The 225380-nt window shown below is 39.2% G+C and overlaps 7 protein-coding genes and 2 long non-coding RNA genes across 25 annotated transcripts; 5 read left to right on the forward strand and 4 right to left on the reverse strand.

The window, feature by feature from the left end:
• The first annotated feature begins 788 nt into the window (after positions 1–788).
• On the forward strand, positions 789–39791 carry SLC28A3 (solute carrier family 28 member 3). The gene is given in 18 exon segments (XM_059873180.1): positions 789–969; positions 8537–8641; positions 12575–12657; positions 15173–15264; positions 16657–16846; positions 18670–18814; positions 20135–20248; positions 21634–21711; positions 27324–27404; positions 28219–28299; positions 29291–29416; positions 29732–29862; positions 30635–30803; positions 32421–32618; positions 35203–35284; positions 36097–36195; positions 37983–38106; positions 39601–39791. Coding segments are annotated over 18 exon segments (2058 nt in total). The 5' UTR covers positions 789–912; the 3' UTR covers positions 39704–39791.
• Positions 39792–80612: 40821 nt separating this feature from the next.
• Positions 80613–89210, reverse strand: LOC132322280 (uncharacterized). Its single transcript, XR_009485073.1, has 2 exons — positions 89066–89210; positions 80613–88456 (listed from the first exon to the last, which is right to left on the reverse strand). It is a non-coding gene; the product is annotated as an uncharacterized LOC132322280 (long non-coding RNA).
• A 9507-nt stretch (positions 89211–98717) lies between these two features.
• RMI1 (RecQ mediated genome instability 1) lies at positions 98718–101554 on the reverse strand. Its single transcript, XM_059836411.1, has one exon. The coding sequence runs from the start codon at positions 101532–101534 to the stop codon at positions 99645–99647; it is 1890 nt and encodes a 629-aa protein (XP_059692394.1). The 5' UTR covers positions 101535–101554; the 3' UTR covers positions 98718–99644.
• Positions 101555–104113: 2559 nt separating this feature from the next.
• HNRNPK (heterogeneous nuclear ribonucleoprotein K) lies at positions 104114–124935 on the forward strand. 7 transcript variants are annotated; one of them, XM_059836413.1, is made up of 16 exons: positions 104114–104253; positions 106661–106738; positions 106844–106922; positions 107792–107902; positions 109211–109267; positions 110773–110816; positions 111701–111773; positions 112255–112383; positions 113420–113548; positions 114006–114313; positions 114663–114717; positions 118456–118506; positions 122263–122284; positions 122362–122444; positions 122896–123065; positions 123825–124935. In XM_059836413.1, exons 3-16 carry the CDS (start codon positions 106875–106877, stop codon positions 123856–123858), a joined length of 1314 nt encoding a protein of 437 aa, XP_059692396.1. In that variant the 5' UTR covers positions 104114–104253; positions 106661–106738; positions 106844–106874; the 3' UTR covers positions 123859–124935. The 7 variants fall into 7 exon arrangements, with proteins under 7 accessions (XP_059692396.1, XP_059692398.1, XP_059692400.1 ...); XM_059836415.1 differs by lacking the exon at positions 104114–104253 and adding an exon at positions 104389–104526 and having other exon boundaries at positions 106844–106923; positions 107805–107902; XM_059836417.1 differs by lacking the exon at positions 104114–104253 and adding an exon at positions 104389–104526 and having other exon boundaries at positions 106844–106923; positions 107805–107902; positions 112270–112383.
• Positions 124936–125691: 756 nt separating this feature from the next.
• QNG1 (Q-nucleotide N-glycosylase 1) lies at positions 125692–132966 on the forward strand. Its single transcript, XM_059836420.1, has 4 exons — positions 125692–126145; positions 127143–127402; positions 130798–130993; positions 132253–132966. Exons 1-4 carry the CDS (start codon positions 125809–125811, stop codon positions 132483–132485), a joined length of 1026 nt encoding a protein of 341 aa, XP_059692403.1. The 5' UTR covers positions 125692–125808; the 3' UTR covers positions 132486–132966.
• Positions 132967–133738: 772 nt separating this feature from the next.
• Positions 133739–172301, forward strand: KIF27 (kinesin family member 27). Of its 8 annotated transcripts, none has more exons than XM_059873935.1 (17): positions 133739–133856; positions 135301–135694; positions 137671–137871; positions 139298–140226; positions 147621–147764; positions 150738–150944; positions 151485–151660; positions 152057–152190; positions 153409–153564; positions 156228–156433; positions 157281–157478; positions 157827–157940; positions 158970–159146; positions 159770–159982; positions 160988–161194; positions 163554–163752; positions 164188–166167. In XM_059873935.1, exons 2-17 carry the CDS (start codon positions 135397–135399, stop codon positions 164331–164333), a joined length of 3705 nt encoding a protein of 1234 aa, XP_059729918.1. In that variant the 5' UTR covers positions 133739–133856; positions 135301–135396; the 3' UTR covers positions 164334–166167. The 8 variants fall into 8 exon arrangements, with proteins under 8 accessions (XP_059729918.1, XP_059729920.1, XP_059729919.1 ...); XM_059873937.1 differs by adding an exon at positions 171997–172301 and having other exon boundaries at positions 133745–135694; positions 164188–164352; XM_059873936.1 differs by having other exon boundaries at positions 133745–135694; positions 164188–164352; positions 164938–166167.
• On the reverse strand, positions 164896–173747 carry LOC132341846 (uncharacterized). The gene is made up of 3 exons (XR_009490333.1): positions 173611–173747; positions 167607–167717; positions 164896–164963 (listed from the first exon to the last, which is right to left on the reverse strand). It is a non-coding gene; the product is annotated as an uncharacterized LOC132341846 (long non-coding RNA).
• Positions 173748–173816: 69 nt separating this feature from the next.
• Positions 173817–200134, forward strand: UBQLN1 (ubiquilin 1). 4 transcript variants are annotated; one of them, XM_059873392.1, is made up of 11 exons: positions 173818–174043; positions 185980–186131; positions 189881–189996; positions 191385–191647; positions 192350–192508; positions 193114–193357; positions 193853–193995; positions 194904–194987; positions 197440–197555; positions 197873–198041; positions 198825–200134. In XM_059873392.1, exons 1-11 carry the CDS (start codon positions 173888–173890, stop codon positions 198978–198980), a joined length of 1758 nt encoding a protein of 585 aa, XP_059729375.1. In that variant the 5' UTR covers positions 173818–173887; the 3' UTR covers positions 198981–200134. The 4 variants fall into 4 exon arrangements, with proteins under 4 accessions (XP_059729378.1, XP_059729375.1, XP_059729376.1 ...); XM_059873393.1 differs by having other exon boundaries at positions 198828–200134; XM_059873395.1 differs by lacking the exon at positions 194904–194987 and having other exon boundaries at positions 173817–174043; positions 198828–200134.
• A 5229-nt stretch (positions 200135–205363) lies between these two features.
• On the reverse strand, positions 205364–214027 carry IDNK (IDNK gluconokinase). Its single transcript, XM_059874122.1, has 5 exons — positions 213893–214027; positions 213724–213754; positions 213280–213366; positions 210096–210139; positions 205364–208107 (listed from the first exon to the last, which is right to left on the reverse strand). Exons 1-5 carry the CDS (start codon positions 213931–213933, stop codon positions 207747–207749), a joined length of 564 nt encoding a protein of 187 aa, XP_059730105.1. The 5' UTR covers positions 213934–214027; the 3' UTR covers positions 205364–207746.
• Positions 214028–225380: the final 11353 nt, after the last annotated feature.

Genomic DNA, 225380 nt, shown 5'->3' on the forward strand with positions numbered 1-225380 from the left:
GCATGTAAAAAGTTATGAATGTAGGCAGCTAATGAATTCATAAATATACTTTGCTGTATTTCCAAGAAACAGAACACTGTCATTTTTGTGGTTTTTAATGGCAAAATTTTTATTCACACAAATCCTGTCTGACATCGGTGTCTGTAATAGTGCTTGTGTTTTCAGGACTTACACAGAACAAGCCTTATAGATAAAGTCCATAGTCAACAAAAAACATGGGTAAGAGGTCCAATTGACAGTTTTAAGAACATCTATTTTCATATTTTCAATACTGCAAATAGCAACCCTGAAAAGTATCATAAATACTCATCAGTTAAAAGTGAGTAATCTGCGGACAGATAACCAAAAGACTCGGTGCCATGAAATACAGGATGCCAACTGAAAGTGGCTTTACCAGCACTTGTCAGAGTTTTGAGCGTTGTTCACATTCTCGTTTTTTCTCCTGCTTGGTGAAGCCCCCAGCTACTATGAAAATAAAGCCACTATAATATCACAAAAAATGAAAAATAATGACTTGAGAATACTTGTAAAAAAGGACAAAAAAATTTGTTGGCCTCTCAAAATCTGGACGTGGAAGTTTTCATCTCACAAAAGTGAGGAAAGACAGAAGTCATATACACACATTTGCCTTTAGGACTAGCCAGAGATATACTGTGTAAACTATGTATCTTGGGCCTGCAGGTATCCTCCATTCTTGTCTCTGAAGACCGTTTTCCATGCTGGCCAAAAGGGGCTGCGCTAGTGGAGCGAGAAGGTGGAGCTAAGTGGGAGTAAGGGTAACCTGAGAAGGCCTCCAGCTAACTTGACTTCAAGTGATGCCAGTGCTGTGGATGGATTAACCAGATCCTGGCTGGTTCTGCCCTGTGCTGCAAGTAGCTTCCAAAACACACCCAAAAATTCCATACCAGGCACATGGAGCTGACGGAGACCAATAGAGATCACTCAGGAGTGCACAATTTGGCCTTCCAGGTAAGCGTGGTTTCCTTTGCTTTCTGGGGAAGAGGAAGGAGTTAAAAACATTGAACAATGTTGAATTCAGACCCCGAACAAAGAAAAAGCCTTTTCTGCGCTCTGCTTGCAGGTATTTTACAACATTCTACGTGCTGATACCCTGCCAAAGTACACGGCTCTTGTGAAAAAAAAAAAAAAGCTGAGCACAATTGACTTATTCAGGAGTATGCTCTCCTCAGTGGTATACAGCTAGCTTTGAAAAGTGTCTTGACTTGGTAATATTTCATGGGCTGGTGGATCTTACAACTGGCTCCCAACTGCTGTATCGGTTGCTGTTTTTTTCCTGAGGATAGGTCATTTACAGTTGTGTTAAAGAGAAGGTCAGCGTTATGCAGCAGACACACAACTCATCAAAGCAATGTATTTCAATAATATGGGAAAAAATATAAAGTAATAATGTAATCATAGTGGGGCATAGCATTCTTCCATGCATAAAGTATGCGCAGTTGTCTTCTGCTCTCGAGAAGAGCGCGAAGAGAAGATAAGGAGCCAACCGACAAGATTTTGCATTTTCTAGGCATGAAGTGATATTAACAGCCATTTAAAAAACGCAGATTTCCTAAGCGGAAGTACAAACCCCGGCAAACAAACAAACACCACAAAAAAAAATTTAAAAAACCAAAAGTATTTATTTATTGTTTCCCAGTACCCAGCATCCCTGCGCTTTCACTGGAATTAGAGCAGACACAAACAGAAACTTGCGAACCCGCAGCCTGGCTGGCTCACTGTACTTGTGGCTGAATGTAGAATGAGTGGCTGTGAAATACTCTGAAGAGGGCTATATTAACAAAGCAGCTCCTTGCTCTACTTTGCACTCTCCGATCCTTACGCTGCTCCTGATTTCAGCTAGCAGGAAATGAGTAGCTGATGTGGGTACCTGCCGACACTAAACAAACAACACAGAAAGGTCTTTGTAGATGCTAAGCATGTGGACTATTACATAACATCACCGACATTAAACTGCTCTGTATATTTATTCATTGCGCTATACGGATGGAGAAGCCCGTCAGGGAATATTTACGGAATGTAGGCAAGAGAGTTAACTCTTAAAACATGATAGCCCAGAGGTTAATGCTTTCTCCTGAGTAATCAGAGCACCCTCAGCTCATCTCTGCTTCGGAGCAGATAGATAAGCAATTTGAACTTGAGTCTCCGTCTGTTCAAGTGAGAGAGATAAGAGGTTTCATCCTGTGTTTTCACACAATATATGTGTCTAAACTAGTGCCGTCCGCTTCCTAAATCTGTGCTTACAAACTCAAAAAGGAGAGGAGTCCTAGCTGCAAAAGCTCGGTGCTGAACTCTCTTAAATGGTATAAGCTGAAAATCACCTTTTTCCTCAGAGATCTGTGTAGCACAGTATAGTAACCCGGGTTAACCCTCTGCCTTACGCAACTATCTTACCCGGGCCATTTTTTATTTACTTTTACACTGTCTTATCTCTGTTTCAATATTTAAGTCACTCCCTAGAAAAAAATAAGACACAGAAGGAAATAGGTAAAATTCTGTACATAAACAAATCACAGTAAAAGCCACTGAAAAGTAAACAGTCTCATCATGTCCCGCTATTTCTTGTGTTTAAAGTTTTTCTTGCACAAAGAGTGAACACTTTAATTTCTCCGAAATAAATGTGTTTTAATGTATTAAGCAATGGGTATCTTGCCTAAAACACAAAATAAAAAAGTGTTCCGGAAAAGGCGTCTTTTAAACCATTTTAAGTATCCGTGTAGGTACCATTTTAAGTATCCATAGGTACCTTCAGATGCACCTGAACCACTTAATGATTAATGCACATAGGGATAAAGAAAGAGACGGACAACGTAAATCCGAGTTAGGCAATTTGTAAAGTAAGTAAAGTTAGTACTAAGTTAGTAAAACAGCTCTCAATGTAATACAAAGCAGCTCAAAGCTAACAAGTGATCGATTAAGGATCATATATTAGACCTTTATTAAGTCAAGAATGAGAAGCACTGTACTTTCTGTTGCAAAGGGACCCTAACGGGATGAAGAAGTTGTAATATATAGTCTGGTTTTTGATTTGTCTCACAAATTGTCAAAGGGCGATAACTATCAGCTCTTCTCAAATTCTCGGTTGCTATTGATATGTAAACACATACATCCATTTGTAGTGTGGTAGGATTTTCACTGCATCACCATTTTCAATGGTAGTACACCCTCATTGAACAAATGTTAACTTTCAGATAGGATTGCATCCATGCTTCACGAAGTTATATTAATACCATTAACTGCATTTTAAAAATTCCTGGTTCTGTAAATATCAGCTACTTCTTTTGTGCACTATGCAGTTTCCACTTGAGCATAGCATGTAAATTGCAGGTCCTGCATTATTAGCTTGTGATAATGCCAGCACCTGGGAGACTCGGAAGCAACTTTCCCCCTTATTAACAGCTCAAAATGGTCTCAAAAGACAAGAGACGATAAACCCCAGATGTACACCTCTGCTGTTTCTCTCCTTGTCTCTTTATTTTTGATACTAGGAATATCTCAATTACTCACAGCAATTTGGCTGTAATACAATGAGTGAGCTTTGTATATAGGTTTTAAAAAGCCACATAGCTTACTTTACCCATACCGCCAGTCTTCCCTACCGCGTTCCTACCCTTCAGTAATAAAGTATTTAACTTAATAAAAGCAAGTGCAGTTATTAAGACCTACATGCTAAAGTCACCTGCTTTGGATGCTGCCTCATAGGTAGAATCAACAGATTGCTGCACTGTTTATAATGAGACATTCAGATTGTCAATTTTTTTTCATCTTAAAAATGTCACGTAATTTAAGGAACTTAGATCATTATCCTCAATTCAGAAAATTGTTCCTGCTAAGTGTCTATGTACCAGCGTAGCCGATCGTGTATCTATAGCTACAATAACGTCATACATAATGTGTGGAAATGCTACAGCGTCTCTTGACTTCAAGGTGTTTCATTCAAACCTCTCATACACTGGGTGGCTGGAGGACGACTACATTTGCCCACAGTTTCCTGCTCAGAAAATCTCTATCACTAACAATAACCCCTAAAACTGAGATCGGATTTACCTAGCTTGTCTTTAGCCCTTATTAAAGATGCAAAATTTTTATCAAATCAGTTCTGATGATTCAGATCTCTGATAACATTAAACATCAAGTCACACTTACTCCATAAGGAATGATAAAAGCTGCATCTTAAAAAGGAACAGTAGGTGGGATGAATAAACTGCCCTACAGTTAAAAGCAACACAGAGGCAAACATAAATACAGCGCAAAGGGAAGATAACATCTAATAAATATTTATTGTTCACTGGCCTCCTATTCCTAGTGTTATGATGCATTAAACAACCTGTACCTTCTTCTCTAGCAGAGCACAGCACGATCTTAAGTTGACTTGAGGAAGGATCCCCTTTAAAATTCTGCCCTTTGCTCATAGTGCATAGGACATTTTTATTTCCATAACGCATGCATCCATTTCATTCAAACAAGCTTAAAACATATCCTAAAAAATGTAATTTCTGTTTACTGTCATTTTTCACAGCTTCCTAAATACTCTTGTCTGGTTGGTTAATTAAGACTATAGATGTTATTTAGAATTTATATTTCATGAGCATCACTGTTATGTTTACCCTTGGAAATTGAGGTGGTGTTGCATTGCATTATTTAACCAGGTCCAGACAGAAAATTATGTAATCCTTTTCCACATTTTCAAAGCTTGCTTTCCAAAGCCATACTTGGGGTCTATTTTTTTTTAATTAAAACCCCCTACATTTCAGGATAATAGCCAACTATCCTACCCTGACAACCTAAATTTTTTTTAGAAAACAACAATGTACTCAGAGGTGGGGAGTCTTATTTACAGTCCTTTTCAAAACAGCCCAAGAAGATGCAGACTGCTAAATTTATATCTGGCAGAACCTTTTTCTTATCTGTTGTTTATTCAACTCATTTGCTGTAGTTTAGTACATGGATAATGAACATTCATCCTTCCTGCCTTGTAGATTGAGTTTTATAATTCAACAGGTATTTATGAATACTGCGATTATTCATTTAAATAAATTCTTCCTCAATATTTAAAATGCATTTAAACTCCAGAATCATGGCACTGGCTAACAAAATATAGTACATTAGGGAAAACCTAGATGAATGGTGTCCAGGGTCGCTGAATATTTAAAAAAAAGCAAGTTTTGAACTGTAAACTATATGGCTTCACTTCTGCTGGGCAAATACAATTAAAAATCTCTTCAGATGCAACAGAATCCAACATTATAACTTGAACTATTTTCTTTTGAAGCATCTGCTTTCTAGTCAGTTCCTTGAGTATCCTGATTCTAATCTCCAGCATAATGTAAGGACCCACCCTTAAACCATAAACAGTTTAGGCAGCTGCCTCAATGCAATGTTGGCCATGTTATTTTCCTCCCTAACTAGCATGAGCGTTAACACCATCTACTCAAGAGTGTCTGCTATTGTTAAAAGCACAGTAGAAGTTATTAGCCCTTTGCAAAATCCATCCTCCTTCAAAATCAAGGAGGAGATGACAGGGAAGATCAATGAATGTAGTCGTGCAACAATACTAGGTGAATTAACAGCTCGTCAAGAGGCAACTAAACAGATATTGAAAGAGCATACACAGTTGAGACAGCTATGCCCTTGTCATTTGATCAAGTATTTTAAAAGAGGGGAATTCCAAACTCTTAAAGTAAAGCAGTTTGTGAAAGCAGAAACACAGCTTCAAAACAGCTTTCATATTACAAGCATTCAAAATAGATGGGCCAATTCTGTAATCCTTTAACTGTGCACTAAAGCAAAAAAGAATTTTCCCATCAAAGCTTCTCTGTGAACTTCCATTTTTCTCATGTCACCTGGAGGTCGAGTAGGTTCAGATGTGACTTCACAGGCTGCCGTACTGGCCTGTGCTTATAACAGAGTTGTGCTAACTGTAATTCCTTGAACTCCCATTTTCCCTTGCGCTGTTTTGTTCTCCAGACATTTACAGGGAGCTGAAAAGGATACTGAGTAAATGAGGTAGAAGTTTTCTGCCTGTGCTGTGTTGCTTACATGTAGCAGTCAGCAACAGCAGGTGATAAGCAGAGACCCCAACATTTTGTTGGGATGTTCCTTCAGTACCTCAGACACTAAGTAAGGAGGAAAAGGGAATAGGCAGTTTTATTTGTCACTTTCTGTGACAAATTTCTGTTTGTTAGAACAGAAATTTCTGTTCTTATTAGAAATGAAAAATAGATTTTTTTTTTTCTTCAACTAGTAGGGTTAAAGAATGTGTTTTCACCATCAAAACAAACAAAAAATATAAAGGGGAGAATGAAGACACAGTTCTTAAAGAATCAGCTGTGAAATAAGAAAATTACTCAGCTTCATGGCACTCATTCAAAGACCATTCTAGTCAACAGAAATCTTAAAAAGAGTAAAATTGTTATGAATAGTAATTAGCCAGTTTCTACTGAATCGGTAATAATCCAGAAAAGCAATATGATTAGTTGAAATAGCAACTTTTTAAATTTACAGAGGACACAAATACATCAATCTACAGCATGGGCTGCCGAGTTCCAGCAATTGTGCAATACTCTTACTGTTTTCTTACATTACTTATACACTCATATATTTTAATTATTCTATAAATGAAACTTCTTATGTAATTATTGCGCAGTGGGTTCACCAAAATGACTTCTAGAGGTGTCTTCCATTATAGATTATTCTTAATTTGTGTACTTCATGAACAGCAACTTGCATATTTATTGCTCTTCACACATTTACTGAAAAAAGTATATGAAATCTCTGCTTTTTCTTCCTCAGCAGCAAGTATAGAAATTTCTAAAACACCATTCTCAGGAGCATGTGGGTGTGTGTGTATGTGAATTACAGAACTATAGCACTTTGACTTTGCTATGCTGTTCTCTGTAGTATTTTTAATATATCTCAATGCTACAGTTAATCTCTGCTTCTTGTGATTTTTTTTTTTTTTTAATTATACGGAGTGTTCAGCAGTTGTGTTTGTTGCTGGTTGCAGGGGCAGCTACAGCAAACCCCTATGATAGTATGGTTAGAAGGCAAACGAGTGTCAAGTGTTTCTGAAACAGAAATACCTTTCTTAAGGGAAGGAAAAGATAGTCTTCGCCTAGAAGGGAGAAAACTGATGTACCAAGGCCACAGCTCTTGAATAAACAGCCTCTTGTGACTTTCTCTTCTCCAAGACACAAAAAGTTACATAAACATTTTGACTGAAACTGATTTTTTGTGAAGTTTAGAGGCAAAGTATCTTTAAGGAAAAGTGTTAATAAGCATTGTTCTAGCTGCTTCTAAGGCCATGTTTCTGCCAAAAGGCAAAATTTAAATTATTTATAGTAGTACTGCTTATTCCTGTCTTTGAAAATTTTTATGAATTTACTATGATTCAGGTTATTTTGTATTGTTCATGTGGAAGTGATTGTTTTCATTGTAAATACTAATTTACTGAGTTTATTACCATGAAATAATGAGACACTTCATGCAGTAAAACCCAGTGAAATTACAGTACTGTAACTGCGGCCATAAGAAACCACTGAAATATAAAACATTCACAACAATTGCAGATGTAAGTTATCTGAAATTTTGTTTAAGCAGCTTTCTTACAGATATTCTAGGACCATTAAAAAGAGATAACTTATCCTTCAAAACATTAAGAAACATGAAAATTGAGATTCAGGATTTATTAAAAATATTAGAATTAATTGAGTTGGTTATGGCTGTCTTCATCTCTCTGATAAAAGGTATACCTCAGAGGATTAATGTGGTAAAGCTAACTCCTCTCTGTAAAGAAATCCTGAGTGTTTTATTCTTTGAGCAATACAAGTACGTGTTCACATTTACTCCATGTGTGTAAGGAGCATAAATACTGGAGCAAAGGTACTAACAAATGGGGAAGGCCTCAGATGGTCCATTTTACCCTTGGTGAGGAGAAGGCCTGGATTTTTATAAACTTGTTGAACCAGTCCTGAGACAATGAACAGCACAATTCACCATGGGAGACACATGAGTTTCGTCAAGAAAACAGCAGATTTACGTTATTAAAGCGCCAATCATGACCAACGCACCTTTGTGCAGTAGTGCAGGGGCTTGAACAGCCAAGCTTTGCACACCAAGTTTTGGGCTCCCTGTTGTGGTAAAGTAGCACAGAGAATTGTAGAATCATTTAGATATTAAAAGACCCGTAAGATCATTGAGTTCAACCATTAATCTAGCACCACCATGTTCACCAACAAACCATGTCCCCAAAGTGCCACATCTACAGGTTTTTGGAATGTTTGAAGCATGAATTTATCACTTCCCAGGGCAGCCTATTGCAATGCCTGACCACCCTTTCAGCAAAGAAATTTTTCTCAATATCTAATCTAAATCTCTCATGGTGCAACTTAAAGCCATTTCCCGTCGCCCATTCACTTGCTCCCGTGGTAGCCCAGGCATCAGATTATAAATCAGTTCTTACTGTACATGAGAAAGGCTTTCAGCTTCTGATTTAAACCAATGTAATTTCTGGTCCTAGAATGACAGTGATGATGGTGTGGATGATACAAATCTGAAAGGCCTTGGGGACAATTCACAGAGAATCAAGAATTCACAAAATAAGGAAACAGTGCATATTAATCAGGTATGTTTTTTCTTTTTTTTCTTTCCTCCAAATAACCTTATGAAAATTAGTAAATCTCAAAATTAATGTCAGCAAGGTATTAGTATTTCCAAGACAGATATTCTAACAAAATCTGAATATAATTTAAAATGTATAAATGGATGGGGAAGTTCTATTCTCAAAAAATACATTAAAGAAAAAGAAATTGCATTTGTAGGGTTCAGAAAAAATGTACATTGTCATAATGGCTTTACATGAGATACAAAAGACGCATCAGAAATGATAATCAAAGGGGAGACAGGACAAGGAATTGCTCTAGAATTGCCCCATTTTCTCATAAGAAGGTAAAAAAAGAATCTGTAATCATTTGTTTTAGAGATACAATCTTTCAGTCAAACAAATAATTCATATTACTTAATATCTAATAATAAATTGATATTGAATTATTAAATAAACATCCTTAATAAGGAAAATTTCAGCTAAACACAAACTTGAGGCAACAGATCCTGTGTAAAACTGACCAGAGAAAAAGAGAGCACAATGCAGATTATTGTAATAATAAACACATTAATTTTGACTTCTTTTGACTGTATGTTTGTTTAAGCCCACATATTGAGTATCCCACTATGAAAACATGAGAGTCAGGTTAAAAAAAAAATAGGTATTTCACCATTGTTAGGTACTAATATTTTCATGTCCTCACTCCAGAAATAACTTGCTTCTCTAAAAATTTTATTATGTTGTAATCATATCTACTTGCCAAGCTTGGTACTGGTACTCAAAGCAGCATATAAGAAATACTTGATGCAGTGGGTACTCATTTCTATCTTCTATTGTTTTCTTGAATATGATCCAGAGGCAACGAAGGCATGGTGCAAAGTAATGTCTCTGCTCTCAGAGTTGTATTAATTTCAGATATACAGTGAGGGAAAGGATCACTTAGACTGGTCTGATAAGCACTCCTGGAAACCCGATTGGAATCTGAGATCCTAGGAGAGAAAGGTGGTAGATGGTGTCTATACCTTAATCTTCAAAAAAGCTGGCAAAAAGGAAATTGTTAAAACAAACAAAAAAATCAAACTCAAAAAGGATTTTCAGAACTGATTGAAACTGTAGAATATTGGAGAAAAATACTGACATCTATAAAAGCTTTATTTTTATCAGAGAAACCAATTTCCCACTGAAAAAACTTATCTGAAAACATTCTGCCACTACTTGGTGCAAGAGTATCAGAGATGTGTATATTCACATCAATAATTTCCCTGGTACACTGTGACAGAGGCATAAGAATTTGAGGGTCTTTACAGTATGGACTTAGCAGTCTCTTCCTTTGCCTGCAGGAGTCCACATGCTCCACACTGCCCTTAGGTAACTCTCAGCAAGGGCCAACACTCTTCATGAGCCAGACCTGGTATCATGTTTGGCCATGAAAAAATATAAAAAGGGTTTTCATCCATTCTCCAGTTTCCTTTTGTATCTACACACTTTCACACAAACTTGTCCTTAATTTGAGATTTTCTCATATTTTAATGTCATTTTAGGAAAGCATTTGTGGCAAGAGTGACATAGTAATATTCTAAGCATATTAAATACATTGTGAACAATGTGAAAATATGTGGATTAATGCTTTTGTAATGAAATACTCTAAAGAAAAAATAGCTTATATTCTCAAAGCAAACCATATACTTCAGAAATTCAGAGAGCCAGAATTCAAGCTGTGGGCGATCCAGGCACAGGAAGTATGTTGTGGCACGGGGAAAAGAGATAGGAGAAGAAGTGGTGGCAGTGGGAATGATGGTGGGGATGAAAGCGGTATCTGTAGGACATGAGCTAAAACTGTGACCAGGAGAGTTGACACAGTGCCAAAGGGAGTGTAGCTACCTGCGAATATTAAAGCATGGCACTTCCACCCAGAGGGCTGGGGCTCTCCTAATTTTATAATGTAGGTTAAAAAAAATATCTGTGACAAGCACTGGTATGAGATATATTCCAATCTATTCTCAGGAATAAATGATATTTGCACATTATCACCACTCAGTGTCCCTCAGATAAGAAGCCTACCTTGTACATCCATTGACAAAGGTACTGCCAGTTACCAAAAGTAATAGTAACTTCGTAGGCATTTTCCAGGTTTGCTTTATTTCAGAGTCAAGACCAAAGAGACAAAGAAATTGAGTTTAGTGAAGATGCAGTCATATGTTGCAGTGCAGCTCCACAGTGCTGCACAGCACCCTGCTCCAAAAACTGCAGTCAAGAGGACCAACAGAGTCCTGCTGGTCTTATGCTGAGCTTTCCCTAGAGAGTAAACAGCAGCTTCCATGTACATACACTCCTGGTCTCACCATGTGTTAGTTTTGCCTTTGAGATAATTAAAGCCTGAAGATATTTGACAGGCTGAGACAAATGTGGCTGTTCAGCTGGGAGAACAGAAGCTCCAGGACCCCACTGTGGTCTTTCAGCACTTTAAGGGGGCTTACAAAAAAACAAGAAAAAGGAACTTTTTATTGGGAGCATGTAGTCATAGAACATGGGGGACTGGATTTAAATGGAAAAAGGGTAGGTCTACATGAGATACCAGGAAGAAATTTTTACTGTGAGGGTGATGAGACCCTGGAATAATTTGCCCAGAGAAGTTGTGGATGCCCCTGAAGGTGTTCAAAGTCAAACTGGTTGGGGCTTTGAGAAACCTGGTGTAGTGTGGAGTGTCCCTGCAGATGGCAGGGGTTTGGAACTCTGATCTTTAATGAACTTTAAGGTCCCTTCTAACCCAGGTCATTCCATGACTCTGTGGTTCAAGTCTCCCTGGCAACTAACTGAGAACTTTCCAGGGCTCCTGGCAGCACCTGCAGCAGGACAGACAGACAGAATGCAGGGGCCAGGGCAAGGTCTGTAGTGGGCCTTGCTTTCCACAGTAGACTGGGGAATTGACTTACCATAAAGAAAAGTGACAGAATAACAAAAGGTAAACTCACCTGCAGATTGTCACTGCTCCAAAAGTGGCTGAGCACTGTGGGCCGCTCTTGGGAAGAGGGTAGGACACATCTGCCAGGCCAGGCCCAGACTGTCTGTCATCGCCCTGGTCATGGCCAGACACTCCAGGCCGCACAGCCGGTCACAGTGCTCAAAGGGAGAGGCGTGGGTGCCACATGCAGGTACCCCGCTGTCTTTGAACAAAATGGTCTCCTGCCCTGGGCCCTGGCCACTCTGCAGGCCCCACCATGAGCATGGAGGTAAGCAGCCACGGGACAAGCTCCGTCCCTGTGCCTCACCGGAGTGCGACGGGGGAAGAGGTGAGGCGTGGGCAGGACAGCCTCCACGGGTGTGCTGAGCAGCTTCGGGGGGCTGTGCCCCTCCCGGCCGCCTCAAGGCAGTCCTCAGACAGGGTGCAGGGCAGCCTGTGGCTGTACAAAAGCTTTAACAGCGCCATGCTTATGTGGACTCAAGAAAAAATTTTTCTTAAGAATAAAATACTTGGCTTAGTAAAGTTTCTAAAATACTGAGCCTCGCCCGGTTTAACCAGTCGTCATGTATAAAAGTTCCATCATATTAAAGTTCTTCAAAGACACAAGCAACAAAACCCGGGGGTGTCTATAGGAGGTGCTGGGCAAGCTGACTAAGTCACAGCTTGCCCTTTTCAACTGTGTGAAGTACAGCGCCTCCAGCTATGAGGCCCTGCCCTCTTCAGCTCTGAGTAACGCTGGTATTTTTCCCCCCTTTATTTCCCTTTTGAAAATGGTGTGGATGGCTTGGGAAACTCCTCACCTGGTCTAAACACTGATCACAGATTTGGTGGCAGATGGAGAGCTGAAGCCATGAATACAGTGGAGACAGGAGATTCTAGAGGCTTCTTCAGCCAGCTACCAGTGGGGATGCTGGCTGAAGAAGACGCTTTTTTGGACCTTACCTAAGGAGCATAAACCCCTCTGACAACCTCGGCACTGATCTGCTTTCCAGGGGGATGAATACATCAATATTGAGAGTGATCTGCATGAAAACAAACGTGCCTCCGTAGATGATGAGCAACCACGCTTGAAAGGGTAATGTGTTTTTACATGAGTAAATCTTCCACTCCAACCTGGACTAAGCAAAAAACTGCCAGTTTCTATGCTTCTGGAGTGACAGCTCTTAATTTCACTGCCGTATCCCTATGCTACACAGACCCTTGTATTGCCTAACAATTTTTGTAATACAGAAATACAACTTGTTTAAAATTATTATACCTTACAAATGACATCTGTGATTGTGGAACTAACCTTTTAAAGCCTTGCAAATTAAAGGAAAAAAATTTTTTTTTCTTGTACAGTAACTTCTTTTCCAATATTACTAGGGCAGTGTTTTTTACGCAGAGGTCTTAAAGAGTGGTCACTTTCAGGAAGTTGAAGATTTACTAGTGTCCTTCAGTTTGCATAGCCATTTGCTCCAGCACAAAGTAAGAACAGAATAGCTGTGAAAAAAGCCATTTTAATGCAACAAAAGTTTTGCTTTGTGTTTGCTCTACTTCCAAGTGATCACAGAGTGAAAGCATACATCCACATTTTACTGGAGGACTAGGTACTTTTGTGAAAACTGCAAACCCTGTTTAAGACATTAAAAAAATAAAGACACAATACTTAAAATCATATTAAATGTTCATGTGTGTCACTGATTTCTTTCAACAGATAGTACTGAATAGCCTGCAGTCTTAAGACTAAGACTTTTGAAAGATCAGTCTGTTGATAACACAGATTCACTGGAAGTGCAAGGTTTTAACATTCACTTCTTAAATTGCATGCACAACAGAAAATTGATTTCTGAGTTACAAAATGCATGCAAGAATAGTTTTGATGTATATAAATATTTTGCATTAATGTGCTAAAGTGATCTGTTTTTTTAACATCTTCAGTTATATTTCAAGCCTATATGATCAGCTTTTAGAAAGTAATGTTTCCTTAGTAAATCAACCAAGTTTCATAAGGAACATATTTTTTCTGCCACCTTTCAGAACAGAGCTGCATATTTATGATTTTTGTGCTTAAATATTTCAAAACATTGTGGTACCAAAGTCATAATAGCCTAAATTAATAAAATAAAAAGGAGAGAGAGAGAGAGATGTTAAATAAAAGAAGAAATTACAAAAAATTGTAATCTGAAAGTAAGAATTTTTAATCCCAAAGGGCTCATAAGTAGCAGTAACAGTATTTTTTTCCTTTTCTTGGGTGATGGATGAACCATAAATTTGATAAAGTAACTGCCTTTTTAATCTATTTGTCTCTCATTTCTCCTTTTTTCTTTTCCTGTTGTAACTAATCTTTCTGCTGAGATTGGGTAGATAACTTAATGTTCTTACAAGTTAGGAAAAAAAGTGCTATGATTTGTGAAGCTACAAGAATTCCCAGAACTGAAATTGAAGTATCAAAAGCAATCATGATTTCTCTGAGAAGCTATTACTCTCTGTACTTGTGAAGGAGTGTGCTCCTGCTCTGTTCTTCAGTGTACTGATATAATTTGAATTAATATTTCTTGTTTCTCTCAAATTTATTTTAAATTAATTGATTTTTTTTTTTGAGTGCAGAAAATAAGGTTATTTATGTTGGATTTCAGTGTGCATCTAACTCCAGCTGCATTTAGTTTCCAAACAAGTACAGTCTGGGTAATTAGCATCTCTAAATATAACATTGCCTTTATGGACTGGGGATGCAAGGGACCGCTTCAGAGATGTGCCTCTCTAAAGCAGTGCCTCTGAGATGAAAGAGACATAGCTGTAATTTCTTTTCCAGCTTGCACAATATGAAGGTGGTTTTTTTAGCCACTGCTTCTGTAATTGATATATATGATCACGTCACCAGCATATTTAAGATTGGAAACCTCTGTTGAATTAACTCCCTTAACTGCTATTTCCCTAAATTTCAACCTCCCTCATGAAATCATGCTGTTACCTTTAGTGAGGAAAACAAAGGAAATGAAATATTTTATAATTGGAAGAACTGATACTAGAGCATGACATTCAAATATAACAAACCATTTTAACTTCCATGAGACGGTGCGATGGAAAGTTAGTGTAATAACAACCAAATTTGAAAAAGTCCAGAAACATCTATGCATGCTGTAATAAGGTTTTAGATGGCTATTGGTTATTTTACGCACACACAAATGCAGCCTTAGGCCTTCACAATTACAACAGTTCTTCTATTCCACATCATAATTCTGGTCTGGCTGTATTAACAGATTTTGTGGGTCTAGTAATGAACACTGAATCTTTGAACTACCTACTCAGTTTGCACCAACCCTGTTAACAGATCTCTTCACAGAAGAGCTGCACTTCAGAGAACTGGCCTGCTGACTTTGGTCCATTATGTAGATGACAGATTGTCCCATTAGATATCTGCCATATTTTCTTTTTCACCTGTCCAACATCAACCCAAAGAAGTCCCTCTCAAAAGGAACTTTATATTTGGCACCTTGAGATCCAAATATAATCCTCTCCAAATTCAATGGAGAAATTTTGACCAATTTAACACAATTTGCTTCTGCAAAAGCTTACATTTCTATTATTTTGTTATTTTCTTTTCCTAGGCATTTAGAAAAAAGGTATGATGAAGTCTGTGAATTTTGCAAGAAACATAAAACCAGAATTCATTATGTGGTCTATGGAATTTTAATAACAGGTACAGTATATTACACCCAGGATTGCTGAAGTCTTATTTATTTACCTGTGTGAGATTACAGGTTGCATTGTCTTTGTCTGGCATAAAAACTTTTGACTCTCTTTAAGAATGTATTTCAAAGTAGTTAAGAATTTAGTCCCAGAGAAAATTCCAGATTGCAAAGTCTCCACTCATTCCCAAACATAACAAAAGCACAAATCTTGCTAAACTGCTTCTCCAGCATGTTTAAAGTCTGACTAGCAATTACACTTGTGATAACAGCATAGTTCAGACTTTGTGTCTACTCCATTACCAGCTGACTCCAAAATTACACTTTCAGTAACTCGTTCAAGACCATGAAATCACTTTAAAAACTGTCAGGCACCAAATAGGACTGAACTTAAATCATCAGGCTGTAAATGAAAGCTTTTTTTGCTGACCCATATCGCTCCATATTCACTGCAAATTTTTTCTGGACTAAATGTACTTATGACAGTATGCACTGCAAAATCATTCAGACATTCTTCTTTCTCCCTTTCCTAATTAGCCAGTAGGTTGGTTTGTTTCCTTCTACTTCACAAGTTTGTTTTTGAGATCTTCCTACTTGAACACTGGGAACACAGAGACTTGAAATATGTCTGAGACAGTACACCAGGAGCTGGTTATAAAAGTGTTGCTTGCATGCTGAGTATCCTGCCCTCATAATTCATCTTGTCCTGCTTTATCATAGTACAGACATATTCTGGCTCAAGAAAGGGAGTGAGTTCTAAAATATGTCAGGATTTCATACATTAATTCCATAAAAACCAACTTGTATTACAAAAATCAGTAGTCCTTCTTTATTTGCCACAGACAAAATCCAATCATTCTTTGCAATAACTGATTTTTTTTTTGGCCAGCTTTTATCTGTAGAGAACCTGTCAAATAAATAATTTCATAGCTACGTTATGGAATGATTTACTTTTAAGCTTCATACTTACTTCAGATCATCAAATCAGTCAAATGGCATATGTTTATAAGTGCTTGTTTCTAGTTTTATTGGACAAACTCATCCTCTTTTGAAAAAAGGAGCATGACTCATGCTCTTAATTCATAACTTTTACACAGGAAAAAGAAGTTCTTGTAGATGGGTTTCATTTTTCTGAGTGATTAACATGTTTCATATGAATTTACCTTGGCAAAAGCATATAATCTGCTTTGACAGAATGAAAGCCACCTTTCACATCAATGAACATATCATAAGTAACAAAACTATCAAAAAAAGCAAGATTTTTCAGCATTTAGGCTAAGTCAGAAAAGCACCTAAAAGATAAACAGAGGCCTGACTTTGATCACATCTTAATAAACTTAAAATTTGATCCTGTTTTAAAAAGACCAACCTAACTGACATATATATTCTTGTTTCTGTGACAGCATACTTGGCAATAGTTATTGCAGCCTGCACTTTGAATTTTCAGAGAGCTTTGCCCCTCTTTGTCATCACTGTCCTAGCCATCTTCTTCATCTGCTGGGAATTTTTTATAGCTAAGTATGAAGACAGAATTGCTGCATTCTTTTCCCCTGGAGACTGATATCTGAAAAAACAGTGGTTTTGGCTGAAATGGTAAATATGAATTACTTTCTATTTATGTTGAAGGACAATGCACTCGTCAAGTTACCCCTATGATTTTATTTCAGCTTACTTCCCCACAAGAACCGGGAAATGGGTCAATCACACATATCTCATTAAAATCATAGAATAATTTAGTCTTGGCAAAAAGCATAGGAAAAATACCACAAACTGAGGTGGGAAAAGTTTTTGGTTGAAAGAGAATATGTTCACAAAAATTCATGTGTGTTGCAGCCTTTTGAATTCATTCTGAAAACCAGAAAGTTCTTCACTGTTCACAGAGCTGTTAGGTTCATAAGAACCTTAACTCTAACATTTGCAAACTGCTAAAGACTGGAGTATATTATCTAGACATTGTTTTTTCTAGACACTTATCCCCCTAGCAATTTTTACTTGACCTTCAGGAATCACAACATGCCAGCCACATTTAATGTCATAATAAGATTGCATGACCTTACACATCCTTTGGCATAGTAGACATTCATCTGGTAGATAAATGGTAGATAATTAGACTTGTCAGACACTTATTTCAAGTATTCCTGAGCAGTGATCGGGGATCTTGAAGTTATCCCTGGCAAAATGAGGAGAAAAAGGAGTCTTGTAGACCAAAGGAAAAACAAATGAAATATCATTAAAAAGAAAAACTAAATTGGCCAGCTACCATCTATTTCAGCTAGGTCACCTCCTAGCTGAGAAAGAAAGAGTTTTAAGGAGGAGTGATTCTCAGCTCAGGATAATGTCCTAGATTATTCTTAAGATTTAGAAATGGCTTTCCTAAGAAAGGTGTTTCAAAGATTGTGATCCTTCTGCTCAGCAGCCATATTAGAGAGCAGTCACACAGAGGCATTTCCATTAGATGATCTGGCAGCCTCTCTGGGAGAAAGAGCAAAAGGAACAGGAGAGCCCTGAGGAACAGATGGAAGAAATGGGGGCAGTAAGTGCTATATTACCTGGGCTACAATCTTTAAATTGTACATATCACAGGTTAGGTGCTTAACTGTTTTTTTCCAATAGAGAGAAAGTCTCTCAGGTGTAGAAAGGGTTACCCAGCATTGCAATGGCCAAGGCATTTTGTGGGATTTTCCTGAAATGTTTTTAATCTCCTTCTACATGTTGAATTAATGTATGTAGGAATCACTGAAATCAGTGAAACCTTATTGCTAGACAAAACTAGCATTAAAGACTTGGGACTATGTGTCCTCTCTGTATATGGGGTGATGTATTGCGCTGCCTTCCAGGCTGTTGCTACAATAATTACCTTCAATAAATAAGCTTTACACGGTTCTGCTAGTGGGAACCATAGAAACACTGAAACACAGAAATACATGTCCTTGTTTCTGAGCTAGCTTAACAGACTACAAATGGTTACAAAGAAATGAGCTGTTTATAGCTTGCTCTTCAGTGGAGCGTGCTTCACAGACCCACCAGCTAAACATAAAATACCACAGCCTCTCTTGCCCAGAACTAAAGATTCAATAAAGGAAAGGAAGGGAAAGAAAAGAAGGATGAAGTGAGAAAGAAAGATATCATGTTTCAATTAATAGAAATAGCACCCAGACAAGAGTCACTTATGCTTTTTTTGGGTTTCCTCCCATACTCTGTCTTGGAGGACATTTTTTCCAGATGCCACCAAGGGTTGTTGACAGAGGTACTTCAGCAAAGGCAGGTTCCTGCTTGTGCAGAGCTACGGGTTTCAGTGCAACACATTGTGCAAAGAGTTTATTCACAAACAGAGATGTAATTGTTTTGGGTATGGCAAGGGAAATGAGTATCCCAAACATCTTTTTCAGGACATCTTGATGCTTTTTATTCCCTAGGGTGTTGTGTGCAGCTCTTATCATAATGATCATCTGCTGGCTCATCTTTGACACAACTAAACGAGGATCCCGTCAGCTAATCTCTTTTGGTGGGCTTGTGATGTATGTTGTCCTGATGCTGATCTTTTCCAAATATCCAACCCAAGTGAGTATTTATTCCATGATGCACCTTTTGGGACTTTTTTTTTATTCTGTGTCTAAAAAAGCTATTCCCCTACCCTAGCACCAAGTCTAGTAAGAGTAAGAAAATGTGGGAAAGAATATAGCCCTGCCTGAGACCAAGCACTGGGTTTAATTTCTGAGGAAAGCAATTTTGCTGTTGGGGATCATGTATGGAGCTGTACCAACCAACTGTCTCACTATTTGGAAAGCTGCTGCCCACCTTCTGTTCCACCCCTGATACATACAAACTAAGATAGGCCTTCTCCATGCTTTCACCCACAGGATTCACCACAGTCCTCAGCACACCACAGTCACTTATTTGAGGACATTCTCATCCCATCAGTACAAATTATCTGAAACCAGGGATATAATAGACTTATATAGTACTTAACCCCTCACAAGTTTGTTTTCCACTGCAAATTCAGCACCTGGGGCTGAGCTGATGTCCTCACTTTTTGCTCACCCACTCCCCTAGGCTCACAAATGCCATTTTAATTTTCCATGAGAAATGTCCACTCTGTTTTGCTGTGGTATTACAAAGGCCACCACAATTCAGCCACCACAATTACCACTTCAGCTTTTACTCCTGTTTGCATGTCTCATATACCTCTGCATTCTTTCATTAATCATATGTACATTGTCCAGGTCATCAAGTTTTCCCAATACTTTTTCATTACTTCCATCAGTGCTGAGACTTTCTTAACAGGTGAAGTCCTCTCAGCAAGGACTAACGAACTTGCCATAACTTTTCCAACTGCTGCTGTCTCCAACTGAGGTGAAAACTCATACTTCAAATGCTTTGTGGTCTCCCATGAGCCCTCATTACACCTAATTGATTTGTGTTATTCAAATATGATCTGATTAAATTAGAGAATGCCATCGTAGCTCTTTGTTTTGTAAGTGATTTGATGCAATTTTCACAAAACAAAAATGTTTTCTGACGCAGCAAAACAGGAATCATCAGTGTAGTGAAGAGAACTCATCATAAGCAGCCGCAGCTCCTCCTATGACTGCCTTTAAATGATGAATAACAATATAAAACTGAGCAGTTCTCCAGTATCAAAAGTCTCTAAAGCTAGGAGACATAAACAGTTGAAATTACCCAAGGACAAACCCTGTAGCAAAATCTCCTTATGCTCTGTGCAGATACGTGAAGATCCAAGTCCCCTGCAACCTGTTTCAGCAGCTGCTCCCATTCTGCAGTGTAGTCAGACAATCCCCTTACATTATTTAAACAAACTTCCAAAGTAAACTATTATTTATGAAAATAACAAGCAGTTTTTTTATTTTTCTGTCTATCTAGGTTGCTTGGAGACCAGTGTTTTCAGGAATAGGAATGCAGTTTATTCTTGGGATTCTTATTTTGAGGACCAAAGTGGGTTTTGATGTATTTAACTGGCTAGGCATTCAGATCCAGGTAGGCTATTGAGCAAAAATCCTTGCTTTTTTAATATAATTTTCTGTCTTGAGAGTCTTACATTATACAAACAGGCTGTTCAAGGATCCATTTGTCCCTTGATTTTTTTCTTCTCTTGCGAAAAACTGGATTCTTAGAAAAGTAATTGACTTCCTGAGTTCAACGTTCTTCTTTTTTTTTTTTTTTTTTTTCACTTAATACAATAGTCAAAGTAATACCATTTATTAATGGCTTTACCATCATTGGACTGAAGTTATAAATTGGCATTCTTGAAACACAAATTACTGTTGTGTCAAGGCACTCATAGGAGCTCTTAGAAATGGCTCAACTCCAAATCATCTTTGCAATAAACACAATATGCTGAAAAGCCTTGGCATTTAGGGCACAGCCCTAGTTGTCTTCAGAGCAGCAACATTCTTGGCATCAGAGACATTTCACAGTCCTCATGACATATAAGAAAATTATTTCAGCTATATATAGGGGGCAAAATCCAAATCTGCATGCTGGAAGGGATCTCTAGAAGTGGACAGGATCTATCCGCAGGTAGCCCTGCAGACACAAAGTTTTTTAAAAAGTCGGCTACTGTAAAGTAATGAATAAGCAATATCCAAAATATACATCAGAGAATACCCACTGAAGGACATTCAGACTTTTCACCTCAGGGATGCTTTCTCACAGCTGTTCTTCACAAGTAATTAAGGACATGTAAAACCAGACAGAGCAGAATGTACTGTCTTTGTGCAGGAGCAAAGGCACAGATCTGATGTCTCTCTAATCTGCAGGCAGTGGGAATCATCTGGGTTTTGTCACCACATTCTCAGTCTCTGAGTGAAGCAGGTCTGGTGTCCCCTTTTGCTAGCTTCATGTTTTCAAGTCTTACAGTCTATCCTGTCAGAACTAATTACTGTAGCTATTATAAACTGTATTTTAATTCAATTTTAAACAGTATCAGTAATGCATATATGTGCATCAGAAGTATAAAAATTTACTGGATCAGAATTTAAACTAGAAGATTCCCTCAGGCTTGCTCTTAGCTACACCTTTCAAAACTCATTACTTCAGCTGTCAAATCTCCATTTTAAACTGTATAATTCATTGTACTTATTCATCAGATGGAGCATAGAAGTGCACCACAGAATTGGATTAAAAAGTAAATTTTTTTTTCAGTGTAGCTTATGGCTTCTATTGTGTCGAGTACTCAACAGAGCAGAGCGGATACCCTCAGTTCAGCCAAACACAGTCAGCCAGGCTTGGACCCCTACAAATCCGAGCCCAAGCTTCTTGAACTTCACCATATTTCTGCAAGACAACTAGCAGTATTTTGTATGGTTTTGGCAGGTACACAGAGCTTATGTCTGCTAATTTACTTTGCTTTCTATCCCCAGACTTTTCTGGAGTACTCTGATGCAGGTGCCAAGTTTGTATTTGGTGACAAATACACGGATCATTTCTTTGCTTTTAAGGTAAGATGGTTGTTATACACTGTATGTGGCAGATAAACAATGGTAAGAGGAACAGTATAGCTGGGAAATAAATTGTGTGGCTTGTGATACCTATGTAGTCATCAGAGAAATCAACAGGTAAACTATTCCCTATTATGTGATATTCTGAATAGAAAATTTGGGAACACTTTTATTCACTGCCAAACACTGAGTTAGATTGCACTTATTTAGTCCAATTATAACAACATATATTGCATGTAGACAGAACTTTGGAATATTTTTCTACAAGGAATGGGTTAAAAGGCTTGTACCTTGCCACTGACATAGATATAACATCCTGCCTAGCTTCCCCACCTCTCCATGACTGTCTTGGTTTGGAAAGACAGGTGCCTGCTAAAGAAGGCAGGAGCCTCTCCTGAAATGGAGAGTGCAAATCCTCCCCACCCCTCCAAATTGTCATGAATTTTAAATTAAGGGGCTCTCAGGCAAAAAATATGGGAGCAGGAAATAACAGTTCTTTAATAGGGGAGGGGGAAAAAAAATAAAAGGATAAAATAAAACAATGCAATACACTAAAACAACACTGACAGAGTCAGAACTCAACCTGACACCCTGTTGGTCAGGGTGTTGGTAGCAGTCCAATTGGAAATGTGGCTGCAGTCCTCCTGAAGTGTCAGGTGTGAGCAGGGGGTCCTGTAGAAAAAAAGGGATAGTCTTCCTCCACAGATCCGTGGAAGCAGAAGCAGCTTCTGTTTCTCTGGGGAATCCAGTGGGAAGCTGTGCTGGTGTTTCAGAAGCTCCAGATTATATCTGGGTATGAATGCTTGGCTCCCCCCTCTGGGAGGAGCGTCTCACAATGGGATGTTATAATTCTTATTAGTCATGCAGTGACATTCAATAGCCTGTTATCAGCAAATGGGATTATGATCACTCAGAGAGAGAGAGATAAGGAGAATTGCCCCTTGACACCAGACAACTGCCATACAGATGGCAATAGAATACATCTTGCCTTGCAATCTGGAACAATGACTAAAAGTGCTCTGCCATGCCATGCTGTTGTACCCTTAAGTGCTGTGCAGACCGCTGCTTCACAGACTTCCCTTGAAGAAGTGGAGAGTCTAGATGTGTATTTATTCATGCCTGGGGGAAGAGCTAGAAGCTGCATAAGCAGGAAGAATTACATGATATTGCATTAGTAAGATCACAGAGGGATTTCCCATCTCTCTCTTAAGAAACCTTTTTGGGAAATAGCTAGAATACAGCTTATCTCCTCTGTGCTCTATAATCAGCGCCATCATCCTTCCTGGTTTCATGTTGAGAAGCAGTTCATACCACAATGCTTGCTTAGGCTGGAATCAAGAACAAACAAAGCAAAAGAAACCCCAAACCAACCCGAATGACAAATAAATAAACCTCAAACAAATATGAGAAATGTATTAGGAATTACTTGGAGATTATTCTTTTGATTTTCAGATATCTGACCATGGGCTTACAAACTTAGCTCTTTTATTGCTTGAGAGAGAAGGTGCCATCTATAAAATAACCTGCTACTAAGAACAGTCAGAACATCTTAGAAAGGAAAAAAAAAATTAGGCGTTTCATCAATAAACATATTTTAAAATCACTGCTTTTGTACCCTCTGTTTCACTTTCCAGGCTCCTCCTACCTTTACTTTGGGAGGTATTTACTTATTTGCGCACTCAAATTACATGTTTTAGGGATGAAATTAATTAATTCCCCCTCCCCCCCCCGTAATTTTTCTCTTGATTATTGGCAATGCTTTATGAATATGATTCTTTCAAGGCGGTTCTGAGTCCTCACTGACAATGCAAAATACTTTGCTTACTAGGACTAGACAGCCAAAAGTTTGCTTCAGTGTAGGCAAATATACATCAGTCTTATCCTGTGGTTCAAGCCAGTAAAACTGTGGAATTTCTAGACCTTGTTTCTATTACAGGTTTAAGTAGATTATTCTCATATTGAAAGACAAGAAAACCAATTGGTTTTCAGAGCTGCATATATAGAAGAATAAATACATATAAACATGGTAAATGGAATTGCAGGTAAGTGTACAGCAATATCAAAACATGCTCCATCCGCCCCTCTAGACTGGGAATTCCCTCTTCCAACAACAGTGAGTGACAGCCAGCCCATTCTCTCTTGAAACACTTGTTATTTATTTAGACATTAGGTTGGTCCAAAGCGCTTTTTTGTGTCTTTCAGATATTTTATGGGGTTTGAGTGTTGTGATGAGCTCTTCGAATCTTGCCCCAAGATATTTCAAAGCATCATCCAAAAGACAATGCTTAGCTCCTCAGAGATTAGACAAGGGACAGGATGTATCCATACTGCATCCTCAGCAACATGCAGGGACACATGAATTTTCTGCCAGGTGAAGTGGACACATCACCTGAGCAGATACATCCAAGCTGTGCATATGCACTCTTTTATATTCTGACCCATTCTGACCCATTCCATCAGTCCCACAGTGTCTTGGAGCACATGGTTCTGGAAGCACTAGTTAGTCAAAAATGCACATATTTGGATGCATGGGTTTATTTTAAATATGTATTTGTGCAGGCAGATGCAGAGTTTCAGAGTTCTGAAAAAATACATAAATAAGTATGTATTGCCCACATAAATAAGCACTTCCAAGTACTTAAGTAGATGGAAAAGACCTTTTAGTATTAAGTTTTCTATCCTGTTGATTACAAAAGACAAAGTTTGCTTTGAGCAAGGAAGAAATTAGACTTCTGTTAAATCTTAAGCTTCTTTTTTACACCAGAAGAACTATGGTTCCCTGAGAAAAGCTTTGCTTTCAAGGTCAAACTTTAGGAGTGTATGAAAAAGCAGGATGTTTCTTAAACATCAATAGCAACTTCTTTAAAGGAAATGAGGGAAAAAGTTAAACATCAAGCCACAAACAGGAGGGAAGTTGAGAGCAGCCAACAATTTTAACTTCCTCCTCTGTATGGTAATAACAAAAGAAAAGGAAAGGGAGAAAGATACTAATTTTACTAAACTAAACTGTCTGCTGCTACTGCATGCCAAACTGTCCCTGCAGAATTGCAAAAAGGTTCAAGGAACCAAGCTAGAGAAAGCAGCATTATATTAGCTTGCTGAACAGCACAACAATATTGGTTAATTGCACTCTGTCCTTTCAGTGAAAGGTTCTGATCATCAAAATTGAGTTTCTAAATGTTTATCAAAATTGTTTATAGTACCAGCTCTCCTCTAGAAAGGCATAGAGTCTACGTACTGAAAAGATCTGAGCTAACAAAGTGGTTTGTTGTGGTTGTTTATCATTCTGTTACTTGATTTTATTTATAATGCATTATGTCATTAGTGAACACACATGAAAGCTTCCTAGTCTTCACAGTTGTGGGAAAATGATTGTGGGCCTTGTGGACTGGTAACTGGTGATACACTTAGAGGAAACTTAAAGGTTATATTCACATTTTAACAGGAGTTATAATGCAGGGTAAATCACAATTGCTGCTTTTGGGATGGTGGGTGCATGACTTGAAACCCTTCCAGAATGATTTCCCATCAGCTGTTAAGGGGGATGCAACGGAGTGGAGGCACCACGGCCAGACTCTGTGGAAATCCTTGCAGCGAAGGGAACTCGGTGGTACTTAGTAGCTGATAAACCGCATACCAGCTGATAAACAGCATACCAGGGAAAGAGGGGAAGATGTCTCACTGATGAGCCAGCAACTGTGGCAAAATCCCTCTCCTTAGAAAAACTTGCTTCATTAAAGCCTAATAATAATATTAATGTACACCCCCATGCCAAAGTTACCTGCTCCTGATGTACAAACACCCCTCACAGGAATGCACTCTACATTCTTTTTGACTATATCTTTAAAAGCAAAGGGAGAGAATTTTACGTTAAGCAGTAACAAAGTAATTTTACGTTAAGCATTATGTCATTAGTGAACACACATGAAAGCTTCCTAGTCTTCACAGTTGTGGGAAAATGATTGTGGGCCTTGTGGACTGGTAACTGGTGATACACTTAGAGGAAACTTAAAGGTTATATTCACATTTTAACAGGAGTTATAATGCAGGGTAAATCACAATTGCTGCTTTTGGGATGGTGGGTGCATGACTTGAAACCCTTCCAGAATGATTTCCCATCAGCTGTTAAGGGGGATGCAACGGAGTGGAGGCACCACGGCCAGACTCTGTGGAAATCCTTGCAGCGAAGGGAACTCGGTGGTACTTAGTAGCTGATAAACCGCATACCAGCTGATAAACAGCATACCAGGGAAAGAGGGGAAGATGTCTCACTGATGAGCCAGCAACTGTGGCAAAATCCCTCTCCTTAGAAAAACTTGCTTCATTAAAGCCTAATAATAATATTAATGTACACCCCCATGCCAAAGTTACCTGCTCCTGATGTACAAACACCCCTCACAGGAATGCACTCTACATTCTTTTTGACTATATCTTTAAAAGCAAAGGGAGAGAATTTTACGTTAAGCAGTAACAAAGGTATGGATGACTAGAGTCACTCGAACTCCACATAAACATAAATAGTATATAAGTAAGTTGAGAACAAGGGAAAGTTCGGGAAAACTCCTTAACTGCTGAGATCAGTCAAGGGACTGAACCTGTCTTATTCCCCGTAGGGATGCCTGTAAACTAGTAAGAACCAGGCTCTATGTGCCCTGAATACTTTTGCTTGGAATTAGAGCCTATCTGTGTATTGCTTCAAGTCTATTTTTGCAGTCAGATTCAATCAGCAACAATTTTCTAACCTTAACATGTCGCAATCTTATATTAATAACAGTATTATTTCTGAAATTATTAGCGTGAATCCTTTATGGGTGTAGTTGGTAGCAGCTGGTAGCAGGTAACACTCTAGCAAAGGGCAAGTCCTGCTGAGAGAACTCCCTTATGCTGGTGGTGTGTCTCTCTAAGATAGTCAAACCACTCTCCAATCCAGCAGGACTGTTCAGTTAAAGGTCTCCCTAATGGGATGCTGAAAGACTAGACAGCTACAAGGTTCTTGGCTTTCCTGGAACACTGACAGACAAATTAAATGCTAAGGGCCAAATAAGTCTCTCCATACTAAGGGTCTAAGGAGCTTCCCCTTAACACATCACAGTGGTACTGTTTTAGCTATAAATAATCTGTCTCACTAATTTTGGACCTTTGGGGGCAAATTTTTCTTTCTCTTGTATACTAGCATAGAAATGGTGGTGTCCTGTGTATTTCACATACTTGAGAATCAAGCTTTATTCTATTTATATTAGTTTTATTCAGGGTGAAACTCAGAGAGTGGTTTTAATAGCCCATCAGAGAGTGGGTTAGGCATTCATACAATTCTTTTAAATTATGTTGAAAGAAAGTATTTTTCAGTATCCACTGTGAGAGATATATTCATTTTTTCTAATTAGTAAGTATATACCTTTAAATAGATTCTTTTTAAAGGACGTGAATGTTTGAATTGACTTAACATGTCTATAAACTTATGCATATTATGCTAAGCTAAAAAGTTTCTTAACAATTGCAGTTGTGTTAGAAAACTATGTAGATAAATAAAAATTATTTAATTACAGCACAAATAGGAAGGTCAGGAAGGAAACCACTGTAGAAGTTTTAATGATCTTCTGTCTTCAAATCAGGTATTGCCAATTGTGGTTTTCTTCAGTACAGTTATGTCTATGCTTTACCACGTTGGATTCATGCAGTGGCTTGTTGGAAAGGTATGCGTTTTTGCCAATTAAATGCTCATTTGGCTAGTGTGGGAAATGTTTTGAATAAGTGCAGAGGAGCCATAGTCTGGAAATAGTTCCAAATGGTACCATTGCAAAATTTTGATTGGCATCTCTCAGTCTGGTTTCATTGCTTATGTAATATTAATTGTTAGATTTGCCTGGTTAGCTTTAGCTCACAGACACCCAGAAAAGACCAAAGCAGGCTCCTCGCCTCACTCTCTAAGTGTTCATTTCTGTCAGCATCTATGTCTAGTGCTACTGTCTACTAATATGAGATCAAGGCCACTTTCTGTCATCTCTGTCCAATAAACCTGTCATATGAGGGAAAAGATCTTCCTCTATGGTGGTAGTTAATTTGAAGATATTCTAAAATTTAAAGTTCTATGCCCTTTACATTCACAGGATTGTTATATAGGCACCATGAACTTCACCTAGCTGACATTAGTGTGCTAAAATTGCAAGAGGCATTTTTAGCCTGAATCTAAATTTCACATGTTTTCCCTTCATATGATCCAAGTATTTTTTGACAAGAATATAAGTAATATGAACACATCAAAATATCTGCTTTGTTTAATTTAGTTTAATATTTTTATGCCCAGAAAGAGCCTGGAGTACTTTCAGTTCTATTAAATTACTTCTCCTCTGTCTTATTTTAGCAGTATCAATTACATGAATATTCTATACCTTTAAGCCGAAATCATGCACTCAGGAAGTATTGTAGCATGTCTCCGAACTCTTAGATTGATATGGTTAACTTGGGAAAGACAACAAATTTTTGTTTCTCTTTTAAAAATCATTTTAGGTTGGTTGGATAATGCATGTCTTCATGGGAACAACTCCTGTTGAGTCTCTGGTAGCTGCGGGTAACATATTTGTGGGACAGGTGAGCTGGAGCACACAAAAACATGCTGACATGTAACAATATTACAGAATTTAGGGAAATAATGCCGCTCATTGAACAGTTGTGTATTAAAAAAATAATCTCTTTCAAAGCTAGGACTCCACTACATCAAGACTGATGATAGGTTTCCAAAATTGCAGTTATGTTCATATATTGGCAGTGGTGCACAGTGGAAAGGATTTTAGAAGCTATATGTTTTCCCCACAGAAGTTCAAGGGTAAATGGAGATGATAATCTCCCTGCTAGACTACTCCAAGACTATGAAGAAATAGCAATTTCAGGGCTTTTTTTCAGTTGAAAAGGCAAGTGGTATGAAAAGATGGCACACAAAGCAGTCAAGGGCAGGAGAGAGAGACAATGAAGAAAACTAAAATCCAGGGCTAGCAGTATAAGGCCTTATTCACAAAAGAGTGGACAGCGTCTAACAGACCACTTTAATGGGAAATGTATTAAACCCACATTTACAATAATGTCTGTCCCAAGCTTAGAAGAAATGTAGAAATCTCAACAATTCACATCCAAGCCCAAATGCACTAGTAGCATGATATTTAGCAGTGTGCATCATCACATCACATTGCTTCAAGATTTAGAGTGATACCATTGCATGTGATGCACTGCCTCCAGGATGTGCTCACACTCATGCCAGAGGGGCGTGTTTCACCTGACTGACAGCCTTATCTGTGGCTCAGACCTGTGGCTGTCCTTAAGTCACTCAGAATTGGAATAGAATTTCTCAGCAGTTTCATTGTGCTTTTCAGGGAGACAGCAAACCAGCCAGAATTGTCTTCAGACATACTCTTTCTTGGGATAAAAAAGGCCCAATCTATTGAAATTTGAGCACTTGCTAGCACAACAATTAACTAGTCAAAGATATCTAAGAGTGATGCAGACACTCATTTTCTGCCATTAATAAAAGAAATAGTTGGGCTTTTATTAGGGATTTCTTAATTTGGTGCTTGTTTTTCACTTGCAGACAGAGTCTCCTCTCCTGGTACGGCCCTACTTACCATATATCACTAAATCTGAACTCCATGCAGTCATGACAGCAGGATTCTCAACTATTGCTGGAAGTGTCTTAGGAGCATATATTTCTTTTGGGGTAAGCCAGGGGAAAAGAACTAGAAAATATATGGTTTATCTGAAATCTTTTAAGTATTTCACCCAGCTATAATGCTTTGAAAGTATCCCTCAGTCATTCCCACTGTTTGGGTTTTATTTGTCTCTGAAGGCATTAGCCACAAACATCCCAGGTCTTCTGACAGCTCATTCTCTTCATTTCCTTATGAGCAATATGAACTTTTAATGACCTCCTGTAGAAAAATCATACAAACAACCAAAAAAATTAATTGCATTTCTACATGTTTTGTGCGTAATGTTGTTATTGAGGAGCACTTTCTGTCACCTGGAATTCTAGGTTTCCTCCTCCCACCTACTGACTGCTTCCATCATGTCAGCGCCAGCATCACTAGCTGCCTCCAAATTATTCTGGCCTGAAACTGAAAAGCCTCTGGTAACTCTGAGGAGTGGCATACAAATGGCAAAAAGGTAAGCTGATCTAGGTACTAGTTGATATTACTGCAAATATGAACTCTGGAAAAATAACTGCTCACACATAAATGTTAGGGGGATTACAGGGTAGGTTTGCAAGCAATAAATTAATTACAGACTAAATACAACAAATGGTTGATTTATTAATTCAGGTGAGTGTGCCCTCTTACAATCTAACATATGCCAAGGACTGGGCCAAAATGTAAATTCTCCAAAGAAAGAGGGAAATGCCAGCCTGAGATGACTTGCCAGGCAGGTAATTCCCTTTTGTAATGTTACTGTCTTTTTTCTGTAAGGAATCTGCAAATGCTAACATGTAAAAAGCAAAGGCAAAACAATCATTTCACAACAGCAACAAATTTGTTGCCCATCCGCAGGGACACTTTTCTTGAGAAGGACAGGCAAAGTGAAAAGGCTTCTAAGGATCTCCTTCTGAATGGCCCAAGCATTTCTGCAAGGGCTGTGTGGGAGAAGAGCAGTGACCACTCCAAGCAGTGCTACAGTTTTGAGATCTGATCCATATCTTGCTCAACCCTGAATATACCAGAATTCATCCTCATGGCACCACAAGCATATGCTTCAAGTGTCTGCCATGAGGATTGACAGGAAAAGCCTACTTCATCTCATCATTCCTCTTCATTATTTTCTCTATGAGTGTGCAGACAGCTTCAGTACTAGAATTCTAATCAAGTGTATGTACGTTTTAGCTCTGTTATTTTTTCTTGAATTTAAAGATATTCACACTCTGTTTTTCTCTTCGTTGATAAAGCGAATCAAATAATCTGCTAGAAGCAGCCAGCCAGGGTGCCTCTACCTCCATCGGGCTGGTCGCAAACATCGCCGTGAATGTGATCTCCTTCCTTGCCCTGCTGAGCTTCCTTGACTCAGCCCTTTCTTGGGTGGGCAACTTGTTTGACTATCCACAGCTGACCTTTGAGGTATGATGTCCAGGTTCCTCATGCAGCTGACATACATGCCTAATTAGTCTTTCTCAAATTTAAATGTGGTTTGCTAGTTTTTTGTTCTCATTTTGTGTTTTAACATGATCTAAACCCATATTTTATTTGCATGTTCTGAACAATTTCTAAACAGGTAAAGTAAAACTTTTGCCATTTAAGTATTTCTGTATCTATTAGTCTGCATATTGCTTCCCTCTGTGGTGTTCTTGCTAACTCTCAGGGTATGTTTATACAGAGTAGGCTAGCGCCTGCCTCCTCTGACTTAGCAGCGCAGCACATCTGTCAGTTACATGCTTGCCAAGACATTAACATCTCCTTCAGCTAAACATGAAAGTGGCTTTATCCTCAAAAGGTCCCATCAAACCCTTAATACTCACTGTTCACTTAGATGGGGACACTGGGGAAAGGCTGGACTTGCCTGAAACCAGACTTACTCAATATCAGTTAGTTCTCAATACAATTACAAAGTAAAACTGTCCCCAAATCACTCAACAGAGCAAATGGGTTTCAAACAGGATTTCTGTTTGAAGCCAGATCGAAAGACCTATTTGTCATCTTTGACTCAAAGCAGTCACCTAGTTTCAGTGGTTTGGGCCTTGTTTTGCAAGACCCTAATAAAAGCCCTGCGAGAAACATGGATATAACCTGTGTTAAAGGTACTGCCAAAGTGAATAGCCACTCATAAGAGATATGGCTTCAGCAACACTAAGTTATTACCCTGCCAAGCTTTCACAGATATCTCACTGCATCCCAGACACCCATAGCTGAGAAGAGGCACAAGTATCATGCAGGGGCTGGTATTTTCATAACTGCTGGAGATGTAAGATTTAGGCAGGTAGATAGTCCACAAGAAATTGAGACATACAGACATGGTGCACGCAGTCAATCTTCCCTTGGGAGAGACACTAATGTGTAACCTTCTGTGAGCAGAGAAACCAGCCAGAAATAGTAACTGCTTAAAGACCTCCATTACATTCCCTAAGCACAATCTGACCAAAGCCTTTCACAGCTGGAACTATTTTCTCTCATATAGAAATAAGCTATATCGTGATATGGGATTTCTTTTCCAATTTGCATAAATCTTGTACTGCCAGGAAAAATAGGTACAGCTTTAATTATGTCAAATGCACAGCTTTTATGCAGAGACAACTCTTTTGTTTACTCCAGTTGGAGTCCAATAACCTGATAATTAAGCGTGTTCATTAACACATTTGATTTAATCTAGCAGAAGAATTAGAATCCTCAATTCTCCTATCAGCTCTTTTAGTTCAATCTTCCTTCTTTTTGCCAAACACTGTGTCCAATTTGAAGCCATTATTGAGAGAAAAGAAGGCACAGAAACCTTTGTTTTATTTTGCATATAAAATTAGAGATATATAAATTTTTTGTTATATCTCGAGTCTGGATTAATGTTTTAAAAGGTACTCAAGCATGCCTGACAATTAAAAACTCTTCCAGAGTTTATGGCAGCAAAAATTGAAGGCAAATTTTCCTCTGCTAAAATAAAACCATCCTTATTTTAGCTTTAGAAAACTTACTCTCTGCTATTGTCTTTTGACATGTATTTTGACCTGCTTTTTCTTATATATTCTGCAGAACATTTGTGCTTATGTCTTCATGCCATTATCTTTCATGATGGGAGTAGACTGGGAAGACAGTTTTATTGTTGGTGGACTACTAGGTTACAAAACTTTCTTCAATGAATTTTTGGCTTATGAGCGCCTTTCAAAACTGATACAAAACAGAGAAAAGGGTGGAAGCATGTACATTAATGGTGTGAAACAGTATATGACAGTAAGTAACATTTTCTGTTCTAAAGATTTATTTGATCGAATACTTCAATGTTGAAACTCGACTTATTTTTTAATATGGGCATAAAATGGTTGCATATTACTCCAAGATGTGTCTTTAAACAACAGAGTTCAGTAATGAAAGTGCAGCATTGCTTTGTGCAGTTGCTGTGACACTCATTGCCCCAGCTGCCTTGAACAAGCATAGAAACAAAAGGTCGTGGATTTGGGGAACATGCAGTGTCCCACCGGACACCACACTTAAAACAGAGGCTGTCTTCAAGGCAAGCCTAATTCTCAGTTCTTCTCTATGAGCTACTCTCCCAGGAAAACCCTGAGGAAGATCTCGAGGATCCTCCTGCATTCAGAAGTTTGTCCAAGCATTAAACTTGAAGAGAGGCATCTAGCAAGCTCTAGCAGGTGGCATTACTTGCACACCTTTGCTGTAGGCTATTGTTCCTTCTACAGAGGGCAGTAATAAAAGACATGTAGTACATGCCATACACCTCCCTTGCCACACTGAGTCTAACCAGTCTGTCTCGATCAAGCTGTCCAGCCTTGTCCCACCTCTCATTCACAGTTAACCCAACAGATATATAGCTCCTACTACAGTGCCCTGAGAAAGGCAATGGTAAGGGATCTTGCATGTGTCATTCAGTGATCAAAGGTCATTCAGTGATCAAAGCTGACCTTTGTGGACATGACTGCTCCACTATCTGGCATTCACACACACTAAACATGCTGAATTTATCCTGAGCACAGGCAACAAAAACCATGAATTCCCACCTTATGCCTCCATTGATCCTTCTTTCTTAAATTGAGACAGATTGTCACTGTAGAGGAACCCTAAATTAGAAAGTATTTTGTACAGCTCTTACTTGCTTGTTTAAATCAGATGGGATGCTGTGGATACCTCTTATATCAAAAACCAAAAACAAATTCCTGACCACTTGTATTTTTGATTGCCAGAACATATTTCACATGTGGAGATAGAAAGCCAGGCGGTCTGATGAAACATTCACACCCTTCTCTGAGCATCCATTATCAGTGTTCATGAAATTCTGGGCAATAGAACCCTGGGCTAGAATGATCTCTGATGTGCCCTACTATAGCTGTTCTTCCTTCTACTACATGAAAATGACACTGAATTCCTGCATGAGTGAATAAGGGTATATTTTTTTAGTATGGAATACAGCTTAAAAACACTGATCCTAGGAACTCTATTTAACGTGGGTTTTTTTCCCCTCAAAAGATGTCATGTAGAACTTTCACATTCACTTCTAATACTTATAAGGAGCTGTGTTAATTTCCATGGTGAAAAGCTCTGAGAAACATTAACAATCTTAACTCATAATGCTGGTAAAAATTGGCTGATAACTATTATAATTAGTGTACAACAGTTCAGGTGAGGATGTGCTTGGCTTCCATTTTTAATTTCTCTTCAGTTTCAGGGCTCTCTAATTCATCCACACACAGATATTCTCTCAGACTGAGCAAACAAGTGTCTTCACCTGAGTCATTAATTACATGGCTTCCTGTTTTCAGAGCTAGGAGAGTGCAAATGAAAGCAGGGTACACAGAGCTTTTTCTAGGAAAAGCTGGTAGAGTGGGTACTTGAAAAACATTTTCCTGCATTTGTACAGATTGATTGAAAGTACCTACAAATTGATGTTCATAAAAGAGGAATTAAACCAGAGGAACTTCTAATAAACAGGAAACCTGCTAGAACACTCACTCATTTTCAGCCTGAACCTAAACCACAGTAAATAGGAATTTGGTGCTGCCAGGGGGACAAAAATCCATTTGCAGAGATATGTTGCCTCCTTTCTCAAAATGTTTGAATTACATTTATCAGAAGGCTTGCAAGGTTTGTCGACTGATTTCACCCAAAGGACCATTTTGTGTCCTGTGAGAGGCCATCCCTCCCTGGAGGCAAAGGCCAACCCTGTGTCTACTCTGAGGTCCAGGCTTAGCTGGTGTTACGCAAGGGGAGAAAGGTGGCAGAAGTCAGTACAGAAAAAAGCTGTTAATGGGGATTCCAAAATCTCAATGTACCTCTCTGCCTGTCAACACACACTTCCTAGGAGACCAATTTGTCTTCTTTGTGCAGGGTGGACCATGCACAAAGTAGATTTGTATATAGAGCCCTCTGCTTCTTCAGAGTCAAAAAATTCAGAGATGCATACCAAAACTTGAGGTTTCAAAAGAGTTTTATAGAGGCATCCAGCTGTGAAAAACAAGTTGAGCTATAGCTATCTGACTCATAGTTTCAGAAAACAGCAGGTAAATTGCCACTATTAAGATAAGATATTTTTTTTTGTCTTTAATTACTACTACTCACTTCAAAAAGGCACAACAATAGAAAGATAAAATCATTGCAAAGTTTGTCAGTCCTCACATGGGCAGCGGGTTTAAAAGCCTGTGGCTTTCAACAAGGGAACAAGTCTACCTTTCTGAAAGCCACACCTTGGGCAGCAACCAAGCATAACAGTTATTTTTGTACTCAGAGCCACACAGCCATGTTTTCAGACCTTTAAATCACAATGAGCTGTTTCAAACCACTCAGAGGGTGTGTCTTTGCTTTTCAGGTTCGCTCTGAAGTCATCGCCACCTATGCTCTCTGTGGATTTGCCAACTTTGGCTCCCTGGGACTGGTAATAGGAGGCCTGAGTAAGAACCATTCTCACAGACAGTTTGTGTGTCATGAAATCCCAAAGAAAGCACCAAAAGGAGCAGGCTGGGGGTGAAGCGTAGCAGCATTAGGGGCTGAGCAGCTGCTCTGCCACAGCCTAGCACTCAGTTGTGAATGGAAGGGCACCCAGAGGGGTACAGGCTTTGATGTGGAAGTACTGGGAGAGATGCTGAAGACGAGGGGAAGGAACCAAGACCTTCTGATAGCCTTCCCTCTTTAGACCTCAAACATGAACCTGAGCTACTACTGCCCATGAACTTCAGGAGGAATAGGTCAACTCCATAGCATGCTGGTTTGAGAGATGAATTTTGTTATTTCCTGTAAAAATATCACATAGATGCAGTAGGCTTACAGAAAAGAATTTTTGAAAAGGGTTTTCAGATCTAAGTGGAAAAATTGAAAAACCATTTGAGTTTGTTACTAGGCAGCCAGAATTGCTGGCAGTCATCTTTACCCTGAAGCCACAGTGGGCTCAGCAGTGGGGCAGCATAGAGGAGCAAAACCCAGCCATGGGGCCAGACTCTTCTGAAGGGCACAGTCATCCAGCACAGATGTGCAAACTGCCAAAGAAAACAAAAGCTACTATTTTAAATATAAGCAACCCTCTTAATATAGAGAGCCAACAGTGGCACTTGGCCTTCAAGTAACCCATTAAAAATGTCCCTTTTTCCTCCATGTTTCCCTTAGTTTAAACTGCAGGATGGGAAATTACTCCTGTGGGGGCAAAAGCTGGCAGATTCACCTTCCTTATATGTATTTCTGTTTGATGTACACTTTGTGTTTCTTCTAGCAAGCCTTGCTCCCTCAAAAAAGAAGGAAATAGCTGATGGTGCATTCCGAGCGATGATTGCGGGAACGGTGGCCTGTTTCATGACAGCCTGTGTCGCAGGTACAGTGCTCGGGTTTGGTGTCCCCTACAGTCAGTGGCCACCATGGGGCAGTGCACCAGCACCATACTACATCTACCTAGGCTGCCCCCTGTGTCACTCAAACACAAGTATTTTTGTGCTTGGCAGGATTAAAAGTTGATATGAGACAAAAGGTTCTTGGAAACTAGAATTTGAGAAGATGTAAATATTTCAGTTGTTACATTATGTCTTGTGTTTTTAGGAGAGGGGTGTGGTGTTTTAATGGGGGAGGGGGTTTTTTTGGGGTTTTTTTCTGGTTTTTTTGTTTGTTTGTTTGTTTGTTTGTTTGTGCAGAGCATGTGACTCATAAACAAAGCAATATATAGATGAATTGCAATCCCTCCTCCACACCACTAGATACAGGAATATAGAACTAATTTTGGAAAAGAAACAGAAAAATTGAATATAAGGTTGTAAAAGGGTGTAAAAGTGAGGGAGAATCTGAACAACGCTTTGTCATAATGTTAAGTCAATATTTTGAGGGGATAATATTTCCACAGAGTGCTTAGACTTGTGAAATGGTCCTAAAATGGACTCCACAGCTGATCCTTATTTTCAAAACTTCAGCTTCAATTTAAATGAAAAATCACAATGCAACAGCCATTTTAGGGAGTAAATTAAAAAGAACAAATTAATTATTCAAAAGATTAATTAATTTATATGTTTCAGTAGGTTATAAATTTATTCTCAGTATTTCACAATCCCTTTTCCAACCCTCTTTCCTGAGCATGTGGTATACAAAATTGGTATGACGTGGTATGACGGAAGTTAAAGCCCTCGTATTTCAACAGTGAAGAAAGATTTTGGTGCTTCATGTAGCTAAAACCACTATGTCCACTTCTACCACGACTTCTTGGTTGTTGATGCTAGCAACAGAAACATATACATTTTAAAGATAAGCCCACACTATTTTCTGAAGGCTACAGAACTAGCACACTTGAAATAACATTAGTCTCTCAGCCATCAATAATATTTTAATGCATGACACTACTCTGCATAACTGAGGAACCAGGAAGTCCTACTAAAATGTGTCATTTCACAATACTGATTTTAAGAATAATATTGTGAACAGCCACTGAGAAAATCTCTCCAAAATAATAGAATCTGCTTTGGAAAGAAAATTGCATTCCACCCACTCCTGCCATGGTAAATGCTTTCCTTATGCTCAGGAGAAAGCAGAAAAGCCAAGCAGTTTCTATTACCTCATTTAAGAAAAGAACATATTAAAAATGTGTTCAATTTCTACAACATTACATACAGAAAGAGCTATCCCTTTCATACTTTTGTGTCTCCATTACTCCAGTGAATGATGACATTAGTATTTGTAGGAAATTTTAAAGAATATGTAGCAAAGCAAACTCAATTTAAAACAAAATAAGAGGTTCTGTATTTACTTGCACTTCTATAAATGCAGCATAGCTTCATCTTAGTTTATGAAAACACACTGACCCAGAAGTGAGAAAGGATTACTACACAATATTAAAAGAGGCAGAAAACCAAAATTATCCAAGTGTAAGATATTGCTGTAGTTTAATTCTTACATATAAAAAGTAGATAAATTGTTGTGGTTGCTACTTAAATCAGTTTTAAAAATGATTCAGATTAGAAGTCCCACAGTTCAAAGGTTTTGACCTTGTATCTTTACATAACCACCTCAAATGGTGATTTTGCGTCAGACAGAATGGTTTGTTTGATCATGGCTTCATGACTCACATTCTCAAAACTTCCTCTTCATTATTCATTAAGAAAATTGTAACTTACTTCACAGGAATGCTGACTGTCCCTAGTGTGGAAGTTCCTTGCCACATCTTATTGGGAAATGCTTCCCACTTCACAAATTTCCCTGCCAACAGCACAGAGCTAGTTGAATGCTGCCAGCAACTCTTTACCAGGTATTGAGAACCCTTTATGCTTTGGGAGTAAAATTTAGGGAACTCATATCTTCTCTGAAAACCTAATGTTATTTTTATTTTTTGTATTTGGCTTTTTTTCTTCGGCATCTGCTTCTAGTGAGCTAGTGTCTTTTAGAGGAATGGCTATTTTCGTGCTGTTGAATTGATTTCCTCTTCTTGGGGCATTTTTCCATTGCATGACAAACACCTACAGAACCAACAGACAATTCAAAATATCTTTGTTGTAACCTCCTCGTGAGAGGAGGGTCAAGCACTGATCTTGCCTCTATGGTGACCAGTGACAGGACCTGAGGTAATGGTCTGAAGCTGTGTCAGGGGAGGTTTAGGCTGGCTATTAGAAAGAGGTTCTTCCCCCAGAGGGTGTTTGGGCACTGGAATGGGATCCTCAGGGAAGTGGCCACAGCCTAACAGAGCTCAAGAAGCATTTGGACAATGCTCTCAGGTACATGGTGTGACTCTTGGGGATGGTGCTGTGCAGGGCCAGGAGTTGGCCCTCTATGATTCTTGGTTTATCTCAAATACTAACAAGAAAATAAATAAAATATTTGAACTAATATAAAGTTAACCTAGTATTTGAGGTTAGCAATAGCTGAAAAAAAGTGAGGAGCCTTTCCGTCTGTTCCCTCTTCTGTCTACAATGTGACAAAATATAATAATAATCAGGCTGTTTACGTTGAAAACTTTGCATGCATTTAAAGTAGAAAAATATTTCAAGATAAATTGTATTTCACTGTGTCCAAGACAAAGAAGAAAGAAATACTGATATTAAAAAAGGAATATATTTAGATATACTTAACACTATCTTACAAAAGAACCAAAGGTCAATATATTTAAGTTATGGCAAAACCCTTTCAAATTTGTCCTAATGTGCTTCCTTTTTTTTTTTTCCCTTTTTTCTATTTTCAAAACTAATTACTTTAGAAAGAAATACTCTTAATCAATCCTTTTTTCTTGCTATTGAAAATAGAAGAACTTACACAGCAAAAATAATCTCTGGGTACATTCAATCATTGTTATTTCTTCATTACTCCAACTTTTCCTCATCCCACTAATTTCAGCTCTACCACGTTGCTATAAAGACAAGAACCCACCTTATTTTTAGCAGAATCAATGTTAAGCAGATGCTTTGAAAATGTAAAAATATTGAATAGGGAAATAAAGGCCTCAATAATTTCAGTTATCTAGGGGGATGTACCAGAGGCATGAGGAATTGTTACATAAAACCAGAAGTTATCCTGATAAAAAGAGAGAACATCTGGATGTGCACTTGGCTGGAGTGGGGAAAGTCTTCTCTCTGTTTTGTTTCTCATGGAAATTTAAACGCATCTGAAGTTGCTTTGGAGAAAGCGTGTGTTGCCATGTACATGTGTGTGTGTAAATATACATATACTGCAGAGAGAGATTCCCATGACAAAATTCTGTGATTCTGTGAAAAGGAGTTTTATCTGATTTCTGCTTTATTTCCTCCCCCAGTGCAAACCATTCTGAGGAGATCTTTCCCAGAGGAAACTACAGTCTGAATTCCTGGCAAGTGTGTTGCCAAATACTGGGTCAACCTCCTTTTCATTGCGCTTAGGTTAAGTTTGAATTTTTTTGACAGGATTGATCATAAATAAGAACTGTGTTCTTTGGAAGAATGGAAATAAAGAATTGCTTTGCTACAATGAGTGTGAATTTCCCCCATGCAATCTTTATATTTCACCTCTTACCAACCCAATTCCTCTGACTTGCTTGGAATTATTTATAAATTAAACTGGCATAAATAGAAGACACCTCTTGCTGCAGAACCCTTCTCCCACTACAAAACAGAATAGAAGAACATTTCTAAGCCTGATTCTCCTGCTTTTATTTCTACCCTGAGACTAACTAATTTGCCAGATTAAACTGCTATAAGCATGAAGAAAATCAGATTCAGAAGATTTGGCTGCAACTTACAGATAGGTATGAACTAGAAATAATATTCAGAGTTACCATCAATTTCTAATACTATTTCTGCCCTTTTTGATGACAAAGAAGTCTTTACTGCATGAAGAGAAATGACTTTTCTGCAAAAGAAAATGCAGAGAAATTACTTTTCTGCGGAGAAATCTGCATTTGCTGCAAAGATAATTATATACATACACATATATAGATATATACATATATATATTCCTACCAATACCTAGGTTGCTGTAGCTGCCCATGAACTGAGCTGCAAACCTGTTCTACCTCATCAGCTTGGCCACTGAAGCACCCAAACGGGGGGCTAGCAACTCTGCCACAGTCCTCCTTCTGCCCACAGGAGAGTGCAAGAAGTTGCACTCTTAACAGTTAACTCATATGAATGAAAATGTCCAGCCTCCAAGTAAAAGTTTCCTGTGTTAATTCTTCTAAATCTATGTTTTTAACCATTGTAAAAATTGATCATGAAGTCACCAACAAGGAATTTTTATACACATTTGACCGCTATCAAATGCAGGAAAAATCAGATCCCTACCACAACTATTCCCTGTCAAGCAAGCTTAATGTAGGAGACCTCCATGGGATCCCCTTGAAGAAGAAAGTATGTTAAGATTTTAAGCTTCAGAACTTTTTGAAAACTGGTAAGTTCTGTGCAGACATAGGAAGAGAGAGTGATTACTAGCCTATGGCATTGTTAATGATAAAGGCTTTGGAAAAAAGGTCAGAACTAAAATACAGGAACATTGGAAAATTCTGACACATTCTGCAAATAAAAATTGTGCAGATGGTCTATTCAGGAAAAGCAATTACTAATTTTTCAAGCTTCCATTAATTACTGCAGAATCTTTTCCAGGAAATCCAAGTTCATTAACATAGACAGCTGCCAGTACACTTATTTCCAAGGGGTATTTTGCTGAACTTACTGTGAAAGTGCTAGTTTCCTGTAAAGCTCAGTTTCTTAACTTAATCCCCAGAAAAGTTATAAATGTCAGTATTGCTACTACTTGTGATTTTTTTTATCTCTGGTTTTATATTGTTAGGTATTTTTCTTTGGCCTCATCCACCTAGGTAAGTCAGCCTCAATTTTCAGTGGTTTTAAAGGATGGTGATAATGCTGATTAGGACAGATATATGCTCATATATTTAATGTAAATCCATCCTAAAGAAAATGCAAATCCATCCTAAAGAAAATGCATGGATTTGATCCAGCATGCTGGTTATCCAGCATGCTGGTTATAGCAGGGTTTGGATTTCAAGTAAATTTGGAGTCTGAAATAGAGTAATATATTATTTCAAGGAAAATTAATCAGAAACATCAGTTCTTGCTGTCAAGAAGAGCGCACTCCATGTGCTCTGTTAACAAATTATCACTGGCACTCTCCTTCTTTGCTACTCCCTCCCATGCTCTATTTAATATCAGTCTTTTGAAATGGATGCTCTTTCCATTCCATGATTGTATGCTGGGTAAATGGGCTGCTTGAGCTAGTATATACAATCACGCATAAACTGCTAAAAAAGCCGTTCCTATAGCTGAAGGTAGCAGCCTTCCTCTCACAGAAGAGATGTGGTGTTTTTCTTTTCCTTTTTAAGACTCTATAGTTGGATTAGATGGAAGGCAATTTTTGCAGAGTATATATGATATTTCTCTACACCTGCTCAAAGAGACTGTCCACCTGCTTTGATGATGGCTCAATCTAAAGACAATGTATGTGGGACATTACATCTTAAATAGAGCAAAAACAGTGAAAGCAGGAGGGGATTGCTACCAAGTACCATCATGTGCTCTGGTGACTATTTTCCCTCTATCCTTGTGATGGTGCTAGGAGTCCAGTGTAGAACTCTTGTGTTTCTCTCAACACTAAAGTGGAACCTGACAGCTTGGACCCTGAACTATGAGTGCCCAGGAACACACTTCTGACAATACCAGCAGCAACAAATCTGCATCACAGACCTCAAAAGAAATTTGATTTAATTAAATGTGTGCTAGCACATGTGATGGGTTGACCTTATGGTAAGATGGATGCCAGGTGCCACCAAAGTTGCTCTATCCTTCTCTTCTGCTGTACGGGAGAGAGATGATCCAATGAAAGGTTTATGGCTTAAGATAAGGACAGGGAGAGATCACTTACCAACTACCATCACAGGCAAAACTAACCCAACTTGAGGAAGATTAATTTAAGTTCAGGGTAGGATTCATAGAAACAAAGCCAAATCTTAAAAACCCTCTCCCTGACCTCCCTCTGTGCCATGTGATCAGTTTTACTTGTGATTTTCTCTACCTCCATCCCCAACACCCAGCAGCCCAGAGCGACGAAGCATTGGGGTTGTGGTCAGTTCATCACATATTGTCTTTACCCCTCCTTCTTCCTCAGGAAGAGGAATCCTCACAGTCCTCCCCTGTTCCACTGTGGCATCCCTGTTATAGCAGACAGTCCACCACAAAATTCTCCAATGTGAGTCCTTTGAGTCCTTCCATGGGCTGCAGTTTTTCTCTAACTCCAGCATGTGTCCCTCCCATGGGGTGCAGTCCTTCAGGAACAGGCTCTTTCAGTGTTAGTCCCCAACAGGATCACAAGTACTGCCAGCAAACCCGCTCCAGTGTGGGCTCCTCTCTCCACAGGCCTACCAGGACCCTGCTCCATCACCAATTCCTCTTTCCATGGGGCCATGGGTCTTGCTAGGAGCCCTCCAATGTGAGCTTCCCACAGGATCACAGCTTCCTTTGAGCATCCTCTTGGTCTTTGGTGGGTCTTTTCTGCATGCTGTAGGTGGATCTCTGCATCCACATGGACATCCCTGGGCTGCAGGGGCACAGCTGCATCACCGTGGGCTGCACCATGGGCTGCAGGGGAATCTCAGCTCTCTACCTGGACCAGCTCCTGGTCCTTCTTCTCCACTGACCTGGGACACTTTTTCTCTCATTTTCTCACTCTTCTCTTTTGGCTGCTCCTTCTGCAGCACATTTTTTCCCATTCCTTAAATGGTTATCATAGAGGCACTACCACTGTCATTGATGGGCTCAGCTTTGGCCAGTGGCAAGTCCACCTTAGAGCCATCTGGCATTGTCTCCACTGGACAAGAACGAAGCTTCCAGTACCTTCTCAAAGAAGCCATCCTGTAGCATACTTCCCTCTCCCCCTCTACCACCAAAACCTGGCCTCATAAATCCAGTACACACTCTACACCTATAGGCTCAAAGATGTAAATGAACATTTTGTCAATTCATAAATAACAGATGAAGTCTATGTGGAGGCAGCTCTGTTTCAAAGGTCTTGCAGAAAGGAGAGTTTAACTTTCTTCAAAGTTAGCAGAATGGCAGTTCATAATAGGTTGGAACTAATGAAGGTGACAAGTGAATGAAGCATTAGTGGCATGACTCAATTTCTCACCCTCACAAGCTACCCACTGGATGTCAGTACATACCTAATAGCTTTGTGCTGTAGCTTTCACAGGATGTTAGTCACTAAAAGTCACTGGTAATAATTCCAGGAAAACTTTTACACATTTTTGTGTGCATCAGTTCCAGGAAATCCACTGTATAGCCTTTATCATGCTCAGAACATGTACTATCAATGAAAATTACCCTTAAAGTAAGACAGAGTTGTCTCTCGACCCAATTTAGAAAAGTACTGAAATATGTAAATTAGGGATGTCTGGCAGGTAACAGGAATATTTCTATTTTAATTGGCTAAGATAAGGGGCAGATAGAAAAAACAAGGACATTTTAGAAGCAACCTTTTTCCAATTCTACATATCACAGCAGCCATTGCAACCTATATATCTTTGTGAACAAGCGAGTAGTTGACTACATGTTGTGATTTAACTGGCAGGCAGCGAAACACTACCCAGTCACCTGTTCATTCCCTGCTGCTACCTGGGACAAGGAAGAGAATTCAAAGCAGAAAAAAAAGTAAAATTTATAAGTTGAGGTAAAGACAGTTTTAGGCACTAATAATAACTGTCATCATCATCATCATCATCATAAATAGAGAAGAAATAACACATAAGGCAATTGTTTTCTATCCACTGACTACTGGCTACTCAGTCCCTAGGCTGTAGCTCCCAGCCAGCCTTCCCCCAATTTATAAACAGCATGACACCATATGACATGGAATATCCCTTCGAACAGCTTGAGTCAGCTGTTCTGGCTCTGTGTGTGTCGTGGTTTAGGAATGGTACTGCCCAATGTAGTGCTCTCACTGAGACCCTCCAAACCACACAAATCGCTCATTTCCCCTCCCTTCCCCCTGTGAGTGGCTGGAGAGAACTGGGGACACAAAAGGTGAAGATCACACTTGAGATAAGAGCAACTTACTGGAAGCAGCAATGAGATGAGAAAATAAACAGTAAGAGCAGCAATATGAAGAGCAAAAATGTACAAAAGAGAGGGAGTGATTCCCTTGCAAAAATGTCATCACTACAGAGCACAACCTGCCTGCAGGTACACCAATCCAACTGCTCTGTCAATGTCAGAAGCAGAACCAACCAACTTTTCCCTCTGTGTGGAAATGAGCATTACCCTACTGCTCCTCATTTACTCCCACACTTATTCAACACCTCAGCAGAGACTCCCTGCCTCTGTCCCTCAGCAATGATGTGGGGTGGTATAAAATAATGAGGTGGTACAGAATAATAAATTGGTATAGAGTAATCACCGGGTCCTGGACACACCCTCTCCTGGTGGCAGCAAAAATGAGCCCTCTTCTGTCTGGAACCAGGACTGTTTTCTCCCAAATTCTTGTGCTTCCTCCCAGCCTATTCCCTGTTGGGGTGGTATGAGAAGCTAAAGTCCATCAATACCATTTTCATCCTAAATCAAAAATATAGCATTTTACCATCTATTAGGAAGAGAAATAACCCTATCCCAGCCAAAACAAGGATGCAGTCAAAAGAGACTTGTCATACACAGCAAGTTATGGAGAAAAATCAGTGTTCTCCAAAATAATTACCACCTGTTTCTTACAAAAGTCATGAACAGAGTGAGGCAAGATGCCAAGGATATAGAATATTAATCCCAATTCTTCTACAGGCTGAAACTGGTTTTGCTATGCAGTGGTCAGTCTACTTCTCACTATACAGTGCCATAAATTCATGGTTCCTAAAAGTTGTGAGTCTGTGGATCACCGACAGACTTCCAAATTTTGACTAGAAATAGCTTGCATTAAATGCTTAGCAGTGCCATAGAGGTGTGAAGGTGTCTCTTAACCTGAGCCCCACCACCTGTTGTAGAAGACATATGTGTGTCAAGGGCATTGGTGCAGGGCAAGGGAAGCTCCCTGTCCTTGTAAGGTACATGGCATGGGGAGCACAGCCCTGCTTTGCAGTCACTAGCACAGCTGGATTTGCACTGGGAGCAGCCAGTGTGGGACAATTGTGGCCACAGTTCATCCATGTGGAACCATCTCGATTCTGCAGGCAGACCCACAAAATATTTAGGTCTGCTGCAACCCTATGCTGTTTTCTGGTATCAACATAAAAACAAGCATCAGGTCACAAAACTTTCATATATGAGAGGCTGAATCAAATTCTCTTCTCATTTGCATCAGTCTAAATTTGGTGGATCTTCACTGAAGCTGGAGCTATCATACACTTATGACAATGTAAATCAGACAGGAGTTGTTTCCTCAATGAAAGTACTTCATAAAATATTGTGTATTGTATGTGTACCGCTGTTCATATACTTCTGCTTTGCTTGGAGAAGCTATGCATCTGAAACATGAGAATACAAAGCTAGAAAACTAACTGGTGAAAACCAGTTCACTCTTTAGGTCTTTAGGTTTTCTAGGGGGGGGGGGGGGGATCAAAGCATTTTCTTGTTGCTATGGTATTCTGCAGCATAGGGATTCGCTGTAGCAACCAGTGCATCACGTCACAAGACACTGATCAGAATGCATATGTTGCCATGGTTGCTACAGTGAATATTTTATTTTTGCTATATTGATTGATGCCTTTGATGTCAGGTGGCTAGAAATATGAGGGAGATGGGAGCACCCTACATGACAATCTGCTTGTTCCCTGACAGCAAATATAGATGACAGCTAAGGATCACATTTGTCTAGATGAAATGAGAAAATTTTGAATTTTTATATGCAAAGTCTTGCTTGTTACCAGAATTAAACATAGGTGAGAAATATCAAATTTGAGTTTTCTTGTTTACTTTTTTTTCCACTTGCTAGGGAAGTGTTCCTACCTCAGCACCAATTGCATTGCAATGTTTGGAGTCCCCATGCTAGGGAGAATAGCCCTATACATAATATAATAAATCTGAATTTGTGTCCACTTGTGAGTTTTGTACCCCAGGTTCACTTGAGAAAGTTTCTCATCTCTGTTCCTGATCTGTAAAATGAAGCAGTAACCTGGGTGTATTGCTGGAAGTTGTATTAAAACAAAAGTTGTTAGCAGAAACGAGTGGAATTTTGCAGATGTGGGATTATACACCTGGGAAATCCATCTGTCTGATTCTGTGCTGGAAAACAATGAGAAACTTTACATTGCATGCTTAGTTTCTGTCTCTTATACATGGATTGGAACAGATATAATTTCACCAGCATGGTACTTTGCCTGAGCTAACGACCCTGGTTTCTGGTTCAGAAACAAGACCATGGATAGATTCTTACCAGTGTTCTTTCCTCTCTCTGAAGAAAAACTCTCACACTGCTGCAGCATCTCAGTTCAAGCAACAGCAGGGACACAAATTTGGTGTACATACCAAACAATCACACAATCTCACCTGTCTTCCATATTGTTCATAGCTCTAAATAATCCAAGTTTCATTAACTGCTCACTGAAATTGTCTTACAAAACTGTCATTTGACTCTAGCTGGCTATGTGGCCATATTACAATAATTATTACATAAGGAAAGTCTCTGAAGTCTCTTGTCTCTTTATTTGGCATACTTTCTTTGTAAAGGAACTTCCCCAAGGAGCCACTAAAAAAAGGCTTTCTCTATTTTCAGTTCAGGAATACCACATAGAAGACGTTCATCCTCCACAGTTTTTTGAATAATCATGCTCAGGCATTTCAAAAAAGGATCTGATCCTTGCAGCTATGTGCTATTCTTGCAGACTGCTCAGCTGAAGTCAGCTAAGGTACCCTCTGCACTATGCATATTTTCCATTCATTAGTGATTATGGGACCTGGCTTCACCTGAAACCAGTGGTAGGGAAAATAAGAGATCTCCCCATAACAATCACTTTGCCCCCTATGCTACTTAACTGCCATAACAGAGCTGCAGCAGAGCCCAGACTGAGACTTCATTTCCCAGGTAACTTGAATTCCCAAGCATCTTTCTTCCCTCTCTTCATCCTTTTTTACTCTGATCATTCCATGACTTTACAGAAGCACACTTCCCATCTTGCTTTCTGTAGCTGTTAATTTTGATCACCTTTATTTAGATTCCACACACCACCACAGGAATGCTGGAATTTTTTCCTTTGTTGGTTCACTAGATGGCAGGAGAGACTCAGCAAAAACTCTTCCCCAGAAAATAGGTGGGGATACAAGTATGTAGCCTTTTTACTTATTGTGTGGTCCACTTGGGGATTTTGTTGATCAAAATTTAGCATTAAATACTTTTTTTACCCTGTTTTCAGGATTTTTTTTTTCATATAAAAAGTGTGATATTCTTTGCCTCAGGTGGTTTGCTTTTAAGGCCCACTCTGGGCACCTTACAGCTCCACTTCCTGGAGTGCCTCCCAGGCATTCCTGAAGATCGTCTTTTCGTAAAATGATGTGTGCTGATTGCCCTACATTTCTAATCAGGCTTATAGGTTCTGGTGAAGGGTGTTAGTGCCTGTCTGAAGCAACATTAGAGAAAGTAGTAGAATGAATTATGGAATATCTGAAATTTAGATGCTGAAAGAACTTGCAGAAGATGGAGGTGTGAAGAGGGCAGTTGTGTACCCTGCTACAAAATGCTCATTCTCTTTACCTGCAGGTAATATGGGGCTAAAAGTTTCTAAAAAGTATGCATGGCCTAGAATAGCAACAGCAATAATTGTTCCAAAGTCTATTTTATTGTAACCCCCACCACCAGGGCACCTCTTAGCTTGTCCTCTGCCTTCAGGATTGCTGGACACAATGAGTCTTTTTGCAAGGAGTTATGATGCCTAGAGATTTTTGCATTTTGCGTATATCTGTAGTTTTACAGATTTAAATGTATATCTGTGTAGTTTCTAACTCTTTGTCACTTTAACACAGTAGCTGCACTTTCCAAGATATTATGGAATTCTTCTTGGAATTCTGCTTAGCCTCGCTTTTTAGACTAGCAAGGACACTTTGTTTTCCACTAAAACTTAAAAGACATAACAAGAAAACCCCTGGAATAACTCCATTGGGGCAGAACACAGGGGGAAATTACCTAATCAACTGTTCTTCTAACTGGACAATATTTGATAGGTATACAAATCAACTAATCCTAAAAAAATTGCAGAAACACTGTGTGCATACCGCCATATTGTGCACCTTGAAAAACTTTCAGTTAAGGATTTGCTTATATATAATCATTTTAATGCTGTTTGGAAAAGATAGGTGTTTTATTTCAGGTAACAACAAAGTTTTCCTTTGTTTCTTTATAGAGGTAAGGTGAAAGAGAGGTTTCATACAAACATACTAGTAAAGACATACCCTTGAGTAGAAGTCCTAGAAAATGGCACCCTTGGAAAGGAGTGGGAAAGTCATTGTGGAGAAAACAATGACAAGACATCCTTATGAGGTGTACTCATTTACTCAAGTAAATGGTTTGTTTCTGGAGTATTGATTGTTGCAGTGTCTGGCAAACTCTTTATTTACAAGGAAGAGGGAAGAACAATGAGCCTTCCTTGCTTTCCAGAGGTACTAGAGCTTAAATGAGCTTAAATGCTTACTTCTAAATACAGCAAAGTAATCCACTTTTCAGAGCAGTAACCTGTTCACAGTGAGTTGCAAGAGCTACAACAGAATTTAAAAGGCTCCTTAAAAGAGATTGGATGGGTATAGTATTCTCAATTCCTAAATAAGAAGGTCTCACCATTACTTTCACTCCAACTGTGAAAGGTTTCATCTAACAACATGAGACAGCAGCTACTGACTTTGGACTGTTGCTCATCTGTCAGATCTATGACTGTTAATGGGAACTTCAGGAAAGGCATATAGAAGATAAGAGCATGTATTCCTCAGGAACCATCCAAAAAACACTCTCAAAAATTTTGAAGGGCTCCAAGTCCTTCAACAACAATGTACTGTTGAGAGCATAGATAGATTTGGCTTTCTTGCATTAGCCTTTCTTCATATTTCCTTATGTCATTCTATAAAGCCTGGTGCGTATGTCAACAGAATGAACTGAAGCCCTTGGGAGCAGTACAGGATGGGTGGTAAATTTGCTCTTACTAGTGATGCCTTGAGAGGCTGACCTGGAACAAAGCTTGGACAGAGCTAAATAATATAGTAGGTATTTATTTATTAAAAGGCCTCAATGGATACACCTCAGGCAGTACAAGAGCCTGCCCAGAGCTATAACCATGACGGACCCAAAATGGTCACAAAATGGATGACTGGGCATGGGGTCTCACACTTTTATAAGTTTTGGTCCATAACATATTGGGGTTAATTGTCCAATTACAGCTTCAGGTTATGAAGTCCCATCCTCTTTGTTTGATCTCTTCAACTCGCTGTTGCGTATGCTTTTCGGGCCTGAGGCTTGTAGCAGTTGTCCTTGGTCTCAAGCTGGAAAAGGATTGTTTTGTCTACCGACCCTGTGAAGAGAACCTCCTAACACTTAATATGAAGTTCAGAGTTACATGCCAGGGCAGCAGAGAATCTGAAAAATTTGAAAGATAAAACTTAAGATATCACTAGCACTACCCAGCTTTGATCCATTTTTTTTCCTGGTCACCTCAACTTGACTGCTTCCAAAGACTTTGCCAAATAATGGTCAAAAGGAAAAAACTAAAATGTTGATATTATCCAAAATAGCATTTTCTCTGTTTTTTTTTTTTTTTTAACAGGGAAATTCTAGACTTTAAAAAGAAGTAGAATTACTTTCCATAAAGCTTGCTCCCTAAAGTTCCTTCAAAGTATTAATGCCAAGGGGAAGAACTTTCTTTTCCACATCTGAGTATATTGCAATAACTATAAAAATAAAATTTTTTATCTAACCATTGCTATTCTGATCTATAAAGACCTTGTCCTTTAAGGTCTTTAAGGATTCAACAGGATGCTACAAATGTACCAATTTTGTTTCTGCATTAGAAGTTATCTTCACCCCCTCCTTATTCTTTAAATAATCCCTAAAATAGCAATAGGTGCTTTCAGCTGCATCTAGATTTATTTCTTCTACGAGGCAAGATCTTTGGTCTGTGCAAACATCTCCCAAAATCCTACAAAACAGAAATCAGGCAAAAATGGCTTCTGCACTAGGCTCACTGGCATGTGCTTAGGCAAAAAAAGTATTTTTCAATGTCTTTGACTCCCAACCAGAGCTGCATTAGGTGGCTGCAGATGGTGAACTGCATTCTTTTCATGCTTCATGCTTTCCCAGTTACATTTGTTATAGTTCTACACAAACCCAGTCAGGTAGTTTACTCATTAGCCATCAAAGAGAGAGATAGCCTAATACCTGAGAACTATTTGACTTAGCTGCTCTAGTAGTCAATTAAAAAAAAAAACAACAAAAAACCAAAAACCCCACATTATCTGACAACCATGAATTTACCTAAGAAATCTTCCATTGAACCAAACTTGATAATGCTGTCCAAAGCAAAGGAGAATGTTAATTTTTCTCCTGTTTTATTTTGGTAGGGGAGATGGAAGAAACCAGTTTTCAAAATACAAAAAATCTTCCACTTGCAGATTATCTCTGCAAATATAGACATTTCAGAGATAGAAAGTTGAATCCTAAGGTGCTGATACAAGTGACTGAGGAACTATTATTGTGACACTGGGAACTCTTACTGTTGTCTCTGTAAAAGTGATGTCATTTAGAATCCTTGGAAGATCCTCTTATGCTTGCATGCCTGACATGGTTTCAGCTATGGTAGAGCTAATTTGTTCTCAGCAGCTCTTACAGTGCTGTGTTTTGGATTCAGAATAAGAGTGGTGTAGATAACACACTGATGTTTTGGTTTCTGCTAAGTCATGCTTATCCTGAGTCAAGGACTTTTTGTTTCTTGTCTCTTGTGCTCTGCCAGTCAGGATACACACAAAAGAAACTGGGAGGGAGCACAGCTAGTACAGGTGGTCTGAACTCACCGAAGGGATATTGCACACCACAGAACATCATGCCCAGTGTATAAACTGGGGGAATCACCAGGAAGAGCAGTTGACCTGGATGTGGGAACAGGGTCTGGCATCTATCATAGGGAGAGATTTTAGGCGTTGAGCAAGCAAGTGGGTCTGTGGTGCCTTATTTCCATCTGAGCTCAAACTATAATAATGACACAGAAAAAAAGGAAAAAACAAAAATCAAAACACCAAAACACCTGCTACTGAATAAGACTATGTTGATGGTACTTGTTCTGTCTGATGGCACTGTTTCTGGCAAAACACGTTCTAAAACACAATAGGTATAATTCTGAGTATATTACTTTATCAGGGACAATAAACAGGCACTAACCTCCTTTTTAGTCTACATTATGGAAAGAAAAAGACCAAACTACAGAGAGCTTTTGATCCAATTTTTATGGAGCAAACAGAAGAACATGAGTAGGGCTGAAGGCAACAACTGGTGTATGCAATGGTAATAGTAGAAGCACTACCATAAAGTCAGTACACATTAAGAAGCCAGTAATGATACAATACAGAGCACAATACAAATATGACCAGGCTTCTTTTCCTAAGCACAAGTATGAGTTATATTTGTATATTATTTGTGCAGGGTAGTCCTCAACTGCTGGTAAAACCATATGCTACAACCAGATAATCTCCTGCTTTTGACAACATCTAGTGGCCCACTGCTAGGTCTGTATCAGTCAGATCCATTGCTGGCAATGCATATGATAGAGAGGTCTCTTTTATTATCAGAGATGGGCTCATGGGGCTTTGCTCACACCACAGAAAAACACTGCCTCTCAATGGGTTAAAACTTGAGTTTTATATACTTATGTCTTCTGAAGAGACTCATATATAGCTGTAGAATCAGTAAGATTATTCAGGGTGGTATTTTGTTTTAAACAGTCTTAGCCCTGGTCACTTCACCACAAGTCTAGGTAGACCAAGATTGAGTACATATGTCTCCCATGGTGCTGCTGGCAGCATCTGTGAGGCCTAAAGACTGTCAATGAAGACAAACTTTTCATAAGTGTTTGTAAAGGGAGAAGACAGAGGCAATTTTGTTTTGAGGTTTTGTTTGCTGAATTTATAACTAGTCAGCTTGATAATGATCAAAAGTGAAAGAATATAATGATTTTGCACTATCTTGTTCAGATCTGTGCTACATTGGTTCTAGGACTGGCCAATGAGGCGTAGATGGCTCTGTGCTAGATCTCCACTGTAAACCAATATAGGTGTTGCCATTAGAGGTCTTCTGAAATCAGTGTCAGAAGTTATGGAGCTGTTCTTGTTGGAGCACTTCAGCACACAAGCACAAAGGAATATATTCTTTTTTATGTGGCAAGGTTTTGGTAGTGAGGGGCTGCATGTTTGACCTTTGTGAGAAAAGACAAGGGCTGTCCACATCTCAGACACACAAGCTCCAAAATGGACCCACCACTGAAGTCCACATATTTTGTATATGAAAATACCTCCACAGATTCCATGTGCATCTATGGAAAATATTCAGGTTATGAAATTGGTCTGAATGCCCCAGCAGACTGGACATGAAAAAGAAAACAGTAAACAAATTCCAAGTGCTCTCTATTAGTAAAGAGTTAGAAATAACAAAAACAAAACTAATGTAAATATTACACTATATGCTATCCTTCTGTCTCACTAGAAATATGGAACAATCCAGTTTAACAATATTATTTAACAAAAAAGGGGCTGCATTAACCAGTCTAACCCTTCTAATTAGTGTGATCAAAATCTATGCTATTTTTTTTCTTTTTTTTCATATAAACTCTAAGGGTCTTTAAGGATAAAGTTCTTTTTTTTTTTTTTTTTTTTTTCATTTTAGCTACTTGAGTTGCAATGTGTTCTTGAATAGCTAAAACCTGCCTGGTAAAGGCTAAAGAAGGAAAAGGACATCTGCAGAGGCAGGCTTTGTTTCTCTTCCTGTACGCATTTCTACAGAGCTCACAAGATCACAGAATTGTTAGAAGTGGAAGGGACCTCTGAAGAGCACCCACTCCAACACTCCTGCCTAGGCATTTCAGTCATGCTGGCACCAGGGCTACCCTGTGGTTCCACTCCCAAGAAGTCTGGGTGCAACCACAATAGAAGTGACCAAGCTCAGAGCTGCCATGTTGCTGTGAACATGTTAGGAGAGTTTGGGGACAGCTTTTCAAGCATGTCTAACTTACAGGCGACTTTTACGTGCTCATCATCAAGCACTTTGCAGCCCGGCCAGAACGGCCAGAGAGGTCAGAATCCAGAGTCTTGTACAACTGATGCTGAAGTGGGATTTGCACCCCTCCCAAACTGTGTACCAACAGTGTTCCCTGGGTAAGCTTGTCAGAAGACTTTCCATGGGGTTTAGGCTTGTGAGCAGTGGTGCTCTCTGTTATCAGCCAAGATTCTTTTTTTCAAATGTACCTCCGTCATCAGCATTTTTCTACTTAAAAATGGCTTTAAGGTTGCTTCAGTCTGGCAGAGCATTGGAATCCTATGATTCTTCCACAAACATATGTCAGGAAAGAAAATAATTTTAGAAAACAGCAAACAACAAGCAATGATGGCATGGGGCATGCAGGACTGAATGAGAAACGTTCCCTGGGTTGAGAAGTCCATGTGACAGTTTTGTACGGCTCATCCATCAGTAATAAAGTATCCTGAAGTATGCCTACGACTCTAGGTAGAGAGTACTGCCTATTCCTCCGGATTTCAGCTCTAGTCAAGGAAAAAGCAGCAATTCAGAGGATTTGTGGAAGAAATGTAAAGCTTTATGCCATGGAGTTTATTGTAATTATATGCTCTCAATAGATGAACGCTACAATTGAAAAGAAGTTTGAAATCTTCAGACTGAAGGATCCTAACCACCAACTCATCATATGTATGCTTTTAAGCCATTTCCAGTCATCATTTACTACTCAGATTTGAAAAATCCCCTCCATGCTGTTTACACTGTGAGACTGTAATGAGCCATATGGCATTAGTGACATATTGACATATGTTGTAGCATATGTTGTGAAAGCTTCTGAGCATCAATCTTCTCCTGAGGAGTAAGAAGCTGGGGAGGCAGGAAAGAATGTGCATCTCCAAGCAGAGAAGGCATAGATGCCTCCTCCTACTTTAGTGTTTGTGATTTTGGCAGATATTTCTTTAAGTCTGTGTCATCTTTTCAAGGATTTCAAACCTCTTTTCTGTCCTTCATGTCTGCTCTGACCCTTTTGTGAAGGAGCTTTCCAAAGGTCAGTGGACTCGCTCATCTCCCCAGCATCCATGGAATGGGGACTTCCCTGCTCCTCTCTCCATTCTTCCTCTGACACTTTTCTGTTTCTTTTCTCTTCTCACCTCTGTGGTGCCCTGTGTTTCCTGGTCTCTCTTTTCAGAGGCCAGAGTGTGTTGCTGCCTCCCAGATGACTGCTTTCCCTCTGGGGGACAAGAAGGAGGGCAAGGGGTGCCACAAGGAGGAAGGGGTGTGGGGAAAGGAGCTGTGGGACACATGGTGGGGGGCAGGATGGGAGTGAGGGCTTTGACTGCATGAGGAGCACCCAATTTCAAAGCTGTCTTTGCAAAACAAGAACCAAAACTCTGCTCACGAGCTGAGGACTGTCGTACTCCAATAGGATTTTCAGTACTGTGTCCTCTGGAAATATGCAGAAATACCTAAAATTTCTCACCAGCCCAAAGGTAAAAGATGACAGCAGTTAAGAAACCTTGGAAAGTGGGCCTGAAATACAAAATTCAAAATAGTAGGAAATTAAAACCTCCCTACGTTTTCCATGCAACTGGTTTTTTCCGAGACAGATTTTTCAGAACACACTTTGGTTTTCCATGTGATGGCTGAGACCATCACTCATTTTTGTTAGTGTTCTGTGTTTGAACCTCCCAACATGCCAAAATTATTATGTGTTACACAACTGACATGTGATAGGTTCATTGCTGCTATTCAACCAATTTGTTTAAAGCTGTATTTTTTCTGACACAGACAGAGTGCAAAGGCTTAAATTTAAAATTAGATTTCAGACAACATTTTAACAATGTGCATGTCCAGAAAAATGTGGAATAACTCCCATCAATGTTGAAAATTTGACTCCTCTATCTCTCATTTGTGAATCTCATTGTGAATGTATATATTTAATTTTGTTATCTGATATTTTCCGCAGTTCTTGTGTCATCTGGTTTCCAAAAAAATTTTAAATTTTAAATAATTAAAAACAGAGGGGTGACTGGAAATGTTTTTCGGAGCTGGAATTAATTTTTACTTTGTCAACTTCTTTACTTCCTGGATGGGTGTTTTTCTGTTTGTCTGTTTGTTTTGTCTACCACAACATCTCTTCACACAGCTAGAGTGTATTTACTGTGATGAGAAACACTCTAGTAAGAAAGGCTTGAAACTGGCTTGTATCTATGGGCCAACCACTTTGTGTGAATGACTGATCTCACTTTGAGCTTCCTGTTATGCAACAGTAAGTTTTCTGACCTCAGGTTTGCAAAGCCTCAGAGAAGTGACAAGCACAAGACTTGAGAGAAGATGGTAGAATAGTAAGTGCACTCACTTTTCATCAAGTGAGTTGTCTGCAGTAATCATTCTTGAGCACAAAGAGACGTATCACTTAAAACATCCATCTCTGGAAAACTCGAAGCTTCAATGAGAAAATGGAATATTCCAACACTTCAAATTTTGTGTATACTTTCACAGAGGCATGTTTGCTCTTTTGTCACTTCATCATCCCTGGCTGACTGAAAATTCATCTCTAACATCTTCATGCTCTGAGAATAATGGGAATTTCATCTACTTTAGAAACTTCTGCCACCTTCTAAAATTTTCTCTTTTTTAAACTATTGCTTCCTTGCTTCTTTTCGCTGGTTTTAAGCTGGCTTAGCTCCACTCATGTCCTATTGACTCAGCTGTGTGCTGTTTCTGTAGTTCTCCACTTTCAAAAATACTTTTCTGAGCCCATCAGCTACACCACATTCTATTTTTTAGTCCCTTCTCACAAACCTGTTGAACAGTTCAGCCTTTCTGACAATTAAGCATATTAGGACCATCCAGTTACAGTCATTCCTAGGTTCTTGGCTTCCCTCACTCACTGCTGGATTTCATTCTTCTCCTGTTTTTCTAGTCTATTTTTGAATAGGGAACAGCTGTAAATATATGTAATTAAATGTCCATGTAACTAATATCTGACCATAAAAGGGGGAGAAGGCCATGCCAAGCATTAGGGAGAAGGCCATGCCAAGCATTAGGAAGTTTTCCATCTACTGCTCTGTGAGAGAGTCACAGTAGTGTAGGGCTTATTTCAAATGCAAGCAGAGTCAGAGGAAGTCACAATAATTTCAGAGAACTTTTGAGTTTGACAGTAGCTGAGGTGTGATGCATTATTGTAAAATGATGAAGTAATAGATCTGTATATGTAAAACATTGATTAAGTTATCTGTCATTTTATAACCTGAAGCACATGAATGGAAAAAACATAATGTATGTGAGTTCTTGAGATGCCACTGTCAGGGGAAACTGATGGGAAGGAGATTGCATGTAACAGATACTGTGTAGGCATAGATGTTTGACACAGTCTTTTCAAGGTCACTCTGAAGTGAGACTGAAAATATCCACAGTAAAAATGTGTTTAAACAGGACTAACAACTAACATGTTCTCTTATATGATTTACATCTGAATTAATGAATAAAACCCACGGGTTTTGCCTCTTTTTCCCTGAAAAAACTTGAATGACATCAATATCTGAACAATGAAGCTTTTAAAACTTAAGTAAAGAGATGCCTATCTAAGGATTTTCAAATGGATTTTTTTCAAAGCATAAAAGTATGTTTTATTGAAAGAGAAAAATCATTTCTGGGAGCTGTAGTAATGTAAAATTATACTGAGGAGTTGATTACATAGCAATCATAAGTGACTCTCAAGTGGCTTGCCACATTGGAACCCTGAGGAGCTGAATGCTTGTTACTACCCTCAGTGGCAGAGCAGTTCATGGATTGATGGGTTTTGTCATCCTTTAAAAACAAATACTTTTCTGTTTTGGTTTCAGCTGGGATAGAGTTAATTTCTTCTCAGCAGCTGTTACAATGCTGTGTTTTGGATTCAGAATGAGACTGGTGTAGATAACACACTGATGTTTTGGTTTTCTACTGAGTTAGGTTCATCCTGATTCAAGGACTTATTCAGTATCTCATGCTCCGATAGTGAGTAGGAGCACAAAAGAAACTGGGAGGGAGCACAGCTGTAACAGGTGACTTAAACTGGCAAAAGGGATATTCCACACCATAGAACATCATGGTCAGTGTATTAACTGGGGGGAGTTACCAAGAAGAGCAGCTGATCTGGGTGTGGGAACAGGGTCTGGCATCCTGCAGTGGTCAGTGAGCAATTGCATTGTGCATCACATCTTTTATTTTCCTTTTTACTACTATTACTATTAACTATTATTACTGTATTTTATTTGTTAAATTTCTATTTAATAAATAAATATTTATTAATTTATTAAATTTCTATTTATTAAATTTCTATTCCATTATTTAACTGCTTTTATCTCAACCTACAAAGCTTACCTGGATTCTCCTCTCCATTTTACAGGGGGAGAGTGAGGAGGAGAGAGTGGTGGTTGAGCAAGTGCCTGTGTGATTCTTAATTTTCCGCTGGGCCTAAAACCACATGTCCCCTCTTCCCTCTAATATGAGAATGTGAGCTGTAGATATAATTTCCACAGGTCGATTCATTTATCTTACTGTAATTTGTTCTTGCTTCCATTTTTAATTCTTCTTGCCAAAGAAACTGAACAGTCTGCTGTCATTTGGGCCGAGATTAGAAAGAAAGGGGTCAAAGGAAGAAACAAAGTGGATGGAGTGAAGGAAAGGTTGCAGAATTGAGTAGGAGCATTAAATTTATAGGACCAGGATGATGAAGCAGAAATAAAAATCAGAGAAGACCCTATTAGGACATTAAATAATTCAAAAGCCCAGGAAAACATGCAAATGCAAGCCACAATTACAGGTACCAATTTTTTCCCTATGCATTAAACCTCTTTCTATGGTATATCTACCTGTGAAGAAAAAAAAAGACAAAAGGATAGCAGATGATCCAGATTAAGAAAATATTGGGCCAGTTCTGGCCTACACAAAGTGGATGAAAACCTTCAGTTCTTTGCTATGAGCAATCCATAGATCTGCGAAGTAAGAATGCCAGAAGGAGTTGCTTGTCTCAGAGTAACAGGAGTATCTTTCTAAACTATTAACTGGGAAATACAGGGAAAGTCTTGATGCCCTGCCCTTCAACTTGGGGACATATTGATTAAGGTCCATTAAAGTATTTCTTTGGCACACTTAAAACAGTCTATTAAAATTGCCACTATAACTAGTATTTTGCACACTCAAGAAAAAGACTCAATTTTGCATCTTGAAGAGACTTTTCTGGTACTTCTGAAACTTCTCCAAACATTTTTTGAGCTCAAGAATTTGTTGAAATTATTGTTTCCTCAAAACCATTTTTTTTTTGTTTGAGAAATTTGCATTTTATGGGAAGAAAAGGATGCTTTGGATGCTTTGATTAATTCCAGGCTCTATATACTAAGGAACAAAAACTCATTTGAAAAATCTAGTGCAATTTGCTAACATGGATGTAGAACCCATTTACTGCTGTTTCAAAGTTAAGACTTTGCAACCAAATACATTATAGACTTCATGAGTAATGATTGTTGTTACTCACTTTGATTAATACAGGAAAGCCATAAATATGTTCATTATTAAACAAATAATGTCTGTTACAAAAGTTTATCTACTTGTGGTTGTCAGTGATGCAGAAATACAGATTTAAGTCCTCTGGAAATGCCTTTGCAGATAGATGACAGGATGTTGGATATGTACAGTCTCAACGAGGATCGTGCCAAATGTCTTGGCTTGTCACCACGTTCAGGACCATGGCAAATGTTGCACAGTAAATGGAACTCAGAGTTTCTTTAAGTATTTTATAGAATTTATATGGAAAAACATCCAATCCAGCTGTTTTCCTATAATTCAGTGAATTAATGGTCTCCTCTACTAATGCTTTTTCTACGTCGGCCCTTTGTGTATATAGGCATGTGGGGCACTTGGAGGCTGCTAAGCAATGCATTAATTTTATTTTTATGTGCATCAGAGTAGTGATTTTTCAAGTATATATCATCAGAGACCTGCCTAAAGGTTTTATCTTTTTGATTACTTAAAGTTATTTCCTTTTATCTTGAATTTAAATGGACCTTGCTTTATTATTGTTGCTTTGTTTTCTAAGTGCTGCCCTTTTAAATGCTAATGTACAGCATATTCTACATTGGGTCTGGAGACAATTTTTTCTTTACAAGCTGTAAAATGGGAGATTTGTCCCTCCACTTAATAATGTGTCCTTGGGTTTTACATTTCACAAATCACAATTTGAGACGGATCAAAAATTGTTGGCATTTCTATAACAACCTACATTTCAGGAACTTAAAGCACTTAAAAAACCCCCATGACCAGGGGCCTGAGAATGCCCTGAAAATGTTAGTAATACTGTGGTGTGTTATTTTCTCCCACATGCAGGGCTACATTAACATCCTTGAAAACTGAAAGCAGCACAAGCAACTCTTCGTACTTTGGGTGCAATACTAGGACTGGATCAGAAAATGCAGATGTGGCTGTCCACAGTCCCTGAACAGCCCCTAAAGAGATTCATTTGTGGGATTCAAGGGGAGAAGGCATTCACCTGAGTCAGATGGAGAGCTGAGGTTTTTGGATCAGGTTTATTATATAACAGTTGCAGGGTAAGGACAAGCAGTTATAAGAAAAAAAAGCTTGTTATTTGTTTGAACAATACTATTGTAGTATTGCAATAGTAGTAGTATTATATAGTACTAATACTACTTTGATTAGACCTTTCTCATTATATCTAGAGTATACCAATGCAATATGTATGTTATTTCCTAAGGCTCATCTCCTTTCACTATTTTTTTAGATGCAGCTTCAAGTTACTTGGCATTTCTATTTACTTATTTAAGCTCCAAAAGTTTAATTGGGATCTTTCAAATGAAAGCTGATCCAATGACAAGAAAAATGATATGACTGGAAAAAATCCCAAAACCAAAAATGAAAATGAAACGTAGAGGGAGGAAAATGTTTTCTTTTTTTTTAGTTTAAATCCTTGATTTGAAAACAGCTGCTGAAAATATGAGTAATAGGGTCCAGAGACCCCAAAACCAAAAACTTTTTGAAGTCTGAAAGACTTGGAAAATCCAGCTGGAATAATTTATTTCATGGTCATATTTCTTTACTTTGAATGATTTAATATATCTGGAATAGAAAGCAGTTGATGAGAAATGTCGGCCCTGGATATGGCAAATAAAAGAAATGAGGGATGTTTGCTAAACTGAACTTAGTGATTATGTTCAGGAAATTCACACTTTTGCACCCAAATATATTTGCTTCACCCTAATACAAACTATCCTCTAATATCTGTTGTTGAGGTTTCTAGGGCAATAATTTCTGCAACCCATCTGCTGAACTGAGTTTTCCCAGGAGAATTTACTTGCTTTTGGTACTTGTGCTCCTGCAACTTTGCTGCAGGATGTAAATCAAACAGAACAAAGAGCAAATCTCCAAGTATTTCTTGTGTGTCCAGTGTTTATACACTCCCTGATTTTCTTTTTCAAATACTACTCTAAGCTGCATCCAATACTAACACTGACATTGTTCATTCCCTCTTATGAGAACTGTAAGACTGAAAGCTTATCCTTTGTATATTTGTTTGTTTGTCAAACAGGGGGATCATTCTCTCTGAAATATAAGTATTTTATAACAACCATGGTGCAGGTGCAGCTCTATTTTGTGAACTTGCAAACTGAGGAGAGACTGAGAAATAGATTATTAAACAAACAGTCCCTTACAAAAATAAAAGGGAAAAAAGGGAGGAAATTACCACTTTCAAATACTCCACTTCCCAGGAAAATTCCAGTTTTTGATGACTCTTTGTCCAGTAAAATCCATTTACTAAGCTGAGAAAGACTCTCTCTGCATGCTGTGGCTGTGTATTACAAATGGCTGACTGCCAGCAGTTTTGTTGGGAGTGGGAGCCATCTGATATTACAGCACAGAGAAAGAGAGCGAGTGCATCAGCAGGACATGGGGATCAGAGAACCAAATGGCATTCAGAGCACAGCCTGTGTTTTCTGTGCAGTTTGAGGGACAGCACAAGTTGAACAAAAGCATGATTTTGTTGGTAACCATCTTTTATCCAATGGGCTATTTTTAAGCTCTAAAAATGTAAAATATGTGCTTGTTAGTTACAGCCTGTTAAATAAGGCTTGAACAGCTCTAGTCTCAGTCAAACAGTCCTTCAACACAAGAGTGAAAGAGGAATCACAGAACTAACTAGGTTGGAAAATCACTGTGTCCAACAAACCAACACCACCTTGCCACCTAGACTGTAGCACTAAGTGCCACATCCAGTCTTTCCTTAAATATCTCCAGGGATGGTGACTCCACGATCTCCCTAGGCAGCCCATTCCAATGCCCAGTCACCCTCTCTGTGAAGAACTTTTTCGTAATATCCAACCTAAAGTTCTCCTGATGCAGCTTAAGACTGTGTCCTCTTGTCCTGTAAGTGATTCCCAGGAGGAGAGACCAACCTTGACCTGGCTGTACCCTCCTTTCAGGCAGCTGTAAAGAGACTTACACATCTTTCTGATGAGGGCCTGTGACACTGCGTGTTAGCCCCATGTCGCACTTCCCTCAGAGCCAGACCTCAGGACAATGTGCTCACAACACTTCACATTTTCTGACCTAGATGTACTTTCCAAGTCCACTTGTCTCTTTCTGAACAGTAGCATAAAAGCTAGCAGAAACTTCAGCCCTACAAACATCCCCCCAGTGGAATAGGGGAGGAGCAAAGGAAGTGAATTGGCAAAAAACATTTCAGATCCAGGTAAAAACTATCCAGTAAGAGAAGGAGTGGAAGAAGAAAGGAATACATTGAAACAAAACAAGCAGTGCAAAACCACTCACTGCCTCTCACAGGCAGACTGAAGCAAAACATGGCCAACAACTCAAAACCCTCTCCTCTTTGTTTCATTGCTGCCTGTGGCATGACACACTGTAGAATATCTTCTTGGTAACCCAGCTCATCTGCCTTGTTGTGTCCCATCTCAACATCCTGCCCACCCCCTGTCCCCTCAGTGGGGTGGCAGAGGGAGAAACAGAGAAGCCCTGGATGCTGGGAAAACACTGTTCACCAATACAGCTGTGTTATCAGTATTGTATTGGCCACAAACCCAGAACACAGCACTGTGCAAGCTGCTACAAGACCATTAACTATATCCCAACCAGACTCAGTACTCTTGGTTTTTTTGCATTATCTCCACTGCAAATTTCCTTGACAGATTTTCCATAGCTGAAAAGGTAGACACCATCACGCGTTCTGTGACTAAGGGAATTGCAGTACAAACTGCTTTGGTCCCTCTAGAAGAATGGCACAAGTCCTACAATAGCCACAAGACCAAGCCCATGAACAATAAAACCAATGTCATACTCAGAGCTACCAACAGTTCCACAGAGGTGAGGGATTGGAGTACAGTGAATAAACCTGCACCCAATCAGCTCAAAAAAAAATTAAAGTGAAATGTGTTTTGTGCTGATAATAGCTCCTACAGATTCAGAAAGCACCATATCATTCCCTGGAGGAGGCAGGCTCTGACATAAGGCAGACATTGCTGAACAGTCTCTAACAGGCAGTAAGCACATCTACTTTCTGTTTTCTGTATCTTTTCTGACATCACCCCAAGCTGCCAATGTCTGCACAATTTATCAGTGTAATCCCCACGGCTGTTCTCCAAACAAGACAAAACACAGAAGAGAGCATAGTTGCTTACTGGAGGTCCTCCACAGGGTGGAAATGTGTTTAAACATGAGAGCTGTTTCCCATGAGGACCAATGGGTAAGCATCCTTGCAAGAAGGGCCTCAGTAACGTGGACCATTAAGGTCTTGTGTAAGGGCATTCAAGGATAGAAAATTATGTGCCAAAGTACCAGCTGGTATCCTCACTGTAGTGTTGGTCTAATTTTCTTTTCTTTTATATATTTGGTATGAATTTGCATTAATTTTAGTGAGACATGATCATTTAGGAAGTTTTTTGGAATGAAAGCTAAAATTACATATAATGAGATGGCACTAATAAATGAAAGCTGACCTGTCACTGAAGCAAGGTAATGCAGGAGTATTCAGGCTCTAGAAATATGTGCTCAGGTAACAAATAATAATACTACTAATAATTACAGTTCGAGAACTTTTGTCCACATTGATCTTAAGTTTTATTTATGTGTCTGTGTGAGTTAATAGGACATAAATCAGTAAAAGTGGCATAATTCTCTCCTCAAATTATTGAATTTGTGTACATATATTGTGCTGAAAGAGACAGAGACAACAAACTTTAAAAAAAATTGAGCTGGCTTAAATATTGCTTTCAAATTCACTCAAATAATGCCTAGGCATCAATTATTTTATGTGACTGCCAGGTAGGTGCTTGTAGGCAGCTTTGGATTTGGTTTCTTTTCTTCATCAATGAAAAAACATATTAAACACAGAAGAAAGAAAATTTCAATCTTTCCATTGAAACATTGAAAAACCTAGACCTAAAAACTAGCAATGGCTGACAAGAGAAAAAAAATGGGAATCTGATTTCTTAAGTACATCTAAATGAACACAAATCACTTAAGATTGGGCCATCAAACACCTTATCAAGTGTCCATACTTTATACTTTATTAACACTATTTCTTGTTAGTATGATACAAGGCAGGTTTTACTAAAGCTGAGCAGTAGGATATTAAGGTTGGGGGTTTTTTTAAGGTTTTTCTATTTTGCAAAATTGCCAGCATCAACTATTCAAAATGTACAAGTCACTTCATCCTTTCAAAATAATAGTGAGATTTGTGACTTCAAAATGACAGATGGATTTATAAACATAAATTCTACCAATTTCAAACATGGCAAAATGGTTAAGTGCTTTGGTTAACTCTAGGAAACATTTAGTGTTTCTTAAATCTAAGCCCAATACTAATTAGTATCTGATCTTGGTTTTGTTTTTCTTGCAGATGTTCAAACTGACAAGGAAAGGCAGTTAGTGCCTAACCTTCTGGTCAGTTATGTTGCTTATCCCCAGTTGCCTTTTCCTATTTATGCTAAAAACCTAAATCCTAATAATAGTTTTTGAAGCATTATTATATTCCTATGAGCCAAAGTGAGGTCTGTTTGAGTTTACTTTGTACGAACATTTTTATTTGAGAGCACGTGTACATGCTGCATAATTGTGAAACACAGCTACTGACAGAAAGATCATCAGCCTGGGGTCTAAAAAGTCTGCTTTGTCCAAGTTAGCAACATGTGTTGTATTTTCATCTTCATTTGCATATATTAAAAGCTACACATGCAAAACAAATTCCCCTTTGTGGAGAATGAACTATGTAAATGCAATTTATATCTTTAATTTGGACTTGAAAATTTAATACATTCAAACATAAAAAGGTTTTCATGCACTGAATATTCCTGGTTTAAAATGCTTAAAATAAATATTGAGCAGATGACAGAAAAACTTGTCCTCCAGATCACAAAAGCTGTTTTAAAACAATAATTTAAGTGCCTAATTAATATTGACTACTCTGGGGTTCTAAACTATTAATTGTGCAATCTATATAGGTGGCAGGCATGGACAGAAATAGAATGCAAATGGGCAAGGCAAAGGTACGTTATAAATTTTGCTGTATTAAGAAGTACTTGCCATGAAACAAAAGAAATTGATACCAAAGAGAGTTTGTTCCAGGTATTCACCTCCCAAGTTTCCTGAAGGCAAAGGCTGTGTAATTTGCTCCAAAAACCTTTTGTTTGAAAGGATTGTCTCAGTCATAGATGATCGAATGCTTGTTCTCCAAGAGACAAACACACTGTGAGGTTGCCACCCTATAGCTGTTTGGGATTGTATCTTTCTTTTGACCATTAGCTGCTTCAGCTTCCAAGCAGACCCATACATCAGAACTTGCTCAACTTTACCAGAGGGAACTAACCTGTCTCTATATTTTTTAAAGTCCAAAAAAAAGCTGGACTGGGTGAAATAAGGTAAACCTCTCAAACAAAATGTACAAAATGTACACCAATTTGTTTTCTAGATAAATGAGGCAGAGAGAAGGAAAAAACCTCATATCTCTGTAATTACATGTTCTCTATGATTTTCTGAAGTGCACTTCAGTGCATCCCAGGGATTATAACATGCTCTTATACAATTGTTCATCTTGCCTTGCTTTGGCCAATAGTCCTTATCTTCAGTAATGGATTAGTTTTCATCTAGACTACAATCAAAACCCTCATGTTATTTTTCTGAGCACTATACTTACTAAAAAATTGTGGTTTGCAACTTCTGCTTAATGCAAAGCTAGTAGCTGCATAATGTTTAACCTTATTATGTGTCCATCCAACTGAATGTGAGTCCGAGGAAATCAAGACCAGAAACGTGAGATCCAGGCTTAATGAAATTTAACCAAGCCATTTGTGGGGTAACTTTTGTAACCTAATGATGATGCTTCCCAGACTGAAGGTGCTGGGTCTGCTCATAAAGGAAATTAATTTATTTGAACCGAGGGTTCTGCCATGACCACTGAAAAGATTAAAATATAAGAGATAGCGTATGGGTAGAAGGTCTGTTAGGTGTCTGACCACCTGGCATTAGAATGTAATGATGTCAGGGCTCGAAGAAGAGGAAACAATGCTTAGGAAACTGCTTCTGACCTGAACAAGTGGTCCCCAGGGACATGGTGTATCAGCATCAGTCTGTCTGTACTTATGTACATAATTGGTGTTTCAAGCCAGGCTGAGTGTGGCATGCATTAGCAAGAGCTAAGAGCCAAGAGAGTTTTCACACTCTCAAGGTATTGATTATTGATTAGTATTGATTGGCCTGACAGTCAGGCTACTATTAAAAACAGAAATATGTTGAAGGCAATCAGTGATTTTTAAGTAAATACCTTAGTAATTATCTACATACAGTATATACAGTATGTTCACCCATGTGTGAATTAATCTAAATTTTTTATTGCACATTCTAATCACAGCAGGTGCATGTGATCCGAAGGTGCAATCATTCATAAACTCTTAATCTCTCTTATTTATAATGGAAGACAAAAATTACCTGCAGAGGTACTTGTACATTGGCAGCATGTTCTGATCATTTTCATGCACTATTGCCAGGAGGCATAATGTTCTTGTTTCCATATTATGAAGTCTAGATTTGTTTCATATTTCTTGTAGACATAGAAGTTTTATAAGTAAACTGCAATGACAAACTACTTAATAGCTGTTTAGCCTTTAACACATTCAAGTCAAATCCTGGATTTTATGTAATCTGCGATAAAGGAGAGAAGAAAAATATTTTCTTCTAAAATGTTTAAAATTTTAAGCAGAAGGCTGTTCCTCATGGCTCACTGAAATAGTTTAAGGCTTACTAAATTACTCTTCTGGTAAAACTAAAGCAGAACATGATTTCTCAAATCATATAGAGTTTGGATAGGAGCTATAACAGCTTTTGAAAGAGCCTTTTAGTGCTCCAGCAGTGAATTAATTAATTGATTAATTAATAATTTTGGAATAGGGACTCTGCATCTTGCTGGATTTTTTTCTGAATCACTGCTGGCTATCTTTTAAGTGGGATTCTTGTTGTATGGGTCACAGTATTTAGGAATGTTCTGAAAATTCTAGCAAAGAGCACTTTCAAAGACTTTGTAAGTTTACTAACTCTCAATATTTTTAACTACTCTAATGTTATGGTAACCATGTACTTCCTCTGTACAATCTGCAGCAGGACTGTAACACAGGAAAAAGGAGGGAGATTAATTCTAGCAAAGCAGTTTTGTATGCAGCCTACCTTATTTCACTGGTGCAAAAAGAAATAATAATAATACAATGGCAACCAAGTGCAATGAAGCACAACTCAACAAATGTTACCAGCTGGCTCTTGAAAGAGTTTCTAGGGTATACATTTCTACATGTTTTCTCTTTCTGTCTCTGACCTCAAAGCCAGTTTTTACAAAGGGGGTTATATGGTGTAGCTCAGCAACCTTTGGGAGCTCAGACCCTCTCTTCTCCAAAGAGCCTGGGAAGGCTTTTGCTGATAATCAAGAAGACTCTGGTAACCCCTTGTGGCTCTTTTGGTTAAGCACAGGAATAACTGATAGTGGCTTTAAAAATGCCTGGGACTGAGCCTTTTAAGATAATAACTATGAGGAGATACCATGTGATTCTTTATAAAAATGATCCAGAGTGACACTACAGAAGGCATCACATGGAGAGAAAGCTGGAGAGCTGTCCTCAGTGACGACCTCTAATCCTGCTGGGCCATTTCTTTTGGGGTGAGACAAAGAAGGGCAGAGACCACACAAGTCTGTAGCAATCAGGGTCATCATCAGGAGCTCTGGGTAACAGAAGAGCAGGATGCAGGGTTGGGATGCCAAAGAGCAAGAGCTCATCTCTGAGTTACAGCCTGTCATGGGAGAAGAGGAAACTGAAGGTAGGATGAAGGATGAAAACCAGCACAATCACGGCAATTAAGTGGAGACTGGGAGACTATTCAAGGATGAGAGCTCACTCTTTACCCCAGGGAGGGGGGCATGCTCACAGAAAGAGTGTGTGAAGGGAGAAAGAAGAAGGGAGAAACATGTCATCATGTTTCTTTTTACTATTACAAATACTACAGTTTTACTTGTGCAAGAAGGAAACAGATTCTTTCAGAGAACTGGACCACTAAGAATTAAGAGGAGTGTGAGAGATCAGACAGCTACAGAAGCTGAGCTGGGTAGTGCCGCAGACTTCCTGGCCCTGCTAAAGTAGAAACTGTGGGAGAGATAAGCTCAAGGCAAGAACAAGAAATGAAAACATCATGTCTGGTCACTCTGACTGCTCTGACAAGAGAAGACGTACGAAGGACATTGATGGCACAAAAGAATGTAAGAGCAACTCAATAACCAAAAAGACTGTGTTGCTAAGGGAACAGGGGCAAAGGGATCCAAGAGGAAAATTTTGTACAGAAGTTAGAGAACTATAAATACTAGTGATTAGTGTAATAAAGTGATTTTGCTTGCATAGCATGGTCCTTGTACCTCAATCACTGCAGAGATGCAAGAAAAATTCTGACATGTCAGTTCTGCCACAGACCACGTATTTCTTGCCCAAAAACCTGTCAGGAAATCTAGTATTATTCTAGTGAACTATCCTAACCACTCCTCTGTGGCATGAGTGACCTAGTAAATTTGCTGTGCCCAGCAGAGAGGGGCCTCATGCCAGTTTAAAGTGGCTCCTGTGAAGTGGCTGAAAAACGAGGCCACACAGTACCTCACTGTATTATATCTGTGAAATTTATATTCTTCCTCTCATCCCTACTCTTCACAAGGACCCTTAACCTTCTTTAGAGGTTATAGAGGAAGCCAGCCTTCTCCATCCCTACCTTCACTCATAGGACATGCCTATAGTGTCCTGGAAAATCACCCTTAGTATAGGGACTATTGGGCCTGTCAGGATTACAGTTCACAGCCTAAAAAAACCACCAAAACCTCAAAGCCTTCAGAAATCCAAAGTTGCAGCACTATATTTCAGCTATAACTAACTATATATAATTTTGACATTTACTGTTCCCAGATATTTTTTTGTATAAAAGATTGATTTGGAAGATGACTAACACATCTTCTCTCCTTTAGCAGCAGGATTTGTAATTTAATTACAAAATTCTCATTCACTTACTATTAGTGTGTCTCTCAGAATTAAAAATTATTGTTGTCTTTTTCATAGTATGTAAATTTTTCCTGCAATATAATAAGAACTCTCTTTTACTCTCACAAATTCAAGCACAAAATTCCCAGCCAGCTTGATTTTCATTTATTTTAGCAATAATATATTGCCCCAAATATATTACAAATATATTACCTGTAAGACAGATTAAAATTTGAAAGTCAACACAGTGGTCTTTCAGCATAAATCATTATTAGAAATTAATTAGAGTTTACCAGAAGTAGAAAAGTCACATATTTATTGCTGACAGTGCTTAGCAATTACATCTTCGTTATTTACAACAACAACAACCCCCTTTTTCTGCTTTGGGACATGACATTGTGCTTCAGAGTGTCTAACAGTGTTGTGGTATAGCTTTGGAATAAAAAATTAAGAATTTTTCTGTCATATCAGTAATCACTTACCCACAGGGAGAGCTTGATAACAGCATGATAGACAGAATCCATAATGCAGCTAAATAATTTTATCATTATTCCCAGAATTTTTTACTTGTAAGGAAGTTATACATGACTGTGACTGACAGAAAAGGAGAGGTTCTCCCTGTGGATAGGATCTGCTCTAGCCATGGCAAGACCCACAGGACCCTGCCTGATACTGCACAAACATGGGGTGCCCACCACCCGAGGGAATGTAGGGTGCTTCTCACTACCTATAATCCTCTTCTTATACCATCTTAGCAAAGCAGATGCCTTATTATGTTGGGTTTTTCTCACTGAGATTTAGAAATATCCGTTCACTGGCTCACTCTCACCTCACTCCACTTTCCACCCCTGTGCAAAACAAATCCTTGAGTAGCAGGCCAATATCTCTAGAGAAGATGGCATACTACTTCTAAAAGGTGTATTTGTCATTAGAACTTCAAATAAGACTGCCTCAGTTTTTCCATTAGACAGCCAACCACAAGCTCAGCTCCAGACAGGCTGTACCAGATCCAGCACATGTATGGAGGGCAGCAGATCTACATCCCATCACAGAGAGTTTAATCTATCCACTTCCTTTGCACATAAACATTTGTGAGTGTAACAAATCACCTTGCTGTCAAAGTTGCCAGATGTGCTATATCCTCACTGTGCTGGATGCTTCAAGGGGATAGAAATTGTACAAATAGGAGTGTCCAATATTTTTGAGGGCAGTGATATTTTGGGAGCAGTCTTTGGCTCAGTAAATCTGTATGCATTCAAATGCCAGCAGAAATAGATCTTCATGTTTAGCAGCATGTTTAAATGCTGAATATTGTTAATATTTAAAAGAGCACATCCTCAGAAAAGGAGACCCAAAATGAATTTTGTCTTCTACATTTTCATGTAGGAAATGTAGAAGACAAAATTGCTTGCTTTCCTGGCTTTTATTTAAGTAATTTATTTGTACGGTGCCACGGTATGGCACAGTGGAAACCAGCTCAGGAGCCATTTCTAGTTTGGGCACTTCAGATGGCTAAGTACTGGCTTTTCTGAACTGAGCTCTGTTGCGCTGAAATACTTGAGTGACCACATGAATAATGCTTTTCTTTAGAAGCTTAGCATGTATGCAAGAAATTATGAAATTCCCACCCCAAAGATGGTGAAAAAAAGCTTGCCTTGCATAGTATCTGTTGTGGTGCTATTTTGAAGCTAGAAGCCAGAAAGCAGTTTATATTGTTATTTTCAGATTGTTCTTCAGCTGGCATGATTTCGGCATTATAGAATGGGTGAAAGACATCAAAACAAAGGTAAATATGAGTGTGTTTGACTCTGTCTTCAAAAAAATAAAAAATATTTCCTGTAAGGTTAAGAGTCTTTTTGTCAGGTCCATGGGGCCACAGCAAATGAGCACACTAAGAACACAACAGTCTTGCTGACACAACTTCCAAGATTCGTGCTTGAGCTGGGAAATCCACTTTAGTTTGAAATTTGAAGGCACAGATCACCAGCTATTATCTTATATATCAGCATATGATTTGCTAATTTTACAGGAACCAAAATCTGCCAATAAAATACAATAAAATATTTATGTTGGAAGAGACCTACAGCTATGATCTAGTCCCCTTGCCTGACCACTTCAGGGCTGACCAAAAGTTAAAACACATTTTTAAGGACATTGCCCAAATGCCTCCTAAACACTGAGAGTTTTGGGATGTCAACCAACTCTTTATGAGTCTGTTTCTACCTTCCTGGTAAATAAACACTTTTTTTATGTCCAGACTAACTACTCTGAACCTGAACATACCCTGACATGGCTTCTCATGCGACACCAGATCCCAGGGAGAAGAAGTCAGCATCTCCCTCTCCACATCCCCTCATTAGGAGGCTGTACTGATCAATGAGACTACCCCTCAGCCTCCTTCTATCCAAACTCAGAGTTCTCAGCTGCTCCTCACAGGACATGCCTTCCATCCCTTTTTTGGCTGGCTGGTCTGTGCTGTGTCTGCTGCACCCCAGGATGGGGTTTGCCCTCCTGGCTGCCCGGGCACACACTGCTGGCTCACCCTGAGCTGCTGCCAGCCAGCACCCCCAGATCCCTTTTGCAGGGCTGCTCTACACACACTCCTCTCCCAACTTATACCTGTGCCCAAATTAACTGCATCCCAGAATCTGGATTTGTTCTTGTTTAATTTCATGCCATTGATAATTACCCAGTGCTCCAATGTCTTCAGATCCCTCTCTGAAAGTCATGCTAGGTACTTCAGCCTGGTGGTCCCAAGGAGGCCACATACTGCCATCAACAGAGGATCTGGTCTGCAAACAGGTATTTCAATTCCATACCACAAGGCATCTCCAATACCATATCTTCCTGTTGTTTCTTCTTGCATTGGTCTTAGTGCAAGTCATGTTATATATCTTTAATAATCACAGCATAGCTGGGTGGCTCTCAGGCAGCTCAGCAGACTGTGCAGTCTAACCCCCCGCTGAAAGAGGAGAGCTGGACTGCTAGAGCAGATTACTCAACAATTCTGTCCAGCTGAGATTTGAATGAGGCTAGGGATGCAAATGCTACAACATTTCTCAAAACCTCTTCTAGTGTTGACCACCCTTACTGTAAAAAAAGGCAGCATTTTCTTTTGCTCAAAAGGAACTTTCTGTATTTAAATACCTGCCCATTGTCCTTTTGCTGGGTGCCACTGAGAAGACTGCTCCATAATCTTCTTTGCTCCTCCCTTGCCCATGGAGCTAGTCATTTTGGTTTAGAAGGTTATCAGGCTGGTCACACATGATTCCCCTTCACAAGTCAGCATGGTCACTTCAAGTCACCTTCTTGTCCTTCACATACATAGAAGTTATTTCCAGGATTATGTTCTCCATCAGGTTTCCAGGGACTGAGGTGAGGCTGAGAGTCCTCTAGTGCCGTGGGTCCTCCGTTCTGCCCTTTCTGAAGACAGGAATGACACTTTCTCTTTTCCAGTCTCCAGCAACCTCTCCCACTTGCCACACCCTCTAAAAGGGAACTAAGTGTGGTCTCATAATGACATCTGCCAGCTCTCACCACACTTGTGGGTGCAACCCACCAGGCCTCATGGATTTGCATGTGTCTGCTCTGCTCAAACACTCCGCAAGATGATCCTCTGCACCAAAGGTAAGTCTTCCTTGCTTCCAATTAATTTTCCCACAGGTCTCAGGGCCTGGCATTCCTGAAGATGAGTTCTACCAGTAAACACCAAAGCCAAGGAACAGGTGGGTTTTGGCTATCCTAATTTAATTCCTGCACATTTGGGCAGTTTCTTTATCCTCTTGAATTGAATTCTTCCCTTATGTCCAAGTTCTGTTAATGAGTTCTTTGTTCATCTTCGTAGGTATCCTGCCATCTATGCTTTAATTCCTCCTGTATGTTCTTGAGGTAATCCATGGGCATCAGCCAATATAGCTGTTGTAGTTACCTTGCATATTGTTAGTCTTTGTTACAGACATTAGGGTTTTTTCATTTTAAATAAAGGAAAAAAGAGAAAATTGTCATGGCATTTGAACACCAGCAAAATTGTTATCCATATCATTATTAAAACACCAAAAAAAAGGTCTGCATTTCAGAGGTGGGGTTTTTTTTGTTGTTGTTGGGGGTTTTTTTGTATTTTTTTAATTTGATGCAGTCTTGATTGTTCTTGGTAAACTTTTTTACATTTTTTAAAAATTTAATTTATTATATTTAAAAATTTAGTATTTTTCAAAATTTTAATTTTTAAAATTGAAAGATTGTAAGGTTTCACCTTTTAAGTTTGTGCAGTATTTTGAACCTTGTAAAGTTGCCATTTACTAACAAAATACATTAAACAAGCAGTAAATAAATAAAAAGTTTCCTTCCTGCTCCCAGTTTTCCCCAAGACTCAGCCTTGGGCCAACCCTGTTCAATATCTTCATCAACAACGTGGGCGAGAGGATTGAGTGTACCCTCAGCAAGTTTTCAGGTGACACCAAGCTGGGTAGGAGTGTTGATCTGCTGGAGGGCAGGAAGGCTCTGCAGAGGGACCGGGACAGGCTGGATCGACGGGCTGAGGTCAGTTGTTTGAGGTTCTACAAGGCGAGGTGTGGGGTCCTGCCCCTGGGTCGGGTCACACAGCCCCGGCAGGGCTACAGGCTTGGGGCAGAGTGGCTGGACAGTGCCCAGTGGAAAAGGACCCAGAGCTGCTGATCAGCAGTGGCTGAACATGATCCAGTGTGTGTGCCCAGGTGGCCAAGAACGCCTGTAGCCTCTCTCCTGCGGCCACGGGGCCTGTACGGGAGCCCGGCTGGGTGTCCCCGGCCCGGCCGAAGATGGCCACACCATGCTGCCACTCCCGCATTCCCTCCGGAACCCTGGGTAGTGGTTACCGTCTGCGGCGTGGGTGGCGCAGGCGGGATCTTGGCTACGAGGTATTGAAGCAAAGGAAGGAGGAGGCACGCCCGTATAAACACCAAGGATCTTTAAATCCTCCCCGGAGGTGCCAGGGACAGGTGACAAAGAGGAAGTCTCGGGGCTGCACTGATAAAGGGAGTGGGTGTGATGGGAGGAGACACAAAGCTAACCAATAACGAGGACCCAGGGAGGAGCGTGGGTTACAGCTAAGCCACTGAGGATCACACAGGGGAGGGGAAAAACCTCGGGGGCAAATCATACATCGAATAAGGGATGGTTGACACAGGGAATTCTCGAGATAAGGGGAGGAGGGGGGGGTGGTTACCATGACAGGCGGAGGGGGCGCGCGGCAGCTCCAAAAGGGAGGAAATAGGGAGAAACCATTGTGAGGGAAGTAGATGGGGGGAACCGAGGACCAAACCGTTATTGAATTACAAAAGAAATAATCGATTCTAAAAACACACAATGCCACAAAGGCCAATGTCATCTTGGCTGGTAACAGCAACAGTGTGGCCAGCAAGAGCAGAGAAGGGGCTTTCTCCCCGTACTTGGCACTGGTGAGGCCACACTTCAAGTGCTCTGGGCCCATCACTTCGGGAAGGTGTTTGAGAAGCTGGAGTGAACCCACAGAAGGGCAGCAAGGCTAGTGAAGGGTCTGGAACACAAATCCTGTGAGGAAGAACAGCTGGGGTTGCTGGGCTTGTTTTAGCCTGGAGAAAGGAGTTTCAGGGGAAAACTTATCATTCCAACTCAGAATGTTCTGTGATCTGAAAAGAAATTAAATGTTTCAATTCTCTACAACTGCCTGAGAGGAGGGTGTAGTCAGGTGGGGGTTACTATCTTCTGCCAGAACAAAAGGAAATTACCTCAAGTTGCACCAATGGAGGTTTAGAATGAGTATTGAAAATATGTTGTCAAGCATTGGAGCAGACTGCTCAAGGAAGTGTTGAGTTACCATACTTGGAAATGTTTAAAAGCTGTGTGGATATTGCATTTGAAGACATAGATTAGCAGTGAACATGGTGGTGTTGCTGAGTTGACAGTGGAACTTAATGATCTTAGAGGTCTTTTCCAACTTTAACAAATCAATGATTCATGGTGCAGTACCAAATAAAAGAACAAGAAATTAAGGTTTTTATGAGGTTTTTATGTCCCTCCTAATTGAATTTAAATGCTAAGAAACTGTGATGTTAAAACGTAAACAGGGAAAGACAATATGTGGAATCTTTGATTTAAACCAATACTTAATGATGTAAGTTTATTTTTGAGGTATCTTAAAGTATCTTTTTTTTTTTTTTTTTTTTTTTTTTTTTTTTACTGTAAGTACAACTCACACATTGAATTGATATTATTATCTCTGGAAGTATCACTTTGAAGAACATTTGAGGAGCAACAAAATCTTTAAGATAAACTTACATTTTGCATAAAGAAACAAATTATTTGCAATTAGGATTAGGATTTGCTAACCTGTCTGCTTCCATGAGCTCAGAAATGCCACAGAAAAATCTGCTGTTGCATAAAGGTATTACTCATTCTGGCCACCTGCTTTAAAGATCCTTTGCCAAATCTCTTTATGGTCAGTTTTGAGCCTTGAAATGAGCAAGAATTAAGAAGCATCACTTCTTCAACAGATTTTCATTAAGAGGGTGGGGAAAACAGTGTTTGCAACTTCATCTCTTGACTTTCACTGTTTAATAGCACTTAGTACTTGCAGCTCTTTTGTCAGTTCATTCATAAAATACCTCCACATATTTAGAACTTCTTAAACCCAGGCCATCTTTACTTTTACAGAAGGGAAAAGAGTCCAACTATTTGAGCACTCCCTAGACATCCAGACTTGAAGTCACTGACCACACTAAAATGATTGAAAAGTTTTTAATGTTATGATGGCAATACCTTGCCCAAATGGTTTATCTGAAGGTTTCACTTTTTTTCCAGACAGGAAAAAAAGCTGTGTTTCATGATGCAGAGAAGTATAGCTCTAAAAATTTTTGGAAAAGAAAAAAAAAAAAAAAGAGTTTTTGAGTATTTACTCATTTATGCCTAATCTCTGTGCATATGACAACAAGATAGATCCATTTTCAGTGCTTGCACACCACTTCTATCAGCTGGGTTTCTGCTCCTATGATGAGAATAGAAAGGTTATAGAGTTACAATCTACTGTTCTGCTCAGCAAAAGAAACTGCAATGCTACCAGTTCCTCTCTCGTGAAAGTCAGAATTGTTTTATCGGGAGCTGAAGTGAAGCAGTACTTTGCCCCTTGCAAAGAAAAATGCTGCAAGGCAAGAAAGAAATCTAATAATGGAAAAGACCCAAAGAGCCAACACATAATGATCAAATTTTCAATTACTTAATCAGCTATACAATATATCATATGGGGATTCCCCTGCCCTTTCCAGTACAGTGCATTAATAAATAGCAAACTTCAAACAAACACAACTAAGATGCACTCCAAGTGCACTCCAGGACTAAGTGAATCTTGTTAATGGAAGATTATATATATATAAGTATAGCATATGCTTGAGGAGATTCTCTTTGCTTCTTAACAGTGGTTGTCTGGTTAACCTGTATATGTATATATTTTAAATGTCATTGTCAAAAAAAAAAAATTTAAATGTAGTGCAATAGTAAACCGGAGGCCGCATCACATAGGTCTACAGTAAAACAACAGATGGCACAGGTTAAATCTATTTATTAGCAGTCACTTGGCAAGGAGACTGGAAAAGAGAAACAAAAGAGACAAACAGATGCTAGGTGTTATATAATAACACTTGATATAACAGTTCCACTAAAACATGTTTAATTTTCTTGTCTCTCTTAGCCTCTCACCAGCAATTCTACTGTTTCTAAACAGGAATCTTTAAAAATATGCACAATTACTCTAGGATATGCTGAATAGCTGGTTTTCTACTGCTGAAAAACAGGAACATTTTTATTACTTTAGTGGAAAATCAAGGACAAGGAGCAGTGCAAAGTCATCAAACAGTGATGGACAGCTAGTTTGCCATGGCAAAGCTGGATAGCTTAACTGATTTTCTTTCTGCTGTGTTCGCACTAAACTCCCTCCCCTCTTTGATTATTAACACTGCACTGTAGTTCCTTCAGAATGAAGATTCCATTTTTCACAGACATTATTCTAGTTTTCACTGTGAAGTTCCTGAAGGGATTAAAAAACGGTTTTAGTGTTTTAACTTTGGTTTTAACCTTGAAGTCCTAGTGAGCAATACAGTGTGTTCTGAAGAAAATTATGCTGTTATTGTTCCCTTTAAAGATAACTGAAATGCCAGTGCATTTTTTTTTTCAGGCAATAAAACTGTTAACTGGGGTGTTGACAATATGGTGGCCATCTCACTGTTTTTTCCCTCCTCTTCTTTCAAAGGTTTGGAGTTCATGCAAAACAAGCTAGCTTGGTTACTGTTAAATCAAACTCACCTCGTATCTTTTTGTAAGTGTAACTTTAATTCTGAGTGATAATGATGGTAGTAACCCTATCCCAGCCATTGTCAAAATGAATTTCTATTTAATGCGGTATCATACTCTGTTATTGCTGCCAGGTAATGTGGCCTCTCTTTCACATGGCAGCCTTTTCAGACAGCTCCTTGTTAGTACAAAACAAGAACTGAAAAAACCTACAAAAGTCTCAGATGGCTTCTTTTGCATTGTAAAAAAGATATGTGGAATAATAAATCCATTAGGATGTGTTACTATCCATTATTCAGTTCTGCAGTTATTGAACATCTGGCATGGGGAAGATGAGATGCTTATTTACTTACCATCTGTATTAATATTGATTTCCAGCAGGCAACACGAGCACAACACTTTCATCTGTTAAAAGGAGGCAAATGTGAAACAAAAATAATTTAACTAATATTAAGATACAGATTTAAATGTTATCTTTAAAGATTGTGTATTACACACCTTTTCTTAAAGTATCATTTACACAACATTTCTTTATGGACTTGAAACAAGACTAACAAGGATTGTGAAAGGTCAGTTTATCTCAAGTTTACAGAATAACAAGAGGTATAACACTGCAGGTGAATATAGCCAGATAAAAATAATTTTGTTTTGTCTAGCTGATATTATCCAGTAGAGCTGAATCATGGTGATTTTCAAATATAGTTAGAAAAAAACCCAAAAAACAAAAAACAAAAGCAGCCTGTTCTGTAAATTGCAGTTATGAATGGCTGATAATGTTTGACCTCTGTTGGCTGTTGATTTGTTCTGTGTCTTTGGCCTCCAGATTTTAATGTGCAGGCTAGAGATTTGAAAGAAGCAGATGGACATGTCATGTTTGGAAATCACCAGTAACTTATAAAGAAATGAAATGTTGAACAGAATTAAGAGGAATAGATTATGCTAAGAACAGCCATAAGAACTTCCATAAATTCACATCTAAGACTGCAAATGAAACAAGTGGAACAGATGAAAATACTAATTAGTGAAGATTAGTTAGACTACAATTCATGAAATAAAGGAAGATTATTCACAAATTCATGGATTAATGTGTGCAGGAGTGTGTTTTTCTCAGCATTTAATGAACTTCTGGATGGTTTACTAAAACCAATGAAACCTTTACATACCAAGTAGTATATTTATCAAGGACTTTGAACTTTTGACCCATTTATGTCAAGGTAACCCGTAATGCTTTTCAAAAAGGAATAAGCAGAGAAGGAAACTAAAAGAAATTCTTATTAGAAGCTACCAAGGAAGAAAAAAGAAAGACATCTAAAGGAGTATGTTTTAAATACAAATAAAATGAAGAAATCATCCTTGCTCTGTATCACATGACAGAGAGGGATTAAAATATAACTGGGTAGGGAATTTGGCTGTAAAAGTACCTCATGAGATGCTTGTGTGCCCAAGAGTTGGGCTGCTGAAGAACGTTGCAACAACGGATGGGTGGATTGAACTGCCAAGATTAGAACTTCAGGAGGAGCTGTACTGGCAACAAAATTATCTCTGACTTGGTGTATATTTATATAAATGGATGTGCATGTAGCTGGAAGGCGTAGGATTCTGACATGATGTAAATGGTACAGAATACAGGGTGGATAATGTCGTAGTCCCAGCCACGACAGAGTTAATTTTTGCTGTAGCCATGAGGGAGTGGAGCCCTGTTGTAAGCAGAAGGTTGTTCTGTGCCACCTCACATCATTGCTGGGAGTGGGGCTAGGGGGCCCTCCAGCTTCTGGAAAGAGGGGCATGGTTTCGAAATGGAGAAAAACAGATGTTTCATTGGCAGATGTTTCATTGTCTTGGACTTTGTGAGCATTTTATGTGTAAATCATCCTCTTTTTGTACATTTTCCCATTAATATTGTTGCTCTTACTGCTCATTTTTTTGTCTCATTGCTCCTTCCAGTAAATTGTTCCTAATCTCAACCCATGATCTCTGAGTTTTGGGCACTTTGTTGGGATGTAGGGAGGGGAAGTGAGTGGTGGTGTGGTTTTAGCACAGTCACTAAACTGGGGAGCACCATTCCTAAACCACAACAGTCTTATTGTCCTGCATCCCAGTTCCTGTGTTCCTAGCCCCATGTTCCTAGCCTTATTAAGTTTTATTTGCACAGAAAAATCACATGATCACATTCTGGTCACCTTAGTTTTCCATTCCCAGTAGACAAACCTCTACTTTTTGTAAGTCATCACAATATTCAGTCTGAAGCCCAGTGCCTGGGACCATGTTGCTTTCCTCAGTTTTCATCCTTTCACTTCAATTTCTCACCCTACCTCACATAAGCCAGTGACAGCTGTGATTGCTCCTTTACTTTCTACTGGGTTCATATCGGTAAGAAAAAAGACCTTGAAGGACTAACAAATATAATCAGAATCTGAGTTCTTTGTCACAGATCTGCCAGAGACTTCTGCTGCCTGACCATAAGCTGAATTTTTTATCCTTTTTAAGGTATAAGACTAGCGCACAGGGAATTGCAGACCTTTTTTCAGAAAAGTCTGTTGACTTCATTATTTGGAGCAATAATTTCCTGAAGGCAGGATTTACCAATTTGTTCCTCCTCTGCTCTTCTGTGTGAGAGACTGGAAAATACAGTCCTTTTTGATTCCTACTTTTTCAGGAATCCATAGGAAGATATATATCTGACAAAGATTGTTGTAATTCTGCCTGTGAGACCAGTGAAGAAGACTAGAAATGTATGGCTGCAGTTCAAACATCAGCTTGAATCTCCAGCAAGCCCTAGTTAGTTTTGGGGCTTGGGAAACAGATAAGGAGACACAGAATCACATTTGCAGTCACTTCTGAGTGGAAGCTACATGGGCTGTAGCTTGGGCTCAGGGACAGTATATTGAAGTTCATGGAAAAAAACCTGTTGATTCTGTTTACAAGGGGGTATTAACTTGGGGTTGTGGCTGCAGTCTTTAAGAAACAAAATATGTCACACTTTTCAGAGTCATATATCAATAAACAGGAAAATAACTCAGTTCCACGCCTCTCCTGGTTTTCTGCAAAAATGAAAAAAAAGTACATATCTGTATTCATATGAAAATCTCTACATCTATATACCTTCATGTTTTCATCTACAGAAACCAACATTTTCATGATTGTCTTGGTTTGAAAGCCAGATGTCTGCTAAGGAAGGCAGGAGCCTCCCTTGGAATGGAAAATATAAACCCCCTCCCACTTGTTATAAATGATCAAATCGGCAGCCAAATTTATAATAAAATTTAACAAAGATTTATTCGATCAATAACAAAAACAGAATTTTGAAAAACCACCACAGCCAAGGCAGCGTCATCCCCAGAAGTCGGCACTGGGTGAACCTGGATCAGACTGACAGAGTGCCAGCGTCTCCTCAGAGGTTCACCCCGACTGCTTCATGCCGCTAGCTTATATCCCATTTATTCTTCTGGAGGCAGAAATGACAGAAGGTTCGTGTCCCTTCACATGTAGAACCGGGACCATACAGACGCAGAAATATACAAAAGCCAGTCCAGATGTCTGGATGGTTGTCTGAACTTTTCGGAAGAGCCTGCATTCACATGTAGCAGAGTGGTGCTGGTGCTCGAGTTTGGTAGATGCTATCTTCCCAGGTGCAACTCCTTGTGAGTGGCTTAGACATTCCAGGGAAATCAGCAATCATGGCCCAAGAAGGTTTCATTCATACGTTAACAGACTTCATGTTATCTTAACATTGTCCAGGAACTAATTGAATAGAAATAAGACTCTGTTCCCAACCAGGGTGGTCAAAGACATAGTTTGGATTTTATACACATATATAGCATGAATTATCTCTACCATATACTACACACTGAATTATTATAATTTTGAAATGAAGGGGCTCTCGGGCAAAGAGATGAGGGTAGGAGTAGCATTTCTTTACTGCATGTATGACACAGCAAACAAACCCGCACGGCCGGGCGCTGACCCCAGACAGAGCCCGGGGCCCAGGCCCGGCCTTCTCGGCCGCGGGCCCTTTCCCTCTGCTGCAGTTCCGGGCACGGCCAGCGGGGGCGCTGCTGGCTCCCGGGGGGCGGGGCAGGCGCGGTGACTCCCCCGCGGCTGCAGGGGGCGCTGTGGCGCGGGGAGCGCGCGGCGATGGCGGCTCGGCCCGGACGGGAAGGGATGGCGGAGAGGCTTCGCCTTGAAAACTCTGGGGCAGCCGATCCCGCTGTCCCAGCAGGAGTCTGAGGAGCACCAAGCCGGGATGGCAGGAGTCTCGGCAGGCAGGGGTGCGGGGCTGCAGTTCTGTAGGTAAAAACGAATAAAAGAAAAGAAACCTGACCCCAAGAATGATGATAAGCATAGTGGCCTCTAAGATAAGTCTACAGCTCTATATAACAGGAGGCTTCAAAAGATCTAGCAATGTCCTTCAAAATGCCTGTAATGCTGGAGCAAAGCTCTAATTTCTTATACCTACATACCTGCCTTTCTTGAGCTAGATTATAATAAGTAGGTCCAAGATAATTAGATCTACACTAATGCCAATAATGGCATTTGCACCTTATTGTTTGCATTGTAAGTTCTGTTTCTGTTCCAACCAACCCTTTATCTGCACTCAGAAGCACCACATTTTTCCAAATATTTCTGAAAAATCTCTTCCCATACTTACAAGCAGTACAGTAGCCTATCTGGAACTGCGTGTACACTCATTAAACGACAGTAAATGGTATTTCTCATCTGCTCTTTGAAACCCAAATTCAGAGGCTATGTGATATAATAACCAAGCACCATGAGAAAATTTTTTTGAAATACAGCCTGCATCCCTCCTCCCAGTGTTCTGAAGAACCAGACAGACACATTTGCTGAACACAGCAAATCTTTGAGAATCCTGTTGAGCACTAGTAATAATAGTTTTATCAGTATTAGATATTAGGACCCCAGAGATAAGAGTTTATTTTCTGGCTTTCCAAGCCAGCTTTCACTGGCTGTGAAGGTAATTTTGGAAGCATGTAGAAATTCCTGCTGTTGTTCTAGGACACCTTCACCTAAAAAGTATAACTCACCATAAAGTAACATTCTAATTAAAAATTTGACCCAGAAAATTTCCAGCACAAACTTTGATAGGGTTGAAGAGACTTCTAGTCTATCTTTTAGCCTTAAAAATTCAACCTGGAATTTATGAGTTTGAACAGTTTTTTTCCTGTACTTGCATGCTGTTGGCCAATTAAACCATGTGAATTTTCGTTTGCACATAGCCATTTAAGAGTCAGAATACACTGAAATGAGAATTTTGGATGCACATATCCATCTGTGAGTCAGAATTGAACCTGCTCACTTCTCAGTTCTCTGGTGCCACGTGCCATATTAGGCAGTGGGCATTAGAGTTTCACACGCGCTGTACAGAATGATTGCACTGGTTCACTTAAACAGTTAGAGAAGACTTTTTGCTATCTTAATAAATTTTCAAGTATCATTATTATGTACCAATAGGAACATTACGACATTCTGAATATGATTTATTTGTGGCGCCACTACTTTCAGCAAAACTAAAAATGGATATGGAAGTCAAATTTGAATAACCTTAGATCATAGTTTCTGTGTACAGGTACATCACAAGTAAGATCAAATTGATCAGAAAATACTTAAATCAGTAAATCTGGTTGCAGCATTTTCAAAAAACACATTTTTGAGACAATATCTTGATTGTCCAAGCTGACGTGTATATAAGACATTGTCAGCTCTACGGAGTTTTTGTTAGAAAGGTTTTAAACATCCTAAGTTGGGCAGTTATTTCCATTGAGAGAAGATGAAACTGAAAATCTGAATAATTTTTTCAGAAAATGCTATTACAATGCAATTTTTCTTGTGAAAATTCTTTAAAAGTTTTGATTTTACTCCAGCACAGAAGAGAAACAAACTTCAGAAGTTTGACTGTTATAATGACATGGAATTCTAGCTTTTTACCCGCTGTAATAATATAATTGTTTTCCAGAGGATTACAAAACTGGACTCAAAATATTTATTCAGACAACAGTACTCTTTAGAACCCCCTCTGCCAGGGCATCTCAAGAGCAACTAATTAAGCCTTGCAATAGTCCAGCCATGAATAATATCACACCTGTATACTACAGAAAATACAGAGATTTAATAATTTCCTGACAAAGTAGTAGCCTATCATCATATCTCCTAACTGTTCTTTAACCTGAACACAATGAATATTATATTCTAGGAGCTAATAACTATCATTAAGCTGACAAAACACTACTGTTCACAAAAGAAATCTCTGTAATTCTCAGAGGAATATAAGCCAGAAAGAACCCTTATTTAGTTAAGCAACTTGCTATCTGTAGGTCAGAAAGTTCAAAATAATTTAGTATCTTTAAGAAAATAAGACATTTCAGTGTTGAATCATCACCTTGGATGATTGGTTCAAGGATCAGGAACACAGGTAGTGTTTTTCTTGGTCATTTCAGCAGCAAGAAAGAATAACAAAAGGAATAGGCAGACTGATCAGTCCAATACATGCATACGAGTCTGATGTAACTGGAAAAATGAGCATTTTGACTGTGGGATGGTGTTTTTAACACCATCTGGTCTACCGTCATCTGATGGGATGCACCTTTCTCAGAGAGGGAAAAGGGTCTAACACAGGAGCTAGCAGCAGATAGATCGTTAAACAAGTTTTTAAGTAGGTAAGGGACAAAACCAGGCTTGCCGGTGGTAAGGAATGGGATGGCATGCCAAAACTTGAGGAGCTGAGTGCTAGAGGCATCCTCAGTCTGCTCTAGGAGGTGTTAGCTACAATGAATCATACTTGAAATGTTTCTACACAAACATATGCAACTTAAAGAGTGAGCAAAAGGAGCTCAAAGCCTTGGTCCAGTCCCAGAGACATGACATCACTGGCATAAGTGAATCCCAGTGGGAGTGTTGTGCCATATTGGATGGTTACAGGAACTTTAAGAGGGATAGGTGGTGAAGGTGGGTGACATTGTATGTAATGGAGCACTGGAATATATGGAGCTTGCAGTTGTCACTGCTGAGAGCTTTTGGGAAAGGATTAGGAGACAAAAAAATAATGTGGATGTCAGTGTGAGAATCTACTATAGACCTTCTAGCCAGGATGATTAGTAGTCAATGTAACTTACCACTGAATTGATGATAGGGTACAATAGTGATGATAGTCCTTTCTCTCAACCCTTATTCAGGAGAATAATCACAAAGTAGGCATCCTGACTTCAGGGAGAAAGCTCCACACAGTGATCATAAAGCAAACAAGTTTAAAATCTCTGTTAATTGGAGAAGTGCCAGCAAAACTTCAGCTCTGGACAGGGGCAGAGCAGACGTCAGGCTGCTCAGAGTAATAGTGAGAAAGGTCTTGTGGGGAAAAAGCTTTTGAAGGTGCTGCGGTCCATCGGTGCTGGTCATCTTTTAAGCATTTTCTCTGAAGGGCCCGGGAGATGACCAAGAAAGCCCAGTTGTTGTGATGTTTCTAGATTTCAGTAAAGCCTTCATTATTGTCTCTCACAGGATTCTTCTGGGAAAAAAATGGGCAGCCCACAGCTGGATAAACACATAATGGGATGGGAGCATCATGGGCCAGGCACAAAGGTTACAGTGAATGGGGTGACATCAGACTGGGAACCTGTCACTGGAGGGGTTCCACAGGGCCCCATCCTCAGCCCTCTGCTCTTCAGCAGTTTCATAAATGACCTGGACACAGGACTGGAAGGGATACTGAGCAAGTTTGCAGATGATACAAAACTGGGAGGAGCTGTTGACTCCCTCCAAGGCAGGGAGAGGCCCTGCAGAGAGACCTCCACAAATCAGAGGTCTGGGCAATCACCAGCATATGAAGCTCAGCAGGGGAAAGTGCTGGATTCTGCATCTGGGATGGGGCAACCCTGGATGTATGGACAGACTGGGAATGAGATGCTGTAAGCAGTGCCATGGAAAGGGACCTGGGGGTCCTGGCAAGTAGAACATGGGTTAGCAGTGCCCTGGCAGCCAGGAGGGCCAATCCTGTCCTGGGGTGCACCGGGCACAGCATCGCCAGCTGGGCAAGGGAGGGGATTGTCCTGCTCTGCTCTGAGCTGGGGCAGCCTCACCTCCAGGGCTGGGGGCAGTTTGGAGTGCCATAATATGAGAAGGATCTAAACCTATTAGACTGTGTCCAAAGGAGGCTACAAAGATGGTGAATAGCCTTGAGGGAAGCTGTGTGAGTAGCAGCTGAGGCTGCTTGGTCTGTTCAGCCTGGAGGAGACTGAGGACAGACCTCACTGCAGTTACAACTTCCTCATGAGGGGAAGAGGAGGGGCAGGCACTGATCTCTGTGGCGGTCAGAGAGAGTACACAAGGAAATGGCCTGAAGTTGTGTCAAAGGAGATGTAGGCTTGACATTAGGAAAGGTTTTTTACCCCAGTAGTGGCTGGGCACTGGAACAGGCTCCCCAGGGTCCCTGCATCAGGATCATAACATCAGCCTGGCAGAGTTCAAAAAGCATTTGGACAATGCTTTCAGGCACATGGTGTGACTCTTGAGGATTGTGCTGTGCAGGGGCAGGAGTTGAATTTGATGAACCTTCTGGGTCCCTTCCAACTCAGGGTGTTTTATGATTCTATTCTATGAGTCTATTATTGCAATCAAGAGATGCATCTTTTATTTATTAAATAAGAGACCACTATTACATCTGAAATGTGGACTAATTATTCTAAATGCATTGATCAATTTGTTAAGAGCTTTTAGGTAAAATGTAGAGTCTCTGTTGCTTCCACAGTAAGATTTACCTCACATAGCCATATTCTGCTCACTGAAACAAATACCAACTCCTTTTATTTCATTTCAGGAAAACATCTCAGAAGTACTCTAGGCCAAAAAGGGATGATAAATGATTTTGAGATAGAAAATTGAAGTGCATTGATTAGGAGTAATTTTTTATGTTTTACACAATAAAAAGATGAACTACATGATTCATGGAGACAATTTGTAGAGCAACTTCTCTCTAATTGCTGCTGGACTAATGTAGAAGCACACTCCTAGAAAGAAGAGAAATCCATTTACCCAATCATATAATTTAAGCAGTAAAGAGAAATAGTGGATTTTTCCATTACCTTTTATATTGGCTTTCCTACATTCCACCTGTGACCCTTATTTTGAGAGTGCTATACTCCTTTAAACAATTCTGTAAGCATAATAAAGTTCCACTTCAAAATTTTTCAAAGTAGACTAAGGGCATTTAAAAAAAAACATAATTAGGGACATAACCAATCTCACTAATTCCTGGTAATCTACTGTAAAACTAAATTATCTGCTAAGAGGTCTAATAAATTCTCATCTTCAGGAGCAGGAAAGAACATTTTCTGTATTCCCTTTGGAACAAAAAAATAGATGCTATTCTTTTCTGACTACTTACTCTGGGGTTGTCCCAGGATCTGCAAATTTTGTTTTTAGTATTGTTTGAGGCTTTGGGGTTCTGTAACAGGAAATAGAGAGTCCTATTTAAAACAAGATAGGATTTCTTTTCTTTTAGTACTGTTCATGGGATGATAGATCACTTTTTGCTGCTGGAGAGATAGAAAGCATATCCTTAGCTCCACTCATTGTATCAAGTCACAGTACACAGAATAATTATCTTTGTGTTCCAGATGTCTCCACTCAGAACCATTTCTATTAATTGCTGGAACTGCATTAAAAAGAATAACATCAGTAAAAACAACCCTGGGAGCAGAAGTTGATTCTGTGCAATGCTTTTAAGGTTTTTTTATTGAAATAAGAACTTGTATTGAAAGGTATTTTCAAAAATACCCAGAAGGAAAATGCAAACATATTTGAAGTAAGTATTCTTCATTATTTCATATTGAAAACAAACAACATCAGTAGCAGTGTCAGGTTCCCTAGGAAGCTGATATACTTTTATACATTGTTTTCTGATCCTCCCAATGAATGTATGCAGTAAATGCAACATGTTGTGACACTTTAAAATATTTTTTATGTTATAGCAAGACCAAATTAAAGAATTTATGCAGGAATAACAGCTTGAATTCTGCATTACACATAGAAAGGCCCCAAAAATGTGAAAAAATGTTACAGCTTTTATGGTAGGGTAATTAAGACCTGTACAGAGAAAATAGAAGAACTGAAAATGCCAGCTTATTTCTTTTAATTACAGCTGCTCTACTTATAAAACATTAATATAGCTAATAACAGTCTCATTGCACAATGCTCTGTTTTAAAACATCAGAGAAACCTGCAACTTTCTGAAATCTGTATTAATCTTGAGTGCAGTAATTCAAAACCAGTGTTAAATATCAGCTACTTGTCTAAATACTGATTTGAATGCATTATTTAGCTACTGTAAGAGCAAGACTAGCATGATACATCAGTGTTATAGTATTTGCTGATATTTCAGCAGTACCTAGGGTTTTAAAACAGGCCTCACAATTACCTGATTGGGACATTAGGGAAAAAGAAAGGAGTTAGTAAATATAAATTCTGCAAAGGCACATTTTAATTCATATACCTAAACATGGGAAGTAATTTTTAAAAGTAATTAGTATCTGCATGTGCTGGTAATCCTACTACATATAAAGGATTTACTGATGATTTAGATAAAATGACGTAAGTAAATCGCTCTTGAAAGGACTTCTCCAAACCAAACAAAGCTCATTACCTGCTCCAGGAAAACCAAGAAAAAAGTGAAAAATAGGCTACGGTGTCCTATTTCAAAAGCAGGAACTGGAATCGCAAAAACTGTCAAGCAAGAACAAACTTGAATTTTAATTTCAAAAGACATTATGATAAGTAATTTTCAGATTTGGACAATGTAGACATATACATAGATAGATAGATATCTGTACATAGATAGATATAGATCAATATATACTGATACTTGAAGCAAATATACTAAAGAAGCAACTTTTGCAAACTAAGAGATATTGTATTTTAAAATTAGATGGTGACTTTGAAGACCGCAAAACCTCCATTTTTTTAGTGCTGGAGGTAGTTGTCAGCACTTAATTTCTTTGTGGATTCAGTTGTGGATTTCATAAAAGTTTCCTTTTCTGCTACTGTGACCATATCTTCTTTTCTTGCTAATGAATTGCACAGGTTGCAGACCTAAAATTAGAACCATGCAAAGAAGCCCATTTTGTATCAGAGATGCATTAAGATATGATTGCTAAGGGATAGAAGATGGGTCAGAAGAAGTTCCTAGCATAAATAGGACTCAACTGGCAAAAAGTGCCTTAGTGATTCTATGTGATAGATACAGAAAATTACACAGCTGTGGATAAGCAAAATTGGCACATTTATAGGTCATAGTCCAATTTTGTTAGGGTAAAAAAAAGCCTTTCAAATAAACCCACTTTTTGTAGGTCTAACTGCATCGACCCTGGGATAGCTTTAGGAATATCTCAAGTATTGATATTCTTCAAAAGGAAAACATTCTGTATTTTGGCCCTAAAAAAACTTTATAGCTGCTTATAATTTTACAGTCATGGGAAAATGCATTTGAAGGGATCTACCTTTGTTTTATCTTTCTTATCTCTATGCTCTTAGGCACCGCATGTCCAGCCTGGCTGCCTGTCCTTTTCTGCTGTACCATCAAACTTCCATTTATTTCCAGCCCTGCCTGTTTCTAGAGTTCCAGCTTTTAGCATCTGCCCATTTATCACCATCTTGCAGTTCATGTTCAGACCTTTTCCCATAGCTGTTCAAGTTTCTCACCTTAGTTGTTTATTCCTTTTTCTTCTGCAGGCCTCCACATAACCAAATTTCCTTTTTCCTTGTCTATCTGGGCCTTGCCTGCCTCTTACATCTCCAGCTTTTACTTCTCGGTATTCTGTCCAGGTACTCATCCTCTGCATCTGGACAACCCTTTACAAAAAACCAACCAACCAACCAACCAACCAACCAACCAAACAAACAAACAAAAAAAATTGTTGTAGTGTTCATGATTTCTTTTCCTCTAGCCTACTCCTCTCCTCTTAACTATTGTGCTAAACACCAGGGTGTCACTGGTGCCAGTGGCAGCATTTACAAGGAATGTCCTCAGCAGACATTTCAGTTTAAGAGGCAGTCCACATCATGCAGTCTAGCTAAAGCAGAGTGCCTTTAAAGGGAGGGGTTGTGTGTGTAAAGTGGTTACCAAAACAGACCCTGCTTTCAGTAGATTATCTGTAACATAGTGTATACCAGAGTAAGATGGTAGTGCTGCCTCTCTTCCAGCTGTTATATGGTTACCTGAAATTAAATAAAACCCAAAATCCTTGACTTACGTAGGGAAGTGAGTGTTGAGAAAAATTTTGAGAGTATGCCTCCTCAGGCTTGCATATCAGGAACAAAAACATAATATTTTTGAGATGCAATACAAAAAAGTAGTTACTCAAGTAGTTAGTTCTTCTTCTTGGAGCAAAAATACCTCCTGCTATTGTTTTCCTATTAACTTCTTATTCATCACTGAAAATACTAGAACAAGAAGGAAACATTATAGAAAACTGCTGCATTCTGGTAATCTTCATCTTGTAAAATAATCACCCCAAATTGTCTTCAGGATTGTGAACCAAAAAGTAGAAAACCAGCTTTTCCTGGACAAAGAATTTAATGTACTTGATTTCCTGTATCCTGAAAGGGCAATAAGTTGGACAAAGCAATAAGTTACTGGGGTACCCAGTCCCCTGAGGTGGAACAGGGAGCAGAATGAACCTCCCACAATCCAAGGAGACATGGTCAGTGACTTCCTAGAACACTTAGAACCAGACAAATCTGTGTGGCCAGATGGAATCCACTTGAGGATACTGAGGGAGCTCTTGAAAGTGGTGTCTGAGCCATATTCTATCATTTATCATTAGCCCTTGTCAAATGGGGGATCTCAGATGACTGTAGGCTGGCCAATGTGATGTTTGTCTACAGAAGGGTCAGAAGGAGGATCCAGAAAACTATGGGCCTGTCAGTCTGACCTTGGTACCAGGGAAAGGCACAGAGCAGATCATCCTGAATGTCATTGTACGGCATTTGCAGCACAGGCCAGTCAGGAGGGGCTTGTGAAAGGCAGGTCCTGCTTGAACAACCTGATCTCATCCTGTGATCACCCTACGAAGGGAGTGATCCACTTAACAAATGAAAGGCTCTGAACATTGTCTGCCGGGACATTAATAAAGCCTTTTTCAACATTTTTCACAGCATTCTCATGGAGAATCTGCGTGTCTGTGTCTTGGATTGGTCCACTGCTCACTGGGTTAAAAATTGCCTGGATGACTGGGCTGAGAGTTTTGATGAATGGAGTTACATCCAGTTGGTGGCCAGTAACTACAGGTGCTCCCCAGGGATCAGTATTGGGACCATGCCTTTTAATATCTTGATCAAGGATCTGGATGAGGCGGTTGAGCATATTTAGTAAGTCTGCAGATGAATTAAGTTGGGTGGGAGTGTTGATCTGCTGTAATGTAGCATAGCCCTGCAGAGGGATCTGGACTGAGGCTGAGAGCAACAGTTTGAGGTTCAATGAGTATGACAATGGTGTGGTCAGCAGGACTAGGAAAGAGATTTATTTTGGCCTGATGAAGCTGTGCCTTTTTTTGGGCCCCTCACAACAAGAAGAACATTGAGGGGCTGGAGTGTGTCCAGAGAAGGGCAATGGAGCTGGTGAAGGGTCTGGAACACAAGTCCAGAACTTGAGGAGAGGCTGAGAGAGCTGGGGGTGTTTAGCTGGAGAAAAGGAAACTCAGGGGAAACCTTATCACTCTCTAGAGCTCCCTGGACAGGAAGGTGCAGCCAGGTGGGTGTCAGCCTCTTCTCCCAGGCAACCAGTGACAGAACAAAAGGTAATGGCCTCAAATTGCTCCAGGAGAAGTTTAGATTGGATGTCAGTAAAAATTCCTTCACTGAACAGGTTGTAAAGCATTGGAACAAGTTATCCAAATAAGTGGTTGAGTCACCATCATTGGATGCATTTAAAACGTGTAGATGTGGAACTTAGGGACACGGTTTAGTGGTAGATTTGGCAATGATGGATGAATGGTTGGACTCAAAGATCCTAAGGATCTCTTCCAACTGGAATGAGTCTATTATTCTAAGTAAAGCATTATTTTATATCTTAGGGTTAAAATTAAGGGTTAGGGATTATGGAGTTTGGTTTAGGGTGTTACAGTTTTGTATTGGGGGTTATTAGGTTTGGTTTATGTTTCCTTGTATTATGTTTCATGTTTTTGCTATTACCTACTTAAAAGTTCCAAGTGAGCACAGAGAAACAGTATAAGACACTTCAGTTGAAAAAAGGCAATTACAAAAATAGTACAAATGATAATGAACTTAAAATTCAACAATAAAAACTGGAAGGAATATGAGAAAAAGTAGTATGATCAGTACACACAATGGTAAAGTAAGAAACTGGAAGATAGGATTACATTATTGGTAAGGCTTCTGTGTGACTTAGATACTCATTCTTAGCAATATAACTAGTTCTGTGTATTTATTTTCCTAACCTAATGAAGATTTTCCTTAGACTAGCTCTATCTATCCTTACTGAATTTATCAGTTATCAAAAAGATATTTCAAACAATACTATAATAGCCACTTCATGTAGCTTTGCTACAAATTCCAAATGATTATTAATTAATATTGTGATGATTAATGTTATTTATAATGGTTCAATTAGTGTTTTAAATCAGTTTTCATACTTCGATTAACTTGTGCAGAGATTTTTGTTTGCTGGGTTTTTTGGTGGTTTTTTTTTTTACAGTTTAAGTAATACTAATGATATGCGGATTATGGCATTAACTGTACTTGTATTAGACTGCGCACATACCAGATTTTTTAAAAACAAATTAACCCAGAAAAATGTAAGAATTTAAGAAAACTAGGAATAGATCTTATATCCAAAAAATAATTTTTCTTTGCACATAAGTGTTGCAGTACCTGAATCAGACAGACAAGAAGTACATTTTAACAACATTTTATATTCACTAAAACCTCTGATTATCTGGCTTTGTCTGATAGTCTCATTTTCTTGATTTCCAACTATTAAGTGCAAAGATACAACCTCTGGCTGAGGATGCCCACAAGCCTAAGATTGCTGAAAGAATCCAGGAGGTAACACTCTCCCCGTGCCATGCTACCCTCCACACCTAGTACTAGACATTTTCAGACAAAATACTGGACTACATGGGTTATTGATATTAATCTTTACAGGCTTTCTTTATTGTTGTTTATATATTTAAAAATATTAAAAATTTCATGTGGTTGCCCTACTGTTCCACCAAAAGTTAATATATGAATTCTTGTGTATGAGTATATTTTGTTTACAAATGGTTTTCTACACATTGGAAATGTGGAAAATCACATTTTGTGTTTACCGTGTCATTTATATACTTTAGTAATGTATTCTGAGAACTCATTAGGATACATGGAATGCAAATTCTTATTTAAAGTTGAATAGTTGTTTAGCAACTTTAAAATTTAATTAGAACCCTTTCCTGCATTTCATTATGAGGTTATTTCATAATTACTCAGTAAATAGGTCCTACCTATTTACTAATGCAGAAATGACAACACATGACACTGCTGAATTATAACTACACAGCTGGAGAAGATACTTAGAGAATTAAAGAACAGATAAATGCATTTTTTAGAAAACATCAGGGGAAAAGTCAGCATCAAGAATCTTTCCTCAACCTTCACCTATGCCCCCCTTCAGTGTTGTAAATAGTGCTACAAAATTCAATATGCTTGTCTAGATTCTAATTAGAACCAGTTCATTATTTACTTATGCAGCTTAGAGGAATTGGGACATTGGTAACTAGAAGAAAACTATGCTCCTAACCAATGGAAGGATGGGTGAAGTGCTGCAACAGACCCTGTACTCACTGCATTGAGTTTAGTCCAGTGAGTGAACAGGATGGTGTAGAATTGGGTTCAAAATATACCAAGACACACCACATTTTGTTTTTCTTTGGGAGTAAAGTCCTAAACATACAATTCCCTTTGCTTGTGTAATACCTGCATTGCATGCCCCTCTGAATTCTGACAGGAAAAAAGAAGTTAGCACCATGATTCGACACTGTTTAAAGGTTTATTAAAGATAATGTTTTATTATGTTGACAGTTGGACTGTTGATGTTAGAGACATTTTCCAACCTAATCAATTCAATGACTCTGTGTTACCACCTCTCAAAAAGACAAACATATTATTATTACTGTTACCTTATTTTTGTACTCATTCACAAAACTACAGTATATACTTTAACACTTCTAAGAAATTAGAGTTCAGTGGAATACTTATGAGAAAATTATGATTCTCTGTGCCTTTCTTTCTCTTTTGATAGGAAAATTTCAACAAGAAACATACTGTAGATACTAAGCCCCCTCAAACTGAGCAATTTATTCCAATTATTTTGTATACCTTCACTGGTAGCTTTAATCAGTATTAATATGTATGATTTTCATTCTTAGCTGCTTCACAGTTGAATTGGGCTTTCTACAATCACATTTAGTTTTCAACATCACAGAAAGCTTTGATTTTCCCTTTTTCCATCCTTCTTTATTATTCTTTTCGTCTCCTAATAAAGATTATTTAGTTATTTGGTTCGTGAAAGAAAACAAAGGATACAGTAAGCTCTTTCTCATTTTGATATTCATAGCTCTACCTCTTAGCTTCCGTCCCTTCAGTTCTTGACTTCCTTCTTTGTATATTTTCATCCTGTTTTCCTGCTGCGGACTCCAAGGATGCCTGTTGCTATTCTTCAGCAGAACAGTGGCTATGGTTCCACACACAAAAAACTGGCACTGGTATGCATTCTCCATGTCCCTCCCCCTTCTTTTTTCCACCTCTGCAGCATTTCCTCCTTTTTACCTCAGGGAACTAATTCAAGCTAAAATCCAGCTCAACAACTACAGAGAATTTTTAACCCAGCAACTTATGATGATGGTTTTGATTGTTTTTAATGCAGACATAGAAGATGGCATGCAAGCATGAAAACAGGGCCAGGAAGGGTTTTATAACTTCTTGTAGTGGCCAGTATGGTTTATACAGATCTAAAGCAAATGCAGAACTAAGCTATGAAGTGATCAGGCCCTTAATCTTTTTTCAGTCAGCCAAATTCTACCTTAAATTTTAGGTGCAACATGGGGGTTATTTTATTATCTAGGATTATTACATGACTTTCTGCAAAAATGCAAATTATATCAGCTTACACATCTTTATACCAATGCCACAATGTCCAACAATTTTCAGTCTGTGCCAATTCTACCACAAATAATTAATTGCACTAAATTTGTTCCCCATAAAACCCAAACAAGTTCACTTCCTGTGCCTGAAAAGCATGAGGTTACCCAAAGCATCTGAGAGGTTCACAGGCTTCTTCTGTAGAATTAATATATAAGTACTTAACAGCTTATGCTTGCCTTTGTATCTGACCACCTCTAAAACAAAAAGTAAAATCCACATGGAAGTGCTCTTCCATACACTAATATTTATTTTAAAGTAATATATTATTTATACAGGCCCTTACTGCACATAAGCTTGGCAGAATATTCTCAGCAGCTCAAACAAATTTTTCAGTATTTGCATTTGAGTCACTCATTTGTAAGTAAAAGGTTTAAGACAAAAGACGTATTTTCATAAAAACATATCTAATGAAAGATAATTTTAATGTTTTAAGTTACAAAGTAGATCCCTATTTACACTGCCTACTTGTTACCTGCCCAAACTAATTCCCTCCAAAAGAGGTGTCTGATTCTGTAGACAATGGGAAAGTGGTAGAGAAGCTTCCACACATGGCAGGGAGGGTCAAGAAAAGAAAAGAAAGCAATGAGAGATAGAAAACCAGTACAACACATGTTGAATACGTGGACTTGCAGAAATGTAACTTCAACAAAGACCAATGCAAATTACTTCGTTCTTGCAGAAATAACTCCATGCAACAGTATGGGTTGGGAAACAGCTGATAAGGGAGCTTTAGAGTAAGAGCCATGTGCACCTGTGTGCAGCTTAACAGAAGTCAGCTGTGTGACATTGCAGTCTCAGAGAGCAAGCAGGTCTCAGAGAGCAAGCTGCCTTCTGCTTTCATCACTTGTGAGGCTGCATGTGGAGTGTTGTGTCCTATTTAGCATCCCCTAGCACAAGAATACTGCTGGCAGTGAAGCAGGTGACCAGCAGACACTGCCAAGGTGGTCGGGGAGATGGAGCACATGCCATTTCCTGGAAAGGATGAGAGAGCCAAGTTTTTTTAGCCTTAAGAATCAGAGGCTGAACAAATTCTAACAGCCACACACTGCTATTTCACCCTGTTAGAAAGCCCAGTAAAATAAGGAAAGAAGTCCTTAAGGAAAAGAGTAAAAGTGACAGACTGTACAAAAGTCTGTCATACATATACATTTAGATGAGATGCTGATTTGTAAGAAACTTACACACTCTTCTGTGGAATTCACCAGTTGCAATGTCAGTTTACCTTCATCCTCTCGTTTGCTGTTATTACTATTGGTATTCTGTTCCTTCTAGGAGCATAACAGCAGAGAATTGGATCTGAAATAAAAGGTGTTACCTACATTTTAAAGTCCTTTCTGCCTTTCCCTCTCAGATAAATACAATTTAATTTTCCTTGCCACCAGATAATTCAGAAACATCATACTGTAAATCATTCTTTCCTCCCTATAGCAAAAAGCTTAAAGTCATTACCTTTTTATTCAAAACAGGAATGTCTGACATTATTACAGTGAGACATGAAGAAATAGGTCTTTATATTTAGAAGCAAATGTTATGTTTATGGTTCCATCTAATCATGTTCCATTACCATGAAAATTTCTGCTTTTGATATGACCTGAAATATATATTTCTACTGTGAACTTGCATTACTGATCAGTCCAGAATATCTTTTAGGAAACCACTTAACATTCTTCATTCATACTTTGAAATTCCATTATCTCAACTAGCTGTTGCTTCCCGAGAGCACTGCCTGCATTAAACAAGAAGGAGGTTGCTGGGTTATAGTGGCATGAATATTTGTAGCCAAACTAATATCCAGTAGGATTAGACTAGTTCTCAAGCTGTTTTTTCCAGCCTACTCTATTTGAAAACCTGCCATATTTCTTGGACCAGTCATGGCCTTGTTCCACAGTTTGAGTGAACACCTTGAAAAGAACTAGGGCACAGTGAAGTTTCTGAGAGCCTTGTTTTCTACTAGCTTTTAGTGACAGAGCTTTTAAAGGACATTCTGATGCAGGTACCTGGCACTGCCATAGCAGATTCATTCGTTTCATTTTCTTGAATAACCATAAGGCAAGAACTGACTTTCATTGTTAACAGGGTAACATCCATGTCCCTGTGTGAGAATACTGTAGGTTTAATATACTGACACTGAATTAATTGAAAGCTTTCACTGGGACCTGTGACTGCTTTTTTTCAACAAAAAAAGGAGCTTATTTTCACCATTAAAAGGAAAACATTCTTGAAGAACACAGAACCTGAAACTGCAGTCAGATATGCTGCAAGTGCAGAAGTCTACTTAGGACCTGAAACAAAGATAACAAGTAGTTAGTTGGTGACATACTGTAGACAAGAGATGACAGAAAGTGCCAAGGCTGCCTTCTGCCAGAAGGCTACATGTAACTTGTGAGAGCAGCTGCCATGACAAATGCCTTCAGCAGCTGCTACAGGAGTGTTGTGGCACTCTAGAGAAATGTGGCCATACCTCTGTTGGGGTGGCAATCTGTGTTGCAAATTCAGCCGGTAACAACAGTGGTTATCTGAAGGGCTCTGACACACCACTGCCAGGTACAGCGCACCATGCATACACACAGCACCAAATCATTGTGAATGTTAAAAGAAAAGCTGATTCTGAGAACAAAGTGGATAAGGCAAGAACCAATGACTGCTATGCATAGCCACACAAACCATTTTCTGTTTGATATCAGCTCTTAAATAAGCATGCTCTCTCAATATAACTAATTTAATTCCTTTTCTTGTTGGAAAAACTTTGCAATATTTCTCATTAATTCTAAAAGCTTGAACACAGATCTGGAAGCCTTATACACCAGAAAATTGCACTGAAATATCTGCAAAGCAGTTATGCTATAAACAGCTTTATTGAGATCTTCTTGCTTGCACTGGACCACAGGCATGACAGTGGCTTTCCAGAGAGCACATGTTGAAAATGAAGACAAGGACAATGGGGGTGGGGGAGAAAAAAAGTCAGACAAGTAACACTGCCTTTAGGGTAGGAAGGTGGGGGTGGGAGGAAGAGAACAGAAGGTACATGCAATTATTGTAGCCAAGATGGCTAAATATTAACACAAATGCAAAAAAAGAGAGGCAGTTGTGCCTTCATCATCTAAACCAAACACAACACCTAATTTGATTTTGCAATTTGAATAACATGACTCTTACTTTCCATAAGAGAATAAAATCTGTGGATTATTTGTCCTATTTGAAGTCTGAAGACTTCATGCTAAGACCTCTTACATGGTAAAGCAAAAACTTCAAAGGAAGTTTTCTAACTCATTATAGGAGAAATATTTCCATAAAACAGCACTGAAGGTTTACAGTCAGCTCTATTAACTTCAACAAGGTTTACATGAAATGAAACTTGGTCAGTTTCCTACTAACAAGCAATTTTTTCTGAAACTGTAACTCAAGATCCAGTAATGCAGGTTCTAGAAAGGCAACAGCTTTTGCTGTTACAGTTTTAAACAATGTACTGCTCCCAAAAATCCTCAGAAAATAAACCCAGAGGTGGCTCATGAGGTTATAATTTCCTCAGGTTCTCTTCACAGTGGGAGGGGCAAGGAAAGAAAGGGACACAGGGACGTCTGTGTTTATAAAAAAAGCTTAAACCCCCTTACACCTCAAGCATAAAAACCCCCAGGATGTCCCATGCTTCACCTTCCTTCTTACTTGGCAAATTACCTCTAGTTTTCCTTGGAGGCTTCAAGCATGGTTGTCAATTTGGGATTGAGCAGTAAGGCTATACTGACAATCTGTCACAGCAAATCTCTATGGCCTAACAGACATTGTTCAGAGAAAGAAAAGGCTCGGAAAAAATATAATGACAGGTCAATTAAAAAGAAATCCCTCTCCCAGCCACAAATTTTACATTCTTTGCAAACACTACCAACACCTGACAGACTGCTCCTGTCACTGGTTCCCCTATTCCTGCCAGAATATGTATTCTTTTGAATCTACAAGGAAAGAACCCAACTCAAACCAATCAAATAAAGGAAAAACCAAACCAACATAAAAACACAGACCAAACAAGAAACAAGCGAAGGGGAAAAGAATGAGAAGAAGCAAAAAGAACAAAAGACTTAATCAAAAAATTTCTTATACTCTATACAATCAACAAAATATTTCTTTTTCTTTCAAAGTGACTAAGCAGCATCCACCACAATTTAAATGAAAACTTTATTATATTATTTTAGAAGGGGAAATTTTAAAAATCAATCAAAATAAACACCAGCAATAAGCAAACTATACAACATGTATGCAGCAAAAATACTTATCTACTCTGTAAAGGTTAATCAAGTAACTATAAGAGTTAGTGATTGAATTGCCTCTGGTTTCAAAACTACTAGCAATGATTAACATTAACATGACAAAAAAAAATAGAATCCTCATACGTTATGATAATTTTCTGCTAATAAACCTTTAAAACACTTGGCTTTCTTTTAAGTTATCTGTAAAAATAGAGAGGGTTTTTAAATCTCCTTTTTGCAGAGGATTGGATTTTTTTTTCCTCACACCTGAATACTTAGAAGACAATCTTTCATTTTTCTATACTTTAGGTTCTTGCAGTGAATATAGATTTGAGTCTTCAGACAGGCATAGAAAGAAGGGACTGTATTTGATTTAAATATATTCATCTGATTTTCTCCAAGAAAAAATTGAGAGTCTCCTGCACCTTTTTTTTAAAAATCAGCTAAGTACCTGAAAAAGTAAAATAATAAGACGGTTTGTTCATTGTCATTTCCTGATACATTCTGCTACTCAGGATTACCAGTCTAGAACATGCAGGATTTTGCAGAATGAAAAAGTCAAGACACAAAATCTGGACTTCTTGAAATCTTATTCCAATACTGTCACCATAAGAAACAATCTGCCCAATTTTGCTCCAACGAGTCATCTCCTTGTCTCACTTTTACATAATAATTCCTGACAAAAGACACACCACTTAATTTGAAGTTTACCTTTCAAGAGCTCTTCAAGGGAAATCCAACTTAAACATTTCCTAATCTAATAATAATAATAATAATAATCTAATAATAATAACAATAATAATAATAATAGCCTAATCTAACAGTCTGCAAGTTTGCACATATTATTTATTCAAACGTTTCTTCAATTGTTCTAGATGCCTAGCATCAGCATCCTGGAGAATTAATACAGTAGCTTTAGACTGAAATGGATTGAACTCAATAGTCATCAAACAACAAAGATCTATCAGCTGTTTTTGACATTTCTCTAAACCATCCTTAAGTTTTGGATGTAAAGCAGGATCTTTTTTCAGCTTATTAATTTCAGGCACTGAAAAGCCAATGAAACTTGTTAGAATATCATCAGCAAAATCTACTTCAAGATAAGCAGAGCCATCAGAAATTTTTGCCTTTATACCCCAGGACCCATTGCTTTTTGTGAGGTTTCCAGTGAGAGTGACAATAAAACATTTAACTTTCAGAATTGTAACAGTTTCTGGTTTTTTTGCAAGGAGAAGGGAAATATATGTGAAAGGTGGAGAATCTAAATCTAAATGTTCCTCTACTGCCTTGCAAGGAAAGATCTGTGAATCATGTCGTTGCTGATCTCCTTCTGGATCCATTTTTATGGAAAATACCGGATCATCATTTAATACCCTGCTGTCAGAAGTGTGTTGGTGTTTACATCTGCTCTCATCTAGGTCTGTAGAATTCTGTCCCTCTTCATGAGGAGTTTCCAAAGAGAAAGCTGATGAACTGCAGGTCTGATTTAAGCCCTTGTGTGGCAAAAAGTTACTAATGCTATTTTCATCTTCATCAAATATTGTTCTTCTCATGTTCTTTTCCTTGCTGATAGCTTCCCTGGGCTTATCTCTTTCACTCACATTGTCTTCTTCACCAGTGCCATTTAAAGATGAATTGCAAGAGCTTCTAGATGCATGTGGAAGTCTGCCAGTAATTAAACGCATGTTTCCGTTCATCTCCACTGGTGGCACTTCTTCCATTTCTCTTTGCATCTCTTCTTCCAGAAGAAAGTCATCTTCTAAAGGAAAATCATTTAAAAAGCCATCAGCGTATTCCATGGGAGGTGAAACTTGTTCATCTGAATGAGGCAAAGGACTTCCAGATTTTTGTAGCAAAACATTTCCATTGTGTGCAGTCACTGAACCTGAGGCTGTATTAAAATTGTTGCTTCTACTACAGTATCCACTTTCTAAAGATGTTTGGTTGTTTAAATTAAATTCATTATTTTCATCAAGGCTGGCTAAAAGCTCTTCATCTGAAGGGCCAAGAGTTTGCTCTAACTCATCCACAGGCCTTGAAAAAATCTGTTCATGTCCAGCTTGTCCACCAGAATTAGGGTTTTCAGCTTCTCCAATTAACCTAGCAAGGACTCTTTCCTGACAATAATCCTCAAGAAGAGCATCAACTTCACCGCCCAACAGTTTCACGTTTTCTGGTTTAAGCAGAAGAACTCCAAGACGATATGCAATATTGCCCTGCACAGTGATTTTTGTTCCAGGAGGAAGGTTACTGCAGAGAACGGGCACTGGTTGATACTCCATGCCCTGAATTTGATGTATGCCATCTGTTAATTGTAGCATCAGCATTCGAGTAGGCTTTGCTTCCCAGGGCTTCTGAAATGTCTGAGTACTGGCTGTCACTTCTTCATTTACAGTGCTTTTCCCTCTTAGCTTCTGCAACTGAGAATATGCTGGCTGGCTAACATCCACCAGTGAATCAATCTGTATGGAGAAGCAGCCTGACAACTCTCCCTTGGGAGTATCTAAGATGCAGTTAGGCAAAATGGGATATTCCAAGTCTCTCAGATCGGTAAGAAGCCATTGCTCAAATACCTGCTTGTTAATCTGAGCTTGACTTAAATTGCTACCACTATTTTCTTCCTGAATCCAATTAATACATGCTTCCAGCCATGTTAAAGGAACTTTAACATGCCATGTGGATGAAAGCCAGGTTTCCACTCTTGCTACAATGCTAGATGTAGACATTTTCATTTATGGTAAGAGACCGAATTCCCTAAAATTGAATTCAAAAAGACATATTTAATCTTCTGACAAAAACTGAAATTATTACAAGTTTCATGCTTATATTTTAAATTAAAAACACTTCTAAAGACAATGAAATTCACAGTCATTTCCAACATTTAACATTTCAATCAGCATAAAAGGTATGTGCAAGTATCAGCATAAAAGTTAAGTGCAAAATATAAGAAAAGTATGGAGACTTATACAAGCAACCACACTTCTGTTGATTAAACTAGAAACATATAACTGAAACTCTTTTCTTATAGACTGAAAGTGAATGGACAAAAAAACCCAAACCATAAGAGCAGTATGTTTTAAAATATATTTCCTCTTTTTTTATGGTTTTCTTTCTGTTAACACACAGTTTACTTTAGAAATTGACCTGAGATGCTACTCTCCCACTTCACCAGCACTGTTAAGAACAGAAGAGGATCTATAGAACCAAGCTGAGGTCTATCAACACCTATATCAGAGGAATGACTTTCAGTCCACAACTGAAAACTTTGTATGTGACAACAGAAAGCTGGCTTTGAAACATTGTTGTCTAGAGACCCAGCACAGGACTTGGCTGCAACAGCACCAAGTCTTGGCAGCTATAATTTTGAGGACATCAGAGGCTAATACACTCTAACTTCTTGTAGGTTTAGGAAGTAGTTCTGCACAAACTGAGTAGAACAGAAGTATTTCAGTTGGAAGGGACTCTTGAATGATCATTTAGTCCAACCACTTGACAAATTCAGGGCTGACCAAAAGTAAAAGCATGTTACTAAGGATATTGCCCGGAGACATCTTAAAAACTAATAGGTTTAGGGCATCAGCCACCTCTACAGGAAGCCTGTTTCAGTGTTTGATCATGCTCTTAGAACTAGAATAATTCAGATTGGAAAAGACTTCCAAGATTATTGAGTCCAACCTCTGACTGAACACCACCACCCTGCCAACTAGATCATGGCACTAAGTGCCATGTCCAATCACTTACTGAACAATTTCAGGGATGGTGACTCCATTATCTCCCTGGGCAGCCTGTTCATTGCTTAAAACACCCTTTCACCCTTTGTGAAAAATTCCTGACGTCCAACCTGAAATTCCTTTGGTACACCTTAAGGTTTATTTCAGAGCCTGACCCCCACCTTAAAACAATTCCCTTTCAAGTAGATTGTGGGGCGCAATAATGTCTCCCCTGAGCCTCCTTTTCTCCACCACTGCTCCCTCAACCACTCCTAACACCACTTACTCTCTCGGCGTTTCACCAACTTTATTGTCCTTTGTAAAGAAATTATTTCTGTTGTCAAGACTGAACCTTCTCTGACACAGCTTTGAACCATTCCCACATCTCATGTTGCGGCATGCCAGGAACAGACCAGCACTCCCTCTCCAGGTCCCCTCCTCAGGGAGCTGTACAGAGCAATGAGGTCACCCCTGAGCTTCCTTCTCTCCAAACCAGACAAACCCAGAGCCCTCAGCTGCTCCTCACAGGATGTGCCTTCCAGCCCTTCCACCAGCTCTGCTGTCCTCCTCTAGACCGTTCCAGGACCTTCTTCCCACCCTTCTCAGAGTGGGGGGCCCAGCGCTGCACACAGGACTCGGGGTGAGGCCATACCAGGGCTGAATCCAGCAGGATGATCCCAATCACAGCTGGTGATGCTGTGTCTGCTGCACCCCGGGATGGGGTTTGCCCTCCTGGCTGCCCGGGCACACACTGCTGGCTCACCCTGAGCTGCTGCCAGCCAGCATCCCCAGATCCCTTTTGCAGGGCTGCTCTACACACACTCCTCTCCCAACTTATACCTGTGCCCAGATTAACTGCATCCCAGAATCTGGATTTGTTCTTGTTTAATTTCATGCCACTGATAATTACCCAGTGCTCCAATCTATTTCAGATCCCTCTGCAAGGCTCTTCTCCATCGAGAAATTTAGCTGCACCTCCCACTCCGGTATCGCTAGCACACCTGCTAATAGTGCCTTCAACTCCTGCATCCATGTCACTACTACAAACACTGAAAAGATACCAGGTTGCCTAATTGTGCATGGATCATGTTCAATCCCTTAGAAAGGGCGACCGAGTAACTTAATCTCTTTACAAGACACAACGAAAACGAAACCTATACTAAGAATATTTAAGAAACACCAGGTGTGGGTTCTGCTGCGTTTATTGGGGTATTTTTGGCATTTATTTATGGTCTTTAGAGTGAACAAAAGAACACCCTGCCTTCAAGCTCTCCCCTAAAGATCCAACGCTCGGAAAATACCGCCTAGTTAGCCCAAGTAAAGCGCCACCTTTCAACGGAGGAGGTGAAGGGGCTAAGGGAGGACGGGAAGCAGAGGCGGGGGGAGGAAGAAGACGTGAATGAGGACAGGCCGCAGCTCACAGCCCCTTGGAGGGGCCGAGAGCTCCAACTCACCGGGGCGAGCGAGCGGTGGCGGCGGGGCGGCCCCGGCTCCCGCTGGCCTGAGGGATCGGGCAGCGCCGGGGCCCGCGCTCCCCAAAACCGCCGCGAGCACCCACCAGCCAATGGGAGGTGCGCGTCGAATCATCGCGAGAGTCTCGCCAGAGCCGGGGACGGGCTGCACGCACAAGGCGGGGTTTTAGCGGCCGCCATTTTCTCGCCTCCCGGCCGCAGCCGCTCCCGCTTTTCTGGGCCGCCCCCTCGCTCCCCGCGCCGCTCCCAGTGCCGCTCCCGCAGCCCAGGTATGAAAGGCAGGCCGGCCGGCCGCGGCATGGGTCTAGCGGCGCCACTTTTTCCCCGGGCCTGTCTAGTCCTTTCCCTCACGGAGGGCGGTGCGGGTCGCGTCGCCGCCTCTTGTGCTGATGGACAGGGGCCTCGCCCAACGAGGCAGCGGCGGCGCCGCACGGGGGGCGGTGGCGGAGCCAATCGCGGGTGGCGCTGGTGGATGTGCGCGTTGGAGTTCGGGGCTGCTCCCCTTTCTCTCCCGTACGCGGCGGGGCCGGCGGCGGGCGCAGGTACGCGCAGCCCGCGGCGCTGTGCGGCCGGGGCCGGCGAGGAGGGGAGGGGGGTGGGAGAAGGGCACAGGCCGGTTAAGGCCTTCCCTGGGCCGGTAGAGCCGCCGATGTACTCCGCTCGGCGACGCGGCGTGACACAGCGGTGCGAGACGGCCTGTGTCTCCTGTCGGGGGGCGTCCACCGCCGAGGGCTGCCGTGGCCCCAGGGCTTTCGTGGGGTCGGCGGTAGAATGAGGAAAACGCTGCGTGGAGGACACTGGTGTGTCGCCGCCTCGGCTATTGCTGAGGGCCCTCAGGTGGCCTCTGTCCCCGTTGCCCCGCAGGGACAGCGCGGGTTTCGCAGCGCCAGCGGGTGCGCTCCAAGGGCAGGGGCGCGGCGGCCGCTGCCGCCTTCCCGCGCCCACCCGTGGTAACTGCCCAGGGAGAGCTTCTGTTGGGGATTATGGCGGACGCAGCGAGAGCGCTCCGGGCCGCGGCCGATCGGGGGGCGGAGGCTCCGCATCGCGGCCGCTCCGCTTTAGGGGGAGGGCGGAGTGCCCGTGGCGCCAAGACTGACCCTGCTCCGCCCGCTGCGCCGGGCTTGGAGCCGCCGGGCACCTCCTTTGTGTCCGCCCGGGCCGAGCTGGGTAACGCTCCCTGCGGCCGCGTGGTGGTGGCGGCGGCCCTTCCGCTCCCGGCTCCGCCTCGCAGCGGGCCGGCGGGCGCCATTTCGGAGGGCGCCATTTCCGTTGCTCCGCGGGGGTGCCGCAGCGCCGCCACGCTCGCCCGTGCCCCGCCGCGCTGGGAGGGCGGCTGGAGATGCAGGGAGGGAGGGGGGGAAGAGCGGGGCAGGCGAGAAGTGCCAGTGCGCCTTGGAGGCGCTCTGACGTTCCTCAGCTCTTAGGTCTGTGGTCGTTGGTTCCGCCTCTCGTGTCCGGTAGCCCTTAGGTGTTCATAAGGAACCTGACTTTATTAGTTATGGGAATGTCCTCGATTTACCTAGCCGAGCGAGATTACTGAGAACACATGACGTGTGAGGAAGTTTGAGTTGGAGAGACTAAGCCGTGAATTGTAACTGCAACTGATAACACTTAGCTCCCCGCTGCCTTAAAATTCTTGGGATAGTTGGAAATAGACTAACCGGTGTCTAAAAGGGCTGTTACAGTTTGTCTGTGTCTTCCTTACTGCCCTTCCGCGTAACAGCGCAATTCTGGCACTGCCTGCCTGAGTTCCCGCTATTACTAAACTTGTGCATGCCTGTTAGCCCGCTTCAAGTATCTGGAAATGCCGGCATATATTGAGAAGGCAGAACTTGCTTTTAGCCTCTACAAGCCGGGCAGCAATTACATAGCTGCCTGAAAGTACGTTTAATAAATGAGAATCAGCTTCCTCCCCACCCCCATTCCCCCTCCTCCGATTATGGAGACAGGAATGAATGCCTGTTTGTTGAGGCAGTGGAAGTTAATGGAATGCAAAGGGACATATGTGGTTGTTTGGCTGTATTTGTAAATCACATTTTTAATGATAGTAAGTTGGAAATTTTTTTTTTTTTTTCATTTGCGCGTCTCGCTGATATGACTTAGTGACTAAAAGCAGGTCACTGTCGATTAGAGAGGTGCTTTTGGAGGTTTTGGGGGGGTGTGCATGCAGTGGGTTGTATGTAACTGTAGAGGGTAATATTTTTAAAACCACATTATTTTAGTGTAGTTGGAAGTTGTAATTTTTATTTTATTCATAGTTGAGAGGAACACATGTTCAAATGTGTGCTAGTAGAGAATTTGTAGAACAAATGCTGATGATTACCGTAACAGGACTTTTTATTAAGTGTAAATAGTGTTGACCTAAATAGCAGGACCAGATTTTGGTGTAGTGCCCTTTAGGAAGTGAAACCAAGCCACATATCATATAATGTTGAGATTTTGTGGTTACTTAAAACTTGGGTGTGCCCAAAAAGTGTAATTCAGACATTGAGTTTATGTAAGTCTACAGATTTCACCTTTAACTTCTCTTTGTGGTGTGTTTGGCTTAGCTATGCTTTTTCTTTTATAAGGAAAAAATTTGCAGCAATAGTTTAGGCCAACCCTTTGGTTTCTGACTGTAGCAGAAGCAGACTCACAACGTGGGAAGACTCACACTGATATATGCTGTTTTCATAGGCTCTTGAAGCAATAGGCTGTTGGATTTTGATCCCGCCCAGCGTACTTGAGTATTGTCAGCAAGGATATATAATAGCGGTAAGTTCTAGCAGTAGGCATTTATTTTTGTTATTTTTTTCACTTTAGCATGAGGTACAGTTTGTCTTTTGACAAAAAAAATGTACTGTCTTTATTTTTCAACAGGTTTTGTTTGCTTACATAAGAAGAAAAGGCAATGGAGACTGAACAACAGGAGGAGACTTTTACCAACACAGAGACAAATGGTAAATTTTTTAAAGGACTATTCATTTTTAGAAAGACTCTTAAAAATTTTAGTATTTCAAAGAATTTTTTAATGATTTACCTTTACCATGTGTTTGCATCAACAGTAATTTTGTGTTCTGCATTAAATGTCTTCTATTTTAATTACTGTGTCATTAATTAAAATGGGTACGTGCTTTTGAAGCATAAGTACATAATCTTTCGGTTGATATTTAGACATGAGAACTGAAAGTTACGACTAAATACTGAAAAATATTTCCTAACTGTATGAAGGATGTAAATATGTATGAATCTTATAGGGCATATCTGTTAATTGCATTTTGTTCATTGTAACTGTTACATGCAGGAGTATGAATATATGAAATATTGCTAAAGAGCTTAATGGAAATTTTTCTGGGAATTACCAGGGAAGTTTGGGCATTATTGTTGTCAATTTATGCCAGTTTTTCCCAAAACATCTGAAGTGCTACTTTGCTATTATTTCACCAGTATTTCAGTGTTGGACAAACTACATTTGAGCTTTATGCCTGAAAGGTTTTCCCCAATTGAAATTATAAAAACATACTAAGTGAGTGATGTTGCATTCCTTTGGACATGTCTAAAATGTTGTGAATTTCTTACTGACTGTGTGCAGCATTCTATTTAAGCCATAGTTCATAGCTTCTTAAATGCATTTTCAGTAGTTAATCAGTAAAAAAGCTGTTGACGTGAAGACTGGTTTCTGTGCTGTGGATGCTCAGAATGGATGTCTGTAATTAGTTTTGTGCTAATAGGAATGAATGTAGTAATAGTACAAAGCATAAATTTGGCACGTGTCCCACTTCATTATGACTTAGAAAGTTAAATAAATGTTTATGTTTCCCCCCTATGGACCTCTCTACAGGCAAACGTCCTGCAGAAGATATGGAGGAAGAGCAGGCCTTCAAAAGATCTCGGAACACTGATGAGATGGTTGAACTGCGCATCTTGCTTCAGAGCAAAGTATGCTTTTTTTACTGGTTTTGTGTGTAGCACTGTTCGAGATGGTGGTGACAAAGTGTATGTTGAGATAAAAGTGTGGAGAGATTATGTGCTTTTTTTGAAATTTATTAGATTAATTTTCAGTATATAGGAATGATAGTTGTAGGGGTATTGCAATGGCATTGTCCTCCAGGTTCTCTTAAAAGGGTAAGTCCCTAAGGAACAATACAGGGTTTATTAAAAAATATATACTTGCTAAAAAGTAGGGCAGTAAAGAGTCTAAGATATTTTTACATTTGAGTGGAAGGTGGCTATTTTGAGGGTAATGACTGTATATGAGTCTTTGAGAAAGAAGGTGTTTAGTGGATTATAAATAAGTGATTTTTAGGTTAAATATGTGAGATGAGAACTTAAGATTTTAGTAATTCTCCCAAATAGATCTAAACTTGTTCAACTATATCAAAAGGAAGAAGTATGGGAGTAGTTCTTCAGGGATTGCAGTGATTTTTTTGACAAGTGTAAATAGTTAAAGTTGGTGTGTATGAATTTGCTCTGGTGTTTCCAGTTGCTACAGATGATTTATACTTTCTGAAGTATCTGTCTTTTGTGTTGGTGTGAAAGAACGTTGCCTGAACTATGTGTGGTATTTCTCACCAATACCTGAGTTACAGGGAGTACCATTAAATATTTTGCATGCCTTTAGCATAAGGTATGTGTGTAATAAAAGCAATATTTGTCGTAGAATCCTTGAAAGAGCCTGGTAAAAATGTATTTCCAGTTCCTGTTTTTTTACTATTAGTCAGTTTATTCCTATTGGTAGCTTTAATGAAGTTGGTGGCTGTTAATGTTCATTTCAGCCTTTTTCAGTTTATATTGCTCTGAGAAATTAGTTATTTTACTGATGTGCAAAACAATATTAGCCCTTGAAATTATCAAATTTTTGGAGTTTAAAAATGGAATTTGGAAACATATTCCATACGGGGGAAAAAAAAACCAAACTGATCAGATAATGGAGGAAATAATTGATCTGTATTACACTAATTTAGTTTGGTTTTTTTAATAGATCTAGTCTATGAGAAGTTCAACATGGGCAGAATTGCCTAAAACTTCTCTGTAGAATTGAAATATTAATGACAAAGCTGAGTTATCTGTCTCTGTGTGCTGTTTTCCATGGTTGTATGAGTTTTTGGTAATTTTTTTTAATGCCAAAGTGATGCGTCCCCCCACCTCTTGGGCCAGCAAAAATAGATCTGCTGTTTTTATTCTTGAGTTCAGAAACTTAGTCTGTGCTGAGTTGTCATAATGTAACTTGTGAAAACTATTTTCCAGAATGCTGGAGCAGTGATTGGAAAAGGTGGCAAAAATATTAAAGCACTTCGTACAGACGTGAGTATATATGAGTTTGAACTAATTTAACACTGCTTCTTTCAGAGCACTACATCGAAAACTTGGTTGCGTGCATTTCTAGAAATGGGAGCAATTCAACTCTATAGACATCCAAGTTACAATCCATTTGTATTGATTGTCAGAGTAGATAACAGTTCTTCAATTTCTGTTTCAATTAAAACCCAGCTTGATGCATGGAAGGAGAGGTTTATGTTAAATCTCTTCACTTTTTAATAGGATTCTGCTAAATTACCCACTTGAAGTGAGTTACCATCCTAATTAAAAATATTGACAAAACTTATACCCCTTAATAGTACGGTTCCCCATATCTGTGCCTCAGTTACAGTACTGCTGAAACCCTTGCAGGTGGCTGGCTTAACCCAGTGATAGAGGAATTCTTTAACTTCCTTCAAAAAAGCAAAATGAAATCATCCATCTGTTCCTTAGCAGCTTGCACATGAAGCACAAAAGCATTAATATTAAGGTTTCTTGCTTTAAATATGAGTATAAAACACTAAAGGAACATTGTATTCAATTACTTGGAAGTATTTTTAAGTGGTCATGACTTAATGCCTGTTCACATTTTACAGGGCGTTGACTTTGGTGATTTAGACACATGCTCAGCATTAATGTTGTGTATTTATAAAACTTGGCAACACTTCTTGAATTCCATTTGTTTACACTCCTGTACTTAACATCAGCTACAATTTCAACGGTTTTTCCAATCAAGACTCTGTTCAGCACAAGATTTGGCAGTATATCATTACAAATCAGTTCCAACTAAGTTCATAAACTACCGCAACTAGAGTTGAGATTTTAGTTGAAATGGTCAGGAATCATACATATGCTCACTAACTTTGGCAGCTAGTTGTTCCTCTTTTTTTAGGGTTTTTTTTAATCTGGTTTTTTTTTGTTGTTTTGATTTTTTTTTTGTTTGGTTTTTTGAGTAAATCAGTATGTCACCTATGTCCAGATAATTTAGATTGGTCTGGATCACAAACTCCCGATTTGCCCAAGGTTCTAGTACTATCAGTCTTGACAGTTTTTTCATCTACCCTCATGAGCCAGCCTGCTACTGAAACATCATTTATTAAAAGTAAATAGTAGTTTAGTCAGAACAAGTGACTCATTTTTAAAGTCCATACTGTTAGGCCACAGTCGATGTAGCAATCCGTTATTGTGTTAGCCTTCAGAACAACTTAAGCTTGTTTCGTTAATTGAGAGTAATGAGTATAGTTTGTATTAAATTAAAATTTATTGCTTTTCCCCCTTTTCCCTCTCCTTGTTTTTTTGGCCATATATCTCCGTTGCCCATGTACTGGATCGACTTGCCCCTGCGTTGCCCACCATGACGTTGGCCCATCCGCCCCTGAACGCCCATGTGAAAACCCTGGTTGGCTATGCCCAAAAATGTGCTCGTTGCCAAACGGGTACCATACTTGACAACTTCCGATTGAATACCCATGCCCAATGCCAACATCCACGAACGCCAATGACCAATGCAGTACAATGCCAGTGTTTCAGTCCCAGACAGCAGTGGCCCCGAGCGGTATGTCCCAACAGTTTATGCCTCACTGCCTGAATAGAAAGAGAGAAATGTATTTTATTACCTGCCTTTGATATAATTAAATAGTATCCCCTTATAGACGGTGTATTGTTTTTTTTCAAGTTTTCTGTCTTATTTTCCCCATTAAGTCTTTTTGTCACTGAACTTTTACGTGAGTTGCCCACCCAAACAATCCACTAATTTTATTTCAATGGAAGGAGCACAGCTTCAAGTGTTGCATATTTGCTGCATTGTAAATCAGATTGGTTCAAAATAGTCTCTCGCTCTGTCTTTGTGGCCCACCTTGCTCCCCTCAACATTGCCTGTTCATAATTATTTCTGATGAAGTGCTAATTCCGGTTCGCTTTCCTTCACTTCTCATTTGTTTTGTCTTTTTTTTGTCTTGCATTTGTATTTGTTTTCTTGGAGGGCCCATTAGTAATCTGACTTCCATAACCTTATTCCAGATCCAACGTTCACCACTTGTATATCCTCACATTAAATATGAGAAGGTGTGCCAGTTCTACGAATGTAATAGCGAGGGTGTCCTAATTAGTGGTGGCGGGGAACATGAGTATTCACTTCTACATTTCAGTTCTGCGTCAGTTTCTTGCCCACTTAATTTGAGCCCTTCCAAAAGCCCATTCTGTCTTTCTCTCTCTGCAAGACCTACCTAATCTTAAATTTCTCATACATATATACTGGGCATAAACAAAGATGCATGTGTTGTAAATTGAGCAAACAGGTTTACTTTAATTGGGGAATACTTGTAAACTCTTCTTTGTAGTAAATCTTGTTAAAATTTTCTGTGTGATGATGAAAAGAATTTACTTCTGCTTTTTCTTTTCTGCCTTCTCCATATTGTCTGTCGTTGTGGCTTCCAACAGCATCTTGAGTATAAGTGCAGATATAGAGACAATTGGAGAAATCTTGAAGAAGATTATCCCTACTTTAGAAGAGGTATTTATCTTGAAATTTTCTTCTGTTTAGAATGAAAATATTAGCTTTTGAAGGAGACTGTTCTAGAGTATTTGCTACTTTTTAAACACAGTAAATTAGAAAAGTGAAAAATGCCGAAAGCCTTTTAAAGAAGGATTATGTCTGTCATGTTGGTATTTTTAGGGTATAGGGCAAAGTCTATAATTGTTTATTAAACTAACATTTTGAACAGCTTTCCTGTTTTCCAAAAAATAAGTGTTGCACTATTTGATGCCTTAATTTTTGTAGCAAGTGGTGCAGTGTAATTTAATAAATAATGTAAAAAATAGGGAAAGCTGATACTTCACATTGAGGTGAGGAGTTTAAATTTTTGTGGTTGTATCGAAAGAAATACATGACTACAATTCAGCAGTAAATTAAATCGCCCCATTCTGTTTATAAAAAAAAAAACAAACCCTAACATTGAATTTTTGTGATTAATCTTTATTGCTTCTCCCTATATGCATCGTATTTACAGTATCAACACTACAAAGGCAGTGACTTCGACTGCGAACTTCGGCTTCTTATTCACCAGAGTTTGGCGGGAGGCATTATTGGTGTCAAGGGTGCTAAAATTAAAGAACTCAGAGAGGTACTTGCTTTTTGTTCTTCTGAGATTTCATTTTGTTCTATAAGCAATGTTTTCTGTTCATAAGGGGCATATCTGCTGGGTGGTAATTCCTTCTCAACATGTTGCATACATGCTTTTGGTGTTGTGGGACAGAGCTGGAAGATGCAACTTCCTCGCAGACCCTCAGAAGTCTGAATGTCAGTGGCAGAGCCAGGACTTGGTTAAACATATTTTTGGTAGAGTACTGTTTTTAAAGAAAGTATTTTTACATCATTTTATTAAAATTGTATTCATTTCTCCTTTTAGACCAAACTGCTGCATAGTGTAGAATTTTTCTTGTGGTTGAATTTTTCTTGTGGTTGAACTCATAAAACAGTTGAGAATGAAACCATCTGCACAGTAGATGTACTGTGGAAAGACTTCATGTTTGCTTTGTTTACTTTCGTATTTTTTAATTCTAACTCTTTAACTCTTGGAAGGCCTTTTTTTTTTTTCTCTTTTTTTTCCTCTTTTTTTTTTTTTTTTTCTTATTTTTTAAATGAAAGAGTAAGATTCTAGAAACTTAATGGTCTCTATGAACTGAAAACACATGGTTGAGTTTCTTGGCATTGTGCCAGGCAGTTTCACGTCAGTTCAGGTATAAGCCAATACTTGTTTGTATGGATTAAGAAAGGCAAGATAACTAGACATAATCCTAGCAACATTGCTGTCTTAGCATACAGAGCATGTTTAATTTGAAAGCTAATACAGCCTGTAAGCTCACAATGGTTACGTAGTCCTTTTTCTAATACATAATTAAATGATGCATCGTAGCTTTGTCACAATTAAAATAGAAGAAGATTAATTTTTTTTCATTTTAGTACAAAACTTAGAGCAGCAAGACCTTTAAAATATGCAATTTTCAAATTTTGTGCGGTAACTCAAAAGCAAGCATGCAGATTTAAGTGGGTGAGAACTTAATTGTCTTTTGAATCTATTTTTAAAGTATTGTAATGATTTTGTAAAGTTTTTAAAAATATATTTGGTAATCTTGGATTTTTTTTTTTTTCTTCTGCAGAACACTCAGACCACCATTAAGCTCTTTCAAGAGTGTTGTCCTCATTCGACTGACAGAGTGGTGCTTATTGGTGGAAAACCTGATAGAGTTGTTGAGTGCATCAAGATTATCTTGGATCTTATCTCTGAGGTAATGCTTATTAATTTTATTCTTTCATTGTAATTCATGAATGTTTTAGACATTAGCAGGATGAAAAATGGTGTCTTTCAGTTTCTAGTTTAAATTTAGTACCTCCTACTTTCCCAGCAGCAAATGATGGACAGTTACGAACCTTGGGAACTGTTTCTATTGTTTAGAATTGGAGTACACACCTTATGAGCAATTTTTGGTAGTACTGGGCCATTTATGCTTTGCATGTCATCAGAATGAAAAATTCGAAGAGGAAGGAAAACAAAATGTATCTGCTGCATCTAAGTAGTTCTACTGTCATAGTTAGGTTCACAGGAAGCACATCAACATTGCCTTTCTTGGCAGCACTGTGAAATCAAGAACATGTTCCAAAGGCATAAATGTGTTAGTTTAATTAAATATGCCAGTTGTAATAGAACTATCTGATTTGGGGAATTGTTTTGTTTGTTTGTATTAGTCTCCAATTAAAGGACGGGCCCAGCCTTATGATCCCAATTTCTATGATGAAACGTATGACTATGGTGGCTTCACAATGATGTTTGATGATAGAAGGGGACGGCCAGTGGGCTTTCCAATGCGTGGAAGAGGAGGTTTTGATCGAATGCCTCCTGGTCGTGGTGGACGACCTATGCCTCCCTCAAGAAGAGATTATGATGATATGAGCCCTCGCAGAGGACCTCCACCACCTCCACCAGGTCGTGGTGTTAGAGGTGGCAGCAGAGCTCGTAATCTTCCTCTTCCTCCTCCACCACCTCCTCGTGGCGGGTGAGTTGTTGGATGATTGCATTATACAAAAACTCATGTTGTGTATCTGAGTCATATTTATATTTTCAGTGATTTTTCCATGCTTCCATGTTGGTAGTGATTATGCAGGATTGAGCCTGTATTGGATCAGAGTATTTTGAAATTTACTGAAATTTATTTACCTGCTGTGATATAAGTTGCCAGGACTATAGTCAGTAGTTCTGGAACTTCTCATTATTCAGTACTTGGGTAGAATAGTTTGAAACTAAGTTATATGTGAGCCCTGAATGGGAAAATTCAGATAAGAATAAACAAGCTAGCTTACAACACATGTAACACAATTAACATGCTGCTGTCTTTTTTGTTTTAGAGATCTGATGTCCTATGACCGAAGGGGCAGACCGGGAGACCGTTACGATGGCATGGTATGAGCATAAAATTTGCTCTTTTGTGTCCCTAAGCACAGTTAGCATGCTGACCTCCTGTTGCTGAACTACATTCACTTTCATGGAGGACATACATGGTTCTGATAGTAAAACCAAAATGTTTTGTCCATACCAATGGTCCTCCTGTAGATGAATATTTGACGTGTAAATGGTACTCTTCTGTTTTCTTCCTTTCTCCCTCTCATCAAAAAGATTCAGTGATTTTGATTGTGCTCAGATCTGTAGGTTTTCGTGCACTGGCTGTCTTTCAGTTTTTTTTTAATCAGCATGACAAAAATGGGAGATTAGCAATTGGGAGATTTTTCAGATAGAGAAAGCATGTCTGAACAATGTTCTCTGGTGAGTTACACAAGCATTCTTAGCACTAAAGGTTGGCTAGCATGAGCATTGATGCAGTAATACACATTATGGAAGAATATCTGAGAAGAGCTCTAATTGATGGAAGGCAATGGCTCTTTTGAATCAATTTTTCTATATTTACTAGTTTCTCTACAGAAAATCCACTCTAAATTCCAAGTGTTTTGCAGGTAGAACCACTGCTTAGTTGAATCCTGCATCAATTCTTTCTGGGGGGAGAAAAATCTCATCCTGTGTGTGGAAGCTTAAAACAAAGGATACAGATAGTTTCTATGTTGCATTCTGAACTGTCATGCCGCAGTAGCCGCCTGCTTTTCTGAGACAACATTCCTCTTTCCTCAGTAGGAAATCCAGAAGGTTCTCCTGGTTTCAGCTGAAATAATTACTTTCTCAGTAGCTGGTCCAGTGCTGTGTTTTGAATTCGATACGAGAATAATGTTGATGGCATGCTGATGTTTTTGTTTTTCCTATGTAGTATTTATACCAAGTCAAGCACTTAATCAGTGTCTCATGCCCTGACAATGAGTAGGTACACCAAAGAAGTATTGTAATCAGTACAGGTTACCCAAACTAGCCAAAGAGATATTCCACACCATAGAACATCATGTCCAGTATTTAAACTGGGGCAGTTACCCAGACAGGGAGTCCGTAGGGGTTTGGGGATGGGGTCTGGCAGTGGTGAGCAGTTGTATCATGTATCCTTGATTTTATTGTTTTTTTATTGTTTTGGGGTGTGGTGGTGGTTGATTAATTTTTTTGTTAGTTTTCCTTGCTTTATTTTTAACTTTTTCTCAGTTACTTAACTGTTCTTATCTCAAGCTGTAAGTTTTACTTTTCGTTCTTGTACTAGTTCCACTGGGGGTTGGGTGGGGGTGTGTGAGCAAGCAGCTCTGTAGTGCTTAGTTGCTAGCTGCTCTTAAACCACAACAGAATTGGATCTCTATAGTAGCAATATTCTTTTTTCCTCTGGCTTTGTTTGGCACTTTCTTTAAGATGACAGGTGACACATTTTTTTTCTTCTAAATAAATCTAGAAGATAGAAATGAAAAAGAGCTATGAAATGGGCTACCTAAATGGGCTTCACATGAACTCCTTGAGAGTAAGAATTACTGGAACTCCAGATTGCAAGAATGTCATGTGCTTATTAGAAATAATAAAAGGAAGATTTGCAGTTATAAATATTTGCAGTCACACATGCAAATATGTGTTTCCCATGCTACTGTACATGGTAAGAAACTGGAAGAATGGAGAAGTACCCTTCCAAGATTCCTTATCTGTATTTACATGTTTTCAGAGCTTAGGTTTTGTGTTCTGTTTGCAGCTTATAAAGCCTGTGCTAGAATAATAAACTTAACAGCCTGCCCTTGTTTGGGTATTTGGTTGAGCGCAGTCATACTTACCTTGACTCTTGGGCAGTAGTGTGTTCGGTTTTTGTTCTATTTCTATTCCACTTCAGCTAGAATAGAAAATCCATTTTAATTTAGGCTTAGCCTGTCAGTTTGACCTTCACTTTGTCATGAGTTTCTACACACAAGTGGAGTAATTTCTGCTAGTTTGGTTTCTTTCATGGAAAAAAAAACAAACCAGTTTAATTTCTTTTTCGTAGTGAAGCAGCTCATATCTTTGGCTCCTTTGTGACCAAGTGTTATAGCCAGTTAAAGTGAGGACTACTTCCCAACAAAGATAGTATTTAATTTCTAGTTTTAGTTAATCATGATCCTAGTATCCTAAATTGTGTAAGCAGAAAGGAAATTTTCACACTGAGAATGACATCACAGCTTCAAGTATTATGCCAAAAGGTAAAGTCCTCCTGTGCTACAAGCATCAAGTAGAAACTGTTGTGTAGATAAAAGTTTAAACAAAACCAATATTACTGCAGTTTGTGATGAAAAAAGCTGCTCTTAGAGGGTAGAAATGCTCCTTTCACATGAATTCTATCCTACGTAGGTGTAATAAAAGGCAACAATTGACGAGCATCTCAAAAATACTGGAAAAATTTAATGTACAAAACCAAATTTTTTTGCCAGTTCTCTTTTTCACTAAAGGCAGAAAGATTGAACAGTTGACAGTCTTTAAGACTGGATGCTGAACTGTGGTTTTTCCTGTTCCAGACATACAACAGAGTATTGATAACTTCGTAAATTCTGAGATGAGAAAAACCTATTTTGATTTTAAAAGATGGGTAAATTCCTCTTTGCCAAATAGTTAATCACTTAAGATGATATTTGTCTCTTAGCCTGGCTTAAAGTTGTAGTATAAATATGTACTGCTGTTTAGATGCTCATTTGACTTACAATCTGTTCTGAAGCTTTTTCTCCAAAGTACAGACTTGTTTGTCAGCATATAGAAGTGTAACTACTACAGTGTGTAACTACTCCAGATCAAATCCTTTGTACCATAAGGATATGGTGATCTGAAAAATCCTGAGTTTTCTGTATTTTTTAACACCCTCATTATCAGGGGCATGCAACAATCAGTAAAGGAGGAATGTATGACAACTCTTCTATTTATTTGTGCAGATGCTGGAAGGAAGTAACAAAATTTCACTTTCCTAGGTCACTCTTAAAAACCAGAAAAACTTACTACAAAAGAATTTGACATCAATTAGGACTGCATGCAGGGTTTTTTATTCTATGTAAAAGTTAAGCTCTTTGCCTTATCCAGCCCATCTGTCATCTGGTTTCTGTCCCAGGGACTGGCATAAATTAGTCTGCAATGTAAAATGTTAAGTATGCTAAGGCACCCAAAATTAGTTTCAAAAACTAATTTTACGCAAATCAACATCACTTACTGAAGCTGTAAAATTCTGAAAGAAGTGCCATATATCATATGTTTTAGAAACATAGTTAAGTTTCTAATACAGTTAGGCAGCAGTAGATTGTTAGTCTACTTACTGCCGGATGATGTACGTGGATAGTAGAACATAAGCTCTGTCCTTCCTGCTTAACCCACAGTTGGCATAATCACTTGCAGTTACTTGTTTCAATCTTGTTAAATCTTTTTCTAATAGATGGCAGAATTAAAAAATTGGTAAAGTATTTTTACATGTAAAATGGTTTTCTAAAAGAAAAAAGAAGGCATAAGTTTTGCCTTGCCATTAGTTCTGAGCTTCTTAGTGAGAGGAGAAATCTGCTAATACCATAGAAAGAGAAGGAAAACGGTAGTTGCCCATTTAGAGTTGCCCCAAAGTAAAATTTAAAGCCAGTGAGTCTTAAAAGTGGTCTAAATCACATAATTTCAAGTCTTTGTTAATAGTATAAGGGTTTCTTCGTACCACTTTGCATTCTGTTTAGTTGCAACATTCTCTAAAAGTCTGTATGACCTGGATTTCCTTTCTTCCTCTTATGTTGCTTCTGGAAGATGATGCAGTGTCATGTGGATGCCTGTGATGACATGCAGCCACCAGAGTTGGTGAGTGTTTCCGGCCTATTTTTTGAAAACTGCTTTATTGAATGAGTTAAGTGATAAAGCACATTTAAGAGATCTTGAGTGTAGTCCCTGGCAACTTGCACCTATTAAAATTCATAAAGCCATTCTTTTAACTTTAAATTTAGGGGCAGAGTTAATGGTGTGTCCTTTGAAGTCAGGTAATGTTAACAGAAATGTGGAATTATGCAGCAGCCTGGTAAAAATAGAGGAGCTTTTCTGTACCTCTTCTGCCTCCTTTACACAGTATTTTCATTTTGGTGAATGGTAACTTTCTCCGTAACTGATGCACTATAGATGCATCAATTTATGAATTATGTTTTGTTTTACTTCCGTAATGTTGTGGGATTTTATTTCAAGCAGCAAATATTTAAAGTAGCTTCTCACTTTTATTTGTGAATAAACTATGTTTACCTATCAATCTATTTGAAAATGTATTACTTGATCGGATAGGTGTTGGGATGTTATCACAGAATTATTGAATTATTTTGGTTGGAAGTAACCTTAAGGGTCATCTAATTCCAACCTGCCATGGGTAGAGAACATTGAACTAGACTGAGATGCTCAGGGTTCCATTGAACCTGGCTTTGAACACTTGCAGTAATTGGGAGTCCGCAGCTTTTCTGGGCAACCTGTTCCAGGGTGCCTCACCCCCCACACAGTGAAGAATTTCTTTCCAATACTTAAACTAAACCAAAGCTCTTTCAATTTAAAGTTGTTTCCCCTTGTCCTTCCTTTACATGCCTGTGTGAAAACTCCTCTCCAGTCTTCTTGTAGGCTGCCTTTTGGAGCTGGAAGGCAACGATAAGGTCACCCTGGAGCCTTCTCCTCTCCAAGGTGAACAATTCCAGCTCTCAGGTTTTCTTAAAGGAGAGGTGCTGCATCCCTCTAATAATCTTTGTGGTCCTCCTCTGGACTTAATCCAGTAAATCCATGCCCTTAATGTCAGGGGCCCCAGAGCTGGATGCAGTATTCGTTTTGGGATCTCAATGCTTGTCCTTTTTATGCAGCCCAGGCCCAGAGGTTGCTGCTCTGGGCTGCAAGTGCTCATTGCTGGGTCATGTCCCACCTTTCACCCAGCAGCTTCCCTAAGTTGTTCTGGGCAGGGCTGTTCATCCCCCACCCTGTGCTGGTACTGGAGGTTGCATCAAGTCAGGTGAAGCACCTTGCTCTTTGTTTTGTTGAGACTAGTTGAATGAGATTTCCTATGGGCTCACTTTTGGAGATTGTCCAGGTTCCTCTGGATGCCATCCAGTTCTTCAAGTCTGTCAGCAGCACCACTCAGTTTGCATACTTGCTGCAGGTGTACCTAATCTGTTTGTGTCATTGACGAAGGCATTGAATAGCACTGGTCCCAGTGGAGGCTAGTCTCTGAGGGAACACCATTTAACATCTGTTGAAACTTTGAGCCATTGATACTGCTCCCTGGATGTAACTATCCCTATTCAATAAACAGTCTACCTGTTTAATCCATCCCTCTCCAATTTGGAGGGAAGGACATGGGGACTATGTCAAAGCCTTTACAGATGTCTGGGTACATGGTACCTGTAGCCCTTCTCTTGTTCGCTGATGTAGTCACTCCATTATAGAAATTACAGAGCACATCAGGTGTTGGCAATGTCTTGAAGGTGGCAAAATGCCGCCAAATTAATACTTTTGATTAATTCATGTGAAAAGTCAGTTCTTAGCTTATATACACAGCAACTGCTATCAAATTCTATTGTTTTGTAGTGTGGAGAGGCGGATGTGATCAAGGAAGGGTGTTTTTTTTAAGAGAAGTTAGTCCAAAAAGGTATCCTATGGCAAATACCAGCAGCAATATGTGTTGTATGCAGTATGCTCTCAATTTAACCTTAACTAGAGTCCTTCATTGTCTTGTATTTTGGACTCCACTGTGAGCTCTATTGTGTTGTCTTATAATATGTATTGCTTAGTAACATGATTAGGCAATACAGGTTGCTTAGAGACAGAGGATAAGCTCAATACTTTGATCTGAATAGCTTCCATTTTGATGTAAAAAGAAAGGTGGCAAGGAATATTTTTTGGGAAAGTTGTTACTTTATAACTTCTCTGGGCCCCTACTTGTGAATGGGTGAACTTAGGACTGACTGCCAGGGGCTCTCATGCCCCTTCCTTAGTAGAGTGAGGGGAGAAAGTAGCACAGAAAAGTCTGGCTCATGATGGACACAGGCAGATCACTTACTGATTAACATCATAGGCAAAACAGAGTTAACTTGAGTAGGTTTACTGCCACTTTGAGTAGCATGGTGAGAAACCTAAAAACACCTCTACCCATCCTGCACTTCTTCACAGACTCAGCTTTCACTCCTTCATTCCTTACGCTTCTATTTCTCTGCCGTGAATGGTTCAGGGATGATAGGGAATGGCAGGTTCCCAGTCAGTTCATCACACCTGTTGCGGCTCCTTCCTCTCTGCACTGTTCCCCTGCTCCAGTGTGGGGTCCCTTCCGTGGAATGATACAGCTGGAGCTGCTCAGATTATCTATTTCCAGTGGACTGCAGTTCGTAGTGAACTGTCCCAGCCTGGGTCCCCTTCATGTGGTACAGTCCTTCAGGAACAGACTAACTTGTATCACGGTCCTCTCACAGGGCACAGGTATCTGCCTGTACAGCTTCCTTCTGGGCATTTCTACCTGCTCTCAGCATAGCATCCCTCAATGTGCTACAGTGTAGTGATGTGCTCCAGTGTGGTTCTCTCCATGGGCTGCAGGGCAGTCTCCATTCCAGTTCCTGAAGCACTTTTTTCATCTTTGCTCACTCATGCAGTCAGTGCACATTGGTAATTTTTTACTCTTTTCTTAAATATTATCACTGAGATGTCATCATCTTGGCTGACAGTTTCAGCTCTAGGCAGCCTCCTCTCACAGACCCCAGGCATCTCTTCAGAAGTGAATTTGAGAGAACCACATATACTTATTCTCTGCTTCTGTAGCAAAGTATAAATACATGGTTTTGCACACTTAGAACACATTGGATGAAAAGAAACTTGATGTCAAATGCAAGTTGACAAATCCTAAATATAACAGGGCTAGGAGTGCTTGTTGCATTCATTTACATTGGGTATGTGGTGGTTCAAATGTAACAGAAATAGTTAATGTCATGATTGTTTATTCTAAGATGTAAAGGTTTTGTAGCATAGTCAAAATCAAAGATATAGGTATAGTAGGACGATTTTCTGGGCAGACTTCTTGCCCCAGAACGGGAGACTGGAGTGTCTTTTGAGATGTATTGGTAGTATTAATAAGGCTCTACTCTGATTTTGTAATTGTAATGTTTAGTACAGAGGTCATGAGTAGATCAGCATCAACAGCTGTCTACAAGAAGCTGAGATGGTGAGGGTGCCTTGGTAAACTGGCATGGCTGAATTCTTTGTCATTTCATGTGTTATTCTAAAAGGTTTCGATAGGGCAGGGTAAGAATCACAGGCTATCAGGAGTTGGACAGGACCTACAAGAATCATTGCATCCAACTTGTGGTCCTGCAGAAGATGGCCTCTGGTCCAAATAGACCAGAGGTTAATGGGATGTCTCCCACCCACCCCTTTTGTTTCTGGTCTTCCATCTTTGCCTCTGGATGCCAACTACTGTTGTAGTTAAATCAGATTGAGGGCTGTGATGTTTGATTAAATGGTCTCAAAGTTGACAATATAATGCTTAAGATAAAAATGTGTTAATGAAACATGTCTGTTCACATTAATGTTTTTTTCTATTTTCTCTTACAGTTTGAGGGTGGCTCTGGTTATGGTAAGTGTTCATATAGAACCTTTGCATGTAGTTCATTATGTAGTTACTAAAGGGCTTGATGCATACACTTAAATCAGATTATTCTTATGCAGGGGGGCGTGGTTCATATGGAGATCTTGGTGGACCCATCATCACAACACAAGTAACGATTCCCAAAGATGTAAGTAAAGTTGATTTGCTTTCAACTCATGCTTTCTCTTAAAAAAAAAAAAGTCAGCCATTTCTCAGACTGTTTAAGTAAATCTGAAATACTTAAAATGCTTGATTAAGTACTTTGGATAGAAAGCAAGTATTTCTTATTTGCAACAGTGTATTGCTTGACTGTTTGATTTCTGTCTTCAGAGACACATTAAAGAATTCTACTTGTGGTTAATACTCAGTAATAGATATAGATATGGTCCTTGTAACCCATGTTTTGCGAATGGGAGCTGGTTCTCCCAGTTTTATCTCACCTGTGTTTTTACAATTAATACTGCAAGGGATATTTTTAGGTTATAAAGAAATAAGCTCCCATTGCAACACTTAAAACTTACTCAAATGCTGTTGTAATTTTCTAACTTTTTGGAAAGGCAGTTGTATCAGGAAATGAATGTGGTTTTTTTCTTCCCTAGTTGGCAGGATCTATTATTGGAAAGGGAGGCCAGAGAATCAAACAAATACGTCATGAGTCAGGAGCTTCGATCAAAATTGATGAACCACTAGAAGGCTCAGAAGATCGGATAATAACTATCACAGGGACACAGGACCAGATACAAAATGCACAGTATTTGCTGCAGAACAGGCAAGTTAAAGTTTAATGTTGTCCCTACCGTCAAATTAACGGTGTATATTGTAAAACTGCTCTCCTCTGTAAATCATTTTTTTAATAAGGCAGGTTTTAAGTAACTATTTGAACCTAACTTCTCTAGTAGTAGTTTTGCCTTGATTCTCTTCTGCTCTCCATTCTAATTAAAATGAAGACACCCTCAAAACTAATCTTGCTGGAAGACATCTTAACCAAGCAGTCCTCTCATTTCTCTGGTGAAAACTGCTGCAAAAAAACTACTTGTAATAAATTACATAGAGCCTGTAGAAAATATAGAAGATTTCAGTGAATGTTGGCCTAGTTCTGTGTGGAAGACTAGTGATTTTGTTGTTTTTAGATAACTAAATTGACAACAAATCACAGTCTGCCATATGGCACAGACCATGCCTCTACAGGACAAGTTGAAATCGATTTGGGGCTGTTATGCAGCATTTCACACCTTGCTAACATTACTTTGCCTTTTCTGCCAAATATTTAACAGCTACAGATAGCATTTGCTGTATTAACATTCTGGCTGCTATAGCAGTTTTAAGATCTTAACTGGAATGTTTGGCATTAGATTACTAATATTTAACTATGCCTGAAATACACTAATATAATTGTTAGCCATTGACATTTTAAAATTATGTATTTTTAAATGTGTTAGTAATTTGTAATTTAATATGCTCTATGAATGTTGATGCAAGATGTATGGTCCATCATTCTAATACATGCTTTTTTCTTTTTCTTTTATAGTGTGAAGCAGTATGCAGATGTTGAAGGATTCTAATGCAAGATTATTTTTTCTTTTTTATAGTGTGAAGCAGTATTCTGGAAAGTTTTTCTAAGACTAGTGAAGAACTGAAGGAGTCCTGCACCCTTTTTTTTTTTAATCTGCTTCTGTTTAAAAAGCCAACATTCCTCTGCTTCATAGGTGTTCTGCATTTGAGGTGTAGTGGAATCCTTGCTGTACACCAGATGTAATGTTTTAGTTCCTTACAGATACATGGTGGGGGAAGGGCGCACAAGACTAACATTGAAATTTTGAAGTGGCAGAGAGAATGAATTCTATTTTTGTTCATTGTTGGTGGTAAATTGTACTGTTTTTCTGTAATTGTTGTGAGCACCCTGCTTTATGTACACTGTATCTTACTTTGAAGGGGGAGAGTATGGGTAGGCCACAATGTCCCTGGCATTTGTTGAGAGCAGTGTGCAGAATGTAATGCATTTTTGTAAGAAACATTTTAGGATTTTTAAATAAATTTAGTGAACCTATTCTTGGTGGTCATTTTTCTTCAGGTCTGCATAAGGTCATAACTAAAAAATGGATACACCTAGTTTTGTTTTTATTTTCCCCTCATAAATTAAAGTTGCTGTTAAGCTTGCTCTTCAGTTTCCTTGATATATAGATGGAGTTACGTGGGATTTTTTTGACAAATTAAAGAGATTGTGTGAAAACAATGACTTGCTTTGCTGTTTTTGGGGGGGAAAGATGAAAATACTCATGCAAATGTGTAAAACTTGACATTTTTGCAAGTGTTTGGCCCTCTTTGCAATACATACCTATATTGGTGACAGTATATAAATAAAATACTTTAAAACTTTGTGATGTCACTGAGTAAACAGTCATAAAGTACACCTGGTTTTAGACAGCTTGCTTAATGCAGAGTTGCTCTACCATTACTGAAAAAATTATACCTGTTTCCTGAGCTTTTGTTGCGATTTGGCAAGATGAGATATAACTATGTAACTTGTTTTCCATTGTATGCAAAACTTCAACTTGTTTCCCAGATGTATGTTGAGTTCTGTAAGAATTATTTGTGTGAAATTAAAAAAAAAATATAACGCCTCTGGATATCTCATGAAATATTGGCATTTGTATTTATAGTTTAAAGTTTTAATTTCACTTCCTGAATAAAAACAGATAAAAAAGTTTAAAGGTGTGTGGCACATAGAGATATGATGGGTGCAGACTAAGGAAGATTCTTTTATTGTCTTTGGTTGGTTGGTTGGTTTGTTGTGGCCCCTTCCCCCCCCGATTTGTGGTGCGTGAACTTGGCCTTTTTCACGCAGCTGCTCTTTAAAATGGCATGGTAAAGGTGAGGAGCCTTATGCATAAGGCTGGCTCCCTTGGCAGAGCGATGCTGAGATCTGAAGAAATGCCATCATTCTCTTTAGTCAGTGGGAAGTCAGCTGGCTTGGTACACAGCTTGGTACCTAAATTCTAGTGAAGTCTGCAATCAACGCCAAGGTTTTGGGCAAAATTGAAGTTAACTAAAACAGGCTGAATTTCTCTGTGTGCTTCCAACTTGTGTATGTATGCAAAAGGGGTTTTGGACCGTATTTTGTTTGGTTCTTTTCTGTTTTGATTGGGAAAAAGAGCTAAACAACTCAACACGCACCTTTTTGTTCGTTCCTCGGTTTTTTTTTTTTTTTTTTTTTTTTTTTTCTTTTTATCCATCTCTTTTTCAATGATGGGAATTTTCTGCTCTAGCCTGGCAGGAATTGGGGGGGCGACTCCCAACATGAACGTGCTGGCCCAAGCGCTCCCGGGCCTGGGGTCTGTGCTCGCCCCCGAGCGCCTCCCGGGCCCCGCCTCCGCCCGCGCCTGCGCGCAGCGGCAGCACGGCGGGGCGGGGAGCGGAGTGGGGCCCGGCGGCCGGAGCCGCTCCCTGTGCGCGCCCCGCGGGAAGCGCGGCGGAGAGGCTGGCCTCGGCAGTGTGCGTGTTTCCTGCCAAGCATGGAGGTGTTCCCGTCCCCCCTGGAGTCCGCCAAGTTCATAGCCGAGCACAGCAAAGATGTCTCCGTGGACGAGGAGGGAGCGCGGCGGGTGGCGGAGAGCCTGTTCGACAAAGCCTCGGCGGCGGAGTTCGGGCTAGCGGGGTGGAAAAGCCTACACGAGCTGAACCCCCGGGCCGCCGACAAGGAGGCTGTAGACTGGGTGTTCCTGGTGGACACCCTCAACTTCTCCTTCTGGTCCGAGCAGGAGGAGCGCAAGTGCCTTGTGAAGTACAAGGATAAAACCTACAGCGGCTACTGGTCGCTGTGCGCCGCCGTCAACAGGGCCCTGGACGATGGTCAGTGAGCGCCGGGGAAGCGGGGCCGGGCCGGGGCTGCGGGCGAGGGGCGTCGGATGACGAGCGTCGTGTATTAAATGAAGGCGGCGTCTCGGAACTGGGACACGCTCTTGGGAACTGCTGCTCCTTGTGTCGGTAGCTCTGTATGTGCAGCGTCCCGCTGAGCTTGGGGAAGGGACCTGGAAGCGCTTTCAAAATACCCTTGTACTGAAACTACCTAACTCTTGGCTATTTTCTGGGTTATCTCTTCCATTCCAAAGACTTTAAGGATTGCCAGTAGTCAGCTGTGCGTGACTTGGGTTATTTCACATGTGTTCTTAAGTTGCATATTTCCATAGCAAATAAAGAAATGAGGCATAAAGCGAGAATCCTCTAGACTAATCAAATACCAGTGTCTAAAGTAAATCTGAAAACCCATATGCCCCTCAAACCTGTATTTTAAAACCAGTATTTTAAAGTTTCATATTTTAACCCAGTACTTTAGCACTCCTTTTGCTATTCTCAGAAAAAAACCCCCAACTGTTAGTAGGTATAGATGAAGGTTTTAATTAATTTTCTGCATATTTATTTAGTAAATTAAGGGGTATTAGCATTAAGACACTTTTTGTAAATGCACAACATGATTAGGACCCATGGGAAAACAGGCCTATTCTGACTAAGCTAGTTATGGCCTGACTATATTTGCTAGTGTGCTATGTAAACATCACACTTAAAATACGAAAACTAAGCAGTTGGGGAAAATTACATACCAAAAGTAACAACAGTTCTGTGGTTGTATGTTGGAAGTTTGCTGTAGAGGAAAACATGGTATGCACTCATAAATTTAGTTGTGAGCAGCTCTATGGATGCGGTTCTTGCTGAAAACAAAGGTGGGTTTAAGAGTTGATGGACTTCTTAGATCTTCCTATAGAAGTGCTTTCCTTTAGCAGACCACTGCACTAGGTCTATATGTTATGTTATGTGATAGCCTAAATATCTTATTTTCACTTTTCTGAAGGAATACCTATCACCAGTGCATCCTATTTTGCCACCATGACGCTTGACCAAGTTAGGCACGTATTTCGCTCTGACACAGAAGTGCCTTTGCCCTTGATTGAAGAAAGACACCGGGTGCTGAATGAAAGTGGAATAGTTCTGTTAGAGAAGTTTGGAGGGTCTTTCCTCACCTGTGTTAAAATGAGTGAGAAGAGTGCTCAGAAACTGCTACATCTTGTACTGGAAAATTTTCCTTCTTACAGAGATGAAGCTGTATTTGAGGTAAGCTAATTCTAAAGCTCTGGGAAAAAATCCTACTATTTAGTAACAGTGAAAGACACTTGATAGTCCACAACTAGTCAGGACAAGAGTCACTTTCTTTTTCCCACCAGAGGAGTGCCTTTTTTCTCATATGCTGTCTCTTTATCAATTTACTGTAATTTATTTTGGTATACTCTGAGTTCCCAGTTAGATCACATCTCCTTTGTACTCCTTAAAAATGCATAGTACTTGAGATAATTCCTGCCTGAAAAATGGGAATCCTTTTTCTTTTTTTTTTTTTTTCACTTCTTTTGAATGGCTGACAGCCTTCTTCCCACCATCTTCTTTTTTCTTTTACCTTAAGGCTCTCTGCAGCTAATGAAGGAAGTGAAACTGGTAGAATTAATGCACAGCTACTGGGACTCCACCCTCTAACGGCTGTTGATTCAACAGGCTTTACTCAAATCACTACTGATTAGAAGTAACCCACATTTTTACAAATGTTGACAGTATACTGAAGTGTTTACTGAAAGAATCTGATGGGAATTAAGCAGGGATCATCTGATTTTTTTGTCTCCCAGTTTTCACCTATACAGGCATGGTTTTCATTTAGCACCTGTGACTTAAATAGCAGCCTGTGTGCTCAGTTGTATGTGAAGTAGTACTCAGCTGTTACATCATTAAATCTAGAAGACTTTGTTAATGACAATACAGCCTATACTACTGGTCTGTGCAGTCTTTTCAGCTTCTTGGAATACCAGTCACTGAAGCTTTGAACCTATTGCATTTATTGCCCTTCAGTAGGAGGTGTCATTTTATTTTCCTTTATCTCCTGCTGTGAAGCAAAATATATTTACATATAAAATCAGAGGTTCTTTTGTATTAATCTTTGAAGCTACTGGTTTCATTAATTGGGTTTATTTGGGTTTTTTTAACATAAAAAGTAATTTTTTGACAATTTTTATGATCAAAAAGGAAGTATTTTCTAAGTAAAGTGATATTTTCTTATCTTTATAGTGACTGTATTCATTGATGTTATATCTTTCATGAGATGATGATGAGTGCTTTATAAAGCAAGCCTCCTTAAAAGCAGCAGCAGACTACAGAATGAAAAGCTGTTCCAAAAATGATCCCAGACCGTAAGCACTGACTTAGTAATAAAGCCTGTTGCATGAATATGGAAGCCTTTTTTCTGCTTTCACTAAGTAAAATGTGTATTTTGAAGGTGGTGACATGGATCACATTATTTTTACAGCAGCAGGTTGAGCTCTCACAAGTAAGACTTCTAAAGGGTTAGGTGGGAACTGGAAAGATGATGAAATATCTAACAGCAAACCAGTGCTTTTCAGTAACTCCCCAAAGGAGAAATATATAGAAGTTAAGTCCTACATTAGAATCATACTATCACAGATTGCTACAGTTGACCTTCTAGGGAAGCTTCTAAAATTAGCCCAATTATTTGACTGTATGTTTTTCCAAATACATATACAAAATACTTTTAATAATTACACATGTAATCCCAGAAATTGCCAGTGTTAGTTTTTCTGAAAAAGAAAATGCAAACCAAGACCAAAAACTCCAAAAAAATTTTTTTCTCCTTGATGGATAATTCATATTTAGTTGCTGTGCTGCATTTGATTCCAACAGCAGTTAAAGTTTTAGACTATGTTGTACTCATATATCAGGGATTTTGTATTCTCACAGAGACTTAGTGGAGTCCTTTTTGATCTATATTGCATGTATTCATCTTTTACTTACCATCCATCACCTGGGACTGAGGTTGTAAAATTCTTATGATCCTATTCTTTGCTTTTTTTTTAATGTCTGTGCTGTCCCATTTTGCTCTTTGCCAGCACAATACTCCTCCTTTCTTTTAATGTCAGTAGGTCATAATTAGATATAGTCCTTAATATTAGCACATTGTACTGCAGAGAAGGTGCAAATGTTCCTATATGTGGTACTATTTCCTGGAAAGGCAAAGTGTTGCAGAAAAAAAGATAAAAGAGATATAGTTTTATTGCCATGTTGAAAAAGTTCAGTTTTTGATAATTTGTGCTGTCTTTACTGTCTTTCACAGACAGAATCAGAGACTTAAGGGACCATACCGTAAGTGGGTCCAACCTCCCTGCTCAAGCAGGGTTATCCCAGAGCACATGGCACAGGATTGTGTCCAGACAGTTCTTGTGCATATCCCATGAGAGAGACTCCACAATCTCTGTAAACAATCTGTGCCAGTGCAGTCACTTACACAGTAAAGAAGTTCTTAAGTTCTTCCAATCTGACATGCAGTATCATCCACCTAGTGTTTTTCCTGCTTTCTGATAAATAGTGGGAAAATTTACTCGAAATGCTTCATAGTCTTTTTCATATCGAGATTTTTGTATAAACTTAATGTGTTCTGTACAACAAACAATTTAACAATGAAACAATTAATTTATAAATTTACCTGCTCAGTGATGAGTCCTAGACAATATTTTTTTCCTAATTAAGCTACAGCATGAAATGAAAAGTTCCATTCTAATTCTGCCTTCCTCTACTCTTGTGAAATGGTGTGGTGCTAGAGACAATCAGTACTTTACTACTGGAAAATTCCTAATGCTATTAAAGAATGACACCCTTACTTTGGGACAGTAGGAGCTATGATAAAATTTGATCTATTAATTATTTGCTTCTTGTTACCACTTCTCATTTGATGTCTAAGGTGGTGTTTTGTTATCTAAGGTACAAAATCACATATGTTCTCTAGAAGTGAGTTTGTGCATCTATGTCAAGTATAGAATGAGGCATAGGGAAGGCAGGAGTTTTGAGGATGTTTTGGGAGTTGTTCTTTGAAATGTAGTTGAACTTCCCGGTGTTTTTGGAGAATATCATTCAAGGGCAAAAAATGTGATTTGCTGTCAGGAATAGTTACAGCATCTTGGCAGTAAACAAAGAGGAGCATTCATTAAAGTTTTCACCAGAATTCTATTTCTTTAACAGTACAGATAAATGGATTTACAAAATGTTTTAATTGCCTAGTACCATACATGCCTATTATGCTTCTCTTGTCAAAATAAAAGGTTGGATGTACTGTAGACGTTCTGAAAATTAATGTTGCTGGACATTCAACAGCAGTGTTTACCAAGTGGCAGTAAACAACTGTGAATGTGTTCTGAAATCCAGGCATATTCTAAACAATTTTTATTTGCTGCAGTAACTTTTATTATGTTACTTTTTTATTTCAGTTTATTTTTGAGCATTCCACATAATCCATGTTTGTAGTTTGATATTGTTTAGATTTCAAGATATTTAAGAATGTTGCAGTTTTATTCTGTTTTAGTTAACTGATGTTTGCTTAACAATATGTCATGCTTAATGTGTTATTTGCTATATTTATTGATCAGGCACTTAAACAATCCATAAATTTCTTTCTTTAGAAAAAGAAGGTGTCATTCTACAAACGGGCACAAATACTTGTGGCTGACACGTGGAGTGTTTTAGAAGGCAAAGGAGATGGCTCTTTTGATGATATTTCCAGTCTGACAATATTTGCTGACTACAGAATTCCACAAGTTCTTGTTCACTTAAAAGCAATGAAGTATTCTGAAAAATTAATGAAGAAACTACATGAAGGTTTGTTCTGTCCTTTCTAATATCAATTAATCTTTCTGCCTGATACTGTATACTAAGAACTAAGGCTAGTTCTAAAATCTAATATGTTGTCCATGTAAGGGTTACGTGTCAGTTTTTTTCCTACAGGGATTTCTTAGGCACTGGTGAGGTAACAGGAAGGAACTTTTTCTCTAACCATGATCTTGAGTGAGATCTCAGGGTTACTTTTTTATAAAGACCTAACTGTTTTGCGGATTAAACATTGATAAGGGAAGGATTAAAGACTCAGAGATAATTTTAGTTTCTGAATGAATTTCTGAAAAGCTGCTGTTGGAAAACCACTTTTCAGAATGAGAATAGTTGCAATTTTTGAAGTATACATAAAAGAAGCAATGATTTTTGTCATGAATTCAAATTTGTAAAAGCATGGGAATTCCTCTGAACTGCTAGTTAATAAGCAAAGTAATATAAGCATCCATTAAAAATATTGCTTTAAATGAAGTTAATTGCACATGACTAGGATTTAATTTTTTAAGCATGGTTTCATCTTACCAATATTTACTAACTGTGAATTTCAGTGAATAAAAATAAGCCAATCTCTTTTGCACTGTAAAATGACTGTATTTATATGTAGAACTGCTATTATGGAATTTCAGAAATACTCAGGTAGATAAACAGATTAATGCAGTCTCCCATGATCTTTAAAAGAATGGCTGTACATGTATTTATGTCTTTATCTATACAACTATCTATATCTAAATAACTAAATAGAACTCATAGACATTTTATCCTTCCATGAATCTTAATGAGAACATTCCCATTTAAATAATTCCACTATATCTCTTTACATTCAGTTCTTTTGGAGGGGTTGTTTGTTTTTAATTTTAAAATCTTAGACTTCAGTCACCCTGGTAGAAAATATACTATGAAGTATAATAATTATATACTAAAAAGTATATTATAATTAAAGACTATCTTTTTTGTCTCTGTAAGCAAAGAAATGATTGTATGATTTGCAGTACACCCTGCTCCTAAAACAGTTCCTTAGAATACAGGCTGTTGCTTGAATTGAATGGGAGAGAAGTTTCTAAGTGCAGTATGGTACAATTAAAGTAACGGTTAGAAAATGTATAGCAACCCTGTTACCAGTTGCTGGGTAAGTCATGAGAACTAGAATCCTAGAACAGAATAAATGTGAAGGGGGAAAAATTTCACAGATTTAGTCAGTCCCTGGCCCTCTGTCTGTTCCATGTAAATGGATTGCTCTCTTGTGTCTGCAGGAACGCTTTTCCAGTCTGGAGACAAAGAAGAGGTAGAGATCCGTGGCTGTTCTATTTGGTGTTGTGCATTGATCTGTAAACACCTTCAGGAGCTCTATCAGAAGAAGGGTCAGGACATGCATGAAAAAATCAATGCAGTTTTACTTGATTATTATCTTTGGGATTATGCCAGGGATCACAGGGCAGAGATGAAAGATATCCCGTTCCACCGAGTACGGTGTATATATTACTAAGTCCAGTCTGATAGCTCTTGTATTGCTGCCTTATCTTTTGAACTGCAGTTTTGCTTTTCATGTGGTGATTTGTCATGCACTAATTTGGAACTGTTAAATCGAATGCTTGTTTTCTAGTGATGAAGTAACAATTTGCCTTTTTTCCCCTGATTGTTTTATTACCTTTTTGTTACCTTTCTTTTAATCTTCTGCTTGCCCTACTGGAATTAACAGTGTAAATTTTGCAGGCAGCCCATGTTAAGGTAGGGTTTATTACTCCTGCTTTGACCTTTGTATTGGTCTATGTGGCTACCTGTGAGCACAGCCAGATGTGTGTGTGTGAAGATCCTGTGGTGTACCTTGCTCCTCAGCCCCTCCTGTTCCTGGCTGTTCCCTGTCATACCTGCACAGAGGTGACAGGTGCTTGGCAGATGATTTACTGCTCAGAGATGGAAGTGTAACCCGTCCAATCGTCCAATAAACAGTGCAGTGACAGACGTGCCATGGGGGTGTATCTGTGTTTTTACTGCTAGGGTTGAGATGGGGGGGGGGCTCAGTCCATGCAGTGAGGGAGGTAGGAGGGGAGGGGAGGAATCATAGAATCACTTACGTTGGGAAAAATCTCTGGCATCATCAAGTCCAACCTGTGACCAAACACGACTTTGTCTACTAGACCACGGCACACCATGTCTAGTAGAGTGCCACGTCCAGTCTTTCCTTAAACACCTCCAGGAACTGTGATTCCATCACCTGCCTAGACAGCCTGTTCCAATATTTAATCACCCTTTTTGTGAAGAATTTTTTCCTGATGTCCATGCTGAACTCTCCCTATCACAGCTTGAAGCTATTTCCTTTTGTACTGTTGCCTGTGAGAAGAGGCGGAATGCCATCTTACTATTCCTTCCTTTCAGGCAGTTGTAGAGAGCAGTAAGGTCCCCCTGGACGTCCTCCGGGCTAAACAGACCCAGCTCCCTCAGTGCTCCTAGCAGCACTTTTGCTACAGACCCTTCCCCAGCTCCGTCGCGCTTCTCTGGACACACCCGAGACACAGCTGGCCGTCCTTCCCGGACGGAGGGGCCGACTCCCCACACGCACCTCACCGACGCCCGGGCAGGGCGGCAGGAAGGGCCGGGAGCCGCCGGCCGCGCCCCGCCCGCGCTCGTCCGGCCGCAGGGGGCGCTGTGCGCTCGGCGCGCCGCCGGCATGGCGGCCGTTGCCTAGCGAGGGGCCGCAAACAGCGCGGGCCGCCCGCCGCCCTCGCTGCGGCCCGGGCCCACGGCACGGCACGGCACGGCACGGCACGGCACGGCACGGCACGGCACGGCACGGCGGCCTCCGCGGTTGTAGCGGCTCCCGACACTCACGCGTGATACGATCCCGGCTGCTCCTCAGGTTTGGAGACGTTGCAAACACGGAAAATCCGCTGGGCCGCGCTCAGAGCATCCCTGCAAGCGGAAAGGTTGCCTGTATGTTTGCATCTGCCTTATGGCAGCCGCGGGCGTCGACACCCGAGTATCTCTCTTGCCTTGATGTATTGGGAATGTTTCATATTCCCACGTTCTTTTACAAAGTAGACTGTGAGGAAATACGGTTTCACTGCCACAGCCGGGACATTGTTTGTTAATTTGTTTGTTTATAAATGTAACTTTAAAAAGAGAGTAGGAAATGTTGACACTTAAGAGCAGCACTTGCTAGGGGGCAGAAAAATAATGCACCCAGGTAACTAAACTCAATTATCAATCAAAACGTGTTTTTAATCTGTAGTTAGTATGTTTATATATCTGTTTCTGCTTGGCCGTGTCCCTAATGATACAAGTCATTCTCATTCTTTTCTTATTTGTTCTTGTGCTCCGTCAATGAAATGGGGCTTTGCTTTTTACAAAATTCATCCAAGTCCTCTAAAAGGAGTAAAATTAAATACAAAAACTCTTTTCTTTACTGCTGCGAGATAACAATGTTTTAAGCTATTAGTTTTCAACAGACTTGAATTTTGGGAGCTTAGCTGATTTCTGCCAGTCTAGTAATACAGCTTTCTTGAAGACAGTGTGTGTGAGAGCAGGAAGTTCAGCAGACTTTACCTTGCATGACAGAAATTCTCAGAGTTAGCAACAACAATGGAAAATGTGTGTGTGGGATCCCATGCAGATTTTTGAATTCTAGTGCGAAACAGCTATAAAGAAAGGCAATTCCTTAATATTTACAAGTGTGCTACTGTGCAATGCCTATGCTGTAAGAATGAATATGCACCAGGCAGTATAAGGAACCATGTATGCAAAAATTATATTTACTAAAAAATAATTACATATGTGCCTAAAGTTTCAGATCAAAATCAGAGGAATGTTCTACATGTAGTAAATAGATACATTTAAAACCACACTTCTTTGTGCTTGTTGAGTTAGAAATATTTGGTGCTTGGTAAGTGGAAGAGGGCATTGAAACATGTATGTGTATACAACTTCTGGAGAAGAAGTTTTTGTTTGACTGATTTGTGTTGCCTATGCAATATGAATGCAGGAACAGGAAAATGAGAGGATCCATTGTAAGCCTTCTCTTTATCAACAGTGTTTATTAAAACTTGCAATATTGTTGCTTTGTTTGACTCTGTTTTATTAAAATAGGAAATCAGGCAACTTTCAGACTTAAGTCTACTAACCTGGGAATTAATAGATGCAAAAATAATTTATTATTGATTATATAGTTATTAATAGAGCTTCATTTATATCAGGTACTTTTCAAGAATGTAATGCTACTTACGTGTTCCTTAAGAAATCTCAACTTTTCATTTCAGGAAATACATTCTTTTGTATTATATAACATGGAAAACTATTTTTCTTAGTTGCAGACAATGTGAATGAGCTGAACAGAGCTGTGGTAACAGATTTCTTCTTGGCTGTGTGAATACTGAGTGGGAAGCCCAGTGGTGGAGTCTGGCATGGAGGAGATCCCAGTTAAAGTTGCAGTCCGAGTCAGACCTCTGCTTTCCAAAGAAATACTTCATAACCACCAAGTGTGTGTCAGATTAGTCCCAAATGCTAAACAAGTTATCATCGGAAAGGACCATGTCTTCACTTTTGATTTTGTATTTGGCAAAAACTCAACCCAAGAAGAAGTTTATGCTGTTTGTATTAAGCCCCTTCTAGTGTCTCTGACTGAAGGATACAATGCTACAGTGTTTGCGTATGGACAGACTGGTTCTGGGAAGACTTACACCATCGGTGGTGACCACGTTGGTAGGTTATAGAAAGGTTTTTCGGTTTTGGAGTTTTTTTAATCAGTAGAGGGTGCATTTTTGCAAGTTAAATATTTATTACATAGCAGATAATGCTGCATAATTTTAAGGACGAAGGCAAAAAGCTGTAGTAAAAAATCCCAAAACTTCTGAAAGTTCTAAAAACTTCTCCATAAATTAGACCATACTAAAAATATCTAAGAAAAACCCAATTTGTTAAGTATTCTTTCACATTCCACATTTTAACATGCAACTTATATTAGAACTTTTTTTTCTGAAATATAGTGGTTTTTAAAATTTTTACTACATTTATCTTACCTTGAAAATGCCTTCATTAGGCACTTAATTGTTTACTTGCTCATTCTATGTCGGATTTGTTTGCATTTTTGGGGCTTTTAAGAGAAATTTCTGTGACATCAGAGAAATTTATTATTTAATTATTTCAAATGGATATAAATAGAATATTGTAAATATCTTGGTAGAGTCTTCCTTTTATTTAGAATCATAGGATCACAGAGCCATGTAGGTTGGAAAAGACCCCTAGGATCTTAAAGTTCAACCATTAACCCTGCATTTCCAGCTCTACAGCTAGGCCCATTCCATTGCTTGACCACCAGTGAAGAAATTTTTCCTAAAATCCAATAAACCTCCCCAGGTGCAGGCTGAGGTCATTTCTTCTTGTCCTGTCACTTTTTACCTGGTAGAGGAGACTGACCCCCCTCCTCCCGCTTACAGGAGGGTTCCTGTCAGGTGGTAGCAGAGAGCAATACAGTCTATCCTGAGTCTGCTTTTCTCCAGTTTAAACAACCCCAGCTCCCTCAGCTGCTCCTCCAGAGCCTGCCTCAGCTCTGTTGCCCTTCTGTGGACACACTCCAGCCCCTCAATGTCCTTCTTACAGTGGTGGGCCCAGAACTGAAGACAGCACTGGAGGTGTGACCTCACCAGTGCCCAGCACAGGGGGACAATCGCTGCCCTGGTCCTGCTGGCCACACAACTGCTGGTACTGGTCAGGGTGCCATTGACCTTCTTGGCCACCTGGGCACACTGCTGGCCCGTGATCAGCTGCTGCCAACCAGCACCCACAGGTCCCTTCTGGCTGAGCATCTTTCCAGGCACTCAGCCCCCACCCAGCCTGTAGTGCTTAAGGAATTGTTGTGACTCAAGGGCAGGACTCCACACTTAGCTTTGTTGAACCACTGGCCTCTTCTGCTTATTGTAACTTCACTTCTATTCCCTTCACTTGTAGTTATTTAATGTTCCTATAAGTACCATTGCTAGCTAAATTGTTTTGGTAGTGGATGCCACAGTCCAAGGCTGATCATAGCTCTGCAAATACACCCTTTTAGTTTAATGAATATATTTACTAAATTAATAATTAGATGTGACCTGTTAGTTTGTTGATAAAAGAGATTCTTGGTATTGTCTCATAGGCAAACTGCTTCCATAGTCTTAGATAAAGAATACAGATTATTAATGGAAACATTGTCCTATGCTGAATATTTAAAAAAAAAGTAGAGTTTGGCACCAGTGTTCCACGTCTATGAAAAAATAGGAAATTACTATTAATGTTGGTCATAAATCTTGTCTCACTATGTTACTAATGATTTTGCTTTATATAAGTAGAATTTATAGTTTCTCAAACCCTTGAGATATCATTGCTAACCATATTAAGTAGGGATAAAGAAGAAATCTGTACTCTGAGAAGTATACTTTTAAAGCAGAATCCATATTTTTTGTAACTTCCATAACTATAGAATTATGTCATTTAGAACTTAAATTTGAATCCTAGTACTGGATGCAAACAAAACATCTGACGCACACACAAAAAAAATTACAAAAATCCTTGTAAACAATGAGCTATTCAGATTCCTAATGTGTTGTATACTGAATATTGCAGGATTCTCTCAAATTTCAGTCTTTGTAATTTATGTGACAGAATGACTGCACTTCACTGTGACATTTGTGCTTATATTTTAGCATCAGTTGCAGTGGATGAAAGGGGCATAATCCCACGGGCTATTCAGGAATTATTTAATCATATTTCTGAACATCGTAATATTAACTTCCGTGTGAAGGTATCCTATATAGAGGTTTACAAGGAAGAACTTCGAGATTTGTTGGATTTGGAGACCTCTGTGAAAGATCTACATATTCGAGAAGATGAGAAGGGAAATACAGGTAGGATTCCAGCTCTCAAATTTGCACTTCAGTTTGTATCCAAATTACTCTTGCTTTCTCTTGAAAGTGCTTATTCACTACTTATAAATAAAATTAAAAAAAAAATTAAAGTTTAAGAATATAAGCTCAGTTTAGCTGTTTAGGGTTTAGATGCCTGTCAGCAATATAGATGTTCTGTTGTTTGGGTGGAAGTGGCAACAAATAGTAAAGTAAATAGCACAATTATTGTTTCTGCAAGTTCTGTCTAGAAACAAAATAGTGTGTGATTATTCACTTGAATAAATATTTTAAGATTAAACCATTGCGTCTTCCTTCAAAATTACAATTGTTAAGTCATTTACACAGTAAATATCTGCTCCCCTTTTACAATGAAATGAGTGGAAGAGACCACTTCATTAAGAGGAGAGGAAGTAGATATTTTTAGAGGCTTTGAGATTAATACTTGCAGTGTAGGTATCCTGTTCACCCCATGAAAATGCTAGAAGAATCCACATCAGAGGTATTTTATTCTGAAAGTACCTAATCTGTTTTAGCTTTGGATTTTTTTTTAAATTTATATTCTAATTGTTGTGTTTACTCTAGTATTATTAAACTGTTATATTAAGCTGTCATGGGTTTTCTATCTGTAGCTGGGAGAAAGCACTAGTTCAGCACAAATCTTGCAGACAATATCTTTGCTTCAAAAGGAGCCCACAACATATTTTAAATTATTTATTTTCTTCAGTACAGTTAGAGTCAGCTTTTTGTGCTAGGACATTTTCCATTTCTCATTAAAAGAAAAATATGATAAAAAAGATGATTAGTAGGAGTACTTGGTAGAAGTACACTTACACTTTATTACATTACTAACTGATACCTGTCCAAAAGGCCCAACAGTCTGCACTATTCAGAATAGAAATTCTTTCCTTAGTACAGGCTTGGAATAATTTTTACTAATAGTTCTTTTTACTATTAGTAAAATTAATAGTAAAATTACTATTAATAAATACTTTTTTACTAATACTAATTTTTACTTTATAGTTCTTTGTCTTTTTTTTTAACTGACAGAACATCCTTTGAGCTGATTTTGCTCATATTTTTTCTAGGTACCACCACACTGTAAATTGTAAAGGTAATGTGCATTGTGCAATGTGTAAATGAGTAGTGTCTTTTGTCTAAGATACTGTTTCAAATGTTATGGCACAATAGACCCCTACATTAAATATCTGCAGGTTTCAGATGTGTTGTACCTCATACTTTTCACATATTATCTTCTATTTCTATAGCTCTACACTATGATCTTATAGGTAAGTCATAGACATAGCAGTCCTGTATGTTTCTCTAATACAGTATTATAGTCATTGCTGTAAACTATTGCTGAAGAATTATCATTGCAAACTATTACTATTTAGAATTTATTAAATTATTCTTACTTTGATGTTTGAAGTGATTGTCGGTGCTAAGGAATTCCAAGTAGAATGTGCAGATGAAGTGATAAGCCTGCTGGAAAGTGGCAATGCAGCTCGTCACACAGGCACAACACAGATGAATGAGCACTCTAGTCGATCTCATGCCATTTTTACCATCAGTATTCATCAGAAGCAGTCTGCAGAGTATCAGAATGCTGCACAGGATTCGATCGCTTCAAAGTTTCATTTTGTGGATTTGGCAGGATCAGAGAGGGTGGCAAAGACTGGAAATACTGGTGAACGCTTCAAAGAATCAGTTCAGATCAACAGCGGTCTCTTGGCCTTGGGAAATGTCATCAGTGCCCTTGGAGACCCAAAAAGGAAAAGTGTACATATTCCATACAGGGATGCTAAAATCACTCGTATTCTGAAAGACTCCCTTGGAGGAAATGCCAAGACTGTTATGATAACATGTATAAGTCCATCCTCACTGGACTTTGATGAATCTTTAAATTCCCTCAAATATGCCAACAGAGCAAAAAACATTAGAAATAAGCCAGTAGTAAATTACAACCCAGAAAAAGACCGAATTGATGAAATGGAACTTGAAATCAGATTGCTTCGGGAAGCTTTGCAGAGCCAGCAGGCCAGTAATCAGCATTTACATGATATAAATGAAGAAAAAGCCCGTATCAGTTCACTTGAGGAGCAGCTCACTCGCCTTCAGGTTCAATATTTCAGTTACAGAAATTGTGTAGATGAAGCCTTACCTTTTCTGATTGATTTGAATGATGATGTTAGCTTAAGAAGAAGTCAGCGGGAGAGGTTGCAGAGCTGGATCACTATGGTACAGAAAGTAAGGAAGGAGGCTCTCACCATCCAGGAGACTGACACAGGGACTGAGACCAGCCCAGTACCACATCACATTACAATTCTTCAGCTGAAGAGGGAACTGAAGAAATGCCAGGTATTTAATTATAAGCTGTGTATTTAAATGACTAAGTAAAAACGCAATCTGCCAAAATTTGAACTGTGTTTTGAAAGATGGATAAAATTGTCACCTGTACTTAATTTGACAATTAAATTTAATTTACAGCTTTGTAGAATTTCATTTGGCTATTCTCTAGGACATAGGTGTTTCGTAAGGGATATTTGAATACACAATCAGTGAGAACAGAGATAAGTGAAGTGATGTTATATTTTCTCTAGTCAGTTTCAAGATGATTCTTGAGGCTAAGCTGTTTTATCTGTTAGATATTTGGTTTTAGCTATGCTAGTATGCTAGGTCTGGCTGAGATGAAGTTAGTTTTCTGTATAGCATCCCTGAGAGTGCTGTGTTTTAAATTTGTGACCAATACAACGGTAATAAGGCACTAATATTTTTGGTCTTGCTGAACAGTGTTTTGTACTGTGACAGGCCTTCTGTTTTTCTGCCTGCACCCCCCAGTAAATAGATTGGAGGATGCATGAATAGTTGGAGACATAAACATGAAGCAAAGCAGATGACCTGAACTAATCAGAGAGATTTTATACCATATAACATGATGCTCAGCAATAAAAAGGGAGAGGAGGAGGTTTAGGGAGACTTGGCTGTATTTTGCCCAGAACTGGCTGAGCATTAGTCAGCCTTGGGAGGTGGTGGGCAATAGCTTTTGCATCATCTCTTTTGTTTTATTTTCTTTCTCTCTTGCACTTCGTCATCACTTACGGATCAGTTTCCATCTTGACTCACAAATTTTCTTGCTTTCACTTTCCCTTTGCTCTTCCTCTGTCCTCCTAGGAGATGGGGATAGGGGCAAGTGAAGAGATAGCTCTGTGTGCTTAGCTACCTCCTGGGGTAACCCACAACAGTCTATTTTGGAACCCAACCTGTGGCTCAAGGCTTTCAAGATAATAACAGATTCAATTATAGTGTGCTAGAGTAAACTTGTTAATACCTGTTTATGACTGTTGCAGGTCATGAAGCAACATATTTCCTTTAGGTGCTGATTTGTATGTGTCCTTGAATATTTAGATGCTTGATTCCTTTCTAGCTGCACAACAGCCTCCAAGAATCATTAATGACTATTTTCAGATTTTGCTGTTTTGTTTGCTCTTTATCACTTTGTTTTCCTTTGCTTGGGAGAGCTATGACAAGCCACTGGCCATCAGTCTAATCTGGTACTTGGGTCTTACATTGTGGATGTACAGTACTCCAAGAACCACCTCATGGATTTTATCCATGAGGTGGTTTTGGAGTACTGTACATCCACAATGTACAGTACTCCAAGAGGGTTTTAATCCTCATGGATAAAATCACAGAGTATTTTAATCCTCATGGATAAAATCACTTTTTCCCTCTTCTTCTCTGAGAGACATTTGTGGAGAGAGGGGAAAAAGTGGTTCCTATCCCTTCCTCTCCTCCAGGACAGTTTTTTATAGCCTTGATGTAGTGGCTTCTGAGTTCCTTCAGTAACCTTATGTAATCAGACTGTTCATACTGATGTGTCGTGATCCCAACTTTCATTATTGTTCATAAGGTTAAACAGCTGTTCGGGGTTGCCACATGGTTTGAGCATGCCAGGAACATGCTCTAAGGTAATTGGTCCCTGGAGTGTCGATAGGTGTGGGTGGAGTTGGGGAGGAGCACAGGGCCATTGCTGCCTCTGACAGCTTGTGATTTCATATCTGAACAGCTCATTAACCCATCTAACTAATACATTATTTGAAGGAGCGAAGGTAAACACAGTGAGTTCTATAGCTGTGTTGGATGTGCCCCATGCCTATAAAGTCAGTGTCCAGTGCCCTTTGAAATGCAAGAGGATCTGGTCTAAAAGCCCACTAATAGGCTTGTGGTGGTCTGAGACTGAGAAGGTGTCTTGGTCTGAGGCCACAGAGACACTAAACCAGAGACTGAACCCTCAACTGTAATAGCTGATCTTGTAGTAAAGAAACAGTGGAAGCAGAGATCAAGGTAATAAGAGAAGAGGCAGGTCATGCTCAGAGGAGGAGAGAGGAAGAATCAGAACAGGCAGCCTGTTCCACGGCAGGATAGGAAAGGACAGAGACAGAAATCATGAGAGGCGTAAGCTATCCATGGCCTAGCTTCAAGATAATGTGTAAAGATTTTGCTTGACAAGATGAGCTAATTGCTATCTGGTTGCTCCAGAGCTGGAATAGTAGGGCTAACAGTCTGGAACTAAAAGGTAGGAGAACACAGTTGCTGGGATTCCTTGCTAGGGATTGTGGGACTGACAGAGGGATTGGAAGAGGGTCAGCCACCTCCAGGTTCCAGAGGTAACTTCTATTGAGCATGAAGACAAAGTGCTCTCTTAAGGAAGATACTGTCATCCAGTGAGGCATGTGGACTACCACAGAGGAATCTATTTAATGTTTGAGGGACTTAGAGGCGGTGGAGATGATCTTCAGTGACATGGACAATAATCGGGCCTTGAAAGATCCAAACAATGTACAGTACACACCATCTGAGTGGCTGAAGTCTATACAGAACACACAGACATCATATGACAGCAGCCTAGTAAGGCTGAATTAAGCTGACTCTGTGGCACCAACTTGGATAGAACAGTTTGCCAGCCCTAGAGATTTACTGAATATCTCTATTCTCTCTCCTTGATATGGGCCTGCATCTTAGCTGTGGAAAGATTGTTACACAAAGTCTACAGCTGAAAAGATAATGTGCATTATCTCTTTACCTTGCTTGTGTGGGCCAGCATATTGGCTACCATGACCAGGAATTCTGCTTAAGGGAAGGGGAACCATGGGCCCATGATAAATCCCACCCTACTGTTCTATCTCCATGACTGAAAAGGATATGAGAAGTGGGGCAGTGCACCTATTTTGGTCCTGGAACTTTGCACATAAAACAATCCATACATAAAGGGGGAAGAGGCAGTGGTTTAAAAGGGTCTTCCAGGAAGATTACTGTTTTGGTTGCTGTCAGATAATTCCTGAGATGCAGGAGACCCTTTCCTCTTTCTGATACTGATTCAGTGGACTTACAGCTCTGTGGGTTTGAACCCCATGCTCCTACCATGTGTTACAATCTGCTCTGATCACAAAGGAGCAAATGGAACTCTCTGTGAATAAAACAGAAAGAACTCTTTAACCAAACAGAGGTTTGATTAGTCCCTGAAATGAGATTAAAACCAAACGAGGTTTTATGTTGATACAAAAAAATTGATATATTTTATTTAACGATCAAAGAGGCAAAGAGAGAGAAAGAGAGAGAGAGAGAGAGAGAAAGGAAGGAAGGAAGGAAGGAAGGAAGGAAGGAAGGAAGGAAGGAAGGAAGGAAGGAAGGAAGGAAGGAAGGAAGACAGAAAGAAAGAAAGACAGAAAGAAAGAAAGAAAGAAAGAAAGAAAGAAAGAAAGAAAGAAAGAAAGAAAGAAAGAAGGGAGGAAGGAAGGAAGGAAGGAAGGAAGGAAGGAAGGAAGGAAGGAAGAAAGAAAGAAAGAAAGAAAGAAAGAAAGAAAGGGAGGAAGGAAGGAAGGAAGGAAGGAAGGAAGGAAGGAAGGAAGGAAGGAAGGAAGGAAGGAAGGAAGGAAGGAAGGAAGGAAGGAAGGAAGGAAGGAAGGAAGGAAGGAAGGAAGGAAGGAAAGGAAAGGAAAGGAAAGGAAAGGAAAGGAGGGACAGGAAGAATGATAGACAGATTAAGTAGAAACATACCACCTCTCCATGGGTCTTAATGATGTCTCATAGATCCTCTCCATCTGGTCTTTTTGGTGGTGAGGGTCCCCTGCCAAAAGCATAGTATCCAATGGATTAGTATACATTTGGGCCAGGTGGGAATGCCCAGGTGCCTCCCTGGGGGGGGGGGGGGGGGGGGGGGGGGCATGTTTGACACTGTCCCTTGAAAGACTTTGGGTCAGTTGCATCATTTTGTATCATGAGCAGTCCTCTGGGACAGGGTCTTGGGAACCCTTCAGGAGGCCTTTGATGCCCCCTTAGCTCCCACTCATGTGAATGTCCCATAGATTTGACTTTCCTGGGCTGGGAGGCCCCACAGCTGAGCTAGTTTGCACAGTGGAGGATGGGTGTTCACTGCCTCTGACCAGAGGTTTTCATATGCACCCGAAACCCTCCTCCCCCACCCTTTGGTGGTGGGGGGGGATTTTCTGCAAACCTGGCAACAGATAAGCCTGGGGCCATGGCCTCCACCCTGAGCCCGCTGGGCTTGGCTCTTCTGTGAATGCTCTCCCAGCTTTATCCATTACTTCCCCGGCCTGAGGTGCTTTAACCAATTTCTTTTCTTTTTTCACTTTTCTACTCTCTATAGCCTTAGTCAGTTTAACTCACAGAGTTTCAGTCAGGAAGCACATTCACTCTGGGTTTTGGTGGTGCTGCTTCATTGTACAGTTTTCCCATAACAGGCAAAAAATTGTTATGACAATGTTTAAGCCATGAGTGATAACATTTCAGTCTCTGACACAATGGAAGGACTGTGCTGGTCTGTTGTAGGGTCATACAACCATTCTTGTAGCATAGCCTGGGCCCCTGTCCTCAGTGATCACTGTAAACAGACAGAACCCACATCATGGGTTCTAAATAAACTTGGTGGATATTTTATGGGTATTTTATGGGAGTGGTCTGTAGACTAGAGGAATGATATCTGTGCATAAGTCAAAGGACGAGAAGAGAAGAAAGGATGGTTAAAAAGATGGCATTGGATAGTGTGGGGCTTGAGTATGACATAAATGGTGTGGAATATGATGTGGGGGTTGTACTAAGTCTGACCAGGATGGAATTAATTTTCTTCATAAATGCTTGCAGGGTGCCATATTTTACATTTCTGACTAGTGCAATTCTGATAAAACACCAGTGTTTTAGGTCTTGCTGCAGAGTGTTTGCATAGCATCAAAGGAGTGACTCCCTCTGTCTGTGACCAGTGGATAGGCCAGTGTGCCCAGGGACAGGAGGAGCACAACCAGGCAGAAGACCAAGTCAGCCAAAGAGATATTTCACATCAAATGACGTGCTCAGAAACTGAAATGGGGAGGAGGGGGATTTAGCTATGTTAGCTGTCTTTTTGAGCAGGAGCTAGTAGGCATCAGTCTACCCTCTGGGGGAGGCAGAGTGTGATTGGTTTTGCATTAATTTACTACCTTTGCATTACTTGTGTTATTTTCTCTGTTCTTTCACTTCACCTTCACTTACTGTACAATTTCTGTCTTGACCCACAAGTTTCCTTTTTTTTACTCTGCCTTGGGACTGGGGGCTTGGAAGTGAGCTAGGAAAGTTAGTTTTCTTCTTAGTTAGGGGGAAAAAGAAGAGAAAGAGAGAAAGAGAAAGAGAAAGAGAAAGAGAAAGAGAAAGAGAAAGAGAAAGAGAAAGAGAAAGAGAAAGAGAAAGAGAAAGAAAGAGAACTTTCCTTTCTCTTGGAAGTGTGTATGTACTTAGTTGCATTCCCTCAGCAGTTGTCTTGTGAACCCAGAAATTTTGTTGAATCCTGGGAAGATATTACTCTGTCAGAAGCATTACAGATATAATTACCACACAGATATTTTCAAAGATATCAGTGAATTTACAGATAACCCAGGGACTAAGTTTTGCAACTTTTGTCTAATATTATCTAATACTATGTATGTAATATTCTAGTCTGTGTAATATTACAAAGTTACAGTCTCATCTCTTATCTCTTAGCAATTTCCTAAACTGTATTTCTTCAGCTATGGTCTCCCAAAACCTCCTGTATTTCCTTTTCCATTACCATGCCTTTAGCTAACAGAGTTTCTAAGCTATTTGTAGATTTCTTTGTCTAATCACTTTCTAACATTTGCTTTTGTGTTAAACATCAACTTTTGCTTTTTGATGACATCATACTTCTTTATGGTTTTCCAAGTAAGGTGAAAATTTCAAAACATCTGGGCGTCTTAGCTTGTAGATATCCCATGAGGATCCTGTCATATCGCTAGTGCTGATTAGCTGTTTCTCTCACAACAGATCATAGTCCCAGAGATGACCTGTGGGGAGAAGAGCTCTCAGCCTTCTGAGAGCATGTCTCCTAATAGAAATGACACATGATCAAATAAATAATTCTTTTTAGAAACATCCCCATTGACATTTAGGAAGTACTTCTATTGGATGTGCTGAGTTAAAATGTTGTGAACATCAAAAGAAAAGAAATGCAGGTTATTGTACAGTGAAAATAATCTCAAATCAAAATTATTTTATTACTTAAAACAGCTGTACACCAGTTGGATTCTGAGTGAAGTTCTAATGCCAGATGAACACCTCAGAGAAACTAATTTGAGTTTTGTCATGTGTGGAAGGAGGCAGTGCTCCAATAAGTTAGAATTTTGTAGCATCAACCCATTTTTAGGTTTGCAACCAAACTGATAAAGCTATAGATTGTTATCAGGCAATTGCATAAACAAATTTTGTCTTTTCTTTGTTCTCAAGCAACCTTAATCACAGCTTTTTTTCTTCCTTCTTGATTTTCTTCTGTGGCTTGTTTTAAACCTCTGTTTCCCTGGTTCAAAACAGTGTAAAAGCTGAGCTTAAACTTAGCTTAAACTCCCTTCCCCAGGGAGTATGCCATCTACAGCCAGGAAGAGATGGTTAGAGAAAGGCTAAAATAAATGAGACACTATGGACTCCAGAGCATAGGACAGGTTTAATAACTACTAGAGGACCTCTTCTTGTCTGCACATACAGATTTCTTTGCTAGCAGCTATTGTTGCTTGAATAATGCTGTCTTACATGATATTAAAATACCGGACTGACTGTAGCTAACACCCAAACTCATTCATATGTCTACCACCAGGACTCTTGGAGAAAAAAATAGGAAGAGCAGGAATACGAAGGTTTGTGGGTTGATGTAATGTTTCAATACTTTATCTTTGGCTTCTGCAGGCTTTCTAGAAGACTAACAATATTTGACAACATTTGGAAGTTTCCATCAATCGGTATAATTTCATTTACAAGAACATATGAACAAGCATTCTTGTGTTTTCTTTAATCTTTAAACTGTTACCCAAGTTGCAGATTGAGGACAGCTGTTCTTATTGTTTTCATTAGAGAACAATTATTAGCATTATCAATCAAAAGATGCTGTGATCTTATAGCTATATGTAACAGCATGCTAAAGAGAATAATTGAATTTCATATATACTTCAATAAATTAGGTTTGGTAGTGAGTACATTATCTCCTTGGGAAGAATGAAACTTGACAGAATCAATAGATGGAACAGAAGTGAAGAAATATCTGCTAGAAACTGCAGATAACCACTTAGACAATTTGCTATACATACTTCAAGACTTTGCAGTTCTGGTCATATCTTTTAACAACAGAGGAGGTTTTATTTTGTTGTAGGAATAATAATGTCCCTCTTGCCCAGCTGAACTTTTCTTTTATTATCTAGCAGGTACTAGTTATGGATGAAGAACTATTTAGCCAGAAGAATCATGAAATACAGGTACTGCAGAATCAGATAAAGACATTACTACAAGAAAAGAGAGAACAACAGGAATTTTTAAAGGAGGCTCAAGAAACACAAAGATTACAGGTATTTTTCCACTGTTACACATTTATCTGCATTGAACCATCCTTCTACCATGTGAATACATTCAACAGGTCCTTCAAAATTTTTTTTACTTATTACCAGTCAATGCTGGGGACATTTTGTTTGAATTAGAACAGTTTCACAGAATGAGTTGGGTTCTTCTAGTGGGTGTATCACTGTAATATGATTCCTGGAGACTATATGTGAGCCTAGCCGTGCCAAAGGCTCCTGCATAACTAGAAGTGAGCCATTCATGCTCTCTGTGCTTCCTGAAGCATAACACACAACCCTCTCCCCAGATTTGTATCATTGTTAAGGAGTTTCAGGACAATTAATAGATTAGGATTTGAAAGACTTGGAAAGATGCTTTAGAATTGAAAAAAGACTGTATGGATCCTATAGAATAATTTAATTGAAAAGTTGTATAGAAACTTAATTTGTTATACCTTTTGACTTTATAAGACAGAATTCCATCCTGACTTTCTGATAATTTATCATTAAAGAAAACTGAGTGACACAGTGGAAAGTGAGGTAGTGACAAAGAGTCTCTTTCCTTCTGTAGATCTTGAATTTGCTAATGAAATTACAGTGGCTAATATGTGCATAACATTTCAAGGTTGAGAAGACTGCACCTAGAATAGTTAATAATCTGCTGGTGTTGCCAGACGTGTGGATTACAGATAATTTATTATGTCAATTTTTGAAAGAGAAAAGCATAAATGTGGATAGCTAGTGCTCTTCTCCTTATTATACTTTTTCTTCTTTTTCCTTTTCCTTTCTGGTGTCTTGGGGAGAGTCAGTGCATTAAAGGTAAGTAAACTAGTTATGATCTTTTTCTTCCTTCTGTCACTTTCTTTCTTTTCTGTCACTTCTGGATGGATGTTTTTCAGCCTGAACACCACAGTGTCAATTTGTACTGTGATAACGCTTAAATGAATTTTGGAGGATACAAGGTAGCTGCCACAGTGTAGATAGAAGGTTCTTTCAGTATCAGGGACAGGAGGGAAGCTTGAGAGCTTTCAGGCACCACTTTGGCATTTAGTTGACTAAACTGCCACTTTTATTTAAAAACATACAATGTAAAGCAAGTGCTTCTGTCAAATATTTTACATTGTATTCACAGGCATATGTAATTTAATGGTACATGATAGAATAAGGACTTCTAGAGTAGCAGGTATGAGGTAGGAGGTAATAAATGTTTATACACATATGTATTTATGCAATGGGTATTACACTGTGGAGTTGTATGTGCAATTGTATCAGGGACAAATACCTTCAAGGTGGATCAGTTGGCTGTTACTTCTTTCAAAACTATAACAAAAATAATATTCATACATATATTCTATTTTCTGTAACATAGGAATAATATGTATTGTATTCCAAAAGAATGACAACTTGTAAAGCATTGTTTGTATTAGGAAGGAACTTTCAATCTAAGACAACAACATAAAGAATGAATAAAAATGTGTTACTCGAAGTAGAAGAATGTAGAATGTATCATGCGCTATATTTCTTCTCTGTTGTTGCTAGGCCAGATTTTAACCATATTCAAAAAGAATCAAAAATGATAGAGCGAGTTGAATAATGGATATAATCTTGGCCTTATGGATGAATCAGTTTAGATAAGTACTTTTGAACAATGTATGGAGAGTGCTCTAAGAGAAGCGGATAAGGTCTCCAATTTAGCATTATCAACAAACCTGAGGCTGGGTGGAAGAAAAAGCAACAAGTGAACCTGGGATCATGTACATGTTTTGTTTATTAATACAAGTAATCTTTAAAGTGTAATTGTACCAAGTGGAAGAGGAAGCCCATATACATGTTTAATTAATAAGACCCAGACTGTAAGTTTAATTTGAAAATATTTGTTTAATTAAATATTTGTTAAAATATTTAATTCTCATTTTATTTCTCTGTAAACACACATATAAAGCAAGCATGAGCTCGTAATTATGTCATCCACTTCTCACTAGATGCCTGGATAGGCTAACATAACTAAACCGGGTGTGCTGAGAAAGACTTTTCTGGTCAGAGTCACAATTTAATAGAAAGGTTAAAATAAATGTAATGATACGCATTAAAACTGGCTTAGACCCACAAAGTCAGATTACAACCTGCCATCCTGTTGGTTGAGGTGGTGGTTGCAGTCCTATCAAGTGGTGATTGCAGTCCTGTTGAAGTGATGGTTGCAGTCAAAAGTGGTGGTCCTGTGGAAGTTCTGGGCCTCGTCTGCATCTGTCCAGGCATGATGGGGGTTCCAAGTCTCCAGTTATGTATGGTCAGGTTCAAGGGAGAGTATTCAGCACCTCTCCCAGGGTGGACAGTTGCACAATGGGAATGATGTAGTCATGAAAGTCATAGGATATTTTTGGGAATCCTTGGTGGTCTAAGTTGTTATAGCTGTCCATTATGGTGGTGCTGTTGAGCCACTATGGGCCATTGGCAGAGATGACCCCTTCAGGATCAGTGGGACAGTGCTGGTATTTCCCCAGAAGGAGTTAGCACTGCAGAGTCATATGTGAAGAAAAAGAAACACTCCCCTTCTCACAGAGTTTAGCTCTTCCCCCTTACCTCATTTAATACCCATCTTGTAACCTGAGGTGTCAGCTGGGCATCTACTGGACATCTACTGCAAATGACCCATCACTAACAGTTTGTCAGAAATGGTATAGAATACTCAGTTTGGTTACACCCCACATTGGCACTCTCTCTGTAACCCAGGACACCCAGGTAGGTCTTTCTGAACAAAAATGTGTCTATACTTTATTGGACTGGGGAGTGGGATGCGGGGAGGGGATTCTGAGACTGATGATATGTCATAGAATTCTCAGTTTGTTGCAGAATTTGCCTGTTCCCTGCACAATAATTTAGGGTTATTGAGCGATTTACAAGATTCATGACCTTTTTGAGGAGCTAGAAGTTGAGAATATGATACAGAGCTCAGTTTTGCTTTTGCTTTATTTTTTTTCCCATGAGATTGAGAAAATGGTGGAACAGCATATAGTCATTGATCAGCTAAAATTGAAATTAGAGAAGTTTACAGATGTGAAAGCTTTAGATTTCCCAAGTGCTTATGAAGATGGGCCAGCTGTCATGGCATTTGCTAGGAGGCGCTATGGTGTCCCAGTCACAAAAAACCTGCTGCACCCTGTTCACCTGCCTTCAGAGACAGAGATCCAAAAGGTAAGGTCTACCCAGATTTTCGCCCTTCTACTTTGTAATTCTTATAGGCCAGTCATTAGACATGACATGATAACATATGATGTCTTTCTCAGATACTGCTGCTTTCTCAAATACTACTGTTTTTCCCACTGAAAAACTAGTTTTGTAACCTTTGTTTATGCCACAATTATCCAAAATATTTAGGCCTAAAGTTCCCACCTACAAGTGCTATGGCTGTCATGTTTTCACCCCCCAGCTGGTTTTCTAGAGGTTTTGAGGGCTTGAGTATGAAGCATTATAAAAAATGAATTATTATTCTTACCAATATGTTGAGTACATGGGATAATGAATTGCTACCAGTGCCCTCTTTCACGTTTAGAACAACTCCTCTAGGCTCTTGCAAAACATTTTTTTACAAAGGTATTCAGAGTTATTATAGAAAACCTGTGTAATTTTGCTTACCAGCTCAAGTGGTGAAATATTTTTTAAAATATGAGTAATGAATTGCTAAATTATTGCAAGTATTTTTACCCATCACTATTTTTGTGTGCTTTTTGACAGGGGTATACCAGCCCCCCCATCTTGTCTCTGGCCCAGATAATGGCAGAATTCCACATTCGCAGGCAGATTATACTGAGCAAGTTAGAAGATCAAGATAAAGTCCTTCACTGCCACCTCTCTGATCAGAGTGATGAAGAGGAAGACAATACAGGCAGAGAAGAGGAAACCTCATATAAGTAATTTTTTGTTGTTCATTAACTTTTGTTACATTAAAATGTATAGGAAAGGTAGTATTAGTGCCTAATCCTTCCATGATATGAGACCATCTATAATAATACTTACAGTAAACCTGTGGGACCAACTGGGCATTCTGCAAAATAAATTTAATATATGTAGGTTTAGCAAAGATTGCATAATCCTTGCTTGTGGGTCAGAGTCTACCTTGAAGACTGGAAGATTGGGTGATGGTGAGTGTGGGAGTGGTGTGGATGAAGAAGAAGGCAAAATGCCTTTTTAACAGAGAAGAATTTTGAGCTTCTTCTCTGTTAAGATCATCTACTTTGCATGATGCTTAAAGAAAATAAAAAATTCCTGTGTATTTGCAGAGTAGCATGTTTATTGTTCTTTCACAGATGTTCCATAAAGCGAACATGGACAAAAAATCATACTTCTCTGTGCTTACTTCCTGATGTAAGCGACATGAAATGTCGAGTAGACAAGTCTGGATTGTCCAATAAATCTGCGCTACAAACTGACGCAACTACAGGTATAATGGGAGTCATCAGAGCAAATCTTACTACAGTATCAGAATATGCTGATTTATTAAAATTATGGATATTGATCTAGTACCAATATCCAAATGTGACGGACAAAGACTCTCTAACAGTTTAGAGTTAGAAAGTGTATGTTTACTGTGATGCTGGGCAGCGTGTGGGATAGCTCTCAAATACACACTGCAATTTACAGGTGATTACAGAGTCCTTTTATCTATACAAGTATTGAATACCCAAAATACAAATGCATATTCATAACTTTGGTACATCCCATTCCCCGCTTCGTATGGTAATGAGGCCAAAAGCTATTAAGCATGTGCAGTTTGTTCCTCGAAATGGGTCAGTGGTCCTTTTCATGGGGAGGGGTCCCAAAATGAGGAAGTAAATGGAGTCTTCCTCGTTCTGACCCTTCTACCTTTTCAATGCAAATATGACAAATGAACCCTTGGGAGAACTCCCATTCCCTGTCTTCAATTGGTCTCAGAACAGAGGAGGCCTACAATTGTCGTATGTTCCTAAGAGCTATTTATCAGTTTCTGTATTCTTCATTAGAAACCCAGCTAACCAAACATTATGTTGATAAGCAATCAGTTATTAGTTAACTACTAACTCTTAACCTCATCAAGGCCTACCCATTTATTTTAATTAACTCTAATAAAGCTTATCTCTAACTAAAATCTTAGCTTCTCTAAAATCCCTGAATTCCTTAAAGTTTATGCCTCAATGCAATAATGTCTTTAGCACATATAAATAGTGTTCCCAGCAAAATATGTGCACTTGTTACAAATATTATTTTGGTTATAATTCAATGTAGGTTTTCCTACATACAATTTCTGTTTTTCTTTCCCATTCTGAAACTGATGTTAGTAACCGCTAAGTAATACCTACTAGCCAGAAAGCAGTTCACTTATCAAAAGCTAGTCACATATAAATCTTTAGTACTGCTTCAATGAAAGAATATCGATGCTATTATCTTACCAGAAATACTGAAGTGGTTTCTGGAATATTTTTCATACTTAGGGTCTTGCGCATACCATCCTTTTTTTTCCTGTTTAGACATATGGCAGGGAAGAATAACCTGCTTTCTTCTCTCCTTTTGATTCTTGTACTTCATATGGAAAAACTGCACACAGTCAATATTTCAGAGCACTACCTTTTGAATACAGCATCTATTCCAGATTTTATAACTGTTCTGCTTTGTTTTTTTCAAGGTGAAGAGATTGACAGCCTCCAGAAAATCCATGTTTTTAACATGCAGAAGTTAAAGAATTCAGAGTTGAGACTTGCTAAGGCTGAGCAAAAAATAAGAGAACTTGCACTTAATATCAAAAGGAAAGAGGAACTTATTAAAGAGTTAGTAAGAACAGGTAAGTGGCTACTGTAGGAATATTGGATACTGTAGGGAATTAAGATGTTCTGAAACAAAGGAAAAGTCACTGAAAACCTAAAGTCCTGTATGTCTTAGTTTTTACATAATTATCTTAGACAAGAATACTTTTAACAACCTAGAAATCAACAGATTTTGCTAATTACTTGCCGTGATCACACTGAAATTTTGGATTACAGCCTACTCTACTGTGAAGATTGTTTTTTAAATATTTTTTGTGTTTTGTGTTTTTGCTTTTATCCAACAGTAGTGTAATTTTTAATGTCTGGTCAGTGCTATCTCTTTGTTGATGTGTATTTGTGACATAATGTCTGGGATTGGAGAAAAGATACATCATTGTATCTTCTATATTCTATAACAGTAGAGAAATGGGAGTCAGAAGTGGATGAAGGAAAAAATCACTGTCCTTGTGTCATGGTTTGAGGCTGGTGCAATGCCAGCACCCCCATGAAAATACATTCTCTCTGGTGTCTACTGTGAGATGTGACCAGAAATAGAGCAAAGCAGGCTCCAGCTTAGGAATAAAGGGAAAAAAAACTTTATTAACCTACAACTATATCTAAAAAAAGAAACACACACAGAACTCAGAATGAAAACCTTCAAACATTCCTCCTCCTCCCACCAAATTCCCAATACATCACAGTAGGACAAAGCCTTGGATTCTCAATTCAGTTACCAGCCCTCAGATCACTAACTCTCAGTCCATCTCTACCCTTCAGATAATCAATTTTCAGTTCATCAAGACAGGAGTCCCTCTTGCACCATGGGCTTCCCCAGGAAACACAGTTGAAACCTCTTGTGTTTCCACGCCACACGTGGCACCGCCCGGAGAACATTTGCCATCGTGACATCTTCCCAGTGCTCTCACCACTGCGCATGGACCAGAGCTGCTTCGAGGGTTTTCCTTTTAAGGGTGCTTTGCCCAGTTCCATAAAGGGCACAGTCTCTCACTTTCAGGACATCTGTCCCCCCCAAATTCACCCCCTGGGGCCGAGGGGCCTCGAGAACAGAGATCATCTTCTTCTCCTTCACCAAAGATCGAGGGCACCACCACCCTCCTCACCCGTCGTCTCTGTTCACGCTCTCCTTCACATCACATCACTGCGCTCTCTTGGCTCCGAGCCATTGCCTTCCCCTAAATGCAGTCTCTGTGTCACAGGAAAAATGGTTCTGTCCATGGCCATACAAGAAAAGTCCAGCCAAAGGCCACTCCATCACCTCCTCCCACCTAGGATTCTTCTCAGCTTCTCTCGGACATCTTTCACTTGCACAAACTTGCATCACACTTGCCCAGTTCCTGCTATTCCACCTCTATCTCTCTCCTTATTCAGCTCCATGAGGATCCGCATTTGTAAGGTTTCCATACAAGAAAAGGGTTAAAATATCAGGCTCTGCCCGTCCAGAATTCTCATGCTGTCCTGCCGCTGCCCTGCCAGCAGCCGGGCACCTTCTTGCCACCCCCCTTCTCCTTCCCGGCCGGCCATGCTGCCAGCACATGATGCCGAATTTCCAGGTGGCACAAGCTCTCTCGCTCTCTCCCTCTCTCTCTCTCTCTCTCTCTCTCTCTCTCTCTCTCTCTCTCTCTCTCTCTCTCTCTCTCTCTCTCTCTCTCTCTCTCTCTCTCTCTCTCTCTCTCTCTCTCTCTCTCTCTCTCTCTCTCTCTCTCTCTCTCTCTCTCTCTCTCTCTCTCTCTCTCTCTCTCTCTCTCTCTCTCTCTCTCTCTCTCTCTCTCTCTCTCTCTCCCCCCCCCCCCAGGGGGCTGCCCGATGTCTCACAGGGCTCCTCCACCCTTCCATCCTGCAGGGGCCTTCACCTCCCTTCTCTGTCCCAGGCCCGCCTACCTCACTCAGCCCTCGTGGCTTCCCCTCCCAGAGCTCTGTTCTCTTCCACGGACAGAACCTGAGAGAGCTTCCCCCTGGGAGTTCTCAGCTTTTAACCCCCCTGTGTTCTCAGAGGTGTATCCACGTCCTCAGTGGCCATGCCAGGTGCCAATATTCAAATCTGAGCACCTATTGGTTTGACCACAGCATCCCAAAAACTCACTTCCTCTCAAACCAGGACACTCTGGTAGCATACATCCCTTTCACATCTGTCCTGATAGAGAAATGAGCCTTCTGATGACAGTAAGGATCTCTTTCCTCAGCCCCTTCAATCACACTCTTCTCTGTTGTTCATCTTCTCTTGAGGTGGTCTGAGGAAGATTCTGTGCCATCCCAGATTGCCTGAATGGGACAAGTCACAGAGTAGAAACACAATCCAAGATCATATACTAATTATTAAGCTGAAAGCTGAGTAATAAATAAATGGCATATTCTTCTGGGAAAAGAAGACAAACGAAAACATGAAATACAGGATATCCATTTTGCCAAAATCTACAGTAGGCAGAAGAATTTAACTCTGGCACTCAGACGGCACTTTATTTGGTGGCATGAGGTGACTCATGAAATGTTCAGATTTGGGACTCTCTTTATGTCCATTTCAGAGTTAGAAGGGAACTGCAGGTTCCTTTAGTGTTGGGAAATGTATCAGAAATTACTGACTTAGCCAGAACAAAGTAAGTAATATTTCAACTCCAGAAGTGAGTATCACATTTCAACTGTTTATCATGTTGGTTTTAAACTATTTGTATATGCTGTCTTTAAGGTAAGGATGCTCAGTCTGTAAGCAGGCAGTATTCTTTGAAGATAAGTAAACTGGAGCAAGAAATTGACCAGGCCAAAAGAGAACTGGCTGAAACACAAAAGCAGCTTCAGGAGCTGGACAGTAAAGAGCTGAGAGATATTCCTGACAAAGTCATGTTACAGAAAGAATGCCAGAAGAAGATGGAGGCAGCTAAGTTGAAAGTGCAGGTATTTCTGATCTGATTATTATGATTTGCAAATCTATGTCTCACTGTCTGAACCTTAACACTCTGTTTGTAAAATTCTTACCTGTTTTACACACTGGAAGCTGGTCGGATTGCAGTAGCTAGTGGGAAGCTTAATACTATTATACTCAAATATCTGGTTAACATCTACTTGGTTGGATACATAAAATACCTGCTTGGTATGTAAGAGGCTAAGAAGGTATTGGGAGATATGAGATTTCCATACATCATTGTGTATAGTCCAATAGAGGAATTTATCCAAGAGAGGGTATTACAAATTTATTACTTGCTGTAAATAAAATTGATGTTTTATGGAAATACTATATAAATTGTAGGTCTAAGCAAATCCCTGTCATGCCTTGCAAGATCAGGCCCACACTGGCATATTTTTTTGACACTGACCTTCTATTTTTAAATTCTGCTATATCTAAGTTAGTATTCTGTATAGGAACAGCTTAGGTGCTCTGTGCATCTCAACCCTAGAATGACAGGTCAGAAAAGTTCCATACAGAAAGCGGGCGTTTGCTTATTGACTTGAACTCAGGACCAGCATTCTGACACCATTGTGTCTCCGCAAATTTTCCAGAACTGTGGTGTCTGCTAGATTTTAGTACTTTTACTGTATTGCCAAGCATGAACCGTACCTTTTCATGTTTAATTCTGCCTGTGCCAACTTCACCAGATAGCTCAAAACTACAGCAATAACAAGTGATTGTTTGGGCAGAAGTTAGTAAATCTTGGTGACCCTAAGAATTCAGTGAATGAAGCTGAGTCCTATTTTAGTTACAAGTTTTCCTGCTCTTAAGCTGAAATTTAACCTGAACATTCAGACCTTACAGAAGAAGCAGCAAGACACCAAGAATTTGGCTTCATTATCTAACCAAAGTGAGAGAGAAGCAAGAGAACTTGAGCAGAAAGTAGCTCAGATGAAGCATCAGCAATCCCAGATACAGAAGAGACTATGTGAGGAGAGTGAAAAGAAGAAGCAACTGGAAGCAGAGCTTCAGCAGGACCAGCAACGAATGAAAGTAGGATTCTTCCTATTTCCCTGTGACAAAGATTAGGATGAATAATTTTTGCCCCTGCTTCCCCAAAAAACTACACCACCAGGCTTTCCCTTATTTTCAATAATGCCTTAACGAATTTCTTGATAAATGCACCAAAGAAATTGTCTACAAACATTTTACATTAATCTCCATTTTGCCTTTCTTTTTCAGCTTTTTTTTTTTTTTAATTTTATTACCTGGTGTCTAGATCTGAATAGCAATTTTTTAAATTTAGAGTCAGTATGTCAGATTATATCTTGGGGGGACTCTCACATGAAATGTATTTGACTGACTGATGTAGAAAGAATGGTATTTTTTGCTTTTTCAAAGGAACTTCAACTTAAGATGGAGCAACAACAGAAGATCCTTAAAATTAAGGATAAAGAAATTGCTGCTTTTAAAAGGAAGAAAAATAACTCAGTGGGAGCTCCACAGAAACTACAGGTAGTTAATCTATTCCAAATATGTGTGACCCCCGAAATAAAAAAAAAAAAAGATCTTTCTTCATCTCTAGTCATCTATTTTTGTAAACTATTTGCATGAGGAGTATATCATCATAATTTTGTCTTTTTTTTTTTGCCATAGCAAAAATTGGAAGTAGAGCCTAGCAGCTCTTGTACTGTACTCTTTCTGAATGAAAGAAAGGCAGGCCTTAGTGTCTTTTTTTTCCTCCTATAATTTGTCAAAAATACTGATTCAGAAACCTGTGAATTCAGCAGATTTAGTTATACAGCAGGTTTGAGGGTGACCTTGATGTGCCTTGAGGGTCACCTTGGGTGACCTTAATTGTTCTGTGGGTTGTTCAGGTGTTTTATTTTGTTTTGGCTTCTACTCTGACATAAATTACAGTGGTTTCAGGTTTTGGTTGTTGATAACAGGGTTAGAAAAGTATCCTGTGGAGCAGTGCCACCTACATTATTTCAGACATGGACACTGAAATATGAATTACCCTCAGTCTTTAAAGGTGAAAAGAAATTTAAAAAGTTAAATAAAGGAAACTTTTTAGCCTTAACAGGAATATATCCTCTGATAAACTGTGGCTTCAGAATAAATTTATTATGGACCATGCTTGCAGGTCCAGCAAAGAGCTGATTTTGGGCCACTAAAATGCAGTGAAGATAAGCTAGCTGAATTTTCATGGTACCATCTAAACCTAGTTGTTGTGCTTGGGTAGATGACATCTATTTATGTTAGTAGTTTTAAAAAAGATACTTTTTAGAAAAGATACTGCATCTGATACAATTTTGTTTATATGAGATGTAGCAATATAATATTTCTGAGGCCCCTTTTAAGTCAGTCCAGTGTCTGTATTATTCTGAGTAAGGATTCTGTGGCAGAATTAACCCTGACATTAGAAATGTTAATGTCTTCTACAGTTTTATCAGTGATTCTGAAGAAAGGTAAAACATAATCATAACATTCTGAGTCAAAATGTCCTGGTTAATGCTCTTTGGATCTCTCTGGAAACTTTAGAAATTAGAAGAGCAGAAGAAATGGCTGGATGAAGAAATGGAAAGAATTCTTCAACAGCACCAACAGTTAGCAGAACTAGAAGAAGATTTAAAGAAAAGAGAAGCCATTGTAGCAAAAAAAGAAGCATTATTGCAAGAGAAAAGCTACCTGGAAATCAAGAAACTGAGATCTAGTCAGGTGATTCAAGAAAAAGCCACAAAACTCGCCACAGTAATAAGGCTAACTGAAAGACTGGTGGGGGGGGGAGGGCAGATAAGGTAGCAGAGGAGGCTCAAGGGACCTCCTGTGTCTATACCACTGTGATGCAGATATTATGTAACTTGACCAGTTGTCATTTAAATTGTAATTAACACAGACAATCATTTTAATTCACTTTTCTCCCCAAAATTGCAACAATGAAACAAAAACCAAAACCAAAGAATTCTGAACTGTGGAATTGTTATTGCAGAATATTAAATGATATTATATTTATGATATATTATTTATGAATATGACTAAGTCTTTCCACTATCTAGAGAACATAGCAGGGAAATGTCTTGCAATATTTACTTTCCAGTAAAAAGAGTGAATACAAAGTATCATTGTTGCCTATAATGACTAATGCCTTTAATTTTTATTATGTAGAAAACTGCACGATTAACATTTTATTTTAAATGCTATCTGTCCACTCAAAGTAAATGAGGTCCCATTACAAGAAACAAGCAATTTTTTCACTTCAGAATGTGACAGTGTCACTTACTTTTTCTTACCGGGAAGAAATTTCTCATTTTTATATCTGTGGGTGCTGTGTTTTTTTTTAGGCTTTGAACAAAGATAGTATGAAATTATCTACCCGGTTAAGTATGCTGGATCAGGAGCTGTGTGATAAAAGTATGCAGCTTCAGGGCAGCCCTGCTGACAAGTCAGACATTTTGGAAAAAATTCAGGCTCTCCAAATGGAAAGGGATCAGCTGCTCAGAAGGAGAAATAGTATGGATGAGAGACTGAAAGATGGTAAAATGTTGTCAACTGAAGTAAGTAAGAACCTCTGAGATAAATACAGGTTTTAGGTATTGTTTGATAATAAAGAATTCCAGTCAGAACCTAAAATGTCTCCAAATACCAGGTAAGCTAGGAATAAGGAAGAGAAGTTGGATACTTTTGTAAATGGCAATTTTAGAGTACTGCTGTGATAGCACCAATTATGTACTGGTGTATGAAGTTTAAGATCAGAGGAATGTAAGTCAGATTGTGCCTTGCCAAACTCTATTGGTCTAAGAGTTATATAATGAGAAGTAAGGGAACCAGAAGTTAGTTTATCACAGGGAGGCGTTTTAATGTCAGGATACAGAACAAGCAAGGTATTTACGTAGTGACGCCCCTTGATTTTTTTCATAGAATCTTGTGAAAAAAGCAAAATTTACCTGAAGGACTACATAGTCCTACAGTGAAAATAAGTCATATTATCTGGATGGCCCATTACTGGGAGTTGATCAGTATTGTTAGTTTGAAGATAAAATAAATTCATATAAAATGCAGAGATTACTTTTAGGTCTTGAGAAGCAATATGAGATTGTGGCTGGGGTGATAACTGTTCCAGAAAGACCCCTACTTGCCTCACTCATCAAAGTCTGCAGTGCTTCAGGCCAGTCATTTCTGCCACCTTCTGCCATACACACATCATGGTCATCAAACTCCTTACTGACTGAATGATTAATTCATTAATCCAACAGAAAACTAGTACATTAAAAAAAATAGCAGAGGTCAAACTGTGGTGAGGATGAGGGAAGGATAAAAAGAGAAACATGACTTACAGTTTTGTGATAAGCCATTTGATCAACCTCTGTATTGTGGCAGGAATAGACAAATGTTCTAGATTTGTACTCTACCTCTTGTTTTCCCCTCCACTGTCTGTGCTACAACTAGTTCATCTTACCATAAAGTTTAGGTTCACTCTTGAGAATGAAGTTGAAGACGTCTTGAAAGATTAATTCTGAGCTTTTTGTTTATAAAGATCTCACTCATGTGTTTTTCTGTAGGAAGAACATATTCTTTTCCAGCTAGAAGAAGGAATTGAAGCCCTTGTAGCTGCAATTGATTACAAGAATGAAAGTATTCATAATCGCCAGCACTTACTTTGGTCATCTTCTCAGAATCTTTCACAGAGCAAGCATAATGTAATAGGGAAACTAGTTTCCCTGTCTGCTGCTGATCTCAGAGCTATCATCATCAGTTATTTCAACAAGGTTTGTTTTATCTAATGAATACTATTTTATTCCACTTTGTATTACTATTCTAGATATTGAGATGATGGCAGGGAATAAAAATAAATTTAAGAAGCTTAAGCTTTTGGTTAATATATCTTCAGGCTACATAGATCTGCTATTAAATTGTTTTTAATTTTTATGTTAAATAGGATACTTGTGAGTTAACTTTGTGTATCTTGTTTTGATAGAAACGTGCTACAAATCTGGAAATTACCTTGCCCTTTTCCAGTGCTCTGTATTGCTAACTTAAGGAGAAACAATGTGATTAAGTAGTGGCGTTGTGTTCAAATTCTTCCTGGCTTCAGAATTTCAGAAAGCTTCACAAAGCTCAGGCTGCTATTCCTATTGTGTTTTTCCTAAATCTGGTTGTGTTGGTTTAACACAGCCTGGCTTTTAGAGAGGGCAGAGGAAGCCACAGAAGCAGCTTCTGAGAGAGGAAGCTGCTCAAAGCTTTTACTGTGTTCAGCAGAGCCAATCTCTGAAGGCTCTGACCATGGACATGTTGCTGGCCCAGTTAGAGAAGCTGGTAATGCCTCTGTGATGACATATTTAGGAAGGGGAAAAAAAATGCGTGCAGTTCTTTTCAGAGGGCTGGGGGGGTGCCGGGGTGGCATGTGGCTGCCATGGCCGTGTGGCCGCTGCCACCTCAGCACGGCCAGCAGTGATCTGTGCCTGCCTGGCCACTTCTGGCTGGCCGTGCCATCGACAGAAATGCAGGGGCGGTGGCAGCAGCTTCTCTTTCCCGGTGCAGCCACAGCCATCTTGGCACAGTCCACAGGGAACTGTGCCTGCTTGGCCACTTTTAGCCAGCCGTGCTGTGGGCAGAAGGGAAGGGACAGCGGTAGTGGCATCTCCTTTGCAGGCGCCCTGCATCAAGAGAGGCGCTGAATGGTGTGTGGTGACTGGTATTGCCCATGTGGCCAACAGTGAGGGGCACGGCGAGCATTTCCCCAATACAGAGCCCAGACGAGATCAGATTTTTAGCACTGCAAAACCCTGTAAGAACTTTTCAATGGATAGAACTTGAGAACAAACAAACCTGCAGACAACAATTTTCTTCTGGGTCAGAAAAACAGTGAAGACACATGAGGAGAACAACATGGTGACACTAAGGTCAGTGAAAAACCTCTTCCAGGAAGAGGAGGTGCTCCAAACATCAGAGCTGAGATTCTTCTACAAGCTGCAGTGAAGACTATTATACAACAAACTTTCCCTGTAATTCCATGAAGTGCATAGGGGGATGCAGAGATCCACTCACAGCCCATGAGAAAAGGTGCTCCTGCTGGAGTAAGTAGATGCTGAAAAGCTGTAATTTAGTTGGAAACTTGAACAGAGAGAGAAGATAGAGAAAGAGAGCCCTTGCTTTCAAACTAGAACAGCTTATCCTTAAACGACAACACCCTGTGAACTAAAGTGACCCACACTATGCAGTTTTGGGAAGACTGCATTAACCGTGGGAAGGATTCATGTTACAGCAGGTCAGGTGGGACTGCTACTCGTGAAAATTAGAACCACACTAGAAAAGTTCACAGAGAATTGTCTCCTGTGGGAAGGACCCCACAGCATAGTAAAAGAAAATCGTCTCCCTAAGTGAACTGAAGAAAGACTTCAAGTGAAAAAATGGAGCAAAACTCTCACACCCTGTCTCCCTGTGCTGTCAGTGGGAAGGAAGGGGGCTTGGAGGGAGAGAAAAAGAGTGTTTTAAAACTTTTATTTTAGTTCTCATTATCCTCTCTTAATTCTGTTAATAAATTTTTCATTAAACCATTTAAATTTGAGCCTATTTTGCCCTTAGAGTGTTTCTTCCTGGATCTTATCTCAACTCATGAGCCTTTTAGTTTTTCTTTCCCTCTCCACTGCAAAACTATAGCAGGGGAAAATAAGTGAACAGTCTTTCGTGAGTGCCCGGCTTTTAGCCAGTATCAAACCACAACACCAGTATAAGTTGATACTTTGCAGTGTGTGCAGCTATGTGCTTAGGAATCATACTGACATCTGGAAACAAAAATAAATGCATTATGACATGGTACCTTTGTGACCTTGGATGAACCTTTGGTAATTTTGTAAAAAAATTGTCTGTGGCATGCAAGTTGGAAGTCTGGAAAGCAATGTTCTTTCAGTTTAAATTTTGCATAGGGTATTAAAAAATCCACTAGTCCATGTGATCAAAATGTATGCATTTTAGTTCTGAAGAGTCAACCTGTAGCAGTGGCAAATCTATAAGCTTAATTACTTGTAGAGATCCAGTGCTTTTGTATGTTTTAATCTATTAGGCTGAAGGGGAAAACATTTTCTTAAAACTGCTTCATAAATCAAAATAAGTGTGTTTCTTTCTAAGATTGTTGGCCTGCGTGAGTCTGAACGAAAATTACAAGTGCAGATTGAAGAACAGGAAATGAAGTCCATACACCAGAACAACATGATGCGTGAATTAGAATCTGCACTTGAACACATCAAGTTGCAGTGTGACAGGCAGCTGACTCACCAGCGCCAAGAACATGAGAAAAAAATACAGTTCATATTGAATAATTTCAAAGGTATTTTTTTCTTGGGCGGGGATTATACACCAAGTATTTTCTTTGGTCATTAACAGAGAAATACAGAAAAAACGAATAAGGTTTAGAGATATATTTTGGCTGTCACAAATTCTATCACTGTGTAAGATCTCAAGGAACAGACATACGGTGTCCGTATGAATGCAAAACAGAATATTTTTTTAAAATGGTATCAGAGTTGTTGTATTTTCATATTGAATTTAAAGATATTGAAAAGTCGTAAGATACCAGTTCTGTTGATCTTGATCTTCTAAACACTATTACAACTAAAAGGTGGGATTGGCACAACCTTTTTGGTCTTACGTTAGTTAAAACATGCACATTGCCAGCAAAATGCCATCAAGATACTCTGCCTAGTTGGGCATCTTTATTTTTGACACAGATACTTGGTTCTTAAACTGATTTTATTTCTCCTAGAACAAAATCGTGAAGGTATTGCAGAAACCCTGAAAGAGTATGAAGTAAAAATTCAGCAACTGGAAAAAGATTTATTTTTCTATAAGAAAACCAGCAGAGAGCTGAAGAAGAAATTGAAGGGCCTTCTTGGAGAGTCATCTGAATAATTATTGTCATCCAGTAAATGTAAGCATATTATCTGATAATGTTTTTGCAATTGTCAGTAGACCATTTGAAGAATGGTGAACACACAGAACTATGTCAGATAGCTGTAAAACATCATATTTTTACTGTATTAACTGTTCTTCAGGTATATATTCTACCTCTACTCGCATTTCAAGTGAGAGACATTTGTTTATAGCTGTAGCTGTAGCAGAGGTGTGCCAATGGTTTAAATTCTTGTTCTGTTTTCTCTGGATTTTAACAATTTCAGCATCTACAGTCTCACACTGTTAAGGTTAAGGCAAAGGAATTTTGCTCTCTGAAAGCATCTGAAATCTATTGTTGCTAACAGCTTTGTTATATGCCATGCATTTGATTTCTTGAAAGTTTCTGGGAGATTGTGAATGAAATGTGCCACACTTCCAGTTGCTAACTTATTTTAGCTACTTACTAAAGCTGAAAGAGCATTACACACTTGAAGGGCAAAAAGAAGTGGTCTCTATTGTGACTCTGTGCTTTGACATAAAAAACCCCAACCAACTGAATAAACCAAACACAACAACCAACTGTTAGTGTAAGTTTTTTATTGTTTCATGTCCTTCTTGCCAGAATCCAGATGTACAACAGAGCTATTCCTGTGGAGGAGAAAAGAGGGTTCAGTTTCATCACTGTTTCTGTTGTCTCATACCTCTCAATGCCAGCACAATACCTCACACACTCAATATAGCATTCTTGGCCTGTTGGTGATTCTTTTTAAGGCTCAGCAAGACTGGTTCTTCCTCCCAATGGATGCTTCTGTTTCTTTCCACTCAGTGCCATGCCTTCCTACAGAGAGATGCTGATCACACACCTCTGCTCCCAGAGTGAATTAGGGCTCAGCCCTTTCCTTCTAGGCAAGATAATGAGACTGCATATTCATTACTATAAAGCACACTATCAAACTGTGAACCTGAAGATTCTAGAGACTGGATAATAAATGAGCATGGGAAAGACTATTCTGTGTCTAGTATACACAGAAGCATGTAGTTTAGGATATGTATCTATGTGGGCAAAACACTTATCCTTGGCAAATTGTAGTGGTGGGAAGAAGGGAGAAGACCCCTGTAAATTTCCAGCTTTTTCCAATGCATATATTGGCAAGTTTTATAAGACATACTCTGCATTTAGTTATTTTTCTTTTTAGTACATTATGAAACATGTTGTTATATAATGCAATAAAACCATTATTTGTTACTGGGCTTTAGAGATGATAAAATCCCTGTTTGTATATTCCAGTCAAATTTGTTGAATGTTTTTTTGTGTTGTACTAGTATAGTTGCTATTTTTCAATATATTAATAATTTCATATTTGTCATGGTTCAGTTGTTTTTAAACTGCTTACTAGGATACATGACAAGTTAGAATGGTGAGCCTTGTATTAACAGCACCTTCTCAGATGAGAGTAATGGCAAGTACCTCCTATGTTTTTATGGATGGTGAACTTTTTTAATAAAAAGGGCAAAAGGTAAGGTGCTGATAACTTTTTACCATGTTCACACTGCAAGTTGATGATGCTGTAAAACCATGTTGCCTACCTATGTCAGGCACTCAGAGAAGTTGTAACTTTTAGTTGTTTATCTGCTGATTATTTAATTTTAGATAACAGTGTTGGTGTTGTTGTCCAGTCAAGAGGAAGCAGAGGTTACTTCTGATGAATTCAAGTGAAAAGAGCTGTTAACAAAGTTCATGTCTTTACTAACTACAAGTACTTTTTGAAGTATCAGAAAATTCCCACTCTGTCAGTCTGCTCAGTGTACTTTAAGCAATAAATATAAATAGTAATAAAATAATTTAAAGTAATTCTATACTGCTTTACTGGATTTTGTTACAGTGCCAATTCGTCGTGGAAATTTTCTGGGTTTTGCTTTAGATACTATCTAAAATTGTATCTAAAGCAAAAAATAGAAAATGGTAACACGGACTGAAAACAGGGAGAGAAGGCAATTTTCCTTAGCCACTGTGGTGAATAGCAGTACTGTGTAATTATTAACAAACAAATCTTTTCTTCCTGGTGTGAATCAGATTTCCAATTTCAGTTATATGTCATAGGAGAAAATACAGCAAAATACAGGTCTGTATTCTTGTTATACTGCAGCTTTAAAGGAACTTCTCTTAAACCTGAGAAAATACTGATTTTTTTTAACTACTTCGGTGTTAGACTTAATGTACAGAAATATTCCCAACAATATGTAGCTCTTAAATGCAAGAAAACCTGAATAGAATTTAAGAAAACAAATAGGTAGGAAATAGGTTTTGGATAACAATACATTTTGGATGCCCCATTCAGGGAAGTGTTCAAGGTCAGGTTGAACAGGACTTTGAGCACCTTGACCTAGTGAAAGATGTCCCTGCCCTTGGCAGTTGGACTGCCAAGACAGTACATAACAGAAGTACATAACAGACTTAGATGTTGAAAGGTCCCTTCTGACCCAAAGCATTCTGTGATTCTAAATTTTATGGTCTGTGTCTTGTTTATAGCTACATGACTTTCAGCTGGACACTGCAGATGCCAACATGTGCAACTACCACATAAGAAGCTCTTCCCTGCCTGTTATTGAAAGTACCATTCTCCAGAGCCAGCCTAGTAATAAACAATTCCTCTGGTACTACAAACGCAAAGCTCAAACATTTATTTTGTCCATTTATTATGTTAACTGTCACTGAATGCAATATGGCTAGAAAAACACAGACTTGTTTGTGCAGCACTGAATGTGGTACTAAATCCTGGGATCTTACTTAGTGATAGTTGCTGAAGTTGAACATTACAGAATGTTAAACTATGAGTAGGAGCTGGCTGAGATTACAGAGCTGGCAGATTACAAAACCTCTGTCAGTTACCTGGAAAAAAAGCAGGGAACACAGAAGTTAGAGGGAAAGAACCAGAGAAAGACCAAAGAGTAGACAAAGCAAAATACCTTTAAGTCTAAAGAAGACTTTTTTTCCCACACACTGTAGCACTAAGCCATTTCCAAAGCAAAGTATGTGTGAAGAGAGCACTTCACTTTGGTGGGCAGCAGGAGAGGAAAGTAGGACAAAATTCTTCATTAATAAAGGTATAATGAATTTGTAATGCTGTTACAACTTATTACTGACTTCTGAAAACTAGCTTCATGAAGATGCTAACAGTGAAAAAAGACTTTTCAAAGAAATGAGACAGTGTAACTAACAGTCCATATTTTTTCAGATTTCATAATAATGCTGAAAGTCTTATTGTAGACTCACCAATTTGTTTGTCCTACCTTTGTTTGTTTGTTGTTTGTTTGTTTTCTGGCCAACTCTCTGAAAATAATGTTCAAATATGGTATCTTCATATTTGATGGTACTGATGCCACTGTTCAGAACTGTGCACCCTGTAACCACAGAGGATAAAGTGTGCATAATTATATCCTGACAGATAGAATGCTACTGGGTGGAATGAAGTAATCTGTTTTGTTACAGTCTGATTCAAACTAAACCCCCTTCATCTGGAGAGGTGGTATGTGTTTTCTTTATCTCCTGCACTACAGAAAATACTTACCAAGGATTACAAGAACAAGACTTTTATCTGATCAAATCAGTGGTGCCCCTAACTTGGAGATGTGACTTCTTTTCCAACATGTTTGTAACAAATTTTGAATTAGGAAATCTGGGATATTTATCTTTTCACAAAAACGAATTAGTCTGTTTCAAGGTACCATTAAATTGCTAAATTATTTTTTATAGAGAATCATTTGATTATTCTATATTATAAAAAAAAGTCAAAATCCAAAAGACTGATTACCTGCTATTCTGTAAATTTGTCTTCCCTTAAGTTTTAATTTGTTCACCTATCCCTATTTGACAGATCTAGTTTGATGTTCTTTTTCTTTCAGGACATTATTTATAGCTTCACATACCCCCTGCCCTGTCATCCCCCACTGCAGAACTAACTTGGGTTGTTTCTTGTGCTATTAAGTTTGACATACTTAAAAATTAGTTTGTATTATGCTTACTGATTAACGGGAGTTCTATTTAAATGAAACCAAAATTGAATTCTAGAAGTGCCTATTGATACCATCCATAAAAACCAGTTTTTAAGTGTTAAAGAAACACACACTTGGGTAATGCTGAATACCATTCTCATTCAACACAACTCCTTTCTCCATTCACCACTTGCTGTATTAGCCTGTCCAGTATAGAATTAGTCTTAATTACACAGAAATTCTTCAATCAGCTGATTTTTTCTCTTTTATGCTGTTCTTACTCTTAAATTCTTTCTAAGTCTCTTGGGGGAAAAAAATAGTTTCTCATATCTAGTTCATTTTACATTTGTAATAACTGAATGTTCACAAAGACAAAGCCCTTTTTTGTAGTTGTTGAAGTTTGTTTCAGGAAGGATACCCCTCTTATGCTTTCTTTGGAAAATTCAGCAATTGTTTCAATATTATTTTCTCACAATGAGTCACTTTAGAATGTGACTGGTATGTAAACAAGCAATAGACAGCTTTGTTATTATTTTGATTTCCTGTACAAATGTTAAACACTATTTTGTATCTGTTCTAGTTACTTTGAAATAAGCTGTAAATTGTGTTGCAACACAACAAAACCTTTCTTTTTCAAAAAGGTTAATTAAAAAAAAAAATCAAATTCTCATAACTGAGGCTGAGGTGAGAAAGCCAGAATACAGATGAAGAGCAAAAGGGTCTCATTTACTGAACACTGAGTTTAGACTGCATAGATCCAGTGCTACCTTTAAATATTCAGTTAAAGTTCTGGAATGGGAGGAAATTTTGAGACATAAACTTTAAGGAATTCAGGGATTTTAGAGAAGCTAAGATTTTAGTTAGAGATAAGCTTTATTAGAGTTAATTAAAATAAATGGGTAGGCCTTGATGAGGTTAAGAGTTAGTAGTTAACTAATAACTGATTGCTTATCAACATAATGTTTGGTTAGCTGGGTTTCTAATGAAGAATACAGAAACTGATAAATAGCTCTTAGGAACATAAGACAGTTGTAGGTCTCCTCTGTTCTGAGATCAATTGAAGACAGGGAATGGGAGTTCTACCAAGGGTTCATTTGTCATATTTGCATTGAAAAGGTAGAAGGGTCAGAACGAGGAAGACTCCATTTACTTCCTCATTTTGGGACCCCTCCCCATGAAAAGGACCACTGACCCATTTCGAGGAACAAACTGCACATGCTTAATAGCTTTTGGACTCATTACCATACGAAGCGGGGAATGGGATGTACCAAAGTTATGAATATGCATTTGTATTTTGGGTATTCAATACTTGTATAGATAAAAGGACTCTGTAATCACCTGTAAATTGCAGTGTGTATTTGAGAGCTATCCCACACGCTGCCCAGCATCACAGTAAACATACATTTTCTAACTTTAAACTGTTAGAGAGTCTTTGTCCGTCACATTTGGATATTGGTACTAGGTCAATATCCATAATTTTAACAAATCACTTTCCCAATGAAACAAAAAATTCCACATAACAGAGTCTAGGGAGGCTTGTTGGAAAGAGGCTTGTTGGAAAGACCAAAGCACAGTGTACATGTAGAGAGGAACTGGAGAAAAAAATCCTGGGATGGATATGACTAAAGACAACTACAAAACTTTAAATATTATTTTATTAATCAAACTAACAAAAATAACTCAGGTTAGGGCACAATTTAGGGAAAACACCTGCTAATGGATTGGGATAATGAAAAGGATTATTCTTTTTCCTGGACTTTTGAATGGGTGATTCTTTGTAAGAACTAGAAAAGCAATCACCAAAAAACAAATCCCACTGAAAGTGAGACCAGATAATTTCATTTATTAGAATTATTGAAGACCTGACAAGGATGCTGCCTTCTGGTTGAGACCTAACAAGGGCATGTGCTTGAGATTTGCTGTACTAAAGGCAGAGAATCCGCACAGTGAGGCCCCTATAAAGCATAACTGGGTCTAAAGCCCCCTAAAATGTAATTGGGTAGGCATTAAGTGGGGAGATAATTGCTGTCTACCCAGTTACGCTTCAGCATGAAGCTTTTTTAATTTGACTCCTTTAACTGAGTCTAAATTAAAAGCCCTAACCTTTGTTCTGGCAAATCAGGAATAGAAAAAAATATATAGAATATCTCTTTAATGCCATATGAAAGTAGAAGTCTATATTTTTTACATTAAAAATAAATCACAGGTGTTTGTATTATGTTTTGGTTTGAATATTCAGAAATACAAGGAATGTTATGTGTCATTTACAGCAGAACTTTGGAGATATTGTATGTAAGTTTTACTGTCATTAGACCACCTGAGGCCTCATCTAAAGTCAAGGTTGTGTCACTAAGATCAGATAAAACATTAAACAGAATTCAGCCAAACTGGTTCAAAACCTTTTGCTAAAATTCTTAATTTGATTCAACTTGATGTGAGCCACTACTTTCACTTTGATTAAAAATACTGTTTGGTCACTGCATGTCCATTTTCAGTTTGTTTGCAGCCAATTTAGATGGCTTTGCATTGGTTACATCAACTAGGAAAAAAATACCAAATTGATGCTGCCTAGTCAAAGTTGGGAATTTAGCTGAACTTCTGCAGTAAACACCAGTAACCGTAGGTGAGCAAAATGAAGTGGCATAAAAATTAAGCTGGTCTAATAAACATGCTGAATTCTGTTCTTTAATATCAGTAACTAATGAAGAAAAGTTGCACAGGTGGTTTTAGAAAGGGGAAATAAAAGCACAGGAAGAAGAAAGTGGGAAAGAAAAGGAAAAGCAAGGGGAAAGAAAGAAGTGTTTTTAAAAATCTGTCAGGCTAAGAGGATTAAGAACTCAAAATTCTTTGCTGTATCTTTTTCATTTTCCATGCACTGTTTATAAGCTTTGCTCTCAGCTATCTGATGAGAACCCATATGTGTTGGGAATTGGTTACATGACAAAGGTCACGTAGACATGCTCTGGATAGCTGAGAATTGGAAAAGTACTGGCCCAGCTAATCTGAGGCCCTGCACCTGCAAGGCCGCAGTGGCCTTGGGTATAGCTGTAGTCTGATAACAAGATGATGTAGCTGAGAGCAGAGCATGAGAAAAGGGAGATGTAAGTTGTAAAGAATGAAGAAGTAAGAATAACCAATAGACTGCTTAGCTTACAGAATATGCATGAGCTTATTACATGTTGTATTTAAATGTCTGATGCTCTAATCAATAAACGAAGCTTGCTGATTCTCACATTGAGGTGTCACTGAGCCTCCCTCACTGCGACACATATGCATGTTGTTCTGGTTTAGGGTATTTTCCATCTGGACCCTTTCAGTTCTGGCAAATGAGATCCCATATTCCTGTTATCTGCACCAAAATTAACAAGATAAAAACATTCTTTAATAAAGTTCCCTCCTTGCTTAGTAAAGAACTTTGAATAACTTGCAAGTTATTTGCTATAAACTTTTAGTATCCTTGCCACTTACAACAAATATACTTCAGTAAATAACAGAAATTCCTCTAACTTGTAAACTTCTGCTAGCTATAACCAGGTAGAAGTTGAGCTACTGTTGTACAAAATCTATTCATGTAATGATACAGTCAGCATGAGCTATATCTATAAACTGTGAAGAGCCTGAGATGAGGAATATCCCCTTGCTCTTTAATCTAATTTCTGATTGAAATCCCTTCTTGATTGCACTGCAGGATTCTACTGTGTGATGTCCCTCACTCTGCCAGTCAACAAGATAATGTGGCACAGGCACCTGACCAAGTGTTCTGCTGCAGCAGAAGTCGACGCCTTGTAGCATCACAACCAATGGGAAAAGGAACACGTGTGACTAAAGAAAGGTTTAATACTTGCATATGCCTGATATCATTCTTATCTGCAATGAACAAAAGCTCTAGATCAGGCAAAACCTGGAATTCCCTTCAGCCAATCTATGGTATTCCTATTTTAAGGTCTATTAGCAGGTCTTCAATTCCTTAAGTAAAAATGTTAAGCATTTTGGAGCCTACCATGCTGTATTACACTTTTTTTTTAGTACTAGCTGAACTAATCCACAAAGGGTGTTGAGAGGTTATCCCAAGAGCAGACCAAACCAGCAAAACATCTTGTGATTCAGAATACCGTGGGAAACATCTGCTCTTATCCAAGCAAAAAAGGACATTTAATTCTACAGTTCAGCCACATACATACTTTACACCAAAACAGGAAAAGACGTCTTGAATTTCCTGAGAGGCAAGAATATTTTGGGAGAATGCCTAATTTGGTAATGCAATTTTCAGTTGTGCTTGAGGTTTTTTTGGTCCAAGTTTGAGGAAGATGTGATTTCCTGCTATGGAATGCTACCATAGCAATACCTTTAAAGTAGTAAATGTCTAGTATTTATTACTCTTTAGCTGGGGCCAAGTAACTTAAAAGCAACAGGTACTGAATTATTTAATTGATGTAAGTTCACAAAGAATACCAAGTTAGTTTCCTTGCATCTTCCAGCACCAAACCCCTGCATTTCACTACAGGCCTCTGTAATACCTCATGTCTTATGGACTGGAGCTCCATCAAACCACAGTAACCTGGCCAGTACCTGCACTCCCAGACCCTCGTTGGGGAACTGGAGACCTGCACAGACCTCTGGAGATCATCGTCCAGGCCAAGCCCTCTGCCAAGGCAGGGTCAGCTAGAGCAGGTGACACAGGAACATGTCTAGACAAGTTTTGAATGCCTCAGGACAGAAAGAATCCATGACCTTCCTGGGCAGCCTGTTCCAGTGCTCTGCCACCCTAAGTGGAAAGTTCTTCCCCATGCTGAAATCTCCTGTGTTTAAGTTTATGGCCATTACTAGTCCACTCACTGGGCACCACTGAAAGGAGTCTGGCACTGTCCTCTTGGCACCCACCTTTGAGATATTTACATGTATTGATAAATCCTGAGATATTTACATGTATTGATGAATCCCCTCTCAGGCTTCTCCAGACTAAACAGGCTCAGTTCCTGCAGTCTCTCCTCATACAAGAGATGCTCCAGACCCCAAATTATCTTTGTGACCCTCTGCTGGACCCTCTCCAGTAGCTCCTTGTCTCTCTTGTACTGAGGAGCCCAGGCCTGGACACGGCACTCCTGACGTGTCCTCACAAAGTGATGTCCGTAGAGGCGGGAAATGGCCAAAGGGCAGGGATGTGACAGCCCAAAGCTAAACAGGCGGCGAGAAAGCTCCGCCTCAGTCACGCGGCTCAGGCCGAGTCCCCGCGGCCGCACTCGGCCCCTGGGGGGCGCGCGCGGTGTCGGCCGCGCGCACGGGCGGTGCCCCTTTCCAGTACCTTCCCCGTTGCTCTGCGTCATCACGGCGCGCGGCGTCCGGGCCGAGCCGTTTCCGGTGTCGCGGGCGCGGCGGGAGCGCTCGCCTGGAGCCGCCGGGAGCCGGGAGCCAGGCCCCCTGCCCGGCACTGCCCTGCCCCGCCCCGCCCCGCCCTGCCCCACCCCACCCCACCCCACCCCACCCCACCCCACTCCACCCCACCCCGCCCTGCCCTGCCCTGCCCTGCCCTGCTCTGCTCCGCCCCGGCCCGCTCTGCCTCGGCCCGCCCGCACACGGCAATGTCGGACAGAGCGGAGGTGCCCGCGGGGGGCCCTTCTGGCTCCCCCACCTGCGATTCCGCCGGTGTCTCCGAGCCGCGGATCATCAAAGTTACAGTGAAGACTCCCAAGGAGAAGGAGGAGTTCGCCGTTTCCGAGACCAGCAGCATACGGCAGGTGAGGGGCGGTGGAACAAGCTTAGGGGGTCGCGGAGCCACGCTGGGGCCGGGGCCGAGCGGAGCGCCGCCCGGCAGGGGAGCGCCGGCCCGCGGCTCCCGCCTCCGGCAGTGCGGGGCGAGGGCCCTGCCCGGTGACAAAGCAGCTTTTGCTCGCCCGGGTCGCACCGGGCGCTGTTGGGCGAGCACCAGCGCCGATCCCGGCCCAGGAGAGGACTGCTGGTATCTGAGGCTAGCGGGGGTAGTGGAGAAATGTGCCGCCTCGTACCCTCCTCACCGACTTCTCTGATGCACTGCAGAGAGCCGGGTTGGAAGGTGCATGTAGCTCATTCGTGAAGTCATTGAGTCGTGGAATCGTTTGCATTGGAAGGAGACATTAAAAATCTTACAGTTTTCCTGCCGTAGGCAGGGACGCCTTCAGCTAGACCAGGTTTCTCACAGCCCTGTTCAACCTGGTTTGGAACACTTCCAGGGATGGGCCATCCACAGCTTCTCTGGGCAGGCTGTTCCAGTGCCTCACCACCCCCACAGTAAAGAATTTTTTCGTAATTGCTAATCTAAACCCACTCTCTTTCACTATGAAGCTATTGCCCCTTGTCCTGTCAGCACATATTCTTGCAAACAGTCTTGCCTCATCCTTCCTGTAAGTTCCCTTCAGGTACCGAAGGCCACAATTAGGTCACCTGAAAGCCTTCTCTTCTCTTCTCTCATTTTCTAGCTGTGAGCTGTCCTGTTGAGTTGACTGGTTTTGGTGGTAGTTGTCTCACTGGCTGCCTAACATGACTGTAGAAAACATACACAGTCACTTGTATCTCTCTGTTTCCAGTGTTTATTTTGATCTAACACTGTCTTTAAAAACAGTGAGTCAGCCTTAAACTTTGGGAAGCTGTAGCCTTGCACTGTGTTTGTATAATCTGCAGTCTCCTGTACTTTGATGTGCTAGTTATGGATATGGTACTTAGCATGGCATGGTTATGTCAGATAACCAAGGTATTAGGGATTTTGTGCCTTTCTGTGAAAGTCTGTTCCCCAGCTGCCTCTGTCTTGAACTAGTGACACCTGCTGATTCATCCGACACTGTTTCCTGCGAGTCTTCTAGTTTTGTAGAAGGTTTGCTGTGCAAGTATTGACTAAATATCATTTATTTAAATTAGAAAGCAACAAACCATAGAAAAGATGCTATCAAAATGTAAAAACACAGAGTGTCCTGCTTATAAAGAATGTAGACATCACTAGATTCAGAACTTCTTTCATTTTCCATAGGAATTCCCAGTTTTCTCCTCGAAATGGCTCTAAATGTGGCAATTTTGTGCTAGTCCACAATTTTTTTTGTGGTTTTTTTTTGGTATTGCGAACCTCATCAAATACATGTCAGAAAGCACCTCTAGTGTCTAGATACAGAACTTGGTGTCATTCCTTAAGTGTGAGCTGAAGGACACTGTCTCCTTAATAGAAGAGAGACAAAAGATGAAGTAAAGGCTCCGAAATTTTAAATGTAGTGCTAGCACTTCAACTAGACTGTCAGACTTTTGTATCACCTAGATGCTGTGAATAGAGAAAATGCTAATATTTCTTTCAATTTTTTTGTCCTTGAGTCTAATCTACATTGTTTGATTTTGGGTTTTTTTTTTTTTTTTTGTTTTGGTTTGGTTTGTTTTTTTTTCTTTTGTACGTCAGTGTTTGGGCTAGAAGCATCCCAGACCTGAGTTTCATTGTGGTTTTATCCAGCTGCCAATGCATTGAAGCTGCTTTCTTGTCTTCTCTAGTCTTTTGGCAGCTGCAGTGTTGCGTGCTGTGAGCTACTCTCTCTGCAAGCTTGATCTAGGCATTTCTCCCAAAAGTAAAATGTCTGTGTTTGCTTTTTAATGTTGTCCACTGCTTTCCCAGCAATCTCAGTCTGAAAGGGGTGCTTTTCATTTCTCTGTTCTCCACAGATTTGTGAGCAGCATCAATGCAGTTTTTGTAAAAGTCTTTGCAGTTTTGGGGCTTTTGTTTTGTTAGGATATTTCAAAAGAGAGATTCATAAACTGAATCTAACCTGAGGGTTGTGTTTGTCCTGTAAAGCCGTCAGCCATTAGTTAGGTCCTTTGGAAATAATAAACAGATTTACTCTGGCTGTGAATTTTGTAATACATTTCACTTTTAACAGGTTTGTTTCGTATTTGAATACTGGTGGAGCTGCCAGGTTTTCAAATTAACTGTTGTCATAAACTTAAATGGTTGTACAACCTATCAAGAGCATGACTTCTTACTGAAAACAGTCATGCAAGTTTAGGGAATTAACAGAGGACACTACTTCAGATGTCTTTGTTGTCTACAGATATCTTAAACTGTGAGTGTTGTCTCTCTTGGAGCTGTCGTTAAAATATTAGATCTGCAGTTATAACTTAAATCTTGTGAAGTAAGATTGCCCTGCTGGGTAGACCATTGGATTGAAGTCCCAGGCAGTGTAATAGCACTAAAAAATGCAGTGTCCCTGTAGTGTGACTAATACTGGCTTTTTCTCTTAAACTGCAAAAATGAGCTGTTGATAATAATAAGCATCAACAGTAGATGCAATGTTTCTAGAACCAGCCTTGAAAATAGGTTAATCTCAAATACCAGGCAGGTTGCACATCTGTTCAAATGCATTTGTGGTCAGCAAGTGGTTTGTAAGTTGAGATAGACGGGCCAGTAACTTGTAGGTTGAAAAAAAAAGCCAAAAAAAACCCAGCAAAAGAAACTCCGTCAGTATATTTCTATAGCTAACATTAGAACTTAAAGAATTGAGTTGTTTATTTCTTTATGGTCATTTCAGAACACTGCTTGAACATGAACCTAGATTTTCTAGGAAAATATTTTGTGTCATCAGAGCCAAATTTAGGGGTAAAAAAAATTAAATTTTATGTTGCCCCATTAGTGTAAACCATGTCTGCAACTTTTCTGTCAAGATTTTTTCCTGTATAGGAAGACTTTAGCAAAACAGATTTGTTACTGTGGTCCTGTGTTGTGCAGCTAGAACAGTGAGTATGCAGGTTGGTATGGAAAACAAACTAAGTACAAAGCTGCTCTGGGAGATCAGTTGATTTAAACGGCAGTCTCTCTGTCTTTTCTTTGAAAATTATTTGACTGTGCTTAGCACAGTTTGGCTCAGTATTAGGAGAAGGACCAAATATTTGCTTTCTTGACTGAGTATGATACTGGTCTTTCTCAGAGCAGAGACTTAATGAATACAAGATGGGTAAAAGATGAGTACCTATAAATTTGTTGACTTTAGCTGACCCTGACAGTGCTGATACTCCAGCTCACTGTTTGTCTCTTGTCTTGTGTTTTCTTCCTTTGGTTTATTTTCTGAGTTTGTGGCAGTACAGTCTTTGCAATTTCTTGCTTAGCAGAGTTATCTTAATGTGTTTGGTAAAGCCAAAAAGTGTGTATAAAGAAAAAGTGTGTTAATTTTAGGAGCGATTCATGTTTTATTGGGTGCCTTGAATTGTTTGAGTATTGAAATGTTGGAACCGGTTACATGGAAAAAGTTTTTTTACCTTCATCATTTAGAATAAGGGAGTTTTAGAAGAGTTAAAGCATGCTGATGCTTCTTGATGCTGTTTTAGTACCCTATGTTGACATTTGCTGTATTTGTGAGTTAATTATAACTGGTCCAGAATTACTGTCTGTGTGTTTGTAGCACACTGAAAGATACTGAGTTGTCCATTCTGTGAGCATTTCAACTCTGAGATAGAGTAACATGTCTAGCTATGTGTTATTAGCAGCTGGGACAACTAACAGTGGATACAGTAAATCTGTGCTAATAATTTCAGAAACTTAAAGTTCTTTTAGAGAATGATTGCCAGTCCTTTGATTATGTGAAAATTTCAGGGCAATGCCCACCAGGAAGAGTTAGTGAAACTGAGTTTAGCTCCACAGAAAACAGATTAGATCCTTTTGCCGGTTTAGGCCTTCCCCCCCTGCCCCTTTTTGTTTAGCTTCAACCTTTAAATAGAATATCTCTTCAGTGTGAAATACAGTTTTAAGTAAAAGCATATTTTACAGTTTCTAGTCTGTTTTTTAAAGTAGGTGAACACAAATGTGCTTTCTGCGCTAGACTAAATTACTGATAAAAATACCTGAATTACTTACTTTTAAGTGTACATGTATCCACTGTGTTGAGACTACTGATTTTTGTCAAGTGGAGAGCTTTTAAATTTTTGATTGAAATTACAGTACTGTTTATGGTTGAAACTTTAAATCCATAAATCCAGGATTTCATTTTTGTGCCTGGATCTCATAATCCCAAATTTGTAGTCTTCTGCTTTATAAAGATCACACGGGTGCAAATGATAAATTGTTAAAGCTTTGGGTAGTTTGGTAGTGGAGCATCTTTCCTGGTTTGCATATGCTTTTAGTATTTTATGTAATGTTTTCCCTTTCAAGAAACTATACTTTATAGGAGCAATTCTTTTACCATGATCCAATTCTATTTCACTGTTTTTCTGTAATCCAGGGATTACTGAATACTACAAACAAATTAGGTTTAAACTATATAATGGAATCCAGTCTGCTCTTTGTTTCTAGGATTGTGATTCAGGTTTCTGTCGTGTCTCAGATGTCTCAAGGCACTTACATACACGAAGCATTTAGTGTTAAGTTTTCCATCATTGGGTGTCTCAGTGCATTGTAACACATCAGTGTGATTATTTATGGAGTCTGCCTTGTGATATACTCTGATTATACTTATTTCTTAACCTGGGGTTCCCCCCCACCACCCATTTTGTGATATCAGAATTGTTTTGGAGCAATGGGTAGGTGATTAGTTGATAGAAGAACCTTCAGAAGTAAAAGTATATTGACTTTTATTGGCTTAGTTAGATGTAACTCTGAGGTATCAGTGGACATTGTACTCAACAGGTTTTCTGATAAATTAGTGGCAAACAGAGTAAAATAAGAAAACCTATTTAAGTAGTACTTGAAGTATCTTTTGTGTAGGTACCTCTCTGCATAATAGTAAGACATTTATATTTTAAATTATTTTTTAAAAATGTTATCTATGTCAGATGCATTTGTCCTGTGAGTTTGTTTTGCTAAAATCCCTCACCCTCAGTCAGGGGTGTCACACAGTTTTAAAAAATTGCCATGTGTACAGTTCAAAATTGCCAACAGCATAGAAAACCTTAAAGAATAATTGGCTGTGGAAAAAGTGTCATGTAAAGATTTTAAAAACCAATCAATATTTTAATCAAGTGACTATAAACCTTGTCTCTGTAAAAAGGGTCATTGTCTGGGAGTAAAGTTAGGGTAAAATCTTAAGAATTTGGAAGATATGGTGACATATCTTTGGTGACTGATTTTGACTGGAATAGAGCTAATCTTAGTAGTTGATATGGTGCTGTGCTTTGTATTAGGTGCAAGAATAATCTTGGTAACACACCGATTTTGGCTCTTCCTAAACTGTGGTGTTGTTTTTTGGGAATGTTACTGCCTAACTCAGTGACCCCATTGAGACTTTCCAAACCACAGTGCTTCTCTCACACCCTCTCTCCCGCTCCCCCTCTCTCTCGCTCCCCCTCTCCCCTCTCCGCCTCTCCCCTCTCCGCCTCTCTCCCCCCACCTCATCTTTTCCTCTCCCCCCCACCAAGCACTTTATTTGTTTTTTAAATAACATTGACTGTTGTATAAATTAGTTGAATTGTATAATGCAGTTGAGAGTTTTCAAGATGAAAATAACACTGAAAGAGAAGAGTTGAAGCATTTTCTTTTTTTTCACAGTGCAAAAGCCTCAATGAATCTTAGTTGAATCTTAGTGTTCTGTAACTTACAAAGCTTTTTTCTCTTTTCACTCTTCTTAAGTTGTCAGTCAACCCAAGGCATGCTGGAGAGGAGAGTTGGAAGCACAAAAGGTCAAGATCACAGGTCGAGATAAGAACAATTTACTGGAAACAGCAATGAGATAAGAAAAATATTAACAGCAACAATACTAATGGCAGAGGGTGCAAGGAAATTAATGATTGACACAAAAATCTCCCTTGATTACTGACAATACTGGACATCTCCCTCCACCATGTTTTCTTGACCAGAACCCTTTCTCCCTGGAAGAGATTTCATTTCCCCAGCTGCTGTCAAGGACAGGAAGTGGTATAGAATAACCTCTCCTCTGAGTCCAATCCATACCCCCTCCTGGCTTCTGCAGAAACTAACCTGTGGTGGTACCAGTGGTCGGTTTCTCTGGGTCTGGATTGAAGGCACTTGAGACGGTAGTTCAGACTCAAATTTTTATTATTTCTTATCAGTAAAACAGTCTCACTACTGTGAGTTTGGCAGCTTTTCATTAGAAGGCACAGAATGGCCAACAATCTCTTGTTACAAAGTCTTTTAAGACTAAACTATCCAGTTAAGAACTGACACCTGGATTATTTTCTCTTTTAACCCAAGGACTGATCCCAAAGATCCCACAGTGCAGACTTTTCTGCCCAATTACAGAATGCCACCCAAACTGCTGAAGAAGGAAGAAGAACCAAGAAGAAGAAACCCAGGATGACACCCTGTGCCCTCCATCTTGCTTGCATCCACAACATACTAAAAATCCTAAAACCTAAATTTCTCACCAATTCCAGTCTATCTTGAAGTCTAAGAAACTTTCTCCATGAATGAGGCTCAAAGTCAGTGCTCCCCTGGGGGTCAGGGCATCCCAGAGCAGGCAGAAAAATATTTCTGGTGCCCTGGGTTCCCACATTAACCCTTTATTGGCCTGAGCCAGGACAGTGCTCATTTTTGGTTTGTATTGCTTTGCCAGTGATCAGGTACATAACAAAACAGGAAGAGAGTAGATTGCCAAGTGCTTTTATGGGAGAAGCGTTGCTTCTCCAAACAAAGGCTTGGAGAAGTGTAATGGCTTGCTGAAGAGTCCCTGAAGGGAAAAGAAATGGCTAGAACTTGAGTTGTGAGCTCTTTACCACTACCATGCGCTGCTGCAGTTCGCTCTTATGGGTTGCTAGCCTTTTAAGCTCATCAAGAATCTGACTTTGAGTTTTGAAGTGTGGTTTTTTTGGTGAGTTTGATTTGATTGCAGACATTTGAGGAAATAATTCTATTATGAAACTAGTGTGGGTCATTGGCAAAGCCACCATAAGATAGTAACTCCATTAAGACGTGAAAGACAGTACTCTTACATAGGAACCTTATTTTATGTGTTCTTTCTAGCTATGCTTTATCTGTTGTGGGCCAAAAGTGCTTGTATTCCTGCTTGAAATGACGAATTCTTGTCTTCCTTCCTGTATAGTGTCCTAGAGTTGTGTAATGAAACCCTGTTTTTACTGATTCACTTGAAGTCAGTTTTAAGATGTCCAGGTCATGATTCATCCCAAAAGGAAACCACAGCTATCAGCTATGGCCATGAGTGTGTTTGGTTCCTTACTTCTTGGGTCAAGACAACCTGTAACCATTAATTCTATTGTATAAAAGAAAGCTGGAGCTCATCAGAGTTTACTTCTCAGACTGCTCAGTGTGGGTGTAAAACATAACAATATGCTTAACTGTGTATGTTGTTAAGAAATTTTGGGTGTGTTTTGAAACAGCAGAGCCAAACAAGGTAATGCTTTTTCAAAATCTCTTTTTGGAGTAGAACTATTTGAGAGATGGCTGAGAATGAAAACTGCAGTTCAGCCTTCTATGTACAAACATTTGCTTCCATGGCCTCCCCTACTGTGTTCAAAAAAGAGTTTCCTGTGGGGGGAGTCAGCAACCTTACTTTTTTTCACAGTTATCTAGATAAATTTGTAGCTTAACATTGTCAAAGTAGTTGAAGTTTTTAGGAACCTGTTTTATGTTACTTTCAATGGACTTGGATGTTAATTGCCCAAGACGTCTTCTGGGTTGTTGCTGTAATTTAATTTTTAAATATGACTTACTAAGCTGAGGTTGAGAGAATTTGGGGAAGTATTTTTAAATTTATTTGTTTTCTTCTTTTTATTACTTTATCACAACACCTTGTTTTGTGAGTGGATAATAAGATTATTACAGTTGCTGGTTCTGATGTCATAAAATGAGTCAGCAGATGCTTTTGAAACATTATATGGTTGTAAAATGTCAAAGGAGAGTTTGAATGTTAATACGTTCACTTTACCTGGAATAACACTTTACCAGGTTCTTCCAAGGCCAGGTTGTCAGATGTTAATAGGTTAATGTTTAAATTGTGGATCTGCTCTGCAAAGTGACAGTGCAAAACAATATCTGGTTTAGTCAGCACTTCTACTTCATGTGTATTCAAATATTTGCTTTGTTTGGTGATAAAGTGTTTAAGTAGCTCAGGTACCAGTATGCATTTGTTCGACACTAGACATCAGCATTTTATGGTGTCCATCTGTACCATGAAAAAAACTTGAGAGGCAATCAAATTGAGCAGGTGTATTGAAAGTCGTGGATTGCTTCAGAGAGTTGTGGCTTTTTTCTCTGTGTGTCTTAACAGTGAACAAAAAAAGGCAGCTTTTGTTAATGCTGATTATTTTTAAGTTGCTATGAAGATAAGGGTATTTGGCATGGAATTGAAAGTATAAACAAAAAGTGCTGGTGTGCTGCTAAAAAGCAAGTGAGTGTTCTCAATATGAAAAACTATACTGCTTTTGTATTTCAAAGCAAAAAATAATTGTTTTTGTAAACAAGGTAACATGAGGTATAATGGCAATTTGGGCAAAGTCCTCCAACAACACAAGCTTTGAATTTGTTCTAATTAATTTCAAATCTACAAGTTGCCGTGCTTTGAAGAGAATGTAACCTTGAATCAACTCACTCTGGTTAAGAATGCTTTTTACTTTTCTCCCTAGGAAAACCAGGCCTCTGTCTAGACATTAGTCCAGTGTTTTAGTCGGATTCCCAGTGTGTTTCTCTCCACATATTTTTCTAATAATCATGTAAAAAATTGACATGATTTTACATTATTTCTACTGTATTCAGTTACTAAAGGAGTACAGTGAACTAGTTTCCATGAATACACTAGATTTCAAGTGTGTTGAAACATTATTTTCACAACTTTGAGTTCTTTTCTATGCCCAGATATGACTGAATACCTTTGTAGTACCACAAGGCGTAGTATTATTGCAGTGAAGTAAAACTTGCATTTAGAACAATAAAGCAAATGAGCTGACATTGTTGGTTGAATTGTTACATGATAATTAAAAGGATGAGTCACTGCATTAGGAGCCGGTGATGCTGAACTCCTTCTGCTTTTGGTTTTCCCAGTGGATGAAGTATTTTAACTGTAATTTACTGATACTGTTACTTAGTTATGTTGTGCAAACTGAAGACCTAAACAAGACCAAAATTTATTTTTTTAGAACCGCCTGAATTTCCATCATCATAATCTGTCATGGTTTAAATCCAGCCAGCAATTATCATGAAACTGCTTCCTCACTTTCCTCCTGCCTAGTGAAATGGGGAAGAGAGAAAAAAAAAAAAAAAAGAGTAAAACTCCATAATTGATATAAAAGCAGTTTAATATTTAAAACAACAGCAGTAAAAAAAATAATCATAGCACAACAATCATAGCAATGAATGAGAGAGAGAGGAGTAAAACCCAAGAGAAACAAATGATGCACAGTACAGTGGCTCAGTACCCACTGTCCAATGCCCAGCCTGTTCCTTTCACTGGCAAATGCTCCAGCCACACTGCCCAAGTTGGTGAAAGCGGGGTTTGGGAGAGTGAAGAACCATCCTCTGTAGAAGATCAGGTTCGAGACCCATGGGATCTGATGAGATACATCCATGGGCCCTGAGGGAACTGGTCAAGTTCCCCTGAGGGAACTAGCCATCGCATTTGCAAGGTTGTAGCAGTTCTCCATAGAAGTTCCCACAGACTTTGAAACAGAACATCCATATATTTTTAGGAAGGGAAATTGGGAAGACTCAGGGAACTACAAGCTGGTCAGTCTTACCTCAGTGCCTGGCAGGATCATGGAACAGAACCTCCTTGAAATTATGCTAGGGAACATGGAAAGTAAGGAGAAGATTGGTGGCAGTCAACAGTTTCACTAAGGACAAATGTGGTGATTGCCTGTGATGGTGTTGCAGTGGTGGCAGATGAGGGAAAAGTGAGTGATGTCATCTACCTGCACATATGTGAACTGACACTGTGCCACATTGCTTGTCTCTAAACTGGAGACAGATGGTTTTGACAAATGGACTACTCAGTGAATAACGAATTTATAGGGTTGTGGTGTCCTTAGGGATTGGTACAGTGGCAAGCACTGTTTAACATCTCTGTCACTAACACAGACATTGGGATTGAGTGCACCTCAACAATGTGTGCCAATCAGTGTGATATGAATGAGTTGCTGGAGGAAAGGGATGCCATCCTTGCCAGGCTTGAGAGGTGGGCTCATGTGAACCTCATGAAGTTCAACAAGGCCAATTGCAAGGTCCTACACTTGGTTTGGGGCAATCCCAAATACAAATACAGGCAGGGTGGATTGGGAACAGCCCTAAGGAGAAGGGCCTGGGGGTGCTGGTGGATGAGAGGCTGGACATGACCCAGCAATGTGTTCTCACAGCCCAGAAAGTTGATTGTACCCTGGGCTGCATCCAAAGCAGCAATGGCCAGCAGAGTGAGCGAGGAGGATTCTGCCCCTCTGCTCTGTTTTAGTGAGACTCCACCTGGAGTGCTGCATCCAGCTCTGAGGACCCCGAGAGTGGAGGAAACAGACCTGTTGGAGTGAGCCGGGAAGAGGCCACCAAGATGATCAGGGGCTGTAGTCCATGTCCTGTCAGCACAGGCTGTGAGAGACTTTTGTTCATCACGGAGAAGAGAAGCTCCAAGGGGACCTTAGAGCAGCCTTTCAGTGGCCAAAAGGGTCTTACATGAAAGATGGTGAGGGACTTTTTACAAAGGCATGGAGTGATGATATGGGGGTAATCACTTTACCCTCTTTAATATTAAGAAGAAATTCTTTACTGTGAAGACACTGGTACAGGTTGCCCAGAGAAGGTGTGGATGCCCCATTGCAGGAAGCGTTCAAAGCCAGACTGGACTTTGATTAACCTGGACTAGGGAAAGGTGTTCCCTGCCCTTGGCAGGGGAGTTGGAACTAGATGATCTTTACATTCCTTTTCAACAATGTTTTTAGGATTCTGTCTTCCGTATGTGTAGATGATTTTTCTTCCTCTGCCTCAGGAAAACAAAACAAAAAAAAAAATCAAGTGTATGAAGCTAATCTGTTATTTTAGGTGTTTTTGACAGTTAACACTTAGGAAGCATCTCTTTTGTAAAAGGTCTTGTATGGTAATGATTTCTCAATGAGTGTTTATTCACTGTGACCTGGGCTGTAATGTCATTTAGTGTAGCTGTATCATGCATTGAATGAGAAAGCAGAGCCACTTAAAATATAACTTTTGTCTGTGTGGAAAGGAATGCTAGTTTTAACACATGGAAGGAAGGCAGCAAAAGTACATCTAAGGAGAGAGTATGCTCAGTTCAAGCAAAAGTCTGGACAGATTTATTCTCTTTATTGCATTGTGTCATCAATCCTTCAGCAATGGATGGCTTCAGTGGTATGCACATTTGTGTGTACTTGCTAGTATATAATTATATGTGTACTCTACCATGTATATACATATGGGTGTGTTTAAGTACTGTATATAGTAGTAGGTATTTATATCATGGATGCATGCTTGATTGAAGTCACAGTAGTCTTGAAGAGAAATCAGATTTTTATTGTCACCACTGATGTAACTAATGATCTAGATGCAAAATTCTTCAGATTTCCTTTTCTGAATGACAGAGAAATATTTCCCATCTTCCTATGGACAGAAAGAAGTTCAGGAAACAAAAGCATTTCTGGTTTGTGAAATACAGAATATGCAGTACAAGTGAGGTAGTATAGCAAATGTAAAAAACAAGTTGTTCTTAAATTATTTTTTAAAATTGCAGTTCAGTATTTAATTATTTAAATGTATAATATTAATTGTTTTCTTTAGTTCAAGGAAGAAATCTCTAAGCGTTTCAAGTCCCACACTGATCAGCTTGTGTTGATATTTGCTGGAAAAATTTTAAAAGATCAAGATACTTTGACTCAGCATGGAATTCATGATGGACTCACTGTTCACCTGGTTATCAAAACACAGAACAGGTAATCTTAATAACAAGTTGTCTTCTGTTTACCTCTAGAGAAGTTAAAGTACTCTGCATTATTAATAGCTTTCTGTTGGGCAAAACTAGATTTGACTAAATCCCCTTATCAGCTCCGTAGTTACAGCTGCTGCTGGACAACAGTGAAATTATGAAATTACAGTGTTTTTTAAATTTATCTCATATTTTAATTTGGTTTATGTTTTTAAATACATTTGTTTTTCTTTAGGTTGTTTTTTTTGGGTATTATTTTGGTTGGTTGGTTTTTGTTATATAGCTTTTTGTTTTGTTTTGTTTCAGCTATGTTTTGGCTTCACAGTTGTTAGGTATCTTCTCTTACTGTCCATTAATATATGTTATGCAGATTTACTTTTCACATATGAAAACTTGCTGTGAATATTTTCTTTCTTTTTTTTCTCTGCAGTGAATTTTCTTTCCTTGTTTTACCAACACAGTGAGTAAAGACTCTGTTTTGGTAAAAAAAGGAAAGAAAATTTTTGGGAACTGCTTTAGTATAATGAATTTATCTGTCTAAATAGACTTTTGATTTTAAGGAGTTTTGGGATGTTGTTTTTCGTGGCGTCTGTTTTGTTTTGGTGTTTTGTTTTGATTGGTTTTTTCCTTTGGGGAAGAAGCATTAGAATGATGGTAAAAAAGCTGTATGAGTTAGCTATGGTGTGTGCACTTCCTGTGAAGTGCCCAAAAATCTTTCCAACAAGTAGAGCAGTAGATCCCTCAAAAGCAGTTTGATATTAGTCAATAACATGTTCATTCTTGTAGATTGAAAGTGGTTTTGCTTCTGTTCTACTTAGGTCTTTTCTGGTGAGGATCCCCTCTGATGTGAAAATGTCATATGTTGAAGGAAAGAGCATGAAGTGTAGGAGAGAACAGAAGTGGGCTTTCCCTTTCAAGGCCGTACCAAGACACAGGGGCTGGCTAGTAACATTAGCATTAAATACAAATTCTTGTTGAAATGAGTATCATTAGCATTAAATGTAGGTACTTTTTGAAATTGATACCTTCAGTTTTATATTCATGCCCTGGAAGGATTATGTTCTCTGTCGTGGAGTCAAAATACATGTTTGTACATGTTTGTCAGAGGTCTCCTTTTCCTGCCCTGTGCTTCCTCCGCCTGAAATTTAGGCTGACACAAGCCATGCTAGTCTTGAATACAGTATTAAGTAATACTGCAATTCAGTTCCTTTTGCATCTGAATGAGTATTCTGCTGTTGCTATTTTTTTTTATTGCTTTTTTGCCTACAATCCTAAGTGTGACAGAGAGGCACTATGAGTACTACTAGGAGGATGCTTTTGACTTGCACAGTCTTCAGAGGGTTTATGGTTTGGACCTACTATAGCTATACATACCAAATACCCCTGCCAGCCTCTTGGACCTTCTTGCACTTTGCCTCTGAGCAGAGGACCCCTCGGGAACACAAATGTCAAATGTGTGGCTTTTGGGGAATTTTCGGTGTTCCTGCATTTGTCTTATCAGCATTGCACTCCATGTCTGCATTCATGCCTGCTTTTTTTTGAATCATTTTAGAAGACTGTATTTCTATGATCTGCAGAATGTTTTAGTCATGTCTGGGAAAATGAAGTATGAACTAAGAACTCCAGATCCTTTGCATGTAAATGTGTTGTGTTCAAATGATGCATTGAAGTTACTAGCTTTGCTTGAATAAACTAAAACCATGGTAAAACCTGCTGGAGAGAATGAAAATCAGCATTGTCCTGAAATATCTCAGTTGTATTCTTGCTAAAATATCTATATTTTATGCTTGTCTTGAAAGACAAGATTTAGACCATGGCAGTGTGGCCTGGCCCATGGTGATTTTTGGCCATGACTATCAAGATTCATTTCTTCCCAGGTACTTTACACTATGCCATTTACTTTTCTGTTGACTCTTGCTCTTCCTGTTGCTGCTGTGTATCTGAAAAAGTAAGTTATTTTCCGAAACTGGATCTGAAAGTAAACTTTTTCTTTCTAAACTATGTTACTAGATTTGTTATTTCAAAATATAGCCCTCATATATCCCAGCTTGTTGAAAAAAAGATTACTTTTTCTACTATGCTACATTTTCCAGACTGCTACAGACTTTCAGTGCAATCTTGTAACCTATCTTCTATACTGTCAGAGTAGCAGTGAGTAATTAGAATGGGCAGTGAAAATATATAGAATTTCTGAGTAGAGTTCTAGGTCAACAGGTATCATTTCTTCACGACTGCTGGGAGGAAACATAATGGCAAAATAGGTATAATAGGCGATGTGCACTTGACAGGAATATCGCTGAAAGACTGGAGGCTCACAGGCTTCACACTCACAATGAACCGTTATCTTCAGGGAATATGCCCCAGTTTGCATGGGAGCACTATTGAACTTCAACTTTCAATGTCATCTACTTTTCTGTCACATTTTTGAGAACCTTTCATGTCTCCTACATGAAGCAGCATAGTTGCTTCTCAAAATAGTTTCTCTGTTGAAAATACAAATAGGATTTGATTCGTATTGTTTTTATTTTGCTTATAGATGAATGATGTGTATGTTTTCTAGATGAAAGAAAACTCAATATCTCTAGCAGGAGAATCATGATGAGTATACAGTCTATAATCTTTTTAAGTCAAGTTACAGGTGCTTGGCCAGTTATAGTCATCCTGTGTTCAAAGTTTGCAGTTGCTGATAATGAAGTTAAAGAACTCTTAGAAACCTCAGGAGAATCTCTACTTTTAAAGCATCCTTCTGATTTTTTTTTTGTATGGTTGCATTTTATTTTCTGATGTTTGCTTGAGTAGAGCAAGTGTAGAGTTACGTTATAGGAGAAAGGTCCTTCAAGGTGAACTGAAATATGGAATCTAGTGTACTGCCAAATTCTCAAATCTTTTTGTGATGTCTGAATTCATAGTTTTAAAAAGTATTTTATTCTGTAGTACTGCAAATATAGACATTTGTTGATTGTTGAACCACAGTGGAGAATTTATTTGGATTTCAAAGTAGTCTCTTTTCTTTAGAACAGAGAGGCCAGGTTAACTTTATTCAAGCTCAGTTCCTTGATCTCTTTTACTACATGGCAACATTTGTCTTTCTGCCTGCAGTAGAAGAGTGTGGTAGGTACACAGCCTGGGCAGCCTTTAGTACCTGAGCGAGGTTATCATTATCACATGAAGCTAAAGCCAGCATAATTTAGCACAGGTAATATAATTATTTTGAAGTCTTAAAGGTTTGAGAGTTTGAGGTTTGTCTTCTAATAAAATGTGAACTAATTGAATTTCACATTCAGTAAAGCATCCTATTGGAGATGTGGCATGAAATAAATTCTGCGTTAAATTTGTCGCGCTTTATTTCTTGAAGGTGTGGGCATGTTATCAGTAGTATGTGAATATAGTGAAATAAGACATGGATCCTTAAAGGACAGAGAAAACAATTCATTGGCAAGCATCATGGGGTAGGATGAGAAGGTGGTAATGGCTGCAGAGATACTGATCTGTTTTTTCACTATTTGAAACTACTGTTCTGCAAAACTGATGATAACCCCAGTTATCCCCAGATGGCTTCCTGTAATAAATCTTTCTCAGACACCTGAGAAAGATTTATTACAGGAAGCCATCTGGGGATAACTGGGGTTATCCCTGTGTTTTGATCAAGAATCAAAATGTAATTTAAGATTCTGAAGTATAATACTTTAGCTACATTTAATGGCACTACTTAAAATAACTTGTTACACTCTATAAAGTTTTAAAATTGCTTTTTAGATCACAAGAACACCCAACTCAACAGGCAAACACCACCGGGAGTACTGCTACCACATCAACTTCAAGCAGTAGCACCTCAACAACAGCATCAACAAATAGTAATCCCTTTGGCTTGGGTAAGAATATTTGTTGGGTAGAATGGTGGGTATCTTCTCTTGGGTTCCAATAATTATCCCCAAAGCTTTATTACAGTGTAGACAAAACTTGAAAAACAAAACCCAAACAAACACATCAGCCAAAAAATTGATTACAGATATATATTGAATTGGCTGTAGAAGATTTTTGATCAGTCAGTCACCAGAAGAGAGTTGTTTCATTAGTTTTATATAGAATCATGAAATAGTTTAGGTTGGAAGGGATATTTTTAAGGTGATCTAGTCCAGCCTCAGTGCAATTAGCTGGGACATCTTTAACCAGATTAAGTTGCTTAGAGCCCCATCCAACCTGACCTCGAATGTTTCTGGAGATGGGGCACCCATCACCTCCCTGGATAAACTGTGCCAGTGTTTCACCACAAACTTCACTACAAGACTTGTACTGTTTCACCTTCAATGGTAAGGTGCTACTGATGTTATATTTTGACACTATGGGAAATGAAATGCCTTCCAGTGTCCTTGTTCTACTTAAAAGTGCATCTGAATTCCTGTTATATGACTATAGATGAATCATGGAAGTTTGTACATGTGACATGAAGCCAAGATCTGCAATAAAAGCAACAAAATTGCTGCTAATCTTACAATTAAGTATTTTTCAGGTTTCAAGTCTGATAGTATTACAAGTCTTCACTTCTAAGAATGAAGAGGCTGCAGTCTGTTGGCTTAAAAATTATAACCTATTTCCATAGTTGTGGTGGGGTTTTGTTTCATTCTTTTTTGTCTTTTTTTTTTTTTTGCATTTGGGAGTGATGAAGAGGTAGAATTGGAAAAGCCAATTAGAGTAAGCAGATGATTTAAAGGTTAATGGTTCTTTGGTCTGTCTCGTACCTTCTGAAACTTTTTATCTGGATTCAGCAAAGCACAAAAATTCAAAATGTAATTTGCTTTTTATGCATTATTACCAAGAGGAACACAGGTTCTGCATTTAAGTAGAATTGGGAATATTACTCATATTGGGAGTTCACTCTTTGTTATAGTCTAACCAAGAGGAGACAGATAAATGATTATTACAAACACAATCTTTAAATGTTGCTGGTGGGAGTGGGACATGGCCTTGAAGCCCCCAAACTCAAACATTTCTTGTATCTTGGCTTTGGAAAATGAGAAGAAAAGTTGTTAGAATTATAACAGAATTTATTTAAGAATAAAGTTTATTGGATTTTTAGTTATGTGTCTTGTTCTTTAAAGTAGCATAGCCTTAGTGAGTAACTCCTGAACAGCCTTGAAAAAGATGGGACTTTCCATTTATTTTTGTTAGTTTGAAGTATGAGATATGTTCAAGCGTTTTGTATTTAGAAAAAATCTGGATGTGATTGGAAGTGTAGTCACATTTTTTTGTCCTCTTGAAGGTGGCCTTGGAGGTTTGGCAGGCCTGAGTAGCCTGGGCTTAAATACTTCAAACTTCTCGGAGTTGCAAAGTCAGATGCAACGACAACTTATGTCCAACCCAGAAATGATGGTTCAGATAATGGAGAATCCATTTGTTCAGAGCATGCTTTCAAATCCCGACCTGATGAGGCAATTAATTATGGCTAACCCTCAAATGCAGCAACTGATACAGAGAAATCCAGAAATCAGTCACATGCTGAATAATCCAGATATAATGAGACAGGTATGTAGAAAGATCAGTTGATGACTTGTGATTCTGCTGTTATGTAAACAACAGAACAGGAATTGGACATGCTTAGTGGAGTGTGTAAACATTCTTACAGTATTAAGTCTTAGTCAAAATCCATAAAAGGTTGCCATAGTCAACCAGTGTCTACATTTCTTGTTGTTAATGTCCAAAATAGACTGATATTTCAGAAAATCTGCAGCATAGTTTTTGAAAGCCATTGAATACTTGTCTTCTGAGGCTAGAACTGGATGTGGCTGTCTGCCCTTGAAACCTGTTGTCTAGCCAGCAATTTTACCATAAGTAGTAATTCTCCAAAATACTGCAATATTTTCATTGTGTCTCACTGTGGGTAATTCTAAGTGCTTTTTAAATTAAAAGATAAATAAGATATATTGTGTAGCAAAATGTACCAAAACCCAAAGAGATTAATAGATGCTTTTGAAATCGTATCTATTTGTTTTAAATTTCATACTATAGGCTGCCTGCTGTAGTGATGTTAGAAATAGTAAGAATTATGGTAGAATACTGGCTAAATACTTAATTGCATTGATTCACACTGAGCTGGCTGGTTGATTCAGCTGTAATCATAATTTTAGACTGGGTAAGACAGGGGTAACTGAGATATTGCCAAGTGCTGACGTTTTCACTTTAGAATGGATTTCTTATTAATGCAGATTAAACGTTCCACTTCTCTAGACACTAGAGCTTGCTAGAAACCCTGCAATGATGCAGGAAATGATGCGAAACCAGGACCGAGCGTTGAGCAACCTTGAAAGTATACCAGGGGGATACAATGCCTTGCGGCGTATGTACACAGACATTCAGGAGCCAATACTGAATGCAGCACAGGAACAGGTGAGAAAACATTACAAACAACGCAGAAAGGAAATACTTATTTTTTTTATGTAAAATAATTTAAGTAATTCAAATTTCCAGATGTTTACTTGACAAAACAATTCTTGAAATTTGAAGTTATGTAGCCTTTTACTCTTTAAAGAGCTTTAAAAATCCTGTGTTCTTCTGAACCTAAAGAAATACAGCAATCACTTTGTGTGATTGAGAAGCTATTTTAAAGTTAATACATTTGTTTTTTACTTAATTTTTAATTCCTTTAATTCACTGCCTTAAGATTTGGAGGTCCAGTAGAATCCTTTTAAGGGTGTGTTTAATAACTTTTAACTGAAGGTGAGAAGAATAAAAGACTTTCCAGTCAGGAACCAGTATGCAAGACGCAATTTTACTCTGATCAAAATACAATGCAGTAGCAACACTACTTTCAAAAAGAAATGTGATTTAATTTTTTGGGGTGGCAGTTCTAGTATCTCTCAGTGTGTCTTTTCACAGTATTTACATTTAATTACTGTAGACTAGTGAGTATAACTGATTAGAAGCCATAGACGTTTATTTTCATGTCTGATTAAGGAAATTTGTAGATGATAAGTGTTTGCTTTCCTTTGTAGTTTGGAGGTAACCCATTTGCTTCTTTAGTAAGCAATGCATCAGCAGGAGGAGACAATCAGCCATCCCGTACAGAAAATAGAGATCCTCTGCCAAATCCATGGGCTCCTCAATCCAGCTCACAGACTTCCACAACAAATACCAGCACTAGCGGTGAGAGCAGTGGCAGCAGTAATGCTGAAAATAGCACTTCAGGCACAACAGGACAGAGCTCAACTGGACCGAATTTGGGACCTGGGCTTGGAGGTGTGTTTGTTACTGCAACTGTATATATTCGCACATACTTGCAAACTTACTGAAATTATTCTTTCCTTAGGCAGAGAGTTTTGTATGCAGTTCTTATTGCTGTTTGTTTTTGTAGAACATTACCATTATTAAAGTCCTCTGAAGAAAAATAGAAAAAATAAAAAAATATGAAAAATAATCTAAGTGATAATAATACATTGTACACTGCCTTAAAATAACAAAGGTAGTGAGTCTGCAGATGAATTGTAGTAATTTTTCTGTTCTAAGGCAAATAGGAAAACAGCCAATAATGTGGATGGTTGATGGGAGTGTTGGTTACAATGTCTGTCTTTAACTTTGAGAGTAGATGTGTCTGTGTAAGTAGAACAGCCCTGAGGTAAGTTTCAGGGTCTTAAACTCATGAAAACCAAGTGGTTATATTTTAGGTTTAGATAGTCTACTTTCTCTGATGATAGTCAGAATGCTTACTAACATGCCCTTAACCTTTTCTTTAAGCTGGTATGTTCAACACACCAGGAATGCAGAGCTTATTACAGCAGATAACAGAAAATCCACAACTTATGCAGAATATGTTGTCTGCACCCTACATGAGAAGCATGATGCAGTCGTTAAGCCAGAATCCTGATCTTGCAGTACAGGTAAATTGCATTTGGTATAGTAATATATTGTGTGTTAAAGTAAAAAAAGACAAAACCCAAAAGCTCAACAATTGCCTGTGGCAATTGTTAATTCCTAAGTCACTAAAATTATTAGCTGCTTACTTTCAACAGTTTGTTGCCTTGAGTTTCTTCAATTTGTAGCTGGATATCATACCTGATTTGCTTCAGAAATCATTGTGGGGTTGTGTATGTTTTGCACAGCCCTAAACTTGTGATCCAGCATTAGACAAAACAAGTGTTTTGGTTATGAATTAAGGTAGAGCTAACGGTAAATAAATACCCCTCTAGTCTGGGAGAAGTGAAGGGATGGGACTTTGTGCTCTGTCTGGATATTACTCTGGTTTTAACTTCTCATTTTTGACCTGTGCCTCACTGTAAAAGTGGAGATGCTGTTTTATGCATTGTGTTGTAGAAGTGTTATGAATTTTTATTTAAAATGGTAATATTGAAATTCAAATTCTGAACTGACATTGAAAAAATATTACCTCTTCTGTGTTAATACTCACTTGGAAATGTCCTTGACTTCAGCTGATATTACAGCAAAACTATTACTTAGATTTGTAGTGGAGGCTGAACAGAAAAGGATTTTCTTGTAATACTCTGCAAGACTGCCTTATTTGTGTCTGGAAATCCATTCATTTACAAGAAAAAAAGAACCAGTGAAGCAAAAGTGAAACCAAAAAAAAAAAACCAAAAAACCAAAAAACCCCCAAAAAACAGTACCAAAAAAAAAGACACACCCCCAGAAAGTTTTGGGCAAAGGCGTAGATGATTATTATTCTGTGAGGTAATTTTCATAGACTATTACTGTATTATCCGTAGTTGTTTGAAAACCTCCAGCGGTTTTTACTGCTTGATCTTTGAAATTGAATGTTTTTGTTCTATAGATGATGTTGAATAATCCTTTATTTGTTGGAAATCCTCAACTTCAGGAACAAATGAGACAACAACTTCCAACTTTCCTTCAGCAAGTAAGATGAGATACTAGCTCTTAAAGGTCTTCAAGTCAATGAGCAATATTTTTGGTAAACTGGTGTCTGTCTTTGATTTGGCTAATAGCTAGATTTGGTAATATATTCTCATTAGCTTTAGATACTAAGTTGGATTGTCCCTTCATAATATTCTTGCTAATGTCTCCATCTCTTTCAAAAGTTAAACCTGACTGTTATCTGTGACTAGCACAACCACTAAGATTGTTCTTTGTGCTTCTTTCTTAGAAGGAATAAATGCTCTTATTGAACACCAGCCAGAAAACACCTGTTTGTGACAAGATTTGTTTCAGAAATTAAGAACAGTGCTTTTCACATTACTAGTTAAAGTTTCAGTATGCTTTTCTCATACCTCTTCCAGCTCCATTAAATATTTGGAAAAGAGGTCCTTGAGCATGTCTTGAAAGACCTAAGTCATTAGCTAATTTAAAATAAGTGGGTTCTGAAGTCTTTCCTGGAAAGATTGCTCCACCATTGTCTTCCGCTCATACCAACATTGTGTTTGCAGGCCAGGTATTTGCTTGTTATTAGCTGCCGCACTGTGTAGTAATACTTGTTTCCTAAAAAGAAGCAAGCAAGATTTTTGTAGGAATTGAGAACCTAATCCACTGCATGAGTTCTGTCATTAGGCAGTCCTTGCAAATCAGTGTAAATATGCATTGTAAGATCTGACTGTGCATGGGAGGTTTTATGAGTAAAATAATGAGCACATACATGAATTACAGTAGCACGTTCAGTGTTCGGAAGATACTGTTTATGTTGTTTGAACCACGTGAATGGCTGTGGTGTTTTGTATTGCCACTGCTTTGTAATGACTCAGTAGTAGCTGAGGACCTAGTACATTTATGTTTTGAAATCTGTGAGTAATTGGTAATTAATGAATGCACAGTAGGAATCATATCTATTTCCTTTGTCTATCTCCTTCTGTTATCACTGCCTTGGAATTTATCTGCACAAATAGTTTTCTGTTGTATTCACTATCTGAAGTTAGATGATTAACAGCATTAGGAGGTGAGATGTGAAGTGGGAGAAATAGCTGGATATTCTCAGAATGTTGGTAATATTTCAGCTTGTCTTTTCTTGCTTATCTGCCTGTGTTTATATTATGGGATTGGGAGACAGAAACCATGGAATATGCATAATGGAAGGCATCTTCTGTAATTAAGGGCAATTGCCCAGCAGAACTAGGGAAGAATGGCTGCTACTGGAATTAACAACATTACTAGAGATGAGATCCAGGTCACCTAAGTGCTCTAAGAATTGTTGGGCCAGCATTTATGTAAGACAGCTTCAAATATTAGACAGTAAGTCAAGATTTAAATATTTTCATAAAGTAGTTGCAGCAGCTTTCTTTGGAGACCCCAAAATGTTTATCTCTTTAAATCTGAGTAGTCTTTTCTATCTACTATACATGTATTTGTTGACTTTTAGCTATCATGAAGATAAAAGTCCAAGAGATTAATGGAGAATATTAATTGCTCTTCTGAAGTCTCTTTTGGCACTCAGATCAGAGTTCTTCATGTCCTGTTCTGCAGTTCTGCTTTGCAGTAAAGGAAGTTTCACCTTAATCTGTGATTTCTACATTAATCAAATGTGTTTTTTCAGCAAAAGTAATCTGGTCTAGTTGCCAGGGGAAAGCTGCCAAGATTAGTAAGCCTATCTGCTCTTTGGTCTGATTACCAAAACCATGTTATTTGTAACTGAAACATTGCTTTTCGTGTACCTGTTGCATCTCTATGCAAAGGTGAGCATAAGCCACTTGTTTTGAGTTTGTGTCTAAAATAATGATGTTTTTGGATGTTTCATTTCAGAAATGAAAAGGATTTGCCTTCTGAATTTGCCTTCTAAATTATTTGATTATGTGAAAGCCAGTTTGTAATTGAAGTCACATTAGACTGAGAACCCTTGAATATTATACATTTGCTTGCTGGTATATTTTCCGATATGTTTGTTTACATTTCAGGCTGTAAGAGCACTACAGATAAGAAGATATGTACAAATAGTCACAATCAAATTGCTGTGATCTGAAATCAGCTAGGAAAAAGGAGCTTAGTACTTTTTCTTAGGTAGTTTTTGGGTCAAGTTTCATCATGTTCAGCATTGTTGCTTACTAGTAGTATGATATAGGAGACTAATTCTAAAATAATGTACTAACACAGTCTTGTGGCCTTTGAAAGATTGAGGTCTGTAATGGAAAATACTTTTCCTTGTATAATTCTTGTTCAAGAGGCTTTTTCTACATCTAGAGAGTTCATTCATCACCTTCTATGGAAGTTTTCTCACAGAAGAAAAAAATAACTGAAGGATTTCCTGTAATATTTAACTACAAAATCAAAAGCCAAGTTCTGAAATTATGTCAGATTCTATGAGACATCTAGCAATAAAAATTACCTTGGAACATCTACATATAATGAAGTTTCTTTCCTTCTCTTAGATGCAGAATCCTGACACGTTATCAGCTATGTCAAACCCCAGAGCAATGCAGGCTCTGCTACAGATTCAGCAGGGCTTGCAGACATTAGCAGCAGAAGCACCGGGGCTTATACCAGGGTAAGAATTGATCTTACAAATTTGGACAGGAAGTCTTCCCTTGTTTTGGTTACTCTTTTTAGATTTAGAGATTTATACAGTCTTTATTAAAGATTCATCCTCTTGCCTTTTTTAGTTTAACCAATTTTTTTTAGAAAAATTCTGTCACATTTGTCTGCTGTGCAATTCTAAACAGTGATAACTCTGGTCTTTTTCTCAATACTTTACTCAAATTGTTATCCTCTCTTTGACAGAATTTGTACCCACTAATTAATGAGAAGAGACAAACTAGTGTTTATTATACAAGTGGTGTATTTCTTTTTCTGTAATTTATACAGATTTAATCCTGGTTTGGGTGGAGGGGGAAGCAGCGGAGCTCCTACAGCATCCACTGTACCTAGTTCTGTTTCTACTGAAAATACAAGTCCAGCTTCAGGAACTGCTGAACCTGGTCACCAACAGTTTGTCCACCAGATGTTGCAGGCACTTGCTGGTGCAAATGCTCAGGTAATGTACATCATTATATTCTAGATATAGAATACATCTTAATTCTTAATTGTAAAACACTGGAAAGAAGACAGATAGTTGAGGGGAGAGCCCACTGGATGCTTCTAGTCAAAGTTCAGTAGAGGAGTAAAAGTGCTATTGCAGCTGTGCAAGTAAATACTAAAAAAATTCTCTGCCCTGATTAAAAACATGCCTCTGAAGGTCATACCATTAAGACAATGCAGAATTTTGCTATGAGTTTGTGTAATCAGGATCTTCCTATAAAGCACAGCTAACAGTTTGCCTTAGACTCAAGCTTTCTAACAATCACAATTTTGGTAATTCTAGTCAGCAGATACTTGGGAGTGTTACAGATGAGCTGATCATTATGTTGAGGAAAAACAAAGCCTGTGATGTTCAAGATTGCTGACAACAACATAATCTTTGCTGTTCCACATTGCTAGGTTGAACTCTGTTTTGTTTTAAAAAACCAGCTATATGTATATCTTTAAGAAACTGTTCATAGGACATACATGTACCAAATTTAATTTGAATCCTCCACTATCAGTCAGTTTTTCCTGGAGTTCAGGAATGGTATATATGTGTTGATAATTTGATGTTGCCAACTTGTTAAAAAAAAAAATTTAGTTGCTAATTGAATTTATCTGAATATATTTTTTGGAACTTCAAAAAGGTATAATCAAAAATTAGAAAAGACAGAGTGGTGCGGAACCCACCTGTGTTTAAATTGTGTATTTTGCTAAATATGTATAATGGTTTTATAGCTTGAAATTTTGTTCTTAGCAGTTACAAAATCCAGAAGTTCGATTTCAGCAACAACTGGAACAGCTGAGCGCAATGGGCTTTCTGAACCGTGAAGCAAATTTACAAGCACTAATAGCAACAGGAGGAGACATCAATGCAGCTATTGAAAGGCTGCTTGGCTCTCAGCCTTCATAGCAGTGTTTCTTTTAACTTGAAAAAATGTAATTTATTTTTGATAACAGCTCTTTAATCTTTCAAATTGCTTTATTTCATTCAGACTCTTGGGATTGTCTTGTTATATCTAAAACCAGTCTGATGCATTTGAAGATGGAGTGCAGTAGTTTTCTTCAGACACTGGGAATCAATGCATTTTCACTTTTGAGTGCATCAGTTATTCTGTTCAGCATCATTTGTGATTTTTTGGAAACAGTATCAGCTTTCACAGTTGGATGAACAAGTTTTGTCTGACCTACAAATGGCCAATTTATTTACTAATTAAACAGTATCCTTCAGTAGTAATTTATGTAGATTACACATTAAAAAGGAAACAAATTAATTGAAGCTGTGGGTACCAATACTGCTTATTGTGATTTTGGCATGTTTTCTTTTCTTGACAAGCAAAATGCCGGAAGATTTATACCACTTGAGTAATCTACCATCTTTTGCTTTAATTTGTCTAAGATATAAACACAATATATACCACAGAGACAGCTAATTTCTAGAGATGTACACAATACAATAGAGTGAAATTGTAAGCAATGAAAAAACAAACAAAACCCCCCACCCCAAAGCAACAGCAAATAACCCCTCAAAAAAAAAAAAAAAAAAAGAAGAAAAAAAACACCAAAAAACCCAACAAAAAAAAAACACAAACAAAAAAAACCCACCAAAAAACACCAAAAAAAAAGGGTCATGGGACTTGAATTTGGTGTAGAACTGCCCAGGATCTTTGGTAACTATCTGAGAAAAAGTGCTTAAGCAACTTCAGTTAAAATATGCTAGAATTACTGTTCTGGTTCTCTCTTTACATTTAACTGTACAGAAACTTGCATTATAACATTATTTCAATATTCACAGATTAACTGTAAATTACTTTTGTCATTGTCCAAATTAAAGAGCCACAGTCTTGTGCTCTGGAATTGCTTCTATGGCTATTTGGTTTGTTCCACTGAGATTTTTACATGTATTCTGATTTGTAATTGGAGAAATTGCTTCTATTCATGCTCATGTGATACTCTAATTACTTTTAACCACCAAGTAAAAAAATACTGTATAGCTTTTGAGTTTCTATTGGGTAGTTACTTCTCTTGTGCACAGGTAATAAATGAATTAAAAAAAATCTTTAAGCATCTTGTTTCAGTGTGTTTGCAGTTATTCATTACCTAAAAATTGAGTTGACAGTCCATCTTAAGAGCATTTGAGTGAACTCAAGGTCTGGCAATACTTACCAGTTTTGCGCTAAAACTGGTTAACCACTCCTGCGGTGTGAGGTGGATGGAGGAGAATAAGAGATGGATGATGTTGAAGACTTTTAGCTTAGATGAAATGGGGATTGCAGAACAAAAGTTGGAATTAATGTGCTTTTTATTGCTCTTCTTTGTCAGTTTAATGGACTTGTACATTCTCAGGTTCCCTCAATGTTCAGTCTTCTGCAGAGTGCAGTTCTTCATTTTCCCAATCCCTGTTCTCACCTTCTGTGACTTGGGCAGTGTGGCTGGAGCATTTGCTGGTGAATGAGGTAAAAAAATCGAGTACCTCAGCCTTCTCTATGTCCTACATAACCAGGTCTTCCAAATCCCTCCTGAAAGGAGCCACATTCCCTAATCTTTTACTGCTAATGTACCTAAAGAAGATTTTTGTTACCCTTGATGCTCTTGGACAGATTTACTTCTGTCAGTGCTTTAGCTTTCCTAATCATCTCCCTGCTTTTACCTTCTGGAACTTGGGCAGTGTGGCTGGAGCATTTGCCAGTGTAGGAAACAGGCTGGGCATCAGACAGTGGGTGCTGAGCCCCTGTGCTGTGCATCATTTGTTTCTCTTGGGTTTTACTCCTCTCTCTCTCATTATACTAATAACAGCAACAACAGCAATAATTTCATCTCCCTGGATGCTTGGACAGTTGCTCTGTATTACTCCCAAGCTACCTTTCCATGCTCTGTAATCTACCTGTTTGTGTTTTAAATTTGTCCAGGGGCTCCTTGTTCCATACAGGCCTCCTGACATTCTTCTCTAATTTCCTCTTTGGTGGGACACATTAGTCTTGAACCTTGAGGAAACAATCCTTGAATGTCATCCAGCCTACTATGCTCAGGGCTCTGTCCCATGGTATTCTACCAGAGACATTCTCCAAGAGGCCAGATTCACCTCTCCTGAAGTCCAGCGTAGTTATCTTGCTTCCCACTCTCCTTGTTGCCCCAAGGATCTCAATCTCCACTTCTCCAATGTTTCATTATCACTGCAGCTCAGCCTGCCTTTGGGCTCCGCATTCCCCATCAGCTCCTTGGTTTTGAGAAGATTCAGCCTAACGCCTCTCCTCTTTGGCTCCTTTATCAGTTGGAGAGGACAGTTGTCATCAGTGAAACTCCTGGAATAAATGTGCTCTACTGTCCTGAGCCTCCAACAGGCTGTCACAACCCAGAAGTGTGTGTGAGGTTTCTTGTAAATTCTTGTCTGTCTCAACAAGGTCCACATGTCTATACAGTAGCCTTAACTCCAGAAATTAGCCTACTATTTAGCTGTAAAAAGTTGGCTAGCAAGCTCTCCAACTTCTACAACAAATTTTCAGACTTGCTCCCAGATCTCACAGTGTACTTCATGTGTTGAGTGAGTGGTAGAATATGATTGCTGGGGTAAAACGAGAGAAAAAGCTGGGGTAAAAAGAGTTGCAGTGGTTGGAATTACCCTTGAGGACCAGGCCTTGTGATTGTGAGGCTTTTCTTCTCTGTCTGTGGACGGCTTCATTGGTCTTCCTGATAAGATGGCCTGTAGCAGGCCTCTACTATTAAGTTACCTGTGCTTGACCTCCCTTTAATCCTCACCCAAAAGCTCTAAGTTAGCTCCTCATCCATTCCCAGTGGAGCTCCTTCCACTCCAGGTGGTCACTGACAGAGAGGTTGACGCCTCTTCCTCATCTCCCCTGCCTGTCCTTCCTGAAGAGACTGTATCCTTCCATTCCAGCACTCCACTGGTAAGAGTTGCCACCATGTTTCCATGATGCCCGAAAGATTGTAGACCTGCGGGCATGCATGTTGTCTCTATTTTATTCCCTATGCTGTATGTGTTAGGATAGATGCATTTAAGTTGGGTCCCCCAGAAAATTACCTTCTCTCTGGAGTGGCTAGAATCCCTTTGTGCTGCCCTCCAGTTGCCCTCCTGCTGACCTGCAGTTCCTCTCCACACTCTGGCTGTCTCTTGCTGACTCTGGCGCCTAACTGGTTTAAGTAGGATGGCAAGTCATCCCACACCTTATCCTATTAAATAGGATGATACCTCCCTCCTCCCAGTCATAAATTGTCTAAAACTGTATCAATGACTGCTAGCCCTGTACCAAAAACCCTCTTTTCCTTTTGAGAAAGGTGATGCTTCTGATCTCATCTGATACCAGCAAGAATGGTGCTATCTTAGCTATCCCACTGTCAAACAACCCAAAATTTGGGCAGTGACACGAGCCTCAGAGCCATATGTTAATAGACTCGATCAATTTGTTTCTTTCAATCACTACCTGCACATGGAATAATGGAGGAAAAAATAACCTGTGCCCCTGATTCCCTCACCAATTGTCCCAAGGCTTTGAAGTCTCTTGATGGCCTTTGGACTGGCTACATGTTGTGACTTCATCACCACTCTCATGGAGGATCAGCAGTGGGTAGTAGTCTGAGCACTGTACCAGGCTGGGAAATTTCCTGGTGACTTCCCTTAATCTTGGTCCCAGGGCTGCAGCAAACTTCCTTGAGGGGAATATCCTTCCAAGCATATTGGATGGGAACCATCTACCACTACAACCACTATTTTCTTTTTCATGGAACTGATCTTGTTATGAGCTGTAGGCCTGTCTGGCCTCTCCCTGGAGAGGCCTCATCATCTGTTGCATGACCTTCCTTACCTGTAACTATTTTTGTACAGAGAGGCACCTAAAGGGAGGGTGAGATGGGCAAGGAGGCATCTTGACCTGTTGTCCCAAGCAAGTACTTTCTTCTTTATTGTTTCATTCTGGCCTTCTGGCAGAGGGTGGTTACAAGACTCTTTGATAAGGAAGGATAGAGAACAAGTAGTTTCTGTAGAATAATATCTACTTTTTTACAGTTATTTTCACAGTGATTATTGGGATCTCCAAAGAAACTAATTCTACTTAAGTGTGCCTTACTGGGACCTTGAATTTAAAAAAAAGTTCAGACTCCCTCATCATTCAATAGGCAGATCTTTTTGAGAATAGTCCATGACTTCCAAAAAGTCTGTCAGATGGAAGGGTGATGTGAGGGAGAACAGTTTTTACCAAGACACTAAATCAATGAATCTAACTAGCACAAATACTTTCTCAAGACATCATTCAGCTCACCCTTTTTAAGCATTTCAGTTGCATGTTGCAAACTAAGAGACAATACATTTGAAGTAAAATCTCATTGCAATTCAGCAGGAGATATGTTTGACCTAAATTCTATATCGAGCCTTTAGCTAAGCTTACTTCTTGAAATAGAATCAATATTTATCAGTAACTACTGTCAACTAAACTGGCTTTCTAGTGGTAAAAACACTGAGCTGTTTTTTAATAGAAGTTTTAGTTTTGTCTGAAAATATAGCAAGCAGAACATGCTTTATAGATAGGATAGACATTTTATTTCATCTTTAATGATGAAAGAAAACTCACATTTACTGGATTAAGATTATGTTACAATGTTTCTCTTTGTTCACCCCTCCCCACTTCTCCCCATTGCCACTTTATCCATCTCTCTTGAAAATTCTCTTTTCAGAGTTGTCATCTACCTCTTCTTTTAGATGAGTACTTAGATAACTTGTACTTGAAATCTGCAGCTTGCATTTTGGACCAGAAGGGCATGTGTGCCTGAAGGTTGTCTCTTTGGCTTTTTTTTCCTGCTTTCTTCTTTTCCTCTGCTGTGGATCAAGTGACCTGAGGATCATCTGCAAAACTGCCTTGCCTGATCATCAAACTCCTGCTAGAAAACGTAACTGATGCCAAAACAAAGAAATCTAAAAGTTATGATGATCTGAACTGACAGAAATAATTTAAAAGACTCAGAAGGCATGCATTCAGTATTGGGAATATGACTGTAAAATGGGTGGTTTTGTAAAGGATGTGGTCTGCCTAATTTTCTTCTTGGTTCAGTGACTGCATATACTAGGTTGACCCTGGCTGGATGCCAGGCATCCACCAAAGCTACTGTATCCCTCCCCTCTGCAGCTGGACAGGTGCAAGAAAATGAAAAAAATGACTCATGGGTTGAGATAAGAACTGGGAGACATTGCTCATCAAATCTTATCATGGGAAAAACAGGGTGGAGTTAGATATATTAATTGAATTTATTAGTAACAAAATCAGAGCAGGATAATGAGGAGTAAAAACAGAACACCTTTCCCCCTCCTCCTCCCTCCTTTCTAGGTCCACCTCCTATCCCCATCAGTGCAGGGAGACAGGGAATAGGGGTTACAGTCAGTTCATCACAAGTTTTTTCTGCCAAGGGAGATTTATTCCCCTTGGCAGAAAAAACTTGCTTAGGGAGAGTTATTCCCCTGCTCCAGCAGCGGGTCCCTCCCATGGTAGGCAGTTCTCCATGAACTTCTCCAACATCTCATGGGCAACAAACTGCTGCAATGTGAGTCACTATTCATGGGTCGCAGTCCTTCATGGACAGGCTGCTCTAGTCTGAGTCCCTCACAGGGTCACATCCTACAGGAAACCTGCTCCAGCATGGGCTCCACTCTCCACAGGTGTGCAGGTCCCTGCCAGGACCCTGCTCCAGTACAGGTTTCTCACAGGGTGCAGCCTCCTCTCAGGCATACACCTGCTCCAGCCTGGGGCTGCTCCACCACCTTCAGGTGGATCTTTGCATCCCCATGGACCTTTATGGGCCACAGGGGCACAGCTGCCTCGCTATGGACCACACCAGGGGCTGCAGGGGAATCTCAGCTCTGGTGCATGAAACACCTCCTCCCTCTCCTTGTGCACTGACCTTGGTGATTGCAGAGTTGAATTTCTCTCACGTGTTCTCACCCTGTTCTTTTCTGGCTGCAGTTTCATCTGTGCAACCATGTTTTTTTCCCCCCCTTCTTAAATCTGTTATCACAGGAGTGTTACCACCATTTCTGATTAGCCCAGCCTTGTCCAGCAATCCACATCTGTCTGGGAGCCAGCTGGGATTGGTTCTACAGGGAGTGGAGGAAGTTTTCAGTAGCTTCTCACAGAAGCCACCCCTGTAGCCTCCTCCATTCCCCAACAACATAACCTGGCATAATAAAATAAATATTATTGATAAAAAACCCCAAAACACATATCAATTTATAGTTGAGGTGGCAGGCAGCTAGTCTGTTCATTTGCCTATATAGAAAACTTGCACAGTTTGGGATAGATTGCATTTCATTTTTATTTCCTCATTTTAGCACTGAAAAATGTTTATACTTTGTGCTGTAGTAGGTACGGTATTTATACAGCATGTTACTAACTGTGCTTAGCATAAATTCGTGAGGATGCATAGTGCATGTACCTTGCATAAATAATTTGTGCTTAGAGACAGAGAAAGCAATTTCTAACTCCGGGTGTTCACTCCTCAGTTTTTGTTGCATTTCCTAAATACATTTCAAAATACACACACAGCATCCAGATAAGCTGTGCTAAATATTAATAGCCTGCCCAACTAACCTGAATATGACATCCCTGGAATAGTGGTGTTAGTTTAAAAACAACAACAACAAAACCAAAAAATACACCCTCAAACAAAAAAAAAACAAATGAAACCAAAATCAAGTAAATGAAATATTGTAGAATTGTGTTTGGGTAGGGATTGTTCTGCTACCTTTTTCTTCCAATGCACACGTGCACAGCTTGATTACAATCTGAAAGTAGTTTTACGTTGTTAGTATTGCAATAATTCACATATTATTCTATTAATTTGTAATGCACAGAATATAACTGAACAGAAATAATGCTTTGTTGTCTTTTCAGAATAGCAGGTAACAGACAACCGATTACGTTGACAACAACCTTCTTTGCAGTATTTTTTAAGTAAAAGCAAAATGCAAATATATTTAAAGGGTAAGGGAAGGAAATATTCCCAACATAGAAGCAAAGACTAAGAAATACCCTGACCTAATTTGAAGAAGCATGAACTGCCTGTAAGTACAAACTTTGTTTAGAAGTCTTCCAAAATCCAAGCTGCTTACATAAAACTCTCTGAAAAAGAATTATTTTTAACTGTTGAATACAAGTTTTTGTTGGTGGTGAAAGTGGTGAAGCCACTTTGATAGTATTCTATAAATGTGGACAGGTAGATCTGAAAATCAGTCTGGCCTTCTTAAAACTCAAAATTAAAAAAAAAATTATTTGAAGGTCAGATCATATCTCTGTGTGACAGGATGCAGCTGCTGTATAGTGTCCTGGTTTGGCTTTATTGTGTGTGAAAGAAGTAAGCATAAATCTGTATTTTATAATGGGTACATTAGTCAACTGTAAAATGGTGTTTTGGAAAAGATGAAGACCTCATTAACAGCAGAGGTGCCACAAGAGGGTGCTGTGTCTGTGATTTTCATAGCTACAAAATTTGTACAGATCTGACAAGTCACTTGGTCTGAAGGGGTCTCTGAAATTTGAGGGTATTAAGCATACAGACATCCCTGTCTTTTGCACTTAACTTTGCCTCTATGTCTTCACCTTGCACCCTGGCTCTGAGGTGAGAGCACCCTGTAGTAGACTAAAACTGGTAACTGCCTGGACATGAAATGCTTTTTGAAAAACACCTTGGTGGTAAAGAAGGACTTTAAACTTAAATTCTGTGAGCTAGGTGACTGATTGGGTATTTGGAATTTTCTTCTCATCTGCATCAAAAAAGATGAGAAAAATACATATTAGGAATAGTGTGATCAAAAGCTTTAAAGCAATTGCATTGACATACACTGAGGTGCCCACCAGCACTGGGAAGTGAAGGAGAAGGTCCAACTGCAAAAGAGTAAGTTTTCAAAAATAAGGAAATATCTATCAACCTTGCATTCACTACCTTAAATCACTGGTTGACTCACACTTGACTGCAATATGTACACTTTGTACATGAAAGCTCTAACTTCAGAGTCAGTATGATGTCACTTATACTTTATTTCTAAAGCTTTCCATTCAATTAAATTTTGTATACTGCATCACCACCACAACTTTTTTTTTCTCACATTTTTCAGCTTGGTGTCCAATACATACAGTAAGAGATCAGAAAAATTCTAATGAAGTGATCAGTGCTCTGGTGAGGTCAGCAAGAGTACAAACACAGAACCTACAACTCAATGCAAATCCAGCAGTGAGACGGGTAGTATAATGTATGACATTCATCATGCATGTTCCTGCCTCCTCTAGGAAATGACGTTATTTTTAACAAAGCTCTAAATTATTTAATCTTGTAATAGCAGATGTGCCCATCTCAGTGTCCGACAGAGTAAATATTAAAATTAGGAAAATAAACTATTCTGTGTCACCCTTGCCAGGATTTTCAAAAGCAGGCTCTTACTAAAAGGAGAATTTTAACTTCATACAGTGAAGGGCTTAAAAAGTTAACAGTTCTTGTATCTTATATATGCAAAAGATGTAAGAGACATTTTAAATGTCTTTTACAGAGTCATGATAAAAAAAATAAGTAGTAAACCAGCTCTTAAGAATAAGTTGGTTTGATTTAATAATCAATTTAATAATTAAAATTCTGTCTCTTTGCCTTGCTGTCCTTCAGGGAATTTCTGTATGTGTCATTCAGAAAATTACTCTGGCAAAGCCTCACCCTGAAGAATGGCGCTCTCAATCTGTAGCAGTATTTCTGGGAGAGATTTTTCTAGACTGACAGTAATGAAGTTTTCTGGTGCACTGGGTGGCTCTAGAGTATCAAACTGAGACTGGAGAAGTTCAAGTGGCATAAAATGACCTCTCCGCTTCTCCAGGCGGCCAGCAATAATGTCCTTAGGTCCATCCAAATGAACGAAGAGGATCTTCAGTGCTGGGTTTTCTCCTGGTTGCTCTGGCTGGTTGCTTTCAATTGCAGATGCTCCACCAATTAACACACGCCTGTACATCTTCTTCAGTGCAGAACAGGCCAGGATTGTATCTTGTCTAGATGCGTCTTCTCTATCAAAAAAAAAAAAAAAACCAAACCCCAAAAACCTTTACATATCTACATATGGTATAACAAAAATGACTTTTAGTTCTGCTGAACAAAGTAGACATGCTATAGCTCCTCAAGAAGGCCAGCCATGGGAGTAGTGGCTTTGTGACAGTGGTATTTGAGTAATTTTGACAGGATTTTGAAACCAAATTTCCAGTCCAGGTAAAGATGTGATTTGAAAGTGAGGCCAGGCTAGCCAACCTTCTGGTAAAATCTCAGTCTGAGGGACATTTTCTATAGCCTTTTCTAAGCAACATTCTTTCCTAAATTAAATTCAATTCTAGCACAAGGAAGTGTCAAGCTCATTTCCTTAATTGCTGAGAACAGGAAATAAATATCCATAGAAACACCTATCTCTGATCTATAAAATTACTATACTATTCTCTCTAAGGGTAAGTGGCTGATAAGCAATACAGACCACTGTTCTTAAATACACAATATTTTCAACACCTGCTGTCACTGTCTCAGATTTAACTGTAATTTAGGTTTCCTGCAACTCACTGGTAGCATTGCATCTATACTCACTTCAGCTTAAACAAGGGATTGCAGGTCAGTGAATGCACTGCATATGTATTTTCTGCTGACAAGGTTTCTTCAAATAAAGCATTTAACTTTGTGTGAGTCTATTCCACCAAAAAGCAAATCCAGAATTAGTTGTGTCTATGAAGAGTGAATAAAATTCCTGCCTAAGAAAATATATTTCATAAAAAAAATTAAATCAGGTATACACATATTTAAAAATCATTCTATGGTTATCAGATTTTGGTTCAAAGGGAAGTAAGAATTTCTAATACCTACCATTATCACCTAGGTAAGTCAGTGACAGCCTCAGCTGCTAATAAGTACTAATAATTAAACATTGGCATTAGGCTCTTTTAAAATATGGTTGATTTTGTAAAATGGTTGATTTTTTTATGGTTGATTTTCCAGAGCTGGGCAGTGGCATTGAGCTATCACATAGCATGAAACAATGGATCCAGCAAATTAATCCAGACAAATTTCAGTGAGAAATGAGGTATCTCAATTCCAATGAGATATGGTCACCTAATGTGCACAAGCAAGTGTAAAGCCTGGCTTAACAGTCCCTGCCCTCCCAAGCTTTTTCTTGTTTGGGACGTACTCCAGTCCCTTCATCATTGCTGGATACTGTCCAATATGTCCATGCCTCTCATAATGAGGAGCCCAGAACTGTCACAACAGTTCAGGAGGTGTGGCCTCACTGTGTAAAAGGAGAGGGGATGGATCACCTCCTTCGACCTGCTGGCAATACTTGGTCTAATATAGCCCAGAATTCAGGATTTTGCTGGCCTGCCTTGCCAGAAGAGCACATTGCTGGCATATGTCCAGCTGGGGCTGTCCACCTCAGGCCCTTTTCTGCTGCTTTCCAGCTGAGTGTCCCTCAGTGTCCATACCAGTGCTTGAAATTGTTCCTTCCCAGGGGCAGGATTTTGCCTTTTTAAAAGGTTCCTACCAATCCGTTTCTACAGCCTTTCAAGGTCCCTCTGCATCAATTACTCCTCCCATTTTGGTGTCATCTGCAAATTAGCAGAGTACACTCAAGCAAACAAACAGTATCAAGCAAACTTGACACTGTATCTTATTCAAAATAACAGTATTTTATCCTGCTGTTGGTGGTGGTGTATTTTGTGGTTATGTTCTTTGTAAGTAGCTAAAGTCAGGCTTATTAATAAACTGGATCCTTGCAATTATTTTTACACAGATAGTAGAAAACAACTATCATTGGCAACAATTTCCCATTTTGATTCTCAGAGATTAGCTCACCATCAGCAATGACTATGACAGTTTAGATTAGTAAAAATAGAATGACTTTACTACCTGCAAAATTTCTTTACACTGCCACTTACATTTCTGCTTTGCAATGCAGTGGGGGAAAGCACTTCTGGTACTTCTGTCTTTAGCTAAAACATTTAAAAATTAGATATTCTCTTACCTCCTTAGTATATCATGCAGTGCACAAAGCCAGGGAATCCTGTCCTAGAAAGAAAGCAAGTTAGTTAAAAATTTTTCAGAAATTAATTTGAAACATTTGCTTTTAGCATCTCAGATATTTGACTAGAGGTAAATATTAGCATTAAACTGTACAGCAAGTTCAGTTTTGAATCTCTTTCTTCCTACATAGATTTGCTCCCACTGCCTGAAGGCTAATAAGAAGTGCTAGGCATATTATGAATAAGATGCTTTTAGTGGAATAGTACTTTTTATATTACAAATATATGATGGAAGTAATATGTATGCAAGTGCAGCATGCACCTTGTAAACATCTGAAGGACGTTCTGAGGTAAGTCAACTTACCTCTTGCTTCTCTTATACTATTCAAATGTATAGCTAGAGTTATTTCTTTTCCCTGATATAGTGTCATACACACACACCCCATCCTCATTTTGGATCCAAGTTGAAGCTTTCAGAAACAGATCTAAATTTAGTAATCTGCAATAATTATGTCAGTAGTACTCACAAATAAATGTAACCACAATCACAATTTCTTAAAACTTTTGCCCATTACTTAAGCAAACATGAGTGATCAATCAGATGCTTACTTAATCTGAAATTTTAAGCTGCTGCAAACTTCAGTCATGCCTAATGAGCACTAAACAACTGCTCCCATTTAATGTTTCAATGCTGTTACTGCTGGGCGAGCACAACAAATGATAACAGACAAATAAACACAATTTTTTGTTGCTATCATTACACAGTAACTTCCTCTAGGCATTCAAGAAGGCCCTCACAATTTTGCACCTCTCATTTTTCAGAAGAGATGCTTTCCTCTTGCTGAGCACCATTCACCAGTGGTTTATTCATTCAAGTGTATAATGCTGCTACAGATGACATATAGGCTTCCAACCACAAGTGAAAGATCCAAGTTTTTAACCAGAAACTAGAATATTTTTTTTCAATTTAAATTGGCTAAGGACATCTCCCAAAAGATTTGAGGGCCTAAAAAAAAAAAAAAAAGTGGAAGCCTTGCAAAAAAAGAAGAAAAAAGGTAAGAGCTTTGCAAAATTTTTCTATTACAGCTAGATTCTTAGTCTTTTTCAAAATATCCTATTACTGCATCTTGCTCGTTTCTAAGCTTTGTATGCTTTTAGATTGATTTCAGTGTTCACCAGGATTGTTTAGTTTATAGTCTTTGTTTAAAAGTCTTTATCTACAGTCATAAGTGTATATTTCTCCAGAAGTAGTGGACATTACCTTTTTTAATTCTTCCTGACTCTGTACAGGAAAAGTGGCTTTAACTGTAAAACCACTATTCTAATTGATGGGAAATGGAAAAATCCTTTTTTTCAAGTTGTACCATTATGCTATTAGTACTTCAAGCATTGCCAGCCCATCAAGGGATGGGATTGTCCTGCTCTGCTTTGCACTGGGGCAGCCTCACCTTGAGTCCTGTGTGCAGTTTTGGGCATCACAATATAAGAAGAATATAAATATATTAGAAAGCATCCAAAGGAGGGCCTTGAGGATGCTGAGGGGCCTTGAGGGGAAGGTGTATGAGAAGTGGCTGAGGTCACTTGATCTGTTCCGCCTGAAGAAGAGGAGACTGAGGGGCAGGCACTCAACTTGAAACTCCCCTAGCACAACCTGAGATCATTTTCCTTTGTCCCATTCCTTGTTAACTGTGAGAGGAAGCTGACTCCCATCTCACCACAACCTCCTTTCCTGAGAGGTTCCAACCTCCTTTCCAATTGTAGAGACTGATAAGGTCTCCTCTGAGCCTCCTTTTCTCTGAGGTAAAAACACCCCCACCTCCCTCAGCTGCTCCTCACAGGACTTGTGCTCCAGACCCTTCACCAGCACCTTTGCCCTTCTCTGGACTGACTCCAGCATCTCAATGTCCTTCCTGAATTAAGGGGCCCAAAACTGGACACAGCACTCAAGGTGTGGTCTCACCAATGTGAGGTACAGGTACAGGGGGGCAATCACTGTCCTGGTTTTGCTGGCCACACTGTTGCTAATAGAGGCTAGGATGCCATTGGCCTTCTGGGCCATCTAAGTGTGTGCTGGCTCATGTTCACCTGCTGCCAACCAGCACTTCCAGGCCCTTTTCTGCTGGACAGCTTTCCAGCCTCTCTACCCCAAGCCTGTAGTCCTGCCTGGGGCTGTTGTGATCCAGTGGCAGGACCTGGCACTTCACCTTGTTGAAACTTACATAATTGGGCTCAGCCCATTGATCCAGCCTGTCTGGATGCCTCTGCAGCACCATCCTGCCCTCCAGCAGATCAACACTTCCATCCAAATTGGTGTCACCTGCAGACTTACTGAATGGAGTCAACCCCTCCCACCCCATATCATTGATAGATGTTAACCAGAGTTGGCCATGATGCTGATCCCTGTATCCAATCCAAACAATCTCTGGGCCTGACCATCCAGCCACTTCTTAACTAGCCAACAGTGCACTCATCCTAGACACAAGAAGCCAGTTCGTCTACGAGGATGCTTTGGGAAAAGGCACCAAAGTCCAGGCAGACTATATCCACAGCCTTTCCCACATCCACTAGTTCACCTAGATATAGAAGGAGGTAAAGTTACCTTTCCCAAACCCCTGCTGGCTGGGCCTGATGTAGTGGTTGTACTGCACATGCCATGTGATGTACTCAATCTGTTCCATTACCTTCCCTGACACTGAGGCCAGACTTATGGGCTCCCTGGATCCTCCTTCCAGCCCTTCCTGTAGATGGGCCACATTGGCCAACCTCCAGTCATCTGGGACCTCCCAAGTTAACTACAAGTGGTGATAAATTATGTAAAGTGATTTGAGAGAAGGGTAACAAATTTTTGGAGTTGTTTTGGGCAGGGCCACACAATGGATTCTGTGGTTCTTGTGGGTCCCTTCCAACTCAGGATATTCTATGAATCAAACTGCAACTCTGTGTGTGGACTGTAGAGGGGGAGATTTCTCACAAATCCTGAAGCAGCAGCATACCACTTCCGTGCTGACAAGCATTTCATAAACTACTTTTTTATGCAGAATCTTTTTTGACACAAGAAGCCTCCCTCACCTTGGCAAATGCAGACCTGTGTTTACAATCAGAACACAATTTACTTCAACAAGATCTGCATGAAGTTACCGAGATAAATGTGTGGACAACAGTTTTTTCAGAGCTTATTCAAGGTACCTCATCATTTAGTGGTATCCCTTCTTTCATTTTCTTCTTATTCTCTAGAGGATGATAATCGTCTGCATCGTAGAATTTCCATCCCAACTAAGAAAGAAATAAATTAATTATGGATCGTTCAGCTAAGTCAGGTGAGGCAACAAGGACTTCAGAATTTACAAAGATGACACCTAAGAAATTACAGGCTTCTTGCACCACAGTATGAATCACCGTTTATAGCATGATGATTAGAAAAAACAAAAACAAAACCAAAAACCAAACAACAAAAACCACTAAAGCAGCTGTTTTATCAGGGTGCTGAGCTGAAGTCCCTGCAGGCAGCACTGCACAAACCAAACCCGGCTCGGGGGACCAGCAGCCCGGGGGAAGGCCGTCGGCCCGGCGCAGGGAGGTGCCTGTCCGCCCCGGCACGCCTCCGAGGCGGCGGCTCCCACACGCTCCTACCTTCTCTGCCAGCCGCGACCCGACCGTGGTCCTGCGGGGAAGCACAAAGGATTAGCATCCGGACCCGCACCCGGACCCGCACCGCAGGGCTCCGGCAGCGCCCAGACCCCGGCACAGCCGCAGCGCCGCCGCTGCTCCGCCCCGCGCCTGCCCCCCGCCTGGTACCTACTTCCCTGAGCCGCTGACGCCCATCACCACCACCAGCACCATGGCGGCCCAGCGCGCTCTGCCGCTGCCCCTTTGCCCTCCTGCACCGCCGCCCCGGCCCGCCCTCGGCCTCTGCCGCTGGAGGCGGGTGCGGGCCCGCCCGCGGGCTCCGGGCGTGGGGCGGCCCCAGCGCCTCCTCCTGCCCCGCCGCCGCCGCCCCGCGCGGCTGTTCGGGACCGTCCGCTCCCCTTCTAGTGGAGCCTGAGACACCCGTGTCGTGTCCCCTCCTCTCTCTTTCCCCTGGCCGTTCCTAGTGCTGAAGTTACCTGATATTCTCCCGAACTCTCTCTGTCTCAGGCTTTTCAGTCTGGTCGGTTTCTCTTCCAGCGGTTCCTAGCACGGTATTCGTCATTTGCAACCTCAGAAACACGGGCGAATTTAATAGAAACAATAATTTATGCAGTGCATGATAAAGTGTGCATTGATGCCCACTGAATTCTATATTACCCTTTGGTGATAAAGGTCTGCCTTTAAAATTTAACTAAGGCATCAGTCATGCCGTGACTAACTCCATTTTAGTATTTGTTAAAGCATTAATCCAGTCATACTTTTAAATCACTGAGTTACTTGGTGGGTGAGGCTGGGAAGGACAACTAATAGGGTCATAGAGTTCAACATGCCGGCTCAGGCAGAACCCCACAGAGCACATTAGGATTCTGTCCAGGTATCTCCAGTGAGGGAAACTCCACAGCCTCTCTGGGCTGCCTGTTCCAGTGCCACCTTCGCAGTAACAAAATGCTTCCTGATGTTCGAGTGGAACTTCCTGTGTGTCAGTCTCTGCCCAATGCCTCTTGTCGTATTGCTCGGCACCACTGAGCAGAGCCTGGATCCATCCTGTTGATACGCTCCCTACAGATACTGATAAATATTGATGAGGTCCCCTCTCAGTTGTCTTTTTTCGAGGCTGAACAGGCCCAGGTCCCTCAGCCTTTCCCCATAAGAATGATCTAGTCCCTCAATCATCTTTGTTGCCCTTTGCTGGATCTGCTCCAAGAGCTCCATGACTCTCTGTGAAGCCTAGAACCAGAAATGGCACTCCAGATGTGGCCTCACCAGAGCTGAGAAGAAGGGCAAGATTGTGGAAAATTGTGGAAATTCTCTTAGGTAGCAAGTATTCTTGCTATTGTTGTGTACATAAATCTGACCTAGCAACATTTTTAAGGCTCTGCAAGGATCCAATGCAGTGATGCTGCCAACCAGGGTTGAAGTTTTCCTGTGCAACGGAGAAGCATCTGCTGCATCTGTAAGAGCTGCTCCACCCAGTGCCGGTGGCTTCAGGAGGGCACGATGTGTGCCCCCTTTATATTTTTTACATCAATAAAACCTTGGAATAAATTCTCAGAACATACATTTAAGTCTCCCAGTCTGCATGAAATTGTAGTTCCTTTGAATGGCACGCCAAATAATATTATGAATGATACATGTATCTTTTTTTTTAATTGTTGCCTGTCTCTTACCGTTTAATTGAGATCTGGAATTTCATATACCTATTTCACATACCTATTGAGAAATTCTTAATGAAGACCAGAACCTTCAACATTATTAAGCTATTATTGAATCAGGCCAGTTCTTGGATTACTAACAGACTACAACGATTTCTTTAAGGCGCCATGAGGCTGGATACATATTTTGCTGTAATAGGTTATGATTGTGCTAAAGTAATTGAATTTGCATGTGTCTTTTCCATTTGTTGGCTTATTAATTGTGCAGGAAAAATGCTTAATTTGGATGAGAGCTCCTGGGAGATCCAAATGAACAGGCTCAAAAATACCAACGGTCACTTTGACCCTGGAAGTATCACAGTTACTATTCCCATTCCCAAAAGTTGAACTTTTAATTGCTCTGTCACAACAAATCCCCAAATGTTGCTAACATGAAGAGCAACTGACTAGATTGCCTACAGTGCACACTCGATGGCTTTTGTTGTAACCAGCTTTAACAAGCTTCTCTATTCGATACCTTTTTATCCTCCATATCCTCGCATTTTGCAAGAAGGGCCATGTTAGACTGGTGTCATGTTATCTAATAGCTATTTTATGTCTTTTTTCATGCAGGAAGTTGTTCCAGTTGTGCCATCTTTTACTAAATCCCAGGAAAACATAACATGAGCATGCACTGGCGGGGTTTGCATGCACTGTACAGACAGCAGTGTGCTCTGCAGATGCTGCTGCAGGAAGGACAACAAGGTCTGGAGAAAGCTGATTGAATTGTGCAAACACAAGAGGCTATAGGCAATGTGAAGAAGGCAATTACATTCAGACTTTCTGCTTGTGTGCCTGATCTGATTTGTGCAGATATAATTCATGTTAGTAGTCAGCTGGAGAGATGACTGGATAAAACTCAGCCAAATGGTTGGCTTAACAGCATCAGGTTGAATATGCTTTAGTTAAGCATTTAAGATGTGCTTAAGTTGTAGATCCAATAAAATATGTGGATCGTTTTCATGTGAGGGAGGATTTCCCTTTCACTCTGTTGTAGTCATAGAACTGTTAAATATCTTTACACTTACTATTTCTTTAATAACATGGAAGAGTTTCATATTTTATCATTTAGTGATATATATACATCCTAGGAAATTTGTCCTGATGCTTATTCTTTGATGACCTTTTGCTGGAGGTGGCATGGGTGCCTTCTCCTTATCATTTAAATTTATTTTTATTTCTAATGTTGTCAGAATGTAGAACTTGATTCTGAATCTGTGATGTAGCTGCATAAAGAATCTTGTGTGGTGTCATGAGTTCCAGAATACATTCACTTAGCTGAAATAGGAGATAATGGAATGTAAACGTCTTCTGATGTTTTATTTATTTTATTTAGTAATAGGTGAAATTACAATGTAATGGTGAAGGATGAACGTTCTAGAATTAAAAGCCAAAAAACCTTAAGAATACCTACCAGAAAACCCATCAAGTACTTCTCAGCCCTCAAAGAATTTTCTGGGTACTGTATTTTAAAATACTTTTTTAAATGGCATGTGGTATATTTTATGGCTAATGGGAGTATTTTCAGTGCCTTTCTGCACCTTTCTGGTTTGACTAATTGACTAATATTGAATTTATGGAATTCAGTAAAACTTAATCTTCTACTTAAATTAGCTGCCTAATTTTAGAGAAGGGTAACATGAAATATGAATGAGAGAATTTCATTTTTCTGGAGTTATTTCTGTTTGCCTTCACTGTATCTATCTCCTTCCCATGGATACTAAGAAATGTCTGTTGTATTCAGAATATTGCCAAATTGGAAGTAGAAAAAAACATTCCCATGGTAATTCCTAATGGAAACTTATCACAGTATAAGAGGTGAACTACTTTAAAAGTGCACGGGCATCTTAAAGCTTGCCAGGAGCATCCATTGTCATGGACATCTTCTTGTAAAAGTGAGGGCTCAGATACATTAGTAATCTGAGCTTCTTGAACCTTAAGGGGAGTAAGACTATTTTTCAAGCAGATAAGGCCCAAATTTATGGAGAGTCATTTAGGGGTTCAAATCAAATCCTGAATATGCATTGATAGTAAATACAAGGCAGAGAGTGTTAATACAATATGTTCACTCTGAGGAGAGTAGCTGAAAGAAACTATACTGCAATGTTCTGTTGGTAACAGTCCTCATTGTGAAGTAAAGAGTCATCAAATTACAGATATGTTGATTGGAACATTGCCAACAATTTTCAGAATTTGTTTTATGCTATGCAAAGTCAGTCAATACATTGTCTGAAGTCCTTTCTCAGGAGAATTTAGTGCATAAGGGCTTTCTGCACCCAACAGGCTTTGCCAGTACTGAGAAAAAAAAATACTGAATTTGATAAATGAGTCAAACTTTCAGACATTCGGGGTAAGTAAATCAAACTAAAGCTGTTAAATGTTTTTAAAATCACATTACCTCATCCCTTTTTTTAAATGCTGAAACTCAGAGCTGATGTTCACAAAATAAAAAAAGGAGCATTGTAAATAACTCTTCTTATTTTTCCAGTTTTCACTACAAACACAAACAAACAAACAAATAAGTAAGAGGGAATGGGAGCAACTTTTCTTTTTTGCTTGTTACACAAGTACATTCTCTAGTTTGGTTCCAAAGCTGTAGGAATGACAAAATCATCTGAGCCTAGTTATAGGTAAAAAGAGGAATGCAATACTTCTATACTATAATGCATACTACCATACTACAACCTGAACATGTCCTAGCTTGCTAATTTCTCTACAGGGAAGCCTATGAAAACATTAATCCAAAGTTTAAACACACATAGCTCTAAACAGAGAAGATATTGTTAAATTATTTAAATTTTCCTAACAACAGCAAAGGAAATGCTATGATTTGCTTGTAATGGCTAGCTGATTGACTTTCAATAAAATTAATGTAGATAAGAAATGGAAAATTACTTGCATTTTTTACATGGCTGTTCCTTAGATTTTGAAAACTTCTTAGTTTTATGGACTTGATTTTATCAGGGTAATCCTAGCTAAATCTTTCAATAACAACTCAGGTTTGCATGAACATCCTACCAAATGTAATTTTGTATAAGAAATCCCAGTGTTTTACCATATAAAAATTTCTTCAGGTGATGTGACCAAAATCAGTGGATTAGCATAAATACTCCAGAGAAGTGCTCAAAAAAGAAAATTTGTTTGAAACACTTCGTTTATAAAACAACATTTTATTTATCTGCCATGTTGAGACTATAAAAAATATGAACTTTAGATAGTTTCAGTCCAGAGTAGCAACTAGAGCTGCAGTAGTGTGATCCAAAAGTGGCGGTGAGAGGCAAGGGGTTATGTGTGGCGCTCAGAGCACAGTCAGGAAAATACATGGGTTTTTCTGCCTGGAAAAGCTGCTAGCAGAGGTAGTGCACAGCTACTGCTTGCAGGCCACAGTCACGTCCAGTCTGGAGTAATTTCAGTGTTACTGTGGGGACAGACTGGAAATAAAGAAGACCACAGAGTTACAGAAAGACTATTTCCTTTTCTTTAGTCTCCTCAAAAGGGAATCAGGCAGAGCTGAAAAGAGCATCCAGGAGAGTTTTACTGTTTCTATTCCAGTCCATGTGTGAGTAACAGTTGCTTCTACAGGAGTAGTTTGTTGCTTTAAAAGATTCTGGCCTCCACTGGAAGTACAGGTTTTGCAACAGATTAATTATTTTATCTTCTCATCTTGTACTTGTCTCGTAAGACCCAGGATGGAAAAGTTATGCAGTCTATATTTCAACATCACTTACAATGCTAACAATGTGCACTGATGTAGAACCATTAATTTTGGAAGCACTCAAAGCATTAGTAAGATAGAGCCACCCGCTGGCTCTGGAAAGGGTCAGGGAGAATATGTATCTTAAAATGCTGCTTCCTCAAGTAGGTAATAAGATTACTATTTCTGAGCATTTTCTATTGAGGGCTTTTGAAGTATGCTGTCTTAGCGAGTCTGATGTTTTTTTTTCCATGTAGTTAGTCCGCATCTCTTCCCTGGGTAGCCAAACCTCCATTTTGCAATCACTCACAAGCACACTTAGCTCTTACACCATAGAGTCCCTCATGTGCAAGGAGGTTCAGCAACAAGGTTTATTTCAACTTCAAATCCTGTCCATATTAGCTTTTACATAATTAAAAGAGCCAGACCAGTAAAAAGCAACAGTCCGTACACTGGAAGGGAATTTGGAAAGGAATTAATGACAAAACCCAGAAGCTATAGAGGAAGATGTGTCAGAAACTGAATATTGTTGCATATTATTATTTTAAAATAGTGGTGCTAATTACTTTAATAACAGATTCTGGATACAGATTAGATGCTGACAAGATGAACAAACTTGAAATACATGTTGTATATCATACATGTTTTTCCTGTAATACCTACTTTGTTCACAAAATGCACTAGGAACCTGACATATCTTTGCAAAGCAGAAGTTTAATTTTGCTGGACTTTACATTGATTTTTGCAAATTAGATGTGGTGTAAAATTATGATTCCTCATACAGACCTCAATTTTGAGGACCATTCCTGGGTGGAAAAGTGCTACAAACACATTTAAAGTTAGACAACTGCCACTGCAAATAAATGAAGTAAAATTCAAATCATATGACGGGAGTATTAAAAGTCAGAATAATCCCAAAAGAAGAAAAGGAGCTATAAAACCAGCTGAAACTGGTCTACACACTTGGAGCTTTTTCAAAGTGCACGTGCAGCAGCCATGGAAACAGGATGTTACTGCAAGAGAATTCTGTCCATGAGCATCCAAATTCCACTCAGTAACAAGAACAGTATAAAAGGATAACAGAAAGGTGTGTGGTGGGGACTATTTCTCTGTGTGCTCCTTAAGCAGGTCTTCTGGGATGCTGAGAGCTCTTCAAAGCCTGGCTCTGAATATTTTGCTGGACTGGCCACCAGGTAACTGATGCTAAAGCAGTTTTTTTTATATTTTACGATGACTTCTATTGTTACAGGAAGCATCAAATTTAATCCTACCTGCAATAACAATGTTGAAAAATGTGGTTGTTTGTTGTAACATTAGATTGCATTTGAATTGGAGTCTTACTAAACAATTTAATTAGATAAATTCTATAAAAGAAAGAACTGTTCAAGCTACAGATGGGCAATATCTCTTTTCTCCAATTATCAACACTGCCTGCAAATATATCTCTACCTAGTTAAAAAAACAAACTATTTTATTGATCAGATTGCTGTATTCTTTGTCTATGCAGAAATACTGTCAGGAGAATGGAGCTGAGCTTTGTGGCTTCATCAAGAGGTAGAGTGCCTTTTTTCCAGGTTCCCAAATCATTGGTATGGCAATTTTTTAAAAATTCATCATAGACTAAGGAGATATATGGATGTGGCAGCCACTCTGCATTCAACATGAGACAATCAGGTTCTCCTAGGTGCTGAATTAACTCTAGACCTCTGAAACCCCTGGTGGTGTCATGTGCAAAACCTGTAAATCTTTCAGCAGTGGTAGCTGCAGGGCTTCTCTGGGGCTGTTACCAAGCCTGTAAGGGTACTGGATTGTGTGTAAGTAGCTGGAGAGAACCTGTAGTGAACAAAGTTTTTGGGAACAAACTTGGTCCTCAGAGCACTTGGAGATGCAGCATGGGAAACAGAGAGTACACTTTTCCAGAAGAAGGATATTAGACTCACTGGATTAGAATGAGATTAGAATAACTGGCTATATACTCCCTGAAAAGAGAAGAGCATACCAAAGAAACATTTTGATCCTACTGATAAGAAAAGCTTGGCAAGTCCCAGGACCCAGTAAATCACAAGAATCATCTCACTGACTTTGTACGCTTCAAACCAAAGGCTAAAAGCTGACATTTGCCTTTTTGGTAGATGTACTGTGTAGATTAAAATCAATGTAAAGTTTGCTTCCATCAGCAAATTTCAAGTGTGGTATTGTGCAATCCAGTTTAACTCAGACAAATGCTGATTGGAATTTGAGCTTCCAGATGACATCTGCAGGAAATATGCTGAAAAGTTTGTACAGTAAATTCAACCTGTCATTCTCTACTGAAAGTGAGTTCTGTAATGTTCTTCCCATACTTTGTTCTGAATCTTTATAGAGATTGCTAAACTTAAACAGTGGAAGAAAATACCTACTTCTGACTCACCAATTCTGCCCCCGAAAGCCATGGTTGGGGTGCACAAGTACACCCAAGGAATGTGGAGGCCAACAGGACCATCCATGCCATGCAGGTTGTGATACAGCCCTGCAGATTTCAGTAACACTCCGGCTCTTTTTTAATGGCGCAGTTATGGGCAAATATATCACTGATAGCCCTGCATTTTTTAGTGGACTTTAGGGATTGACAGCTCCCTTTAGAGTACAACACGAACATCCTGAGTCTTTTTATACTGCTGTCAAATAATGTAGCATTTTATGTATCTTCTTGCTTTCTCATTCATGCAACAAATATGTGATGGTTTTGAACTGATTTTGTAATGCAAAAGAAAGTAGAAACCCTATGTGAATTCAAGGTTCACCTTCTGACTCAAGTCTGCCCCCAGTGAACAGTAGAACTTTTGCTATTTAAATATATTTTTCTTTGTAATTTATGTATATTTTAATACTCTTAGGGTTTTTCAATATATGCATTAATATTTTATACAGTTTTCAAGTTACTGGTGTAATATTTACATGTAAGAAACCTTTTATTTCAAGATACAAACCCCCTGGTATTTTGTTTTTATTTTTTCAATTGTTTTTTGATCCAAAGTGATTTTTTAGACAACTACTTAAGACTGAAACAAAAGAGAACCCACATGTGTGGAATCTCCTACTTGTTTTCATATTTTGCATGTTGCCTGGTATGCCCAGCCTTCAATTACCTCACTCACTGCTAATTTCAGCTTAGTTACTGGATATATTTTACCTTTATACAGTGTGTGCCTTTGTGCCTTTGACAGCAAAACTCAAACTTTCCTGGCTACAGGAATCTACTCCCTGAACTATTGATTCACTGCTAGTTCAACCCTCAACCTCCCATTCTTTGGGATATGGGAGGCTTCTGGAGAAGCCTCTGCATCTGAAATATTTAAGTGTTGGAATTCCTAATACTATTGTAGAAGGGAACTGGGTAAAATCTAAACTGCCACAGACTTCACAAAAAAGTCACTGTTTACTTATGGCATCATGATCTCTGAGCAACGGCTGATTGCTGTGCCTGCTAATGACTGTGAGAGTCCTGTGAGGGACCCATGGCCAGGCAATGAGGAGGTGTGGGTCTTGCTGAGGGACCCCTCTGGGGACAGTGATTTGTGTGTTTGGCCCACCCATGCTGGAGCTCAAGGTCTGACCCATGGCAGGCAGAGTTTACAGCCATAGCAGTTGTATCTATGGATTAATCTTCGAATATTTTGAAAAAAACCCAAACAAATCCAAATCAAATGTCTATATATTTGGTTAAATTATAAACATTAATTGAAAGACCTTAAGTTGCTGTTATTTTCAGCTACCAAAGGAAAAATCCTTGACAATTATATTTGGTAATTTGACTCAGTGCAGAATCATCCAGATATCAAAGAACTACTCAAGCTCATTAGTGCTCCCTGCTGTCCCACTTTGTATCTGGCAGCAGTTCCTGGGTAAGCAAGCTACTGTCCTTTAGGCCATCCACATGTACTCATCCCAAAGCAAAGTCATTCAATGACCAGTTAGGTGAAGAAAGAACGGGAATGTGGCTATTGCACGGAGTTGTTCTGAGACTGATGGATCTAAAATGCATTTCAAGCATGTGTCTGCACACCACCAACCAGTTCTTGCAGCTGGCTTTACCTGGTATTGAGGCCTCCTGCTGGAACTTCCAAGGTCTGCAGTACAAAGCCAAGTGAGAGCTTCAATAAACACCTCAATAACATGACATGGTCTTGGCAGCAACAGCAGTAGCTGATAAGCTTCCCCTGAGTCAAAAGCGTATTCTGCAAGTTCAAGCAGCATATTTTTTTAAATACTCCATCAGCTCAGCATTTTCTGGTAACTGAATTAAATTTATCTATGGGTTGTTTTGTGTTTTCCTGTATTTGTCATAGTATTTTGTCAGTTCCTCAAGTACCTGACTTTTCAGGTAATATTTCCAAATGCAATCTACATAAGGACTGTTTGGCCTCCAAGATTCAGCAAAAAAGGGTGCACTGTAATATGTGTTGAGGTAAGTTTGTGGGGTTTTCTGCAAAATTTATGATACGAAGAGAATTTTAAGAGTCTTCGATTTGGGGGGAAAAAAGCCTAGAGTAAGGAAGGGGTGATAGTCCTAATACGTGATGCAAAATTCATCTGAATGATTTACTTTGTGAAGTTGCAACTGGGCAGAGTGTTTGGTTTTCAACCAAAAAATAACTTTCATTGCTTGATTAGTTTTTTTTTGTTGTTGTTGTTCTTTGATTTTTTTCTCTTTGGGTGGAGTATTTGATTTTGATTGTTTCATTTATCTAGTGTCTTCCTGTTAGATGGCTGCACATTCTGTGCCATAAAACTATCGCTGTGGTAGCTGAAACATAGAAATGGGTTACGTGTCTCACAGAGTTCTCAGGCACCTCAGGTCATCATGGTATGAGATATTAAAGAGGCAAATAAAGTGAACAAAAAGACAGGAGTGACCTGTTTTTACAACAGGCAAGTAAAATTCTGCTGAGCTGTGTGCTCAGGCAGCTGTGCTGCTCTTGGTACACACTAGTTCACACTTGCTGTGCTCACACTTATTCGGGGGTGCAGATTTCACGTAGTAGTCAACACTGTTGCTGTAACTTGAGAACTCCTGGAAAGCTCATCCCTCTCTATGTAGTCCTGAAGGTAAAGCAAAACCCCCCTTCAGATAATGATAGACTATGACCTGCTCACTTAATCTTCATCATTGGCTCAACTCTCTCTTGTAATTCCCCTTTTTGGGTGGAGAAAACTGTGCTGCAGAGACTGAAGGAAAGATAAAATACTTGGCTTAGAAAGAGAAGATTCCTTCTCTTTGAGAAGCAGGAAAATCTGTGTCACCTGAGAGTCAATCTGCATGTGGGCTTAAATCCTGCTATTGAGTTCCCATATTGCAGGACTGTAAGACAAAAAGTGCTATTTTATTATTAATGAGTGGGTGTCCACACCTGGTGTCTCAGCTGATAAGGACCATCTTAGATAACTTGTGGGCTGACTGTGGCTGCTGAGGTGAATAATCTATTTTAAATACTCACTGGTTTGCTTCACTATTCACTATGGAATTGAAAGCATTTATCATTTCTGAGAAGCATGTATTTATAGCTTTTCTTTTATGTTCCACATTAAAGGACTCTGCATATTTATTAGCTGATGGTAGTGAGCATTATATATTTCACATTTGTTTGTGGTTGCCTGTATTTCCTGCTTTTAGCAGTCCAGCAGAAAGCCAAAGGAAGAGCTTACAGCAGTAGCAGCACTTAGGCTCTTACACGGGATTCTCTAAAGAACAACACACTCACACAGAGCTATTTTCAAAATATGGACATTTAGAGGTAATCACAACTAGGCAATAATAACTGAAATGCATCTTCTGTCTGATTGTCAGTGCTTCTTTTATATTTGGAAGCCTACAGTCATGTCACATTTTGCCCTGGCTATTTTACGTTTCATATGTCAAAGGCAAGCGCTAATTTTTTAACACAGTGCTGATCCCTGTTTCAAGGCTGGTTAAGTTTGGTGCTTGCTTTCCGCCAGCAAGGTTTTACACAAATGTGTACACCCTTTTGTGATGCAGAACATAATAGTGAAACCACTGGATGTTTTATTTTCTTTCCCACTTAGACAACAAATGGGGTATGACTGCTGCTCCCTAATGGGTCCTTTTTTTTCCCCGAGGAAACAAGTTTCCAAGGCTTGCACACTTATAGTAAGCCTTCTGTTTTCTTCTGTTTCATTAGGGTACACTCATCTTTGGTGAGGTTTTTTATATGACTCCATATATGTATTTCACAGGCTTCTCCTCCTGCCTCAGGCTGTGTTGGGATACGCCGGAG

This window comes from Haemorhous mexicanus, chromosome Z (assembly GCF_027477595.1).
Source record: "Haemorhous mexicanus isolate bHaeMex1 chromosome Z, bHaeMex1.pri, whole genome shotgun sequence".
NCBI classification, from domain to species: Eukaryota; Metazoa; Chordata; class Aves; order Passeriformes; family Fringillidae; genus Haemorhous; species Haemorhous mexicanus.

Bases quoted from the DNA above. Each gene is read 5' to 3' on its own strand.
- RMI1 (XM_059836411.1), bottom strand. From the start codon at position 101,534: ATGAAAATGTCTACATCTAGCATTGTAGCAAGAGTGGAAACCTGGCTT.
- HNRNPK (XM_059836413.1), top strand. From the start codon at position 106,875: ATGGAGACTGAACAACAGGAGGAGACTTTTACCAACACAGAGACAAAT. The intron at 107,903-109,210 runs GTATGCTTTTTT...ACTATTTTCCAG, and splicing joins GCATCTTGCTTCAGAGCAAA to AATGCTGGAGCAGTGATTGG. The intron at 112,384-113,419 runs GTACTTGCTTTT...TTTCTTCTGCAG, and splicing joins AAATTAAAGAACTCAGAGAG to AACACTCAGACCACCATTAA.
- QNG1 (XM_059836420.1), top strand. From the start codon at position 125,809: ATGGAGGTGTTCCCGTCCCCCCTGGAGTCCGCCAAGTTCATAGCCGAG. The intron at 126,146-127,142 runs GTCAGTGAGCGC...ACTTTTCTGAAG, and splicing joins CAACAGGGCCCTGGACGATG to GAATACCTATCACCAGTGCA. The intron at 127,403-130,797 runs GTAAGCTAATTC...TTCTTTCTTTAG, and splicing joins GAGATGAAGCTGTATTTGAG to AAAAAGAAGGTGTCATTCTA.
- KIF27 (XM_059873935.1), top strand. From the start codon at position 135,397: ATGGAGGAGATCCCAGTTAAAGTTGCAGTCCGAGTCAGACCTCTGCTT. The intron at 140,227-147,620 runs GTATTTAATTAT...TTTATTATCTAG, and splicing joins GGGAACTGAAGAAATGCCAG to CAGGTACTAGTTATGGATGA. The intron at 159,983-160,987 runs GTAAGTAAGAAC...GTTTTTCTGTAG, and splicing joins GTAAAATGTTGTCAACTGAA to GAAGAACATATTCTTTTCCA.
- UBQLN1 (XM_059873392.1), top strand. From the start codon at position 173,888: ATGTCGGACAGAGCGGAGGTGCCCGCGGGGGGCCCTTCTGGCTCCCCC. The intron at 197,556-197,872 runs GTAAGAATTGAT...TAATTTATACAG, and splicing joins GCACCGGGGCTTATACCAGG to ATTTAATCCTGGTTTGGGTG. The intron at 198,042-198,824 runs GTAATGTACATC...TTTTGTTCTTAG, and splicing joins TTGCTGGTGCAAATGCTCAG to CAGTTACAAAATCCAGAAGT.
- IDNK (XM_059874122.1), bottom strand. From the start codon at position 213,933: ATGGTGCTGGTGGTGGTGATGGGCGTCAGCGGCTCAGGGAA. The intron at 213,755-213,892 runs GTAGGTACCAGG...GCTTCCCCGCAG, and splicing joins GGCGTCAGCGGCTCAGGGAA to GACCACGGTCGGGTCGCGGC. The intron at 210,140-213,279 runs GTACCTTGAATA...CTTTCTTTCTAG, and splicing joins GGATACCACTAAATGATGAG to GACAGGATTCCCTGGCTTTG.